The sequence below is a fragment of the Oncorhynchus tshawytscha genome, linkage group LG05 (assembly GCF_018296145.1).
Source record: "Oncorhynchus tshawytscha isolate Ot180627B linkage group LG05, Otsh_v2.0, whole genome shotgun sequence".
In the NCBI taxonomy this organism is placed as follows: domain Eukaryota; kingdom Metazoa; phylum Chordata; class Actinopteri; order Salmoniformes; family Salmonidae; genus Oncorhynchus; species Oncorhynchus tshawytscha.
Window position 1 is genome coordinate 45,549,488 of NC_056433.1, and position 259,349 is coordinate 45,808,836.

The 259,349-nt window shown below is 43.1% G+C and overlaps 7 protein-coding genes and 2 long non-coding RNA genes across 31 annotated transcripts; 5 read left to right on the forward strand and 4 right to left on the reverse strand.

Annotated features, from left to right (window-relative positions):
* The first annotated feature begins 6,539 nt into the window (after positions 1-6,539).
* On the forward strand, positions 6,540-10,923 carry LOC112250645 (elongation of very long chain fatty acids protein 4). The gene is made up of 8 exons (XM_024420966.2): positions 6,540-6,616; positions 7,033-7,096; positions 7,629-7,816; positions 7,934-8,014; positions 8,104-8,160; positions 8,379-8,493; positions 9,473-9,600; positions 9,941-10,923. The coding sequence occupies exons 1-8, from the start codon at positions 6,542-6,544 to the stop codon at positions 10,106-10,108; spliced, it is 876 nt and encodes a 291-aa protein (XP_024276734.1). The 5' UTR covers positions 6,540-6,541; the 3' UTR covers positions 10,109-10,923.
* Positions 10,924-10,997: 74 nt separating this feature from the next.
* Positions 10,998-116,206, reverse strand: LOC112250644 (zinc finger protein GLIS1). The gene is made up of 11 exons (XM_024420965.2): positions 116,000-116,206; positions 115,502-115,818; positions 63,978-64,203; positions 61,021-62,446; positions 42,926-43,087; positions 39,471-39,581; positions 35,805-35,982; positions 33,036-33,222; positions 13,706-13,845; positions 12,193-12,351; positions 10,998-11,882 (listed from the first exon to the last, which is right to left on the reverse strand). Exons 2-11 carry the CDS (start codon positions 115,770-115,772, stop codon positions 11,746-11,748), a joined length of 2,997 nt encoding a protein of 998 aa, XP_024276733.1. The 5' UTR covers positions 115,773-115,818; positions 116,000-116,206; the 3' UTR covers positions 10,998-11,745.
* Positions 116,207-120,061: 3,855 nt separating this feature from the next.
* Positions 120,062-122,646, forward strand: dio1 (iodothyronine deiodinase 1). Its single transcript, XM_024420967.2, has 4 exons — positions 120,062-120,546; positions 120,664-120,807; positions 121,086-121,285; positions 121,862-122,646. Exons 1-4 carry the CDS (start codon positions 120,207-120,209, stop codon positions 121,925-121,927), a joined length of 750 nt encoding a protein of 249 aa, XP_024276735.1. The 5' UTR covers positions 120,062-120,206; the 3' UTR covers positions 121,928-122,646.
* A 480-nt stretch (positions 122,647-123,126) lies between these two features.
* Positions 123,127-126,514, forward strand: LOC112250647. The gene is made up of 3 exons (XR_006083428.1): positions 123,127-124,556; positions 124,845-124,925; positions 125,145-126,514. It is a non-coding gene; the product is annotated as an uncharacterized LOC112250647 (long non-coding RNA).
* Positions 126,515-127,507: 993 nt separating this feature from the next.
* On the reverse strand, positions 127,508-159,388 carry LOC112250648 (single-stranded DNA-binding protein 3). Of its 6 annotated transcripts, none has more exons than XM_024420970.2 (17): positions 159,196-159,388; positions 158,407-158,479; positions 158,201-158,262; positions 158,028-158,112; positions 147,080-147,169; positions 132,755-132,829; positions 132,127-132,189; positions 131,840-131,977; positions 131,497-131,561; positions 131,367-131,415; positions 130,943-130,978; positions 130,665-130,719; positions 130,419-130,483; positions 130,002-130,080; positions 129,541-129,569; positions 129,183-129,284; positions 127,508-128,796 (listed from the first exon to the last, which is right to left on the reverse strand). In XM_024420970.2, the coding sequence occupies exons 1-17, from the start codon at positions 159,249-159,251 to the stop codon at positions 128,767-128,769; spliced, it is 1,152 nt and encodes a 383-aa protein (XP_024276738.1). In that variant the 5' UTR covers positions 159,252-159,388; the 3' UTR covers positions 127,508-128,766. The 6 variants fall into 6 exon arrangements, with proteins under 6 accessions (XP_024276738.1, XP_024276737.1, XP_024276740.1 ...); XM_024420969.2 differs by having other exon boundaries at positions 127,508-128,799; positions 159,196-159,387; XM_024420972.2 differs by lacking the exon at positions 132,755-132,829 and having other exon boundaries at positions 159,196-159,387.
* A 3,484-nt stretch (positions 159,389-162,872) lies between these two features.
* Positions 162,873-177,355, forward strand: LOC112250649 (acyl-coenzyme A thioesterase 11). 17 transcript variants are annotated; one of them, XR_006083430.1, is made up of 10 exons: positions 165,101-165,170; positions 165,336-165,396; positions 166,185-166,287; positions 166,420-166,552; positions 168,247-168,384; positions 171,433-171,826; positions 172,048-172,177; positions 175,539-175,602; positions 175,864-175,955; positions 176,215-177,355. XR_006083430.1 is itself a non-coding variant. In XM_042321970.1 (9 exons), exons 1-6 carry the CDS (start codon positions 162,993-162,995, stop codon positions 172,091-172,093), a joined length of 504 nt encoding a protein of 167 aa, XP_042177904.1. In that variant the 5' UTR covers positions 162,877-162,992; the 3' UTR covers positions 172,094-172,181; positions 175,539-175,606; positions 175,864-175,955; positions 176,215-177,355. The 17 variants fall into 17 exon arrangements, 10 of the variants coding, with proteins under 10 accessions (XP_024276749.1, XP_042177904.1, XP_042177903.1 ...); XR_002953560.2 differs by lacking the exon at positions 175,539-175,602 and having other exon boundaries at positions 171,433-171,499; positions 171,808-171,826; XM_042321970.1 differs by lacking the exons at positions 166,185-166,287; positions 168,247-168,384 and adding an exon at positions 162,877-163,119 and having other exon boundaries at positions 171,433-171,499; positions 172,048-172,181; positions 175,539-175,606.
* LOC112250651 lies at positions 173,570-180,242 on the reverse strand. Its single transcript, XR_002953561.2, has 3 exons — positions 180,175-180,242; positions 177,757-178,005; positions 173,570-174,691 (listed from the first exon to the last, which is right to left on the reverse strand). It is a non-coding gene; the product is annotated as an uncharacterized LOC112250651 (long non-coding RNA).
* A 3,770-nt stretch (positions 180,243-184,012) lies between these two features.
* fpgt (fucose-1-phosphate guanylyltransferase) lies at positions 184,013-186,786 on the forward strand. Its single transcript, XM_024420982.2, has 4 exons — positions 184,013-184,318; positions 184,487-184,654; positions 184,810-184,902; positions 185,093-186,786. Exons 1-4 carry the CDS (start codon positions 184,246-184,248, stop codon positions 186,487-186,489), a joined length of 1,731 nt encoding a protein of 576 aa, XP_024276750.1. The 5' UTR covers positions 184,013-184,245; the 3' UTR covers positions 186,490-186,786.
* Positions 186,787-209,133: 22,347 nt separating this feature from the next.
* erich3 (glutamate-rich 3) lies at positions 209,134-230,518 on the reverse strand. Of its 2 annotated transcripts, XM_024420985.2 has the most exons (15): positions 230,321-230,518; positions 228,388-228,481; positions 224,001-224,126; positions 223,581-223,652; positions 223,300-223,428; positions 221,435-221,593; positions 220,999-221,211; positions 219,476-219,653; positions 219,073-219,259; positions 218,582-218,814; positions 216,757-216,909; positions 215,799-216,254; positions 214,144-214,278; positions 210,419-214,039; positions 209,134-210,298 (listed from the first exon to the last, which is right to left on the reverse strand). In XM_024420985.2, the coding sequence occupies exons 1-14, from the start codon at positions 230,359-230,361 to the stop codon at positions 210,441-210,443; spliced, it is 5,775 nt and encodes a 1,924-aa protein (XP_024276753.1). In that variant the 5' UTR covers positions 230,362-230,518; the 3' UTR covers positions 209,134-210,298; positions 210,419-210,440. The 2 variants fall into 2 exon arrangements, with proteins under 2 accessions (XP_024276753.1, XP_024276752.1); XM_024420984.2 differs by having other exon boundaries at positions 209,134-214,039.
* Positions 230,519-259,349: the final 28,831 nt, after the last annotated feature.

Genomic DNA, 259,349 nt, shown 5'->3' on the forward strand with positions numbered 1-259,349 from the left:
TTGAGGTCAGGGCTTTGTGATGGCCACTCCAATACATTGCCTTTGTTGTCCTTAAACCATTTTGCCACAACTTGGAAGTATGCTTGGGGACATTGTCCACTTGGAAGACCCATTTGCGACCAAGCTTTAACTTCCTGACTGATGTCTTGAGATGCTGCTTCAATATATCCACATAATTTTCATACCTCATGATGCCATCTATTTTGTGGAGTGCACCAGTCCCTCATGCAGCAAAGCACCCCCACAACATGATGCTGCCACCCCCGTGCTTCCCGGTTGGGATGGTGTTCTTTGGCTTGCAAGTATCCCCCTTTTTCCTCCAACCATAACGATGGTATTATGGCCAAACAGTTCTGTTTTTGTTTTATCAGACCAGAGGAAATTTCCCCCAAAAGTACAATCTTTGTCCCCATGTGCAGTTGCAAACAGTAGTCTGGCTTTTTATGGCCACTGAGCGGCCTTTCAGGTTATGTCGATATAGGACTCATTTTACTGTGGATATAGATACTTTTGTATCCGTTTCCTCCAGCATCTTCACAAGGTCCTTTGCTGTTGTTCTGGGATTGATTTGCACTTTTCGCACCAAAGTACGTTCATCTCTAGGAGACAGAACTCGTCTCCTTCCTGAGCGGTATGATGGCTGCGTGTTCCCATGGTGTTTATACTTGCGTACTATTGTTTGTACAGATGAACGTGGTACCTTCAGGCATTTGGAAATTGCTCCCAAGGATGATCCAGACTTGTGGAGGTCTACAATTTTTCTTCTGAGGTCTTGGCTGATATCTTTTGATTTCCCCATGATGTCAAGCAAAGAGGCACTGAGTTTGAAGGTAGGCCTTGAAATACATCCACAGGTACACCTCCAGTTTACTCAAATTATGTCAATTAGCCTATCGGAAGCTTCTAATACCATTAGACATCGTTTTCTGGAATTTTCCAAGATGTTTTAAAGGCACAGTCAACTTAGTGTATGTAAACTTCTGACCCTCTGGAATTGTGATACAGTGAAATACTCTGTCTGTAAACAATTGTTGGAAAAATGACGTGTCATGCACAAAGTAGATGTCCTAACCGACTTGCCAAAACTAGTTTGTTAACAAGAAATGTGTGGAGTGGTTGAAAAATACGTTTTAATGACTCCACCCTAAGTGTATGTAAACTTCTGACTTCAACTGTATGTTGCATAAAATATGCTTTGTTCATTTAACCTCTATCATATGATATATTTAGGTGATAATGCACGAGAAGCTGATGTTTGGAGGTGGGGTCAATATCACAAAACCTTAGCATTTTTATTCCTTTTTATGGAAATATTAGACTTGTATTGAAACATGTTGGCTAAGCTCCAGCACTTAGATAATTATAAACCCATTTTCAGTGAATCACCCATATGATAAGTCCACCCTGTTATAGACATGCACTTAACTGTCTTTATTTACTTTCGTTGGACTATTTTAATGATGTTTACATTTTCATAAAGCTATTGTGTACCCTTGTCAACCCTGTCCATTTGTTCTGGTCAAATTTTAAAGAAATAAGAAGTTTTGTATAAGTTTTATACAAAACTTAATCTAATTTGCACCGTATCTTTCTAAATTGAGACGGGTATTAATTATATTTTATCCAAGTTTATAATTATGTGGTGTTGTCCGTGTCTTACTCTTTAAAAATGTTTTTATTTTTATTTAACCAGGAAGGGCTCATTGAGATTTAAAATCTCTTTTTCAAGAGCGTCCTGGCCAAGATAGGCAGCACCAAGTCATTACAAAAATTACAGACAAACAACAAGAAACTACAAGTAATCGAGTAAAAACCATAAAATTCACAAGAGTATAACAACAACAAAAAATCCACTTGGAAGAAAAATATATTACACAAATTCTTTATATTTGACAATGTAACTGAATTCATTTGAAAAAGATGCCAAGATAACAGGGTGCACAGCTATAACGGGACAGAACATAAATTAAACACTGAATACTGAATAGACATTACATAGTAATACATGTAGTAACAACATTGGAACTGCTATTTAGTTACATATTCATTGTGGAAAAACAACATCAAAAATACATTGCCCCTACAAAAATCATTGGAATTAGCATTAGAACACATTCCTGCCCCTCTCTTCCTCTCGCGCTCACCCTCATTCCATCTCTCCCCCCTTTCACCCCAAATGCTCTTCCAAGTGGATTTTTCCATCTGCACAGAGCGTTTATTAACAGCCTGTGGCTCTGGCATCAGACAAATGATCTGTCCATCAGAGTACCAACAAACATCTTCCTTTGGACTTGGCCAGAAGGATTTGTTGATGCCATTCCGGTGCATGCACTGGCATACACACATAAGGATCCTTTTAAAATTTCATCCAGTGTATATTGTTTTTATATACAATTTTGAATGATTTATCTTGAGAACAGAAAATAACACTTATAATGATATTGTTCGTCTTGGGCCGGCAAACACCGGCTTCGTGGGCATTATTCATTTCATACATAATGATATACATATTTGAATTCACTTTATTTTGATGAATACATTCATACTATTTCATCCTTCCATAATAAGTTGCAACAGTGGCCTCCTATATGGTGCATAAAATATGCTTTGGTGCATAAAACCTCTTGTCATGATATAATCAAAGATGCACATGCATTGAGGAGACTAAAGACATGTAGACGGACTAAAGCTGGAAGATACACTGTATCTTTATTGTTGTTGATATCTAGCATACCATCATCTCCATCTTGAGCACAATAAAATAATTTAAACAAAACAGGATGTGGTTTATTTTTATGTAGCCTACATAAATATTATGGCAGCCTTTGGGTTTCGTCTTGCTGAACGCAAGCTCAAATGGTCAATAAGAACCAGTGTTGCCAACTAATTTTCAGGGGAAGTTGCTCGAGGCAGGTCAATTTGTTGCTAAAAGTTGCTAAATGAAGTTGTGATGTCATTGCGCGATGACGTCATCACGTAATAACGTAAAACTGCATCGTTACGTAGAATGCACAATAACGTTACTCAAATTGACTGGCCATCTCGGCGAAAAATATGATTTGAAATTTGTTATTTTAGATTTGTTTATTTATTATCATATTTTTTATTTGTAAAAGTAAAATAAACACAACACATTTTATATGATCAGATATTTTAAATTTTTAAACACAACACATTGAATTATTAAACAATTACACTTGATTGAACAAATACATTTGATTTATTTTCAAATAGTAAACCTACACATTCTGAACAATTATAGTTTTAAGCAGTGTATTAGTAGTTAACATGCTACCTAACTGATCAACAATTATAGGTACAAGCTAATAACAAGGTATACATGCTATCTTATTGAACAAGCAACTTAACTCAAATAATGATGTGTGCGCTAGGCATCTCTCTCCAGCTCTCTCCGGGTTGTTGTGCTGCTTGGCTGGCTAGCTGCTCAATGGTTTCCTTCAGATATTGCCACTGTTCTCGCACACACTGCAGTACACACTGCCACCATCAGCTGTGTGTCTCCGCCAGTTCCAGAAAGTCCACTCCTTGCATACGTACTGTAAATATGATGAATCATAGATTGGCAAGGAAATCCTATTCATCTTCACTGTCCAACTGCATTGTCACAGAGCTGGAACCAGCAGTAGAGGATGGAGTGGCCACAGTATGCTGCTGTGGTGCCAAACTGCTGCAGAACTTCACCTGGTAGTTAATGCTGGTAACAGGTATCACCAGCCAGCTTCAGTCCGTACCGCACAAGGAGTATGGAGTTGAGAGTGTGCAGTGACACTCTATTTCTTAACTTTGACTTAACTTTGACTTGACCACACTCAACCTCCGCATTTGAGTGTGGCAAGGAGAGGGCAGCGAGTGCAGCTTTGCACAGTTCTTCAAATGGATTTGACCCGGAAGAGTCCGTGTAGGTATTGACTTCACTCCAAAACTCGACTGTATTTTCAGTTGATTCCCACCTAAACAGATGGATGTTTCTCCATTGGGAAACTATTGTATCAATTGTTTGGGGCTGGTATTCCAGTAGCTCAGCTACTTTAATAATTTCAGTGGTGCCTTTATTGTGCTTTAGTGTTTCCTTAACACTGAACAAGGCCATGTTTCACAAGGCTTCAAGGTTGTCTTGGAGACTTGCTTAAAGCAACAATGCAGTTGATGCACTGTCTCCGAATGACCTTTTTGTCCACTAGCGCAAGACTGAGTTGGTACACCGTGCTCTCGAAAAGGTACCAAAGGTATGGTGATGGACTGAGATGTCCATCAATGGCATCCTTCAGGACATCAATTTTTTGCCATAGAGTTGACTACTCTGCTGCAAATTGATGTTAAGAGGTATGCCAGATTGTCAAAAAGCTTGACAGGATCTGTTTGCTCTCCCTCAAATGACTTCACTGCAACTTGTACGTCGGACAGGATTGATTTCAAGAATGTCAGGTAGACACAGTTGGTCTTGTCCACGTATATGGCGTGGAGCACATCCGCCATGTAGCAACGCTCACTGGCATTGGTCACCTCAAAGCAGAGTTTCAGTTCTTCCCACTGGCTCAATATACGAGTTACCTCAGGCTCAATTGATAGCCAATATGCAGCACACACTTTGGTGATCTGCAGGGGTTTCTGGCCACAATTAATGGTGGCATACACTGCTTTGTACCGCTCGCGCCGTTTTGGGGAAATCGAAAACCAGTTGTAGGTTTCCCTGATTAAGTACTCAACACTCCTAGGGATGGTTTCTTTGGATGCTGCACTGACAGCCAATTGTAAAGAATGGCACACAGCGGATGAGTACCAAATTGGGCAATGCACATGCTTCCTTTCAAATCTTGTGCACCCCATTGTGCACCCCAGCCATCACGGACGCATTATCAGTACCAATACCCCGAAGAATCTGTTTTTTTAAGCTTACAATTCTCCAGAAACTCAACTACCGCCTTTGCTATTGATCTGGCATCGCCCCCCTCCAATTTCAACCAGCCCAAGAAATGTGGACACAACGGTTCTTTTTTTTAGCACTGAAATACCGAATCACCACACCCAGGTATTTCGAGACACTGACATCAGTGGACTCATCCAAAAGGAGACTGCACTTCTGTCACGGGAATTTCTATCTCAATGTTCGAACTGAACTATTTTATAACGCCATCTGTATCCTAGAGGTTGTAAGGCTCTACGTTTTAATAAACAGAGTCCCAGCATACAATTGGTCAGTTCTTTATTCAGAGAGCTCTGCCCTCTCAAGTTCAGAGCCCATCTTTTACACACACACACACCAGTTGAGAACCCCATCCCGCTTTAGGCGGGCTGTATTATTCCACTGTACAATTACATTGTTTATCATATTCTGCAACATGTTTCATGATTTTCTGCAAGCCTAACAGTTTCTCCACTTCACGGGTGGTGACAGAATGTCCTGTAAGGAACACAATGTTCTAATTCCATCCTGCCTACACTGCACACATTATCAACTTATAGTATTACGTGTCTAATGCATTTCACACACAAGGTTACAGTTTCAGGGTGAAATATCTTAGTCGTTATTTTAAACATACAACTTATTCTATCAACTTCTCATCCCCCACATCTGATGTTACCCTTTTGAGAAAATAAGGAGCCAGTACTCCCCTAATCATTTCTGTGCACTTGGTACGGTGCATTTGGAAGTTTGATGCTGCCACAGAATCTGAAAAGGCAGCTCTGCAAGCCATACCTAAATGGTCGCATGCTAGCAGCGAACAATGCTCCGCAATGGCCATTGCCATAGTAGCTTCTGCGCTTTTGCAGTTATCCACTTTCTTAACCAACTGTGATCATGTCGACTGCGTTGTGGAGTTGTTCGGTTTTGATTTATTTATATGCTTTGTTGTAGCACAATGTTTTTTGATATCATACATTTTTTCAAGCATATCTGATTTGCAGTACGCACAGTATGCCCGACAATCATCCCCAATTACTGGCTTCAGCCACCCTTTTAAATTCAGGTACAGACTCCCACTCTTTTCTGTACTTCTGGTTGTACAATTGTGATTGAGACATGTTGATTGATGTTGTAAGTTCTGTTCAAGATCAAACATTTGTGACCAACTATATTCATTGGGTTTGTCTCGTCGAACCCATGCTACTGCTACTGAAGTCAGCCAACAATTATTTGCAATTTGCTGAAATTGCTGCTGTCCTGCTGCTGACGTCACTCACAATGCACTTTTGCAGCCACAATGCACTTTTGCAGCCACACACTCAGTTACAACGTGTGTTGTAACTGAAACTGAGTGTGTGACAGAAAAAAAATCGTTTTTGTGTCATTTAGAGAGCAAATGCGTTCATTTTAGCGTTTGAGTCACTTTTCAAAAGTTGCTAAAAGTTACAAATATATTTTTAAAAGTAGCTACATTTGTTTCTAGGTGCTGTTTGAAAAAAAGTTGCCAGGGTACTCTGAAAAGTTGCTGAATCTAGCAACAAAATTGCTAAATTGGCATCACTGATAAGAACTGCGAATTCCATATTCTTGAAGAACTTTGCGTTACCTGCCTATATGAGCTGTTGTCGCATTGTCCAATCAAAATGCTGTGTGGAGCGCGCGCTGTCAGTAGTCCAACGCTTTAGTCGGGTAAGTGCAGTTCATTCACGCAGCACAGCTCTGTATTTTATTTATTCCTGCGAAAAGCTTAACCTAAATATCTTCACAAATATGGATGTTTATAACTATATGAATTTATGGCGCGCGTGAAACGCCAAGAAAGCCTAATGAAATGTACGCTAACAATGTTATTACTTGCGTACTAAAACAATGTTTAAAGTCCAGATGCATCGAGGTTATACTGCACCTCTCATGTGCCAGCAATTGACAAATTGTTTGGTGATTTCAGTGAATTGTATCAGACTGACCAAGGTATATAGAATGCGAAATGGGAAAGTGTAAATCCTAGACTTTGGTCGTTGTGTGGTCTGTCTCACAACTTGATTATGCAAAGAGTGACTGACCTCCGTCGTTAATTATCAATGACCAACGCTCTGTTCCAACAGTGTCAAATGGCTTCAACATGGCAAAGCGTTCAGTCCATGCACCAGTGGATTTTAGAGAATGGAGGTATTTTCAGAATTTGTGTACATTCTTTATGATAGGCTACTGTTAATTAAAAGTGCACTCATTTCCTTCAGCCTGTCCTATCAGGAGAAAATAAAGCCTACGGCGTTGTCACATTGTGCTGTTCTAGTGTGAAGGTGTAGTGAATGAAATGGTAGATGTGTATCACAGCTGGCAATGCAGCCAATTCTTACATAATGGCTGCTTTGTGGCCAAGAACACAGTACATCACAGGACTAACATGAAAATTGGATTATCTAGTTGCAATTGATACACACACTGTAGAACATGCATCACTAGCCTCCCTCACACAGTCAACAGATATCGGAGTATAGGCTACTACAAATACAATCAATCCATGTATTCATTTCCGTTTCAAACCGTAGCCAAATGTCTTGCAACAGAAAGTGAACATGAGTGGCTCTTATTGGACAAGTTCAGGTTGCCCCTTCCTGTTTCAGTCTGCTTTCTTCTGTTTGGTGCCTAGTGAATATGACTCAGTCGTATGTATTAGTACTACAGTGATGTGTTTCAGATAAAAGGACAGACCCATGGCTACTGGTCTACTCCCCCATGCCAGTGGCCATTATATTCCTCCTCTATCTTGGTGTGGTCTGGGCTGGGCCCAAGCTGATGAAACGCAGGGAACCAGTTGATCTCAAGGCTGTACTCATTGTCTACAACTTCGCCATGGTCTGCCTGTCTGTCTACATGTTCCATGAGGTGTGCTTTTCCTACTCCCATCAAAAATGTGTGTGTCTGTGGCAGCCACAGAACTGGGGCTCATTATGCTTTCTAATGACATGTTTCACCTGACTTATAAGTGCTTTGATGTTGCAGTTCTTGGTCACGTCCTTGCTGTCTAACTACAGTTACCTGTGTCAACCTGTGGATTACAGCACTAGTCCACTGGCGATGAGGGTGAGAGTGCATCTGAAAACTCACTATTGTACAACTGTTGTACCTCTGATATAGTTGACCTAAGTGGCCTAACTCTGTTTCTTCACCAGATGGCCAAAGTATGCTGGTGGTTTTTCTTCTCCAAGGTCATAGAATTGGCTGACACGGTAAAGCACATTGAAAATCAGGGTCGTATTCACTAGGCACCAAACGGAGGAAAAAGTACTGAAATGGGGAGCGACTACTTAACAAACATTTGTTTTCCATTCCAAAACTTCTTCTTACAGTATGCACTAATGAATATAGCCCAGGCCAGGATTAGCATCAGAGTCAAGAGAAACACTGGAAGCCCATTCTAAACCCATTTCAAACTCTTAATTGGCAGGTGTTCTTCATCCTGAGGAAGAAGAACAGTCAGCTGACTTTCCTGCATGTCTATCACCATGGCACCATGATCTTCAACTGGTGGGCAGGGGTCAAGTATCTGGCTGGAGGCCAATGTAAGTCTTGCATGACAAAAACTAGGGCTGCGGTCCAAACATTTAAAAGATACACCCTCGTCCACTTACCCTCACCTTATGCCCTTGGGGGAATCCCAGTCGCCATTTGGAGGGCGGTCCAAATGATTAGCCAAGCAAGGGAAGTTTGCAACATAAGCCCCTCAGCCCTCGTTTTTAGTCGTCTTAGCCTGAAACTTCCCATAATTCAATTCCCTACGATTGTACATCCGCTAAGAAAAGTCAGCGAAAACTTAAAAACAACATCAATGGAGAAGTCAACATACAAATGTCAGTAAAAACTAATGCAAATAAGTTAGAAATTGTGCTATTAATGCACATGACGGCACAAACACGTCTTGTAAAAAGTAAATGTGTTTTTGTTTGGTTAACTTTTTGAAATTGTTGAAATAGAACATTTTCCTTCTTCAGAAGTTCCAGCTAGGCAGGCTAACGTCAGTTAATTAATTTGCTAGCTATCATACAGTAGGCGTATATTAATAATGATATATTTCATATAAGTAGACTTGCACTCCTAATTGACTGTAGCGCATATAAAGCACCCCCAAACTACCGGTGGCTGAAAACACAATCATCGCAGGATGAACAAGTGACAAATTTCCGGCCAAGGGTGGTCCATTTAAAAATCATTTCTTCCTCCCTTGCCCCGCAAGTGTACACTCATCAGACGTGTCCACTTCATTTGAGGGCGGAGGGGATAGGGTGTGTCTTTAAGTGTTTGGACCGCAGCCCAGGAGTTTTTCCTAATCACATGTCCTGACCAGGAAAAACTCTGGGCCATACTTGTTAATGCCATAGATTTGTTCAATACCTGCTTCATTAACATCTTATAACATTTTGTTATCAACTCCCGGTTAGGCACTTCTCATTACCTGGGAGAATATTCATAATAGTATCACAATGACGTAGAGGTTGTGCAGCAGATGGCCGAGACGTTTCGTGTTCCTCTGTCTCCTCATAGCGTTCTTCATCGGCCTGCTCAATACCTTTGTGCACATCGTGATGTACTCTTACTACGGACTGGCTGCCCTGGGGCCTCACACGCAGAAGTACTTATGGTGGAAGCGCTATCTGACCTCACTGCAGCTGGTTAGTGGCTTTAGCTTCAGCTCGAGATACATCTAGTAGGGCTCAAACATAAAGTGGGTAGGCTTGCACTTGGGCCTCATATCCTGAACCTAGATTAAGCCTAATCGTGGATGAAAAAACTACTTCAATGGAGAAACGTCTTTGAGCATGCTTTTTAATCCAGAACTAGGCTTAATCTGTGTCCAGGAAACTGGCCCTTTGAGTCTGTGGATGAGATTCTTTGAGAGCTTAGGGTATTGGTACAAAACAGATCATGTTACGTCTATGAATGGATATAGTGTAATAACGCATCTGGAAACTTTCTGAACCCGAACCAATGTTCTGCCGCCTGGTGTTTCAGCTCCAGTTTGTCCTGTTGACCACTCACACTGGCTACAACCTCTTCACTGAGTGTGACTTCCCAGACTCCATGAACGCTGTGGTGTTTGCCTACTGTGTCAGTCTCATTGCTCTCTTCAGCAACTTCTACTATCAGAGCTACCTCAACAGGAAGAGCAAGAAGACATAAAGGCTATGGACAATCACACACTCACTGTGTCGTGCTGTACCTGAATTAAATTCACTGTCAAATGTAAAACATTTTTAATACAGTATCTGGAGATGCGTTTGTTTTTGTGAAGCGTTCTACAATGTTCCCTAGGGTCTCTACTTCCCACTGGGCGGACGTCAAATTCAACGTCCACTCCACATTGGTTTGACGTGATTTCATTTCAATTGCGTGGAAACCACGTTGATTCAACCAGTGTGTGCCCAGTGTGTTATTGATGGCCTTGACTGGCTGTGTACCAATGAATACATCTTTGTCATTCATTGAAAGGAACGAGACTGACATGGGTATTTTTGTTTGTCACGTAATGCGCTATACAACTTAAGTGTAGAGTTAGAGGAGACATTTTGCAGGTTGTCTCAATTCAGCGGCATTACTTTTCAGAGTGCTAGCGTGAAACACTTGGTTTGTATGCAGCATTTGAGAATGCCCACAAGAGGGCAGAGTCTGTCTATGGTTGGTGCTTCACTTACCAGCGTGTCAACTGCAGTGGAACTGTTCGCCACTTATCTAATTTGCCTGCCACTTGAAAATTCACATATGTGTACACTACTTCATGTGGTACTGCTGGTTATATCTTGGGCACATACATTTCACATTATAGCAAGATAAATTGTGCTTTAGTTATTTGAAACTTGTAATTAGGCAAGGATGGTGCACTTTGTGCTATAACCATGTAATAACACTAAGTGAGGATCATCGGAAAATGAGAAGAATTCCTGAACACTGTTTTATTTGAATGCTCCCATAATTAAAATGGTCTTCTTTTACTGTGACATGGCATTAACCTGCACCTGCGCTAATTCAATGGATGTGCATACCACCGTAAGAAGAAGAGTCACCATCTGTATTATTGTAATAGCATTTATTTCTTAAACTTGGGAATAACAAACATTCAGAAGATCGCTTTAAACAAACTGTACATTTATACACATGATAAAGTAGATTTGACTGTGTTCCAGAATATTTCACGAATGACCATCCACCACCCCTCCATTTACCATCCAGAAATATCTTAAGACAATTCAAACAAATAAACAAACACAAAAAAAAAAACAAAGGAATGCAAACAATACATTTATTTTCCACTGTTAAAAACAACACGGCAAAATGATATATATTTGTCTACATTTCAGTTCTTAGTAGATTGAATGATGTAGAGGCGGAAGGAGAGAGAAAGAGGAGGGAGTTCTGGAGTAGGTCATGTCTCCGTTTGAAATGTGTCCACTTGGTATCTGTTCGGGCAGGGCTGTAGGGAGCTCTGTCGTACTACAGAGGTACGACAGTTCTTTCAGAGCAGTAGAAAAAGCTACAAAGGATGGCCATTGACCAGCGGAACCATGGAATAACGTATTATACTAGGGTCTATCTCAATACTCTAAAATTGCCTTTCCTTGTCCCCCTTCATCCACCCTGATCTAACAAAAAAAAGCAACACAGGTCTGGAAGCTACCGATTGGCTTGCTTTCACTCAGCTTGTTTCCTCTAGATCAGTACAAACTGGAACGGAGACCAAGGAAAGGCTATCACCTCAGACTATTGAAATGCATACTCCATGAGAGACCCGTATAACGGTACATAGGGCAGCATCCGGTCCTCTATGTCTCTGTGTAGACAGAGGACATCTGGCTCAGGCTGCGGTCGAAGCTGTTCACCTGGAAGAAGATGCTCTCCTCTGGGCTGGAGGAGAACTGGCACCCCCCTGGCCCCTGGAGGTCCTGGGCCAAGCTGAAGCCTGAGGGAGAAGAAGTCATGACTCCTTAGATACAAGCTTTGATGCTACGCTTAGGTGTGTGTGTGCGTGTGGTTGATCTAACCGACATCAAGATATCTTAAAATTCTGTCTTTAAAAAGTCACGAATTGCCTTATCACACAGGCACATACGAGATACTTCTTGTTTAGGAAGTGAAGTAGGCGTGAAGACAGAATAAACACTAAATTGCAGAAAAAGGGGTGCGATGGAGAACAATGACAGGGAAGCACATGAAATGTCAGGAGGAGGATGAAAAGGAGGAAGTAGAGGTGATATATCCTAGAGTCTCACCTGCCGCAGAGCCACCGCTGGTGCTGGACATGTGGAAGCCATTGTGTTGGTGGGAAGTGTAGCCATGTGAGTCCGCTGGTAAGTGAACACCACTCACAGACTGCTCCATTCTGTAGGAGTCTCCAAAATGGAAGCAGCTCTGAAAGCTGCCTTGGTAATCTAAGGAGAGAGAGGAGAATTTAAATAGAATTACTAGAATGGGAAAAGCCCTTCTCCCCATGGCAATTTAACTGGAACACTCATGGATACACTAAATATGGCTGCTAGACGCAAAGACTTGAATGGGAATACCTGTTTTAGTCAATCTATTTCTATTTATTCATTTGATTTATTTATTTAACCTTTATTTAACTAGGCAAGTCAGTTTAGAACAAATTCTTATTTACAATGATGGCCTACCAAAAGGAAAAAGGCCTCCTGTGGGGCCAGGGGATTCAAAATAAAAATAAATGAAATAAAAATATAGGACAAAACACACATCAGCACAAGAGAGACAACACAACTACATAAAGAGAGACCTAAGACAACACAGCATGGCAGGAACATATGAAAGCACAGCAACGGTAGCAACACAACATGGTAGCAGCACAAAACAGGGTACAAACATTATTGGGCCCAGACAACAGCACAAAGGGCAAGAAGGTAGAGACAATAATATATCGCGCAAAGCAGCCACAACTGTCAGTAAGAGTGAGGTAAAGAGGGGGGTAGAAAAGGAAATAAAAGTGTATGAAAGGGGCATTCCTTGTGACCATACAATACGGTATGTTAAGGAGTGATTATTATGTTTGCAAAGTGATTCCATATACTGTGTGGCTTCGAGTTATTATAACGCTACATTTGTGTTAGCGCGCTAACTCTTCCAGTTCGTCAGTGGTAGCGTTTGTCAATTGTCCCCCTTCTCTTTTTCTACTCAAGTAATGATAATGCGAAAGCAGCCCATTTCTGGAGCGCTTTACGCAACTCCCCGACCACAGCGTGGTTTGAGAGACGTCCATGCGTAGATCTTTAACAGGGAAAGCTGTGTTTAAGGCATTAGGGAGCGGGTCTGGAGTGACAGCTAACTAGAGCAGCCTTGGTGGAGCTCTGAGAGAGAGAGAGACAGCTGACTACAGAAGGCAGCGTTTTGTTGGCTAATTCAGAGCAGAGGAGGCTTCCGCTTGTGGTTTCGCCTGCTCTGTCTCTCTGACAGCAATCTTCTCTCTCTGCGCAATGCTAAACGCTCTGACAGACCTACGGGCCGCGTCCCAATTCTACAACACCGCTTCCTCTACTTGTGTCCTTTCATGTTCATATGATGGTAAAGTGTGAGGCCTATTCCATGGAATGGAATGTTTTAAAAGGTGCCGTTAGACATGTATTGCATAGAACTGCTTGCATGATCTATTCTACATGACAGAAAGTTGAGTCGGTAGCGTAAAACACATTTGAATCTTCAACCAATGCTCTGAGGCTTCCAGCCCACTAAATAGTCCAGTTGGGTTGTATTGAGTCTGGTCAGGGCTGATCTTACCGTCACTGGCGGCCTGGTGGTGGTAATGAGAGTAGGGCTTGTGGTGGGGGTGGATGTGCTGTTGCTGCTGCTGCTGCTTCTCCAAGGGAGGAGGAGTGCCTGTACCCTTCATCCCTGGGGAGAGCAGAGGACCCGACACCCTGCAGGAGAGCGAGAGTGAGAGTGAGAGACATAATTCATTGTCTAATTTCCAAATAGTTATGCATAATCAGATGCTCAAAAGTGCATCAAGACAATGGTTCCCTGTGTACACTCTAACAACTGTGGGTACATATGATTAGTTGAATCAAATGTCTCACTTTATCAAAGTGCTATGCACTCGGCAACACGTGATCTAACCGACATACTGGGGCAGTTAAAGAGTCCTGAACACCCCTCAGAAGAACACATGTTGGACTGTATGTACTGTAGTCAGTAAATGGAAACGTCCTCCACCTATCACATGTTACGATCTAAAGTCAACAAACACGAGAGGGTGCATTCGACTGAAACCGAGCTCCCCGTTTCCTTTAACTCCTTGCCTTGTGGCCTGGGAGGAGAAAGCCTATTCGTGTTTACTTTCTCCAATATTTTAGAGATGGCATATGAGCATGACATGTTTGTCACAGAACGGCTCGGGGCGGGCAAGCAACGACCAATGCTTCCTCATAGGCTTTCTGGATTGTGATGAAGTAAATCAAGCTTTGTCCGTGGTGGTATTAGACACAGATGTGTGCAAGCAAATAGTTAGAAACGTTAAGCCGAATAGCTCCAACTAGACGGGACTGTGCCAAATACCCGAAAGATCTGTGGAGTGTATTTCCCATGTTCTTCAGTTCACACTTCAAAGGGTCACACTTTGCGTTGAGTGCACCGCATTTCACAGAGGAAGGAAAACAACAACAAGGGGTTGAATTGCTTTTTAAAATAGAGTTATAACTAACAGATGGGAACTTGTTCCAACCGCTTGAATTCGAAACATGGTTACGCTATTAGGACGTTGGAAAAACCTGCAATCAACGTGAAAGAAGTCATGGAACGCAGTGGGTTTTTGGTGAACTTCTATTGCATTCAAGCGTTGTGACAGCAGATTGTCAAAAGGATACCACATGCTCTTACATAAATACTGTCCCAGGAACTTTACATAAATACTGTCACAGAAAGCATCAATTGGTGCCTATTCTACCTATTCAGAAAGCTGCACTCTCTAAACATTTTAATCTAACCTCTTCCTGCTGTGTCCAGTCATTTACATTTCAAACAAACAGGAAATGTCAGATTATTTTTAATGTAGCATTCTACAATATACAGTTGAAGTCAGAAGTTTACATACACCTTAGTCAAATACATTTCAATGCAGATTTTCACAATTCAATTTAATCCTAGTAAACATTCCCTGTCTTAGGTCAGTTAGGATCACCACTTTATTTTAAGAATGTGCAATGTCAGAATAATAGTAGAGAGAATGATTTATTTCAGCTTTTATTTCTTTCATCACATTCCCAGTGGATCAGAAGTTTACATACACTCAATTAGTATTTGGTTAACTAGGGTCAAACGTTTCGGGTAGCCTTCCACAACCATATCACAATAAGTTAGGAGGAATGGGCCAAAATTCACCCAACAGAGCTGGTGTAACTGAGTCAGGTTTGTAGGCCTCCTTGCTTGCACACACTTTTTCAGTTCTGCCCACACATTTTCTATTGGATTGAGGTCAGAGCTTTGTGATGGCCACTCCAATAGCTTGACTTTGTTGTCCTTAAGCCATTTTGCCACAACTTTGGAAGTATGCTTGGGGTCATTGTCCTTTTGGAAGACCCATTTGCGACCAAGCTTTAACTTCTCCTGACTCCTGACTGATGTCTTGAGATGTTGCTTCAATATATCCACATAATTTTCTTACCTCATGATGCCATCTATTTTGTGGAGTTGCACCACTCCCTCCTGCAGCAAAGCACCCTCACCACATGATGCTGCCACCCCCGTGCTTCACGGTTGGGATGGTGTTCTTCGGCTTGCAAGGCTCCCCCTTTTTCCTCCAACCATAACGATGGTCATTATGGCCAAACAGTTCTGTTTTTGTTTCATCAGACCAGAGGACATTTCTCCAAAAAGTACGATCTTTGTCCCCATGTGCGGTTGCAAACCGTAGTCTGGCTTTTTTTATGGCGGTTTTGGCGCAGTGGCTTCTTCCATGCTGAGCGGCCTTTCAGGTTATGTTGATATAGGACTCGTAGAGGTTTTACTTTGGATATAGATACTTTTGTACCTATTTCCTCCAGCATCTTCACAAGGTCCTTTGCTGTTGTTCTGGGATTCATTTGCACTTTCTTTTTTTTTGCACAAAGTACGTTCATCTCTAGGAGACAGAATGCGTCTCCTTCCTGAGCGGTATGATGGCTGCGTGGTCCCATGGTGTTTATACTTGTGTACTATTGTTTGTACAGATGAACGTGGTACCTTCAGGTGTTTGGAAATTGCTCCTAAGGATGAACCAGACTTGTGGAGATCTACTATTTTTTGTCTTAGGTCTTGGCTGATTTCTTTTGATTTTCCCATGATGTCAAGCAAAGAGGCACTGAGTTTGAAGGTAGACCTTGAAATACATCCACAGGTACACCTCCAATTTACTCAAATGATGTCAATTAGCCTATCAGAAGCTTCTAAAGCCATGACATCATTTTCTGGAATTTTCCAAGATGTTTAAAGGCACAGTCAACTTAGTGTATGTAAACTTCTGACCCACTGGAATTGTGATACAGTGAATTATAAGTGAAATAATCTGTCTGTAAACAATTGTTGGAAAAATGACTTGTGTCATGCACAAAGTAGATGTCCTAACCGACTTGCCAAAACTATAGTCTGTTAACAAGAAATTTGTGGAGTGGTTGAAAAACTAGTTTTAATGACTCCAACCTAAGTGTATGTAAACCTCTGATATCAACTGCACATATGGAAACCCAGTAGGCCCTTGTCAGTATTAAAGGAGATTTGGGTGATACATTTAAGATGTCTTCTGAGTGCATTTCAACCCCCCCCCCCAAAAAAATCATGCCTATTTTTTGAAGAGAAAAATAATTGTACTTAGTCCATTTGCAGAAACAAATATCACATTTCTGCTCTGCTCCCAACACCTAACTTTGAACAAAACAGATATCCAGACCAGTAAGACACAAATCTCCATAAGGAGGCAAAATCTCCTCACAAATATTCAACAGCCACTTAGTACCCTTTTTCCAGTTGCGTTTCAAGAATGCCAACACATAAACTGTTGCTGTGTTACTATGTGCCGTGGATGGATGCATATGGTTTGCAGTACGGGCTCTGTGAATGTGATGACAGAGAGTTACCGGAGGCAGCGAAGCCCTCAGATGACTGCTCACCTCTAAGGCCAGGATGACATAGCTCTAACTGTGTGAGAAAGCTAGGTCAGTACCACCCAGTGCTACCACCTGGCACAGCCTTTCTATACCCCACAGGAACAGATTATGTTTCAGGCACAGCCAGGGCTCCCTTGAAAACTAGATTCTCATCTCAATGGGCATCACCTGGTTAAATAAAGGATGCATACGTGAATAAATAAGGCTATGTCTAATAAAAGAAAGACGTGCTAGAGATAGGTACTTCGACTGTGTCCATATATAGACCTTTCTATTTGAAACCTCACCGTGCACTAACAACGGACTCATGCACCTCCTCTAATGCTACCACATATCCTAAAGCAAACCCTCTCTGTCGCTCTCCTGCCTCTTGAGCTTAGAGAGCCACACGCCTCTCCACTGAACACACACGGAACCATTTGAACCAGCGCAGTGTCGAACCAACGTCTTCTCCCTGCCTAGCATTAGCATTAGAGCATTAGAACGCTTGCTAGCAGCGAGCGTGGCTAATCCGTCCATTGGCACGGACCCAGTGCCGCGGCCATGTGTTTCTGCGGAGAGCGGCGCTCCCCCGGGAGCTGCTGTCAGCACAAACTCAGGAAACAGTTATACTGTTCATATTTTTACAAGCAGCCTCTATGTGCAGCTAAAGTGAATCATAAGCTAATCACTGCCAGCTGCCGCACGCTCAGGCTCAAGGAATGAGGGGAATCTTTCATACGCTGCACCGAGTATAAATCTCTCCCCTGGTATTCACCTTCCCTGATAATCCTCCATCCTCCTTCTCCTCCTCCTCCTGTCATTACTGCCTTTTTCCAACCGGCCGTCCCTGACCCCTTCTTCTGCTGTGAAGGAGTGGTTTAACCCCTGACCCCTGAAAGATTGACATAGAGGCTATTAACAGATAGGCTACTGGCTATTGGTCGAGATCAGGGGCGGGATGACGAGGGCCGGGGAGAGATGTTGGGGTGAGCGTTTCAGATTGACGGGGTGAGTGTAAAAGAACTGAGGGCCAAGTGTTTGAGGGACCTCACTGCTTGGAGCATTCAGCCAGATAAGCTTTGACTCCGATTACTGGCAATAGTACAGTGGATAGACTATGGTTCAGTGACTGTGACTCAATTGACCTGATTTAGTGATTCACCCCAACATCTCTCACCCAGTTAACCTAATGTATAATACTGAGTGAATATGGTAATAAGGTAATACGTCAAAGTGAACATGATGATGCAATCTCTATTGCACTCCACGCTGCCCTTTCCCACCTGGACAAAGGGAGCACCTACGTGAGAATGCTATTCATTGACTACAGCTCAGCGTTCAACCCCATAGTGCCCACAAAGCTCACTAAGCTAAGCTAAGGATCCTGGGACTAAACACCTCCCTTTGCAACTGGATCCTGGACTTCCTGACGGGCCGCCCCTAGGTGGTGAGGGTAGGTAGCAACACATCTGCCACGCTGATCCTCAACACTGGAGGCCCTCAGGTGTGCGTGCTCAGTCCCTTCCTGTACTCCATGTTCACCCACGACTGCATGGCCAGGCACGACTCCAACACTATCATTAAGTTTGCAGACGACACAACAGTGTTAGGCCTGATCACTGATAACGATGAGACAGCCTATAGGGAGGAGGTCACAGACCTGGCCGGGTGATGCCAGAATAACAACCTATCCCTCAACGTAATCAAGACAAAGGAGATGATTATGGACTACAGTAAAAGGAGGACTGAGCACACCCCCATTCCCATCGACAGGGCTGCAGTGGAGCAGGTTGAGAGCTTCAAGTTCCTTGGTGTCCACATCACCAACAAACTAGAATGGTCCAAGCACACCAAGACAGTCGTGAAGAGGGCACAACAAAACCTATTCCCCCTCAGGAGACTGAAAGGATTTGGTATGGGTCCTCAGATCCTCAAAAGATTCTACAGCTGCATCATCGAGAGCATCCTGACTGGTTGCATCACTGCCTGGTACGGCAACTGCTCGACCTCCGATCGCAAGGCACTACAGAGGGTAGTGCGTACGGCCCAGTACATCACTGGGGCTAAGCCTGCCATCCAGGACCTCTACACCAGGCAGTGTCAGAGGAAGGCCCAAAAATTGTCAAAGACCCCAGCCACCCCAGTCATAGACCGTTCTCTCTGCTACCGCATGGCAAGCGGTACCGGAGTCCCAAGTCTAGGACAAAAAGCTTCTCAACAGCTTTTACCCCCAAGCCATAAGACTCCTGATCAAATGGCTACCCGGGCTATTTGCATTGTGTGTGTGTGTGTCCGTCAACCCCTCTTTTACGCTGTTGCTACTCTCTGTTTATCATCTATGCATAGTCACTTTAACTATACCTACATGTGCATATTACCTCAATTAGCCCGACTAACCGCACATTGACTGTACCAGTACCCCCTTTACTTATCTATTGTTTACCTAATACCTATTTTTTACTTACAAATGGAACTTTTGGATAGGGCTTGTATGTAAGCAATTCACTGTAAAGTCTACACCTGTTGTATTCGGCGCACATGACAAATAAACTTTGATTTGATTCCGGGAATACGATTTGATTCAGTAGACATAGACTGAGCCCTGCAATAAACTTGGCTTCATGAACCTCTACGACAGAGCAAACGGATCAGGACTATGCATTCCAACCTGGACACTGTAACATCACCCTGGGGCTAAAACAATCTAGTCAAAATTATTCACATTCCTACAACCCAAGCAGGTATGTAAGGAGGACATGGACGTTATCAGCACTGGACTATCTGTCAGGTTATATACAATCTATAATAAGCAAAAAATACAATTGGCAGTGACGCAATCCTTCGCCGTTCTAGGATCTGTCCTCTAAGGCTTGGTTCTGTCTACAAGGTTGAGGGGGATGGAAAGATGGGAAGAAAGACGGAAAAGAGATGGATGCTCAGGATGAAGATTCATGAAGAAACTTGCTCTGCTCCTCGTTCGTCTTCCTTCACCTGCCCTTCCTGTCCCACTGGGGACCATGGATCAGATCCCCTTCCGCCCCCCCTCGGCGGCCCACCATTAAGCCCCTCTGATGGATGGGCATGGGCGGCTTGGCGCGGGACGGTGGGAACGCGCATGGTTCTGGTTAGCGCGCTAAAGCCACGCGTGAGAGACGGGCCGTGCTGAGCTAAGCTAACCCTACGGCCCAAGACGAAGCAGTCAAGGAGCTTTTCCTGGGCCGATAAAAGCTCTCTGTTAGTTTTAGTGAGATAACCTCTGAAAACACTGGAGGAAACACTGAAACACTACATAAATGCCATCCCTGGTGAAGGAATATTGACTTTGAATTGTCTGAATTGTTCTTTGAATCAGCCATTTCAGCAAAGGCAGTTCAAACCACGATTAGTCCTACTACTACCACGTCCAGAAACGTCTATATGACTCCGGCCTGTCTGTTGAATTAATGACTATGATGGAATGTTTTTGTTTGACTTGGGAGTTTTGATACTCCGTGCAGATGATTTAGGGGTGATAATGAATGGAGGGAGGGATGGATGGACGGATGGATCGATGGCATGGAGTTACTCGCTGACTATGAATGACTGTCTCCCTTCAGAACCGTATATCTCTTAATGCCGTCTCTGCAGCCACTCTAATTCAATTAGATCGTGTCAATCACAGTTCCTTGTACTCCACAAGGTACCAAACCATGTCAAACTAATATTTGCCGAGGGGCTCTAATATCAATACACAGGAAAAATTCTGTCTGCCCTGCCCCTGTAATTATAGAATGGCATATGGTAAAGAGGCACTGAATGACAACCTTTACCACCCATCGTCGCTCACAAGCCCCTCACCAACTGTAGAATGGCCGTGTCTGTGAGAGAAGCCCTGAGTGTCTCTAGCTCCTGCTCCGAGCTCCATATGCATGCCACGGGTCACAGAAATCATATTTTAACTGGCATATTTTAATATCAGCTTCAGAAAAATGACACTGATATTTACAAAGTCAAATTTGTCTAAATGGCCCATTTGAGCCTGAGTAAACACATTTAACTATGAGGTCAGAGGCTGCCGCAGCACTAGAGTCAGGTTAGTTAGATAATTTTGTCAAAATGTTGAATGTCCTGCTAAACCGTTTGGGAAAAACAAGTGCTGCACGGCTATTGACTTTGGCAGCGGCCTGTATACTCAAGGCTTTAAACATGTAAATCAAATGCTCAATCTTCAGGCAAATGTGAGTAGACGTTTCATACGCAGCTTGTTGTAGGTCCTGGCACAACTCTCTCTCTCTCTCTCAGATGGGCAGATAAATCTGTGCAGTTACTGTATGTATGTGTATAGTACATGCATTTTTGGTCAGGTATCGCAATTTGATGAAATCCACAAATTGCCGCAATTCTCGCAATGAAACGCTGTCATCACATCACAGACGTACAAGTAGGAGCTTTGGGTGGGCAAAGACACAGGCGTGGACAAGAACGATCACTTAGGCACTTGATCTTCATTTGTATGGAAATTTAGGAAGATTTCTCCACTTACATCATCCACTCACAGCGGTATATTTCAGATGGTCCTCATCAACCTTACTGAAAAAGAGACCCCTGTCTCACTTCCAATATCTCAAATCAAATCAAATCAAATCAAATTTTATTTGTCACATACACATGGTTAGCAGATGTTAATGCGAGTGTAGCGAAATGCTTGTGCTTTTAGTTCCGACAATGCAGTAATAACGAGCAAGTAATCTAACTAACAATTCCAAAAAAAACTACTGTCATACACAGTGTAAGGGGATAAAGAATATGTACATAAGGATATATGAATGAGTGATGGTACAGAGCAGCATAGGCAAGATACAGTAGATGATATCGAGTACAGTATATACATATGAGATAAGTATGTAAACCAAGTGGCATAGTTAAAGTGGCTAGTGATACATGTATTACATAAGGATGCAGTCGATGATATAGAGTACAGTATCAACGTATGCATATGAGATGAACAATGTAGGGTAAGTAACATTATATAAGGTAGCATTGTTTAAAGTGGCGAGTGATATATTTACATCATTTCCCATGATTAAAGTGGCTGGAGTAGAGTCAGTGTCATTGACAGTGTGTTGGCAGTAGCCACTCAATGTTAGTGGTGGCTGTTTAACAGTCTGATGGCCTTGAGATAGAAGCTGTTTTTCAGTCTCTCGGTCCCAGCTTTGATGCACCTGTACTGACCTCGCCTTCTGGATGGCAGCGGGGTGAACAGGCAGTGGCTCGGGTGGTTGATGTCCTTGATGATCTTTATGGCCTTCCTGTAGCATCGGGTGGTGTAGGTGTCCTGGAGGGCAGGTAGTTTGCCCCGGTGATGCGTTGTGCAGACCTCACTACCCTCTGGAGAGCCTTACGGTTGAGGGCGGTGCAGTTGCCATACCAGGCGGTGATACAGCCCGCCAGGATGCTCTCGATTGTGCATCTGTAGAAGTTTGTGAGTGCTTTTGGTGACAAGCCGAATTTCTTCAGCCTCCTGAGGTTGAAGAGGCGCTGCTGCGCCTTCCTCACGATGCTGTCTGTGTGAGTGGACCAATTCAGTTTGTCTGTGATGTGTATGCCGAGGAACTTAAAACTTGCTACCCTCTCCACTACTGTTCCATCGATGTGGATGGGGGTGTTCCCTCTGCTGTTTCCTGAAGTCCACAATCATCTCCTTAGTTTTGTTGACGTTGAGTGTGAGGTTATTTTCCTGACACCACACTCCGAGGGCCCTCACCTCCTCCCTGTAGGCCGTCTCGTCGTTGTTGGTAATCAAGCCTACCACTGTTGTGTCGTCCGCAAACTTGATGATTGAGTTGGAGGCGTGCATGGCCACGCAGTCGTGGGTGAACAGGGATTACAGGAGAGGGCTCAGAACGCACCCTTGTGGGGCCCCAGTGTTGAGGATCAGCGGGGAGGAGATGTTGTTGCCTACCCTCACCACCTGGGGGCGGCCCGTCAGGAAGTCCAGTACCCAGTTGCACAGGGCGGGGTCGAGACCCAGGGTCTCGAGCTTGATGACGAGCTTGGAGGGTACTATGGTGTTGAATGCCGAGCTGTAGTCGATGAACAGCATTCTCACATAGGTATTCCTCTTGTCCAGATGGGTTAGGGCAGTGTGCAGTGTGGTTGAGATTGCATCGTCTGTGGACCTATTTGGGCGGTAAGCAAATTGGAGTGGGTCAAGGGTGTCAGGTAGGGTGGAGGTGATATGGTCCTTGACTAGTCTCTCAAAGCACTTCATGATGACGGATGTGAGTGCTACGGGCGGTAGTCGTTTAGCTCAGTTACCTTAGCTTTCTTGGGAACAGGAACAATGGTGGCCCTCTTGAAGCATGTGGGAACAGCAGACTGGTATAGGGATTGATTGAATATGTCCGTAAACACACCGGCCAGCTGGTCTGCGCATGCTCTGAGGGCGCGGCTGGGGATGCCGTCTGGGCCTGCAGCCTTGCGAGGGTTAACACGTTTAAATGTCTTACTCACTTCGGCTGCAGTGAAGGAGAGACCGCATGTTTCCGTTGCAGGCCGTGTCAGTGGCACTGTATTGTCCTCAAAGCGGGCAAAAAAGTTATTTAGTCTGCCTGGGAGCAAGACATCCTGGTCCGTGACTGGGCTGGGTTTCTTCCTGTAGTCCGTGATTGACTGTAGACCCTGCCACATACCTCTTGTGTCTGAGCCGTTGAATTGAGATTCTACTTTGTCTCTGTACTGGCGCTTAGCTTGTTTGATAGCCTTGCGGAGGGAATAGCTGCACTGTTTGTATTCAGCCATGTTACCAGACACCTTGCCCTGATTAAAAGCAGTGGTTCGTGCCTTCAGTTTCACACGAATGCTGCCATCAATCCACGGTTTCTGGTTAGGGAATGTTTTAATCGTTGCTATGGGAACGACATCTTCAACGCACGTTCTAATGAACTCGCACACCGTATCAGCGTATTCGTCAATGTTGTTGTCTGACGCAATACGAAACATCTCCCAGTCCACGTGATGGAAGCAGTCTTGGAGTGTGGAGTCAGCTTGGTCGGACCAGCGTTGGACAGACCTCAGCGTGGGAGCTTCTTGTTTTAGTTTCTGTCTGTAGGCAGGGATCAACAAAATGGAGTCGTGGTCAGCTTTTCCGAAAGGGGGCGGGGCAGGGCCTTATATGCGTCGCGGAAGTTAGAGTAACAATGATCCAGGGTCTTTCCACCCCTGGTTGCGCAATCGATATGCTGATAAAATTTAGGGAGTCTTGTTTTCAGATTAGCCTTGTTAAAATCCCCAGCTACAATGAATGCAGCCTCCGGATAAATCGTTTCCAGTTTGCAGAGAGTTAAATAAAGTTCGTTCAGAGCCATCGATGTGTCTGCTTGGGGGATATATACGGCTGTGATTATAATCGAAGAGAATTCTCTTGGTAGATAATGCGGTCTACATTTGATTGTGAGGAATTCTAAATCAGGTGAACAGAAGGATTTGAGTTCCTGTATGTTTCTTTCATCACACCATGTCACGTTGGCCATAAGACATACGCCCCCGCCCCTCTTCTTACCAGAAAGATGTTTGTTTCTGTCGGCGCGATGCGTGGAGAAACCCGCTGGCTGCACCGCTTCGGATTGCGTCTCTCCAGTTAGCCATGTTTCCGTGAAGCAGAGAACGTTACAGTCTCTGATGTCCCTCTGGAATGCTACCCTTGCTCGGATTTCATCAACCTTGTTGTCAAGAGACTGGACATTGGCAAGAAGAATGCTAGGGAGTGGTGCACGATGTGCCCGTCTCCGGAGTCTGACCAGAAGACCGCTTCGTTTCCCTCTTTTTCTGAGTCGTTTTTTTTTTTTGGTCGCTGCATGTGATCCACTCGGTTACACTGGTTGTAAGGCAGAACACAGGATCCGCGTCGCGAAAAACATATTCTTGGTCGTACTGATGGTGAGTTGACGCTGATCTTATATTCAGTAGTTCTTGTCGGCTGTATGTAAAGAAACCTAAGATGACCTGGGGTACTAGTGTAAGAAATAACACGTAAAAAAACAAAAAAACTGCATAGTTTCCTAGGAACGCGAAGCGAGGCGGCCATCTCTGTCGGCGCCGGAAGTAACAACATCATGTTGGTGTGTGTGTGTGTGTGTGTGTATGTACAGTTGAAGTCGGAAGTTTACATACACCTTAGCTAATTACATTTAAACTCAGTTTTTCACAATTCCTGACATTTAATCCCAGTAAAAATTCCCTGTTTTAGGCCAGTTAGGATCACCACTTTATTTTAAGAATGTGAAATGTCAGAATCATAGTAGAGAGAATGATTTATTTCAGCTTTTATTTCTTTCATCACATTCCCAGTTTGTCAGAAGTTTACATACACTCAATTAGTATTTGGTAGCGTTGCCTTTAAATTGTTTAACTTGGGTCAAACATTTCGGGTAGCCTTCCCACAATAAGATGGGTGAATTTTGGCCCATTCCTCCTGACAGAGCTGGTGTAACTGAGTCAGGTTTTTAGGCCTCTTGCACGCACACGCCTTTTCAGTTCTGCCCACAAATGTGCTACAGGATTGAGGTCAGGGCTTTGTTATGGCCACTCCAATACCTTGACTTTGTTGTCCTTAAGCCATTTTGCCACAACTTTGGAAGTATGCTTGGGGTCATTGTCCATTTGGAAGACCCATTTGCGACCAAGCTTTAACTTCCTGACTGATGATGTCTTGAGATGTTGCTTCAATATATCCACATAATTTTCATACCTCATGATGCCATCTATTTTGTGGAGTGCACTAGTCCCTCCTGCAGCAAATCACCCCACAACATGATGCTGCCACCCCCGTGCTTCACAGTTTGGATGGTGTTCTTCGGCTTGCAAGCACCCCCTTTTTCCTCCAAACATAATGATGGTCATTATGGCCAAACAGTTATATTTTGTTTCATCAGACCAGATCATACTTCAAAAACTATGATCTTTGTGTAACGGTTGTCTTCGTCGTCTGACGACGAGTATGAAATATCGGACCAATGCGCAGCGTGGTATGTGTTCATGATGTTTATTTACTGAACACTGAAATTGAAAATAACAACGTGAAAAACACGAAACGGTGGCGGCTCTGGCGCAGGACGTGGACCCCACTCCATCATAGTCTTGCCCAATTAAGTGGCGCCTTAGGAGCGGCGACCCTCGCTGCCCACCTCGGACTGGGGACCCTTGCAGCGGGTCCTGAATAGATGAGAGATTCCGGCAGCCCCGGACAGGCGGCTCTGGCAGCTCCGGGCTGACGGGCGGCTCTGGCAGCTCAGGACAGACGGGCGGCTCTGGCAGCTCAGGACAGACGGGCGGCTCTGGCAGCTCAGGACAGACGGGCGGACCTGGAGGGAGGAGGTGGAGAGACAGCCTGGTGCGTGGGGCTGCCACAGGACCCACCAGGCTCGGGAGACCTACAGGAGGCCTGGTGCTTGGAGGAGGCACCGGATAGACCGGGCTGTGGGGGAGCACTGGAGCCATGGCGCGCAGCCTTGGCACCACTCCTCCCGGCTGGATCACCATTTTAGGCCGGACCATCCAGAGTGCTGGCACAGGTTGAACCGGGCTGTGGGTGAGCACTGGAGATCTGGTGCATACCACTCGCACCTCTCCCTTAGGCTCAATACCCACATTCGCCCGGCACGGCATAGGACGCACTGCACCCTCCCAACGCCCCGGAGACACAGCACGCAGCGCCGGCGCAGGATACCCTGGCCCAAGACGGCATACTGGAGACCAAACACGCTGGGCCGGCACAACACGCCCTGGCTGGATGCCCACTCTCACTTGGCACTTGCGGGTGGCTTGCCTATAGCCAACCGGGCTATGTGCGCGTACTGGTGACACCGTGCGCTTGACCGCATAACACGGTGCCTGACCAGTACTGCGCTTCTTCCGGTAAGCACGAGGAGTGGGCTCAGGTCTCCAACCTGACTCTGCCACACTCCCTGTGTGCCTCCCCCCCAAAAAATTGGGGGCTGCCTCTCGTGCCTGTCACTCTGCCGTGCTGCCTCCTCATATCGCCGCTGCTCAGCTTTCGCTGCCTCCAGCTCTGCCTTGGAGCGGCGATATTCCCCAGCCTGTGTCCAGGTTCCTTTTCTGTCCAAAATCTCCTCTCATGTCCATGAGTCCAGAGATCGCTGCTGCCCGATACCACGCTGCTTGGTCCTTGGTTGGTGGGTGATTCTGTAACGGTTGTCTTCGTCGTCTGACGACGAGTATGAAATATCGGACCAATGCGCAGCGTGGTATGTGTTCATGATGTTTATTTTCTGAACACTGAAATACAAAATAACAACGTGAAAAAAAACTAAACAGTCCTGTAAGGTGCAGAAAACACTACACAGAAAATAATCACCCACAAAACACAGGTGGGAAAAGGCTACCTAAGTATGATTCTCAATCAGAGACAACAAACGACACCTGCCTCTGTTTGAGAACCATACTATGCCAAACACGTAGAAAATATAACATAGAAAAAAGAGACAACCCACCCCAACTCGCGCCCTGACCAACCTAACACAAAGACATAAAAAAGAAACTACGGTCAGAACGTGACACTTTGTCCCCATGTGCAGTTGCAAACCGTAGGCTGGGTTTTTTATGGTGGTTTTGGAGCAATGACTTCTTCCTTGCTGAGCGGCCTTTCAGGTTATGTCACTATAGGACTCGTTTTACTTTGGATATACAGTGCCTTGCGAAAGTATTCGGCCCCCTTGAACTTTGCGACCTTTTGCCACATTTCAGGCTTCAAACATAAAGATATAAAACTGTATTTTTTTGTGAAGAATCAACAACAAGTGGGGCACAATCATGAAGTGGAACGACATTTATTGGATATTTCAAACTTTTTTAACAGTTCAAAAACTGAAAAATTGGGCGTGCAAAATTATTCAGCCCCCTTAAGTTAATACTTTGTAGCGCCACCTTTTGCTGCGATTACAGCTGTAAGTCGCTTGGGGTATGTCACTATCAGTTTTGCACATCGAGAGACTGAAATTTTTTCCCATTCCTCCTTGCAAAACAGCTCGGGCTCAGTGAGGTTGGATGGACAGCATTTGTGAACAGCAGTTTTCAGTTCTTTCCACAGATTCTCGATTGGATTCAGGTCTGGACTTTGACTTGGCCATTCTAACACCTGGATATGTTTATTTTTGAACCATTCCATTGTAGATTTTGCTTTATGTTTTGGATCATTGTCTTGTTGGAAGACAAATCTCCGTCCCAGTCTCAGGTCTTTTGCAGACTCCATCAGGTTTTCTTCCAGAATGGTCCTGTATTTGGCTCCATCCATCTTCCCATCAATTTTAACCATCTTCCCTGTCCCTGCTGAAGAAAAGCAGGCCCAAACCATGATGCTGCCACCACCATGTTTGACAGTGGGGATGGTGTGTTCAGGGTGATGAGCTGTGTTGCTTTTACGCCAAACATAACGTTTTGCATTGTTGGCAAAAAGTTAAATTTTGGTTTCATCTGACCAGAGCACCTTCTTCCACATGTTTGGTGTGTCTCCAAGGTGGCTTGTGGCAAACTTTAAACAACACTTTTTATGGATATCTTTAAGAAATGGCTTTCTTCTTGCCACTCTTGCATAAAGGCCAGATTTGTGCAATATACGACTGATTGTTGTCCTATGGACAGAGTCTCCCACCTCAGCTGTAGATCTCTGCAGTTCATCCAGAGTGATCATGATCATTTATATGGAGACTTGATTACACACAGGTGGATTGTATTTATCATCATTAGTCATTTAGGTCAACATTGGATCATTCAGAGATCCTCACTGAACTTCTGGAGAGAGTTTGCTGCACTGAAAGTAAAGGGGCTGAATAATTTTGCACGCCCAATTTTTCAGTTTTTGAACTGTTAAAAAAGTTTGAAATATCCAATAAATGTCGTTCCACTTCATGATTGTGTCCCACTTGTTGTTGATTCTTCACAAAAAAATACAGTTTTATATCTTTATGTTTGAAGCCTGAAATGTGGCAAAAGGTCGCAAAGTTCAAGGGGGCCGAATACTTTCGCAAGGCACTGTAGATACTTTGTTACCTATTTCCTCCTGCATCTTCACAAGGTCCTTTGCTGTTGTTCTGGGATTGACTTGCACTTTTCGCACCAAAGTATGTTCATCTCTATTGTTTGTACAGATGAATGTGGTACCTTCAGGTGTTTGGAAATTGCTCCCAAGGATGAACCAGACTTGTGGAGGTCTATAATTTTTTTCTGAGGTCTTGGCTGATTTCTTTAGATTGTCCCATGATGTCAAGCAAAGATGGACTGAGTTTGAAGGTAGGCCTTGAAATACATCCACAGGTACACCTCCAATTGACTCAAATGAAGTCAATTAGCCTATCAGAAGCTTCTAAAGCCATGACATCATTTTCTGGAATTTTCCAAGCTGTTTAAAGGCACAGTCAACTTAGTGTATGTAAACTTCTGACCCACTGGAATTGTGATACAGTGAATTATAAGGAAATATAAGGAAATAATCTGTTTGTAAACAATTGTTGGAAAAATTACTTGTGTCATGCACATGTCCTACTGTCCTAACCGACTTACCAAAACTATAGTTTGTTAACAAGAAATGTGTGGAGTGGTTGAAAAACTAGTTTTAATGACTCCAACCTAAGTGTATGTAAACTTCCGACTTCAACTGTATGTGTGTGTTGTCTAACTGGTGTTACAATATCCTAACAACACACTTTGCATCTCTCTCCCAGTGGCAGTAACTGTGTGCGTATGTAGTGCTACTTACCAAAGAATCCTGAAACCACATTGTAATTCTACACAGTTCTATTCCTGCTGTTTCAATGTTTGACAAAACACAGCACCTTCCAGAAAGGGCCTGGCCTACCATGACATCTCACTGCACGCACGCACACACACCATGCTTATGTAAAACTATTCTTTTGTTACACTTTTTGCAATGCTTGATTGTATCCCCATTGCCTCCAAATGTTTTTTTAATGGTGAATTTTTTTTTCTCCACTTTCTCTCCCTCTGGTTGTTTTGTACGGTACACACAGTGCCTCCTGACAACACGTTGGCTTTGTTACTGTGCTCTGCTGGATCTCTGGGGAAATCATAGACATTAATAGGAAACATGCATGCTGAGAGAGAGAGAGAGAGAGAGAGAGAGGTTGGACCTGATCTCTCTCCGAGGAACTGAAGTAAACCTAGAGAGAGAGAGAGAGAGAGCAATGGTGGGAAATGTGTTTGATAATCTGCAGCAGGACTTAGTGCCTCTTCAATGGAACAGACGGTAGCTAGCGCTCTGTTAGCATCACTCTATGCTAAACACAGAGGAGCCTAGTTGGTACTGCACTTATCATACTCCAATGCTACGAAATATAATAGGATAGGTATTGTATTAGCATTACGCCGCTATACTGTAATTCTAGCCAAAATGTATTTTCGAAAAGGGGAATCTTATTAGGACTGTGCCTCTACTAAATACAATCGACACTTGTTCAGAATGAACTGGCTGACACACATCGGCGTAGTCAGTACATGTCAAATAAAAGTGACGACAGGTTACACGGACAGAGCTAAAGTATGTTTAAAGAGCTATGGAGTATGTTTAAAGAGCTGAAGGTCAAGTGCTGTTAATGAGCTACACAAACCCACAAGAGGAGTCATCACTGCTTTGACAGTTTCATCTTTAAAACCTTTGTTAAATCCTGGGGTAAAACCGTTAGGTCATTGGGAGTACTCTGTAAACCTCCAGCTGGGACTCGAATGGACCTGTGGATCATTGGACACAATGCCAGAAACAGAGCGGATCTTATTGGCCCGCATCATTCTGACCTCACCGTGGCCTTTCCTGTGAGCGCTGTATCTGAACGGTCACGGTTAAGCTACGTCCCAAATGGAACCCCCCAGTACACTACTTTTGACTAGAGCCCTACAGGGCTCCTTATGGGCCCTGGTCAAAAGTAGTGCACTACATAGGGAATAGGGTGGCATTTGGGACTCAGGGAGGTTTTGAATTGGATTACGACAGCTAAAGTGATAGGATGTATCTGACGGTGGGCCCTAATATAGTTTTTGCACTAAAATGGGAATTGATTTTGGATGACACATAACAGAGTTTCTATTTTGCAAGTGTCCTCACACTGCGCTGGGATCAGCGTGATAATATTGATGAAGTGTACAGTATGCTACAATGATGTGTACATACATGTGTGTGTGTGTGTGTGTGTGTGTGTGAGAGCGAGAGAGAAAGAAAGTGTGCGCGTGCGTGTCTGTCTGTGTTTATGTGTGCATGTGTGCGTGTGCATGTGTGCGTGTCTGTCTGTGTTTATGTGTGTGTGTATATGTGTGCGTGTCTGTCTATGTTTATGTGTGCGTGTGTATTTGTGCGTGTCTGTCTGTGTTTATGTGTGCGTGTGTATGTGTGTCTGTCTGTGTTTATGTGTGCGTGTCTGTCTGTGTTTATGTGTTTGTGTGCGTGTCTGTCTGTGTTTATGTGTGCGTGTGTATGTGTGTCTGTCTGTGTTTATGTGTGCGTGTCTGTCTGTGTTTATGTGTTTGTGTGCGTGTCTGTCTGTGTTTATGTGTGCGTGTGTATGTGTGCGTGTCTGTCTGTGTTTATGTGTGCGTGTGTTTATGTGTGCGTGTGTATGTGTGCGCGTCTGTCTGTGTTTATGTGTGCGTGTCTGTCTGTGTTTATGTCTGTCTGTGTTTATGTGTGCGTGTCTGTCTGTGTTTATGTGTGCGTGTCTGTCTGTGTTTATGTGTGCGTGTCTGTCTGTGTTTATGTGTGCGTGTCTGTCTGTGTTTATGTGTGCGTGTCTGTCTGTGTTTATGTGTGCGTGTCTGTCTGTGTTTATGTGTGCGCGTCTGTCTGTGTTTATGTGTGCGCGCCTGTCTGTGTTTATGTGTGCGCGTCTGTCTGTGTTTATGTGTGCGTGTCTGTATGTGTGCGTGTCTGTCTGTGTTTATGTGTGCGTGTCTGTCTGTGTTTATGTGTGCGTGTCTGTCTGTGTTTATGTGTGCGTGTCTGTCTGTGTTTATGTGTGCGTGTCTGTCTGTGTTTATGTGTGCGTGTCTGTCTGTGTTTACGTGTGCGTGTCTGTCTGTGTTTACGTGTGCGTGTCTGTCTGTGTTTACGTGTGCGTGTCTGTCTGTGTTTACGTGTGCGTGTCTGTCTGTGTTTACGTGTGCGTGTCTGTCTGTGTTCACGTGTGCGTGTCTGTCTGAGTTTACGTGTGCGTGTCTGTCTGTGTTTACGTGTGCGTGTCTGTCTGTGTTTACGTGTGCGTGTCTGTCTGTGTTTACGTGTGCGTGTCTGTCTGTGTTTACGTGTGCGTGTCTGTCTGTGTTTACGTGTGCGTGTCTGTCTGTGTTTACGTGTGTCGTGTCTGTCTGTCTGTGTTACGTGTGCGTGTCTGTCTGTGTTTACGTGTGCGTGTCTGTCTGTGTTTACGTGTGCGTGTCTGTCTGAGTTTACGTGTGCGTGTCTGTCTGAGTTTACGTGTGCGTGTCTGTCTGTGTTTACGTGTGCGTGTCTGTCTGTGTTTACGTGTGCGTGTCTGTCTGTGTTTACGTGTGCGTGTCTGTCTGTGTTTACGTGTGCGTGTCTGTCTGTGTTTACGTGTGCGTGTCTGTCTGTGTTTACGTGTGCGTGTCTGTCTGTGTTTACGTGTGCGTGTCTGTCTGTGTTTACGTGTGCGTGTCTGTCTGTGTTTATGTGTGTGTTAAACAAATCAGTATGTATGTGACAGTAGGTATGTGACAGGAGGCTGCTGAGGGGAGAACGGCTTATAATAATGGCAGGAATGAAGCAAATGGAATGGCTTCAAACACCTGGAAACAATGTGTTTAATGTACTTGAGAACATTCCACATATTCCGCTCCAGTCATTACCACAAGCCCGTTCTCCCCAATGGAGGTGCCACCAACCTCCTGCGGTATGTGACCTGTGGCCACAATTCCATGTGTGATATGATGTACATATATGATTTCACAGTAGTATGTTATAGGGGACTCACCCGTCACGTGTGCTCTCCATGGTGGACAGAGGGGACAGATGATGCGGGCTGCTCAGGTCCCGGTCCAGACGGGGCTGCCTGGGGGGCAGGTCAGGGGCGGAGGCTGAGCCAGGGGTGGGGGCTGGTCCTGGGGAGAGGAGCTCCACTGAGACACCGTGGTGGGGAGTGCTGGAGCCAGTGTACAGGCCTGAAAGACCAACAAAGTTCATTCACTAAATGTGCCAATTTGAGTCCCTCATTCGACCACCTTCCCCTTTGAGTAAATTAAAAAGCTTTTCAAGGCAACAAGCTTTTGTTTTCACAACTGATCGTCCAATCAGTGAGAGCTTTGGAAAAAGAAAATGTTCTGTTGTTTTGTGTTTTGTGATTTACAGTACATTGTTTGTGCTGCCACAGGGGTTGTCCTCGGTTGTCCTTAAACTGTTTTGTTCTGGTTACAATACTATTTAGTACAATAGTGTTACGATTTCTGTTGAGAAGACTTTATAGGAATTTTGAACATGAGTGGAGAACTGGCACTGTGGCTCGGGATCTCTCTGTATGTGTGCGTCTGTCTGTGTGTGTGTGTGTGTGTGTGTGTGTGTGTGTGCCCCTGTGCCAGTCCCTAAGTATTTGTAGCAGTTTAAATGCCTCTGACCTTCCTGTCTGAGCATCAGAAAAGAGAGTCTACAGATCTATGATCTTAATTTGAGCCAGTCTCCTATAGCAGGAAAATAATCCTGCAGCAACAGGAAATGTGAATTACTGTGTGGATTATAATTCATGCACATTTTTATGCAGCGGTTTATACAGTATATTTTCACAAGGGAAAAGCAAGTCTGAAATTTCACAGTGGAAATTACAAACCTTAGAAGGCTTTTTAAATGTCAAAACACTACAAGTTTTACATTTCCTGCATGGCAGGAAAGTCACCCTGCAACAGGGTGATCACATTCAGATTCCACATCTGTACTTCAGTTGGATGGCGATTCAGGCTCATGACAAATCACAATGACAGCTGAATGCTCTACTGAGAGCTCCAGTTGAAAGAGCTCAGCTCTGTCCAAGGGGCTCTCAGATTGCCTAAGAGGGTCAAGGCAGTGAAGTCAGCAGCCTCCTCTGCCTCTCACTCCTCCTCCTGTACTGTAAATCTGTTCTCTCGTCTCTCTTCTCCTCACTCTGCCCTGCCTGCGATGTCTTTGCCAGTGTCCTGGGGGACAGCGTAACGTTGTCGACTGTCCAGGGCAACGAGGCGGTGCGGAGACGAGAGGAGCGCTCCTGGTTTCTGCAGTACTGTTCCCCCAGCTGTGCTCAAGTGGAAGCAGGGCCTATCTGACAGCTCTCTGAAATGGTTACAAGCTTGATTCATTACCCCCAAAATCATCAATCACAGACCTTAAATGGTTTCCCCTTTAGCCCCCACATCTGCTACCAGACCAGCAAACATTCTACAAATAATCGCTGCGATTGCTTCAATTTCATCGCAAGCCTCAGCGGTGCAGGGTTTCCCCCGCGCGTTTTGGGGATGATCGTAGGAGTGCTCTGTGACGATTCTAAGTGTTTTCTTTTCATGTGGGTTCTGAGAGGGCTATGTGACGGGCCTGAGAACATTTGGTTGTGGCGGTTCTGACACGTATCTATGACGGTTCAGAGAGTTTTCTCTGTGTGTTTTGTGAAGGTTCTTTGTGAGTTAGGAGGGGGTTCTGTAGGGTTATGAGGGGTTAGGGCGGTGTTTGTGGTGGCATTAGTAGGCAGCATAGCCTGACTTGAAGCCTGTCACACTGAGATGGACCTATGGTCATCTGCAGTAATGTGCTCTAGCAGATGAATTACATTCAGAAACACACTAACTGAGGTCCTAAAAGGAACAAAGATATTTTCCTGAGTAAGATTGAGCCTACTGAACATCTCTTTAGCCTCAGAAACTAAAACCTACAGATACCAAATACCAAGCCATTTTAAAAACCAACCATCAGGAAACATAAGATTCACCGCAACTAGAAGTGCGACTCATTGTCAGCTATAGAAGTGTTAACGTTGAAGAGCCTCCCTACTCTGCCCATCCTGCTGACTCTCCTCCCTCTGTTGGCTGGAGAACAAAGCTCAACACATGCAATGATGAATCCCATTTCATTTCGCCTGGCGTAAACCCTAACAAACCCGTCGTCCTCGAACGCCTCCTAATCAACCAATACGGCCACAGCAACACAACAGCTCCTGCGGGCTAGAAACCATTTGCACATTTTGTCACAATTGGAGCTAGCAACACATCCACTCAAAACAGAGGGAGAGGAGAAGAAAAGATGCCAGTATTTCAAGCATCGATTCAATAATCAAAGACAACTGGAGCTTTCATAGTCCCATAACAATAACAGAGAGAGATGGGGAGTCTGGATTGGCCAAACTGAGCAAACAATGACAGATGTGTCCATAAACTGTGGACACTGCAGGGCATCTCTCCTCTCCTCCATAGTAACCCTATATTTGATCCTGCTCATCAACCTCTCTTTCGCAAGCCATTTGACTGTAGTATAGTCTATGGGATCTCCATAGAGAGACTTCCAAGTTAAACCAAAAAGAGGGGTTGGAGTAGGATGAAGTTGTCCTGGCCTAGAAGCTGAGCTAAGGTCAGTTTTGTGTTAGAATTTTAAAGAAAGATGATCCTAGATCTGAAAGCTGAGCTGATCCTAGATCCTACAGGCACCTTTTACCTGGAGCGTTAGGGTCTGGGGTTATGGGTACACAGGTTAAGGGTGAGGGGTTAGGGGGGGTAGAGTGACCTCCGTGCACCTGTGAATATGTCCTGGCACAGTCCCGGGGAGCGGCCATCCTTCCCGTTGAACAAATGCTGCTGCGAGGGGGCGGGGCAGTGCAGGTGCTGGTGCTGAGCGGGGGCGGAGCCCTGCGGGTGGTGCACAGACAGACACTCACTCAGGACGTCCTGCTCCAGGTGGGGGCAGGGCCTCAGCTGTCAATCAAGCAGAGAAGGGGAGGGGTTGTTGGACAATACAATACAATACATTTCAGAGTTTGGTTGGACATCTTCATACCAACACCAAGCCATGACATGTGGCATGACTGTCTTTCTGCAAATTGTATCTGGGTGAGCAAACACACATGAAACTGCAGTCTATCACCCATTCCATGCCAGGGTGGAATTGGGGCAGCGTATTCGGGAACACTGCTCCCAAAGTGAAAACATTACTATGACATGAAAAACGTGTTTTTGAGCTGATTTCCTGCATTCCCAGTGGTTTTAGTTACCAATCTAAATCCACATTTTTAAATTCCAACCCTGGGTATATTAAGCTAGCAGTGGTTTCAAGGTAATCTACATCAGTTGGAATGATAGCTAGGGTAGTCTGTCTTACAGATCAGTGAAATGGTTTACTCTCGTCTATACATCAGTGCAGTGGCTTGCGCTGTAGTAAAATGTTATCGTAGGCTATGGTACATGCCAAGGCAGTGCATTGCAGGAATCCTAACAACCATGTCTTTCTTCCCCTTCATCTGCAGAAGTACCTTCAGAGCTGTCCCACTGGGCACAGACGTCAATTCAACGTCTATTCCGTGTTGGCTCAACATCAGCTCATTGAAATGACGTGGAAACAATGTTGATCCAACCCGTCTGTGCCCAGCGGGGTGGTGACGTCAGGACATGGTTGATCACACCAAATGCCTGGTTTTAATCTGAAGGTAAAGGCAGGTATTTAAAAAAAATCCAACATGATTCTACGGTGTGGCTGGACAGTGGCTGGACTGAAGAGATAGGTGTGATCCTTCTATGGCTCAAATGAAAATCTCGTCGTTCTTTAGTCTAGTGGGCTGGTTAGCTCAGTTGACTAGAGCACAGCACTAACCATATAAGGCTGTGGGGTTTGATCCCAAACGAGGCTATATTTAGCTATAGATTGCTACAATATATAAGCTACACTAAACTACACTAAACTACACTGAATCTGTTAAATAGGCTGTAGTGTAATGTCAACCCTCTCTACGAGGACAGCGACGCCGAGGCTCTGCCAGTAAGAGCTGACATAAGTAACACCAGGGCTACGGTAAGAATAAAAGAACATTTGTGTAAACTGGCCCACAAGCACAAAAGTCTTTCATAAAAGCAGTGAATCAGTTCGTTAGCGTTGGCATCTCAACCACAGAGACTGACAGGAAATGACAGGCCTAGAGGCCCGTTTTCCCGACCACAGGCAGCCCACTTATTAGGACTGGGAGAAAGAGAAGGGATCAGGACCACTAGTCCATCTAGCTGTCGTTCTGTTCGTCCATTCTCTCGTTTACAGGTTTGACAAGCCAACGGAGCAAGCCAAGAGGATAGGTTCGAAGCATGCACTACCTCGCTCACAGATACCCCAACAGATTAGTATGCCAGGGCGGCCATCAGAACTAATTCAATGGAATTAATTCAGGATGGATTTAATAGCCCGTCTGGATTGATATTCAAGTTGGCATGAGGCTTTTCCTGTTATATCTGAGCCCTTGAATCAAGATTCCAGGTGGATCGCTGTCTCTACGTATCACAGACCGATTCGACAATCATCACATTGTAAGTTGACACCTGGACAACGTCAGTAAGTGACCGAACACATGTGGTGATTGGCAACCGTTCCTTACGAGCGCCTTGCAACAATTCATCAAGTCTAATTGGGCCTCTGCCTTTCACAACATGACGCTATAACAGATTTGGATTGTCTTTTTTTTTCTGTTCCGAGATAGAGTGAGGGGGTTTGTTTGACATGTGTCCACAACATCTGGCCACTGGGGTATTCGGCTCGAGCTCCAGCTTATTAACAATGGTGCAAGCCTCAACATGTTTCTGTTTAACAGCAATGGTAAGCAAAGGAACACATTATCCAGGCCCGGCCACCACCACTCAAGCCTTTTAGACACAATGAGACCATTCTGTCTCTCCATTCTCCCCATATTTACCGAGCCCGATCAGCAGAAGAGTGGGCTGTTGACCATGAATATGACGAAATGTGGTCCAACCTGATCTATTGTCAGGGAAATGGTTTTCAAAGGCTCTGCTAAATTAAACCAACTGTGCGGAGCCGCGAGGAAGAATAAGTACTAAAGCGGAGATGATTACACCTACTGGGGACATTTGCGACGCATGTGGTCTGACAAGATCGACAAGAGTCCTAACATGCTCTCAGTCGTCATTGAATTTCTTCACTTTAACTTGAAGAGCAACGGCGAAACGGGGCTTGTCTCTTTTGAACGTCAGCCATTTAACATTCGGTTGATCCACATGGCGGAGTGGACCCTTTTCTGGCTTACAAGTCATCGATGTGCTACGCACTACTTACCTGGAAACGAGAACCAAGAACTAGCGCTAATAACTAGGGTCCTCCCGCTGGGGTGGAGATGATTGTGGACTACAGGAAATGGAGGACCGAGCACGCCCCCATTCTCATCGACAGGGCTGTAATGGAGCAGGTTGAGAGCTTAAAGTTCCTTGGTGTCCACATCACCAACAAACTAACATGGTCCAAGCACACCAAGACAGTCATGAAGAGGGCACGACAAAACCTATTCCCCCTCAGGAGATCAAATATTTGGCATGTGGCATATTTGGCATATTTGGCCTCAAAAGGTTCTACAGCTGCACCATCGAGAGTATGTTGGTTACATCACTGCCTGGTATGGCAACTGCTCTGCCTCTGACCGCAAGGCACTACAGAGGGTAGTGCGTACGGCCCAGTACAACACCGGGCCAAGCTTCCTGTCATCCAAGGACCTCTATACCAGACGGTGTCAGAGGAAAGCCCCCAAAAATTTTCAAAGATTCCAGCCACCCTAGTCATAGACTGTTCTCTCTGCTACTGCACGGCAAGCGGTAACAGAGCGCCAAGTCTAGGACCAAGAGGCTTCTAAACAGCTTCTACCCCCAAGCCATAAGACTCCTGAACATCTAATCAAATGGCTACCCAGACTATTTGCATTTCCCACCACCCCTCTTTTACGCCGCTGCTACTCCCTGTTATTATCTATGCATAGTCACTTAAATAACTCTACCTACATGTACATATTACCTAAATTACCTCGACTAACCGGTGCCCCCGTACATTGGCTCTGTACCGGTACCCCCTGAATATAGCCTCTCTATTGTTATTTTACTGCTTCTCTTTAATTACTTGTTCCTTTTATTTATTATTCTTATTCTTATGTTTTAAACTGCATTGTTGGTTAGGGGCTTGTAAGTAAGCATTTCACTGTAAGGCGAACACAATACCTGTTGTTTTCGGCAGATGTGACTAATACAATTTGATTTGATTTGAGTTAACTGGTCGAAAGATGTACAGTGTGAGAAAGTGAAGGCTGGAGAAGGGAGGATGGCTCCTTCAATGCATTCTGGCCATTACAATGAGTCCATCCTCTGATTTAAAGTGACAGTTTTTTTTTTCAGTAAAAACTGTCAGTAAATTCTCTCACTCTTACCTTTCTACGCACCTGTTGCTCTTTGGCCGAGTGGATCTTGACGTGTTTGCGTAGGGAGCTGGGGTCGGTGTAGCGCTTGGTGCATCCCGGGATCTGACACGCGTATGGTTTCTATAGAACATGATGAACATATGAATAGTGTAGGGTAAGTGTCTGATTCAAAGCAACTAGTTGTTGCGTAACGACAGTGAAGCAGTAAAGCAACCACAAGTCAAAGCAACCAAACTTTTCGAAATGGATTAATACAAAACCACATGTGAACTCAAGAACATGTTTGCGTTGGCCATAGGCACTATGTTACATTTACCAAAGAAGAGCAGAAATCAAGAACAAAAATGCACACAAAAAAAAACAGGCAGAAGAGTAATGAAATGCGATGAAATAAGAAGGCAAAGAGAGCCTCCTACCTTTCAGCTGAGAATACAGAGAGCAATTGAAGAAATTGAGGGCAAGAGAGGAGGAATGAGAAAGAGAGTGAAGAGAAAATATAAAACATAAATTGAATAAAATATTCAATTTGACAACATTTTTAAGCACTACAAGAAATCACATTTAAAGTAGCACATTGGTGCTCCATAGAAGACTGACGACATGAAGGCTACCCAGGGGCGGCAGGGTAGCCTAGGGGTTAGAGTGTTGGACTAGTAACCGGAAGGTTGCAAGTTCAAACCCCCGAGCTGACAAGGTACAAATCTGTCGTTCTGCCCCTGAACAGGCAGTTAACCCACTGTTCCTAGGCCATCATTGAAAATAAGAATTTGTTCTTAACTGACTTGCCTAGTTAAATAAAGGTCAAATAAATTTGAAAAAGATCACATTTGTTATAAGGTTTATATTCTTGTGAAGTTATCGTGCAAATTACGCCAAAAGATCTGAGGGGGGGCACTAAACATGATCACCAAAATCAACAACACTTCGCTACACCCGCAATAACATCTGCTAAATATGTGTATGCGACCAATAACATTTCATTGGATCACTACACCAGTGGTGTAAAAACGACTGCACTCCCTGTCATTAACTTTCCTCATTGTCACACAATATTACTGAATAAAACACAGCATGCAGCCTGGTGATGGAGATATTTTCCCCTTGTGTTTACCTGACCAAAAGCATGTGGACACGTGCTCATCAAACATCGCATTAATACGGAGTTGGTCCCCCCCTTTGCTGCTATAACAGCCTCCACTCTTCTGGGAAGGCTTTTCACTACATGTTGGAACATTACTGCGGAGACTTGCTTCCATTCAGCCACAAGAGCATTAGTGAGTTCGGGCACTGATGTTGGGTGATTAGGCCTGGCTATCAGTCGTTGTTCCAATTCATCACAAAGGTGTTCAATGGGGTTGAGGTCATGGCTCTGTGCAGGCCAGTCAAGTTCTTCCACACCAATCTCAACCAACCGTTTCTGTATGGACCTCGATTTGTGCACGGGAGCATTGTCATGCTGAAACAGGAAAGGGCCTTCCCCAAACTCTTGTCACAAAGTTGGATGCACAGAATCGTCTAGAATGTCATTGTATGCTGTAGCGTTAAGATTTCCCTCCACTGGAACTAAGGGGCCTAGCCCGAACCATGATAAACAGCCCCAGACAATTCCTCATCCACCAAACTTTACTGTTGGCACTATGCCTTTGGGCAGGTAGCTTTCTCCGGGCATACGTCAAACCCAAGATTCATCCGTCAGACTGCCAGATGGTGAAGCGTGATTCATCACTTCAGAGAACGCATTTCCACTGCTCCAGAGTCCAATAGCGGCAAGCTTTACACCACTCCAGCCAGCGCATGGCATTGTGCATGGTGATCTTAGGCTTGTGTGCGGCTGCTCGGACATGGAAACCCATTCCATGAAGCTCCTGACGAACAGTTATTGTGCTGAAATTGCTTCCAGAGGCAGTTTGGAACTCGGTAGTGAGTGTTGCAACCGAGGACAGACGATTTTTACCCGCTCTGTGCTTCAGCACTCAGCGGCCCCGTTCTGTGAGCTTGCGTGGCCTACCACTTCACGGCTGAGCCGTTGATACTCCTAGATGTTTCCACTAGACAATAACAGCACTTACAATGAAACCCGGGGCAGCTCTAGCAGGGCAGAAATTTGACGAACTGACTTGTCGAAAGTCACTGAGCTCTTCAGTACAGCCCATTCCCCTGCCAATGTCTGTCTATTGAGATGACATGGCTGAGTGCTCGATTTTGAGAGATACCTGTCAACAACGGGCGTGGCTGAAATAGCCGAATCCACTCATTTGAAACAGGGTGTCCACATACTTTGGTATGGTGTATGTATTTTCTCTCTCTACACAGTGGAAAATAAGGTGGCCATTAAAGTGAAAGGTGATACGCCTCTTTATTGGTTCTCCGCTTGTACCTCGCTCATTTCTGTAAATAACACATTGTTATTCCAAGCCGCTCTCGACACCAGTCATCTCTGCCCTGTTTGTTATTCCTACGCAACGCCAATCCGACACAGACCCGACGAGTGGAGAAAATATCCAGCGAGGGAGAAGGAAAAAAAACACACACACACACAACTTCTTTTTAGTATAAATATCATAGTTGAAAATTATTTTTCCCCCAAAGTGTGTTTGTCAGGGTGGCGGGCGGCGGAATTAGGCTCTCGGCGGGGCGCTAATGTGCGGCCATCAGCGTCTTGGGCTGGTGGTGGAATTGGCTGTGTCAGTGCGGGAGTGAGGCTGGGGGGGCTGAGGCTGGTTGAGGCCTGTGGACTGTGATAAAGTAGGACGTTGGAGGAGTAACGGAGACAGGAGGAATGAGTCGTGGCTGACTCAGGCTTTCCTTTCCTCTATATACAGTCATTGGTTTCCCCCTTGTAGCAGACAGAGACAAGGCAAAGCCCTGTCTGAGCCGAACGCTCCACGCTAACCTAACTGCTGCTTATTTCACATACTGTGACTCGAAACGGACTAATGGAAGTGATATTTTAATGATCTGTAGCATGTCGTGGCACCGGCACAGCCTCTGGCTGATGGAGGGAGTGTGAGAACGGACTGTTACCCCCTGACTGATGGTTCGCTTATTGAACTGTGACACTGTCAAGGGATGGAAATGGGCATTGAGGTTTGGAAATGGGCACCGACCCTTTCATGTGTACAATTCCATTTTCCTTTAGGTTTAGTTTGGTTTTTGGTTTGGTTTAGTGAATGGCAGCCTTGGAAAGGGAGGGGAAAAGAAGGGAAATCTAAACAAACACTTGTTAAATAAAAATCCCCCGTACACATACACTGTAATCAGGTCACCCCTATCAGAGTTCAAATGTTAACAATGGCCCCTCCCACTACTTTTAGGGCACTCACACCCACAACGAGTGTCTAAAATTAACCCTGATTCAAACCCCTTATAACAGCCTTGATCCATGATCTACAGCAGAAAGGAACCAGGAGGTATGAATTGTGGGTAGTAGAACCAGAGTGGAGGCTGTCTCCATGTGTTCTGACCGTGTCCAGGTGAGTGCGCTGGTGCTTGGCCCGGTCGCTGGAGTTGCTGAAAGCTTTCTGGCAGCCGGGGTGCTGGCACAGGTAGGGCTTCTCCCCTGTGTGGCTCCGTAGGTGGATCTTTAGGTTCTCCAGGCGGGAAAAGGCCTTGCTGCAGCCCTCAAACTGCAGGAGAGGATAGACAAGAGAAACACACACACAGAGGGAGAGAGAGGGAGAGAGAGAGAGATCAATAAGAGAGGAAGGCTGTACAATGAATCCACTGTGTCCATGTACCTCTGTGACTCAGAGCAGCGCATGCTCCCACTCATTCCCCCACTCCTTCTATCAGTCACACAGTTGGATGAGTCCCTTCCTTACAATGACACCAGGCCATGGAAACTAACAGATATTGTACCAGCCATGGTCAAAATCTTCCATTTTCACATGGTCTGGGCACTTGTGTTTCCACAGACCACTGTAAAAAGCTATTAGTAACCAAATTACATTGATTTAATCCCAAATGGCACCTTTTCCCCTGTTCAGTACACAACTTTTGACCAGGGCCCATAGGGTTCTGGTCAAAAAGAGTGCATTATTTAGGGAATAGGGTGCCATTTGTTACTCAAACATTGTCATATGAGCCAGGAACACCTCACATCTGTATTTTACAGATGTAGGATCTTAATTTGAGCCAGTTTGCTACAGCAGGAAAATAATCCTACAGAATGAGGAAATATGAATTATTCTGTGGATTACAATTAATATACATTTTTCTAGCAGATAGTACATCTTTATTATGGGAAAATCAAGCCTGAAATTTCAAAATTGAAATTACAAACTTCAGAAGCCTTTTCAAACCTGAAATACACCACCATTTTTACATTTCCTGCCTTGCAGGAATGTTCTTCTACAACACGGTGATCAAATTTAGATCCCACATCTGTATATACATGCCTTCAGTATTAGTGTTACTACAACTTGCTATGTAGCTACCGGTGAGGCTACAGTGTAGGGAGACAATAGTAAGCCCGTACTACCAAGAGACAGGTAGTGGGGTTGCAGGAGAAACGACAGTAAACCTATACTGTACAGTGACAGTTAATGGGTGACATGCGGAGCATAGTATATGAGGGTAGATGAACTAGATAAGTGGCAGTGAGTGTAAACAAGCCCATTACATCTGATCCTGACTGGCCACTCAGCCCATTTGATCCCATCCACTCAGCCAATGGACACCACAGATTTGCTAGCACACCCATTATTCATGAGTCTGCTCGCATATCCTCCCCCGCTCATCAACACAAACAGGGCTGATTGGCTGAGACAGTGGCCATCCTCCTCCTCCTCCTCCTATGCATACAGCCATTAAGTGTATGGAGCACCACTGTACATGTAGAGTACAGTACACCTCAATGTAACTTATATCCCGCTTCATTAATCTGCCTTAACTATTCACGGGGACTCGCGGCAGTGGCTACGGTCAGCCTGACATCAATACCAGTCATGGTTGCTATCATGGTCCACAACAATGGGAGCCTTTGGGGCCACTGAGGAGCATGGCATCAAGGCCCTTTCCGTTACAATTACTTTCCTGTTACCCTATCTGAGGGCTCTGCCGGCTCCACCTCCCTGGCCATTATGCCTCGATCAGGGGCGTGGACACACACACATGCGTGCGAGCAAACGCACACACGCGTAGGGACGGGATTAGTAGGGTCGTCTCACTCTGTGGCCTGGGCAGCAGTGGTACCTGACATGGGAGGAACTGCTCTCTATTGTCCCCTGACCTTTAGTGAAGCCTCTGCGTGTGTGTTGTGTGTGTGTGTGTGTGTGTGTGTGTGTGTGCGCGCGCACTGGGCTGAGGAGTGTCGGGTTACGCCCAAGGAGAGAGACACACCATTCTTCTAATGGCCCTTCAGTCCTGATCTGAGCTCAATGCTCATACATGGCCTCCTTCATTCACTCACAGCACAGGCAGGAAGCGCCCTCTATTCACAGCCCCCGCCATTTAATATGGACGAAACCTAACCCTGTCATGGGAGAGCTGGGTCAGGTGACCGAGGTTTTGTATGTGTGTGTGTGTGTGTGTGTGTGTGTGTGTGTGTGTGTCCGTGCCTGTCTAAATGTGCTATTCAAACAATAAAAAAAGAGACCAGAAGATTCCTTTGTCTCATCACACTCACATAGCTTCCTCATCAGCTCCATACTTAGCAACCCCACATGAGACTCATGTTTTGTTGCGATAAGTGGACACCTTAAAGCTGTTAACACACACATAGTGGCAGTCGTTTGGATTGTAGAAAGGGCAAGGATAAATATCACAACAGAAGACATGATACGGCATGTAATGTACAGTAGATTTCAGCCCACTAATGTCATGAGATCAAACCGACCATGCTGCATCAACACAGGGCAGAGAAATGGGCCTACTCAGGCCTCCTCAACCGGAGGGCTTGGGAAACATCTAAAAGTGTCAGATCACACAATGCACACTGGAGTCGTATTATTCTAGAGGCAGGGTCATCAACTGTATAGGACTGAGGGGGGTGGGTTTCAATAAAATCTCAGAGAAGAAGCCCTCTATACTAGCATGCCAGGCCTGACAGACACATACCGTGCCGAACATTTGAGTTTGGAAAATAAATATAAACCTTATTGACGGGCCAAATGTGTGTATTTATGTAGAAGGGAAATAATCAGTCTTTCATTCTTTCTTTGACGCAATACAAATTTGAAGCTAAATGAGAGTTATAGGTCCGTGGAGAAAAGCGTGCTAATCGTGTTGCTCTGGATATTAAAGTGCCCGAGGTCGGCTGGCAGTGAGACGGTGCTCTGTGTCCCAAATGGCACCCTTTAGCCCACACAGAGCCCTAGAATAGGGAGCCATTTGGGATGCAGGCAGGGAGGGTGAAGTTTCCCCGCCTGTTGAGAGCCTACTCCCACCGCTGGGCAAGGGCACATGATTCACAGGACATTGGTTTACTGACCGGCTCATAGAGCATTTACTGTGCATGGTCAGGTGTTGCTAACCTGCCAGTCAAAATGGCATCTGTTAGTGTAGTGGGTTACTGGGAAGGTGTCGGCAAAGTCGAAAGCAGGACTGGGACACAGGTTGAAATTCTACAGCATGCGTATAACTTTGCTGCTGTGTGAGAGCTATTGAAGCTATTTTGTACGGGGGGGGGGAATGTCACAAAGAATTTGGTTGTTTATTTTTCCGTAAAATGGATGAGCAAAGAAGTAAAACAGGAAGACAAGGAAGAAGGTATGGGTGGGAAGGCCTGTGGAGCCAGCCGAGGTGTCGAAACCACACAGGACAACTTCAGCTTCTTCTAAACACGTCTTTGATATGATTTGTGAAAGCAGTTTAGACGCTAATCACATGAATTGCTTTAAACATGTTTGGCTTTCCCCTCTGTATGATTGGTTCTAAGGTAAACGGGCTCGATAACCACACGAAGGGAGCAAGGCGAGCAGGGCCTGAGCCACGTTTGACACCGGCGGCTCGGGCAGCTCGGTAAACATTGGGGTGACGGTGGGTTCTGACATGGCCGAGGGGCCGGCAGCCGATCACAACAGACAGCTTATGGGCCCAGAGAGCTGGGCTGTGAAGGTACAGCGAGCTTGAGGCCTTCATGGGAAATGAATGCTGACTGGCAAAGAGAAGCCCAAACAGTTGGCCGCCTAAATGGCCGCAGTGTACCGCTAACCTACTAAAAAGAGCTCATTAGAAAGAGCCTGACTGAGATGCCGGAGAAGATCGAAACAAACCGCCCGTTTATTGCATGGCGTTGGGGGGGGAAAGCTGCCGCTGACATCTCAGACATCATTTTGATAGAAAGCCTTGAGAAAGAGAGGTAAATATAGAGCGAGAGAGAGAGAGAGAGAGAGAGAGAGAGAGACAAAACGAGACAAGAGTTTTCTCAAGAGGTTCAATTCTTTAGAAATGCACTCTATTCGACTGTATCGAGGTCATGTAAGCGAAAGCCTCACCTCCTCGATGTGCTTTTTTGTTGTTGTGAGGAATGACTTTCGAAAGTTCTTTGTCTCGACAGCTACAGTCTCCAGTGTTGCTGCTGAGAGGAGGGAATCCTTTGATATCAGTGAAACCCCATGTTTCTGGCCTGCTCTCACCACCATCCGTTTGACCGGCAGCTTCTGACTAATGATGAGAGAAATGGGATTAAAATGTTTGGCTGCTAACTAGCATGAAATCCCTATTACTCATTTTGAGAGGACCTTCAGTCCACGCAATAAGGTACTCTGGGGCTTAACAAGGCCCACCGGTTATCCGCTTTGATTAATTTCAGCTAACGCATCGAGCCTCTGTAATTGCCTAAGCTTCTAACGGGGTGAGGTGTTCTCTTAAGGCCTAATCTGGGAATCCAACATACCACCACAGAATATAACCCTAGATAAAATACTGGTTGCTTTTCAGTATTATTCTAATCTGAAAAAGAAAATAGGTACTGGAAGTGTGTTCATTTATCACAAGGTGCCTTTTTATACGCTGACCCCACGAGGAAAACCACCAACACTTCAGGATCTGTTCAGCTGAAAAATGCTGGAGCGGAGTGTTCATGCTGCGGCTCGGGGAAACATGTGCGTTTAATCTGCCTGCTTCCAAATGCCCCGTGGCAACCACAGCAAAGAGCAGAAAAACGTAAATGGATGAAATTATATCCATATGATTCAACGAGACAGCTAAGGAGAGGCAGGTTTCTCATGTGCTTCGTCAGGGTACCAAATTAAAGCCAGCTTCGCTAAAACATTTGCATTACATAGTTTACACATATCATTTCCACAGCCAAGCAGGACCCCTTTTAGCAGCCAGACTCATCTGTTGCGAATAGAGGCCCTAATTTGAATCAAAGATGGGGGATGACTTTTTTTTCTTCTCCTTTCCATTTCTCAATGCTGGATTGAGATGAATTCACACACACTTGACTTTGTTTTTCTTTTGCGTCATTCCCCCTTATCCTCAGCCCAAACTCTCACAGCACTTGATTTATGAATGGTGAGATATGAGTACACACATACACAGCAGTGACTAAGGCAGGACTGTTGTCCAGATGGAACAGAGTGAGCGAGCGCTGCCGAGGCGATAGCTCGCTCAGCCGATAAATTGGTGGAAGGAAGTAGTCATGTAAATGACTAAAGAAATTGTTCCGAGCAGCCATTTTGCACTAACACGGTCCCGCATAGTTTGGGGCAGATGAAAAAGTTTGTGAATGGCATCGTCTACAACAGGAAGCATTCCTATGATGACTAAATGAGGCATCCAGCATAATGGCCCACCAGCTGCTCTCTGCCACAACAAGGGCCGCGTCCCAAATGGCACCCTATTCCCGATATAGAGCACTACTTTTGACCAGAGCCCTATGGACCTTGGGCAAAAGTAGTGCACTATAAAGGGAATAGGGTACCATTTGGAATTAATCCTAGCACTTTTGATGGAGATTGAGGGGGAACTATATGATGGATTTGAACCTTTGTTGCTATGGGGGACTGGTATAGAACGACTTATAGAACTACTTTGGGTACGTCTGGCTCCAGAATACATGGTGAGTCGAGTCGTCATGGAAGCACTTAACCTGTTGAGACTCAGGGGCCTGCGTTCACATATGTGCCAGCTTCCAGGCCCTGTATTACATTAGAGAGCTAAGATGTAATTTCCTCATGATCGGGGCATCGCTGGGTTTATGGCCCAGTTTGAGAGGGAGAGGGAAGTGGGGTCACACGCGTACCATAGTACAGCCCTTCTCTCTTTGATAAAAGTAAAAAGGATATATCTTATTTGCTGATCTGATGACCTTCACTGTTAGCCTTCAACAGCAACTGTTCATTCCCAAGCCGAACTCCCTGTTGTCCACATAAAAGCGAAAATGGCACACCTTGTCTGTGTGTTATCTTGAAACTGGCCCGTGTTCATTCGTACCCCCCTGTATGAAAACAGACAAACTGTGCAGGAGTTCCCATTGAAATGCACTCAACTTCCAACACAAATGGGGGTCACGTTTCAGCCAAGTGACCAACCACATCCATATCAATGCGTTCAAATGAGAGCGGACAATGTTTAGACTGCACCAGTACTAAAGCCTTAACAGTAGTCAGGTTTTTTTTGGCAGACTTTAGATGTTACGGGGCAGAAGTTGACTTTTAAATCATGGTTGCGCCAACAAACAAAAAATATTTCTGAAGGGGTTTCTGAAACGTCAGTCCATTTGAGATTGAGGGAAGTTCAGTTGGAGGGCTTTGTGTATTGGTTACAGCCAGAGTCTTATATTTAGGAGCCCTTATATTTTTTCTCAATGTAAGGCTCTGGTTACAGCAATGGAGGAAGGCAAAAGAAAGAGGTTGGTTTTTGGTGGACGAAAATCATTCAGGATCTTTACTCTTGTGAATAACCATTCATTGAGAGGTGATTGAAACTCATTACTCAGAGTTGGTACATCATGACTGTGTTTCATGGCGCTGAATCTCTCTCTCTGATTGCTGGCCCTGTGTTTACCCTAGCTGCCCTAACCATTTCTAATAGCTAATTAGAGTGTATTACACAGCCCTGGTGCCATGACCATTAGTAGACCATCAAGGCATTAATTATAAACCTTTTCACCGTAACTCAAACCCTCGGAGTGAGGGGAACGTTAGTGAAAATCCTTAACACGATATGTGCTTTGAGCCGGCTGCTGGACTCTGACTGGACTGATGTTACTCCCAGTCAATACCGTATCATCTGTGACGGGTCTGAGAGCAGCATCCTCTCTCCTCTCTCTGCCAACCCGGGCTCAATCTGTCCAGGACCTCTCCCTCACACCTGCTTCCATTCCCCCCTGCACCTCTTCTCTCCTCTCCACACCCCTTTCCGGGCAAAGCTCCTCTTCCTCCGAGGCTTCAGTGGGTTCCAGAGTGGGGACTGTTCTACACGTGGATGGATTCAGACGCCTACTAGATGGCATTTATTAGTTGATCGCTTTGCTACTTTTCTCTTCCATGTTGTTCTATGTCAAAGCAACTTGACTCATACCGGCTCTCTCTCTCTCTCTCTCTCAACTCAATCAACCATTTCTTCATCTCTCGAATCCCTCTCTCTGTCCACCACTGTCCCTCTCTCCCTCCTCCCGTGTACCTCTGACGTCAGTCTCTCCTGTGTCACCCGGCTCTCCCTAACTCTGAAAAAGTAGGAAAATGTATGCGCTCACTACTGTAAGTTGCTCTGAATAAGAGCGTCCGCTAAATGACTCAAACGTAAATGTACAAAGTAGCCCTCTCTCCCTCTCTGTACCCTTCTCCCTTTTGGCAAACTGCTCCTTGTCCACACAACAAAATAAACATTTCAGAGGCGCCGCGTGCTGCCAAGCTAAACGCCTTGACGCCACAGGCCCCATAATATTCAGAGAGAAAACAGTCACTGCGAAATTAAACAATAGGTCAAGATGGCATTGTGATCACCACCCAGCACAGGCCCAGCAAGGCGAAGAGCCGAAGAGAGAGAAAGGGCATTTTGCGCAACTAACAGTCCCTCGGAAAGAGATCGAACAGCGAACAGCGGGCGGGCATCATTCACTCTGCTGGAGAATGTCCAGACCACTAGAGCCTTCTGGGTAATGGAGAATGGAGCGGCGGCTGCCCAAGACGTGGTGAAACTGAACTGCTAACGGTGCCCTCTCGGTTTGTTCAGTTCTTAGTGTGCCAAAGTCATGCTCTCTTGTCTTCTCTCTCTGGGCGTCGGGGAGTCCAGTTTCACGCCAACGCGGGGGGAATACGGCTGGCTGTGATATATCAGCATGCAACCGGGGCTTCAATGTGTCAGTCCTTACCAAGGCTCAAGTATATCACCCCTCACTGCAGATGTCCAAGTATTCACTTCTGAATAAATCAATTCATATCAACGTTTCAGTAAGTGGTTCCATGTTCACGTGTAATTAAGTCAATCCCCATTCACCACCAATCTGCATTACTGTTTTGGCCCATGTTCCTAATGCCTGGCTGCAAACACATTCGTTTAAGTGCAAAAACAGTCTCTGTTCCTGAGCAATTACTTTGGACAAAAGCAACCTGCCAACTGCAGGAGTTGTGAGGTTCCAGCGTTCCGATTGGTATTCCACAGTAAACGTTTTTATATTTATGGAATATTTTCCATGACATTTCTCATCCGACACGTGTTTACGTTAGCCAGTAATATGAGTCTGGGCCTGGCACTTGCCGTGGCCGCACACCGCGGCCCGCACAATGTTTAGTTTTTTTCTTTCACGTGCAATTTCCATTCGCAGTACCGTCTGGGTTGATCAAATTGTGCACAACCTAATGTAAAGCGTGGCTTTGTCCCTTTAAAATGTGAAACTTGGCACATCGGCAACACTGATTTTGGTTTCATTTTGCTCGGTGAAACGGACAACCTGAAAGGATCGGTCCTACGTGCCACAAACGTAATCGCTGTTATTACAGAAACCAAAGCTAGCATAAGACGGGAAACAATAAAAAAAGTTCCCAGACTTATCGTTCATTCTGTAAGGAAACAAAACCAATGGTTATAAATCCAGCATAAACCCTTTTACGTCTATGTTAAACTAATTCCGAGGCTGAAACTGATCAAATATGAAACACATGTTTGAAGTTGTACTGGGATCCTTTTCTGGAGACTCTTCAGCGTCACTGGAGGGGTGTAAAACTCTACGGGTGGAATGTAAATCAGATGTCTACCAATCGACCTCTCTGGTTCTGAATAAACCAAGCCAGTAGCACCAAACAATGGGGTCTGTACAACGCCAGAACACAGCAGGTTAAACATTCTAGGCGCCGGTGTCATGACAGAATTCTCCACTGTGACAAAGCGTACCCCATCTTCAGATGGGGAAGTTACTGTGATGTCGTTGCCCCCCCTCCCGCTCTCTCTTTCTCTCTCTGGTCTAGGGTTGCAAAATTCAGAGAACGTTCAATAAATTCTCTGGGTTTCCAGAAATCCTGGTTGGAGGTTCGGGATTTCCTGTTTATTCCCTCCTGATTCTGGGAACCCTCCAACCGGGATTTTGGGAAAACCAGTTCCTGGAATTTTGCAACCCTACTTTGGTCTCTTTCTCTCTCTGGTCTCTCACTCTCTCTGGTCTCTCTCCCTCTCTCTCTCTTTCTGGAGAGAGCTCTGATACAGCTCTGTGGTGCATCTCCATTATAACAGGCAGAGTGAAGGCTTGACAGTGTAAACAGACAGAGCCTGTAGGGAGTGTGGACAGCCTCATTGGCCTGGAGGACTGAACACTTTGCTGGGGAACGCTCCCAGCTCTAATTGCCCTGCTGGATTCCAGCTGTGAGTCAGCGTTACAGAGCGCAATGTTCTGCCAACGCTATGAATGCTATGAAAAAGCTCCCAGATATGGATCACATTCACATCATTTTCAGGTATATCATACAGCGTGTTGAGTTGATTCTGGGCTGAATACTTTGGGGATGACATTATTTTTATACAATGATTCAACTAATCTCTCTTCTACTTTCCTTCGGGCCTCCTCCTCCTTTCAAAACCTTCAAATGTCACCTGCTAGCTAGCCAACCTAGCCACTGAACACTACAGTGCGTATGTCAACATAACCCTACCACATAACACATTTTATTTTAATCCATAAAAAAAAAAAATGCTAACATCCATCCTTCTCTCGACAGTACCAGTGTCTGTACTGTAGCTACTTTATATTAGTTGCTGGCCCAGAGTGACACTGGATCCTGGTCTGACTCTGGAGTCTGGACTGGTCTGAGTGGAGGCGTAGTCCAGGGGCTGTGGTCTGGCGGCCCCTGGCTCTGAGGCAGACATGGTCTGGGTCTGGAGAAGGGAATATAAAGGTGTCTCTTGTTGCTCTGTTTATTGGGAGATGTGACGGCGGTCAGGCTAGGCGAGGTAGATGATGTTTCTCTGGGCTCAGTGGTTTGTGTGATGCGTGTCCCACTGACACCCAGCCCCCCCCCCTGCTACATCAATACCTCAACAACACCCACTCCACCTCTGGGTACTGAGAGATTTACCTCTGTCCACACACTGTCCCACACACTCCCAACAGGCCCGGCTCACACACTGCGGCTCACAGAGAAGGTTTGCGGAATGGCTGCTGCTCGGTCACAAATGGTGTCTCATCGGTCAGTACAAAACGAGGCTAGTGTTACGTAGGGAGTACGACGCTCGAGAAAGTATATTTTTCTTTATTCCTGGTAAACTGCCTCCAAATGTTTCCATAAGAAGCCTGTCTGTCCTGAGGATTTAAATGGTTTACAAGCAAGACCCCATGTTTTATATGACCCTTGACACTGCAGCATTAGAGAACCCAAAGTGCTTTGTTTGGAATCGTTTAGGAACTGTGGCAGCATCCCAAACGGCAACCCATTCCCTATATAGTGCACTACTTTTGACGAGAGTCCTATGGGACCTAGTCAAAAGTAGGCTGCCATTTGGAACTAGGGTGTCATTTGGTGGATCTGGTCTAATGAGCCCTATTACCTTAGAAGGAGATCCCAGAACACATGTTAGACCAGTGTTCTACAACAGACCTGTTCAGGTCCCCATCCATCCCCTCAGAGATCCCAGGAACGTGCCTGGACAATAGACCCTGAACACGGCTCTGTTCGTCTCTCCCACGTATTAGTAAACTGATCTGGCCCACTGGTGAGGTTAAACTGATTAAGGACTTGGATGGGACACAATTATGACACAACCACTGCGCTATGTTAGAGTCAAGCCTGTCAACTTCAGCCCGGTCGATCAGGTTTCTGATACAAAACCGTGATTAAATGTTAAGGAAATTACAAACTCAAAACATTGCATTCCAGACAAATGGAATTAGGGTATCGCATATAGTGGATTGTCCCTGCTTTGATACCTGGTTACGCAGTCTGAGACAGGGGAGCTGGTTCACTGCATCTCTAACTTTGTTTCACTGTGGCTTCATAATACTTTTATCTGTGTCAGCTGTAGCGAAATGAAATATAAAAATTGAGGCTCTTTATATATATATATATATATATATATATATATATATATATAAGTATTTAGATACAGACCCAAATGATGAGAGAGAGAGAGAGAGAGAGAGAGAGAGAAGACAAAAGACTGGATTGCATTACTGTAAAGAGATTGACTGGAAAACTTTTATGGCTTGACAAGAACTTGGCCTGGCTTATTCGACAAGGAAAACAAGCAAGATCCATCTATATCCAGGCCTTTCATTACCATGCCAAAACATCAGTCTCAGACCATTTCTGCCAGCAGTTTCATCATACTAATATATGTATCGCATATGGTCAGTGCTTCTCCACTATTAGCATGACGCCCGAGACAGCCAAGTGGCACATAGGATCTGACAGACAGCAGAAGATAACGATGGCATGACAATATGGCTTCATTGCACCAATAGAATACATGAAATAACAATTGGACATGGTTGCCCACAGGCTTGATTGATAAGAGACCGGGAGGGTGGGTACACAAATGATTGACAGCAGGCAGGGACGCTCTGGACCCACAGTCATACAGCGGCAGTAAACATGGGTTGACACTGTCCTTCCCAGATACACCGCAGACGGTTACTGTGGGCTCCCATTGCTTTTGTGCTCCGAATTCAATTACTCTGCGCTTTCAAATTCTAGGCAAGCTATCAGAACTCAAGTTCCCCATACAATTATCCATTTAGTCCTGACATGTAAAAAAAAAAAGAAGCCTCCTCTCTCCCTTTCTCCCCTATTGCTTCTGAGTATTCATGTTTAACTGCATCATACAGAGTTCTCCCTCCCCTTCTCCTCCAGTACAGAGGTGTGTGGGTCTCTGTGAGCGCTGAGCTGGCTCATGCCTACAGACCTGGCCGTCTAGGTTAAAATTCTGAATCATATGTCTTCATTGCAGGTAGCTGCTACCGGGCCAGAGTCCCAGCCTCTGAAAGATTGCGCTGGCTAAGCAGTCCAGACAGGCCGGAGTGTCAGCGGCTCGTACTGGTACAAACACATTAATATCAACGTCAGTCGCCGCCTGCGCCCTACGCACAGACGGCTCCGGTTTCAGGACAGCGTTCAGGGGAAAAGCCGGGTCATGTGTAGAACCTCAGTTTTAATTAGCTAATGGCACTCGCCGTTTCATCTCCTGTGTCGGAGCTGATTGCTCACAAAAGACTCCATTTACCCGGAGAAAACACCACGCCATCTTGGCAACGGACGCCGCTGTATGTCTCAACGTCTGCTTGTGGGGGATTTGGGCCACTCTCTTCCAAAAATCAGTCTAATAAATCTAAATATATATGTTTGCTGGTTTCACACCTGTGAAAAAAAAAGGAAATTCCATGATCTATGCTTTTTTTCCCAGCAGGTCCCTGGCTGACTGCAGTCAATTTTCCTTCAGCATATGGTGGTGTGTGTGTCGAGAGAGTGGTTTCATTAGGCAGGTGAGGTGGTGGCTGGGGTGTGTTTTATCATTATGACGTGGGTGGCATCGGTGCAACTCTGAGTTATCAATCATTCTCAAAACTAAAACCGAAACTTTATTCAATTTGGAGGGTAAAATACCAAATGTGTTCTTAAAGTAAAATGGGTAACACTATTTTAATTGTTGACAGAGATTACCAGGTATATACTTGGAAAGTACATGGTAAAACGGTAATTACATCTGTCCTAATTCTGTTGATGGCTATATCTAATATCTTTGAATGAATTATATGTAAAACAAACCATATCTTCTATTTAATTATACAAATTGATAATTGAGGGGGGCACACGTCCCCTCAGTTTCAGTGGGCATTATGCCTCTGGCCCTAAAAAGTCTCCACACACCTGAAAAATATTGATGGACGACACAGAGTTATACAGTGCCTTCAGAAAGTATTCACACCCCTTGACCTTTTCCACATTTTGTTGTATTACAAAGTGCAATAAACATGTATTTGATTGTCTTTTTTTTTGTCAGCGATCTACACAAAACAGTCTGTAATGTCAAAGTGGAAGAAAAAATTCTAACATTTGTAGAAATAATTATGGAAAAAACAAGATAAGTAGATAAGTATTCAACCTCCTGAGTCAATACATGCCAGAATCCCCTTTGGCACTGATTTACAGCTGTGAGTCTTTCTGGGTAAGTCTCTAAGAGCTTTCCGCACCTGGATTGTGCAACATTTGCCTATTATTTTTTCAAGCTCTGTCACATTGGTTGTTGATCATTGCTAGACAAAAATGTTCATGTCTTGCCATAGATTTTCAAGCAGATTTAAGTCAAAACTGTAACTCGGCCACTCAGGAACAATCACTGTCTTCTTGGTAAACAACTTCAGTGTAGACTTTGCCTGTGCTTAGCTCCATTCCGTTTATTTTTTATCCTGAAAAACTCAACAGTCCTTAACGATTACAAGCATACTCATAACATGATGTAGCCAACACTATGCTTGAAAATATGGAGAGTGGTACTAAATAATGTGTTGTATTGGATTTGCCCCAAACATAACACTTTCTATTTAGGATAAAAAGTTCATTTCTTTGCCATTTTTTTTGCAGTATTACTTTAGTGCCTTATTGCAAACAGTTGGAATATTTGTATTCTATACAGGCTACCTTCTTTTCACTCTGTCAATTAGGTAAGTATTGCTGAGTATCTACAATGTTGTTGATCCATCCTCAGTTTTCTCCTATCGCAGAAATTAAACTCTGTAACTGTTTAAACGTCACCATTGAAATCCCTGAAAAGTTTTCTTTCTCTCCGGCAACTGAGTTAGGAAGGATGCCTGTATTTTTGTTGTTTCTGGATGTATTGATACACCATCCAAAGTGTAATTAATAACTTAATAACATGCTCAAAGGGAGATTTAATGTCTTCTTTTTTATATTTTTAACCATTAGGTTCCAGCTATTTGCACAGAGGAAACAGATGAGACATTTTGATTCAGGACCAAATGCTCCAGAAACCAATAGGTGCCCTTCTTTGTGAGGCATTGGAAAACCTCCCTGGTCTTTGTGGTTGAATCTGTGTTTGAAATTCACTGCTCAAACAAGGGACCTTACAGATAATTGTATGTGTGGGGTACAGAGATGATGTAGTCCTTCAAAAAATCATGTTAAACACTATTAATGCACACAGAATGAGTCCATGAAATATATTATTTGACTTGTTAAGCAAAGTTTTACTCATTCATTTATTTAGGCTTGCCATAACAAAGGGTTTGAATACTTATTGCTTTTCATTTTTAATTAATTTGAAAAGAAAAACTGTAAAAACATAATTGCACTTCGACATTATGGGGTATTGTGTGAAGGCCAGTGAGCAAAAAAATCTCAATGTAATCCATTTTAAATTCAGGCTGTGACACGGCAAAATGTGGAAAAAGTCAATGGGTATGAATACTTTCTGAAGGCACTTGTAGGTTAAAGAGTCAACTGAACCACAATGAGTATGTATCTAAAAGGCAACTTGACCCAGTCAACTTCTCAGGTAAGTTACTGACAAAAAATTGAGGGAAGCACAAGCGAATCCTTCAACAGGCCTTCTCCACATCCATATAGTCCAACATTGTGCAATACTTTCAATGGACAGGATTTCAAAACAATGTCATACAATTTTGCCATTCAGTTCATCTGTGGAGACTCGGAGAGAACCAAGTCAAGAACCAAACGCAAGATATGGTCCAGCATGACGTGTCTCATCAAGTTCTACATTATATAGGGTTTAGATGAATATTTATCTGAACTTCAGGGTGCAGAGTGGAGCTATCTGACTCAGAGACATTAAGCCCACAGGACCGTCTCGATATAACCCACTAAGTTATCAAAGCCTGTGACTATGTCAGGTCTCCGGTTGCTGGATATATTTTTAATATTTATGCAGACAAGATTTAAAAAAAAAATGTAATAAACTAAAACAACACTCCGAATTAGGCATGAAACATAACAGGATATTGCAGAGAGATTATGCCATTTCCTTTTCGCCCGTGTGTTCCTGCCTGCCAGACTACTATACAACAGCCCTGGGGCCTGCATTAATTGTAGTAGTGGGGGGGGCTTTACAAGTTCTCCGAACTCAATGGTTACAGATGGAGTCGCAATTTTTATGGGGGACCGCGTTAAACATAGGTCCGCGTTAAACATAGCCAGGTATGGACAGTGACAAGCGAGAGGTCGGAGAACGACTTTTGTGTTGTGATAATGACTTTTTCCTGCCAAGACACCGCATGAAACAAATGCTGTGCAGCTGGAGGAGGCTGGAGGGGAGTGTTATGCTTGGATGTGAGCGCAGCTCCAACTCATGAGCGCCCACTGGAATCTGCCGCTGGAAAGATAATAAAGGAATTAGCTGGGGGGTGGAGGGGGGTTCTGGAGCATTTGGTCCTGAATCAAAATGTCTCATCTGTTTCCTCTGTGCAAATAGCTGGAATTCCTAAATGCCTTTGTCTATTGCATGAGTACAGCAAACACAACAGGCATCAGTCAAACACTTCTGACTGCAGTGGTCACAGACGCATAAGGACTAAATAAGGATACGAAATAAGATACGACGACATATACACACACATGCTGTGCGTATAAATGCATACCCACTACAAATCATAGCCCACATTTGTGACAAATTATAGCAGGGATCTATCGCCATAGTATTGCACGTGAATGACCACACACTCTCAACCATTATTCAAACACAAACTCATTGCCTCAGACACATGCAAAACACGTGCAGACTTTCTTCCACTTTCTCTAAGGCTTTCTGTCGAGCTGAATCTAAATACATACTCATTAGAAGTGTTTATGCAAGTCTGAATACATTTCTGTTTTTGTTCAGTTTGAGAACTGAGTGTTAGAATCCAACATGGATAGAATCAATACCTCCTATTGTAGGGGTTAACAGAAATTCAAGTAAGTGTGTGTGTGTGTGTGTGTGTGTGTGTGTGTGTGTGTGTGTGTGTGTGTGTGTGTGTGTGTGTATGTGTGTTTGAGGCCTTGCTGAGGTCTGAGTGATTGGGAGGCTGTGATGTGTAGCTTGGACCCGCACACACACACACACACACACACACTGCCTCCCGTCCCGAGATAGAGCCCAGCGGTTCCATTACACTGAGGCGAATTGTTCTAGTGTTAGCATCTGGTAAGCATCTCCCCACACAAACACACAAACACACATTTATACATACATGTAGTACAGTACGTACGCATACAGACACACACGAACACACACTCCGTCTATTTCCCTTCCTGTCCTACGTGGCACCAAACTGACCTCCGTGACAGAGTTTGAGACACACTCAGCTTATACTGGCATGAACAGTCACAAGAGAAGAAAAAAATGTGAGTGTTTAACATATATGCAACACTCTCTGAAAAAATCTAAACCAACAGCTGGACCAAAACACAGGGAATTGTGTTCCCAGAATTCCCTAGAATTCCCAGAATTTGCGTGAAAAACAGCACAACAGAGTTGAGAGAAGATTCACAGCCTGAGCACATTTTGAGCGACAACATGCACACGCACTAATGAACGATGGCTCTGAGGAACTTCCAGTAACTTCCAGTGCTCATTATGCATTCAAATACTACACGACGCCTTCGTGTAAAAAAAAAATCCTATAAAATGTAGCTAACAATGTAAAGCAGTGTTAAGTGTCACTTTAACACTTAAACACTTTAACTGCATTTCACTTAACAACTTATGACGCTCGGCACTTTTCACACGTTCACAATAATGAGCAGCCAGTAAAGTATACAAAATATGATTATCTTTTTCTATATATCGCCTGGGATTTCATAAAACATAAATAGAAATAAAACAGGTATTTTTGTGGTGTTAGGCTACGATCCTATTGCACAATAATAATTCTATTTTGGATGGTTTTCCTAGAACGAGGAAGAACATTTCGGACAGGGGTTGGGTGAAACTCTGAATTGAGCAAGACAAGATATTTTACCATCCGTCCTTCTGCTTCGTAAGCCTCTTCTTCTACTAGACTACTACATATTTCCCTGTGTTTGGTTTGGATAAAAAAAGCCAGTTCACTTAATACTTGTGGGACAGCTAGACATTTAAACCTTCCATTTAAAGGGATCAAGTGTATGCATTGTTTGGTTATGTTAACCAGATGTGTTAGTTTTTCATGATCTGAATCCCTTCTTAAAAAACGGCAAAGTGAGAGAAAATAAACATGACATCGCCCAACACAAATTGTGGACTATTGTGTATTTGGACTAAATCCTTCTCTAGGTTGGAGGGCTTTTTCCATTTGCTAAGGGATGCTGGGGAGTGACAGTTTGACGTTGATTGGTGTGTTGACTTGTGGAATAGGAGAGCTTCACCTGTAAAGAATACAACCACAAAGCAATTTATACAAACGAGCTACACTGCTCCAATTATAATGCTTTTCTTCAATGGAAAATGTGTGCTTGAAACATTCTGCAAAAAAATACTGTGACTACAAATGTATCCATTTTCAATTTTTTTAAAACTAGTCTGATTTTATCATTGGAAAAAAACCTTTGCAATGAAAAAATGATCCGTATTGCTTTTGGAAACAGTGTATCTTGTTGATGTAGATGTTTCCTTGAATCACAATCGACCATCAGTCTCTGAGGATATAATTTTTTTACTTTTTTTTATTACTTCTATCACCCAAACACGGCACGTTTTTTGGTTGGACACCAACCAATTTCAATGAAATACCAAATAAGGGATATTAGGAACCAGTCTACCATCAACTTCACCTGTTCATGTATTACACATGTACTGTACACAGCAGCTCCAAAATGTATGTTTAAATAAAAGAGAGCAGGCTCTGTGGAAACTGGAAAAAGTCATATGCAGGGATACATATGCAGGGATACAATCAAACTGTTTGCACAAGCTGGGAAGTGTCAATTTCACACAGTAAAAATATACTGCGGAAACAAGAAATGTAACCTACAGTACAATGGACCATAAAAAATGGCTTCCATTCAGAAAAGTGGGCTGTGAACAACATTGACTGCCGACACCAACCGTAGTGGCTTGGTTCTCTACTCAGGGTGGGGAATTACTAGAATGGCATGGGTACATTCAATATGGCCGCCAGCACACCCATCACGTTTACTTGAATGGGGATTTCCATTCAATGAATTATATTTCTATGGTGGGGAGAGGGACTCACCATACACTTGTTGGGCTTCTCTCCCGAGTGGACCCTCATGTGGATGAGGAGTTTGTAGCGGGCGTTGAAGGGCTTGTAGCGGCGGATGCAGCCGGCCCAAAAGCAGGTGAAGTCCTCCCCTTTGCGCTGGTCGATGTGCACCTTCTCGATGTGCCTCACTAGCTCCTCCTGCTGCTCGTACGCCACACTGCAGTCAATCCAGCGGCAGACCTGCTTGTCGCTGAGCGGCCCACCGTCCTCTCCCCCGACGGGGCTCGAGGTCTTGAGGCCCGAGAGGAGAGAAGATGAAGATGATGTGGGCTGGTTCTGGAGGTGCAGCAAGCCCCCCGGGCTTGGGCCCCCGTACTGGTGCAGGTGGTAGGGTGGGGGCATGGAGGGCCGCGGGGGGGCAGGGTGGTGGGGGTGAGGACGGAGGTGGCTGGCAGCAGTGCGGCCAGTCAGGTGATTATAATGGTGGTGATGGTGGTAGTGGTGCTGAAAGAGCTCCTCCTCGCTGGGAGAGAAGTCATCTAGAGGCTCCTGTTTCAGTGCTCCTCCACCGGCCCTCTGACAGCCCTCCAGCATAGACACGTTCCCAAGCAGGCCTCCCGTCATCAGGGCCCCACTCATCAGCAGACCCAGCCCATCGGCGCCTGCTCCTCCTCCTCCTCCACCCCCCGGCTGCATGGAGCCAGGCTCCTCACACAGTCCCTGGTTCTGCTGCTCCGGGTCCAGAGACGACACGGAGGAGGAGGAGGAGCCCGAGGAGGAGCCCGAGGAGAGGGACAGCAGGCAGGCGGCAGGCGAGGGCAGCTGACAACTCTCCTGTGAGAGGGGCTGCTGGGGGCTGCTGCACTGCTGGGGGGGTGGGGGCTTGTGGGGGCCAGCCCGGGAGGAGAAGCCGTCGCTGGGCTGGGGTGAGGGGTTTGTCCGGAGCCCGTTGACACAGGCCACCACGGACATCTGGGAGGAGCAGATAATGGCGGTGATATCGATCCCCTCGGTGGCGGTGACGACGGCGTTCGCGACGGCGCTAGCGTTACTGCTGGCAGCGGCGGACTGGGAAGCCAGGGACAGGCAGCGTCTCTTCAGGCTGCTAGTAGTGAGCAGCCGCGCTGAATGACGGGAGCCGCTTGGGGACAAAGACAGCGGGGAGGAGCCATCTTCATTATTAAACGGGTACGCCGAGTCTGCCGATAGAGCACTGCCTAAGCCACCACCGCTTCCACCGAGAGGACCCTCCATCTCCCCCCGCCGGACCCCAATGTTTCCCCTGCTGTTCTGGAAGGCACCCTGGATTGTGGTGGGGACCCCTGGTCCCTGTGAGATGTTGTAGCCCATGGATGCCTCCTGTTTGATGGGATAGGAGAGAGGAAGTGCCCTGGTCCCGTTGGAGGTTCCGCAGCCTGGGTCGGGAGAGGCCAGGGATCTCTGGAAGGCAGAGGACCTGTAGAGGGGAAAAACACACGGCAGGGAATCTGAGCAGAGCGAGGCTATTAGGACAACACAGGGGCGAATATGAGCACTATTAGCCGCCCGCTGTTGATAGATAAAGGCCACGGCTGTCTGGGTCCTGCCAAGCCATCCTTCCCACACGCCGCAGCTTTCAGCCCTCGCACAACAGCAAGGCTGTGAGCTGCAGACCTGGCCTAGAGTGGGCTCTCTTTCTCCCCCTCTCTCTTTCTCTGCTCTCCCGTGCTCTCGTTCTTTGGCTACAAGAATAACATCTCACCCCAGAGAGCCCCCACAGAACTAAAAGTCTTTTAGTCAGGGGGTCTAACATCCACTTCACACAGCCAGAGGACTTTCAGAGAGAAACGGAAGGTTAGTTAGTGACTTGTGGTGTCCCTTTCAAAACAAGGCAGCATCCACCAGAAACAGATGATCCGGGAGTGATTTCATGAATAAATGAAAGGGGACCTTGAGCCCTGTGAGCAGTTATGAATGGGCATTTATGGCTAAGAATAGGAGAGCGGCAGATAGAGAGGACAGAAGAAGAGGCGATGGATGAGCCTTCTTGTGTGTCACTAGTCTGACAGGCTTTGATGACACAAAGGGGTTAAACCTAAGCCTACATGTTGGGATAAATAGGAGTCACCTGGTTTGTTGGCATAATGGCGGCCTGTGAAGGGTCAGCGTTTACAATACTGTGTATTATGGTGGGAATCTTGCCCCCGGTGAATGGGGAGCCAGGTCGTATTTCTCCATGCGTCGCTGTGATGTCCTACATAATAATTCCTGTCAGTTCGCTCATTATGGATTTTGTGCAAGGCTCTTGAGTGATGTGAAAAGGCCCCTCTTTCTCTCTCCCCTGTCTCCATGAAGGAATTGCCTTTGTCCTCTCTCTCTCTCTCTTCGCTCCCTCCCTCTCGCTCTCTCTTTCTCTCTCTCTATCTCTCTCTCCCTCTCTCTCGACGCACACTGGGGAAAAGTACTAGATAGAGCCAGAGATGGACTTTTTCTTGGTCAATAAAGAGTGTGTGAGAGAGAGAGAGCCCCCCCTTTCTTTCATGAGCGCTATTTCCTGTTTGGCTGCAGCGATGGCATTCGGGGAGACAATATGGGAGAATTGAATGTCTCTCCAGAAGCACTTTGGAGTGTATAGAGGCCAGAGAGGGTGATAGGAATCTTTTTCTGACCAGTGAATAGATGTTACGTAGTGTACCTGCCTCCTCTATGAGAAATGTCATTACATGCTATAGGTAATTACATTTGACAGACGAAGTACGCATTTATATGGGGATTATTATCAATACCATTACCTGCGTAGAATGATTACTGTTCATTTTATCAATATGATCATGTTATTAGTGTTAATACGATAGTAGAGCGTATACTGCTAACATAATTCCAGGTGTTTCAAAAATACAAACAATCTGATCAACAGAAACACATCGACAGACAGCTATACTGTTTCAGGCCTGCACTGACCCCTATGTTGCCGGTGTTCTTGTCAGAACCTGTCTGGTCGTTCTTACCTGGCTTCAGCGTGCTGCTGCTGGCTGTCCTGCAGATGAAGGTTGTGTGTGGGTGTGGGCCGCTCACAGTGGACACTGTGGTAATGACCCACTGGACCTGGCTGGCTCCCTGGTGGCACCGGCACCGCCAGACTCTGCCCACAGCGCATCAGTGTGCCCTCACTGCCCCCCAGCTCTGGCCCACTCTCCTTCTCTGGGCAGTAGGCACCACTGCAACTGCCGTTCACTGGAAAAGGGGAAGAGAAGGGATGAAAATGACAACACTGTCTGTTACCCTCAAAGTCCCTAAAATAAGATAGGATTTTATTCATCCCCAAAGGGGAAGTTTGTTTGCACAAGCAAATACACACAACACCAATAAATACAACACTTATGATGACAATGACAGCACTGTAAACCCCTGAGTCCCCCTCTAGCTGGAAGTTGGCTCTGCTAGCCTGTTTCGCTACTCTAACGACAGAACAGAGAGATTAATAACTGCCATAGAGTGCAACCGATCTCCTCTGAGACGCTTCCATCAGTGACATGTTGAAAGTGTATCAAATTACGATCGATCTCTCGAGAACAATCGCTGGCTTCGAAGTTTGTGAACCCGTTGAGATATGGAGTGGTTTTGTGCTCTTTGGTGAACTTTAAAAAAGCTGATGACGTCAAAAGATTAGACTTGTGTAAGTCCTTGTTGAACTGTGTACAGATAAGCAAAGAAAAGTGTGATTATTATTATTATTTTTTACTGCATCCACGTTTTGGCTTCACAGCCTTCTTCAGTGTGTAGACAATAACACTTTATAGCGTGGATCTCATTGATATTATTAGTACTGTGGGAAAACTAAACAAGAGCGAGAAATTAGCTAATTATTTGCATTGATGAATGTTCCATATGTTCCAAGTGTTTGTCACTTTGCTATTGAAGAGACACTCAGTCAATCCACAACCGGGTAATTCTATTTCGATTACAGGAAATGTGTTTTGTGTTGAAATTGTGAGAGAGTTTGCTGAACCACTAGCATAAACAATCTATATATTTAGCACCACATGACATGAATAGTATAACCAAGAAAAGCTTTTTTAATTTTTTTGGGGGGTGTGTCTAACAAAATGTTTCCATAAAACACATCAGAATATGACTAGAGATCTGAAATTTGACACATGAAAGTGAGTGAAGGGGGGCTGTGTATGTCGAAATACTTCCAGAAGGAAAGACAATACCCCCGATGCTCGTTCGTGTGTAGGAGGCCACATGTCCCTACTCCAACCTCCCTAACTCAATTTCTCAAATTGAATTTAGCTCATAATGATGTTATTGACAATGTTTTCACATCTCTTGAGCTATTATCAATGCAGGCACCCAAACACTCCTTAAGTGATATAAAGGAATGAAAGGAAAAAGAGATGGAGAAGGAAGGCATGAGGATAGAGAAAACAGAAAGACGAGGATAAAGTAACAGGCAGAGAAAGATTTTTCTTCTTCTTTTAAACACGATGTAGTCAGCGAGAGAGAAGTAGGGAGGGAGAGGCAGACGGACAGAGAGAGAGAGAGAGGGGTTGTGAAGAAGTCACAGAAAAACAAGTTAAGGTGGAGATGCGTGGTTGGCATTGGAAAGAGAAAAAGAGACTAGGGGAGAGGTGGCGAGAGGGAGAGGTGATGCACAGGGAGCGAGAGGGGAGAGGTGATGCACAGGGAGCGAGAGGGGAGAGGTGATGCACAGGGAGCGAGAGGGGAGAGGTGATGCACAGGGAGCGAGAGGGGAGAGGTGATGCACAGGGAGCGAGAGGGGAGAGGTGATGCACAGGGAGGGGAGAGGTGAGAGGGCGAGAGAGGTGATGCACAGGGAGCGAGAGGGGAGAGGTGATGCACAGGGAGCGAGAGGGGAGAGGTGATGCACAGGGAGCGAGAGGGGAGAGGTGATGCACAGGGAGCGAGAGGGGAGAGGTGATGCACAGGGAGCGAGAGGGGAGGTGATGCACAGGGAGCGGAGGGGAGAGGTGATGCACAGGGAGCGAGAGGGAGAGGTGATGCACAGGGAGCGAGAGGGGAGAGGTGATGCACAGGGAGCGAGAGGGGAGAGGTGATGCACAGGGAGCGAGAGGGGAGAGGTGATGCACAGGGAGCGGGAGAGGGGAGAGGTGATGCACAGGGAGCGAGAGGGGAGAGGTGATGCACAGGGAGCGAGAGGGGAGAGGTGATGCACAGGGAGCGAGAGGGGGTGATGCACAGGGAGCGAGAGGGGAGAGGTGATGCACAGGGAGCGAGAGGGGGAGAGGTGATGCACAGGGAGCGAGAGGGGAGAGGTGATGCACAGGGAGCGAGAGGGGAGAGGTGATGCACAGGGAGCGAGAGGGGAGAGGTGATGCACAGGGAGCGAGAGGGGAGGGTGATGCACAGGGAGCGAGAGGGGAGAGGTGATGCACAGGGAGCGAGAGGGGAGAGGTGATGCACAGGGAGCGAGAGGGGAGAGGTGATGCACAGGGAGCGAGAGGGGAGAGGTGATGCACAGGGAGCGAGAGAGGAGAGGTGATGCACAGGGAGCGAGAGGGGAGAGGTGATGCACAGGGAGCGAGAGGGGAGAGGTGATGCACAGGGAGCGAGGGGAGAGGTGATGCACAGGGAGCGAGAGGGGAGAGGTGATGCACAGGGAGCGAGAGGGGAGAGGTGATGCACAGGGAGCGAGAGGGGAGAGGTGATGCACAGGGAGCGAGAGGGAGAGGTGATGCACAGGGAGCGAGAGGGAGAGGTGATGCACAGGGAGCGAGAGGGGAGAGGTGATGCACAGGGAGCGAGGGGAGAGGTGATGCACAGGGAGCGAGAGGGGAGAGGTGATGCACAGGGATGCACAGGGAGCGGTGATGCACAGGGAGGAGAGGGAGAGATGCACAGGGAGCGAGAGGGGAGAGGTGATGCACAGGGAGCGGGGAGAGAGGAGAGGTGATGCACAGGGAGCGAGAGGGAGAGGTGATGCACAGGGAGCGAGAGGGGAGAGGTGATGCACAGGGAGCGAGAGGGGAGAGGTGATGCACAGGGAGCGAGAGGGAGAGGTGATGCACAGGGAGCGAGAGAGGAGAGGTGATGCACAGGGAGCGAGAGAGGAGAGGTGATGCACAGGGAGCGAGAGAGGAGAGGTGATGCACAGGGAGCGAGAGAGGAGAGGTGATGCACAGGGAGCGAGAGGGGAGAGGTGATGCACAGGGAGCGAGAGAGGAGAGGTATAGAAAGTCAGTGCAACCGCTGCAGTGTCGCTCGCTGAGGGACTTTGAGAGGCATGCTGGTTTCACTCAGAGCCATAAACAGAAGGCAAGAACTCTTTCAGCTCTGTTCTGTTTTCAAGGAATACAAATGGTTCTGTTTATAAAGTTCTGGAGTGTCCTGCCTCTTCTTTTTTTCCTTCTTCTTCTTCTTGGCTGTGCGTTTCCACAGTTAGCATATCCAACTGTGTTTGTGTATTGAAAACTTCAAGGCCTGTTGATTGACGGCCAAGTATTTCTTGCCTCATCTGGAATAAGAGTGATTCAATCAGGACGGCCAATGGTGACATGAGTCAGGATAGAGAATTCAAAATGTGTGTACACCATGGCTTTGACCGTATGTAACCTTTCACTATGCACAGTCACACACAGGTGCACACGCACACGCACACGCAAACACGCACCACATGTTCTAAAGAGTGAATACAGATGTAGGATCTTAATTTGAGCCACTCTGCTTACAGCGGGAAAATAATCCTGCAGTAACCAGAAATGTGAATTATTATGTCGATTATAATTAATGGACATTTTTGTCGGGGCTGATACATTTTTTTCATTTTGGGGAAATCAAGTCGGATATGTCTTTTTGTCTTTTAAAATGGTTCTCCCCAATTTCATGGTATCCAAATTGTAGTTAGTCTTGTCCCATCGCTGCAACTCCCGTACGGACTTGGGAGAGGCGAAGGTTGAGAGCCGTTCATCCTCCGAAACACAACCCAGCCAAGCCGCACTGCTTCTTGACACAATGCCCGCTTAACCCGGAAGCCAGCCTCACCAATGTGTCGGCGAAAACATGGTGCACCTGGCGACCATGTCAGCGTGCATTGCGCCAGGCCCGCCACATGAGTCGCTAGTGCGTGATGGGACAAGAACATCCCTGCAGGCCAAACCCTCACCTAACCCGGACGACGCTGGGCCAAGTGAGCACCGCCCCATGGGTCTCCCGGTCACGGCCGGCTGTGACAGAGCCTGGACTCGAAGCAGGATCTCTAGTGGCACAGCTTGCACTGCGATGCAGTGCCTTAGACCAATGCGCCACTCGGGAGGCCAAGCCTGACTTTTCTAAGTGGAAATGACCAACTTTAGAAGCCTTTTAAAAACTGAAATACACTTCAAGTTTGCATTTCATGCTGTACAGGAAAATTCTCAGCAAAAAAAGAGTAATCAAATTAAGATCCTACAACTGTATTAGTATGTGCACTTCCAAGCACCCTATAAAATACACAGCCAAAGTGAGAACAGCATAAAGCCTATGGTCTAACCATACCATATAATATTTTCTGTACGGTATGTATTTAAGATGTAGCTTATGTTCGGATCAGGTACAATGAACAATGAAATACAACATATACCCAGGCAAAACAGATTGAGCCACACATTCGAGCCAAATAAAATACAATGCACTTCAGAAGAGGCATTCTCTGCTTCCCTGTTTGGAAACAGTTGCTGTTTGCCAGTAGAAAGTACTTTATGTAAATCAAGGCAAAGCTGCGCGAACACCGCAAATATGCCAGCGGAGTGATTACCTATGATTTGTTCTGTTTACAGAGATTGGTGTGGCAGGTATTCTAGTGGTTAGAACATTGGACTAGTAACCGGAAGGTTGCAAGATTCGAATCCCCGAGCCGACAAGGTAAAAATCTGTCGTTCTGCCCCTGAACAAGGCAGTCATTGAAAATAAGAATTTGTTCTTAACTGACTTGCCTAGTAAAATTAAAATCAATAAAATACAAACAATTGTTTCAAGCTTTGCTACGGTGTGTTTGGCAATCTTTGGAGTTGCCTCTCTGAGCATGGACCTTTGACCTGGCACTCCAAGAGATACCTATATCTATGAAGGAGAGGATGAGAGGAGGAACATGGCTCCGGATAGTAGTGAGGTATAGAGGAGATGTTGGAGCAGGAGGAGAGGACATTGGGAAAAGGAGAAGACACACTCAAGGTGCTAGTTTGTGGCTATAAGCTCAGCCTGGTCTCATAGACTAGACGTAACATAGTAAAAGTACATCTGGGACACTAAAATTTGTATGATACTGTATGTTATGTTTGGTATGGTTACATAAGACAGATGGTTACTTAAGGCAAAAATGAAAGTCGGGGTGGATCGGTGGGTGTATAACGCGAACCTTTAGTAACCCAAAGATTGTACATTTGAATCTCATCACGGACAACTTAGGCAAATTAGCAACTTTTTTTTCTACTTTTTAGTTGCTTTGCAACTACCTAGCATGTTAGCTAACCATTCCCCTAACCTTAACCATAACTCCTAAACTTAACCCTAACCCCCAATCCTAACCCTTAGCCTAGGTAACGTTAGCCAGCTAGCCACCTAGACAGAATTTGTAACATATCGTACATTTAGCAAATTCATAACATCTTCTATGTTTAGAAAATTCGTAACATATTGTAAATGACATATAAAACAAATTGTTATTCATAATATATACAAGATGGGTGATGGAATCCATAAATTAATAAATAACAGATGAAACGTAACATATCCTACTATAAAATGCCATGTTCTGGATTTACGTACAGAATAATACGAAATGCTTTGAGACCAGGTTGCGAGAGGAGCCTAAACTGTATGGAGATGATTAGGACTAGGGTATAGGGTATATCATCAGGAAAAACTGTCCCTAGTTGTAGGCAATTGGTAGGACAAGGAGTTTTTCCTGATCAGTTCACACCATATAACTAGTCTGTCTTTAGATCTAGATTAGAACAGTCACTCTTCTAAAATAAACCAGGGTGCCTCCACTCCAGTCACTGTGTCTGTACTAAAGTCCTATAGTTGTTCTATATTCCATAAAGCATACAGACTGAACGCCCGGCTGAAAGCTTTGCTACATTAACAGAATCAGTCATGCTCAGGCTAGGAAGAGAAACAGGCTTCTCAACATATGGTGGCTTGGAAGGAAACCAACCGTAAATTCAGTTTATATTGAATATGCCATGGTAATTCAACATTGCGAGTATTTCGTTGGGTGTTAGGGCTGGCTTGATCAGGAGGTGGAAGCCAGTGGAAGCACCTGGGACCGAGGTGAAATGGAAGACACACAGAGCCGGTGACAGAGATAGAGCGAGAGATGGAGGGAGGGTGAGAGAGAGGTCCATTGTTGCGCTGACACAGTGATGGGAACACGCAGGGGTCAGATCAGTGCTGACTGGTCATGTTGCGGTTAGGTCCTGTAACAGTGGTCACGGGTGGTCTCTAAGGAACGATTTAGGGCTTTTTTCCCCCCCAATTCTCTCCAAAATGTGAGCTGAAATGAACTCCATGATTTCAGTCATGTATTTTGTAAGTGAAATCGTTTTGAAGAAGGGGGGTCATTGGTTGCTCTGATAATGATATGCACACTTGCAAGCGTTCAGAGCCAATTAGAGGTGACAATCTCAGGGCATGAGATCAGGGAAAGACTCGTTACATGCCGATGCCAGAATCACCGCGGGCAACTGTGCTGCTCTATCAAGACCATGTACAGATGTGCTTTTGGCCCATCCTTACAAACACCCACTGATGTCAGCATTCACAACCAGAGAGAGCTGAGACGAAGCCCGAAGAAGGCCTCTATTGTTATCCCCCCTTCTTGTTCTTACACACCTCCCAGAAAAACAAACTTGTGGAACAGGACCACAGGAAGATATCCTGTTTGATACCATGGTTATAGATCTATTACTATCATTGCGGGATGATTAGAAACGGTTGAGCTCACGGATCCCCCCCACGGGGGGAGATAGTGAGATTAGATGAGAAGAATATCTCTCTATTACACAGGAACGAACACATAAACTATAGATGCAGACATGGGGTAATTATAAAGGGATATATGTGGTTACTGGAGAACGTCTATTGAGGGACATATGTGATTCTTATTTTGGCTTGTGTCAAGGGGAGAAATGAGGTTCCAATCACACCCTTATTGATTCGGTGTTCTTAGGTCATCCATTTGTCACGCTTCCTCTGTTTCAAACCCCCTCGAGAACACAAAGCAAAGCCATAAAAAAAAAAAATCAGACGCATCGACAAACCACAAATGGAAAGCCCTTACAAACTATTTCCATGGATGAATTCATCCGGTTCTGCATTTGGAGATAAAGAGACAAGACAGGCAAACAAATACAATTAACCAGAACAAATGTCATGCTCTCTCTTTTGACTCGTTGACGTTGATCCGGCTTAGAAAAACACGTATTTCCATGAGTGCCACATCTGTATCCCAAATGGCACCATATTCCCATATAATGCACTACTTTGGACCAGAGCACTATGGGCCCTGGCAAGAAGCAGTGCACTAAAGGGAATAAGGTGCCATTTGGCATACACATGTGTACAGTAAGGCTGTACTCTTGTTGCCAAAGGGGCAAATCATCAGAGAGTCATGTTGAGATAAATCAGTTTGTGCTTTGGCTAACTCCCTCTCTATCTGAATGACTAATAAATGACTAATAAAACAGAACATCCCACATGTCTCCAACAAAGAAAGGGCATGGCTAACCCCACAAAAACAGTGACTATTATCTCCAGATTTGCATGTCCTGTATTGTATTCCTCAATGCATTCTACACTCAGAATGACCTGACATTCAGTCACGTCACCATATCACATGCTATCATTCTGAACCCAGCATTCCTTGAATAATGGATCTCTCTCATTTCACGCAAGTTACGACAGGATCCAGATTCTGATCATTGGTCTCTCTCTCTCTCTCTCTCTCTCTCTCTCTCTCTCTCTCTCTCTCTCTCTCTCTCTTCTCTCTCTCTCTCTCTCTCTCTCTCTCTCTCTCTCTCTCTCTCTCTCTCTCTCTCTCTCTCTCTCTCTCTCTCTCTCTCTCTCTCTCTCTCTCTCTCTCTAGTCTCTCTCTAGTCTCTCTCTAGTCTCTCTATAGTCTCTATAGTCTCTATGGACAATAGTACTGCTGCATCTGATCAGCAGATGTCCTGGTGCGGTACATGATTAAGTGTAATTGGTGGTAATCTCAGGCGATTTTTTTCCCCGGTGACACTTCATTTTCTATAATTCTCGCCTCTGCCTTTTAAGTCACCTAAGCGCTGTTTCAAGTGCTGGGGTGAGACTGCGCTTGTGCCAGTGTTTAATGTGTTTAAGTCTTCTGAGATCCCGGGGAATAAAAAACAGATGTGCAAATGTTTCGGGGGGGGAGCGGAGGAGGTGAGGAGGGAAGAGGAGGAGAGTGGGGGAGGAGAAGACGGGGAGCATTCAAGAGGTGTACTGTACTGAGAGAGGCTAGCTTTGTTCGGAAGGAACTGGCGGCATGGGCTTTGGTAAAAAAAAAATGTGTGCGCTATATAGGGAATTGGGCACAATTTGGGACACAGCCCATGTCAGGGCGCAGACGCTAAAATATCTGAACTCAAGAAACAACAAGCTGCCAAAACCACAAGACGGATGCACCTGGAAATCCAGCGTGACAATTCAACCCGTTGCCACATAAATCATAAGATGAGCACACGAACGGTTAATAATAATCAGTTCATTCTTCCTCTCCTCTCTTCTCGATTTATATAACACTTATAACACACAGCATGACTGGGGTGGGAGATGACAGACTGGAGAAGTTTGCGGGATGCTCTGTGTTGTGTGACTGCTGTCCACCGCAGATGTTGTGTATTACAGTCCAAAGCTGCCTTCTCCTGCTTTAAATCTCATAACTCATCTATATTTGTGTCTGCTGCATGGGCCCAGAACTTATTTGTTTGCTTAGTAATGGATGTATGATTGAAAAACCTGGGGGCACAAGTAAATGAAAAATAACAAAGTCGAAAGGACAGCTACTTTAAACAGGTGCTCGACGGAGTGAGGGAAAAGAGGGGGAAGAAGAAAAACAATTAAATTAGGAGGACAGAAATGTCTCTGTTTACTTAGAAGGATTACCAGTACCAGCAAACATGGGAATTTTCATGAGGATGAAATAAGTTTGTTATGGATTTTAGCTGTGCTCGGAAAGGTATCCCATGTTTCTCCTTGATTTGTCATGAACAACTTCACCTTGAATTCAAACTATGTGTGACTAAGAAAAACTATTTCTGAAACATTATGACAATTTAAAGAACCAGAGCAAGTAATAGCAAATCCCCACAAAAATCTCCAAACTCTGTGTAAAGTCTGTTGTCCAATCACTGCATTCACCGCAAGGTGTAATGAATCATCAAATATTTCCAAACTCTGTGTAAAGTCAGTTGTATAATCACAGCATTCCCTGCATGGTGTAATGACGAGACAAAAATCTCCAAACTCTGTGTAAACTTTGATATTCAATCACTGCATTCCCCTGCATGGTGTAATGAATAGTAAAAAATCTCCAAACTCTGTGTAAAGTCTGTTGTCCAATCACAGCATTCACCGCAAGGTGTAATGAATCATCAAATATTTCCAAACTCTGTGTAAAGTCAGTTGTATAATCACAGCATTCCCTGCATGGTGTAATGACGAGACAAAAATCTCCAAACTCCGTGTAAAGTCTGTTGTCCAATCAGCGCATTCACCGCATGGTGTAATGACTCGTCAAACATGTTCAAACTCTGTGTAAAGTCTATTGTCCAATAACTGCAATCCCCTGCATGGTGTAATGAATAGTGAAAAAATCTCCAAACTCTGTGTAACTTTTGCTGTTCAATCACTGCATTCCAATGCATGGTGTAATGACTATTCAAAAATCTCAAAACTCCGTGTAAAGTCTGTTGTCCAATCAGCGCATTCACTGCATGGTGTAATGACTCGTCAAACATGTTCAAACTCTGTGTAAAGTCTATTGTCCAATTACTGCATTCCCCTGCATGGTGTAATGACTATTCAAAAATAGACTAAATCTGTGTAAAGTCTGTTGTCCAATTACTGCATTCCCCTGATTTGTGTAATTACTCGTCAAAAATAGACCAACTCTGTGTAGAGCCTGATGTCCAATCACTGCATTCCCCTGCTTGGTGTAATTATTAGTCAAAAATCTCCAAACTCTGTGTAAAGTGTGTTGTCCAATCAATGTATTGCCCGGCATGGTGCAATGAATATTCAAACATTTCCAAACTCTGTGTAAAGTCTGTTGGCCAATCACTGCATTCCCCTGCAAGGTGTAATCACTAGTCAAACATCACCAAACTCTGGACAACAAACTTTACACAATCACTGCATTACCCTGCATGGTGTAATGACTATTCAAAAATAGACAAACTCTGTGTAAAGTGTGTTTCCCAATCAATGCATTCCCCTGCACGGTGTAATGAATATTCAAACATTTCCCAACTCTGTGTAAAGTCTATTGTCCAATCACTGCATTCCCCTGTTTGGTGTAATTACTAGTCAAACATAGACAAACTCTGTGGAAAGTCTGTTGCCTATTCACTGCATTCCCTTGAATTTTGTAAGGAATAGTCAAACATCACCAAACTCTGTGTAACGTCTGTTGGCCAAACACTGCATTCTCCTGCATGGTTTAATGACTAGACAATAATCTCCCAAATCTGTGTAAAGTTTGTTGTCCAATCACTGCGTTCCCCTGCATGGTGTAATAAATCGTAAACAATCTCCAATCTCTGTATACAGTCTGTTGTCCAATCAATGCATTCCACTGCATGATGTAATGACAAGTCAAACATCTCCAAACTCTGTGTAAACTTTGCTGTTCAATCACTGCATACCCATGAATGATGTTATAAATAGTCAAAGATCTCCAAACACGATGTAAAGTCTGTTGTCCAATCACAGCATTCACCGCAAGGTGTAATGAATCATCAAACATTTCCAAACTCTGTGTAAAGTCTGTTGTATAATCACAGCATTCCCTGCATGGTGTAATGAATAGTCAAAATCTCCAACTCTGTGTAAAGTCTGTTGTCCAATCATTGCATTCCCCTGCATGGCGTAATAAATAGTCAAAATCTCCAACTCTGTGTAAAGTCTGTTGTCCAATCACTGCATTCCCCTGCATGGTGTAATGAATAGTCAAAATCTCCAATCTCTGTGTAAAGTCTGTTGTCCAATCAGCGCATTCACCGCATGGTGTAATGACTCGTCAAACATGTTCAAACTCTGTGTAAAGTCTGTTGTCCAATTACTGCATTCCCCTACATGGTGTAATGGCTATTCAAAAATAGACTAAATCTGTGTAAAGTCTGTTGTCCAATTACTGCATTCCCCTGATTTGTGTAATTACTCGTCAAAAATAGACCAACTCTGTGTAGAGCCTGATGTCCAATTACTGCATTCCCCTGCTTGGTGTAATTATTAGTCAAAAATCTCCAAACTCTGTGTAAAGTGTGTTGTCCAATCAATGTATTGCCCGGCATGGTGCAATGAATATTCAAACATTTCCAAACTCTGTGTAAAGTCTGTTGACCAATCACTGCATTCCCTGCAAGGTGTAATCACTAGTCAAACATCACCAAACTCTGGACAACAAACTTTACACAATCACTGCATTACCCTGCATGGTGTAATGACTATTCAAAAATAGACAAACTCTGTGTAAAGTGTGTTTCCCAATCAATGCATTCCCTGCACGGTGTAATGAATATTCAAACATTTCCCAACTCTGTGTAAAGTCTGTTGTCCAATCACTGCATTCCCCTGTTTGGTGTAATTACTAGTCAAAAATAGACAAACTCTGTGGAAAGTCTGTTGCCTATTCACTGCATTCCCTTGAATGTTGTAAGGAATAGTCAAACATCACCAAACTCTGTGTAACGTCTGTTGGCCAATCACTGCATTCTCCTGCATGGTTTAATGACTAGACAATAATCTCCCAAATCTGTGTAAAGTTTGTTGTCCAATCACTGCGTTCCCCTGCATGGTGTAATAAATCGTAAACAATCTCCAATCTCTGTATACAGTCTGTTGTCCAATCAATGCATTCCACTGCATGATGTAATGACAAGTCAAACATCTCCAAACTCTGTGTAAACTTTGCTGTTCAATCACTGCATACCCATGAATGATGTTATAAATAGTCAAAGATCTCCAAACACGATGTAAAGTCTGTTGTCCAATCACAGCATTCACCGCAAGGTGTAATGAATCATCAAACATTTCCAAACTCTGTGTAAAGTCTGTTGTATAATCACAGCATTCCCTGCATGGTGTAATGAATAGTCAAAATCTCCAACTCTGTGTAAAGTCTGTTGTCCAATCATTGCATTCCCCTGCATGGCGTAATAAATAGTCAAAATCTCCAACTCTGTGTAAAGTCTGTTGTCCAATCACTGCATTCCCCTGCATGGTGTAATGAATAGTCAAAATCTCCAATCTCTGTGTAAAGTCTGTTGTCCAATCAGCGCATTCACCGCATGGTGTAATGACTCGTCAAACATGTTCAAACTCTGTGTAAAGTCTGTTGTCCAATTACTGCATTCCCTACATGGTGTAATGGCTATTCAAAAATAGACTAAATCTGTGTAAAGTCTGTTGTCCAATTACTGCATTCCCCTGATTTGTGTAATTACTCGTCAAAAATAGACCAACTCTGTGTAGAGCCTGATGTCCAATTACTGCATTCCCCTGCTTGGTGTAATTATTAGTCAAAAATCTCCAAACTCTGTGTAAAGTGTGTTGTCCAATCAATGTATTGCCCGGCATGGTGCAATGAATATTCAAACATTTCCAAACTCTGTGTAAAGTCTGTTGACCAATCACTGCATTCCCCTGCAAGGTGTAATCACTAGTCAAACATCACCAAACTCTGGACAACAAACTTTACACAATCACTGCATTACCCTGCATGGTGTAATGACTATTCAAAAATAGACAAACTCTGTGTAAAGTGTGTTTCCCAATCAATGCATTCCCCTGCACGGTGTAATGAATATTCAAACATTTCCCAACTCTGTGTAAAGTCTGTTGTCCAATCACTGCATTCCCCTGTTTGGTGTAATTACTAGTCAAAAATAGACAAACTCTGTGGAAAGTCTGTTGCCTATTCACTGCATTCCCTTGAATGTTGTAAGGAATAGTCAAACATCACCAAACTCTGTGTAAAGTCTGTTGTCCCATCACTGCATTCCCGTGCATGGCGTAATGAATAGACAAACATTTTCAAATTCTGTGCAAAGTCTGTTGTCCAATCACTGCGTTCCCTGCATGGTGTAATAAATCGTAAACAATCTCCAATCTCTGTGTACAGTCTGTTGTCCAATCAATGCATTCCACTGCATGATGTAATGACAAGTCAAACATCTCCAAACTCTGTGTAAACTTTGCTGTTCAATCACTGCATACCCATGAATGATGTTATAAATAGTCAAAGATCTCCAAACACGGTGTAAAGTCTGTTGTCCAATCACTGCATTCCCCTGCATGGTGCAATGACTATTCAAAAATAGACAAACTCTGTGTAAAGTCTGTTGTCTAATCACTGCATTCCCCTGCACTGTGTAAAGACTAGTCAATAATCTCAAAACGCTGTGTAAAGTCTGTTGTCCAATCACTGCATTCTCCTGCATGGTGTAATGATTAGTCAAACATCTCCAAACTATGTGTAAAGTCTGTTGTCCAATCACTGCATTACCCTGCATGGTGTAATGACTATTCAAAAATATACAAATTCTGTGTAAAGTCATTTGTCCAATCACTGCATTCACCTGTATGGTGTAATTACTAGCCAAAAATAGACAAACTCTGTGTAAAGTCATTTGTCCAATCACTGCATTCCCCTGTGTGGTGTAATGAATAGTTAATAATCTCAAAACTCTGTGTAAAGTCTGTTGTCCAATCACTGCATTCCCCTGCACTGTGTAAAGACTAGTCAAACATCTGCCAAATCTGTGTAAAGTTTGTTGGCCAATCACTGCATTCCCCTGCATGGTGTAATGACTAGACACACATCTTCAAACTATGTGTAAAGTCTGTTGTCCAATCACTGCATTCCTCTGCATGGTGTAATGACGAGACAAAAATCACCAAACTCTGTGTAAAGTTTGTTTCCCAATCACTAAATTCCCCTGCATGGTGGGATGAATCGTAAAAATCTCCAAACTCTGTGTAAAATCTGTTGTTCAATCAATGTAGTCACCTGCATGGTGTAAAGACTAGTCAAACATCTCCCAAATCTGTGTAAAGTTTGTTGTCCAATCATTGCATTCCCCTGCATGGCGTAATAAATAGTCAAAATCTCCAACTCTGTGTAAAGTCTGTTGTCCAATCACTGCATTCCCCTGCATGGTGTAATGAATAATCAAAATCTCCAATCTCTGTGTAAAGTTTGTTGTCCAATCCCTGCATTCCCCAGCATGGTAAAATGTCTACTCAAACATTTCCAAACTCTGTGTAAAGTCTATTGGCCAATCACTGCATTCCCCTGCATGGTGTAATTACTAGTCTAAAATAGACAAACTCTGTGTAAAGCCGGTTGTCCAATCACTGCATTCCCCTGCATGGTGTAATTACTAGTCTAAAATAGACAAACTCTGTGTAAAGCCGGTTGTCCAATCACTGCATTCCCCTGCACTGTGTAAAGAATAGTTAATCATCTCAAAACGCTGTGTTAAATCTGTTGTTGTTACGGCTTTCTTCCGTCGAAGGAGAGTCGGACCAAAATGCAGCGTGGTTAAATCGAGACATCTTTAATGACGAATAAATACGAAACATACAAAAACAACAAACGGAAATGTGAAAACCTAATACAGCCTGTCTGGTGACAACTAACACAGAGACAGGAACAATCACCCACAAACACACAGTGAAACCCAGGCTACCTAAATATGGTTCCCAATCAGAGACAACGAGAATAACCTGACTCTGATTGAGAACCTCAGGCAGCCATAGACTATGCTAGACACCCCTACTCAGCCACAATCCCAATACCTACTAAAACCCCCAATACCACAACACAACACAAAATAACCCCATGTCACACCCTGGCCTGACCAAATAATTATATAAACACAAAATACTAAGACCAGGGCGTGACAGTTGTCCAATCACCTAATTCACAGCATGGTGTAATGAATAGTCAAACATTTTCAAACTCTGTGTAAAGTCTGTTGTCCAATCACTGCATTCCCCTGCATGGTGTAATGAATAGTCAAAATCTCCAATCTCTGTGTAAAGTCTGTTGTCCATTCACTGCATTCCCCTGCATGGTGTAATGACTATTCAAAAGTAGACAAACTCTGTGTAAAGTCATTTGTCCAATCACTGCATTCCTCTGCATGGTGTAATGACGAGACAAAAATCACCAAACTCTGTGTAAAGTTTGTTTCCATATCACTGAATTCCCCTGCATGGTGGGATGAATCGTAAAGAGCTCCCATCTCTGTGTAAAGTATGTTGTCCAATCACTGCATTCCTCTGCTTTGTGTAATTACTTGTCCAAAAATATACAAACTCTGTGTAAAGTTTGTTGTCCAATCCCTGCATACCCCACCATGGTGAAATGACTACTCAAACATTTCCAAACTCTGTGTAAAGTCTGTTGGCCAATCACTGCATTCCCCTGCATGGTGTAATTACTAGTCTAAAATAGACAAACTCTATGTAAGGTCTGTTGTCCAATCACTGCATTCCCCTGCATGGCATAATAAATAGTCAAAATCTCCAAACTCTGTGTAACATCTGTTTGGTCTCCAAACTCTGTGTAAAGTCTGTTGTCCAATCAATGCATTCCCCTGCATGGTGTAATGAATACTCACACATTTCCAAACTCCGTGTAAAGTCTGTTGGCCAATCACTGCATTCACCTGCATGGTGTAATGACTAGGCAAAAATAGACCAACTCTGTGTAAAGTCTGTTGTCCAATCACTGCATTCCCCTGCATGGCGTAATAAATAGTCAAAATCTCCAAACTCTGTGTAAAGTCTGTTGCCTAATCACTGCATTCCCTTGAATGTTGTAAGGAGTAGTCAAAAATCTCCAAACTCTGAGTAAACATTCCTGTTCAGTCACTGCATTCCCCTGTAAGGTGTAATGACTAGTCAAAAATCAACAAACTCTGTGTAAAGTCTGTTGGCCAATCACTGAAAGCCCGTGCATGGTGTAATGACTAGACAAACATCTCCAAACTCTATCTTCCGTTTGTTGTCCAATCACTGCATTCCCCTGCAAGGAGTAATAACTAGTCAAAAATCTCCCAACTCTGTGAAAAGTTTGTTGTCCAATCACTGCATTCCCTTGCACTGTGTAACGACTAGTCAAAAATCTCCCAACTGTGTGTAAAGTCTGTTGACTAATCAATGCATTCCCTTGAATGTTGTAAGGAATAGTCAAAAATCTCCAAACTCTATGTAAACTTTCCTGTTCAATCACTTAATTCCCCTGCATGGCATAATAAATAGTCAAAATTTCCCATCTCTGTGTAAAGTCTGTTGTCCAATCAATGCATTCCCCTGCATGGTGTCATGAATATTCAAACATTTCCCAACTCTGTGTAAAGTCTGTTGTTCAATCATTGCATTCCCCTGCATGGTGCAATAAATATTCAAACATTTCCAAACTCTGTGTAAAGTCTGTTGTCCAATCACTGCATTCCCCTGCATGGTGTAATGAATAGTTAATAACCTCAAAAACGCTGTGTTAAATCTGTTGTCCAATCACCTAATTCACAGCATGGTGTAATGAATAGTCAAACATTTTCAAACTCTGTGTAAAGTCTGTTGTCCAATCACTGCATCTCCCTGCATGGTGTAATGACTAGACAAAAATCACCAAAGTCTGTTGTCCAATCACTGCATTCCCCTGCAAGGTGTAATCACTAGTCAAACATCACCAAACTCTGTGTAAAGTCTGTTGTCCAATCAATGCAATCCCCTGCATGATGTAATGAATATTCAAACATTTTCAAACTCTATGCAAAGTCTGTTGTCAAATCACTGCATTCCCCTGCATGGTGTAATGACTATTCAAAAATAGACACACTATATGTAAAGTTTGTTGTCCAATCACTGCATTCCCTTGCATGGTGTAATGAATAGTCAAAAATCTCAAAACTCTGTGAAAAGTCTGTTGTCCAATCACCGCATGGTATAATGAATTGACAAACATTTTCAAATTCTGTGTAAAGTCTGTTGTCCAATCACTGCATACCTCTGCATGGTGTAATGACGAGACAAAAATCACCAAACTCTGTGTAAAGTCTGTTGTCCAATCAATGCATTCCCCTGCATGGTGTAATGAATATTCAAACATTTCCCAACTCTGTGTAAAGTCTGTTGTCCAATCACTGCATTCACCACATGGTGTAATGACTCATCAAACATGTCCAAACTCTGTGTAAAGTCTGTTGTCCAATCACTGCATTCCCCTGCACTGTGTAAAGACTAGTCAAAAATCTCCAAACTCTGTGTAAACTTTCCTGTTCAATCACTGCATTCCCCTGTGTCGTGTCTTTACTATCATTAAATTGAAGACTGAAAGTTTTTATCAAAGATTCTCTGTAATTAGTATTACACGATCAACTGATTAATCATGTAACTGTAATTAACTAGGAAGTCGGGGCACCATGGAAAAATATTCAGATTACAAAGTTATCATTTCTTAAAATAACTTTTCAGATATTTTATCTGATCAATTAGTCTTCGAATTAATGAATTATTTACTTTACCCAGTGGCGTGCCGTGGGGCTGGGGCCTGGGCCTTCAGTGAGGTCCTACACATCCCACCCGAATTAATCCACCTCTTATTACCATCATTATGATGCCATGGCCCAAGACACTATACATTTAGACAGAAACGCAGTATAACCAGGCGTTGCGTCACCTTGAAATTTACATTTTTTTATTCAAAGAATTGCAGGGGAAGAGTACAATACAGTACAGTTCAACTAATAGGCAAGAACATAGTCGAGTGCAACAGAGTTATATTAATATTCTTCTTCTATCCATTTCTGGTCCACAAACTTTGAGCTTTAAGTCCCCAAAAAATAAAATACAGTGTGTTCACTAAACAGCGCATTGTCGCACCCAAAGCAGTTTCACCGTGATGATAAAGACACATAACTATTCATTGAAAATAAAAGAAAGAAAACAAATCATTTGCAACACAGGCTATTTGCCATTTTATTATGTTAATATATAGGCTATTTGCCATTTTATTATGTTAATATATAGGCTATTTGCCATTTTATTATGTTAATATATAGGCTATTTAATATTAACGAAATAAAATGCGAAACATAACATGCACAGCCTGTGAGCCATTGATAGCGCTCGTAGTTGGAACTTTGAAAGTGGCGAACGAACACCTTTCCCGCCTGTGACAGGCTTTGTAGTGTCGGCGTCGGGCGACCTCTCCTTACAATGTCTAATTTTCTTGAAAAGTTAATCTTGAGAATGCCGTTATAATTATATCCTCGACCAAATCGATATCTTCTCCTCCTTCCGCCATTGTGGGTTGAAAAAACAGCTTAGTAGTACCCAAATTAATTTGTTTATCAAATTCAGTTTCCTAGTTCTGAGGTTCTGCATAGACCTGCACATAGGACCTGCCTCTCAATATTGGTAATCCAATCAAAAGAAGTGCACGCACTACGCCTGCTAGCTGGCTCCTGTGTAACACTGGAGCCAGCCAGCAGGCGTACAATAGCCAACTCTAAAGCTGATTGGTTGACACAAAATGTTAATTTTGTCCTCTGTATTTTCCTCCATTAAACAGTCCAAAAACATATTACACAATTTTACAAACAGTATCATACTCACTGATTCATTTTATACAAAATTAGATGTAAACCTCATATCTGAGGCTATTATATAAACAGCGTTATGGTAATGTGGCCACACCGTCTCCCATGAGCTTCCCCAAGTTGTAACAAACGGACCAGTTCGTAGCTGGATTCTTCACCGATCTTTTAGACTCTGTGTAAAAGTCTGTTGTCCAATCATTGCATTCCACTGCATGGTGTAATGAATAGTCAAACATCTCCAAACTATATTTAACGTTTGTTGTCCAATCAATGCATTCCCCTGCATGGTGTAATGAATAGTCAAACATCTCAAAACGCTGTAAGTCTGTTGTCCAATCACCTCATTCACGGCATGGTGTAATGAATAGTCAAACATTTTCAAACTGTGTAAAGGCTTTTGTCCAATCCCTGCATTCCCCTGCATGGTGTAATGACAAGACAAAAATCAACAAACTCTGTGTAAACTTTACTGTCCAATCACTGCATTCCCCTGCATGGTTTAATGACGAGACACAAATCTCCAAACGATATGTAAAGTATGTTGTCCAATCACTGCATTCCCCTGCACTGTGTAAGGACTAGTAAAAAATCTCCTAACTCTATGTAAAGTTTGTTGTCCAATCACTCCAATACCCTGCATGGCGTAATAAATAGTTAAAATCTCCAAACTCTGTGTAAAGTTTGCTGTTCAATTACTGCATTCATTCCCCTGCAAGGTGTAATGACTAGTCAAAAATCTCACAAACACTGTTTAAAATCTGTTATACAATCACCGCCTTCACCGTATTGTGTAATGAATAGGCAAACATTTTCAAACTCTGTGTGAAGTCTGTTGTCAAATCACTGCATTCCCCTGCAAGGTGTAATGACTAGTCAAACATCTCCCAAATCTGTGTAAAGTCTGTTGTCCAATCACTGCCTTCCCCTGCATGGTGTAATGAATATTCAAAAATCTCCCAACTCTGTGTAAAGTTTGTTGTCCAATCACTACATTCCCATGCAAGGTGTAAAGACTAGTCAAAAATCAAGAACTCTGTGTAAAGTTTGCTGTCCAATCACTCCAATCCCCTGCAAGGTATAAAGACTAGTTTAAAATATCCCAACTCTGTGTAAAGTATGTTGTCCAATCACTGCATTCCCCAGTACTGTGTAAAGACTAGTCAAAAATCTCCCAACTCTGTGTAAAGTTTGTTGTCCAATCACAGCATTCCCCTGCATAGTGCAATGAATAGTCAATCATCTCCAAACTCTGTGTAAATGTTGTAGACAGACTATTCAAAAATAGACATACTCTGTGTAAAGTCTGTTGTCCAATCACTGCATTCCCCTGCAAGGTGTAATGACTATTCAAAAATCTCCCAAATCTGTGTAAAGCCTGTTGTCCAATCACTGCATTCCCCTGCATGGTGTAATGACGAGATACAAATCTCCAAACACTGTGTAAAGTCTGTTGTCCAATCACCGCCTTCACCGCATGTGTCACGCCCTGGTCTTAGTATTTTGTGTTTTCTTTATTATTTTGGTCAGGCCAGGGTGTGACATGGGTTATTTATGTGGTGTGTTTTGTCTAGGGGTTTGTTGTAGGTTATGGGATTGTGGTTAGTGGGGTTGTCTAGTAAAGTCTATGGTTGCCTGAAGTGGTTCTCAATCAGAGGCAGGTGTTTATCGTTGTCTCTGATTGGGAACCATATTTAGGCAGCCATATTCTTTGAGTGTTTCGTGGGCGAATGTTCCTGTCTCTGTTTGCACCAGATAAGGCTGTTTAGGTTTTCACGTTACATTTATTGTTCGTGTTTATCTTTTATAAAAGATGGATTGAAATAACCACGCTGCATTCTGGTCCGATCGCTGCTACACCTCCTCTTCGGAGGAAGAAGAGAACCTTAACAGCATGGTGTAATGAATAGACAAACATTATCAAACTCTGTGTGAAGTCTTTTGTCCAATCACTGCATTCCCCTGCATGGTGTAATGAATAGTCAAAAATCTAAAATCTCTGTGAAAAGTCTGTTGTCCAATAACTGCATTCCCATGCAAGGTGTAAAGATGAGTAAAAAATCGACAACTCAAAGTTTGTTGTCCAATCACTGCAATCCCCTGCATGGAAAAATAAATAGTCAAAATCTCCAAACTCTGTGTAAAGTCTGTTGTCCAATCACCGCATGGTGTAAGGAATAGACAAAATATCAAAATTCTGTGTAAAGTCTGTTGTCCAATCACGGCATTCCCCTGCATGGTGTAATGAAGAGACACAAATCAACAAACTATGTGGTAAGTTTGTTGTCCAATAACTGCATTCCCCTGCATGGTGTAATGAATATTCAAACATTTCCAAACTCTGTGTAAAGTCTGTTGTCCAATCACTGCATTCCCCTGCACTGTGTAAAGACTAGTAAAAAAATCCCAAACACTGTGTAAAGTCTGTTGTCCAATCACTGCATTCCCCTGCATGATGTAATGACTGGTCAAAAATCTCCCAACTCTGTGGAAAGTCTATTGTCCAATCACTGCATTCCCCTGCATGGTGCAAAGAGTAGTCAAAAATCAAGAACTCTGTGTAAAGTATGTCGTCCAATCACTGCATTCCCCTAAATGATGTAATGACTCGTCAAGCATCTCCAAACTCCGAGGAAAGTGTGTTGTCCATTCACTGCATTCCCCTGCAAGGTGTAATGACTAGTCAAAAATCTCCCAACTCTGTGTCAAGTCTATTGTCCAATCACTGCATTCCCATGCATGATGTAATGATGAGACACAAATCAACAAACTCTGTGTAAACTATGTCGTCCAATCACCGGAAAACCCCTGCATGGTGTAAGGAATAGACAAAAATCACCAAATTCTGTGTAAAGTCTGTTGTCCAACCACGGCAATCCCCTGCATGATGTAATGACGAGACACAAATCAACAAACTATGTGGTAAGTTTGTTGTCCAATCACTGCAAACCCCTGCATGGTGTAATGAATATTCAAACATTTCCAAACTTGGTGTAAAGTCTGTTGTCCAATCACTGCATTCCCATGCATGGTGTAATGAATAGACAAATATTTACAAATTCTGTGTTAAGTCTGTTGTCCAATCACTGCATAAACCACATGGTGTAATGAATAGACAAAAATCAACAAACTCTGTGTAAAGCTTGTTGTCCAATTACTGCATTCCACTGCATGGTGTCATGAATATTCAAACATTTCCAAATTCTGTGTAAAGTCTGTTGTCCAATCACTGCATTCCCCAGCAAGGTGTAACGACTCGTCAAAAATCTCCAAACACTGTGTAAAGTCTGTTGTCCAACTACGGCATTCCCCAGCAAGGTGTAAAGACTAGTTAAACATCTCCAAACTCTGTGTAAAGTCTGTTGTCCAATCACTGCATTCCCCAGCAAGGTGTAAAGACTAGTTAAACATCTCCAAACTCTGTGTAAAGTCTGTTGTCCAATCACTGCATTCCCCAGCAAGGTGTAAAGACTAGTTAAACATCTCCAAATTCTGTGTAAAGTCTGTTGTCCAATCACTGCATTCCCCAGCAAGGTGTAAAGACTAGTTAAACATCTCCAAACTCTGTGTAAAGTCTGTTGTCCAATCACTGCATTCCCCAGCAAGGTGTAAAGACTAGTTAAACATCTCCAAATTCTGTGTAAAGTCTGTTGTCCAATCACTGCATTCCCCAGCAAGGTGTAAAGACTAGTTAAACATCTCCAAACTCTGTGTAAAGTCTGTTGTCCAATCACTGCATTCCCCAGCAAGGTGTAAAGACTAGTTAAACATCTCCAAATTCTGTGTAAAGTCTTGTTGTCCAATCACTGCATTCCCCAGCAAGGTGTAAAGACTAGTTAAACATCTCCAAATTCTGTGTAAAGTCTGTTGTCCAATCACTGCATTCCCCAGCAAGGTGTAAAGACTAGTTAAACATCTCCAAACTCTGTGTAAAGTCTGTTGTCCAATCACTGCATTCCCCAGCAAGGTGTAAAGACTAGTTAAACATCTCCAAATTCTGTGTAAAGTCTGTTGTCCAATCACTGCATTCCCCAGCAAGGTGTAAAGACTAGTTAAACATCTCCAAACACTGTGTAAAGTCTGTTGTCCAACTACGGCATTCCCCTGCATGGTGTAATGACGAGACACAAATCTCTAAACGTTATGTAAAGTCTGTTGTCCAATCAATGCATTCCCCTGCATGGTGTAATAAATAGTCAAACATCTCCCAACTCTGTGTAAAGTCTGTTGTCCAATCACTCCATTCCTCTGCATGGTGTAATGAATAGTCAGAAATCTCCAAACTCTGTGTAAAGTCTGTTGTCCAATAACTGCAATCCCCAGCAAGGTGTAAACACTAGTCAAACATCTCCAAACTCTGTGTAAAGTTTATTGTCCAATAAAAGCAGTCCCCTGCATGGCGTAATAAATAGTAAAAAATCTCCAAACACTTTGTAAAGTCTGTTGTCCAAACACTGCCTTCCCCTGCATGGTGTAATGAATAGTCAAAGATCTCATAACTCTGTGTAAAGTCTGTTGTTCAGTAACTGCATTCCCTAGCAAGGTGTAACGACTAGTCAAAAATCACCAAAATCTGTGTAGAGTCTGTTGTCCAATTACTGCATTCCCATGCATGGTGTAATGAATAGTCAAAAATAGACAAACTGTGTGTAAAGTCTGTTGTTAAGTCTATTGTCCAATCACTGCATTTTCCTACATGGTGTAATGAATATTCAAACATTTCCAAACTCTGTAAAGTTTGTTGTCCAATTCCTGCATTCCCCTGCATGGTGTCATGAATATTCAAACATTTCCAAATTCTGTGTAAAGTCTGTAGTCCAATCACCGCATTCACTGCATGGTGGAATGACTAGTCAAACATCTCCAAACTCTGAGTAAAGTTTATTGTCCAATCACTGCATTCCCCTGCATGGTCTAATGAATATTAAAAAACCTCCAAACTCTGTATAATGTCCGCTGACCAATCACTGCATTCCCCTGCATGATGTAATGAATAGTCAGAAATCTCCAAACTCTGTGTAAAGTCTGTTGTCCAATAACTGCATTCCCCAGCAAGGTGTAATGAATAGTCATTAATCTCAAAGCTCTGTGTTAAGTCTGTTGTCCAATCACTGCATTCCCATTATGGTGTAATGACTAGTCAAACATCTCCAAACTCTGTTTAAAGTTTGATGTCCAATCGCTGCATTCCTCTCTATTGTCTCATGAATATTCAAACATTTCCAAATTCTGTACAAAGTCTGTTGTACAATCACTGCATTCTCCTGCATGGTGTAATGACTAGTCAAACATCTCCAAACTCTGTTTAAAGTCTGTTGTCCAATCACTGCATTCCCCTGCATGGTGTAATGACTAGTCAAATTGATAGGTTCTCTTTCCGTTACATGTCATCCAGAAAATGCTGGATCCTTTTTTACCCTAAAATACATGACAAGGCTTCCCTAACAGTGTTCTCCTTAGCAGTCTGTGGCCATTAGAATAGACTGCTAGTAGAGTCCAGAGTCAGATTGATATAACAGTGGTCAGATGAATGAATGGGTCCCCAGCATTACAGAGGAAACAGACACCAGCCTTTCTAAACAGAGCAGGGCTGACCGCAGTCTGAACACAAACAAAAAGCCGGCAGTAAACGCACCACCAGGCTCCAGTCCCCAGTCCCCAGCCCCCAGATTCCAGTCCCCAGTCCCCAGGCTCCAGCCCGCAGCCTTCAGCCCAACGATTGCATCCTCATCCCTACCACAACCCAATGAGTTCACCGCATGGCCGGACAACACAAGGGGTCACTGTAAATCAAAGCCCACATACTGGAGAAAACATTACAAAAGGCTGCAGTTTCATACACACACACACAGGCACGCACAAACACACGCACAGGGACACACAATAATGTGCAAATACTGACACACACAAACCAGCAAGCAAACGCGGGCACACACACGCATGTGCAAGCGCTCAAAGACAAACACACACACACTGACCCCCCCCATCCCCAAGCCACACCCAAATTACATATCCATCAGTGCTCTTATAAACTGAGTGGCCAGTCCTGATTAAACTCCATCACCAATGACAGAGCTCTCCTCTACCAGCCCACAGCCAATCACTGTTCTCTGTTGTTCTCCTTTGTTGTAATTACAACTTTACACTTGTGCATGTCACCACCTGGTGGTCACACAATGTCACTGGTGGTGCCCAGTCATCTCCCCACACAGGGGACATGTGGGTGGGTGTCATGTGACAAGGGTGAGATGTGTGTATGTGTGTTCAGTGTGCAACCTGTCCATAGGCAGCTATACCAGATATACCGGACTGCTCCACATCTTCATCAACACAGCAGGCTCTACGTCCCAAATCGCACCCTATCCCTTATACAGTGTGCACCACTTTCGACCAGAGCACTATGGGCCTTGGTCAAAAGGAGTGCACTACGTAGGGAATAGGGTGCCATTTTGGGATGTGCCCATATCAGTACAAGTTTTCAGGTGATTAACTGAGGCTCATACACTGTTAGCTATTAATTGAAACTTGTGAAAGGCATGCAAGACACCTTAACAGTTCCTCTATCTGTCTGTCTGTCAAGTCCACTGTCCCCAAAACCAGCTTCTCGTAGTAAGGATCTCCCTGAGTCTCTGTACTCAGATGGTCCACTCTAGGAAGCCATGTGTCCTCTTGCCAACACAAGGGAATGTAACCATTATCCCAAATCCAAGTTCAACCATCCAGCTATCCTTAAACTGAATTACTTCAGTCAATGTGAATCTATCCAGCCACACAGTATCTAAACTCAAAAAGCCGTAGCTTAGCTACTAAGACTCAGACTAAGTCAACCGAGGTCATGTCACTCACTGCTCACAACCAGGTCTCCATCTGTCTGCAGCCACAGCAGGATGTGTCTGACTGGTGTCCTGACTGACTCCTGAGAGGATGTGCTGTCTGTCTGTCTGACTGGTATCCTGACTGACTCCTGAGAGGATGTGCTGTCTGTCTGTCTGACTGGTGTCCTGACTGACTCCTGAGAGGATGTGCTGTCTGTCTGTCTGTCTGACTGGTGTCCTGACTGACTCCTGAGAGGATGTGCTGTCTGTCTGTCTGACTGGTGTCCCGACTGACTCCTGAGAGGATGTGCTGTCTGTCTTTCTGACTGGTGTCCCGACTGACTCCTGAGAGGATGTGCTGTCTGTCTGTCTGACTGGTGTCCTGACTGACTCCTGAGATCCTGAGAGGATGTGCTGTCTGTCTGTCTGTGTGTGTGTGTGTGTGTGTGTGTGTGTGTGTGTGTGTGTGTGTGTGTGTGTGTGTGTGTGTGTGTGTGTGTGTGTGTGTGTGTGTGTGTGTGTGTGTGTGTGTGTGTGTGTGTGTGATGGCACTGAGAACCAGACATGACAGGAGCCGCTGGCCGGGTGACAGGCGCCTTTACGAGGTGAGCGACACAGAGCCAGGACTAAGCCAAGCTAGGGTCAAACCTGGATTCAAATACTACTTGACAGCTTGCAAATGCTTTTAGTGTTTGCGCTAGCCTGCTTAGATCTGGCAAACAGTAGGAGCTTGCCCTTTTAAGGCTATTCCATTTTTTCGATTGGGCCCGGCAAGCTGAATTTAGCCCAGAAATGATTTCAAAGAGTTTTTGAACCCAGGTTTGGTCAGGACGCAGTTCAAAGCCAAACAAGAGGTCCGTCTGTTAGGGAAGGCAGCAGCAGTAAATAGTGACAGAGTGATGTAGTGATGGAGGAGTGTGTCGGGTCTGACCAGTGTCAAAAGCATCACCACACCCTGCTGCTTCACAAAAAAACAACACTTAACAGTTCACTCTAAATTTGAATTTAATTTGAATAATAATATTTCCACTTGCTTCCACGTGGACAAACCATTTTGGATTTTACTGTTGGAGATGATTTGAAATGTGTTTAGAATTTTAATGTTGTTGGTGTGTGTGTGTGTGTGTGTGTGTGTGTGTGTGTGTCCTTCTACAATCACTCATGAGAATAACCACTGTATATAAATCTGCTGTGAAAAAATAAACAAGACAACGTTTGCGCAGAAACAGAACTTTCCTCTAGAACAATAGGCCTCAGTCTCTCTCTGCGCCTGCTAAAACCACATAAAAACACTGTTGTATTCCCTGTGAAACTTATGTTAGATCTTATCCACTTGTCAAACATCAGCATGTAGCTCTATTTGTCACAATTACTGTACTGACCTGCTGAAAACTGATCATTTTCTTTACATTTATTTTGTCAAACAAGGGTTGACTCATATTGTGTTTTTATGATGGTTTCCTTCACTTGTACCACAGATCCCAAGTGCCATTTGTGAAGCACATGAGTAGTAGAGCTGCTTCTAAGCATTCCTATAGTATGACGACAGCAAGCAAAGGTACCCTGTGACAGATCATGTTTCCTCTTTGTCACACAGACCTGGGACTCTGAGCAGCACATCCTGCTCTAGTCTCTCAATTCAGATTAACAGAGCTTTGTTAGCCGATCCCAAACCTCAGCCAACATCATGTTCACAGTTTGACTCAACTCAACTGGCTGATAGTGGTAGTGTTCCAACGCAACACAACGGCACGCTACAGTCCACCCAGCCTCAGCCAATTTCTAATATTTACAAGCAAGCACAAATCTGTGAGAATTCGATTGAACACAGATGGCAGGAAATTCCCCCGAAATGACATTGGCCAAACTAGACTGCAAAACGTGAGAGTATCCCAGAGAGTCGTAGACGCGCTTGAGCACGTTGTATGGATCTTCTTTACGCTAGCCGCTCACTGCGTGTCTGCCATTGATTACCGTTTGACATGAGGGAAGATTTATAGGACTTCTGTAAAACGAGTAATCAATTTGCAGCAATTATTGTATATTTTTTTAATGGTTTGAAGGGGCGTAGGGAGAAATGAATGAATGTTTAGCTGACTGCGTGGAGGAACGTGGAGTCAGGGGGAAATTCCCTCGCTGGTCTGACTGACCACGGTCCAAATGAGGGGTTGGATTTAAGTGGTGGTAATTATATTGCATTTAAATGGAATACATTTGAAAAGTATTAGTTTGTTACCTACACAGTACATAAACCTTCTGTAATTCTCAGAGGGGATACTCGTTATTAAAAAACAGATGTTTGCACGGCAAACGAGAGACAGAATCCTATTTTACTTCCTATTGTTTTATGATTGTTTTAGTGCGTGAGGAACAATGGAATGTGTCTTCTGATTAGGATACGTTCAAAGCATGCGTTGTAATGGCTTTGGCTTTGATGTTTCCGGCTAGGGTTGAGACAGAATGCCGAATGAGTAGGCTATATTGGGTCATCAAGATGATTAGGGAAGGACTTTGCCCCATAATGTTTCTCTTTGGGGAGGAATGACTTTTTTTTGTAAAATGCACAATTTGCTTTGACAGCAGAGGCAGAGAGGGGAAGCTTGTATTTTGATTTGATTATTGGTATTGTTTCATGTCGCCATTTTCCATGCCCTCGGGTTTCAGAGAGTACAGTAAACTGATCTGCAAACATAGGAACTAAATCCCCCAGCCTATCCTCAAAACAAATGTCATCGCACAACTCAAGACAGATGTCACAGCCCTAATCCCATTCACTTTCATGTTCTGTGAGGGTAGTGTTGGCCCACAGTCCAGTACAGCATACCCTCGGTTACACTGTCACAGTACAGTACCTGGACAATGCTTCTTCTCTATCAGCTCAGTCAATTCAGGAAATGGCCCACAGGCAAACACTTGGGTGATGTGGTTAAACATCAATCGGCTGTTATGAATCCAACCAATCAATATTATTCTCTTTTGGGAAGGCGGCCAAGAGGCCTGCTGGGAAAAATGACAAAATTGGGACCTCCCTAGTGGGACCGAAGGCGCAAGAGTATCATAAGTCTTAATAACGCCACAGAATAAATAAGAGTAACCCTGCGCTTTTCCACTGTGTAAACCTGTGTTGAGTTTCAAACCACATATACCTAAGGAAGTGAGAAATACCATTCTCTTTTATTGGGGGTTATTTCTCACCAAAGGTTTTTGCTCTGAATCTAAGCTCCTTATACACACACGAACATGCACACGCACACACATGAACACACACACACACACAAAAACACACTCGGGCCTTCTCAGGCCCCTGCAGGTAACCTGAGAGAGACAGTCCAGCAGACATTATATATCATCTCACATCAAACAGCGTCTCACAATACAGGCAGGAGTAGGACGGGGGGGGGCACCACCAATCTGAGTCCAAGTACTCATCTGACGGCAAACTCAGGAAGGACCCATGATGGGCCCACCACATGAGAAATGATGGCATGACTTAACCATGGAACCATGGTGTTTCTGGGGGTTGGCCGACGTGGCCCCCGACGTGGGGCCAATGAAATATTTTTATTGCGGTACCGAATGACACCTATGGAAACACGTTCAATCTTGCATGGTGAGGGGTTAATATACAAGCTATTTATTCAGACAGCAGTCCAGTGCGCAAGGAAAGACAGGGCCACCATCAAAGAATTTACAAGCAAATATATTGTCACTGTGTAAACATTTGGATGTCCAGGCATTCAAGCCCTCTGTGTTTTCCCTTCTCTTGTTTAATGGCTGTAATAAGAAGCCTTTTATTATTACTTCTTGCTCTCACAGCGCTCTTCCCACCGGATGCGGTGTGAATCAGGTCCCGGTATGCTGAGATTAAGCCTGGGCTGCGTCTCAATGCTGGGACGTAAGCACTCTTTTCAACATCCAATCGCCGTACCTATTTGTTAATCTGACAGGACATAGAGAGAATTTCCATTGGTTTTGCCTGCCTCAATTGGTTCTCTCCTCCGTCCTCTTCTTGCCTGCTTTTGAAAAAAAGTCAAAGGTAATTGAGGAGAGGCGGCGAAGGGAGAGAGAACATGGAAACAAATGTGCTTGTATGAAATGAGCCTCTCCTCTATTTGTGCATCATTAGGCAAATTACATTTACAGGGGTGGAAGTGGAATCCCAAACTAAATGTGCAAAGTCATAAAAAAACGAATTTAGCTAGTTGTGCAAGACATTTTATAGATAAAAGGAGACATTTAGCATATCATTTTTAAATGTGTGCATGCTTTTCTCCTTTGAGAAAACAACAGCTGATTCAAAGGGGCTGTGGTGGATTTTCAAACACTTCCGCGCCAGGCACCAAAAGGATACTCATGAGTATCCTCAGCGAGAGGAGGCTATCGAGGAGCCTACAGTACTAACGAATTGAGACTCTCCAACCACTCGACCACTTATAGGTTTCCAGGTCAAGGAGGAGAGGACTGATTATTAATTACCAATTGAGACTCTCCCATAGCAACAAGTCTCCCATTTGGCAAAGAAGAATGTCGGCCATTTTGTCAGCCAACTAGGGATGAACCCCAAACCACCCCCTTCCCCTATTCCCTCGGCCCTCCATTTGCACATTCATGTGTGCCTCTGCCCTTTGCACAAGTGTCCCAAAGCTGAGGGAGTGAAAATGATCAAGGGTGTATGAGCTAATTAGATTCTCAGATGGCCACTTTGACCGAGCCAGCAAGGCTGCAGGTTTCAGAGCGACGTGCTATCACGACATGCACTGCGATGTGTTTTGAGTTAGCGTAATTTCGTACTAAAGAATGGAGAAGTGTGCCTAATTATATGTCACGGGCATTTGTTTATGTCTGATTTCAACACCTGACACGCGCAACAGATGAAATACCTCCTAAATTAAATGTTTAACTGTTACTTAGGTTTATATCTTGTAAAACGACAGGAGGGATTTGTTCATTAGAATTTCATGCTTGTTCAATTATTTAAAAGTGGAACATGAATTGGATAATTTAAGTCAGGAGTGTGTCCCAGGTTTATTGATCCCATCGCCACTCTCTCAAAGTTACCCTCACCCTCTGAGTCTCCGTCAACAACACGTGACAATGGAGGGACCTCCGAGCGAGTTGGTAGGGCGCGGGGGTGGTTTGGGACTCACCATCGCTTTCACCTACCCAGGTGCAGGTGGGAGCAAACGCAAAGGAAATGCTGGCCTTTAACAGCTATTGGATCGGTTTGCGATTTGTTTTGTGGCGAAAGGCAGCATAAGTAGACGACAATGATGAGAAATAAAGAAATCATTCTTCTTTATTTAATGAATCACTCCGTTCTAGCCATCTGTGTTGTTGGCGTTGCATGGGCCGTGAGTTTAAAGGCTGAATTAGGAGGGATTCTCTGAGGGCTTCAGGCTCTACCATGTGTCAAGTCTTTCACATAACCTGGCATTCATTGTGAAGGACTTTATACGAACTATAAAAAAAATATTCATTTCGTCCCTGAACTGTTTTCCAATATAGACTCCAAGCCCATAAAAGGGTTTGATTTTCATTTATTTTTATTTGAAGAACTTTGAAATGCAAATGTTTGTTTCCTTACGCATAAAAAAATGAGAGAGAAAATTATCTTAAAAGCGAAATTTGATGTAAAATATGAATTCTCGCCATGTTACATCATCCCTAACACAAACATGGAGAGAAAATGCTGGGTTTACGGTGCAACTCGTTTTGTGCTCTTAAATCAGTGTACCTTGGCAGCGAGGAGTGTACATATCCTTACGCTCTGCCTCTCTCGCTCTCTCTCTCTCTCTCTCTCTCTTACTGGACTCGTTTCATGCCCCCACAGCTCATGAGGCCTGTGGAAGACTTTACAGTGGCCAGATTAGAAAGGGCTTCACGTCCAATGATAGGACTGTAACAGGACTGTACATGTAAAATGAGGTCTGCGTCGCTAAATGGGCATTTAGATCAACTGCTAATGCTATCTACAACATGGCTAACAAGAGTCGACTTTTCACTCAAATTGCGGTTTTCAGGGTAAACACCAAACGTTTCTTTGATTACACCCTTCTCCAGACCACTTTGCTTTACAGGGATATGGCTCTGGCTAGGCTAACCTGCTTTCAAAATATGCACTTATTAAATACATAGTTCATTGTCCCGTTTAGTTTATAGTCCCCGCTTGTTGCTAGTTGGAGCCCAAAGCAAAATGCAGAAAACAATAATGATTGTTATTTTAAAAATCACAAAAGATTTATTGTTCCCAGAATAAAGTATACCCAAACCTCTGAAACATTTACACATAAAGAGACACATGCTTGTAGTTTAGTTGGAAACCAATACACCATATGAATGATTTGTAATCAGATATCACTATGTGCATCAAAATAACAAAGAACAAAAAAACATGACAGATGAATTTGATAAATAAAACAAACTCTAAAGACTTTAATAATTCCACTCTTCGCCTCATCAGATTTCTTCCAAAACCAATTGAAGGAACCTTTTTTTTTAAATGCACAAAACAGCCTGTTTCACTTGTAATGCTTATGCCCACTTTAATAGAGCTATACTCCAAATGTAATTTGAATATTCTCTCAATTCTATAGAGGCAATCAACTTCAAGTGTAAATAGTTATGCTTTATTCAAAGTGTTGTGCATTGGCGTCACAAATCTCCTAAAACAGCTCTCTACTCTGTTTGTGCCTGGAGAGGCAACCTGGTGTCAGAGCATTTTCATATTATTCTGTACGTAAATCCAAACACTCCATTTACACTCCATCCAGTTCATGATATGTTACGTTTGGTATGATTACATAAGACAGTTAGTTACTTAAGGCAAAAATGAAAGTAGAGTGATTGGTCACGAGTTCGAATCTCATCACAGACAACTTTAGCATTTTAGCTAATAGCAACTTTTCAACTACTTACTTATTTTTAGCTACTCTGTGACTACTTAACTAACACTTCGTCTAACCCTAACCCCTTTAGCTAACCCTTCACCTAACCCTAACCTTACCCGGTTTAGCTAACCCTTCTCCTGACCCTAACCTTAATCCTTTAACCAAACTCCTAAACATAACCCTAAGCTTAGCCCTAACATTAGCCACCTAGAGAATTCGTAACATATCCTACATTTTGCAAATTTGCAACATATTGTACCTTTTGGAAATTCGTAACACATAATACAAATTGTAATTTGTAACATATCATACGAAATGGGTGATGGACTTCCCAAAATGATTACATACCATACAAAACGTAACATATAATACTAAATAGTGTCTTGGATTTACGTACAGAATAATACGTAATGCTTTAAGACCAGGTTGCTGGAGGAGCCTAAACTGTATGGAGATGATTAGGACACTGAGTATTCTGAAGATGTGGCTAACCCCATGTAAACAAAGACATAGAATACGAGTCCTCTTAAAGACGAAAGATGAGTAGAACACTGCCAACCACACATGTGGAATGTGAAACATGTCCATCTAGGAAACCATAAGGGGCTTTTCTTCAAGAGACCGAGAGAGGCAACAATGAAACCTTAGACGAGACTTTTATCTATTTATGTCTTTTATCATCTAATTCTAAACCCACATCTTCCGATAAAAAGTTTGCCTTAATTATATTGTAGATTGTCGTAGGAAGTCGCTGTCATGTAATCTCTCGAGAAAATTAGGCGATCCATTGACTTTGGGATTACAGCGCATGTGGAGTTTCGTTCAATGTCGAGTGTCAGGCAAGCTGCCATGTAATCCACTGATTCTATCTATATCAGTTAAGGGAAATGTTAGCCACACGGTTGAGGGCTGGCATTAGAGTTGTCATGAGTTGTAGCAGTCATCTCAAGACATAGTCAACGCTTAGATCCACATTTAGTATTTCCGAATCATCATAGTTGTTTCAAAATGCAAAACATTCAAATCCTCTTGAGCCAGGGCTATATATATCGAACTACGCACCTTCAATGTCTCAATCCTAGGCATCAACTCTCCAACCATCTCTGAACCCACTGCGACACAGTAGGCCTATGTGTTACCCCCACGGAACAACAAACACACTGTCAAACTCGATGGATCGTTCCCAATGAGCCTGGCTGTGTGACGCTGTGGAGCAAAGCAGCAGGTATTTGTTAGTTAGCCACTGTTTGAATTAGGCCCGGTCTCAAGCAGCTATGCATACACTCGTTCAGGAGCGCCAAGCGCTCACAACTGTTTTGACTAAGCCATCTCAGAGAGGGCCCGGGCGTGGAGACTCCTAGCATTTGTAAAATATTAGCGGCCTAGGCCCGGTGTAGTGAGTCCCAGGTCAGGGAGAGTGCAGAAGGCAGGCATGCAGACAAGGGAAGGCGGCGGGGGTGAGTAACTTCCAGACCCTATCTTTTCTTCCCATCTGTGGCAGGCCAGTTAGGCAGTTACACAGGCCGTCTGCCCTGTGTATACATGAGGCACAGGTCTGTAATGTAATTAAGGGCATTTAGTCACAGTGGGGGATGACCTTTACAGGAGGCTAAGGTCTTCAGGTCTGGTCGCCTAGTTTGACAGTCAAATGTCAATGTCATGCCATAGAGGGCATGGTGGATTGTGGGTGTTGTACTGTAGTTGTGATTGATAAATGCTGTCATGATTGACTTTTGTTTACAGGAGTAGTCTTCTGTTTGGTCTTCAGAATGCAAGCCATTTACGTCGGTAACATTGCATGTTTTGGTCAGACTGAATGTTTCTGTCAGATTTGACTAGCCCCAGTTAGGGTATATATGAGCTGTTCAACCAGGGGAATGGCCCACATGCTCTTAACCTAATCATTAGCCAATAGCCAAAAGACTAAATGAAAACCAACTGTGCGGGAATAATACAATAATTTGTCAAGGGAAAAGGGTGCAGATAAATTCTGCAAAGCATTTTCCAATTGGCCGCCGCTGCCGTGCTCGGAGCCAACTGCTCAGCACCTGGCTCGTCAGAGGCTCAGCGCTGCCTAACTTCATTTCAATTTAAAACACGACCCTATTAGATCACTGTCGATGCAAGCTCAAAGAGGCTGATATGGCTTTTGATCAGTATTAGTCAACATTTGCTGCATGCTGAGTTTTTAAGGGCAGAAGTTAAATAAACAGATTGAAAAAAAAGAACAACAAAAAAAAAACTACCCAGCTCCCCTTCCTCAATCCTATGACTCAGCCTCGAGCCCATACTGGGGCCAGGGCCAGACGTTTCTCCCAAATAGTCTTGTCAAAAACTCCAAGTGATATACAAGGATTGTTTCCTGTTGCGTGTACCTTAAAATGGGAGCCGTGTTGAGCCTACGTGTCCATTCTATGTCGATCCTGAGAATGCCAGCAAATCAGTTATATGGCATAGTTTCTCTCGATGGGCCGTGGCTCTGTCGTAAATGCTGAGTACAGCGCAGAGCTGGGGGAAAGGCCATAAACGTCAGGCCAGCTAGGACACTCTAATGACCTGGTTCTTACTAGAGTGAGATTGTTTTGCTTCTCCATGTTGGCTGCAGCCCCAATGAGCCCCCGCGTGGGATTAAGCTCTGTTTCAAAGCTCGGCTCAGTCAGATATGTTTTTCTTCTTCTTCCCAATCAGAAGCACATATAGTGTTGTGTACACACTGGTGCACATACACGTATACACACACAGTATCGCACGCACATACCACTCCAGTCACATTCGGTGTTCATGTATCTGTCTGTCTCCGGTTCCCCCCACTGTGCACCCGACTTCAGCTCTGCTCCGTACTTGTTAAACCCAGCTCGCTCCTGTAACTGCCAACAGTATAACCCCCTAAGAGATCCTAAGTGTCTAACATGATGTTTGCATTAAGTAGCTTTTTATATAAACGGACTGCTGAGCCTTGGGGGGGAAAAGGTTTAACATGTAAGCGAAGAGGTGGTGGTGCAAACTCTGGGTGACGCAACTTCCCCCAATGCACATTTACAAGGAGACTGACTAGGAGAGTAATCATGGATTTCAATGGGGTTTATCATAGGAGGTTAATCTTTGATATTAAGAAGTTGATTCAATTATATAGCAGCTTTAATCTTACTAAACACTTTCCATTGGCCGGGGCAGGCCGGCTTGTGTCAGACAGAAATTGACGACATAGAAAAAAAACATCGGGCAAGCCCTAGAGCTCTTACTAAAGACAGAGTAAATAGAATGAGTCAAACAGATGAGTGATGCGATGATGCCTCTCCTATTCCAGTGGAAACTTCTGGAACGAGACAGCAGCTCATCTGTGAGATGTGGTATCCAGCTCCAGAGGGCGAGATCAGGCAAACATCTCTGGGAGAGCAGTCAGCAACATCAGTGTAAAAGCTAAAAAAAAAAAAGACCTAAGTCATGATCTCAAATGAGTTTGGTCAGAAGTCCACAGAACACTAAGATTGAAATAACATCTGACAAACTTCAGAAACATAATCTTCTTATTTAAAGTGGATAGAATTATTTGAGTTTTTTAGTTTTATTGTCACATTCCCTGGATAGGTGCAGTGACATGTTTTGTTTTACAGGGTCAGCCATAGTAGTGCGGCGCCCCTGGAGAAAATTAGGGTTACATGCCTTGCTCAAGGACACATCGACAGAGTTTAACTCGTCAGCACAAACCAGCGACCTTTTGGTTCCTGGCCCAACGCGCTAACCGCTAGGCTACCTGCCGCTCTATATCACTAGGTTAGTTATTCTGGGAGCTGGATGTTGGCAAAATGCAGACAAAAAATAAGACAGAAAATAAGTTAGAAGTATACCTAGGGATATGAAGAGAGTCTCTAAGAGTCCGTCCCAAATGGCAACCTATTCCCTATTTAGTGCACTACCCACAGGGCTCTGGTCAAACGTAGAGTACAATAGAGGGTGCCATTTGGGACGAAGCCAGTCTCTTCCTCTAGGTCCCAGACAGGTAGGAGAGCGAAGACAATCTACAGCATTAAGGCGGGAGAAAAGGCAGAAGAAGCCCATCGTGGGAAATTGCATGTCCTTATCAAATTGTGGCATCTCTCCCCTACAATATTAACCATCCCAACAGCGGCCTCTCATTTCAAATCTAATTGAAGTCTGTGTAAATAACCCAAAGCGTACCGGGTAATCACAGCACTGGCACAGAGCCTACGAACTTTATTAACATCCCAGGCCATGTCTCAAATGGCCCCCCATTCCCTACGTAGTGCACCATATAGGGAACGGGGTACAATTTGGGACGCAACCCATGTGTTGGGCTGGGCTCTCAGTCGGTTCCTAGTCCCAGTTCAACCATGCTGGTGGATTAACCTGGACAGGGAACCACTGTCACCCCACGTCCCAGTACTACTGATTAGTGTATTACAGTGAGGACTAAATGAGAGGCACTGACACCTGTATACCTCAAAGTTACTGGCTGTTATTACCTGTATGTTATGTGTTGTGTGTGTGTGTGTGTGTGTGTGTGTGTGTGTGTGTGTGTGTGTGTGTGTGTGTGTGTGTGTGTGTGTGTGTGTGTGTAAGAGAGATAAGATATTTGTGCATCTGCCTGAATTAATATCATTTTCAATATTCCATCTTTAAAGTATGTTATGTGTCTGAGGTCTTGCCATTGGACTCTCATCGAGTAAAACTGGTCGAAGTCAAAAACAGTATCCACATTGCGAGACTGCAAGCAATGCGAGATTGTTTTATTTATTTCACGAATTCAAATGCAATCTTCACTGTAAGAAGCGAAAAGAAACTGGGCAGCACGTTAATTCAAACATGCTCTCTTGGAGCAGAATGTTGTTTTAGTTTTCCTCGGAGACCTGTAACCCGTTTTGATTGAATAGGGCCTGTTGTCTTTACACAGCCTCATCGGTTGGATTGGCGCTTTGGCACGGACAACGTTGTAGCCTTGGTGTGGTGTCAAACAAGTTGTCAAAGTGAGCCCTGTTCTTAAATTGGAGAGAACAACAAAGTGATCCAAAACCTTTGCCCCAAACACATGTTGACAGGCGGACAAAACAGAGACGAATGCCTCATAACTGCACAATACCGTAAAGCAGGCAAGCAATGTACAGAATTCAAACGTAGGCTATTTTGTCTTACTCTATGACGCTTCAAATGTTCCTAAATATTACGAGATGATATAGACACATCTGTATCTTGAAAAACGCTTAACGCACAACACTCTTCTGAACGTACAAGTCAAATGTAGCGAGGGACAGTAATACAATTTGTCTTTCTTCGGTTTATGATGGACGACAGCCCACATCGTTCACGAGCATTGCGAAAGAAGCAAAGTGTTTTTTCTCTAAACAAACTTAATTCAGTGCTTGCTCATGTGCGGTTATTAGTCCAGGCAGGGGAAAGCTTGGGAGTGTCATTTAATATTGCAGCAAGGCTGGATTGGATTACCCAGGACTAGAGAATAACTAATTCTTCCAGAACGCTGGGCTTTTATTAACGAGCAGTAATAAAATATATAAACTGCACTATTAGACTTTATAATGTCTTTCATAGTCCTCTGGGGCCGAGCCAGCCAATCGCGTCGTCCGCTCAGTGGGCACTGCCCCATGGCAGCTTCCTGGCACAGACGCACAGTGAACAACAGAGAGGATAAAACTGAGCCTTTTGGCTGATTTCTCCCCTTCGCTAATGAAGGCATAAAACAGCTCTGCAAGCATCATGTTTGCCCGTTCTGTTTTTGACCACTCAGATGAAGCCAATGGCTGATTGGCTTGGTGATTAGTCGGTGACATGCCCAGCCTTGTAAAAGCTAGGGCCGTTGGTTTCAGACACTATCCACAAGAGACTGTGCACTGTTATTGTACTGTACATTGGAAGAGAGAGCGAGTTGCTGCTGCAATAAGGTTTGGCCTCAAAAGTTACATTTGCTTGTTGTAAAACTTGCTCATACCAGTAACTACAGGTAAATACCAGCTTAGATATAAGGCATATTCTGGAGCACAAGAGGAGCACTTAGCCACATCTTCAATAGGAGAGAACTAAGCTGACCCACCAACTCAGCGCGGTACTTTTTTTATTTTTATCAGCCTGGCCCCGGGGAGGAGGTCAAGGGTCAAGTGAAACAAGGCCCTGATGACCGCATCTCCGTCGGCCTTTGGACCCATCCATCTTCCTTGGGCCTCTGCTAGCACAGCCTATCGAACTGCCGTCCAGAGCCGAGCTGATTTTTTTTCTTCTCTCTCCCCTCTTTGATGAAGCAAGGCAGAGGTGAGCCAAGAACAGCAAGTGCCACAGCCGAGATGTAAATCAAAAAACCACCCGTGCGCTAAAGTCATACACGGAAAGGTCTGGGAGACGCAGTCGCTGTCGTCTGAAAATGCATGAGTAATACAGGCTCTACGGACGTGTGGTTAGCTAAAGGCATATAATGCCTCCCCTGGCACAGAGGGAGAAAGAGAGAGGAGATGGAGAGAGAGAGAGAGAATCATCTCAGCTAAGAGTCAGTGAAAGAGTTCAGTCAAAACAATCAGATCCATTTCACACGGAGGAATTTAATCCGCCATATCAAGACCAAAAAAAAAAAAAAGGAGGAACGTGTGGGTGAAACTTTATGAGTGATTCTCAAGGCAAAGTTCATGCTAAAAATACATGTTATGATGACATATCTGAGCCAGTGCTGTTTTTTCCTTCGATTAAACCAAGGTCCAACGCGCAATTCCTCTGGTATTCTGAAGAGATTTTGACACTCATTCAAAGCAGATCAGATTTTTGCAGAATGACTGCTGGGGCTACATTGGCAGAGTGCTCTGGCTCTGGAAAGTCAGGATGCCTTTGGTTAGTGTGACATGCCAGTCATACCACACTAATGTAATCACTTTGAGGAGAGGATTCACCAAGAGACAATACATACTGTACTAGTTTACTCACAGAACAGCGAAACAAGTGGAAAAACCTCCTTGGTGAGAGAACTGCTGCCATTTGAGAAGGAAACGGTGCAGTAAAAAGTGTTTCACACTACATCTTCAGCACAAAACCGTATTACTCCCCCCAGTCGAATCTGATGGTGTGAGTTGGTGCATGTGTGTTTGTCCGTGTGTGTGCGCACGGTGTGTGCGTGTGTGTGCTCGCTCACATACGTGTGTTTGTGCGCGCACATTCTTGCGTAGGTGTGTTTCCCCGATGGTTGTGTCACAGTTGCTTTTTCAGAGGACACTCAAGAGGAAATGCTCTGTCACTACATAACCTCACACCAATAAACATCGCAAGGTCTTTAAAACAACCTCAGCAAAGCTGATGCAACACTAGTTCCATCTCCGATCAGCTCTTATTTCCACAAAACGCAATGAGTATTCCTGGGACACCTTTGTGTGACTGAAGAGATTCAACCCACTCTACTGACAAAATCAAGGTGTTCTTCCTCTCTCTCTCTCTCACTCTCTGTCTGTCTGTGTCTCTCTCTATTTTCTCTTCCCTCTCTCTCTCTATGTCTCTTCCCTCTCTCTCTGTGTGTGTCTCTCTCTATTATCTCTTCCCTCTCTCTCTCCATTATCTCTTCCCTCTCTCTATTATCTCTTCCCTCTCTCTCTCTGTGCCTCTCTCTATTATCTCTTCCCCTCTCTCTATTATCGCTTCCCTCTCTCTCTATTATCTCTTCCCCCTCTCTCTCTATTATCTCTTCCCCCTCTCTCTCTGTGTCTCTCTTATCTCTTCCCTCTCTCTCTCTCTGTGTGTGTCTCTCTCTCTAGTATATCTTCCCCCTCTCTCTCTCTCTGTCTCTCTCTCTCTCTCTCTCTCTCTGTGTCTCTCTCTGATGACTAAGGAAGTGCTTTCATCCCATCAGTGAACATTCCCTCCTCTCCTTTTCTCAGGTCTGACTTCAGGTTTTTACTGGAATACCGCAACAGAGCCATCATCAACCCTGGCTTTATGAATCAATGGAACATACTGCAAACATTACACACCTCCGTCCCAACGTCCGAGGAAGCACCATCCCATTTACCCATGCCTCATGGCTGAGGTCATGTGACTCACACACTGTGAGAGACGTGGGCTGACGTTGGGACTCCTGGCAAAAGGAGTCAGTGGTGTTTGTGTGTGGGTGGGGGGATAAGTGTGTGTGTGCACAACAACACTTGAGGTGCGTTCCAACTGGCACCTATTCCCTTTACAGTGCACTTCTTTTGACCAAAGCACCTATTGCAAACATTTTGAAAAAGTGCACTATATAGGGAATAGGGTACCATTTGAGAAGCAACCTTGGTGTTTGTATGCAAGCATCTTACATTGGAGTCCAGCACAGAGAACAGAAGATGGAAACAAGATGGTAAAGAACAGCAGCACTGTTCTATGACACAGTAGCAACTAAAAGCATGGGGAATAATGTTTGACTGTTTCCCATAAACACTCAGATTATCACTCCTCAATCAGAGGGCCACAAACGTCTGCTAAGGAAAACACAGGTAACTAAGTCAGTTATGGGGAATTCAACATGGGTGCCAATGCCACTTCATGAAGAGTTGTGGTGTGTGTGTGTGTGTGTGTGTAATGTTATAGCTGCCTCACACTCCAAAGTCGATTACTCATCTTTTCACGAGCTGAATCAACAGACAGACCGGTGCATTTATCTGAGAAAGCGTAGGATTCCAGCACTTCTGCTCTAATTAAAACATTTTCCTCAAATAAGCTCATTATCTGCATCCCAAACGGCACCCTATTCCCTATATAGTGCACTACTTTTGACCAGGGCCCATGAGGCTCTAGTCCGAATTAGGAACTAGTGTTAGGCGAGTGGGAAAAAATCTAGAGTTTTTTAGATGAGTTCCATGTCTTACAAAACCGATCTGTTGCGGGACGAGCATTGCGTATGAGTGACGCCATCTGACTTGAGACAATGCCGTAGGTCATGTAAAAAATCTTCCCAGCGTAAAATAGTTCCGGATCGTTCTGATTGTGTTGTGATTGTGACTTCATGTTGTAAAATTTCTCACTGCGGATGTTTCTTTCACATCCTTCCTCGACCTCGACAACGTATACCTTTGGCATGGAAATTTCCTATTCACTTCCATACATTTTTTTTGCCCGGTACCTGGTTACCTTCAGACCAGTCCGTGACACTTTTGGAGGACAGAGGAAAACGAAAAACGCCGTGCTTGTGAGAGTCTCAGCTATTATATTGTAGCCAAAACCACTCAGATGCTACAGACATCAATTGTTGGGGTCGCAGAGCAAAAAGGAAACCTTTCAGATGTTAAAGACGTTTTTGTGAGAAGACCGATTTTCGGGATGTCTCCTGGTCTGACAAACACCGCTCTAGTTCTGCCACCTTCCACCGCAGAAGGCTGATATCAGTGGATGTGGTGGCTTGAGACGCAGCCCCATGCAGAAAACAAGACATCTCTAGCTTTTTAAAAAAAACAGATTTTGATGGGGATTTTTTGCAATTATTATGCCAATTAGATTACCGCTCGGACACCGCTCTGACCCGAACTGTCACATAATGGGGATTTAGTCAGAGACACTAAGATATGATTGGTGTGTTGAATTCCTGATGTGTTCCATATGGAATTATCCATATGGGCTCTCGAGGGGAGACCCAGAGTGAGAGTCAGTGAGATAGAGCCAGAGCTGAACGGGTTTGAATCAATAGTGACTCCTTCCTCCGCACTAGCAGAATGGACCGGCCCAGCAGCCAGAGATAATAAAAAATATGGCTTAGACTAAAGGCCTTATTTCATCAGAACCGCTAAGTGGGATTGGGGATATTCAAAGAAAAGTGTGTTGTTATGCCATAAGAAATGTTTGAAGTGAAATGAGATGAATATATTATCTTCTTTTTGTGCAGCACAATCTTCATTCTAATCCCCAAACTCCAGTTACCGGTTTTGTTTCAATAACTAGTTCCCTTAAAGTCCAACCCTAGTTGTTGTAAACTTTTGGAAAATGAATTGTAATCAAATAGTGATGATGATGTTAAATGTTCAAATTGAAACAGATATTATAGTCGCAGGGAGAAGAACGATTTGCATGAGATCTGTATACTTTGTTGGTCTATGGAATCCTGATGTACTGTCTACAGAACCTTCTATAGGAATTTCAGGGAAGCAGGCCAGGCATTGCTTCAGTTACGGTAGTGGACTCAGTCAGTGGCAATACCCTTAACAAAGGAAACAGCAGTTAATCTGCAGTGTAGCCTACCTTGAGGCTACTGCACTATACATATCAGTGCCCACCAGCAAATACAATATTATCTAGCATAGACAAATGGCCTCCTCGCGATCATGTTTTTTAAGCTTCTATTTTTTTATTTAATTTGATACCTTATTAAAGTTTCTCCCGGCTTGGCCAATGTTGCCGGAGATTCTATGGCTTTGTCCCAAATCTCAGCCTACTCCCTAAATAGTGCACTACTATTGAAAATCACTCCGCTCTCAGTAGCTATTACGCACTGGCTACTATGGCAAATTATGCTCGATTAACTGAGCAAATGTATTCCAACTAGCAGCCTTGTGGTAACTGGTTTGAATGGCCATACGTTAGCTAGTTTGCCAGCTTATTGATGAAGTTGTACGGCACCAAAGTTATGGGACTGTTCTCAGAATTCCGCATGTATCTGACTCTGACAGCTGGCACTGTCCCTCACTACTTTGTAACATTTGGCCAACACGATAACGTCGCAAAGAAGGGTCAGCTGTGCTGTAGAACTCAGCGCACTAATCACGGCAGAACAGATATCACGAAAACTAATTTGTGCATTAGCTAGAACTTCACTACAAGTTAGCTAGCTAGCTAGAGGGAGTATTCAGGATTAAGTGTATGAACTGACGTTGTTAGCATCCCTGCCTTTCAATTCATATTGATTGATTTGAGATTGGTTCAGTCAGCAAGCAGAAATATTGATTTTACCACTACAAATAATCTTACCTAGATGTATAATTATGTAATGAAGACTTGTCAATATTAGCTACAGGTTTATTGTTTTTGGTAAGATGAACCGACTTTTTGAGGACGAAAGGGGGTTCAGTGGACAATGTCACCTCGGTAACATCTTTCAATGTTAGGACAGCATATTGTAGCCAAACTTCTTTTTAGCTATCCCATGAGTTTGCAAGTTCAGACATTTCAGTGCAGATCAAATCAAATCAAAATGTACTAGTTACATCTGCCGAATACACCACGTGTACTGTAGACCTTACAGTGAAATGCTTACTTACAAGCCCTTAACCAACAATGCAGTTAAGAAAAATAAGTGTTAAGAAAGTATTTACTAAAATAAACTGAAGTAAAAAATAAAAAAAATTTAAAAGAAGAAAATAGCAAAATCACAAATAATTAAAGAGCAACAATAAAATAACAGTAAAGAGGCAATATACAGAGGGTACCGGTACAGAGTCAATGTGCGGGGGCACAGGTTAGTTTAGGTAATTGTGGCAATACGTACATGCAGGTAGAGGTAAAGTGACTATGTATATATAATAAACAGAGAGTAGCAGCAGTGTAAAAATCAGGGTAGCCATTTGATTAGCTTTTCAGGAGTCTTATGGCTTTGGGGTAGAAGCTGTTAAGAAGCCTTTTGGGCCTAGACTTGGCGTTCCGGTACCGGTTGCCATGCAGTAGCAGAGAGAACATTCTATGACTAGGGTGGCTGGAGTCTTTGGCAATTTTTAGGGTCTTATCTGACACCGCCGGGTATAGAGATCCTGGTTGGCAGGTGGCTTGGCCCCAGTAATGTACTGGGCGGTACGCACTACCCTCTGTAGTGCCTTGCGGTCGGAGGCCGAGCAATTGCCATACCAGACAGTGATGCAAACAGTCAGGATGCTCTCAATGGTGCAGTTGTATAACTTTTTGAGGATCTGAGGACCCATGCCAAAAAAAGGGCTCTGACCTCCTCCCTATAGGATATCTCATCGTTGTCGGTGATCAGGCCTACCACTGTTGTGTCGTCGGCAAACTTAATGATGGTGTTGAGTCGTGCTTGGCCATGCAGTCATGGATGAACAGGGAGTACAGGAGGGTACGGAGTACACACCCCTGTGGGGCCCCTGTGTTGAGGATGGCAGATGTGTTGTTACCTACCCTTACCACCTGGGGGCAGCCCGTCAGGAAGTCCAGAATCCAGTTGCAGAGGGAGGTGTTTAGTCCCAGGGTCCTTAACTTAGTGATGAGCTTTGAGGGCTCTATGGTGTTAAACGCTGAGCTGTAGTCAATGAATAGCATTCTCACGTAGGTGTTCCTTTTGTCCAGGTGGGGAGTGCAATGGAGATTGCGTCATGTGTGGATCTGTTGGGGCAGTATGCAAAATTGGAGTGGGTCTAGGGTTTCTGGGATAATGGTGTTGATGTGAGCCATGACCAGCCTTTCAAAGCACTTCATGGCTACAGACATGAGTGCTACAGGCCGGTAGTCATTTAGGTAGTTTACCTTGGTGTTCTTGGGCACAGGGACTATGGTGGTCTGACTGAAATTACATTGGTATTACAGACTCGGGCAGGGACAGGTTTAAAATGTCAGTGAAGACACTTGGCCAGTTGGTCAGCGCAAGCTCGGAGTACACGTCCTGGTAATCCATCTGGCTCTGAGGCCTTGTGAATGTTGACCTGTTTATAGGTCTTACTCACATTGCTACAGAGAGCGTGATCACGCAGTCATCCGGAAATGCTGGTCCTCTCATGCATGCTTCAGTGTTGCTTGCCTCGAAGCTCGGATAGAAGTAATTTAGCTTATCTGGTAGGCCCGTGTCACTGGGCAGCTCGTGGCTGTGCTTCACTTTGTAGTTCGTAATAGTTTACAAGCCCTACCACATCTGACGGGCGTCAGAGCCGGTGTAGTCTGAATCAATGTTAGACCTGTATTGACGCTTTGCCTGTTTGATGGTTCATCGGAGGGCATTACGGGATGTCTTATAAGCGTCCGGGTTAGAGTCCCGCTCCTTGAAAGCGGCAGCTCTACCCTTTAGCTCAGTGCAGATGTAGCCTGTAATCCATGGTTTCTGGTTGGGGTATGTACGTACGGTCATTGTCGACATTGTCGACATTTGACGACATCATCGATGCACTTATTGAAGAAGTCAGTGACTGATGTGGTGTACTCCTCAATGCCATCGGAAGAATCCAGGAACATATTCCAGTCTGTGCTAGCAAAACAGTCCTGTAGCTTAGCATCTGCGTCATCTGACCACTTCTGTATTGGGCGAGTCACTGGTACTTCCTGCTTTAGTTTTTTCTTGTAAGCAGGAATCAGGATAGTATTATGGTCAGATTTGCGAAATGAACGGCGAGGGAGAGCTTTGTACACGTCTCGGTGTGTGGAGTAAAGGTGGTCTAGAGTTTGTTTTCCTCTGGTTGCACATGTAACATGCTGGTAGAAATGAGGTAAAATGGATGTAAGTTTCCCTGCATTAAAGTCCCCGGCCACTAGGAGTGCCACCTCTGGATGAGCATTTTCTAATTTGTTTATGGCCTTATACAGCTTGTTGAGTGCGGTCTTAATGCCAGCATCGGCTTGTGGAGGTAAATAGACAGCTACGAAAAACTATAGATGAAAACTCTCTTGGTAAATAGTGTGGTTTACAGCTTATACTCTACCTCAGGCGAGCAAAACCTCAAGACTTCCTAAATATTACATTTTGTGCACCAGCTGTTATTGTCAAATAGACCCAGACCACCACCCCTTGTCTTACCGGAGGAAGCTGTTCTATCTTGCTGATGGACTGAAAACCCAGCCAGCTGTATGCTATACATGTCATCATTCAGCCACGACTCAGTGAAACATAAGATATTACAGTTTTTAATGTCCGGTTGGTAGGAGAGTCTTGATCGGAACTCATCCACTTTATTATCCAATGATTGCACGTTGGCTAATAGGACGGATGGTAGAGGCAGATTTCCCCCTCGCCGTCAGGATCCTTACAAGGCACCCCAACCTACTTCCCCTGTACCTCTCTCTCTTCTTCATGCGAATGACAGGGATTTAGGCCTTGTCCGGTGTCTGAAGTAAATCCTTTTCATTCGACTCTTTCTTATATCTCTCAAACATAGGACAGACACTTCAAAACATACTTACATTTGATTATCTGTTTTTACATGTATGAATCTGTTATTCAACATGTTTCTATGGGCTAACAACATTAAATCCAAATTCAATGTTTCATCAAATCATTTGTATATATTTTTGGGGGGGATACCTACAGGGGTCCTAAAATTCTAAATCAAATAGCTAAATGATCCATGGTATGATCATCATAAAACAATTAAGGCTTCGACACGAGATTAAGGCATGGACATTTCTGATGGTTTCACGTGGTTCGCATTGTTGTCTCTACAACTCTTCTGATGAAGCCCTTTGTCTGGAAAGAAATTGGCCATATTCTTCTGTCATGACATGTAACGTTTCATTTCTTGTATAAAAGACATACAATAAAGGCAGGGCAGAAAAGTTCACTTTCTCTGAATAAATGTTTGATAAATGTATGCTCTTTACTCTAAAACCATTGTCTCCCCTCCGCACAGAGAGAGGTTCATCATCTGTTGAGTCCAGGCTATCTATGGCATAAATCTAAAATAATGGTCCAACATTCCTATAGTCTCATCCAGAGACAGGCGAATGAAATAAGATTAGGCTGAAATGAAGCACAATACCAAAGCCTGATGAGCCCTATAGATCATTTACATGTACTGTCTATAGATTCAGTACTGTAAAACACACCACAACGTGAGCATAGGGATTAGGGCTGAGGCACTACCCTAAGAAAGAGGCTGAACTCTGCTAAGACTAAAACAAATATGTGAAACTATTCCACAAAACTTCACCCCAAACAAAGAACTCAATCGCTGTTATTGCTTAGGAACATATTTTTGTCTGCTATAAAAATACCTTTGGACAGCTGAAGCAAGCAAAAGAAATGTATATGTGGGCATGTTTACCTTTCATAAATATTTCTAACTGCACAACACTGAATAATCATCTAAATGTCTTTCAAGAAAATGAAAAAAGGACTATAAATGTTTCTCTTGAATATTCATCCACACAGACCATAACTTCATCCACAACATATCTTGCATTCCCACATTCCCACATTCAACAACAAATCCAGTACAAAAGCATCATAAAGACAATGTCATGATTCATGTTGGTCTGGAACGATGGTGAGGGCACAACGGTGCTCAGCTCAGAGGAGTCAGTCCACATAAATGCTGAGAGACATTCAGAGAGACATATGGTTTGTGTTTGGCCAGGAAAAACAATAATCAAATCCTTTGAGCCTCTTTTTGTTAAAGGATGACCTGCTAATATAAAAGTGGGTTTTGTATCATCATAATTTAGGATGAGGGAGTAATTAAATCTGCCCTCTGCACAACAACAACATAATTTCATATCTTCTCAACAGGATGTAAAGTAGCCTAGGATTTCACACATGAAGTAGACCAGGCTTTCCCCCCACATAATTCGGGTAGGTATACAATGGTGTCTGTCTATATACAATTATGGGCACCCTTGATAAAGATGAGCAAAAAGTCATACAAATACTAAGCCATATTGTATGAAATGTTTTGTGACAATTATAATAGATTATATGAATACAATTGCTCAGATAAAGATTTTGTTAGACCATTCCTCCATACAGAATCTTTCCAGATCCTTGATATCCTTCGTCTGCGTTTATGGATGGCCTTCTTCAAATCAAACCACAGTTTTTCAATGGGGTTCAAGTCCAGAGACTGAGATTACCATTGCAAACTGTTGATTTTGTGGTCAATTAACCTTTTTTTTTGTGGATTTTGATGTGTGCTTGGGGTTATTGTCTTACTGGAAGATCCACTTGCGGCCAATGTTTGGCCTCTTGGCAGAGGCTATCAGGTCTTTGGCTAGGACGTCCTGGTACTGGGTAAAGTTCATGATGCCATTGACCTTGACAAGGGCCCCATGACCAGTGGAAGCAAAATAGCCCCATAACATCCAAGATCCACCACCATATTAAAATAGTATACTGTATGCATTGGTTGAAGCTCAATGTTAAATTCCAATCTCCCTACTGTCATATCTAAGCCAATATGACACCAATGTCGATGAAAATTAGCAAATCAACTTGATTGGAGGTACACAACACACTCCCAGCCTCTCGCCATGAGCCATCTGGCCGTTACCAAGAACCACATACCGAATTGGGTCATTGGCATTAGGAAAAAATAATAATTTTCTTGCACTGACCTAGCTGAATATCTAGGCATCAGTAAGGACGAGACTACAGCATCCATAAAGTGACCATTAGACTTGCCACCTTTCGGACTGAATATGTTTGTAGGGGCAACTGTTTTGATTTCTGCCCATTAAGAACCAATGATGTGCTACCTTTTTGTAGAACTTCTGACAATACTAACATCTTTTCAGTTCTAAAATCAGGCCAAAGCCCTTGGGTTGCACAGAAACAGCGCTAGTAGCTCGCTAACACCAGTTGGATGAGTGGCAAGCTACAAGCAAAGGAAGCTAGCTATACTTTACTATGGAAGGTGTTTCACATGGTTGAAGTTATCTGTGTAAACTGTTGGCCTTGAAACTTGCGTGTAATCAGAACACAACCACATAAGCACAAACAAGATAGCGAATGTCCTTAGCCGCTATTGCCAGTTAGCTAACCAACTAACATTAGCCAGTAACATTAGCTAGTTAGCTAAAAGCCAACAAGACTGTAACATTAGCTGTATGGACAGATTGCGATGCACCGGGACAACTCAATGTTGAAAATATCTCCCACATTCTTCCAAAAAAGCACAGCTAGCTAGCTAGCTAGCTAAGTAAAGTTCATAGTCAACACCAAACTTTGGGAAACTGCCACACTGCTAATGTATAATACACGTAATGGGCATTGCTCATCTAACGTTAACATTAGCTAACGTTACTCCAAACACTAGGCAACCTGGCTTGAATCCTAAGCAACCTGCATACACATTGTTTGAAGTACAATAGATCAACATTGCTACTGTAGTGCTGGAAAACCTTGGTAGAGCATGGGTGGGGTAGGCATTGCAGTGCTCGTGTTTTTCCTTTCTTTTTTGGCCTCTGACTAATGCCTACTTCTCACTTAAAACATTGTTATTCATGTTTTATTTTACAGTAGGTATGGGATTCTTTTCTGCTTATGCATCCTTATTTCAACAGCAAAGAGTTCTATTTTCATGTCATCCAACAAATGTAAAAAACTGGAGTTTGCTAAACGGCACTGGCACTTGGATTGAAACTGGTGCTATAGTCTGATGATATGAAAATAGAGCTCTTTAGCCACGTACACCAGTGGTGAGTTTGGTGTTGAAATAAGGATGCATAAGTAGAAAATATATATTTTTTAAATTCAGCATTCAATATTAGATATAGCTCAGTATTTGTATTACTTATTTTATACAGTCTTTTTCCCCTCATCTTTATCAAAGGCGCCAATCATTTTGGACCTGACTGTATGTATCTGACCGTTGTTTCAAGACAAGGGTATGAAAGGGTCTGAAGACTAGTCACTGCACTCAAGGCCTGTGCATGATTCACAGTCAAAAATAATTTATGATTGAAAAAAATGAGAATATCAAACAAAACAACTGAACTTTTCAGTTCAAGAAATTCTATATTTCTGAATGATGAAAAGGATAAAAAAATATAATTTTATCTTCAAAGCATGCCAGAAAGAAAATACAAAATAATACTGTATGTTTGACAGATTTGAAGCAGACGGTATGCGTGTGTAACTAACGGCAGGGTATCAAACCCAGACCGTCTGCACAACTCACCATCAACATGTTAGCCCACTGAGCTAACGTTTTAGGGGTTAGACATAGGCGCTAACACAAGTATTTAAGTCCCAGACAAGATACTTGCCACATAATACCACTACATCATGAAGCACTACCTGCATTCATCCCAGTACAAAATATCCAATAATTATTTAAACAATTTAATGTTTGTTAATAAACCTGAGTGAGGAGGTTACAAATTAGATTATAGAAAAGCCTTGAGGAATGTTTATTAATCTCAATGATGCTTAAAATTCTAACTATTTTAGGTAATTCACCAAACAAATGACATTTAATCTTAAAATATCTACTATTACATTTACGCTTAAAATGTATTTCTTAAAATAAACATGTGCTAATGGGCTACATAAATAATGTTCTATTAAATGTGTCTATTGAAGTTAGTTCGTACCTATCCAATGACAGTATGTTATCTATAACAGCTCAGTGAAATGGTATCCGCTCATATACTCCAGAGATGTCCGCATCTGTCCACCTCAATCTGTCCTCATACAGAACTTGTTAAATTAAGCACTGTTCCCTAAAGTGAGTGCAGTCACATCTGTTGATGATCCATAGAGGAGAAGTCAAAGTGCTCCATTCTCAGGCTGTCCCTTCACATGTATCACTTCAATCCCTTCACAGGGCTGCGCTGTGTGGCTGAGATGACTTTGATTGTGGTGCTCTTCATGAAATTGGCAAGACTATACATCAGTGACCTCTGCACTTAATTAATGAGGTTGTTATCAACAGTAGAATCCACAACTGCAAACACAGATCTGTCAACCTAAATATACAGTGGATCAAAGAGGAAGAGCATTGCACTTATAAAGACTCCATATGTGGCCAACCAGAAACTCTGGCACAATTTCAGAGTAACCAGATGGATGGGCTGGAAGGAATGACAATAAGGGCTGGAAGGAATGACAATAATAAGATATTATTTGATACACTTATAACAAATAGAATCCCTGTTAGCATAAAAAGTGCAAATTAGAAGCTACAAATGTTAGTCATTGTGTTAATATTGCCCCAATATTAGCATGATACAATTTAGATTTAGACCGCACGTTTCACCACCCCAAAAAAACTGTTGCTTTAAACAACTAGATTTTACTGATAAAATACATTATGCGATACAGATGAGCGCGTTGAATCAAAGGTTAGGCCTTTACCTTGTTCGGGGGAGAGAGAGAAGCAGGCGCGGGGAGATTTGGCTGTCAAAAGGCCTTTCTCTTGAGATCCATAGCGCTCTTCTGGCGCGGCATGCCGCTTTGGACTCGGACATTGCATATGACTCTGGGCTCCAAAACCGTCGTTCCCGATGCGTCTGGCGCAGATGTCCGATTTACTGCTGTACATGGAGAGAGTCAGTCCCGTGAAGTCTGAAAACGATGGGGTTTGGCAGTGACTGACCATCCCGAAGAGTGCTGAGGATTTCTGCATCGGAATTTCGTTGTTCCCAGTGTGTATTTTCTGTGTTCACATTTACCTGTGTTCGGGACAGAAAATCACATTTCCTCTTTAAAAGATTTGAAGACACATCAAACCATCTCCTAAACGTTTGGCATTGTTTTCCGAATTGTAAAATAACATGAAATCTTTGGGGATGATAAATGCAAGAATATACACTGACAAGAAGTGAATGATCTTCATCTCTTGACGACACCTACCTTATCCGACTAATGAACCGTCAAAAGGGGGAGAATATGTATAGCCTATGGTCGGACTCGGTGTACATCAACATCGTCGGCCAAATGCGAAGAAAAGCACGTCTTAACCAACAGCATCCTTTCTGCTTCCATAAACTTTTAACACTTTTCTGAAGTATCAATTCTCAGCATCCAAAACATGCGTCTTCCCTTTGACTGACATCTGATGCATCCACTGAGTCGGCAGTATTCGAGTCATTGCGTCTCTGCGCCAATGAAGGCACTGTCAGTTGGCCAATGGGGGGATATGAAGATATTGATCGAGGAGAGTCGTTTTACAGGGAGAGAAAACTGATGTGCTATTGACGAAACAGCAGATCATGGACAGGTGCCAAGTAAATTATGAGCAAATATCACTACAACCCATATGGCTTTAGGTTATTTAGGACTACAGGCACTTGTAGGGTACTGCAAACTTCAGTTAGAAATCGATTAGGATTAAGGGAACATTTATTTTATATGACAAAGACAAATAAGGGAACATGTTGGAGGGGGATTTCATTGAAATGTATGGTAGCTCTGGTTCACATTGTGATTTGTTTAATATTTTTTTATTAATAAACTATAAAAAGGAAATAGAACAAGTGTCGATGATTTCATAATTATTCATTAAAAGACAGTGCACACGCACGCACACACGGGCAATATAATAAGTAATCTAATTTATGTGACAACATCAATGTTGTTAGCTCAATGTGTGACTTTTAGTTGTTCGTTTTATTTTCAAAGGAAGCACATCATTGAATTATTCAATGTATTTTATTTGAGCTTGTAAGCCTAACCTGACAGTTGTTATAATTGTATTTTGTATTTCCGTCAAATTGTTTGTGTAGGTCAGGGAATTGGAAAGCCTATATGCTTATTTTTCAGAAATTACAGCGTATATCGTATGTTGTTAAGGCATGCACCTATGCATCTGTCTCGTATTAGGTCAGTTTAAAAGTAAGAATTATCATGTGTTGCAAAAATAGACTACAATTATAAGGCCTATGTGAACTAAGCCTGTTCGAGAAAGTTATAGGCCTAAAGACGTCCATCCATATTAACATGAATCACCTAAAACAAATGATGCATTTGATTAGTAAAAATAAATACATTTAACAATATAGGCCTATGCCTATGAATTGGATAAGCATGATAGCACATGCTGTGAGGTTGAGGGTCTAGGATTGACATTTTAAAGATAATAATAATAATAATGTGAAATATATTATTATATTTTTATTATATTATTATATATTTCTCTTAAATAAAATATAGGATGTGAATACCCATAGCCATTCGAGCATATTCGTAATTCAGATAATTATTTAGAAATAGTCTTAGGCCTTGTGGTTTACAACACGTCAACGATATTAGATATAGGGTCATTCCATTTGATTTCAATCACATTTTGACCGTACCCCTTTTGATTTCAATAAAACTTTCTATATATATTTGCCCATGGTAGAAGTGGTCAGAAAGTAGGTGCTCAAAGTTGACTCATTTTGCATACTCCACCCTACCATGAGATATATTATTAATCAAATACATTTTTCAATCAATCAAATGTATTTATAAAGCCCTTTTTACATCAGCAGATGTCACAAAGTGCTATACAAAGAAAAAACAGCCTAAAACCCCAAACAGCAAGCAATGCAGATGTAGAAGCACGGGTGCAGATGTAATATGTGTGTGTCTTCATCTCTGGATAAGATAAACATTTGAGTTTGATATCATTTAAAAGCTTACAAACAGGGTTGTCAAACTAATTTATAAAAATGTTTCTAAAAATGTCTGAACTCTGTTTTTATTATTCATTTTAGCATATGTTGTAGCTTAGACCCTATGTTACATCATCTGAGATGTTTGTGTTGTGCCCGCCATTGGTTGAGACACAGCATGCTCTTGAATACGGGGTGGGTGAACCATGCGTGCCATGTTTTGGCTGATAAATGTACTAAAATGGAATAAAATAACATTTTATTATTATATATACTTTCAACTGGTAGCACAAAGATGGTTGGAGGTCCACACATCAGCGAATGTGGACTTGAATGGGAATATATCAGTTGTTTTAAATTATGCTATCGATCTTCAATGGGAAACCTATTGAAATCATAGAAATATAGATAATAGAATAGAACGTCCTATTCATGTGGACATTCAGGTGGGTTGACCGGTGGCCATCTTTGTGGTAGTAATTTAAAGGTTCATTTCTCGCATTCCTGATGGCAATTTCCCTTGTCACAACAGTGTTCACTGTAATGCCATGATCAGAGGTTGGAGGTAAAAATAACTTGTAACACAAATATGTTGTACATCTCCTTAAGTGTTGCTGTAACTTTTATTATGTGGGTAAGACCAAACGTGAACTTAAGACAAGGATTTGTTTGCATGATTGCCTCCATTCGTAACCACAATGAAAAATCACCTGTTGCCAGCATTTCAATTGCCATAATCACAAACTATGTGCCCTACGTTAATTTGGGCGTTGATTAGTGAAGGGTATAGAAGATAGGGATAAAGTACTTCTTTAAAGAGAGACGCATTGGATAGATCGCTTGGGCACCCTTTGCCCCAGCAGGTCTCAAAAAATAATGTTTCCTTTTCTTGTTTTTTTGTTGTAGAAGGCTATAAATATGTAGGCTGAGTATACATATGCTCCTAACATTTAGGCTGATATCATAATGTATCTTTATTGTTTGTTTGTGAAAACACTGAGTATACAAAACATTAAGAACACCTGCTCTTTCCATGACATAGAGTGACCAGGTGAATCCAGGTTAAAGCTATGATCCCTTATTGATGTCACTTGTTGATCTGCTTCAATCAGTGTAGATGAAGGGGAGGAGACAGGTTAAAATAAGGATTTTTAAGCCTTGAGACATTGATTGTTTATGTGTGCCATTCAGAGGGTGAATGTGCAAGACAAAATATTTAAGTGTCTTTGAACAGGGTATGGTAGTAGGTGCCAGGCGCACCGGTTTGTGTCAAGAACTGCAATGCTGCTGGGTTTTTCACGCTCAACAGTTTTCCGTGTGTATCAAGAATGGTCGACCACCAAAAGGTCATCCAGTCAACTTGACACAACTGCGGGAAGCATTGGCGTCAACGTGAGCCACCATCCCTGTGGAACGCTGCTGACTGACTCCTTGTAGAGTCAATATTAGAAAGGTGTTCCTAATGTTTGGTGTAGTCAGTGTATTTTCATGTTTTTTTTTCCCCAAAGCTCCCTCTGCTGGGATCTTTTTGATTGGGCCAATATTGACTTTGTGAATCTATAATTACACCCCCTTGTGTGTGGCCTGTATATGTTGTTGTAACATTGCCTCCTATGCATTCTGAAGAAGGGGTCATACCCAAAACATTTGTAAGGCAATACAAAATATGTTCATTTAAGTTTACTTAGTGGACAGCTGTCTTATTTTTGTTCAACTTGAATTTCAACTATGTACCAGCTAAATTGCTGGTAGTGATCTAGCTATGCTATGTCTCGACCGATTGTGAGCACAACACAAACACCTCAGATTATGTTAAAAAAAGGGGTTAAACTACAACATATAGATGGGGGAAAAAACAGGAGTTTACATGTTTATAGACAATTTGACAGCCTTGTTTGTAAGAGATAAAGTGATAAAGACATGGAGGCCTAGTGGTAGGGTGGGGTATCGGCATCACTTGAAGACAACTTCTACCATGGGCAAATATGTATGGAAAGTTATTGAAATCAAATGGAACGACCATATAGTATACTGGTTGACGACAATAGCGGACATGAATATCAGTGAAGTACGGCTGAGGAGTGACATCTAGTGGATGATTCAGTGTCTGGTCAACACACACACGCACTTCTTATTCCTAGTCCTAGAGATACATTTGTTAAGTGCGCTCACAAGGGGTAGTTTACGGTAAATTCAATCGTCCAAATTATCCAAAATGGATCTCAAATACATGGATGGGCTCAAGCAGTATGGTGTAAAAAAAAAAAAATAGGCCAAAATCTATTAACAACATTCTACTTTACTCTGTCAAATCGCATACATGTCAGGGGTAAAAGTAACGTTTAGTCAAAAGCCCACAAAGGCGGTCGATGAGGGAGTGTTTGTTTGCACAACGTTCCACTCGGCCATAAAATAGACTATAAATCACGCATAGGCTATTGTTTCGCTGAGCACCAAAGAAAAATATGATATTAATATGGAAATGGTTCATTTATCTGTCAATGCCATGTTTATTTTGCTTTGCGTTCATGCAATTTGTCTTTCTCACGCTTCTGAATTTGATTTCACGAAGCTTGACCAAGAAACTTATCTTAAAAATGGGCGAAAAGGTAACTATGACCCAGAATCCGAAGTTCAAGTATGAAGATTGGGGACCGACTTTTATGTCATGGAATTTTGTCAAGACCATCCTAGGGCACATGTGGACTAATGTCGGTCAAGAAGCTTTTGTGGGCAACAATGCTCCCGACTCACCAGTGATTACATTGGACGGCAAGATTACCAGTATCTACAACTATTTGAAAGGTGAGTAGACGACTGCTCGTGTGCAGTATAGTCAGTAGTATCATGCCAGTTATTTGATCAATTTCCTTTCTAAATACTAGGCTACAATAATGTTCTCTCTTTTTTTTTGTCTGTCAGACAACAGACCACTGGTGTTGAGTTTTGGAAGTTGTACCTGACCCCCGTTCATGTATAAACTTTGCGAGTTCAAGCAACTCGTCAAGGACTTCGGCGATGTGGCAGACTTCCTGGTGGTCTACATTGCCGAGGCGCATTCAACAGGTGAATGATGTGGAGGTGGTCATTGGTCAAATATCCGGACATCCGGTCAAATATCCACCTTTGCTCAATTAGCCTGGGGACTATGTTATTGGTCAAATGAATAGTACAAGATCATATAGACCTATGTGATGATGGCAATTATTATAACGCTAATTTAAGAATTATAACTGATTGTGGCTTTTGTTTAATAATCGGTTATATTAAAATAAGGTATATAGCCTAGGCTTCACAAATATCAAGCCACTACAATCCTCACTGTGATTTTCTCTCTGCTTCAGATGGTTGGGTCTTTGCCAACAACGTTGACATTACTAAACACCGAAACCAGGAGGAGCGGCTGGCTGCAGCACAGTTCCTGGTCAAAGAGGACCCCCTGTGCCCCATCGTAGTGGATGAAATGAAAGACACCACAGCTAGTAAATATGGTGCTATTCCAGAGCGGCTGTATGTGCTGCAGGCAGGAAAGGTTGTTTATAAGGTAAGGACAGTTAAGAACATTTAAGTGTTAAGTAAAAAAGACAAAACATAGATCAAATGATTTAAAAAAAATCTGCGTAACAAAACTGATGGTGCGCAAATGTAAAGAGAAATCAAGGTGCACTTCTTGTCTGGAGTTTTTGGAATCCTGCCAAAGCATTCTTTGCTTTCTGGCTCACATGGACACATCCTGACTCAGTAGTTTTTCAGACTTATGGGAAAGGATATTTGGAACACAGTGAAGGCTGTTGAACTTCTGTTACACAGGTATTTTATTGTATTTTTATTTAACCTTTTTTTAACTAGGCAAGTCAGTCAACAAATTGTTATTTACAATGACGGCCTACCAAAAGACCTTCTGCGGGGACGGGGCCTGGGATTAAAAAATGTATACAAATAAATAACATAAATATAGGTACAACCATATCATACAAAGGTATAGGCCTATAAGACCTGTTAGGCACCTGAATCTCTCACTTTCTTTTGTGAGTCTCATAGAGAGGAGTCTGTCTCACAGTTCACCAATAAATCTACTTGTTGCTCCTGTCTAAATCACCAGTCTTCTGTCTGTTACCAGGGAAAGATTGGGCCAAGAGGCTACAGCCCTGAGGAGGTGCGTTCCTTCCTGGAGAAAATGAAGTAGGAAGAGGTGAATCACATCTGTCATTTTAACTCTTTTTCTGTTATTTTTTGTTATCTTATCTCATGCCCATATTATTATGTGCAATTCTGCTCTCTGGCATCCCAATTATCCACCTTTTTAGTTTGGAGACTATGTTTTTTAGTGACAGACACAGATCAAGCCTATGGTCTCTGTAACCCGATGAGGAGAAACCTGGAGAGAGACCATTCAATCAGAATGGATGGGTTGATAAAACAAGGAACTTATCATAGGAAATAAAGGTGGTTGTTAATTCTGACCTTTAGTAAAAATCCAGGTTGCGGTTCAGGTCAGAGTTGTTATATTGTATTGACATAACTGCACTATCATACCTTTTCTAAGGGCCGAGTGTGAAACAAGCCTTTTGGCTGCTAGATTATCAATATATATTAGGTACGGGATCTTGTACTTTACATAACATTAAGAATTTCTCAAATGTAGGTCGGTCTAGTTGATGTGTAATAGCCATATATTAATTGCACTGGCATATCTGTAAACATTGTCTTGATACATTGTCTATGAATGTTCATAAGTTACTTTGGGATACAACTTCTTTTTCCATGATGATTACAGTGCAAACCTCTGGTCATTGTAATTTGATGAACTGAAAGCAGTTTTGTTGCTAAATAATTTAGGAGCATTTAGAGCATGTTGTTGTGATGAGGATATACCTGCTTATTAAAAACTGATGTTGCCCTTGGGATCATTGTTTATTTAAAAAATTATATATATATTTGCATGTTTTCATTATATGATTAATTGTTCAAAATTCTCACAAGATTATTGACTTCATACACTGAGTATACCAAACGATAGGAACACCTTCCTAAAATGAGTTGCCCTCAGAACAGCCTCTATTTGTCGGGGCATGGACTCTACAAGGTGTCAGTTGACAGTGTTCCACAGGGCTGCTGACCAATGTTGACTCCGACGCTTCCCACAGTTTTGTCACGTTGGCTGGATGACCTGGTGAACCATTCTTGATGCACACGGAAAACTGTTGAGTGTGAAACTCAGCAGCATTGCAGTTCTTGACACAAACCGGTGTGCCTGGCACCTACTACCATATCCCGTTCAAAGGCACTTAAATCTTTTGTCTTGCCCATTCACCCTCTGAATGATAATTCATGTCTCAAGGCTTAAAAATCCTCCTCTAACCTGTCTCGCCATCTACACTGATTTGAAGTGGATTTTAACAGCAACATCGGTAAGGGATCACAGCTTTCACCTGGTCAGTATGTCATTTGTCAAATCAGTGTATCGTAACAGAAGATGAGACATAAAGAAGTTGTTCTCATCAGTCCATCTGCACGTCACATGACTGTGCCTCGCCCTGGGCCTGTCCCAAATGGCACCCTATTCCCAATATGGTGCACTATATGGGAATTGACTACCATTTGGGACATAGGCCGTGCCTCCCCTTGTTGTTATTGAACAGGTCACCTCCCAAGCAGTAAAAATAAACATTGCAGACGCCTGCCAGATCTAAAAACGCCTGGATAGGTGCTACACATTCAGCTAACCACATCATATGATATAGGAATCTGATACCCGACTGCACAGTCAATTACGTGGCGTGCCACCATTGGTTGATGCAATATAATGTCGGCCTGGAACGGGACCAAGACCACAAACGGAACAAACATCCACCCATTTTTACAAGATAAATCAATAATCTGGCTCCATGCAGTGTATAGTATTCCCATGACAGCCTCGGCTCGTAAGACATAAGCACACAAATAAAAAAGCACAATGCAAAAATCAAAGAGAAACCTGGAGGCATAACTCAAGGTTATATGTGAATTACTAGGATACGGTGAACAAACTGTTTAGTTTTGCTACAACTTTCCAAACAATCTTGTGAGGAGGACCTAAGCCAGCGAGGGAGAGGTTGGTTGGCTCGTCCCCAGCCAGGCCACATCCTGTTTCAGTGGATGTGTCCCAAATCACATCCTATTTCCTTTACAGTACACTGCTTTTGACCAGATCCCTATGGGCCCTGGTCAAAAGTAGTGCATTGCAACAGGACTAGCGTGCCATTTGGGACACGTGAAGTGAGGAAAAACGACTGGATTCACTGGAACAGTTTAGGCCTAGTTCCTATTGTGAGGCAGGAGTCAACATGCTAGATGTCTGTCAGACCTCTCCCCTACAAGACTGGCTGCATTTTAATCCAAAAATGTTGTATCCTTCCACACTGTTTCCCCCTTAGCAAATCTGAAATAACTAAATAGGTGAGAGCTATATGAAACTCTATATGAACTATATGAATCTATTGCCCAATCACTACAGCTATCCAGTGGTTGCAGAATCAGAGAGGAGAGAAGTGGGCAATAGCTGGGACAAGTGGATGAGCTTTTCGATTGGAACACAGCCCTGAGCATAGTAGAGGGATGGGCTTGCCCAGTGTGCAGAATAAATGCAGATCCTTATATTGGTTTGCTGTAAATATTTTTGTACAGTGACAGGAACTTGGCAGTGCTACAATGCAAGGTGAGGGGGGCTGAGTAGCAAAGGCAATCCACAGAAAGCACATAAGGGGGAGGGAACAGGTACGAGTGTAACGATTGCTCCTGTCCATTCCCCATTGCAGCAGAGCCAACCTGGGCAGGTAAGAGCAAAACCTCGGCAGAACCATCTATTCATCTGTAGTGGGTCGCCGAGCTCTATTGGATGGTGCACTATTAGCATAGATGGATCAAATCTATGTTGCATTGTAAAACAAGACATTTTGTATAGTAGATATTGATTATTTGCTTAGCGTCAATATCAGTGACATATTTAACGGTTTACAGTTGTTTAAAATTGAAATTATTTTCAAATGTGTGGTTTATGGGCTAAATGGGCAAAAAAATATGTGGTGTGGACATCATCACTTGAACTTACCGCCACTGTTTAGAAATGGCAGCCAAGCACGCCAGAGGCAGCGAGGTTCCAGCCACTGCCTCAGTGAGAGAGAGCCAGGAGAAGAGCAGTAGAGGTACAACAAGGCACCATATAAACCTATAACTATTGTAATGGGGGACAAAATAAAAAATAAAACAGTACATGAGTGTTGCCTGATCAATTTGGAATGTTTTTGTGTCCAGCCTTGAAACAGAAAGTACACAATGATGAATGTCTTCTTAGTGTATCTACTAGATGTTTATTATTCAAATGGTGTGTCCACTGATCTTTTGTGTCTATATGTTAATCACAGGTGTCAGGGGGAGCCCCTTCATTGCTCCGTAGGCAGTCGTCTAGGCCAGCTCCCAGCCAGGCTCATGCCCACACTAAACCCCAGGTCCTCTTCAGCCTGAAAGGGCTCGTCGCCACCCAGAAGTTCTCCAAGGCACTCAAGGTGGGGGCACAGTATTCCCTACATAGTGCACTACTTTTGACAAGGGCTCTGGTCACAAGTAGCGCACTACATAGGGAATAGGTTGTAATTTGGGACGTAGTCAAGGTAAAGCCCCTCAAGGAGCCAGAGGACCCATTCAAACCAATGGGACATGTTCAGTAGGAAGAAAACATTTAAGAACAGAGTGAAACTGGGAAGTTCACTGTGAATATAAATGCATGTTGATGCAAACTGTTTTGCAATGGTGGGCCCTACTGAACATGACCAAGTGTTTCTCATTGAATACCTAATTGAATCACTACAGTCTGCCAGTGAAGTATCTCTTTTTAACCTTCACGTTGTATTCATTCGGATGAATAAATGATGGATATAGAACATAAGTAGACATTGGTCGTATTCACTAGGAACAAAATGGAAGCAACGGTATGGGACGACCTGAACCTGTCCTTGTTTTCGTTTTCCGTATTTAGTGTTCACTAATAAATATGACCCTGTTGTCATACTGGATCGCTCTGTTAAGTTTTTAATTGTGTGTACTCAGGAACGCATTGCACTGAAGATTGCAATGAGGAACATCCCGGCAAGGAAACCTATTGTTATAGTCAATGAGCAGGTCAGATCAACACATACATATAGCTACACGCTAAAGTTGAACAGAACAGCCCTGATCTTTCACCAGTAGTCTAGCCACTTAGCCAACATTTACCCCTCCCCCTGGCCTGGGCATATCTCAGTCTAAAGTGGCTTTGTTTCATCTCATTTCCTTCATCTGCACTGATATAGAAGAAACCGGACAGACAAAGGCAAATTCCTGGTGGCCAACCGTCATGTTGCATTCGCATTTCCTGTGTTTTCAGAGCAGTGCCCATAAATGAGATAAGACAGAGGCATTTTAGACTGTTAAGACACATCCCTGGCTGTCTCTTCGGATTCAATCTCAATTTTAGGTCCTTGATTCTTCATGTCTTCTCTCCTCACCTTCCCAAAGTGCATTGGAGGAGAACAGCAGAGGGGAGGAATCCCAGATCTTGTCCTCCAATGCACTTTGGAGCAGAAAGTGAGGACTCAGCCGGCTGTACCGACTCCGATAGCGTGTCTCGAGTGAGCCATGTTTCCATGGCTCACATGGTGTGCCCCTTGGTGGGGGCTTGAGAAATCAAGGAAATATGTTTGGGATTCACCTCTACTCTTCAGGTGCCAGCAGGTTCGGCCCAGCCTGCCGAGAAGTTCCCCTGCGGCCTGGTCCATCGGATGCGGCAGGACTTCCTGTCATCTCGGCTGGAGGCCATGGATTATAGCGCCCCCTCCTGTGGTGGTCTGGTCAAGGCGCTGAGTGAGGAGGTGAAGGCTCTGATGAGGACTGTGTGTCCTGACCGCTACCGGCTGGTGTGTACTGTGGCGCTAGGCCAGCTGGGTCCAGAGGGGCAGCAAGGATATGGAGGGCTCGTACTGGCTAGTCGTAGTCTCTGGGATCCCCATACAGACACCTGTGTTGCCCACACCTACCAGAGCCAAGAGATGTTCTGTACTTCGAGTAAGGTAGAAGTTGACAAAGGCCCTAATCCGATATATGAAAGTGGTCCGAAAAAAATAACACAGGGTATGCATCCCAAATGGCACCCTATTCCCTATATAGACCTCTGGTCAAAAGTAGTGCACTATGGTCCCTAGTTGAAAGTAGTGCATTAAATAGGTTAAAGGGTGCCACTTGGGAAGCATACCTTGAACTAGAGGTCACCAGCACTACAGTCACTTACTGTCTGTCCAATTTGTATGAACGACTCATCTGCTGTTCTTTGTAAAACAGTAATAATCATATTTGGAGTGTACTTGAATAAAACAAATGTATTTATGTATACAAGTTGTGAGGTTTAAATATTTGTTACTAAGTCTTCCCTTGGACACTTCCCTGATATCTATTGTCAGACATTTGGAGTGAGTTATGGTGTTTTGTGAACGTGTGTGTGTGTGTGTGTGTGTGGCTGCTTGTATTACTATCTTCGTGGGTACCAGAAATCTCCACACAGATAATAAAACAGTTATTTTAGGTTAGGGGTTAAGGTTAGTGTAAGGGAAAATAGGATTTAGAATGGAAATGAATGTGTTCCAGACAAGGATTGTAAAACATGAGTGAGAGAGTGTCAAGGTAATTAAATAGTGTCCAAATCACCCTACTTGCTTTGAAAAGTGGCAAACAGGGAAAAAAGGAAATGGACAAGAAGTTAAGTTATTGTAAAATTATATTAACAGCACTCTTTCCCCCAATTTGAAAAAAAATATATATACCAGCAACAGGTGTATAATGCTTAATATTCACAGAAAATGAAATAAACATTCACATTTACAAGACTGCCGCTAAGTTTATGATACTAGAATTGGTTTACAAAGCTTTAACTAATCTTGAAATAACTGGGCCAATACACGTAGTCAAATTTGTATCAAAATATTTAAAAAAATAACCAAACAAATACATTGAGAAAAAAAAAAAAAAAAACTACCAATCTGTATCTCAGGTAACAATGGGTTTAACTTTCATCATCACCGTGATGGAACAGTAGGAAAACAGACTGCTACAACGATGGTGAGAAAAAAGGGCACAGAGTGTTAAGCACAGGCAGGGAAGAGGTTAAACACACCACATGTGGACTGGAGCAGCACTAGGTAGTATGTTGTACAAAGATCTTAGTCATGCACCCTCCCCACCCCACCCCCATTGAATCCACACCCATGGTTTAGCCCAAGTTAGCTTTCCCCTTGACAGAACAAGAACAGCAGTCCGACTGTTTAAATAAAAAGCAACATAAAACCAGTGCAGAATAAGATCGCTCTCCTCGACAAAAACAGAACCCACAAAACACATTCCCTATCGACGCATCGCATCCGATCCGACATTTTAAAAACCCTCGCTGAGCACTTCGAAACTGTTACAGGCCCTATTCTTACTAAGGCCCAATTCGATCGCACCACTTCCCTTTGAAAATGTGGCTAAATAGTTGGGGGCTAGTACATCGGGACAAAGTCATTCAATGGAGTGGTCACAGAGTTACAGGCAGATTCAGACGCCATGTTTTCAGACTAGTCTTGTGACATACTACATGTGGCTGAGCGCGGGATCAGAAAAATGAAAACAAAAAGATACATTTCTCCTAGTTCACAATGCACACTTCAGTGTTTTAGGTGGCAAAAGCTGAAACGGGTTCTGCACTACTTGCACTACAAAGCAATAATTAAAGCACGTGTCATGTATGCAGTAGTTTCCGTCGCTGGTTTCGTCACACTTGGGGTGGTGATTATAGAAGAACTGTCCTTCATTTGGAACGAGGAGGAGCAGAAGTCACCAGCCATTTTGAAAATGTGTATATCAGCATTCTGGAATTGTGTGGAACCAAAATGGCACTCTGTCCCTGGTTCTGTGCTGATGTGTTTTGGCCATGTCCTGTTATGAGCTCAGATCCTCAGTGATGGCAGATGGAGGGGGATGTCACACACTCATCGTCATGGTAGGGGAGTACTGCTGAGGGGTACAGACGGGAAAAGGGTTAAAAATCAGGAAAGCCTATTAGAATGGGCTGACACAAACAAAGCCAAAACTGTTACTTGGCAACCGCCCAGTGCCCCCACACTACACCGCCACTCTAGAGTCAATGATGGGATCACTGTGGCTTTGCCTGACTGTCAAGGTACCACCACTGGAGTCAATACTGCCCTTTAAGCCCTACAGTACACATAGGCTTTGTTACTGGCAACAGTGGCCTCAGCTTGGTCGTGTTCATTAGGCATCAAACGGAACAAAACTGCACAGGAAAAAGTAGGGGACAACTCATTTTAAAAACATTTTCTATTGCATGCCCTAATGAAAACAGTCCATAGAGCTGCATGGTGGGGTAGGGAGCTTACATTCTCACTCTGAAAGGAGTGCAGGAAGTTTCCGCCCAACTCGTCGCCATCCCTCGGGGTTCCAGGAGGGTTGCTAATGCCACTTAGATTGTTTGGGGAGTTCTACGATAGGGCAGGAAAGAGAGTAAGTAAATTGGGCCACTAGCAGTCGCCTCAGTGCCCGTCTGTCGTGCCATCATGTCCACTCTTGACATTGACAGCAATGAAGTTGGCAAAGAGCATAAACAGATCTGGGACCAGGCTAAACAATAAGTAGTAGATGCAAACAAATGTATTGCTTACGTTTTATGAAGGAAGTCAAAATGATTTGTCATGTTTTGATAGGAATCTAGATATATGGCCATGTTATAATATTCACCTTGTTGAGTCCGTCCATGTCACCAGAGCCTAAGAAAGAGAGAGAACAATTCACAGTCCAAAATTAAAACCTTGAAGTGATAATGCAAAAGGTGCCCCAGTGGAAGTGTTCCTTGCGTCTTTGGCCAGATTATGCGAAAGTCTGGCACCTCTGCTGAGAATCCGTCTCCTTGCTTCACATCACGGGTTTGTCTATTACACAGTGTACGTCCCATATGACACACTATTCACTATGTAGTGCACCCCTTTTCACCAGAACCCTTTGGGCCATGGTCAGCAGTGCACTACATAAGGAATGGGGTGCCATTTGGTACTGTACCATACGTTCAGATTGACTGAGTCTGCAAGTATTCCCAGCCAGTCATACACTAGTCAATACTGTTATTCCCTAAACCAAATCCCAAATTGAGACTTGAAGCTCTGGCGTTGTTGTGTTGTAACAGTGGCGGAGTAGAGTGTTACCTAGCGATCCATTCATGTGGTGTGGCTCCATGCCCGCCATGGCGCCTAGGGGCCCGTCAGAGCCGGGGCCCATAGGGAACTGCAGCATAGGAGACACAAGCGCTGCCTTAGTACACATGTCAACAGGACAAGCACCACTATCAAACGAGACTGGGCCAGGGAGAAACAGTGTGCATCCCAAATGGCACCCTATTCCCTACATAATGCACTACCTCTTACCAGCCCCCCAAGGCTCTGGTCGAAAGTAGGTCACCATGTAGAGAATAGGGTGCCATTTGGGATGCAGCACAGTTTCATTATGGAGGACGAGAAAACTCGGAAAGATATGACTGGAAGAAACATCTGGCGATGAAGAAACAGGAAACAACGTGACTGCAACAGATGTGAGGAGAGGGCTGGGGCGAGAAGGAGACTCACATTTGATCGGTTGCCAGGTCCAGTGTTGATCATAGTGTAGAGATTGTCCCCAGAGTTGTTAGAGTCTGAAAAGTGGTTCATACACAAATCACTCCAGATTATGATGATGATGATGATCAATAGACGAGTGTACGTGAGGTAAATGAGAACAGCCAAAGATGGCATACAGTCATTGAAGACTGAGGTTATTTGCCAAGACATTTTGACATGCATTCCTGTTCCTCTGTGAAGATTTGGTGTACCTACCAGCAGGGCTGGGCATAACAGGGGTTCCAGGGGGTCCCCCTCCACCAGAACCTCCCTTTAGAGTGGCAGGAGAACACAAAACTATTACAATTCAACAGGAAACCACAACATCGGCAATGCAGCTGTATCAGGTCAGATTCTACCTGCACCAATACAATCAATTAAGACTGTTGAAAGACAATACTACAATAGTGGCTTCAAATGGGTGAAATATAAACACTGCCGTAATGGCCAGTGTGTGCGTTTGTGTGTGAGGGCTCATCGGAGAGTGTGCTTACCCCGTACGCTCCAGGAGAAGGTGATGAGTAAGGCATCTGAATCAATCACAACAGAAACATTACTGCCCAGGAACAGGGATTTATGTACTCGCCTCTCAAAACATCACCATTCATCGTTTTAGCATCATCCTATCATCGTCAGTATCAACGGGGTGTGTCCCAAGTGTCCTTATTCTCCACGTAGTGCACTACTTTTGAACAGAGTCAAAAGGGCCCCTGGGCGAAAGTAGTACGCCAGAAAGGGAATATGGCGTAATTTAGGACGTAGCCTGGGATACATAATACTACAATTACATCCAGAACTTGGTAATGCATTGGGCCTCCAGAGCTCTTACTGAGAGAGGACGGACACAGACCGGTGCAATCTGAGCCGATAACATCATGGTGTGTGTGTGTGTGTGTCTAAAGTGGAAATTGGACTCACAGAGTTGCCATTGTTTGGATTGGGCCACGGCCGTCCAGCACCTGGGCCCCTGCAATACAGCGAGAGAAACCAGTTAGATATCAACACACACTGGTGATGTATAATGTATTAAGATGGAGAGGAGGCTCACATGTTCACTCCTGGCATCCCGGGGCCCATAGAGTTGTGTGGAGGCCTCATCCCACCACCAAAGTTCTGCAATGACAACCAAGAGTCAGACTACCATAACATAACCAAAGGGGAGGGGGGGTTGGAAAGACATGGTTCATGGGGAGGGTGTCTGTAATCAACAACTTGGAATCCAAGGAGACCGACTGGAAGGGTGATGTTGCACAGGCAGTTTGAAAAACGAATGGGCTAGTCTGAAAGACTACAAGCAAACTGTTGAGAAATACTAGCTGCTCATAGATGGGTGTAACAGTGCAAGCCTGACAAAAATAATAGAATTGGGGCATATCAGTAGTGTGGTCTACCTGGGGTCCTGGCCCCATAGGGCCCATGCCTCGAGGGCCACTCATTCTCTGCATCGGTCCCAAGTTAGGATGGCCTTGTGGTCGTGTGTGGTCCATGTTTTGGAGCATGGGATGGGGGCCAGGGCCACCGCCAGGAGGCTACAAGGAAGAAGAGGGATGGGTGAACACTTGTCAAATAAAACAAGACAAGACATGCTATCAAACCTTACTGAAGTAAGGCTCTTTTGTTAAACTGATGGCAGTACTGTAGTGGTGGTGGAGAATTATGGGTACAGTAGTTTGTTTACCTGATTGCCCATCCTGATAGGGGGACCTCGTGGGCCTCCAGCGACACGTAGGTTCATGAAAGACTAAACCGCAATAAATTTATCAGCGTTTCCTTCACAACAACAATTACATTGAACAGCCATGCATTTTTCCCCCTCACTGATTTTCCAGACGGAGGAATACGTTTCACTTTTAATAGAACATAATAGCCTAGTTTTTTACCCTATGCAAATATGCAACACAAGAACTAGCTACACAAAATGGCGATCCTGCGTAGCTGTATCGTGTTACAAATAGGCTATGAGAGTACGCAGAACGGGCCTTTTTACGTAGCTAATTGCATAGGTTATAAATGAGGCTTAATGGTATAGTTTCCGATAACATATTTTAAAACAAGTGTGATTATGCACTGCCGCCAAAAGCATCAAGCCAAAGGACATAGAGGGTACAGACATACATCAAGTGGGCATGGGTGGGGCGAAATGTCTTCCCAATATGAAAGCATATAAAGAAACAGGAGTGCCAACAGAGAGCCGTAGTGTCCCAAATTACACCCCATTCCCTAGATAGTGCACTACATTTGACCTGGGCCCTGGTCAAATGTAGTGTACTATAATCATTTGGGACACCCTGAGAGAGCAGCGGTACCTGGCTGTGGGGTCCCATCATAGTGTTAGGGGGAGGAGGCTGGGGGTGAGGAGAGCCTTGGGGACCAGGTGGACCCTGTGGCGTCACAGAGAAAAAGTGACAGAGGGAGGGAGAAAGAAGCAGAGAAAGGAGGGTTACTGAGCGGAGGAGAGTGCAAGAGGGTGGTGGGCAAATGCTAAAAGCTGTGCTTAGGAAAGAGGGTTGGGTGTATCCGTTGATCATTCTCTCCTTCCAGGCACAGTAAGAGAGTGTGAAAAAAGAGACGGTGCAAGTGAGAGAGGTAGAGAGGATGTGTGCTAGCCAGAACAGCAGCCAGCTTGTGATCACTGCCAATTACCACCGAATCAATTAAGCCCTGCTTTACAGCAGCTGCCCCAAACACTGTCACTATGGAGCTAATGACAGGGTTGTCTAATTAACACCACTTGCATATTCGAATGACTGACAAAGAGAGAGCTGTCCGTGTGTGTGCCTGCAGCGTTTCCTCTAGGGTGTTTTTCAGCAGCGGGGGTTTACAGAATGACTGAGGTCACTCCTGGTGACTTTAAAAAGACATTCTACTCCTAAATGCAAGGACCTGTTGACACCATCTGAATAGAACTGATGCGCGCCACTGCGCTGCAGGGAGCTGAGGAGCAAGCGGTGGCTGTGCGCTCGTGGCTCTCATTCGTGCCACTGCTCGCTCGGTTTGCTACAAACATAAGCACCATTTCTACTTGCCCAGAGTCAGATGAACTCATGGATACCATTTTTATGTCTCTGCATACCGTTTGAAGGATGTTTCTAATTGGTGCTAGCGCAATAGCTAATTAGCATTAGCGCAATGACTGGAAGTATACAGGAACAGCTAGCATGCTAGCAAAAGTATTCATTTGAAAGTATCCACACCTCTTGTCTTTTTCCACATTGTGTTGTGTTAGACTGAATTGAAAATGGATACAATTTAGATTTTTTTGGTCACTGGGGTACACACAACACAATGTCAAAGTGGAATTGTGCCCAAATTTTTACCAAATATTAATGAAAAAGCTGAAATGTCAATAATTATTCAACCCCTTTGTTATGGCAAGCCTAAATAAGTTCAGGAGTAAAAAAAAATGTGCTTAACAAGTCACTTAAGTTTGTGACGACCCTCCCACTGTCTTCCGAATTCTCTCTCTTTGCTCTTGTTTTCCTCAATAGGACGTCGGTGGGCGGAGCCGGGAGGGTCGTTAGCGACATGGAACACACCTGGGCCTGGGAGTGTCCTGGGATAAACAGACCTCTTCCCCATTCATTCATTCATTGTGGAGACTCTCCATGCAGACACACTTATAGAGTTTGGTTGTGGTCATTTTGTTTGTTTGCGTTGGAACCTTTCAGCATCTCTCATTATCACATTTCTACGTGCAACCACTTACTTACACACACCATTGTTAATTGTATTTAGTTTACTTCAGTTGATAAATATTTTGTTACGAACTTCAAGCCAATTCGTGACAAGTGGGGGCTCATCCGGGATCTTGAAGTTAGTGTTTGGGAGAAAACGTGGAGTTAATGTTTTACTCAGGTGCTTTAACTTTTGTTACAGCTTTTGAGTTGTAGTGTTTGCCTTTGTTTGGTAAACTTGCCACTGCAGTGGATAGTTGGTTGTGTGCTGCGTTGGATAAAGTATATTGGTTAGTTTTCAGGACCCTGCCGAGGCTGGAGACTCTTGCTCTACTCGCTGTTGGGATATCGGTCTGAGGTGAGTATAATCGGCTGTGTACCTCAGTGGGAGATTTGGGTCGGGTAGTGAAACTTGCTACCCGGAACTAAGGCCTTTTTCCCCTGTTAGGCTTAGCGATGTGTTTCACTTTGGAATACGTTGGGCATGGTTATTTTGTTTATTTTTGTGTTGCGTCTGGACGGCACAGTTGTCTCGGGGGGCACATCCGTGGCTTGGGAATCTGCCAGCGTACTGAGGGTGGTTTATTTCCTTGCCAGCGGACTACAGTGCGTAATAACCCACCGCAAATCTGCACGAAGACTATGGTTGAGATATTGTAGATTTTGGGGAAACTCCATATCATCTCTATTCTGTGGTGCCCAGTGTGATTGTTACTTCTCTGGTTGTGGTCCGGTGTGCTCAGCAGAGGGGAAAAGAGGGGATTTTCTTGTGACTATGGTGTCTTACGTAGACAAGTTAATTCGCTTTCCGTCAGAGGAACTGTTTGACTTATGTACTAAAGAACAGCTGTTGAAGATTGCTGAACACGACAAGGTTGAAATTATTGAGAAGTGTCATTCTATTAGGTTAATATTGAAGGCCAATCTGATGGAGTGTTATTCTTGAAGTTACCACTGGGGCAGCCTCTGCTGAGGACTCGCCATCTCCCGGTAACATTACAATAGCCACGCCATCAGTTAGTCCTAGTCTTCTTTTTGAACAGCAGAAATAACTGCTTCTGTTACAGCTAGAGCATGATTGTGTAAAGTATGAAAAAGAATTGGCATTTAAACAGGATTTGGAGCATGCTAAAATCAAGCTGCGACTGGAGCTGGTTAGGGGATATAAAGCTCTCAAGGGAGAGTTTGCTCTGGGAAGGTGACCCAGATTTACCTAGGAACTTAGTTGTTGCCTAAATTTAATGAGAAGGACCCTGAGACATTCTTTGTTGGAGTGTGTTGCTGACGCTAAGAGTTGGCCTGATTCTGACCGCACTTTGTTGCAGTGTGTGTTGACTGGTAAAGCGCAGGACGCATATTCAGCTCTTAGTGTAGCTGACAGTGTCAGTTATGTTAAAGTTAAAATGGCTGTGTTACAGATTTACGAATTGGTTCCTGAGGTTTACCGCCAATGAATTAGAACTTTAAAAAGGGATAAATAGGCTCCTGTTGAGTTTGAGCGACTACTGTCTTCAGTTTAATCGCCGATGTTCCGCCTCTGCAGTTATGACTTTCCAAGGGCTGTGTGATCCTATTATGCTAGAGCAATTTAAGGACACAATCCCTGATCGTATAGCCATGTACATTAACGAAATGTAAAGACTGTCGCTGCGGTTTTGGCGGACTAGTATGGTTTGACTCCCAAGTGTCTTTGCAGAGCCCCGTATTGAGTGAGTGGGGGCTTTCGGAGAGTTTTGGGCCTTGCTCAACGAGATACTCTGCTTCATGGGCAGTTTCATTCAACTAGGGTTGAGCCTGACTCCTGTGGTAAAGCTGACTTTGGTCAAGAGTTACTACTGTCAAGATTCAGGTCATTGGAAAAACGAATGTCTGGTTCTCTGGGCTAAGCCTATGGCATTAGCAGCGCCTGTCCCACATCAGTTCACTCCTGACACATTGTCTCATGCCCAGGGGACTGGTGAAAGGTGAGGTTGTTGTGGGGGTGCATTCTTTGTGGCCTATTGAGGGTATCAACATTATCCTTGGGAATAACTTGGCTGGTGAGCGTGTATGGCCTGTCGTGTTTCCATATCTAGTGGCTTCTGCTAAGCAGTCATTTGTAGGGATTCCCGATGAGTGCTCAGAGTTTCCCCAGAGGTGTTCTGTGTGTGCAGTGATGCGTTCTGAGCTGTGGCGACTGGTCACTGTACCGGCTAACGAGAATGGCACAAAGAAATCTGTCACTGCTTTCCTTGTTATCTGTACCCCTCTATGATCTAATCAAGGAGCAACAGGCTGACCCCACATTAGAAAGAGTTGTGACCAAATTGTGCCTGTGGAACAGTTGGGAGATGTCGCCCACGGCTATTTTTTCCAAGAGGATGTCCTGATGAGAAAGTGGGTGTCTCATGGTAGTTTTTCTGGGGGAGGCGATTAGTCAGGTTGTTGTACCAGTTAAGCTTTGTTAGTTGGTGTTGAAACTTCCCACAACGACATTGCTGGACATATGGGTGAGGAAAACCTACAATTGCATATTAAGACATTTATTTTGGCCTAGGTTAAAGAAGGATGTTTCTGAGTTTATCAAATCGTCACAACTGTCAATTAACTGGTAAACCTAATCAAACTAAGCCGTTACCACGGTTTCCTATACCTGTACTCAGCCAACCTTTTGAGTATCTGATTGACTGTTGGGCCTCTGCCTTGTTCTAAAAAATGTATGAAGTAATTTCACCCCCTCCACACTGACAAAGCAAAAACCTTTTTAATTGCCACATTTAATTTATATACACACCCACACAGAGATAAATGACATTTTACAGTTGAGGTCAAGTTTATACACCTTAGCCAAATACATTTAAACTCAGTTTTTCACAATTCCTGATATTTGATCCAAGTAAAACTTCCTCGTCTTAGGTCAGTTAGGATCACCACTTTATTTTAATGTGAAATGTCAAAATAATATTAGAGGGATTTATTTCAGCTTTTATTTCATCACATTCCCAGTGGGTCAGATGTTTACATGCACTCAATTAGTATTTGGTAGCAATGCCTTTAAATGGTTTAACTTGGGTGGATTTTGGCCCATTCCTCCTGACAGAGCTGGTGTAACTCAGGTTTGTAGGCCTCCTTGCTCGCACATGCTTTTTCAGTTCTGCCCACAGAGTTTCTATAGGATTGAGGTCAGGACTTTGTGATTGCCACTCCAAAACCTTGACTTGTCATCCTTAAGCCATCTTGCCACAACTTTGGAAGTATGCTTGGTCATTGTCCATTTGAAAGACCCATTTGCAACCAAGCTTGAACTTCCTGACTTATGTCTTGAGATGTTTCTACAATATATCCACAAATTTTCCTTTCATCTCTTTTGTGAAGTGCACTAATCACATGGAGATGTTCTTTGTCCCCATGTGCAGTTACAAACCATAGTCTGGCATTATGGCAGTTTTGGAGCAGTGGCTTCTTCCTTGCTGAATGGCCTTAAAAAGGTTGTCGATATAGGACTAGTTTTACTGTGGATATAGATACTTTTGTACCTGTGTCCTCCAGCATCTTCACAAGGTCCTTTCCTGCTGTTCTGGGATTGATTTGGATGTACTTTGGTGCGGCTGCGTGGTCCCATGGTGTTTATACTTGCGTACTATTGTTTGTACAGATGAACATGGTACCTTCAAGCATTTGGAAGTTGTTCCCAAGGATGAACCAGACTTGGTCTACAATATTGAGGTCTTGGCTGATTTATTTGATTTTCCCATTATGTCAAGCAAAGAGGCACTGAGCTGGAAGGTAGGCATTGAAATACATCCACAGGTACACCTCCAATTGACTCAATGTCAATTAGCATATCAGAAGCTTCTAAACCATGACATTTTCTGGAATTTTCCAAGCTGTTAAAGGCACAGTCAACAGTATATGTAAACTTCTGACCCACTGGAATTGTGATATTGAAATAGTCTGTCTGTAAACAACTTGGAAAAAATTACTTGTCATGCACGTAGTTGATGTCCTACCGGACTTGCCAAAACTATAGTTTGTTTATCAAATTTCTAGAGTGTTTGAAAAACAAGTTAATGACTCCAACCTAAGTATGTAAACTAACTGTACATAAGTATTCAGACTCTTTACTCAGTACTTTGTTGAAGCTCCTTTGGCAGTGATTACAGCCTTGTCTTCTTGGGTATGATGCTACAACCTTGGCACACCTGTATTTGGAGTTTCTCCCATTGTTCTCTGCAGATCCTCAAGCTGTCAGGTTGGATGAGGAGCATTGCTGCACAGCTATTTTCAGTTGTCTCGGGTTCAGATCCAGGCTACAGCTGGGCCACTCAAGGACATTGAGACTTGAGTCCCGAAACCACTTCTGCATTGCCTTGGCTGTGTGCTTAGGGTTGTTGTCCAGTTGGAAGGAACCTTGGACCCAGTCGGAGGTCCTGAGCAGGTTTTCGTCAAGGATGCCTCTGTACTTTAAGCCATTCATCTTCACCTTGATCCTGACAAGTCTCACAGTCCCTGAAAAACATCCCCACAGCATGATGCTACCACCACCATGCTTCACTGTAAGGATGGTGCCAGGTGTTTTCCAGATGTGACGCTTGGCATTCAGGCCAAAGAGTTCTTGAATCTTGTTTCTCATGGTCAGAGTCCTTTAGGTGCCTTTTGGCAAACTACAAGCGGGCTGTCCTGTGCCTTTTATTGAAGAGTGGCTTCCGTCTGGCCAGTCTACCATAGAGGCCTGATTGGTGGAGCGCTGCAGAGATGGTTGGCCTTCTGGAAGGAGCTTTGGCAATTTGTTAGTGACCATCAGGTTGGTCACCTTCCTGACCAAAGCCCTTCTCCCCGATTGCGCATTTGACCAGGCAGCCAGCTCTAGAAAGAGTCTTGGTGGTTCCAAACTCCTTCCATTTAAGAATGGAGGAGGCCACTGTTCTTGGGGACCTTCAATGCTGCAGAAATGTGTTGGTACCCTTCCCCAGATCTGTGCCTCGACAGTCTCTGAGCTCTACAGACAATTCCTTTGACCTCATGGCTTGGTTTTGTTCTGACATCCCGACAACTGTGGGACCTTATATAGACAGGTGTGTGCCTTTCCAAATCATGTCCAATCAATTTAATGTACCACAGGTAGATTCCAATCAACTTGTAGAAACAAAGATGATCAATGGAAACAGGATGGACTGGAGCTCAATTTCGAGTCTCATATCAAAGGGTCTGAGAATACCTTTATTTTTTTTAAATACACAAACCTTTTTGTTTTGTCATTACGGAGTACTGTGTGTAGATTGATGACATTTTTATTTAATTCATTTTAGAATAAGGCTGTAATGTAAATGTAGGAAAAGGGAAGGGGTCTGAATACATTCCGAATGCACAGTATATATTCTGGGAGTGGCGGCAATGTTTTAGCAGTGGAGCAAAAATGGGGGAAATGCTTGTGTGCGTTGGCTCTCAACCACACCATGCTACATAGAATTGCTTCTCAATAAACATCTGACTAAATTCCTATACTCAACATACCTGCCAGTATGTACTGAAAGGTCCAATGCAGCCCTTTCTTATTATCATCATCATAATGTTCACAATATTACTTCAACCTCACTGTGGAAATAATATATAGAAGACAAAGGAAAATCACATTTTACCACACTGGGCCTTTAGAAACAGAAGTGGATGCTTTGACTTATACTACAGCGCTACAGAATAATACTGCATGGAATGTTGAAGTCAAATCCCCCACAGCTGCCAAGAGTTCATTCTCATGAGATATTGATCAAAGGCAAGTGGTGCAGCACCTTTAAAATTTCTAGATTAAGGGCCAGGCCCAACCACGCCTCCACGTTTCACTACAGTACACTGGAGTGGGTAGTCAGACAACAGCACTACACGGGACACGTCCCAAATGGCACCCTATAGAGTAAGTGCACTACTTTTCACCAGGGCCCATAGGGCTTGGTCAAAAGTAGAGCACTTTGTAGGGTGCCACTTGGGATGAAGACAGGCGCAGAGACGAGACGCAGCCTACGGACCACAGCAGAGCAGAAGTACCGCGTCATTGACACACGCAGAGCTTTAACACATCCTGATAAGCCCAGCCAAGTTCACAGGTACGAATGTGGAATGCACATCAGCAGGGCGGTAGAACAGGTGAGAGACAGAGCAGATGCCAGCGTGAGGAGCAGTTGCGCAATAGTGTGTTCCATGCATGCACATACAGGCTAAATTCTTCACTTGAGAATCACACATACAGTAAATCAAACCTATATTGACGACAAAGGAGTTCAGCAGAAATTGAAGTCAGTTTTTCATGCTGGCGGATCCCAAGTTAAGATTCAGCCCATAGAGCAGTGGTCTACAACCTGTGAGACAGCTTGTGGTCCACACATTCCCCCCATAACATGATAAAGATATGTTGGTCCTCAAAGGAAAGGGTTGGGCTCATATATATAGCTCAAAAAAATAAAGAGAACACTTAAACAACACAATGTAACTCCAAGTCGCACTTCTGTGAAATCAAACTGTCCAATTAGGAAGCAACATTGATTGACAATAAATGTCACATGCTGTTGTGCAAATGGAATAGACAACAGGTGGAAATTATAGGCAATTAGCAAGACACCTCCAATAAAGGAGTGGTTCCGCAGGTGGTGACCACCTCAGTTCCTATGCTTCCTGGCTGATGTTGTGGTCACTTTTGAATGCTGGCGGTGCTTTCACTCTAGTGGTAGCATGAGACAGAGTCTACAACCCACACAAGTGGCTCAGGTAGTGCAGCTCATCCAGGATGGCACATCAATGCGAGCTGTGGCAAGAAGGTTTGCTGTGTCTGTCAGCGTAGTGTCCAGAGCATGGAGGCGCTACCAGGAGACAGGCCAGTACATCAGGAGATGTGGAGGAGGCCGTAGGAGGGCAACAACCCAGCAGCAGGACCGCTACCTCCACCTTTGTGCAAGGAGGAGCAGGAGGAGCACTGCCAGAGCCCTGCAAAATGACCTCCAGCAGGCCACAAATGTGTATGTGTCTGCTCAAACGGTCAGAAACAGACTCCATGAGGGCCCGACGTCCACAGGTGAGGGTTGTGCTTACAGCCCAACACCTTGCAGGACGTTTGGCATTTGCCAGAGAACACCAAGATTGGCAAATTCGCCACTGGCGCCCTGTGCTAGTCACAGATGAAAGCAGGTTCACACTGAGCACATGTGACAGAGTCTGGAGACACCGTGGAGAACATTCTGCTGCCTGCAACATCCTCCGGTTTGGCGGTGGGTCAGTCATGGTGTGGAGTGGCCATTAGGTACCGAGATGAGATCCTCAGACCCCTTGTGATGCTGGTGCGGTTGGCCCTGGGTTCCTCCTAATGCAAGACCTCATGTGGCTGGAGTGTGTCAGCAGTTCCTGCAAGAGGAAGGCATTGATGCTATGGACTGGCCCACCTGTTCCCCAGACCTGAATCCAATTGAGCACATCTGACTGTCCAGGAGTTGGCGGATGCTTTAGTCCAGGTCTGGGAGGAGATCCCTCAGGAGACAATCCGCCACCTCATCAGGAGCATGCCCAGGCATTGTAGGGAGGTCATACAGGCACGTGGAGGCCACACACACACACGACTGAGCCTCATTTTGACTTGTTTTAAGGACAGTACATCAAAGTTGGATCAGCCTGTATTGTGGTTTACCACTTTAATTTTGAGTGTGACTCCAAATCCAGACCTCAAATCAGTTGATAAATTTGATTTCCATTGATCATTTGTGTGATTTTGTTGTCAGCACATTCAACTATGTAAAGAAAAAGTATTTAATAGGAATATTTCATTCATTCAGATCTAGGATGTGTTATTTTAGTGTTACCTTTATTTTTTTGAGCAGTGACACACACACACACAGTGTGGAGAACAAGTATTTGATAACATGCAAAATCAGCAGTGTTTCCTACTTACAAAGCATGTAGATGTCTGTCATTTTTATCATAGGTAAACTTCAACTGTGAGAGACGGAATCTAATACAAAAATCACATTGATTTAAGTAATTAATTTGCATTTTATTGCATGACAAGTATTTGATCACCTACCGACCAGTAAGAATTCCAGCTTTCACAGACCCTCATGTTCTCCACTCATTACCTGTATTAACTGCACCTGTTTGAACTCGTTACCTGTATAAAAGACACCTTTCCACACACTCAAACAGACTCCAACCTCTCCACAATGGCCAAGACCAGAGAGCTGTGTAAGGACCTCAGGGATAGAATTGTAGACCTGCACAAGGTTGGGCTGGGCTACAGGACAATAGGCAAGCAGCTTGGTGAGAAGGCAACAACTGTTGGCGCAATTATTAGAAAATGGAAGAAGTTCAAGATGACGGTCAATCCCCCTCGGTCTGGGGCTCCATGCAAGATCTCACCGCGTGGGGCAACAATGATCATGAGGAAGGTGAAGGATCAGCCCAGAACTACACGGCAGGACCTGGTCAATGACCTGGGACCAGTCTCAAAGAAAACCATTAGTAACACACTACACCGTCATTGATTAAAATCCTGCAGCGCACGCAAGGTCCACCTGCTCAAGCCAGCGCATGTCCAGGCCCAACTGAAGTTTGCCAATGACCATCTGGATGATCCAGAGGAGGAATGGGAGAAGGTCATGTGGTCTGAGACAAAAATAGAGCTTTTTGGTCTAAACTCCACTCACCGGTTTTGGAGGAAGAAGGATGAGTACAACCAAGAACACCATCCCAACCGTGAAGCATGGTGGTGGAAACATTCTTTGGGGATGTTTTTCTGCAAAGGAGACAGGACGACTGCACCATATTGAGGAGAGGGATGGATGGGGCCATGTATCGCGAGATCTTGGCCAACAACCTCCATCCCTCAGTAAGAGCATTGAAGATGGGTCGTGGCTGGGTCTTCCAGCATGACAACGACCCGAAACACACAGCCAGGGCAACTAAGGAGTGGCTCCGTAAGAAGAATCTCAAGGTCCTGGAGTGGCCTAGCCAGCCTCCAGACCTGAACCCAACAGAAAATCTTTGGAGGGAGCTGAAAGTCCGTATTGCCCAGCGACAGCCCCGAAACCTGAAGGATCTGGAGAAGGTCTGTATGGAGGAGTGGGCCAAAATCCCTGCTGCAGTGTGTGCAAACCTGGTCAAGAACTACAGGAAAGGTATGATCGCTGTACCAAATATTAAGTTCTGCTTTTCTGATGTATCAAATACTTGTCATGCAATAAAATGCAAATGAATTACTTAATCATATAAATGTGATTTTCTGAATTTGTGTTTCAGATTCCATCTCACAGTTGAAGTGTACCTATGATAAAAATTAGACCTCTACATGCTTTGTAAGTAGGATACACTGATTTTGTAGGTTATCAAATACTTGTTCTCCCCACTGTATATACACACACACACAGCAAAAAAAGAAACAGCCCCATTTCAGAACCCTGTCTTTCAAAGATAATTCGTAAAAATCCAAATAACGTCACAGATCTTCATTGTAAAGGGTTTAAAACGATTTCCTTGAACCATAAACAATTAATGAACATGCACCTGTGGAATGGTCATTAAGACACTAACAGACGGTAGGCAATTGAGGTCAGTTATGAAAACTTAGGACACACAAAAAAAAGAGGCCTTTCTACTGACTGAAAAACACCAAAAGAAAGATGCCCAGGGTCCCTGATCATCTGTGTGAACGTGCCTTAGGCATGCTGCAAGGAAGCACGAGGACTGCAGAAATAAATTACAACGTCCGTACTGTGAGATGCCTAAGAGAGCGCTACAGGGAGACAGAGCGGACAGCTGATCGTCCTCGCAGTGGCAGACCACGTAACAGCTGCACAGGATCGGTACATCAGATCATCACACCTGCGGGACAGGTACAGAATGGCAACAACAACTGCCCGAGTTACACCAGGAACAAACAATCCCTCCATCAATGCTCAGACTGTCCGCAATAGGCTAAGAGAGGCTGGACTGAGAGCTTGTAGGCCTGTTGTAAGGCAGGTCCTCACCAGACATCACCGGCATCAACGTTGCCTATGGGCACAAGCCCACCGTCGTTGGACCAGACAGGACTGGCAAAAAGTGCTCTTCACTGACGAGTCGCGGTTTTGTCTCACCAGGGGTGATGGTCGGATTCGCGTTTGAGCGTTACACCGAGGCCTGTATTCTGGAGCAGGATCGATTTGGCGGTGGAGAAGGTCATGGTCTGGGAAGGTGTGTCACAGCATCATCGGACTGCGCTTGTCGTCATTGCAGGCAATCTCAACACTGTGCATTACAGGGAAGACATCTTCCTCCCTCATGTGGTACCCTTCCTGCAGGCTCATCCCGAAATGACCCTCCAGCATGACAATGCCACCAGCCATACTGCTCGTTCTGTGTGTGATTTCCTGCAAGACAATAATGTCAGTGCTCTGCCATGGCCAGCGAGGAGCCCTGATCTCAATCCCATTGAGCACGTTTGGGACTTGTTGGATAGTAAGGTGAGGGCCAGGGCCATTCCCCCCAGAAATGTCCAGGAACTTGCAGGTACCTTGGTGGAAGAGTGGGGTAACATCTCACAGCAAGAACTGGCAAGTCTGGTGCAGTCAATGAGGAGGAGATGCACTGCAGTACTTAATGCAGCTGGTGGCCACACCAGATACTGTTACTTTAGACTTTGACCCCACCTTTGTTCAGGGACACATTCCATTTTTGTTAGTCACATATGTGGAACTTGTTCAGTTTATGTATCAGGTTGTTGAATCTTATGTTCAGACATATTTACACATGTTATGTTTGCTGAAAATAAACAGTTGACAGTGAGAGGACATTTCTTTTTGCTGGGCACATACTGCATGTGGAAACCCCTTAAAATGAGTGGATTTGGCTATTTCAGCCACACCCGTTGCCGTCAGGTGTATAAAATTGTGCTCACAGCTATGTTATCACCCATAGACCAACATTGGCGGTAGAATGGCCTTACTGAACAACTCAGTGACTTGCAACATGGCAGTACCAAAGGATGACACCTTTCCAACAAGTCAGTTATTCACATTTCTGCCCCGCAAGTGCTGTTGTGAAGTGGAGACGTATAGGAGCAACAACGGCTCAGCCACAAGCTCAGAGAACATTAAGTATTCAGAGCCCTTGACTGTTTCCACATTTTGTTAGGATAAAAGTATTCCATATTCTAAAAATGCATAACATTTTTCCCCCCCTTATCCACACACACCCCCATAATGACAAAGCATAAACAGGTTGTTAGAAATGTTAATTTTAGTAACAATAGAAAACAAATATCACATTCACATAAGTATTCAGACCTTTTACTCAGTATTTTGTTGAAATCACCTTTGGCAGCAATTACAGCCTCGAGTCTTCTTGGGTATGACGCTATATGCTTGGCACATCTGTATTTGGAGAGTTTCTTCCATTCTTCTCCGCAGATCCTCTCAAGCTGTCAGGTTGGATGGGGAGCGTCGCTGCACAGCTATTTTCAGGTCTCTCCAGCGATGTTCGATCAGGTTCAAGTCCGGGCTCTGGCTGGGCCACTCAAGAATATCGAGATTTGTCCCGAAGCCACTGCTGCATTGTCTTGGATGTGTGCTTAGGATCATTGTCCTGTTGGAAGGTGAACCTTGGCCTTAGTATGAAGTTCTGAACGCTCTAGAGCAGGTTTTTAAATCAAGGATCTCTGTACTTTGCGAAGTTCATCTTTACCTCGATCCTGACTAGCCTACCAGTCCCTGCCGTTGAAATACATCCCCACAGCATGATGCTGCCATACCCATGCTTCACCATAGGGATAGTGCCAGGTTCTCTGGAGCTTTGTCAGTGACCATCCGGTTCTTGGTCACCTCCTTGACCAAGCCTCTTCTCCCACGATTGCTCAGTTTGGCCAGCTCTAGGAAGAGTCTTGGTGGTTCCAAACTTATTCCATTTAAGAATGATGGAGGCTACTGTGTTCTTGGGGAACCTTCAGTGCTGCAGACATTTGTTGGTACCCTTCCCCACATCTGTGCCTCGATACAGTCCTGTCTCGGAGCTCTACAGATAATTCCTTCGATCTCATGGCTTGGTTTTTGCTCTGACATGCACTGTAGGACCTTATATAGACCGGTGTGTGCCTTTCCAAATCAATTGAATTTACCACAGGTGGACTCCAATCAAGTTGTAGAAACATCAAGGATGATCAATGGAAAGATGCACCAGAGCTCAATTTTGAGTCTCGTAGCAAAGGGTCTGAATACTTATGTAAACAAGGTATTTCTGCTTTTAATAAATTTGCATTCTAAAAAATAAAATAACTTTTCACTGTCATTGTGGGTTGTGTGTATATTGATGATTTTTTATTTCATCCATTTTAGAAGGCTGCAACATAACAAAATGTGGAAAAAGGGAAGGGGTCCAAATACGTTCCGAAATCACGGTAATTGTGTTCCATGTGTAATGGCACATTTATAAGAGACTAGACAGCTAGTATAAGTCTGTTTAAAATGCTGCTAGCAGTACATGGTACGATATTCTGGAAAATGAATGCTCAGTTTCAATGTTCATCGAAAGTCAGTTTTAGTAGTCAGCTCACATGATACCCTTTTTGTATCATTAGAAAGATTAACCTGGATTACAGTAAAATAATGTCTCACTGTGTTTCAGTGTCCATATGATCTATTCTGTTGGACCAAACCGAAAATAGCAAGTTGAAACCATGTCAGAGAGTACAAAGTGATCTCTCATCTTCGCTGTGAATTGCAGGGGTAGGAGCTTGGTGTGTGTGTGTGTAAATGAGAAGGTGCACACAGCCTACAGTCACTGCACACAGCACAGAAGGAGCCGAGACTAAAAAGACAACGAGAACAATTGGACAAAAACGCTCAAATGGGGAATTTTTTTTCTTCCAAAAAGACACTTGATGCACAAACTTAATTAGATATATCACCCAACCCTAGAACCACTGCCATAGAGTGTAGATGGAGGTGTGTGTGAGAGTAGGAGGCGACTGACCTGGAAGAATCCCGGGGGCATGGGTCCACCGGGCATCCCCTCTCCAGGGGGCATCCCCCCCATCACTGGACTGGGGGCTGCAGCCGCACTCTGTAAACATAAGACAAAGAGTTAGAGGTTAGAACTGAGATAAGGATATTTTGTCTGTGTAGGGTTGCAAAGGTAGGGTGTTTGTGTAAACTTGAGGTTTACCAGTAAGATACCAGAATTTTGGTAACTTTCATGTTTTGGGAGGAATTTATCTGAGGAAATCTAGTGTCATTTTGGGTACTTCAGATTATCACAGGTGCCTAATTATCTCTGGCCCTTATCACAGAAAATATGCAAAATAGAATGACATCTGTAAAACATTATCCTAAATATAAACCATCAACTTGGAAGTTACTGTTGGTGTTTAAAACCTGTTAAGGATGATGTGAATTTTCGTAGCTTTTCGCAACTTTTTGTTAAAAATCGCGCAACTTTTCAACGTCCTGCTACTCATGCCAGGAATATAGTATATGCATATGATAAGTATGTGTGTATAGAAAACACTCAAGTCTCTAAAACTGGTTAAATCATGTATGTGGCTATAACAGAACATGTTCAGGAGTAAGAATCTCTGGGAAAACTGTTCACCAAAAACACACAAAAAAATCATCCGCCAGTCAATGTATTGTCTAAGGCGATAGAAAATAGATGAGGTTCCGTTTACAATGCCTACAGCTTCCACACGATGTCGCCAGTACTGGCATTTCATTGCTGGTTTATCCTTGGTTAGATGACGTATAGGCACTTCCATAACTTCCTCCGGTGCACCCCAAGACAGGAAGTGAAAAAATGGACGATGATTTCAAGACTTGCTGCTATCGAATACAGATCGCCCCGTGATCAATTTGATCGATTATTAACGTTTATTAATACCTAAAGTTGGTTTACAAAAGTAGTTTGAAGTGATTTGTAAAAGTTTATAGGCAACTTTTTTAATTTTAAAAAGTGACGCTGCGTCTTGTAAAGGTGAATTTTCCTGGATCAGACCGGCCTTCATAAATTGACATTTTAGGTATACAATGACGGATTTAAATCGGGAAAAAGACCCAATTGTGATGTTTATGGGACATATAGGAGTGCCAACAAAGAAGCTCGTCAAAGGTAATGCATGTTTTATATTTTATTTCTGCGTTTTGTGTAGCGTCGGCTACCGCTAAATCTTTTGTTTAGGTCTCGTTCAGGTATTTCGGGGGGTGCATGCTATCAGATAATAGCTTCTCATGCTTTCGCCAAAAAGCATTTTACAAATCTAACATGTTGGTTAGATTCACACGGGTGTAGCTTTAATTGAGTACCTTGCATGTGTGTTTTAATGAAAGTTTGAGTTTTATCGAGTACTACAGGTGGCGCTCTGAAATTTCCCCTGATTTTGGTTCCTGTACAGGAACCACAATACGTAAGAGGTTGAAATAAAATGTTTTATGTGTCCAGTGGATAAATCATACGGGTCAAGGGAACTCTGCAACACTTCCAGCTATTGACTTTTTCCAAAACTGCCACCAGTTTGGAGCAAAAACATTAACAAAGACCTTGAGTTTATTTTCCTGTCTGAAAAAATAAAGGATATTTCATGCTGAAACTCTTGTATTAAAAGCTATTCAAGTATAAATCACCTAATTTACTATAGATTGATGGTTACTTTGGTAAATTACCACTAGGTTTGCATATTGATCGTTCAAGTTTATCATTGACTGGTTGGCTCTATGAGCACTTTAAAGTTTAGAAAACCGGTCAACGTGTGCTATTACGCAAAATGTCAGGAGTCAAACCTTTAAATCAATTTGCATAGACGGACTAAGAAATCATGTTTAACATTCTAAGACTAGGCTTAATCTGTGTCCATGAAACTGGCCGTTATAAGTATCACACACACCAGACAGAACAAGCCTCAAGTTTGACAGGGGTGGAATCTAACTGCACAGCCAAACGTGCTGATCCAGCAAGTATCCAGTAGATTTGATAGGAATCTGTGGGATTCATTTCAAAGTGCTTATACACAGCAAGGTCTCACTGCTAGGCCATTTCCTGTCCCAACCACAGCCATAATTCACTAATGTGCCATTTGCTTTGGTCGCATGCTTGTAATTGACCGTCTTTCTTTTTTTTTTGTAGAAGCATTTCAGCAGAGGCTAATGCCTACATTGCACACTGGTATTAGCATCTGGAATCAAAGGCTAGTTATGACAGGTGGCTTGTGAGAGCATGGAGTAATCACAAGGAGGGTAACAGTATATAAAGTACCACCATCAAAAACACACATCTAGAGAAAATGAAGTCACACACACACACACACACACACATTACCATCTCACCTCCCTGCACTCTCTTAAGTGCTCAACCTCCACAGACAACACTACTGGATATAACCGAACACACTCGCAGTCCCTGGTATATCGACTGACTGCACCCCTTCCTAATTATATCTGAGCCGGGTCCTGCAGGTCCACTGTGAAATACCACAGTAGGGGGAGAAGTGAGGCCAGAAGGACCCATCCAGCCCAGTTGTACCTGGAACACACTGACAAAGTTAGCTACAATCAGGAGGCATCCTTCAACCCTAGGGTCACAAAGTAGGATCAATGACAACCAGCCAACTTGCTTGAATGTTCAGAAATAACTTCACATTTCTAAGAAGATATTGCTAAAAATGGGACTGTATTGATTCGACCCATATTCAAATGTAGATTTGTTAAATGACTCAGAAACAATGTATTCGTTTATCTAAGTTAGCTGGCTAACATGATCCTGCTTTGTAGGATGGGTCGTAAGCTATTCACTGGGAACCAAACGGAAGAAAATGGACTAAAAACAGAATGGAGAGACTAACCTAAAACAAAAAAAGGTCATGGTAATGCTGGGTTTGGTTGCTAAATGTTTTGCAACAGCGCACCCTAATGAGAACAACCCTGCCTTGAGCCTACAGGAGGCAGACCTACCAACCCTGTCCAACTTTTTAGAGTACCAGACACGCGCGGCAAAGTGGAGATTCACCAAATGAAGTCTATAGCTTGGAATACTTTCTTGACAGCATTCCATTTACACACACGGTCAGTCACCAACAAGATCTAATTTGAACACACAAAAGGGCCTTTATTATTGGAGTTTTTTTTTTAAATTTAAACAAATAAGTTGAGCTACAAAACGTACAAACGTCTTAGCCACGATAAATAAATATTACTCTGATATTATGGAAACAAATGTTTGAAGCAGATCAGTATCAATTAAATAAGATATCCATAATAAAAATGAAAAAAGCTATGATAGTAAACAGTGGGTGAGATCCAATCTTCTGGAGACCTTCAAAATGTTCAGGAAATCATTTCCTAGACCGATTTACCTGTTAGCTAGCATATTTAGCACTTTAGAGCCCACTGAATGTCCAGCGTATGTTCGCTAACGTTAGCTTGAAACAATTAGTGTTAACCTTTCCACAACACACGGAGTCAAAAAGGGATTGGTCCTCGTTTACGTACAGCTGAAAGGTCGGCAAACTCAGCATCACAACAAACAGGAGGGGCAGACACGGTGTAGCGTCGAATAATGATGTATTAATCTCCATGTCTGTTGATAAACTCCGTACAAGTCTGTGTGTTGCAGCTCGAGAATCAGGATGTTAGATTTACTCAGTTGATACATTTTTAAAATTCAAATGTTAAAAAAATAATAATAATTCAAAACAGTCCCTATTCATTTAGCATACTTTTAACTCAGATCTCGTACTTTCGAATGTGGACAGAGATTGCGTAGTTGCGTGCAGGTCTGCAGAGGCTTATAGATAAATGTCTCTCTGGGAGACTAGTATGGTTGTCATAGAAGTGTGATCATTATATAGCCCTTCTTAAATCAGCTGATATCTCGAAGTGCTGTGCAGAAACTCAGACTAAAACCCCAAACAGCAAGCAATGCAGGTGTAGAAGCACGGTGGCTAGGAAAAACTCCCTAGAAAGGCCAAGACCTAGGAAGAAACCTAGAGGAACCAGGCTATGAGGGGTGGCCAGTCCTCTTCTGGCTGTGACAGGTGGAGATTATAAACAGAACATGGCCAAGATGTTCAAATGTTCATAAATGACCAGCATGGTCAAATAATAAGCACTGCTATGCTTGATGTGGGCGTCAGGTACCTGTGGAGGGATATTAGCACGTTGACACGTCATGGACTATGGGGATGTTAGTGTTGCACCTAAGAATCATCTGTTACTTCAAAATGGTAACGATCATATTTGTGTTCTAAAACAAGTCTACATTGCTCTTGTACCTTAACACATGAACTGTAAGCTCTCAAATGCACTAGTGTGCATGGAAAGTCTCCAGGAATGTTCCTTCTGATACCACCAAATGGCACCATATACCCTATGGGCCCTTGTGAAAAGTAGTGCACTCTAAAGGGAATAGGGTGCCATTTGTTATGAAGCCACTGTTCTGCTGCGGGAGAGGAGGGCCAAGACTCCCAGATGCTTTGGTACAGGATGGGGCAGATGTCACAGACTCTGCTGCCTGGGGGGCAGCTGAGTGGGGTGGTGTGGGGGCTTCTTTTTGACAGACTAGACCCACCCCCCTGGTTGTGGTTGTGTGTGTGTGTGTGTGTGTGGGGGGTAGGTCACAGCAGCTGTTGTCTCTGTACAAAGACAGACAGAGAGAAAGTGGGGGAGAGAGGAGAAATAAAACAGGAAAGTGTTTGATTAAGGTAGCTCTGAGAAGGTAGACACAGAAAGGGACAAGGGGGATTCAGCACAGCTCGGAGAAAAGGGGACAGGCCAGAGACCACACTAAACTAACTGGCCATGTCCTGACCTGGGCCATATGCATCAAGCGTCTGAGTGCCGATTTAGGACCAGTTGTCTTTTACGTCACAACGAATAAGACTTCATGGACAGTGATATCTCGAAGACGCTTGATACATACGGCCCCTGGACTGCTTTACCATTTCACATCATCCACTTGAACCAAGCTAGAAACAAAAGGAAGCCTGGGCCTAAGCTAGTCGATCTTCAACCATCCACCAACTCCATAAAAATTGCTGTTGTTGTTTTCATAGCAGTCTCCTTGTCCCTGATGGTGAAAGGTCTGGCAGTAAGACCCAGAGAAGAGAACTCAAGCTCTCTACCACTCCCCATCCCCCCTTTCACATATTCTCTCTGCTCCTCCCTTGGTTGCCAGGCATATGCCACAGTGGCCACTCCCCTTTTCTAGTCTGTCCCTCAGCTCCCTGACAGCCATCAATCAGCTGCTGACACCATGGCGACGGAGCCCCTGGGGAGCATCCATCCAACCAGGCATGAATACGCCAGGGAGGAAGGGCCCTGCGCTTTACGAGCCGTGATGCATCGCTGCTTCCCTGCTAGCAGCCCAGCCAGCCACCTCCCCCCACCCAAAGCCCACAGAGACAAAGACAGCGCTGGGACTACTGGCCATGGAGGGAGAAAGATAGAGAGAACGAAAGATAAACCCTAGGCCTACTGTACGCAAACACAGAGCAGAGAAAGGAGAAAGCCTGGGCCGACGCGAACAAAGAGAACACTGAGCTCACATACATGTATTAGCCTAAGATGAACACAGACAGAACCAACATCGATTCACAGGGATCCCATCTCCAACTGGGATCCCATGTTTGATGAACAGGACCTTTATTTGAATCTAGGTTTCTCTGTAGACAATTACAAATGATCTAAAACAGAGGGTGGATAGGGCCCTGTATCAGTTTGACCAGATAACCATTTAAAAGGTGATCTAACGAGGTTTGACCGTGTAAAAAAAAATCTAAAATGACCTTCAGAGATATGCAGTTGCAGTCAAAACAGCTCAAAAGTCAGTCAGTGGTATGAATACTTAGTAAAACTAATAAAGATACCAGTTACCCTCAAATGTACACGGTACTGTATTGGTGTTTTATTTGACTGAAAATGTGATATACAGTGAGCTGCAGAAGTATTAGGACAGTGACACATTTGGTTTGGCTCTGTACTCCAGCACTTTGGAATTGAAATGACTAGGAGGTTGTCATCTTTAATTTGAGGGTATTTTCATCCATATCGGGTGAACTGTTTAGAAATTACAGCACTTCTTGTACTAATATATTAGGTTAGCATGTCTTGGGGGTATGATATTTGTGCGTCCAACTTTCTCACTCATTATCCATAATCATGCTAGCATCCACATTAATGTAAAGGTTTAGAATTCCATTTACCATTCATTTCTATTGGGCACGAAAATAATCTGAAACCAAAACGTAGTCATTGCGTGCTATTGAATATGGGACCAAATACTTATGTTTATTAAAAAGTTAACTGAATGTCCTAATACTTTTGGTCCCCTAAAATGAGATTACAGCACTTTTAAAATACATGGTCCCCCCCATTTTAGGGGACCAAAAGTAAAGACAAATCCACTTATGTTTATTTTTTTAAAGTTAAGTATATGGTCCCATATTCATAGCATGCAATGACTACGTTTGGTGTTTTCAGTTGTTGCCTTGTCCCCTTCTCTGCCATTTTAATTCTAATGGAATCCGGAAATAACAAGGCCTTGTCCTCAAACATTTACATCAGAAGGTGCAATGTTATGGGCAAAGCAACAAAACATCCACAAATTAAATATTTTTCTTGATCAAATAACATGGGAACAACCACTTTTTGTGCCGTATTAAATTTACCATCCATACAAAACAGTTAAATGTAAATTACTGTATCGTACATAGGCTAGTCATCTAGGTTTGGTACCTTTAGACTTTGCATCACCATGAAGAAAAAAAGTGATTGAGACATTAAATCATCACAAACCATTTGATATGTGGCTCAGTTGGTACAGTAGAGCTTAGCGCTCACAACGCTAGGGTTGAGTGTTCAATTCCCACGGGGGGACCAGTATACACTCACTAGTGTAAGTTGTCCTGGATCAAAGCATATGCTAAAATGCAAACGCAATGAATATACCATTTCAGGTTACACAAAAATAAGTTGCATTTGCAAAGTATTTCAGGAAATTGGAAAACAAGTATTTTTATGCTCCACAAGTATTAGATTCACTGTTTTGTACAGATAATTAGACTCAAGTTACAAATGCTGGTTAAACACTCAAATACAAATATACGGAACAAAAATATAAAACGCAACATGTAAAGTGCTGGCTCCATGTTTCATGAGCTGAAGTAAAAAGATCCCAGAAATGTTCCATATGCACAAAAAGCTTATTTCTCTCAAATTTTGTGCACAAATTTCTTTACATCCCTGTTCGTGAGCATGTCTCCTTTTCCATGATTATCCATCCAACTGACAGGTGTGGCATATCAAGAAACTGATTAAATAGCATGATAATTACACAGGTGCACCTTATACTGGGGACAATAAAAGGCCACTCAAATGTGCAGTTGTCACACTACAATATCAGATGTCTCAAACTGAGGGAGCATGGAATTGGCATGCTGACTGCTGGAATGTCCACCAGAGATGTTGACAGATAATTGAATACGAATCTCTACCATAAGCCACCTTCAATGTCATTTTAGAGAATTCGGCAGCATGTCCAACCGGCTTCACAACCGCAGACCATGTGTAACGATGCCAGCCCAGGACCTCCACATCCAGCTAACGAGGTGCTGAGGAGTATTTCTGTCTACAATAAAGCCCTTTGTGGGCCTGGCTCCCTAGTGGGTGGGTCTATGCCCTCCCAGGCTGACCCATGGCTATGCTCTTGCCCAGTAATGTTAAATCCATAGACTAGGGCCTAATTAATGTCAATTGACTTATTCCTTACATGAACTGTAACTCAGTAAAATATTTTGAAATTGTTGCATGTTGTGTTTATATATTTCTTCAGTATACATTTAGTTTAAACATTCACACAAAAGTAGCACACTGGGCCTTCACTAGTCCTATATTAGCACACTGATGTAGATGTCTCCAGCACGGGCTTGGGAGAGACACGGACTAGTAATACACTGCTCAAAAAATAAAGGGAACACTAAAATAACACATCCTAGATCTGAATGAAATATTCTTATTAAACACTTTTTTCTTTACATAGTTGAATGTTCTGACAACAAAAATCACACAAATTATCAATGGAAATCAAATTTATCAACCCATGGAGGTCTGGATTTGGAGTCACACTCAAAATTAAAGTGGAAAACCACACTACAGGCTGATTCAAATTTGATGTAATGTTCTTAAAACCAGTCAAAATGAGGCTCAGTAGTGTGTGTGGCCTCCACGTGCCTGTATGACCTCCCTACAATGCCTGGGCATGCTCCTGATGAGGTGGCGGATGGTCTCCTGGGGGATCTCCTCCCAGATCTGGACTAAAGCATCCGCCAACTCCTGGACAGTCTGTGGTGCAACGTGGCGTTGGTGGATGGAGTGAGACATGATGTCCCAGATGTGCTCAATTGGATTCAGGTCTGGGGAACGGGCGGGCCAGTCCATAGCAGCAATGCCTTCCTCTTGCATGAACTGCTGACACACTCCAGCCACATGAGGTCTAGCATTGTCTTGCATTAGGAGGAACCCAGGGCCAACTACACCAGCATATGGTCTCACAAGTGGTCTGAGGATCTCATCTCGGTACCTAATGGCAGTCAGGCTACCTCTGGCGAGCACATGGAGGGCTGTGCGGCCCCCCAAAGAAATGCCACACCACACCATGACTGACCCACCGCTAAACCGGTCATGCTGGAGGATGTTGCAGGCAGCAGAACGTTCTCCACTGCATCTCCAGACTGTCACATGTGCTCAGTGTGAACCTGCTTTCATCTGTGAAGAGCACAGGGCGCCAGTGGCGAATTTGCCAATCTTGGTGTTCTCTGGCAAATGCCAAACGTCCTGCACGGTGTTGGGCTGTAAGCACAACCCCCACCTGTGGACGTCGGGCCCTCATGGAGTCTGTTTCTGACCGTTTGAGCAGACACATGCACATTTGTGGCCTGCTGGAGGTCATTTTGCAGGGCTCTGGCAGTGCTCCTCCTGCTCCTCCTTGCACAAAGGCGGAGGTAGCGGTCCTGCTGCTGGGTTGTTGCCCTCCTACGGCCTCCTCCACATCTCCTGATGTACTGGCCTGTCTTCTGGTAGCGCCGCCATGCTCTGGACACAACGCTGACAGACACAGCAAACCTTCTTGCCACATCTCGCATTGATGTGCCATCCTGGATGAGCTGCACTACCTGAGCCACTTGTGTGGGTTGTAGACTAGTCTCATGCTACCACTAGAGTGAAAGCACCACCAGCATTCAAAAGTGACCACAACATCAGCCAGGAAGCATAGGAACTGGTCTGTGGTCCCCACCTGCAGAACCACTCCTTTATTGGGGGTGTCTTGCTAAATGCCTATAATTTCCACCTGTTGTCTATTCCATTTGCACAACAGCATGTGAAATTTATTGTCAATCAGTGTTGCTTCCTAAGTGGACAGTTTGATTTCACAGAAGTGTGATTGACTTGGAGTTACATTGTGTTTAATTAAGTGTTCCCTTTATTTTTTTGAGCTGTGTAGTTCACTTCCTACCAAATTTCTTATACCAGTCATTTCTTTTCAAATCAGTAAAGGGAAGTGAACAAGTACACCCTTTGAGAGGAAGAGGAGATCATTGGGATGTAGCCATGATTATGTGGATGCTTCCAATGAGGTTTCTGACTGCCTATCCTGGGGCAGACTGACCAGACCAGCAGTTTTACGAGAGTCTTCCTTCATGCCTAAAGCCATTTCCCCAAATGCTGTGTTCTGAACATGTAAAGACCATATGCAAAAGCAGAGTTTAGTGATAGGCCACAAGCACTGTGCATCCGTTTTGGGAAAAATAATCTATTTGAACAGAAGAATCTTTAATAAGTAACAGGCTCCATAAATGTCAGTTCCAATAGAGTACTACTATCCTGTTAGCTCAGGAAAAAAGCCCAATGTAGCTCAAGATGGAGACAGGTTCATCTGGAGTTTAAAATAACAACTCTTGGCCCCTGCCATCCTCAAGATAGTTGAGAATCTGAACCCATCTCTGCTCTTGAACATTGTGCAACAGTGACTAGCCACAACAAATGGAGAGCTGGATCGTGTTCATTAGGACACTTCACAACTGTTAAACAAAAATAAGCATTTATTATTGGAAACATCTATAAGCAGAAGTGTAAGGTAACATGGGGTAACTAGCCCCCCTAAAAACAATGTCCAGTTGCTGACACAAAAAAGCAAAGGGAAATAAGTGGCTACAGTTTACACTTTAGATATTCAATTAAATGTTTTTACAAAAGGGGCATTTTTTCCCCCAATCACCAGAATAACTGCCCCCCCCACCCACAAAAATTTGTTAAGTTTTATTTTGACATTTTTTGTAATAAACTCTTAAAAGCTCAAGGTACTTAATTTTTAATTAAATAAAATATTGAAACAAAATGCTTTTGCACATGTCACAATTAATATCCACACTGAGGTTGATGCAAGGTCCCTACTTACATTTTTCACACCAAAACATGTCCAAATCCACTTTTTTAACTACATGGGGGGGGTCCATTTAAATTAAGAGTAGAAACAAGTCAGAACATCTCTCCATTGCCACTACACATGGCATCAAAACTGTATGATGGTGGAATAAGGAAGACAGGCCTACATAAACAACAAAAAAGGGACCGATGGAAAATTAAAATGTTTTATGTAAACTGGGCTGAGGCCCATCTGGGTGCAATCTCTTTCTACATTTGAAAATGTAGTAGGTGCAAATGAAACCAGGGTCCGTATTTATAAAGGGTCTCGGAGTAAGAGTGCTGACCTAAGATCAGTTTCCAGTTTTAGATCATCTTCAAAACAATTATGTTCAGGAGGGGACCTGATCCCAGGTCAACACTCCTACTCTGAGACCCTTGATAAATACTGCCCCAGGCTCATGAGCAGAACACCAGCAACATGTGCAGCAGCAAGTCTCATGAGGAGCAGAACTCACATAATCATGGAAGGCTTTAGCTTCACTGGAGTGGTCACATGTCTCTCTTCTCTCTGGTGCGGCACAATACAGGTCCCAAAATACACTGTGGACAAGACACACAAGTCATAAAGCAATAGAATACTGTACACGGTAGAACTTGGTGTATTGTTAGTGACATAGGTAACACTTACCACCACCAAGAGTGTAGGAACCCAGGTGGTTCCCCGAGTGTGATGTTCTTTTCCCATCGTATCTGGAAAGTGGAGAATTAAATCAAAAAGATTTAAAAAGTACATGAACAATAGGGCCTACTTAATTATTATTATTTTATTAATAGTGGCTTCATATGGAAATGTGTTTGTTAATATGCTACCGTGTTTGGTAGTACGACACTCACCTCTGATAAAAAGGTCTGTGCTGATTTCTGTGCTCCTATGTGTAACAAATATTCATAGACGTATAAAGCTAACCTGTGAACAAATTTTTTTAAATTTAAAAAACAGTTTGAACAATACAACAACAAAAAAGTGTTAGAACTACACAGTTTAGCCAATTCTAAACGAACCTACTTTGACTCTATTAGGACTAATGAGTGTCTCTAATCAACTAATATTTCTTGCACTTAGGGGTACATGATCGACAGACATTCATTTTTCGGTAGTTTGCATGGACCGCCGACTCCAAAAGGCCTTTCGCACAATGGCTTTTTCCAAACACTTGAAATCGGAAACACTGTAACCAAGAAAACGCGTTATTATAAATAAAAGAGATTGAGTGTTGGAGACTGCCCTCATAGCCGCGAACTGAAACAAAGTAGCAACCGAAGCACTGGTGGAAGCAAAAGTGTATCAATTAATGCAACAGAAACGACGTAAAGCCAAATTGGACAGTACATTTTTTTTACGCTACTCATTTCACGTTTTCCGTAAAACTATATTTTTTTTAAAATTCAAAGACACTTAGATGCTGAATTGCAAATACAAACACCAATGTACGTTCAGTAATGAGGCCCAGGAAGAATATAAAGCCGAAGGCAGGGTAAGGAAGGAATGGCGAGCAGACAAGGCGGTTCATTCAATTCCATCCTCGAATGAGGAAATTCGCTCCTTTAATTCAGCTGTCCAGCAAACCACACACCCGAGGAGGGAAACAATTTGCATTAGGTAAGACATAGGTTAAAACTTACTTTTCCCGTGCTTGGCCATCCGACGGTACAGCGGACACTTTGCCTTTAGGGAACATTGTTTTCTGAGGGAGGAGGACGCCCGTCTTCTCTTTCTGTATTTTCGCTATTTCATCTGTCAGACCATCAGTCAGCCTCGGCCGCGACCCTCTCACACTCCAACCGCACTTCTCAACCGAGCCTGGTCAATGGGAAGGGATGGGGCTAAATTGACTGGCGATTATTTTTCACCAATGAGCGTACAGTACTTCCATCTAGTCCTGCCCTAAAGTTATGTCATGCCTTTTGTTGCCAATTGGAGGTGGTTGTTACAGTAGGCAATCTACTTTACATATCTCAATGTTTATTGTCATGCAATGTTAGAATAAAAGGCAAGCTATCTTCAACATTGAGAGGTATCATCTCTAGACGATTATTTCAGCATTTCAACAATCATTAGATACCAGCACACTCCAGTTTCAGCCCTCTCTATGATGACTTATTAAATTGTCAGTTATTATTATAGCCTTATCCACAGTATACCTTATCCATAGGACATAAGCAAATAAAACACATTATGTATTTTTACCCATATCCTGTTCCATTTCCATGGTTAAAATAGCATAACCATAGACTATTGTGAAATACAAAGGTTTTATTCCCTTAATTTAATAAATAGGTTATTAAATTGTGTTTTTTTATCGTAGGCCTAGGCTACCACCTGTTTCCATCTAGTCTAATATGTATAATTGACCATTCAAGAGACTCGGCTTTATCTGAACTGAAGTAACAGCATCTTCCCCTTTAAGGACACTCAAAGTAAAAAGAGACCTTATTGGTTGTTGATATGGAATCAGTTCACGGGTTCCTTAAAACCGCTGACTGTTCTACACGCTCTTTCACAAATGTTGCAATTAGAATGTCCTGTTATCACATTTCTACCGTTTGTGTTGTCATTAGCCTTCTGCTATTGGGAATTTTGCAAATTATAGCCTACTGTAGGCTAATATGCAGTTGATAATTTTCCCAACATGATTTAAGAATGTATTAATGTCTTCTCATTTTGTTTAAATCCGATTTGACTCAAACTAGGTCGCTGAAAAACATTTTTCAGTTGTACATACATGTATCATCCTACCTGGCGTTATGTAAATCAAATAGATATGATAATGAATTTCAACTAAGCAGTCGATGTTCCACTATGAGAACCCACAGGATTCTGTCTATCTGGTCACAGTTGGTTTATAGGGGGAACTTGAAACCGACAGTAGACTATTACTCATAGGGGTAAAATGTGACAGGACAAACCTGCCATAGTGCGGCGCTCGTTTCACTCTGCAATGAAGAACATGGCTTTAGGCCTACAGTAAATATTACCTATAAAACAATGTAACCTGTAACTTATAACCTTCTAACAACTATAGACTATTTAAGCAATGAGGCACGAGGGGGTGTGGTATATGGCCAATATAGCACAGCTAAGGGCTGTTCTGATGCACGACGCAACTAAGGGCTGTTCTGATGCACGACGCAACTAAGGGCTGTTCTGATGTATGACGCAACTAAGGGCTGTTCTGATGTATGACGCAACTAAGGGCTGTTCTGATGTATGACGCAACGCGGAGTGCCTGGATACAGCCAACAGTAAAAAGTAATGTTTTGTCATACACGTGGCATGTGGTCTGATGGTCTGATTTACCACTGCTTTTAGACAATCAGCATTCAGGGCTGGAACCACCCAGTTTATAAAATGAGTTATATTGCATATCTATTGACACAAATAACTCAAATAACTAAAATTAATTTACTTTCTGTGTAATTAAAGTGATATATCCACGTTTCATTTTTTTTATTTTTATGTATAGGGCCTAATTTCCTCCCAAACAGACTAAACCAATAAAAAAGCATGATTCATGTGTGCCTATGCTACCACAGCCTAGCTCAAGAGGTCTGAACCCCTATGGCACAGTTGATCGTTCGCTCGTTCAGTGCAGGGTCATTGGATCTGGATTAACCGGTGTGCCTGACTAACCGGTGTCGGTGTCTGTATATAGCCTGTCTTTTCACAGTTTTTTAAATTTCTTTACTTATCTATTGTTCACCTAACACCTTTTTTGCACTATTGGTTAGAGCCTGTAAGTAAGCATTTCACTGTAAGGTCTACTACACCTGTCGTATTCGGCGCACGTGACAAATACACTTTGATTTGATTTGAAGCCCCCATTTTGGTTGTTTTCTCTCTTTTCGCTACATTGTCGTTAGTAGGCCAGCAACCTTTCGGTTGCTGGTTTGAATCACCGAGACGACTTTGTGAAAAAACAGTCTATGTTCCCTTGAGCAAGGCACTTAACCCTAATTGCCCCTGTAAATCGCTCTGGATGAGAGCATCTGCTAAATGGCTGAAACGTACATTTAAATAGGGCCTAGGCCTAAGGCTTTTGATGGAAGTGTCCCCTGTTCACATTGGGGTTTGTATATGGAACACTTCAGGAGAGTGGAGGAATATTGTTACCTACCTTGGACACTGCCAATAGGTCTGGACCTATGGCACAGGTGGCAATGTACCTTCTCTATTTCCGCAGGGGCGCTGGGTCATGCCTTTCATGGACTTTTTCCAATAAATGCGAGAGCATTATATAGTATGTGTATGTATGTATGCATGTATGTATGTATGTATGTATGTATGTATGTATGTATGTATGTATGTATGTATGTATGTATGTATGTATGTATGTATGTATGTATGTATGTATGTATGTATGTATGTATGTATGTATGTATGTATGTATGTATGTATGTGTGTCTTTCGGAGGGGTTGAGTTAAAAGCGGAAGTCAAATTTCGGTTGGACCTTGTGTGCAATCAGTGGCGGATTTAGGTATAGGCAACATGGGCAGCCGCCCAGGGCAGCATCTTGCCAAGGGGAAGCACTTCAAAAATGTGGATTGTTGACATTTGGCGATCGGTTTTCTATCGCTCACTTGCACGTCACGTCAATGATATCATGTCACCGTGTGGGACTGTGGGTCAATTAACCTTGTCGGAGTCGGCGCCCTTATTCTAGTTTGTGTGCTAGGCAGGTTACTGCCTGGGAAGGTCTCCCACTCTGAAGTGCGAGATGGGGAAGGGGCGGGGGTAGGTTGACCTCAGGTCTCCCCACTGGAAGCACGAGGTAGGGGGAGCGGGGGAATCTATCAAATAGCACATCTCTAACTTTGTACAGTACTAATGCAACTAGTAAAATCAGTCACACTATGAAATGCTACCAAATATAGCACAATTCATTCATAATACTGTGAATATATAGTTTCACAGACCTATTGTTGCATTTTTTCTGGTTTGTGCGAAATTGTTAAGAATAATATAAAACCAGTATGCACACCACCAAGGTGAATTGGTTTAGTCTTGACTCTTGGTTGACAGTGTTGGGGGATTGATGCTCAAGTGCCAAATCAACACAAATTTGTTTATATTTGTCTTTATTACTTATCTTTGATATTTATTAGTCTAATTTTTGTAAATATATATTTTTATATATGTATATGTGTTTTAAATGTTATAATTATTTGTGTTGTTCCAAATGTCTGAATAAAAATTACAGTTAGTGCAGAATGGTGCTTTTTTTTTTTGTTGGCAGGGGGCGTTGAAGAGAGGAGGGGAGCCATACAAGCTAGAACCGCCGCTATGTGCAATAGACCAATAAAGTGGTATTGATCTTAAAGGTTCCACCTTAAAAAGTTTTAATAAAATTGGTCACGCAACTCTACCAACAGGAGGCGTGTGATCTGTTTAGCCGCGACACCACACTGTTGCGTCCGAGGAATGGGCAGAGAGGGGGTGGTGTCTGGTGTGCGGACTTTTCTCGATGAGACTGCCTCTACTTACGTTTTGTTGTGCACAGTCATTCAAGCAGATGTGACCGGATCGTCTGCATATCATTTCAGCTTGGGTAAGTCATTTTTTGTGTCTTGGGAAATTATGAAAAACGTTTCATAAGCGATTGCCTAATCTTTGTTTTTAGTCTGCTCTGTCAAATTACTCTGCAGACAGACTTGAGACTTTTTGTTGTGTGGATATATACCTACAGTTTTCTACTCCCTCGGTAGTTTCACCACGCTAATAGCCTATAGCCTATCTCATGAGTGTGGGACGATAACCGGATAATCGAATAACGAGATTGATAACGGGACCAATCCAGTTATTGGAGGTCATGTCTATGTCGCCATGTCCGGTGAGCGCGAGACAGGTAACCATTCCATGACAGCTGGAACAGACAGTTGATAACTTTATGCCAAATGGCCCTATGACAATTCTATCCTTCTTAGCCTTGATGGATACATAGTCTTTAAATTGACTGTTTTATCCAGAACATAAATACCGTTTTTCTTTGGAACTAATGTGTGGAACAGATTCCAATCCAAAACGATATTATACAGTATTTCTCACTGTTCTTCGAGGAAGAAATAATGGTGTTAAACATATGTCAGAGGACAAACTGAGCTGCAGATTACTCCCCAGTAAAGCATCTTGTTTTGTGAAGCACAATAACTTTTGTTGGCGCAGTGGCTCTGGTCCAAAATTACTGCGCTGCTTGAGCGAATTGAACTGTAAAAAACAGCAATAAATTATTTAGTTATTTGTTTCATTGAGAAATGTGACTCCTTCAGAAGTTATTTTTGAAATTTGGATGAGACCCATTGTGTAAACACAGTAGTTTAGGGTGGGAATTGCCTCTTGTTCACATCGAGCATTGTTTTAGACAGATCAAAGCCAAATCCTGCTGAGAGCCAAATTGTTTTCAGACAGGAAAAAAACTGTTTTGTTCTGTTTTCCTCATACCTAGTCATGATATATTAGGATTTCCACGAACGTGATGAATGTGGTGCTATTAAGACCTTTGCATAATTAAATAATATATTCAAAGAGCTTGATACAACTACAATATTCCTTGTTTGTGTTTTAAAACTATTCTAGGAGCACCTGTATGATGAGGAAACGTTATAATATATAATCTCGTCCACCAAACAACTAAATCTCGGGTAACAATTGAGCCTGGGGTCAATGCCATGTTGTATTATGATCCGTGACCAAATCGCAGTGGGATCGCGAAAGTACATATAACTGTATGGGACGATATACAAACATTTTTGAGAAAAATAATTAGAAAAATGGTTTGATTAACTATATTTATTGGTTTCTTTTCATTTTGATAAGATAAATTCAAATGTAATGAATTTAAGATTTTGTTGATGTAAAAATATACATTTTATAAATTGTGTCATTGGGGTGGGTGGGGTTGCAAGAAATTCTGGTATAAAAATGGGGTTTCTGCTGAAAAAGTGTGAATACCACTGCACTAGATCAAGACTGGTCAGTGTAGGCCAGCTGCTCAAGTGGATGGACTCCACAGCCTGTCTGTCTGGTGAGCTATGACCTCTGACCTCATAGTATGACCTCTAAAGAGAAAGTGGTGCCTCTAGACCTGGGTTGTGTTCATTAGGCACCAAATGGAAGAAAACCACTATATATAGACTAAGTTGCCATTTGGGATGCAGACACTGACTGGAGCCCTCCAAGACGTGGATTTAGATCAACAGCCATAGAGTCGTGTTAGCCCCACAGGGGATTTATACTGTCCAGCAGGGGCAAAACTTTGGTTTTAGAAGTGGGGGGGGGGGGCATAATAATAATTATTTAAAAAATGATCCAGTCGGATAAACACTCCAAACAGCCTACCTGATGCTCGGAGGCATCCGCATGGCCCTAAAGCACACCGTTGCCTCGATTTGTATCACATTCCAATGATAAAACTGGGGGGGACAAAAATACAATTTCAGAATGTGGAGGGGACATGTCTCCTCCGTCCCCAGTGACAGTTTGCGCCCCTGCTGTCCAGTATGTAATAGTTATGTTCTTCTATGTTGTCACAGCTGAAAGACACGCAGGGTCTCCCTGTATTACTAACTCTGTTGATGACGTCCACTTTGACCACACTATAGGGTAAGTCTTTCACTCCCTAAAACAAACCTTTTCAGTATGTTTATACTGCCTTTTAGGCTTTTGCTCAGCCACAGAATGGAGGGCCTGCTATTCTTCCGTTTACACTGTAACCACTGTCCAATGTTGATTATATAAATATAAATGCTTCCGTCTGTTTGCACGCAGAGTCGGACAGGTTGTCAACATCAAAGCAAAAGTCAACAGAGCCTTCACATCCAGTATGGAGGTTTGTGGGGACATCTTTTTTTTATTTTTAGAATCTTTGTGTAGTACAAGGAGAGAGAGTATAGAGCATTACTTTATTAATCCCAACTTGGGAAATTGTTTTATCACAGCATGCATCATCAATGACTTACAATGACAGAACACGTAACAATGACCAACACATGCTTTTTTTAAATTATATAAAGAACAGATTAAGACAAAGGCACATGCACCAACCGTAGTGTGCCTAAAATAACAGTCTGATTCAAGTGCTGTTTACTATCCTACTCTGGGGAAAACAGACAACATTTTCCAATAGAAAGACCTGGTAAAAATGTTAACCCATTACAGTCATGAAAAAGCCTCATGGCTGTGGGTAAAAACGATCGTTTAAACCTCTCTGTGGAACATCTGGACAGGATGAACCTGCTACTGAAGCTGCTTCAATGTGAATCCATGGAATAGTTGGTTTGATATAATGAATAATGCATGCAAAATAATATTTGCATACATAATGCTGCTTCACAATAGATGATACTGGCCTAGATCATGTGTTCTATACAGTAGCATCTTCTCCTGTTTATTTCACTAATGACTTAATCTGCATCCCAAATGGCATCTTTCCCTATATAGTGCACTGCTTTTAACCAAGGCTCATAGGGCAGAGTGAAGAGGTCTGGAAACCACTGCCATAGGGCATATAGGGTGCCATTTGGGATGCAGCCTTAGTAATAGATGTGTTGTAAAAAAAATAATATCTGACACACTGCCTGGTGTCTGGATGTGATGCCATGTGGGCACTACCCTCAGGTGGGCATCGCGGTGAGCTGTGAGGACCCGTTCAGTAATTGCCAGTGGAACGTGTGCAATGCCTTTGCCATCTTTTGTGGTGCGACATACTGAGGCGGGGAAGGTGAGGGCTGAAGAGCGAGAAAGAGGGAGAGAAAGCACCCATCTTAGTTTGACAGTGTTGGACATATCAACATGTCATGCTCCAATAGGAGGACACACACCGCCCACCAACACTCTGTGTGTGCGTGTGCAGATGCAGGTGATTCCGCGGACGCAGACAGAGCAGATGGAGTACAGCATCGCGGCAGAGAGGAGGAGGAGGAGGATGAGACTGATCCCCGCTGAGATCATCACAGACCTACTGAGCAGCAGCACCGCTCAACTAGGTACAGTACAAACAGGAAGCGTTGGAACTAAGGCATGGAGTTTTTCCTTACATGACCTGACTAGGAAGGTCACAAAATGCTTTAAACGTCCAATTTCCCTCTTATCTCAAATGTAAAATAGCTGCCCTTATCAGTGGTAGTCACACCCATGCCACAGCCTGTTGTCCAGAGCAGTTGCATTGCGCTCTCGTGCGTGTGTGTATGTACTTGTATGCCAGGAGTACAAGGACCCAGTGCCAGCCGAGCGGACGCAGGTAGAGAGCGTGGCGCTGGTGCTGCCGCCCCACGCCAACCACCAGGTCAGCACCGTCGGTCGGACAGATCATGGCCTGGATGGAGAACGTGGCCACCATCGCAGCCCATTGAGTCGTATTATATCTGTGACCTGCCCGTCTTTCTGAACTCATGGAGATACTGAGGTTTCTTATTGTGTCAAAATGTGGATGTAGTTGTAGTAGATTGGCCACAACAGGGTTGAGCCCCTGTAGAAGAAGTGAGATGGATTAAGTCTCCCTCCCTCCCTTCCTCCCTCCCTGTTCCTCTCTCTCCCCTCTTTCTCTCTCGCTCTCTCTCTCCCTCTTTCTCCCCACTTTCGCACACACATCCATTCTCCAGTCGTCTGTGTAGCGCCCACCCCACTCTGAGGACCATAGACATGTTCCCCTTTCGGGCTCCGTCTCACATTGGTGACCAGCTGGTGCTGAAGGCCATTGTTAATAATGCCGTCAAGAACAAGTGAGAAGGAATTAGTCTGAAAAGTATACTGAACAAAAATGTAAACAAAACATGTAAGAAAACTGAACAAAAATATAAATACAGCATGTAATGTGTTGGTCCCCTGTTTCATGAGCTGAAATAAAAGATCCCAAAAATGTTCGATACACACAAAGCTTAATTCTCAGAAAATGTGTGCACAAATGTATTTATTTACATCCCTGTGCTCACTAGAGCATTCTACTTTGTCAAGAAACTTCATGTGGCATATCAAGTAGCTGATTAAAGAGCATGATCATTACATAGGTGCACCTTGTGCTGGGGACAATAATAGGCTTCTAAAATGCGCAGTTTTGTCACCTAACACAATGCCACAGATGTCTATAGTTTTGAGGGAGCGTACAATTGGCATGCTGACTGCAGGAATGTCCACCAGAGCTGTTGACAGAGAATTGAATGTTCATATGTCTACCATGAGCCACCTCCAACATCATTTTAGAGAATTTGGGAGTACATGCAACCGGCATCACAACCGCAGACCATGTGTATGGCGTTGTGTGGGCGAGCGGTTTTCTGATGTCAACATTGTGAATAGAGTGCCCCATGGTGGCGGTGGGGTTATGATATGGGCAGGCGATTATCGATTGGCAATTTGAATGCACAGAAATACCACAACGAGATCCTGAGGCCCATTGTGAGGCCCATTTTCTTTAAAAAAAAATCTGTAACCAACAAATGCATATCTGTATTCCCAGTCATGTGAAATCCATAGATTAGGGCCTAATGCTTTTATTTCAATTGACTGGTTTCCTGATATGAACTGTAATTCAGTAAAATCGTTAAATGCTGCATGTTACATTTATATTTTTGTTCAGTATAGCTACTGGACTAACAAGAAATGGGAAACTGGTCTCATTCTATTTAACCTGTCAATGTGTGTTTGCTTGTCGGTGTGTGTGCTTCTGTGTGTTATGTTTCAGTATGGAGGTAGGTAGGTGTGTGTGCAGAGGCCTACTAGGGTGCGTTGCGGCACATCAACGGCACCTTTATGACCTTTTGAGGTGCTGGACAAAGGCAGAAAGCCACGCACGTTGCCCCAGATACGACCCAAACTGGTGGTGAGTTCTACAGATGATCTCTGATGCACAGGCTACTGTACCTGTGGAGAGAGACAGTTTGTGTGTGTGGGGGGGGTGCGAGTATGCGTGTCTGTGTTTGAGAGAGAGGTAGTGAACGTGCAAGAAAGTGTGCATGTATGTGTGTATGGAGGTCAATTAAGCAATAAGGCACGAGAACCAGTGGATTATGAAGCAATAAGGTCTGAGGAGGATTGGTATATGGGCAATATACCACGGCCAACGCAACACGGAATGGCTGGACACAGCACATAGCCGTAGTATATTGGCCATATATCACAAACCCCCAAGGTGCCTTATTGCTATTATAAACCTGTTACCAATGTAATTAGAGCAGTAAAAATACATGTTTTGTCATACCCATGGTATATGGTCTGATATACCATGGCTGTTAGCCAATCAGCATTCAGGGCTCGAACCACACAGTTTAGAATAGCGAATAACACGCGGCTAAGGGCTATAATTATGGGAAATAACCCTTAGGAGTGTCTTATTCACCATAACTCATGGGTCGAGTACCTTATTGCTTTTATCAAATGGTTAGCAACATACAGTTGAAGTCGGAAGTTTACATACACTTAGGTTGGAGTCATTTAAACTTGTTTTTAAACCACTCCACAAATTTCTTGCTAACAAACTATAGTTTTGGCAAGTCGGTTAGGACATCTACTTTGTGCATGACACAAGTTATTTTTCCAACAATTGTTTACAGACAGATTATTTCACTTATAATTCACTGTGTCACAATTCCAGTGGATCAGAAGTTTACATACACTAAGTTGACTGTGGCTTTAAACAGCTTGGAAAATTCCACAAAATTATGTCATGCCTTTAGATAGCCTAATTGACATAATTTGAGTCAATTGGAGGTGTACCTGTGGATGTATTTCAAGGCCTACCTTCAAACTCAGTGCCTCTTTGCTTGACATCATGGGAAAATCTAAAGAAATCAGCCAAGACCTCAGGAAACAAATTGTCGACCTCCAAGTCTGGTTCATCCTTGGGAGCAATTTCGAAACGCCTGAAGGTACCACGTTCATCTGTACAAACAATATTACGCAAGTATAAACACCATGGGACCATGCAGCCGTCATACTGCTCAGGAAGGAGACGCGTTCTGTCTCCTAGAGATGAACATATTTTAGTGAAAAATGCAAGTCAATCCCAGAACAACAGCAAAGGACCCTGTGAAGATGCTGGAGGAAACGGGTACAAAAGTATCTACATCCACAGTAAAACGAGTCCTATATCGACATAACCTGAAAGGCCGCTCAGCAAGGAAGAAGCCACTGCACCAAAACCGCCATAAAAAAAGCCAGACTACGGTTTGCAACTGGGGACAAAGATCATACTTTTTGGAGAAATGTCCTCTGGTCTGATGAAACAAAAATAGAACTGTTTGGCCATAATGACCATCATTATGTTTGGAGGAAAAAGGGGGATGCTTGCAAGCCGAAGAACAACATCCCAACCGTGAAGCATAGGGGTGGCAGCATCATGTTGTGGGTTGCTTTGCTGCAGGAGGGACTGGTGCACTTCACAAAATATATGGCATCATGAGGCAGGAAAATCATGTGGATATATTGAAGCAACATCTCAAGACAGTCAGGAAGTTAAAACTTGGTCGCAAACAGGTATCCCAAATGGACAATGACTCCAAGCATACTTCCAAAGTTGTGGCAAAATGGCTTAAGGACAACAAAGTCAAGGTATTGGAGTGGCCATCACAAAGCCCTGACCTCAATCCTATAGAACATTTGTGGGCAGAACTGAAAAAGTGTGTGCGAACAAGGAGGCTAAGGTGTAAAACTTCCGACTTCAACTGTATTTAAAAAATTATTAACGTCAAATTGTTAACGACTTTCATTAAATCTTATTTTAATGAGTCAATTATTTTTATTTCATCCTTCCACCAGACGATATAGTCTGGACAAAACCCAGTTGTTTGTTCTATTTCTGAGGTTGCTAGCCAAGCAGACTGGTCGTCCGTTCTATTGGCATGATTGCTAGGTCAAGTGGACGGTCATTGTCCATTCTAAGCGAAAAAGGTTGCTATGCAGGCTGGCACTTCTCCTTTGCTAGCTAGACAACTAAAGCTAACACAATCACATTGAGCAGCTGAAATGACAGCAAGCTATGTGTATATTAATTTGTTTTACTTTTGTTTCTAATGCCATTTATTTGGATGTATCCATAATAAGGAATGCTGATGCATGAAATCGACTGGCTCAGAGAAGCGGTCTGTCTGATCCGGACATGTTCATTCTCTATGGCAAGGTGGAAATCACATTTGTAATTTGAAACATTTATTGCAGAGGTCGGAGAGGCAGGAAGCAAGTTTTAGACAAACCCCCACTGTTGCAAACCAGATGTTAGGCTAGAAGCATGGGGAGATAATGTTGAGATGCTTTTTTTCATGTGGAGATAAAGTTTATGAATTGACTGGCCCAGCTGTGGGACAGTAGATGCGCATTGATAATTCAAATGGAACTGTTTACAGGCATTACCTGTAGATTATTGTGAATAAATAAGGGCTATCAACCTGTCACCATCCAGGATCCAAATGTCCCATTTTAGAATGTAGATTGAGAAATGGCATTACAGTAATGTCAAGAGACAAATGCCTCTGCTCATCCAATTTCCTTGCATAACGGTGAAAGCCAGGTCCCAAATTCACTTCTTTATTAATTCTCAGGATGGGGAAAGACACTACAAGAAGGCTATAGCTAGGAAGAAAATCTGACTGGACAGGTGAGGAGGGGAGGGAAGAGGGGAGGCAAAATCATCACTGTGCTATTCCCGGTCACACTTCATTTGGACAGTCCCTTATAGATGATCTACAGATGCTCACACTAGCGACAAACTATCAACTGTTGCAACCACTTGCTATGGTTACGGTAGGGTTAGGTTTATGGTTAGAGTTAGGGTAAGGGTTAAACCATAGTTGTGCCGTGTGTCTTTCCATTTGACCAGTTTTATGAAAACTCAAGTTGCAATCCCGTCTGTTATGAGATCACTATATGTTTACAGGAAGTACATTATCTCCTGCAAACAAACGGAGGTGCCTCTGTCTGTACCCTGGGACATCAGCAACTAGGTAAGACAAAGCACACACACATATACACACACTTACACGGAAGAATCCAAACCGGTTTCTTTCTCAGCTGTATCTCAGCTACAAAAATGTGTCTGCACTGAAAATAATGGCTGCTCCGAGCAAATGGATGTTGAGCTCTGAGGAAAAACAAGGTACGTCTCGTTTGTGGAACAGTTAAACATAAAGGCATTAATCATTAGAAACGTTATTCAACTAAATTAGAATAAGCTCGTAGGATTGTTTGTTTCCTGCTAACTCTCCCCCTCTCCTCTCTACCGGCTAATCCAATTATGACTTTCGATGGCCAGCTGAAAATACACAGTCATAGTGAGTGTTTTCGAATTCAGATTAAGTTGGATGGAAGCAATGTGGAACAGGTCAACTGCTTTCTTAAAGGAGCTATGTATAACATTTCCACTTGCACTAAATGTCAATGATTTAATGATCTAGCAGTATATAAATAGAACCCTACAAGCCTCTGTTTAAACCCATATGGATTCTATAGTAATTTCCATGGTTTAACCCCCTCCTTCCTGATCTGTTCCCAGGTCAGTCTGCACACTCTGGAGAACCAAATGCTTTGTTTTAAGGTAGCGACTCATGTCAACGTCCCCGATGAACAGGCCTTCCATCTGCTCTCAGACCTGCGCAGGAGACATGAGTGGACAGGCATTACCCGTGGGTAACAGTCACATCTATTCACAACTACTGTAGCCACAACAGTCACCACTAGTCATAACACGGATACAAGTAGTCACAACAGTTAGAGCTAGTCATAGCTAGTCATAAGACGGACACAAGTACCTAGTTAGAGCTAGTCACAGCAAAATCCCAGCTAGTCATAATCAGTGTTTGGGAACGTTACTTTTAAAAGTAACTTGTTAGGTTACAATGTTACTGCCATGAAAAGTACGTCGTTACGTTACACCGTTACTTACTGTGGAAAGTAACTTCTTAGTCGTTACATTACTTTTGAGTTACCAAAAACAGAAAACCCTCTGAAAATGCCTTGCGCGTATTGGTCATTGTTACGCCCAGTAGAGAATGGCTTGTCTACTTAGCACTTGAGGGATTCAAAGTGGAACAATCCGCTCAAGCATCTAACATGCTGGCCGCATTGTGTGCGGGAGAGTTGCAAAATAAATGTACACTTACAGTGCATTCAAAAAGTATTCTGACCCCTTCACTTTTTCCACATTTTATTACGTTACAGTCTTATTCTAAAAATGATTAAATCGTTTTTTCCCCTCATCAATCTACACACAATATCCCATAAGGACAAAGCAAAAACTGTTTTTTAGACATTTTTGCAAATGTATAAAAAAAAAATCAAAAACTGTCACATTTACGTAAGTATTCATACCCTTTACTCAGTACTTTGTTGAAGCAGCGATTACAGCCTCGAGTCTTCTTGGGTATGACGCTATAAGCTTGGCACACCTGTCTTTAAATCTAAATCAAATCCAATTTTATTTGTCACATACACATGGTTAGCAGATGTTAATGCGAGTGTAGCGAAATGCTTGTCCTTCTAGTTCCATCATTGCAGTAATCTAACAATTCCCCAACAACTACCTAATACACACAAATCTAAAGGGGTGAATGGGAATATGTACATGTACAGTTGAAGTCGGAAGTTTACATAATCTTAGGTTCAATCACTCCACAAATTTCTTGTTAACAAACTATAGTTTTGGCAAGTCGGTTACGACATGTACTTTGTGCATGACAAGTCATTTTTCCAACAATTGTTTACAGACAGACTATTTCACGTATAATTCACTGTATCACAATTCCAGTGGGTCAGAAGTTTACAGACATTAAGTTGACTGTGCCTTTAAACAGCTTGTAAAATTCCAGAAAATGATGTCATGGCTTTAGAAGCTTCTGATAGGCTAATTGACATAATTTGAGTCAATTGGAGGTGTACCTGTGGATGTATTTCAAGGCCTACCTTCAAACTCAGTGCTTCTTTTGCTTGACATCATGGGAAAATTAAAAGAAATCAGCCAAAACCTCAGAAAACAAATTGTAGATCTCCACAAGTCTGGTTCATCCTTGGGAGCAATTTCCAAATTATCTAGCAACAACAAGCTAGCTAGCTAAATGTCCATTAATGTTTCATGTGTTTCGACCTGTCCCCAAATCAATATAGTTGGTTCAGAGTTCGTTTTGATATTTCATCCTGCGTGTCTAGATCGCTTCTGGTGTGGATGGACAAAATCAACATGCACGCGATGGTGGACACACGTGTGTGCCCGGTCTAGTCGGCATGTAAAGAGTAGCTCAAGACCGAGATCTCGGTCATATTTCCTAATAGCCTAGTTGTTACAGTTGTTTTAGTAAATTGAACCGTGTATTTTGCAATAAACAAAGTATTTTTTAAATTGCATTATTTTACCTTTATAGTTCAGTAGCCTATATTGAAATGGAACTGTTCCACATACAAATGTGTGATGGAGGAGAAATATATATACACACACACAATGTATAAATAATAAAAATGTATAAATAATAGCTTATGTCCAAGTGTTCTAACAAAATTCCATATTAAACTATCAAAATGTATGATGAATGCAAAGAAAAGTGCTGCATCACAACAAAATTCTATCTTGATGAATCCAACGAATCAAAGGAATATTGTCCATAAATCCAAACCAACATTTAGGCAGCTTTATGAAATGAAATATACACATTAAAGCCACTTAATACAGGCTATTAAGTCACAACAAGCCTGACTTTAAATTTTGACATGAAAATTAAAATAACCTACGCACTAAACTGCTGACCACGAATGCCTTCTGTCAGATAAAACCTAAACATAATGCATTGAAACAAATGGCATGCAATCAAAGGAATTACAATAATCAAACACATGCCATTTCAAGTTCCAGGTTTAGCCAAACAGAAATCTAGCTTTTGCTGTTTTGGAGCAGAAGCACCATCATCCTCAGCATCAATGGCAATCGGCAGGCGTGGGTCTTTCTCCACCAGTCTTGCTTGGCCTGAAGGTGCTTCTTGATATTTGAAGTTAAGTTCTTCGCAGTTGAAAGGCAGTTTGCATTTCATGTGTTTTTCTTATTTTCTTCTTCCAATTCAAAATACTGTGAATACTTCCACGCCTGTTGTGTCTGCCATATTGCTAGCTAGCTTCCCACCACAACGTTCTCGTAGAAACAGGAAGAGCATGACCTTAGGGGAAAGAAAAAAGGGAAATAATATCTCAAAGTAACGATTTGCTTATTTGAATTAACTCATTACTTAAATTGAAAAACTAAACGCGTTAAGTTACTCTTTACCACAAGGTCATTTGAGTACTCTAACGCGTTACTTTAATCTGTTACTCTAACGCGTTACTTTAATCTGTTACTCTAACGCGTTACTTTAATCTGTTACTCTAACGCGTTACTTTAATCTGTTACTCTAACGCGTTACTTTAATCTGTTACTCTAACGCGTTACTTTAATCTGTTACTCTAACGCGTTACTTTAATCTGTTACTCTAACGCGTTACTTTAATCTGTTACTCTAACGCGTTACTTTAAGTCATAACTAGACACAGCTAGTCACAACCACGGGAGAACGACTGCCCCTCTCATTGAAACCACGGAAGTTCAAGGCCCACCACAGTACTGCAGAAAACAGGATCCCCCTTTATAGGGAATGGAAAAATGGCAATATTCATGTAAAAAAACAATACACCAGATGTATGTCCTTGAACAGATCATTCTAAAATGGCACACAAGAGCTCTAAGGATAATTTGGCACCCTGCTAATAGCAGCCTTCAATTTGAGCTACTCAGTGAGTAATGAGTTTCTCCATGAAACATTATCTTAACCGACTTCATTTAGCTTCATTGCACTGTTGAGGCTTCACATAGGAATGAATGGTGTCACGTGATCGACGGCTTTGTCCATTCATATATACATTCATTGGTCACAACAGTTATTTACAACTAGTTATAACACGGTCACAAGTAGTCATAACCAGTCTTTATCCTTGGATTGAAACCTCCACTTGTCCCTTTTGTCCACTGTAGACAATGTGATGTGATCGTCCAGGCAGATGAGAATGACACCATCAACCGTGTGGCCACTCCGTGTGTCAGTAAGGGGGGAAAGGGACTTAATTCCCATAATCACCAGTATACTTTTTTGTTGGTGTTGCTTGGTCACTGTTCCCCAATGCTTCCATAATCCTTATGAATGTCCAATGGCACTGCATTTATTTTTTTGTTCTCTCACTGCACCCTAACTGACCCAGAAATGTTGCTTGACTGCATCCCACAGTGCACCTACACCTTCCAGATTTCATTTCCGTGTCACGTTTTTAATGGTACAATCTGCCTCTTCTGTCTCTCTTAGGGACCCATACCTGATTGCCCTGCCACTAAGGAATACACCCGGGGAGAAGTTCTCTGTGCAGGCTTCAGTATCTGCGAGGAGTCCGACTCAGGGTGGGCCAATGGGGTTCTTTGTTAACTCAGCGAAAAGCTAGCCTGGTCCAATATCTGTTTGTGCTGTAAAGCCTACTTTGGTCGTTCACATGCCAAACATGACAATGACCGTAGTTGACAAGACAGTACAAATAGATCTAGGACCAGGCTAACTGTGCTTCTTTTCTTCACACTGTGTATTCACCCTTATTCTATAAGCTGAGAATGTGGAAATCTTTATGGACCACTGATCTCATTGTCTCTGTGTATTTTGCCTCAGATCTCCTACTACAACCAGGCCACACCGGGAGTCCTCCATTATATCTCCAACGACATCGCAGGCCTTTCTTCCACCTTTCACTCCTGCAGCAAGTACCGAGAGGAGAACAGAGACAGCCTAGCCACCCTGCCCCCTTCTGACCTGTGACGAAATGGTATCATCCTGATCCCCTCTGTCCTGTCACACATGGTACAGTCCTGGAAGCGCTGCCCCTTTGACCTATGATAGAATGGTACCATTCTCCTGGCCGCCTTGCACCACTCTGGCCTGTGAAAGATGGTATCACCCAGCACCCTTCTGCCTTGTTACTGAATGACACCGTCCTGCTGCCCTGCACCCCTACCAATATGTGCACTTGGAAAGGACCAGGATAGCTAGTTCCCTTTACACCCATTCTGTACTGAGGAACAGCCTAACTCTTATCATTGGGAGACCTGAGAACGCCATTTCTGGGATATCCCCCGACCCCAACTGCCAAGGAAATCTGTACTTTTGCATTTCTAAAATGTGGGATTTTCAAATGTGGGACTAGTTTTGGGATTACTAATGTTTGTTACTCTCTTTGATGTTACATCATGATCTTCCAGACCAGTGTACATTTCCACACTACAGGTTACTCTTATCTCTCAAGACTGTCAGCTGGTGAACGTCCATTTGTATAATATTATATCGAACTCACCTCATCTTTTGATATTATGTGCAATACTTAACAATACTTGTGTTTAGTTAGGTCTTATCCGGACATTAAACAGTTAGTAGCCCTATGAACAGGAGAAGTATGCAAACTGGTTTGCTATGCAGTTGTGTCTGACATGTTTGTACATGTTTTTGTCTCGTCTCTTGCTACCGAACTGTGGATAAAAAAGCAGACTAGTTCAAGTAGGAGTATTTACATGCAATTTGTTTTATAATAGGCTATTTTCTACCTCCTTAAATCACATTCTTAATCCACCATTTGCCTTTCGAATCATGTAGTCGAGATATACATCTACTGTATTTGTGATTTTGATTTGGGAGACTAGTGCACTGTCTAATCTCAGAATGAGCCAAATAGACTTTGCTTCACAACAGGTATTTCAACACGAGACGAGGTGAATAAATAGCCATGATTTCACTCTAACAATAAACACAATAGACCAGAGACCCCTTTTGTTTGACCTCTCCCTTGTTCCTTACTCCTTGTGGTTTCATAAACAGCATAAAAGAGAAATAAATACCCCCCCAAAAAAAATAACTGTACATGGCACTTAACCCTTGACAAGCGCTGCAATGGCGGATAGATACCGGGGGGTACCAGAGGCGGTGACTATAAGATCTTCATAGATGCCTCTCAAATGATCAGTGAGCTTGCGATGCTATGTAGGTGGTGGGGGGAAAAGGGTCTGTTTTAACATATTTGATACATTATGATTATAAATGTCATGTGAAGTATCTATGTTGGCTTCATAAAGAGTTTCGAAATCATTCTGAATGACAATGATGAGATTAAGGTACATTTAGAGGTAGAGAACAGATACAATCCACCTGTTGACCGTAGAGTACCTGTCCTCAATGCATCCCTCTGAGTTTCCAGTTTTCTCCTCGTCAGCGATCACAGAGTTATCCAGGGTCTTCAGTAACCAGATGCTGTTGACGATGCAGTGTCTGTATTTACCCTTTAAGCACAGCGGGCTTTGTCGTAGAGGGTCAATGCTGTGAGGTTAGGACGGCCTGACCGATCCTCAATGTTCTTCCTAGTCCCCATGTTGTTATCATGGAGAAGCTGGAGTCATCTCAGGCTGTCCTAGAACACTACGCCAGGCATTGGAAAAGACAGATGGAAAACATCTAGCTCTGGTCCAGGGCGTTAGTGCTCGTTCCACCACTAGTGTACCTCATGAACACTAGTGGAGGAACGTGTACTAATGCCCTGGACCAGAGCTAGAATGCATCATGCTCACATTTCATGTTCTGCAAAATGTGGAACAAGTGTTCCACACGTCACACACATGTTGTTTCACACATTTAACACACATGTTGTTACACATAATGTAAAACTCCTTTAAAAAAAGGTGTAGAAGTCTGACACATCCAAAGCATCCGTAAAACTCAAAAGCTGTGTCTCATGACCAGAGCCCAATGGGGCCTGTATGGAACTATAGTGAATAAGGTGTCATTTGGGACAAAATGTTTAAGAGAACAAGATATTAGTCATGACTCATAAATGTTATAGTACGATACAGAATATAAATGGATCACTATGTTAAACAATCACGTACACAAAAGATAGAGACAGTAGCATCTAGGTATTGCGAAGGAATACGATATACCACATAAATATCACGTGAATTGAGTCGTATCCAGAGAGGTTGTCTGACCTCAATGGGACTTCCTGGTTAAATAAAGGTTAGGCTTAAAAAAATGTAAGTACACGATCTCCATTTAGGTCCTAATTAGGTCCTAATTCAATAGATGTACACATGCAATAAGAGAATCTATCTTGGTTACGAAATTGTCCACCAAGATGCATATTCTAAATGACCTGCAGCATGCCCGATTGTCCAGGTTTTTCAGCAGTAAGCTGCCATAACGACCTGTTGAGGGTCAGTTTCATTCTCTTCCTGTTCCAAACCTGCCCATGGCTCAGTATAAAGTCCTCTGGGCATTGAGTGAATCATTTTCTCCAGGGGTATTCATATTTTCCCTCTAATTTGTTGAGATATATTATAGGCTAGTCGTGAATATTACAATAGTAGTTTAGCCACATTTGTTTGAAATTACATCTCACAAAAAGTTAATAAAACCAAAAGTTGCCAATAAAGAAAAGATCCTACAATGATATTAAATAAAATCATGTTAAATATTTAGCTTTTTTTGTTGAGAATTAGATTTCTGATAACAATTAAGGTATTCACTGCGCAGTGTTGCCATCCCAGTGTCAGTGAACATCAATATGTTTCGTGTTGTCATGGCTACAATTAATATGCACACCTTCAAAGGTTTGGCTTTGCAGAGGCAGAGAGCAAGCAAGGTGTGTTTCTCGCTTTGTTGTCACCTTCTATCAAGTAAAAGACAAAGGTATTCTCATAACATTTTGTCCAGTTTCAATAAAAGACTACCAACAGCTGTAGGTAATGGGGCTAAGGCTATTAACCTGCCTGAAAGGAACGAACGGATGACTAAATGTTGAAAAGAAATGTTTCTCTGAATGTAGGCTATGAATTGGACTGCATTCATCATTGAACCTTTAGCATACACATTTCTACAAGCATCACAACTAGTCCTACACTAACTAGCCCAATTGCTTTGGCCTGTTACAGCCTACGTTGCACATTTTACACATGGCAGCCCTGACCTGAGTGAGCAAAAACTTGAATTGTAAATCCAGTGTTGGGGAGTATAGTTACATGTAGCTAAACTAGTAATTTAACTACATCTTGCAGTGCCTTGGTGGTAGTTTAACTAAATTCAAATCCTGGTAGTGTTTTTAGTAATAAATTCCTTTTTTTGTGATGTAGCGGTGTAACTACTGGACACTACACACTACTTATTTTGCAAAAAATAAAAAACATATGGGTGAGGTAGACAATCATTTGCTTTCTTTGTCGGCATCAGACCTGACATTTTTGTGTTCATAGGCTTAATTACACATTCTGTTAACATATGACTCCAAAGTGATCTGTTGTTGCAATTTTGTAGTCTATATATGACTCCAAAGTGATTTGTTTTTGCAATTTTGTAGTCTATGACATTGAAGATTTAGATATGATGATTCATCACAAAGTAGTTTGGATGTAGCCAACTACCTTTTTAAAGAAACTTCAGTTGAGTAAACTATATTTTCTTAAGGGTCGCTTTAGTGTAGCTTAACTTCGTCCAGTGTGAAATCATTGGTAGCTTGGTAAACTACATTTTAAGAGTAGCTTCCCAAACACTGGCAAAATCCCAAAAGCTTTCTTTACGTTCGTTTTTACAACTCACCCTTTTGCTTGTTTTGTGATGGATATGATGTTCACACCTTGTTGCCTGCTGACACTTTTTCCTTGTTCTTCTTCTTTAAATTTGTATAGGCAGATCGCAACCAACAGAAAGGTGCATACACGCCACCTACCGTGCTGGAGTTTGAGGCCGTTCCTTTTCATTTATTTCTCTTATCGAGCCCCGTGTTTCCACCTACTGTTCTGGAGTGTGAATTCGTTACACTGTGACACAAAAGGGAAGAGAAAAAAAGGGCATGAAAAAGGGAAGAAGAGTTGCCCTACCATCTAACCCTACACCCATTAAAACCTCACCACTATTCTACCACTTGACCCTATCTGATCCTACACCAGGCTGGCAGCCAACACAACTTGTAACTCCTCTGCAGTAACACATCTTACACCCAAGTACTTCTCTGACGCTGCCACCACAACATATATTTTCTGTCATTTATGTTCACTTTCTGCAGTACAGATGATAAACCATGGCCATAAACGCTAAGACGCCAACCTCACTGAAACACATGTTATTCGTATCACTCTCTATTGGCCTCGGGCCTACTCACAGGGAGCCTCTTAGGATCCCTCACCCTGGACCCACCTTCCTCTACTACTCTCTTCACTGTCTCAGCATACGACACCTTCCCCACTGGGCACAGACGTTAATTCAACATCTATTCCACATTGATCATTTAACTGACATGACGTGGGTCGATACTACTCTGATCCTGGCAACCTCGACCTGCCTTTCTCTCACCGGACACTTCTGATCTCCAGCACCATGGATAGCCTTACAGTTCACAGCTTTTTCCACCGATACTACACATTCCTTTATCTCATGCCCTCCCGTACACTTATCACTTCTATGAATCTCCCTCCTAACGCCCTGCTGCAACATAAGCATAAGCTTGGCAAACTGTAATGGGTTTGGGACAAAGGCTCTCACGGGATAACTGACACATGCTAACTTGACTTTGTCGGGTAAAGACGGCATCAGGACTCAGCAGGACAGACAGCACCTTCTCTGTTTCACCACGCTCTACACCAGGTCTGCGTCGCTCTAAAACGGCGGGCATCACAGACACTGGGAATCTTCCATTTCAGGTGGTCCTCCTCAACACTTAACATCATTCGAGTTATCACTCCTTTCAATGGTGGCCTGATCCGGAAAGCAAAGCAAGTCACAGGTCTTGTCCCGAGGCACGTGGTGCCTGCTCCGTCTGGACAAAAAACACACAACACACACACAATCATCACGATTTAACAGTCCCCAATCTCTTCTCCACCCACCCTGATACCCAGGGGCACAACTTTCACTGGGGACAGGGGGAGGACATGACATTCTGAAATTGCATTTCTAACCCCCCCCAGACACCTCTGAGCGGTCGGGTAGGCTGTTTATAGTAATTATGTCCTCCCCCACTTCTAAAGCCAAAGTTGCGCTCCTGCTGACACCACATATGGGTCAGCCAGAAGGCAAGGATTCCTTCTCTCCAAAAATCTCACTCCCACTGGGCTCCCACAGGCGTGAACTCGGCGGTGGTCACCGCACCTCAGGCCCTTCTCGGAGGTTTCTGAAGATGCTCTGGGTTCAGTGCCGGGGGCAGTGGACTCCAAATGTTGTGCACTCTTCTTTCTCTTCATCTTCTCCAGGATGGTCCCCACGAGCCCAAAGACGGTCTCATTGATGTTACCAGCAGGGCTGTTTTGGGGCCGGGCAGCCTTTTTATCAATGGCTTTCTCAAAAAAAAAGATTGATGACATCTTCTCATCAATCTCACCCCTCCATATTAAAACCTATGTGTTGTGACAATTGCTTTGTTTGCTCTATAACCTGTTAATGCATATGCCTTGCGACTATGATATAGAAGCCTAAAGGCAGAGACAATAAGACAGCTATGATTTATTGCAAAACCGGATAGCAACCTCTTCCGGTGAAGTCCACAATGCATATTACATGTAACAAACAGTTACATGACCTACAGCATGGTCAAGCAAGTTAATGTTTCCGACATTTTCGGACCACTAACCAACTATTGATTTAGAACCACAGAGATTTACCACACGTCGCAAAGAAAACAGGAGCTGCCTCCAATATTCCAGCAACATTTCAACTTCAACATCATCAAATCACCTCTGCTTAGTCTAATACAGTGTCAACTAAAAGATACCAAAAACGATTTAGTCTAATCTACATAAGCTAAATATGATGTGTCTGGCCGTGGTTCTGATTGCGCATGTGTGTGTGTGCGAGTGCGTTCATGCAAGTAGAAAAACATGTTGATTCACCCTACTTGTCGAGAAATGCCAATGTCATCCTCCTCTCTTTCTTGTTGATGAAACGTCTATCACTCTGTCATACAGTACACACTTGTATTTTTTGTTGTCCTAGTCTAACTTCCATTCATGGACAACGTGAGCTAGCTAACATTAGCCTTCTACATCTAGCTACATATTGCATTTCCACCCTCACAGGCCAGGGGTACAACAATGTATGAATTAATGGTTGGATCAGAATCGCCATTATAATCATTGGCCAGTACGGAGAACTAAGTAAAACCACAAGTCCAAATCACTATCTCCATCCATGGGTAATTTAGGAAAGGGACCATTTTAGCTAGCTAGCCACCAGAGGACAACAACACAATGAGACACAACAATTCAAGTTGTTTATGTTATCTAAGTGATTTGATTGGAGAGATGCCAAATCCAAGCTGGCTTCCTTTGACTATTTTTTTCAGGCAGGACCATTCACAGTTGAGCTAAAAGCTGATTGGCAAATGTTTTATAGTTTTTTCGTCAAGTGTTGCCAAATGCTCACTGAGTTCGCTTACATTCAATGCAACGGACGGCAACAATGTCATACTCGTTTGGACCAGACAGCATAAGATAGAGGGGTGCTGTTTCGCTCCCCTGGATGCTTTCTCCTGTGAGATACATTCAGCCTCTTGCGAATTGAAGGAAAATTATGAAACACAAAAAAATACGAGAGACAAAAGATAAATTATTATTAATTTTTATATATATTTTTTGGGGAAGCCTGGCTTCTCTTGGCTTCCATGGATACACACCACTGCTCATCGATGTCATTTTCGGCCTTCTGTAGCACTATATCAAACATGTTCTTGCAGGTGTCCACGTCTGATGGATTTATTTATAAAGACGAGTGTGCTCGCATACTCCCTTAAAATACATTCCCTTGAAAAACTCCCAAGTGGCGGTCTAAGGCACTGCATCTCAGTGCAAGAGGTGTCACTACTGTCCCTGGTTTGAATCCAGGCTGTATCACATCTGGCTGTGATTGGGAGTCCCATAGGGCGGTGCACAATTGGCTCAGCATAGACAGGGTAGGCCGTCATTGTAATTAACTAACTTGCCAGGTTAAATACATTTTAAAAAGTGGCAATAGTGCTGTTTGTCCATTTTGAGACGCCATAGGCAGTTTACACTTCCTCAAAATAGCCAGAATGAATCTAAAATCACATATTATTTATTTTTTTCGGACACCGCCAATCCACTCAAAACCTCTCGACACATCAGTTGAGAATTGCTGGGCTAAAACCTTCTGTGTCATTGAATCGATTAAATAATTCGTTACTTCGTAACTAGTCTCTCGCTGCCAGACAGAATGGCAACGTTTGGCAGCTTTGTACAACGTTGTGGTCAAATATGGTGGATAAATAAAGATGTCCTTTACCATTGAATTTTTTTTTCTAATTTCCGGGTCTACTTAAGGTCCCATAGACACCAATGCGATAGCAGCTGGGCCTGGTCTACTTAGTTTGTTGAACGTATATGAACGAGAAAAAAAAGGAGGGAGTGGGTTATCTCGCATCCTCCTCCCTCTCTGATTGTAGCTCTCGGGCATAATAATAATCATGTGACTAGACCCGGAAATTAGGCAGGTGACATCAATGCAGCAGTTTCGAGTCAGAACATTTCAATTTCAATCCATTTCATATCCACAAGAACTGAATATGCTACATTTAAAAATTGAATGACGCGAATGTGATGTTAGTTGTTCTGCGGATGCCCGTTTCGTATGCATTAGACCACTTGACTTTGAGCCAGGAGAATGAACGAACAAGGAAGTAAAAAGTTGCAAATTGCAACAATGGAGAAACTTGAGAGATTCGATACATTACGTGGTAAGTGTAGCCTGTTGTAACTATTCAAACTTGAAGGGTTTAATGTAAAAGCTTTAGGACAGTGACTTCTACAAAATTTGATTGACAGATTGATTGATAGGCAACAGTAGCCTAGTCACCAGTCATAGGCTATCAGTGTCATTTAAGTAATGTTTGCTTGTCATTTAGGTAAGCAGGTGCAACCTGGAGAGTTTTGGGATCTAGTTGTTTTAACCGCTGTAGATGACAACCAGAGAGAAGCATACGAACTTCAGATCTCAGAGAAACTTGGGAGGAAAGAGATCCCACTTGGCATTTCATATCACGTGTTCTCAGATCCACCTGGAGCCAAAATAGGTGAGGATAACCCATCCTGATTTATGTGCTGATTATGGACCAGTTTTGCCTTTTGAATCACATTGAATAAGATTACATGGACAAGGAGGACCCGATCCTAGATTCCTATTCGGAGAACCTTGATACACTTTGACTGAATTGAACTTCTCTCACAGGAAATGGAGGCGCAACACTGTACTCTCTGCAACGGCTGGAAGACATCTATGGGAAGGCTCTGGGTGGATACAGGATCCTTCTGATTCATGCAGGTATAATCGCTCATTACATTGTGAAACTGTATATTAATCGGAAATTATGTAAAAGTGATATAAGGTAGGCCTATATTATTGAACATAATTATACAAGCACTACTGTAAGTCAATTGTAGGTCACATTGGATAAAAGTTTCTGCTAAATGGCGTATATTTTTGATTGTTCAAATAACTTTGATTTTCCTAGGTGGATTCAGTCAGCGTTTGCCCAATGCCAGTGCCCTGGGGAAAATCTTCACCCCCATGCCCTTGGGTGACCCTCTTTACCAGATGCTGGAGCTCAAACTGGCCGTGTTTGTGGATTTACCCAAGCACATGAAACCGGGTGTGCTGGTAACCAGTGCGGATTGCATAGAGCTCTACAGTATAGCGGAGGATGAGAACATCAGGTTTGACAGGTCTGGGTTCACTGCTCTAGCCCATCCCTCCCCCATCTCCATTGGAACAACCCACGGAGTCTTTGTGCTGGACCAGAAGGAGAAGTCTGTATTGGCCGACATGGAATACAGGACCTGCCTCCATTTTCTGCACAAACCTAGCGTCAAGAAGATGCACGAAAACGGTGCTGTGTGTAAGAGCCAGGATAGCTGTATGTCACTTCTGAGTGATGCAGAGTTTGTGTACACAGACAGTACATATTATGTAGATTACAACACTGCAATGTTGTTGCTTAGTCTATTCCGAGAAGTGGGTCCTTTGGGCTGTGAGATAGATGCCTATGGGGACTTCCTTCAGGCCCTGGGTCCCCAAGCCACGGTGGCTTACACCAACAACACTGCCAACGTCACCAAGCAGGAGAGCAACCTGGTGGAGATGCGTCAGAAGATTTTCCACTGCCTTAAGGGAACCCCGCTCAACCTGGTGGCTCTCAACCACTCCAAGTTTTACCACATCGGCACCACCACAGAGTACCTCTTCTACCTCACAGAGGACCCGTGCCTGAGGGGTGAGCTGGGACTATACAAGGTGCTAGGCTACAGCCAAAACTTTAGCTTTAAGGTCTGCTGTGTGATGCTCAGTGACGTGAAGCCCGGCTGCTCTTTAACTCCAGGCTCGGTGGTAGAGTACTGCAGGCTGGAGGCCGGCGCTCATGTTGGCAGGCGGACCATACTCAGTGGCTGCTGGGTAGGTGCGGGCCTGAAAGTGCCTGATGGAACCTTCATGCACTCCCTCTGCGTGAACCGGGACGGCCAAACCGGTTTTGTTACCGTCACCTTCGGCATTGAGGATGACCTCAAGAAGAGCGTGGGGTCCCCTGCGAATATGGAGGGCTTGAACCTGTTCGGGGCCAGTTTGGTCGAGTGCCTGGTCAAGTGGGGCCTGAGTCCCGAGAGCCTGAGGTTCTCTGGTGACACATCGAGTTGTAGTCTTTGGAACGCCTGTCTCTTCCCTGTGTGCCCGGACATGCGCAACTCTTTCTCCCTGACTCTGGAGATGCTGCAGCCGGGCGGGTCCACTGTCACGTTGCCCCCAGGCACCAAGCTGATGTCTCTACAGGAGGCCCTGCAATGTAAAAACTTGGAGGAGATGCTCAAGTACAGGAAGAAACTAATGGAGGATGTAAAGATGAAGAAATTGAGCTGACTGTGAGCTATAGTGATTAGGCTACTATTGATTGTAATACCATTGTGCCTTTTGTAATCATGATAGGAAGGATTGTGTGTTAAATTGAACTGAAGTAGGGATGCAATGTGGTGGGCTTTTGGTAGCATTCGGGTACAATGGTTGGATCAGCTATTTGATACATAAACGGGACATTTGGATGTAGCTTTTTTTTGTTACAAAGATGTTATTTCTGTTGTATATAAATAAAAAAAATGTCTATGGGGAAACGATTGGGTAATGACAATCCATTTTGTAATAATGACAGAAAATATTTGAGATTTGTGTTTGTCTCTTCATTGTCCTATGCTGGTGTGGGACACTTTCCTCAGAATTAAAATAGATTCTGGTAATGTTAAGGGACAGCTTTTGACATCCTGTACAGCAGTGCCAGCTCTAGCCTTTTGGGTGGCCCTATGAAGCAAGATTTGGTTGGGGGGCCCCCCACCAAGTGAGCAATTCTTTTTGGTGGCCCCCCCTCTTGACATCCGAGAGAACATTTTAAGTTTTAAAGCAAGGTATCTGCAGTTCTACACATTTTGCAATGGGGCAGAGAGAATTTTCTGCAGTTTTAAAGCTAATTTCCTGCAATTCTACACATGACTTATTCCATGTTAATGATATCTGAGTGAGAGTGATGAACAAAATCAGTATGGGCCCCTGGGCACGTGCCCTGCTTGCCTGGTCGGTAATTCGGCTATGACTACTACAAGATTAGCAAACTGAGTAGATTAATTTATCATTAATTACCTAAAAATTGTCAGCTGACATGGGCTAATTGAGTGACTGTCAGTGACTGACAAAACAAGAGGAAAACTGCTGATGCACAACCACATTTCGAACTTGCATCTTGTGTATTCTACTATTCTAACTCAACAGTAAGTCGAGCCCTGACTGTCGCTTATGCCTGGAGCCGGCCCTGCAGCAGTGCTTCCCAACTCCAGTCCTTGAGTACCCCCAAAGGCACACAGTTTTGTTGTAGCCCTGGACAAACTCACTTGATTCAACTTGTCAACCAATCATCGAGCCCTGGATGAGTTGAATCAGGTGAGTTTGTCCAGGTGGGGCCTACAACAAAACTGTGTGCTGTTGGGGGTACTCGAGGACAGGAGTTGGGAAACACTGCTACACAGTAATATATAGGTAGTGGCCTATCGGCATTCAATCAGAGGCAAGTTTCCAGTCTATGATGTCATGCTGGTATGATTGTTTGGTTTCCCCAGAGAGAATATCAAATATCCACCAGTCTGAAGTCCTGAGGGCTCTGGAGCAGGTTTTCATCAAGGAATCCTCCGTACTTTGCTCCGTTCATCTTTGCGTCAATCCTGACTAGTCTCCCAGTCCCTGCTGCTGAAAAACGTCCCCACAGCATGATGCTACCACCACCATGCTTCACCGTAGGGATGGTGCTAGCTTTCCTCCAGACGTGATGCTTGGCATTCAGGCCAAATAATTCAATCTTGGTTTCATCAGACCAGATAATCTTGTTTTTCATGGTCTTTTGGTGCCTTTTGGCAAACTCCAAGAGGGCTGTCATGTGCCTTTTACTGAAGAGTGGCTTCCGTCTGGCCACTACCATAAAGGCCTGATTGGTGGAGTGCTGCAGAGATGGTTTTCCTTCTGGAAGATTCTCCCATCTCCACAGAGGAACTCTCGGGTTCTTGGTCACCAGAGGTGTAAAGTACTTAAATAACAATACTTTAAAGTACTACTTAAGTAGTTTTGGGGGGTATCTGCACTTTACTTAACTATTTATATTTTTGACAACTTTTACTTTTACTCCACTACATTCCTAAAGAAAATTATTTACTTTTTACTCCATACACTTTCCCTGACACCCAAAAGTACTCGTTACATTTTGAAAGGAAAATGGTCCAATTCACACACTTATCAAGAGAACATCCCTGTTCATCCGTACTGCCTCTGATCTGGCGGACTCACTAAACACAAATGCTTAGTTTGTAAATTATGTGTGAGTGTTGGAGTGTGCCCCAAGGCGATAGGTACATTTAAAAAACAAGAAGATCGTGCTGTCTGGTGTGTTTTAATATAAGGAATTTGAAATTATTTATACTTTTACTTTTGATACTTAATTATAACAAAATACTTTTAGACTTTTACTCAAGTACTATTTTACAGGGAGATTTTCACTTTTACTCAAGTATGACAATTGGGTACTTTTTCCACCACTGTTGGTCGCCTCCCTGACCAAGGCTCTTCTCCACCAATTGCTCAGTTTGGCCTGGCGGCCAGCTCTAGGAAGAGTCTTGGTGGTTCCAAACATCTTCCATTTAAGAATGATGGAGGCTACTGTGTTCTTGGGGACCTTCAATGCTGCAGAAATATTTTGGTACCCTTCCACAGATCTGTGCCTCGACTCAATCGTGTCTCGGAGGGCTACGAACAATTCCTTCAACCTCGTGGCTTAGTTTTTGCTCTGACATGCACAGTCAACTGTGGGACCTTATATAGACAGGTGTGTGCCTTTCCAAATCATGTCAAATCAATTGAATTTACCACAGGTGGACTCCAATCAAGTTGTAGATACATCTCAAGGATTATCAATGGAAACAGAATGTACCTGAGATCAATTTCAAGTCTCATAGCAAAGAATTTGAATACTTATGTAAATAAGGTATTTCTGTTTTTCATTTGTAATACATTTGCAAAAATTTCTAAACCTGGTTTCGCTTTGTCATTATGGGGTATTGTGTATAGATTGCAGAGGAAAATGTTTTTTTTTAAATCCATTTTAGAATAAGGCTATAATGTAACAAAATGTGGCAAAAGTCAAGGGGTCTGAATACTTCCCGAATGCACTGTAACTCAGTAAGTCAGGCAAACAATGTATAATGCCAACTCATATTAAGATGAATGGAAGAAGCTGAGTGAGTCGTACTGCGTGATCATCGAGAGGCTTGAGGATTACCTACGCATCAAAGACGAGAGCTGATAGACCTCAAACTGGTTTTCAGGAAACAGTAGCTCTCTGTGACTAAAGTGATGCATTCATCCCTCTTCCTAGTCTTTCACATGTCATGATACCGCGTCATCATAACATCACAGAAATAATATGAGACTCATGCCCTGTCTCCATGTACATTTCATATTTCTAGACAATGTCCAAAGTTTTTGCAACAGTTAAAAAAAAACGTATTCTGGGATGATTATTACTATTGGTATATGTTTTATTAAATATATTATATTTTAATGGCATCAATTATGTTTTACATTAGTGTAAAGTACAATGTAATAACTAATGGAATTATATGTTTTTACACTCGATTTACAGTATGTTGTATTTGTATGGCTCAGCTCTGATTAAGCTTCCCAAAAGGTGAACTTCAATTACCGGACAGGGAGTGGGCTGTCCCTGTTGCATCTCTGCTGCATGTTTGGAGGTATGAATGACCGATTACTATTAATATCCTATTACCAAAACATGACAGTGTTTTACAGTACTGTTACGCTCTTGGCTTGACACCCATTAGCTCATCAGCTTTGATTGGGCTGCGGTATTTTGTTAGCCTGGTCCCATATCAGTTTATGTTATCTAGCCAACTCCTAAGGTCATGACAATATAGCACAGACAGATTTGGGTCCTGGGTAGGAGTCCACTGTGTCCATCGAGACTGACCGGGAATGGGCTCAGTGCTCTATACCTTGATTGTGTATAAGATGATAGTGTGGTGACAGTGTGGTGACACTCCTCTCAAAATGAAATCTATGTCATTTCAGGAGGGGATATATACAGTATATATAATAGGGATATATATATATATATATATATATATATATATATACTGTATATATATGTCCCCTATATATTAATGCATTTATAATATGTTTACAAGTTCATTGGACATATGTGTTTAACAAGTTCATTAAATGTGTTCTCCTTAGTGAGTAATGAATTGCAATTTGCCTAATATTTTTGTAAAAATGATTCTATCCATTGACCTTTCATACAGTGATTGTGATGCATGGAGATATTTCATGGTGTTACCACATGGTGGAGCGCAAGTCACATCAAATACACATTATTGTTCTATTTTTCTTTCCTGATAAAATGCCTAGAGTGTGTCCAGTCCTGGGGTTTCAGGGGATCAGCAGTACAGATTTAGCCAGGTCACTGATCTGTTTGTGCTATCATGTCAACTCCTTGTCACTCATTGTCATGCCAAACACTCTGCTCAAACACTACAAGCGTCCCCTGGATGACTCCCCTTGCAATGAGTACTCCCAGCTCGGAGGAGATGAGTGGAGGAGAAAGGGGTCACTGGGATACTCTGTCATACTCACTGACTGGCTTATGTTCTCTATCTGATATTATACACTATATATACAAAAGGATGTGGACACCCCTTCAAAGTAGTAGATTTGGCTATTTTAGCCACATAAAATTGAGCACACAGTCATGTAATTTCAATAGGCAAAGTTGGCAGTAGAATGACCTTACTGAAGAGTTCAGTGACTTTCAACATGGCACCATCATAGGATGCCACCTTTTCATCAAGTCAGTTCGTCAAATTTCTCCCCTGCTAGAGCTGCTAGCAGGGGAGAAGTACTGTTATTGTGAAGTAGAAATGTCTCGGAGCAACAACGGCTCAACTGTAAAGTGGTAGGCCACACAAGCTTACAGAGCGGGACTGCCGAGAGCTGAAGTGTCACGTTCTGACCATAGTTCTGTTATTTTATTCTTTGTTTTAGTATGGTCAGGGCGTGAGTTGGGGTGGGCAGTCTGTTTGTTTTTCTATGTTGGTTTTTGTGTTCGGCCTAGTATGGTTCTCAATCAGAGGCAGGTGTCGTTAGTTGTCTCTGATTGAGAATCATACTTAGGTAGCCTGGGTTTCACTTTTGGTTTGTGGGTGTTTGTTTCCGTGTGAGTGTTTTGGCCACACGGTCCTGTTTCGGTTTTGTAAATTCACGTTGTTTTCTGTTTGGTGTTCTGAGTTTGAATTAAAAATCATCATGAACACTTACCACGCTGCGCTTTGGTCCGATCCTTACTCCTCCTCAGACGAAGACTTGGAAATCCGTTACATGAAGCACGTAAAAATTGACTGTCCTCTGTTGCAACACTCAATACCGAGTTTCAAACTGCCTCTGGAAGCAACGTAAGCACAAGAACTGTTCATCGGGAGCTTCATGAAATGGGTTTCCATGGCCGAGCAGCCGCACACAAGCCTAAGATCACCATGGGAAATGCCAAATGTTAGCTGGAGTGGTGTAAAGCTCACCGCCATTGGACTCTGGAGCAGTGGAAACGTGTTCTCTGGAGTTATGAATCACGCTTCACCATCTGGCAGTCTGATGGACGAATCTGGGTTTGGCGGATGCCAGGAAATTGCTCCCTGCCCGAATGCATGCCAAATGTAATGTTTAGTGGAGGAGGAATGATGGTCTGGAGCTGTTTTTCATGTTAAGGGCTAGGCACTTTCGTTCCAGTAAAGGGAAATCTTAACACTACAGCATACAATGACATTCTCAACTATTCTGTGCAGGCCCGTTCCTGTTTCAGCATGACAATGCCCTTGTGCACAAAGCGAGGTCCATACAGAAATGGTTTGTTGAGATTAGTGTGGAAGAACTTGACTGGACAGAGCCCTGACCTTAACCCCAATTAATACCCATGATTTGGGAATGAGGTGTTTGATGAGCATTTATTTTTTTAGCAGACACTCTTATCCAGAGCAACTTACAGTAAGTAGTGAGTGCCTACATTTTAAAACTTATTTTTCATTCTGGTCCCCTGTGGGAATTGAACCCACAAACCTAGCATTGCAAGCAGCATGCGCTACCAACTGAGCTACACTGGAACAGGTAACCACGTATTTTTGGTCATGGAGTGTATATACTGTATATCTAATGCTAAACTCAACAAAAAAAGAAACGTCCCTTTTTCAGTACCCTGTCTTCAAAGATAATTTGTTAAAATCCAAATAACTTCCCAGATCTTCATTATAAAGGGTTTTAACACTGTTTCCCATGCTTTTTCAATGAACCATAAACAATTAATGAACATGCACCTGTGGAACGGTCATTAAGACACTAACAGCTTACAGACGATAGGCAATTAAGCTCACAGTTATGAAAACTTAAGACACTAAAAGAGGCCTTTTAACTGACTCTGAAAAACACCAAAAGAAAGATGCACAGGGTCCCTGCTCATCTGTGTGAACGTGCCTTAGGCATGCTGCAAGGAGGCATGAGGACTGCAGATGTGGCCAGGGCAATAAATTGCAATGTCAGTACTGTGAGACGCCCATGACAGCACTACGGGGAGACAGAACGGACAGCTGATCATCCTCGCAATGGCAGACCACTTGTAACAACACCTGCACAGGATTGGTACATCCGAACATCACACCTGCGGGACAGGTACAGGATGTTAACATCAACTGCCCTAGTTACACCAGGAATGCACAATCCCTCCATCAGTGCTCAGACTGTCCGCAATAGGCTGAGCGATGCTGGACTGAGGTGAGGCCTGTTGTAAAGCAGGTCCTCACCAGACATCACTGGCAACAATGTCGCCTATGGGCACAAACCCACCGTCGCTGGACCAGACAGGACTGGCAAAAAGTACTCTTCACTGATGAGTCGCGGTTTTGTCTCACCAGGGGTGATGGTCCGATTCGCGTTTATCGTCAAAGGAATGAGCGTTACACCGAGGTCTGTAGTCTGGAGCGGGATGGATTTGGAAGTGGAGGGTCCGTCATGGTATGGGGTGGTGTGTCACAGCATCATTGGACTGAGCTTGTTGTCATTGGAGGCAATCTCAACGCTGTGCGTTACAGGGAAGACATCCTCCTCCCTCATGTGGTACCCTTCCTGCAGGCTCATCCTGACATGACCCTCCATTATGACAATGCCACCAACCATACTGCTCGTCCTGTGCGTGATTTCATGCAAGACAGGAATGTCAGTGTTCTGCCATAGCCAGTGAAGAGCCTGGGACCTGTTGGATAGTAAGGTGAGGGCCAGCGCCATTCCCCCCAGAAATGTCCAGGAATTTTCAGGTGTCTTGGTGGAAGAGTGGGGTAACATCTCACAGCAAGAACTGGCAAATCTGGTACAGTTCATGAGGATGAAATGCACTGCAGTACTTAATGCAGCTGGTGGCCACACCAGACTGTTACATTTGACCACCCCCCTTTGTTCAGGAACACATTATTAAATATACGTTAGTCACATGTCTGTGGAACTTGTTCAGTTTATTTCTCAGTTGTTGAATCTTGTTATACAAATATTTATCATACAAATATTTACACATGTTAAGTTTGCTGAAAATAAATGCAGTTGACAGTGAGATGATGTTTCTTTTTTTGCTGAGTTTACATATCTGTTGTAAAGGAGAGGATGTTGCCTATTAACATGATTAATGTTTAAGTCTAAGATAACACCTTACCAAGAGTACTGATACAATAGAAGTAAATATGTCATTTTCTAAAAAGGAATAGATGTTGAGCTAGCTTGGTCAGTCTGTTTCTGCTCTCTTGACAACTCCTTGTGATAGCACAGACAGATCTGGGATCAGGCTAATGTTCAGCATGGTTTGAGCAGAAAACGGGTGTTTCAGTGAACATCCTGTTTATCTTGTCACTACTCTTTCAGATTGGTCCTACGTGTCTGTGCTGTCCCCCCCTGGGCAAGATCAAAAGCATGACTAAAAGTACCCCAGCACTTCAACTGATACACACACACACATATACACATGCACATACACACACGCTGTGTAATCCATCATCCCAGCAGCACTTCACATCCCTGTCAGCTGACAATGACGCACTCACCGGTTCACTGGTTACTGTTGCTATGGGACTTATTAGAGTGTCTACTAAATAAAATAATATGGTACTTGATAGCAAACAACAAGCCAATGTGAAACTCCCTGGCTACTTTATTTAACTAGGCATGTCAGTTAAGAACAAATTCTTATTTACAATGACAGCCTACCCCTGCCAAACCCAGACAATGCTGGGTCAATTGCACACCAACCTATGGGACTCACAATCACAGCTAGATGTGATACAGCATGGATTCAATCCAGGGACTGTAGTGACGCCTCAAGCACTGAGATGCAGTGCCTTAGACCTCTGCACCACTCAGGAGTCCACTGTTGCTATGTCACTCATTAGAGTGTTTCTCCTAATTATTGTCTGGTAATCAATATAGTAAACACCAAGCTAAACACTCAGGGGCTCCCGAGTGGCGCAGTGGTCTAAGGCACTGCATCTCTGTGCTTGAGGTGTCACTACAGACACCCAGGTTTGAGTCAAGGTGGTCCTTAGTGGGTAAACTTTAACATCAAAGTCTGGCATTCTCTGGATTTATGGTGCTTTCGAGGTCAAATCATGATGATGTCAGTGAACTTCAGGTCAGAGCTTTAGAGAGAGGCCTGACTTGCAATTCCAAATTGGGTGACTGTTTAAAATGTATTTTCACAATCGGAGCTTGTTTTTTTCCGAGTTCCCAGTTGTCTTGAACTCACTGAAGTCTGAGATTTCCCAGTTCCAAGTATCCAGTTGTTTTGAGCACGGCAGAAGTCATGCTGGATTGGCCTATGTTGAATATTTATCCTTTTAAGCTTGGAGGAGACCCTCAAACCCAGACTTGGACCACACACCCACTCCACTGAATAGCAGGCTAGTGATTGCTTTGCAATGCTTGCAGTTAGCCAGTAATTCCTTCCAAACCAGTCATTGTTAAATTGGCGATTTCCAACGTGTCATTTTTTCGTCCAATGGCCGATGAACACTGATACGTTTTATCTATCATTTCTATTAATTCCAAGATTGAAAAGGATTTGCCAGTAGATTGTCAAGAGTGTGCAAAGCTGTCATCAAGGCAACGGGTGGCTACTTTGAAAAATTCAAATATAAAATACATTTTGATTTGTTTAACACTTTTGTAGTTACTACATGATTCCATATGTGTTATTTCATAGTTTTGATGCCTTCACTATTACTCTACAATGTAGAAAATAGTCAAAATAAAGAAAAACCCTTGAATGAGTAGGCATGTCCAAACTGTTGACTGGTACTGTACATATTGGGGTGGTACCCTAAAAAAGCACATTTGAACCATAGTAATCAGGGGCGCAACTTCAGTTTTAGAAGTGGGGGGCATTTAAATATACAATTGAAGTCGGAAGTTTACATACACTTAGGTTGGAGTCATTAAAAATAGTTTTTCAACTATTGTCTGCTTTTGGCAAGTCGGTTACTTTGTGCATGACACAAGTCATTTTTCCAACAATTGTTTACAGACAGATTATTTGATTTATTATTCACTGTATCACAATTCCATTGGGCCAGAAGTTTACATACACTAAGTTGACTGTGCCTTTAAACAGCTTGGAAAATTCCAGGAAATGATGTTATGGCTTTAGAAGCTTCTGATAGGCTAATTGACATAATTTGAGTCAATTGGAGGTGTACCTGTGGATGTATTTCAAGGCCTAATTTCAAAGTCAGTGCCTCTTTGCTTGACATCATGGGAAAATCTAAAGAAATCAGCCAAGACCTCAAAAAAATAATTGAGGACCTCCACAAGTTTGGTTCATCCATGGGAGCTTTTTCCAAATGCCTGAAGGTACCACGTTCATCTGTACAAACAATAGTATGCAAGTATAAACACCATGGGACCATGCAGCCATCATACCGCTCAGGAAGGAGACGCGTTCTGACTCCTAGAGATGAACGTATTTTGGTGCGAAAAGTGCAAATCAATCCCAGAACAACAGCAAAAACACCTTGTGAAGATGCTGAAGGAAACAGATACAAAAGTATCTATATCCACAGTAAAATGAGTCCTATATCGACATAACCTGAAAGGTCGCTCAGCAAGGAAGAAGCCACTGCTCCAAAACTGCCATAAAAAATTCAGACTACGGTTTGCAACTGCACATGGGGACAAAGATCATACTTTTTGGCGAAATGTCCTCTGGTCTGATGAAACAAAAACAGAACTGTTTGGCCATAATGACCATCGTTATGTAAGGTGGAAAAAAGGGGAGGCTTGCAAGCCGAAGAACACCACCCCAACCGTGAAGCATGGGGGTGCAGCATCATGTTGTGGGGGTGCTTTGCTGCAGGAGGGACTGGTGCACTTCACAAAATAGATGGCTACATGAGGGAAAAAAATTATGTGGATATATTGAAGCAACATCTCAAGACATCAGTCAGGAAGTTAAGGTTTGCTTGCAAATGGGTCTTCCAAATGGACAATGACCTCAAGCATACTTCCAAAGTTGTGGCAAAATGGCTTAAGGACAACAAAGACAAGGTATTGGAGTGGCCATCACAAAGCCCTGTCCTCAATCTTATAGAAAATTTGTAGGCAGAACTGAAAAAGCATGTGTGAGCAAGGAGGCCTACAAACCTGACTCAGTTACACCAGCTCTGTCAGGGGGAATGGGCCAAAACTCACCCAACTTATTGTGGGAAGCTTGTGGAAGGCTACCAGAAACGTTTTACCCAAGTTAAACAATTTAAAGGCAATGCTACCAATACTAATTGAGTGTATGTAAACTTCTGACCCACTGGGAATGTGATAAAATAAATAAAAGCTGAAATAAAAATCATTCTCTCTACTATTATTCTGACATTTCACATTCTTAAAATAAAGTGGTGATCCTAACTGACCTAAGACAGGGCATTTTTACTAGGATTAAATGTCAGGAATTGTAAAAAAAACTGAGTTTAAATGTATTTGGCTAAAGTATATGTAAACTTCCGACTTCAACTGTATATTTTTTTTTATACAGTCAGATAAACACTCCAAACCTGCAGGTAGATTTTTAAAAATTGTTTTTAATATCTGTGTTCTTGCATGTACATTGATTGATTAATCTTATGCTACAGAAAGACAAATAAAAATGTGTAAACTAATCCAATCAGGTAATTAAATTTTTTTTCACCTGTTCCTGAAATGGTTGTTCCATTTGAAATGGTTTAGGTAGGCTCCTCACAATGTCCCTAACCCTGGTGGTCATTATGAATGCAGTTTGAGGGTGAATCAAAATTCCAACTGTTGGATATCCTAACTCTAGCTGGATTCCAAAAGGAATTACACATCACTTTGCAAGCCAGAATAATGTTTCTGGAAAAAAGTTAAGGTTGGACGATTTGACCACACATTGTACCTGTGGACTACAGCATATGTAATAAAGGTACTCTCTGAGGTATGGACTGGGCAATGGTGACCCGTCAATTTAGGGCAGAGCCCCACCTTTTTTGAGCGCCACCTGTTTAGCAATTTATTTACATTTTTTATGAACAACAATTCAAAATCTTGCCTGTTTTGCATGTTATTTTGGCATTAATACGTGTCACATATCAGTTTGCGAACAATGTCAAAAAATAAATAAATAATTGAGTTCATAACGCCGCATACAAACTTGGTCTCTCTTTTGCTTTCTTGAGTAAGGCAGCTTCAAAATGCAGGTGTTTCAGCCTAGCTTAGTGCTTTCTGTGGTGGTGGGGCAGCCAGCGGAAAATACGGAGTGTATGGGTTGGTAATGTTATCTAGTTGACCCGTGATTGAATCAGTGTTCTGCCACTCAAGGGGACACGAAGGCAATGCACAATCTATGGGTGCTGCCCTAGAGTTACATCATTGCAGCGGCAACAGACTACCAAGCTACCTGTTTAGCTTTGTTTGTCAACCCACTATTTAGTCCACTGAATAATATGTGTTGCCTGTCTTCAATCTCCTCTACCATCGCCATGATCCCGTCTTCCAAAAAGTTTGCTTTTCTCTTTTGCTCCATGGCTATTCCTGATTAAAACCCTCATTTGTGCTAGCATTCTATAAGGGAAAATCGCTGATTGTAAGGCACGTACAGGTGCCGCCAATTTTAAGTTAATTTGAGATTTATAGATCACAGGTGTGTAAATTACAAACGGGCTTCTTAGAACCTGCGTAAACTAGGTTTTTTATGCTCAGTATCAATTATGAATCGAACGTAAGCACACTGTCGGAAATGATCTTACGACTAAGTTCAGGTATAAATCTAAGATTTCTTTAAATAAATGAGGCCACTGGACTTTAATTGAGATAGGCACCAAAACTGCTCTGACACCCACGGAACTGTTATCGAGCTTCCTCGATAGATTTCTATTGTCTTCAAGAAGTGATTTTTTTCTTTCAGTAATGCACGTTGTTTAGAAAAATTAGCATTTAGATGTTTTGAAAACATCTCATCGCTCAATTTGCCCAATGAGCTACAGATGCAGCTTTACAGTCCGGTATAAAACAGACTGGGTTTTTTCTCTTTCAATGAGAAAATAATTTCCTTTGAGCCTGTTCGTGAAACAGTGTTGACACTTTCAATCACACAACTTGATTTATGGAACCATGAAATTGGGAACTACACGATCCTCTGCACGGAAAAACTGTCAAGGGGTACAGGTACTCAGTTTGAATATTCCTGATGGTGTTAAGGCCAGTGTTAATCCGACCTTGATCCATCATTTAAAGAATCTCACCAACACGATTTCAATGATATCCCTTCGGAACCCGCGAGTGAAATTAGCTTGGTGACACTCAGACGATTCCTGTCACATGGTTGAAGATACGTTTCAAGACTATCCTTTAGCAAACATAACCTCAGATAACATCTGTTGCTTGATAAATCCGAAATGGCTGGATTTAAGACGCTATCAAATCACCACTACTGTGGACTTTACATTTACGAGACTTGGTGAATTGGGATTCCAAGACCTAGGGGATAACAAGATTTCCCAACAGTTTATTTGGCCTGCAAAGCTTAGAGACTCTATTACTGGTAAATAATCCACTCATGCAAACTTCAGAATTTGCATTCACCCATCGCTGACCAAAGTAGATTTAGGAAACATTCACCATCCACCCAGCCAATGTGGGAAACCTTCAAGTATGAGTATGAATCTGACGCACATATTCTGCTAAACATCAATGTCGGCAGTGACAGCACCCCGAAACCAGGCTTAACCCTACTGCTCTTCACTCAATTGAGTGTGATCCTCCAGGACTGCTGGAGACCGTTCTTTCAGTCTGTTGTCCACTTTAAGGCTGTCACATGTGGGTCTCACTTCATTGCAAAGTACTTCCTCTCCATGCAGGAATTAGAGTTTGAGTTGGTTCTCTCAGAGTTTGTGAGAGAACAAACTGTGGACATGAATAACCTGAACAGGCTTGTGCAGCTGAGGTATCTCTAGATAATAGAAGTGGATCTCAGTGTGCAGCTAGTGCTGGGCCAGGCTGGAGAGCCTCTGTCTGATTGAATGTAGGATCCTCACTTTGGAGGAGGAGCTGAGAAGAGCCCTGCACTCCCTCAGTGTGATTCAAGTTCAAGCCTGTGAGGAGTTTAGCATGTTTGAGGGCATCCCAGAGCCCCTGACCAGCCTGTGGTAGTGTGCATGGACTTATTTGGTCCTCGCCTACACCGCTACTGTCATAACGCCTGGCTGGACAACTGGGCCAGAGAACAGAAAAATGTCCAGGTCATCTTTTGGCTTAATGGGGGGTTGAAAATGATGTGCAAAACTGAAGATGGTGCCCAGAACTCCCCAGGTACTCTGTGGCCCAATGTTCCCTGGACTTGGGATTTATCCTGTTCCTCTGTATCTCCCTTGGACTGCTTCTCTTTCACTGGTGGTCCTACTCCAGCAACTGGCTTGGGGACTATGTTGGTCCTGTGCCACATTGGCTGTGGCTGACTGGAGGAGGCAGTACAGAGGCCCATCCCTACGATGCCTTTGTGTTTTATAAAGTGGGAGAGACAAACGCTGGGTGGTGGAACAGCTGCTGCCTGGCCTGGAGCAGAGCGGGCCTCCCTTCCTGCGTCTCTAACTGCACAGCAGGGACTTCCAGCTGGGGAAGGACATTGTGAACAACATCACAGACAGCCACTACAGCAGCCACCACACCCTGTGTGTGATGAGTCATCACTACCTGCACAGTAACTGATGCTCCCTGGAGCTGTGACTGGCCACCCTGCGTCTGCTGGTGGAGCACAGTGTAGCTATTGTCGTCGGGAGAAGGAGAAGAGGACCAAGATGCAGCGTGGTAAGTATTCATAATACTTTTAATAAATACGAATACTTGAATAAAAAAACAACAACACGACAAACGAACAGTTCTGCAAGGTGCAATACACACAAAACAGAAAACAAAAGCAGCGCCGGACAGGCGGGAGACTCTGGTAGCTCCGGAGTGAAGGGCGGCTCTGGCAGCTCCTGACTGAAGGGCGGCTCTTGCAGCTCCTGACTGACGGCCGGCTCTGGCAGCTCCTGACTGACGGGCGGTTCTGGCAGCTCCTGACTGACGGGCGGCTCTGGCAGCTCCTAACTGACGGGCGGCTCTGGCAGCTCCTGACTGACGGGTGTCTCTGGCAGCTCCGGACAGGAGGGCCCCTCTGGCAGCTTGGACAGGAGGGTGGCTCTGGCAGCTCCGGACAGGAAGGCGGCTCTGGCAGCTCCGGATAGGAGGGAGACTCCGGAAGCGCCGGACAGGTGGGAGAACCTGGAGGGAGGAGACGGAGAGACAGCCTGGTGCGTGGGGCTGCCACAGGACCCACCAGGCTGGGGAGACCTACAGGAGGCCTGGTGAGTGGAGGAGGCACCGGATGGACCGGGCTGTGGGGGAGCACTGGAGCTCTGGTGCGCAGCCTTGGCACCACTCCTCCAGGCTGGATGACCACTTTAGCCCGGACCCTCCAGAGTGCAGGCACAGGTTGAACCGAGCTGTGGGTGAGCACTGGAGATCTGGTGCATACCACTCATACCTCTCCCTTAGGCTCAATGCCCACATTCGCCTGGCATGGCCGGAGCGCAGGCATAGGGCGAACTGCACCCTCCCAGCGCCCCGGAGACACAGCATGCAGCGCCGGCGCAGGATACCCTGGGCCGAAACGGCGTACCGGAGACCAAACACGCTGAGCAGGCACAACACGCCCTGGCTGGATGCCCACTCTCGCACGGCACTTGCGGGGGGCTGGCCTATAGCGCTCCGGGGTATGAGCGCGCACTGGCAACACCATGCGCAACACCATGCGACACCAGGTGCCTGACCAGTACTACGCCTCTCCCGGTAAGCACAGGGAGTTGGCTCAGGTCTATCGTCTGACTCCGGCAATCTCCCCGTGTGCTCCCCCCCAAAAATGTTTTGATTGGTTAAAACGCATTAAGAAGGAAAGAATTCCACAGATTTACTTTTAACAAGGCACACCTGTTAATTGAAATGGATTCCAGGTGACTACCTCATGAAGCTGGTTGAGAGAATGCCAAGAGTGTGCAAAGCTGTCATTAAGGCAAAGGGTGGCTACCTTTTTAGTTACTACATGATTCCATATGTGTTATTTCATAGTTTTGATGTCTTCACTACTATTCTACAATGTAGAAATTTGTAAAAATAATGAAAAAACCCTTGAATGAGTAGGTGTCTAAACTTTTGACTGGTACTGTATATATACAGAACATATATTGCCTCTTAATATTGCACAATCTGTGTGTCGCTTCATTGGCCTGGGCTATTGTTTGTTTGAATTCAAGACCAGATTGATCTCGGTTTGTCAGTATCAGAGTAGCCACTCATTTTGGTCATTTGTTATGGTATTAAACAAGATTCAGCTACTGTCTTCTGCCATGGAAAAGGGCAAAGAATTGCATGAAATGCGTTTTTAAAAGGACGATTTTTTTCGGGCCCCTACAACAACAATGAAAGACTTGTGGAAATTCTAAAACGCCTCTGCTCATCTGTAGCCTATGCCACATGGCAATCATTATTATGGCTTTATTATAAAGAGGCTTTTTCTTCAGCTGGAAACCTGTGTATCATGATAAAGGTAGGCTATGCATTATAAATCCACAATGAATACTGTCTGCCTCCAAAGCAACTGTTTCAAGTATCATTTCTTGGTACTGTCTCTACGTCAGTCTTTCCCATCATTGATCTATACTAAGTGTTACTCTGCGTCTAGATGAAGTCTAACAGTCTATGAGCTAGCTCATTGATCTACTGCTGTGTAAAGTGGTATCAGTTGATTGGCAGGGCCAGGGAGCATCGATCTGTGTTGCTAAGTGTTGCTGTTGCTCCTCTAATAATGTGCAATGATGTGTCAATGGACAGGATCATCGACCAAGCTCATCATCGCCATTGACTTGGCCAAGGGCATGGAATACCTGCACAACCTCACCCAGCCTATCATCCACAGGGACCACAACAAGTCAATGCGGAAGGTGGGGGTCACTGTGTGTGTGTGGGGTGTGTGTGTCACATTTAGTAGCATTGGTAGTAAGGTTGAATTGTGACTGAAATGAAATGTTGTGAGTTATTCTACTTATGATGATACAGTATTTGCCATTTCTAGTCATATTCTACTCAATGAGGATGGACATGACGTGGTGGCCAACTTTGGAGGTAAGCAGTTACAACAAACCTTTACAGTATAATGAAGACAGATTACCATAAAATAGCTATTTCCTGTAGTTAATTAGTCATTGACATCACTAACGTCATTATCAAGATCATGAACCCTTTTGTTCTCTCATCAGAATCCAAGTTCCTGTCACCTGAGGTTGTGGACAATATGACCAAGCAGCCCGGGGTTAGTCCAACTTCCTTATTCACCATACTATAAATTACTTCATAATGTGAATTAGGACCTGGAGGAAACTGCACTCAGGCAGAATGGGTCTATCACCATTGGGGATAGTGCTAGTTCTGTGGTTTTCAGCTCAGATGCTGTGTGTGTGTGTGTGTGTGTGTGTGTGTGTGTGTGTGTGTGTGTGTGTGTGTGTTATGCTCCCTGGGGTGAAGCCTTCACTGAAGAACAATTTGTCCTCGGTAGCCAGAGTGTTTGTGCTGGTAATTGAACCTGCACTGGATGGCCCCAGAGACATTCACTCAGTGTACCCGCTACACTGTCAAAGCAGACATGTTCAGCTTTGCCCTGTGTCTGTGGGAGCTGGAGAGATTCCCTTTTCCCACCTGAAACCTGGTAATCCCTGCATGAATACAAAAACACCAATCTGAAACTGTATTGGGAGAACGTGAAGCAATATGAGTAAGTATTGAATTGTTCCAAACATGTTATGTAAACTCAGCAAAAAAAGAAACGTCCTCTCCCTGTCAACTGCATTTATTTTCAGCAAACTTAACATGTGTAAGTATTTGTATGAACATAACAAGATTCAACAACTGAGACAGAAACTGAACAAGTTCCACAGACATGTGACTAACAGAAATTGAATAATGTGTCCCTGAACAAAGGGGGGTCAATTTCAAAAGTAACCGTCAGTATCTGGTGTGGCCCCCAGCTGCATTAAGTACTGCAGTGCATCTCCTCCTCATGTACTACACCAGATTTGCCAGTTCTTGCTGTGAGATGTTACCCCACTCTTCCACCAAGGCACCTGCAAGTTCCCGGACATTTCTGGAGGGAATGGCCCTAGCCCTCACCCTCCGATCCAACAGGTCTCAGACGTGCTCAATGGGATTGAGATCCGGGCTCTTCGCTGGCCATGGCAGAACACTGACATTCCTGTCTTGCAGGAAATCACACACAGAACAAGCAGTATGGCTGGGGGCATTATCATGCTGGGGGGGTCATGTCAGGATGAGCCTGCAGGAAGGGTACCACGAGGGAGGAGGATGTCTTCCCTGTAGCGCACAGCGTTGAGATTACCTGCAATGACAACAAGCTCAGTCCGATGATGCTGTGACATACCACCCCAGACCATGACGGACCCTCCACCTCCAAATCGATCCCGCTCCAGAGTACAGGCCTCGGTGTAACGCTCATTCCTTCGACGATAAACGCGAATCTGACCATCACCCCTGGTGAGACATAACCAAGACTCGTCAGTGAAGAGCACTTCTTGCCAGTCCTGTCTGGTCCAGCGACGGTGGATTTGTGCCCATAGGCGATGTTGTTGCCGGTGATGCCTGGTGAGGACCTGCCTTACAACAAGCCTACAAGCCCTCAGCCCAGCCTCTCTCAGCCTATTGCGGACAGTCTGAGCACTGGTGGAGGGCTTGTGCGTTCCTGGTTTAACTCGGGCAGTTGTTGTTGCCATCCTGTACCTGCCCTGCAGGTGTGATGTTCGGATCTACCGATCCTGTGCAGGTGTTGGTACACATGGACTGCCACTGCGAGGACGATCAACTGTCCGTCCTGTCTCCTTGTAGTGCTATCTTAGGCGTCTCACAGTAGCGACATTGCAATTTATTGCCCTGGTCACATCTGCAGTCCTGATGCCTCCTTGCAGCATGCCTAAGGCACGTTCACGCAGATGAGCAGGGACCCTGGGCATCTTTCTTTTGGTGTTTTTCAGAGTCAGTAAGGCCTCTTTAGTGTCCTAAGTTTTCATAACTGTGAGCTTAATTGCCTACCGTCTGTAAGCTGTTAGTGTCTTAATGACCGTTCTACAGGTGCATGTTCATTAATTGTTTACGGTTCATTGAACAAGCATGGGAAACAGTGTTTAAACCCTTTACAATGAAGATCTGTGAAGTTATTTGGATTTTTAGGAATTCTCTTTGAATGACAGGGTCCTGAAAAAGAGACGTTTCTTTTTTTGCTGTTTTTTTTTATGTTGGAATGCATTTAGAATGTGATTTTTCCTATCCTCATCACACCTGCAGACATGGCCTACCACCACATCCGGCCTCCTATTGGCTACTCGATCCACAAACCCATCACTGCCATGCGAATGAGGGGCTGAAACGACTGTCCAGAGGTCAGTGTCCTCTTACAATATATAGCCCCTTGATTTCAGAGAGTGTGAAATGACACAAATTCATGTGAGCTTAGTTCATGTGCTAAGTATGCTATGTTCATATGAGTTTAGTGCGAATTATGTTAAATTCAGATTAACTGAAAAAATATTTGTATAGGTGCTGTGAACTGTGTTGTTTTACAGGGTCAGCCATAGCAGTACAGAACACCTGGAGCAAATTAGTCTCAAGAGCCTTGCTCAAGGGCAGATTTTTCCCCTTGTCGGCTTTGGTATTTGAACCATGAGATCCTTTCGGTTACTGGCCCAATGCTCTAACCACTAGGATACCTGCAACTATATGTGAGAACTGATTTTTTATTATTTTTATTTCACCTTTATTTAACCAGGTAGGCAAGTTGAGAACAAGTTCTCATTTACAATTGCGACCTGGCCAAGATAAAGCAAAGCAGTTCGACACATACAGCGACACAGAGTTACACATGGAGTAAAACAAACATACAGTCAATAATACAGTAGAAACAAGTCTATATACAATGTGAGCAAATGAGGTGAGATAAGGGAGTTAAAGGCAAAAAGTTAATGTTCTAGGTATGCTAAATTCATGCAAAGTAGAGTGTAAAGTTCATGTGAGCTAAGTTTACTGTACTTGTATAGACCTGTAGAGGTGTTTCCTCCAGAGTCAATGCTAAGGTCAATGCTAAGGTCATATGCTAGCAGAGGGGTTTAGAACGTATCATCAAACCTATAATTAATGGAACTGTATTCCCCAGGTGCTGTGTTGTTGCATGAATCCACACAGCCACACAATCTACAGGTACTCATGAACCGCATGGCCATCCCATAGAGTCAGGCTGTGACGAACCCACTAGATGTGGCATAGCTTATTATTCCCTCATTACCTGTTGCGGGCAGGTTGCGGCATTCATCTCTTATCTCCCATGATGCTCCAGGGTCCTAGTTCTTCTGTTTGCAGGGCTGGGTTGCCAGACAACTGTCTCTCTGGACTTAAATGTTGTGCTGTGGTGCTGTTATCAGCAGCTCTGCTCTCACGATCTCACCCGTAGTTACCTTCTCTTGTTCGGGCCTGAGTTTCCCAGCCTACCCATCCCGAAACTGTGCCAAAGGTCATGTGCTTTAATATAAGGTCCAGTTGGGGGCAGAATCAACATGCTTCTAATTCTTTTTTGGTCGCCATGTACACATGGTCCAACCATTTCTAGGTTTCCACGGTTGTTCATCTTTGACTTTCATGTTTAAAGTGTAGAAACATGTGAATGAGCGTTGATTAAGATGATTATTATCAATATACATCGATTAAAGCCTTTTAATTGTTGAGAAGGCTGATGAATATTGTGCATTTTAATAATAGACACTCCCGAGAAGCACAATTTGGATACCCTCTTGGGTTTGCTCATTGAAAACGGCATACAGACCATGGCCACTGTGAATGCAATGCATTATTGAGTGCCTCTCCTCTGGTCTGTGTTAGTTCTCTTACAGCGAAGTAGGAGATCTAAAGCCTGCTTTTGAAGCAGATTCATGCGTGGGTCGATCCAAATGACTGGCCTCCCGTAACAGCAGCAGGTCCCTGTCACCCTCGGGCTCCTCTGACTGCCTGGCGAGGGGCTGTCCTGGTCGGAGTCACGTGGCCGCCCTCTGCTCCTGCTTCGAGCTGGAGTATGCACTCAACGCCCACGCAGTCTGGACTCTGAGGTAGGGCATCACTATTTTGATCCTAGATCTGTCATTGCCTGGCATTGATAATGATCATAGGTGTTGACTACACAGCACAAAGTTATCTGGGACCAGACAAGGATATCATCATCTCCTAAACATGCAGTGGGGTAAGAGTAAGAGTGGGTTAAATTAAAGTTTCACTTAGGGAGTTAAAACATTTATCTCTTCTCTATCTGGGCATGTTGGCTTGCGTTTCCTTTCTCTAAGTGCACAAACTACATTGCTAGGAATAACCAAGTTGAGTGGAAAATCCAGTACCAGTAGGAATTCCACAAATGTCATGTCTGGGCCTGTAATGATAGAATTGAGCTTTGTGGCAGATACAGTACTCGCCTTGACCCATTGTTTTCAGCAGGGTACAACACTAGAGACACTTTACTGCAACGGTTAGAGGTGGAGTTGCCCGGATACAGGTCAGGGAAAACAAAGGCAAGCAAATGCAATAAAACATGAATGATATTCTGACTAAGGACTAAAGACTCCACTGGTGGCCAGCCCTGTGTGTGTGTGCGTATGTGTGTGTGTGTGTATGTGTGTGTGTGTGTGTGTGCAGAGAGAAGGGAATAGATAGCAGTGAGCCTGGCAACGGTCTCCAGGGACACAGTAACTGGAGTTGAATGTGTGTATGTGTGCTCTACTGCTGAAGTGTCTGTCTGTCCGTTAGAAATGTCCTGGCAGTAGATCAAAAGTGTCATAAATAAATTGTATTTTTACTCAACGTGAAAGTGAGAGAGCGTGGTTATTAGGTCCTGGGGTGTCAGGTTTGTCACGGAACCCCCCCCCCCTCTTGTCTGATGACATACACGCCTGGTTCTCATTTCCCCTGATTAGTATGTTATATATGTGCCCTCTGTTCCCTCGATGTGCCCTCTGTTACCCCAACCCTATGGTGCAGATTGTCGTTTTAAGTTCCTTTAAAGTTGGTATCCGTTGCGGTGACACTGCCACGTCCGTTTGCGATATTACAACAACAAAGACGTGACTTCAGACAACCACCTCTGTTTTCTTTGCCTCTGACACCCTTGCACACAGGATAGAACAGCAGAGGGCCACGGCACTGGATACACACTTCCTCCGTTTGATAAACAAAACAGAGACAATAACAAATGCGCCAAGGCAAACACCTTTAGCGCAACTCAGCTTTAAAGTAAGTGGTGTAAGTCGGGGTTATTTATTCTTTAAGCCATGGCATTGTTCAATACTCGTTTCTGACTGGCTCGAAGGGCATTCTAGAGTGGGAAGTACATTACAACCTTATAACGAGGATGACATGATTCCCAAGGTCCATCTCTGGATGAACTGAGGAGGAATATGCCGTTTCCACCCACTGACGGAAATGGTAAGAAGCATAGGAATGAACATACATAAAGCCATAACCTTTTTTTATACGTTTATCACATAGACATATCGGTTTATCTAGTCTTGAGCGTTCACTTTGGGTGAAAGAAGAATAATCTACATCGTTATCTGTATTCCTAAAGCTATCTACTCTGTTCTCTCTGTTCGTGGTGTTGAACTGTTTGATTCGATTTTAGTTGGTTTTTATGTCTTGTAAATAATTTGGCCATTTTGGGAGGTTTTGAAAATAGTATTGCATTCTGTAAAACCATATTTCAGCCTCAGAATGCTCAGTCAATTTGTGCTTTTATTTTTCAATAAAATAGAGAAATCACATTGAGTTTCATTCTAGATGATTTGACATTGATATGATATATACGTAAACAATTTATACGTAAACAGGAAGAATCCTAACCAAACTATGCCAAACTAGGCGACAGGTAGCCTAGTGGTTATAGCGTTGGGTCAGTAACTGCAAGGTCGCTGGTTTGAATACCCGAGCCGACAAGGTGAAAAATCAGTCGACGTGCCCTTGAGCAATGCCACTTAACCCTGATTTGCTCCAGGGGCGCCGGACTACTATGGCTGACCCTGTACAACACCACATTTCACTGCACACATTCGCTGTTTGTGACAAAAAACACCTCATTATTAAATACAGGATTCATAATGAATGGCAACTGAAGAAATGTTTACTTTTACCTTTATTTAACTAGGCAAGTCAGTTAAAGAACAAATTCTTATTTTCAATGACAGCCTAGGAACAGTGGGTTAACTGCCTGTTCAGGGGCAGAACGACAGATTTGTACCTTGTCAGCTCAGGGATTTGAACTTGCAACCATTCTGGTTACTAGTCCACCGCTCTAACCATTAGGCTACCCTGCCACCCCAACTGAAGAAATAAACGAACCAAGAATGATACAGGTATTAGATGTGTTAGCAGCAACACATTTTGACACAAACTGTTTCCTACATAAGACATTTCACAATTTCTCCAACTATTATTACTGTATGTTTGACCTTTGACCTTTTATTGAACCTTTATTTAACTAGGCAAGTCTTTATTATTACTGTTTGTGTAGTTGTGTACAGCAGGCGTTCATTGTATGTTTGACATACAATATTTTCAAATGAACTGGGTGAATTTGATTTCAATGCCTGTCCATTAAATTGGATTCAAAAATTCTTGAAAGGAACACATTGTAATCACTTAGAAAGTTGAATGGAAATGCAGGGATACAATTTGTGACAACATATCATGTATACGTTACAGATAAAGTGAAACAAATCTCTGGAGAGTTATCACCATGTAAAATATGGAAATCTATCTCATACATCTTCTTTCTGTGTATAAACGGCGAACATTATCTGTGTAATTAAGGTTATACATCCAGTATAAAGAGCCAACTGTATTTCCTCGCCCGTGCCAAACTATAATCCAATCAGGTCTTTGTCATCAACGCGAAAGTGTTGTAGTGCTTTAAGTCAGTGGTATTTTATTTTCTCTCCAAACCAATCATCACACAACCATGCCTTGCGAAGTGTGTTAAGGTGCTTTGGGGCAAGCTGGCCTCCACCAGGCTTATGACTATGAATGATTTATTTATTTGTGCAGCGTGAATTGAGGGGTATCTGTTTACAGGGGGCTGGTGACAGCACCTGTGCTTGATACCTCCAGCAGACAAGGCCTCACTGTTTGTCCCCAAAAAGGGATGGTTGTAAACATCTATGCTACTATCAAAACGTTTTATAAAGACACATTTTCATGACCCAGACTTTTTTTGTTGGTAAAAAAAAGGGGGGAAATCATTAAAGCTCTTAGTAAACTCACACATGTATTCACAATTGTGGAGTGACTGTTCCTGCAGTGTCCTCTCATGAGAACCATTACAGCAAGTCCCTCTCAAGAACAATGCAACTCCGGAAAGAATGTGATGTCGAAGAATATCCTTCCTGGTCATCCTGCAGTCATCTGATTGTCTCAAGTGCTTTGTAATATAGATAGAGCAAACGTCATTCCAAATCAAAGCCCTATGTGTTATTTTACTTTCTTGTTCAGATATCAACAAATCTCAGACATATAGAAATGGAATAATGGTGTAGCTTACCCTTGTGCCAGCCTGTTGCTTTCTAATAGTTACTGTCAGTCGGTGCAGTTGTCAACAGAGGGTATGAGGTGTGGCCAAACAGCGAAGAGTCTTCCACTGAGCAGGTGCTCAGCTGGTCAATCAGCTGTAGATCTTCTTTGTCTCCCCTCCTGCTTCCATCCAGTTGTTTAGAATGGAGCTGTACACTTTGGGAGTATTCCTGGCTCTCATTCTCAGATTTAGAAATGGCTCTTAGCTCTGTTATTTCTGTAACCTCTGCAGCCTCTTGCTCTTTCGGTTCCTTTGTATCTTTGGTGTCTTCTGGTTCTCTTGACGTTGTGCCAGATTCAGAGTGATTCTCTGGACTCTCAGACTGCTCCTGTGTTTCATCTCCATTTTTGGAAAGCGTTGTCAGCACGGTTATCTCTTGCAATGTTTGTTGCTCATCCAACCCGGAATTGTCCTTGGTTTCTTCAGTCTCTGCTGGATCCTCAATGATCTTTTCAGGCCTGCCACTGGCAGCTGAATGGTTAGAGCCCTGTATCCTTTCAACATCAGTTTTGGACATTTCTGTCAGATCAGTATCTCCCTGCATTGTCATATCTTTGTCCTTGTCATCCTCAGACATCCCTGTTGTTCCTTTGAGCTCCTCTGAATATCCCTGACCCTCCTCCCGTGGCCCAGCTGTGTCTTCTCTACTGCTGCCTTCAAGTTCAGCAGAGAGTGTGAAGAGAGTGACTTCTGTTCCCTCTTCCACCTCGGGAGAGTATTTTGTTAGCCCAGTTTCACTGGCGTCATCGTCTCTTGAGTGAGTACTACTGAGATCTGACTGGATCACTTCCACCTTGTTATTACTGTTTGACTCATTGTCATCCTTTGTGGATGGGGCTGCCTCTTTAAGTTCCGTAACTATACTCTCAACAATGGTGCCAGCTCCGCCTCCAACAGCTGCGCTCCTCTCCGAGGCATTGGTATCATGATTGTCAGGTTTCGGGTCTGGTGTCTTTGCCGTTTTAGTAGGTCTCTCTGGTCTGGAAATTTCGGTCACGTGTGTTGGCGCTATAGCCCTGGCATCCGAATTAGACTCACTGATGACATTGTCAGAAGTAAAGTCATCTAGGGGCTCTATGAATGTCTCAAAGAACTTTGAGGATTGATGTACATTCACCCAGTTAGTTACAAGATCCCTATTGTCTCCTTTCTCCAAGGTCTCTGGAGTTGCAGCATGGTCCTCAGCTTTAACACTTTCCTCAAGTACATTAGTGTCTTTACCTGAAGCACTGCTTTCTTTTTGTTGTGTTTCTGACTGAGGTTTGAGGACAACGCTGACTCCTTCTTCAGATGGCTTGCTTGCCCCTTCTGTGGATTCGTCTTCCGTTTTATGTTCTTTTTCCTTCAGATCTGATTCCGTCTCTGTAGTATCTTCTAGCTCCATAGGTCTGGGTTCTGAAGCTGGAGCTTGTGTCTCTTCAGAAACAACAATCACCTCTGTAGTAGCATCACTAACTTTCTCTTTGCCATCATCCAAGTTATCTGTGCTTGTATCTGGGTTCTTATCTGCACTCTCAAGTGTAGCATCTACAATTCTGTCCTTTGACTGAGTTTTTAGTTCTGACTGCTCTTGAGACTCTACAGATGCCTCTATCTCCTTGACATTCTTAGTCTCCGTATCAGCATTCTCTGACATAGCCTCTTCTTTGGATTCAGCCCCAGTGTTAACTGGCTCTGGGTCCCCTACATGTGAACCAGCATGGCTATCTCTGTTAGATTCCTCAGCCTTAGATTCTTTGTCTTCTGTGTCTGCATCCTGATCTACTTTGGTATTTTCACATTTGTCATTTGCCTCTTCCTGGTCTTTAGGATCTTCCTCTGTCTCCACCTTGTTTAGGTCATCTGTCTTTGTTTCTGCCTCCTTGTCCTTTTCATCTACCTTGTTTTTGCCTTGGGTATCTTGGTTTGTGGACTCTGTCTCCTCTCTTGCGGTGTCACTCTGAACTTCAGAGGCTGCAGCTGTCTCTCCATTTTCAGAATCTACCTCACTGTCCTTTTTCTCTGTTTCTTTCCTGCTGACTAGGGTCTCATCTCTGGCCGCAGTGCTATCTCCAACAATTGGAGCTGAGCCACTCTCTACATCAAATTCATCATTCTTGTCCGCATCACATACAGATTCTTGAACATTGTCTTTGATCTCAGTCTCTTCAACTTTGACCTCAGTTGTTGTCATGTTTTCTCCTTCCTCCGCTTTAAGTTCACTGGCTTCCTCTTCATCCACAACATTTTCCTCAACTACTTCCTCTCCCTCTTTCTCTCCTGTTTCATGCTCAGATACTATTGCTGCTTTATTTTCTTCAACCATTTCCCCACGCTCTAGCTTGCCCTCTTCTTTTACAATTTCCTCTCCATCATCGTCTTCCTTTTCTGCCTGTCCAACCTTCTCTTCATACTCCACCTTATCTTCTACTTCTGCTGCCTTTTTGCTGTCATCTGTTTCTCCCTCCTCTGCCTTATTCCCCTCAGCGTTTTCTCCACCCTGTGTCCCCTCTTCTGCGTTCTCCTCCCCATCTTTCTCACTTCTGTCTACCTTACCCTCACTAACTTTCTCTTCATCTCTCTTAGCTTCTCCAGTATTTACTTCCTCAGTCTCTTGCTTTTCTTCTTTCTTATCATTTCCAGTCTTTTCACCGTCCTTTACTTTCCCTTCTTCAATTTGGGCAAAGTCATTTTCTACCTTATCACTTGCCTTATCCTCTGTAGTAGTTTCTCCTCCAACTTCATCCGGACCAGCTTCTTTTTCTAGTCTGTCTTCCTTCATAGCCTCCCCTGTGTCACTCTCAAGTTTGGCTTCGGTTTCTCCAGGTGCATCCTCACTCTTCTCAGCTCCCTCTGCTGTCTTTTCAGCACAGACAGTAGTATCTCCACTTTTCTCTGACACGCTGCTTGAATTATCTGCCGTGACTTCAGTCTCTGTACCTCCAACCGTGTCCTCCTCCCCATCTCCCTGCCTGTCCTTGTCAGTTATAGGCATCTCTTTGTGGCTATGGGACTCTGAATCCGCAATGGGCTTTGCTTTCATCTCTACTGCTTCACTCTCTGCCACCTCAGTCCCTGCCTCACCCGTCACAGCTGTTTCTATCTCAGTCTTGCTCCCTGGTTCTTCTGGTGCAGATGACTCATCTTTGGTGCTTTTCATCTCCTCTGACTCACTAGGTGGTATGTCAGGATCTGCTGTGTTTTTCTCTTCCTGCTGCTCTTTACTAGTTACAGAATCACTTGCTTTAGCTGGCTCGCCCGCCTGAAGATCCACAGCCTCATCTTCTTCCTGGTTGCCCTTAGTTTCTTCACCCTTTTCTTTCCCCTTTGTTTCTACTTTGCTGTCCGCCTCCTCTTGATCATCCGTCTCCGGACTGGCTTTTGGATCCTCCTCTTTCGCCTCTGTCACACCACTGGTTTCTTCAGTTATCTGTTCAGACTCCGGTGCACCATCTTCCTCCTCTTCCTTCAGCTCAGTCCCGACTTCTTTTCCCTCGGCAGCACTCTGTGAGGTCATTTCCTGTGCACTGAGTGAACTTTCCTCACACTTCACTTCCTCTGTACTGATCTGATGCTCCAGAGTAAAAGCCCCGGCTTGCTCTGGTTCCGTACCTGCGGGAAAAAAATAGGCGGTAGGTGACTGACTATTGACATTTTCTCACACACTAAATATACTGCACACGTGTTAATTAAGGACAAATAACTGGCGCTCTTACCAATGGTGTCCGGTTGTTGGTTTTTCTCAGTGGGGTCTTCCTCCGTCTCAGTGCTGGTGTCACTCAGCTCTGGCTCTGAGTGACTCTGAGCCTCCTTCAAAATGGCCTCTGCTAGTTTCTCCTGCACAGACTTGGCTTGGGTTTGGCGTGGGAAGGAGACAGAGATGTGAAGCATGCAATGAATGACCTTTACATGTCAACAAACACAAGCAGTATAATCATATACAAAAAGAACATAATGAGGAGCCATTAAAACAAAATAAACTGAAAGCAATGATTGGACATTAGACAGAACAAAGTAAAATGAAACTTCATTTCAGAGAGAGACTCATTTTAATATTTACATTAGCCAATTGAAGGAGAATAGTATAATGTATATCACATTCAGATGTTCAGCATGCATGAAATAAATGCAGGTTGACATTTATTGTCATGAATCTGGCCCTGGAGGCAGAACTGACCAATTTCTGCTAGATAGGCCAGCTGCAAAGTGAAAACCAGCTATATTGTACAAATTCATTAAAAAAAACATTTGCTTTTTGGTCTTAATTTAAGGTTAGGGTTTTAGGCATTAGGGTTAGCAGTGTGGTTAATGTCATGGTTATGGTTATGTTTAAAATCTGATTTTATGAGTTTGTGGCCGTGCCAGCTAGTGACCACTCTACAGAGCTGCCCCCAGAACAAGATTCATGACAAAAAACGCTAACCTGCTAAATAAACAAGCAAAAAGCAATACAGAGATAAAGCTCATGGGCCCAAACAAATTTTTAAAAAGATATGTTGTGTTGGCCAAAATTACATCAACTTAACAAAGCACACAGGAGAGCAAACCCAAAACAGACATTCACAATCCTCAGCTCAGTATTTTCAGACATAATTTGTCAGGTATACAGTACAAAGTTGTTCATTAAGAATGTTCAATCTGTGCAACCAATTCTGAGGAAGAACTACGGTGAAGTAATACAAATTCCTCAGAGGCATTCTACAGATCTAGGATCTTAATTTGATCACGCTGTTGCAGGAGAACTTTCCTGCAATCCAGGAAATGTAAAACTTGTAGTGTATTTGAGGTTTAAAAAGCCTCCTGAAGTTCGTAATTTCCATTTTGAAATTTTAGACGACAAAAAGGTCCTTGAATTATAATCCACATAATAATTCACATTTCCTGTTGTTTAAGGATTATTTTCCTGCTGTAGCAAACTGGCTCAAATTAAAATCCTACATCTGTACATTACAATGTTTATCAAATTAAAGTCCAAAAACACCGGCACGCACTTGAATACAAACACAGATGAGACCAAAAAAAGCATGTTCCCACTTAGCTCCAACAGCCATCTTATTTATCATCACAATTACAATGGCGTGAAGGCGAATGAGAAAAGGACAGGCAGGTCCAAAATGAAGCAGGAAATGGTTTCTCCCAAGCAACACACAGAATCACCTTTTCCACCATCCGAACTGACCTGTTATCTCACAATACTCAGAATTAAAATCGATGGATTCTTATGTAAAGGCCTGTATACATGTAAATATATCAAACTCAACTAATGTATTATATAGAAAAACTAACAGCTCTGATTATGGAAAAGGCACCCGGGGATGGGAGGGGTACAGCTCTCACTCAGGCGAGTCTGGATGTGACGGTACATACTTACCCCTCTCAGGCTCCTCCTCCTGTGTCGACTCACCCTCCGCCTTAGCCCCACTCTCCTTGTCGTCTTCCTCCTTAGCCTCAGCACTCCCATCATCATCATCCCCTTTCCCCTCCTCCGACAGCCCACTGGTGTCTGACACCTCAAGCTCTGTGGGTCTCGCTGTGCTGTCCCCAGGGCTGTACCCCAAGGTCCCTGTGTCTTCCTCCCCAGTCGAGGTGGTCTGGGGTGGGGTAGGAGAGCTGCTCTCTGTGGCTGTGGTGGGATCCTCTGTGGGTGGTTGGTCTGGATCAGGTGCTATGGTGGTGGGGGTGTCTTTTGCCTGTTCAGCCTGGGGAGGAGCCTCCTCTAAGTCAGCTGCCTGGTTGACTGCTTGGTCCTCCTTGGCCTCAGCCTCACTGTCGTCCATGTCACTTCCTGAGGAGCTGGAGTCTGACCTCGACCTTGACCTTCTCTCTTCTACAAGGGAGACAGTGTTAACAGGAGACAAAGGAATAGAACATTTATCATTTAAAGAGCTAAGATCTACGATGAATGGATGAAGTGGACTATATTTGGATTCAGATCTACGATGAATGGATGAAGTGGACTATATTTGGATTCAGATCTACGATGAATGGATGAAGTGGACTATATTTGGATTCAGATCTACGATGAATGGATGAAGTGGACTATATTTGGATTCAGATCTACGATGAATGGATGAAGTGGACTATATTTGGATTCAGAACTACGATGAATGGATGAAGTGGACTATATTTGGATTGAGATCTACGATGAATGGATGAGTTGGACTATATTTGGATTGAGATCTACGATGAAGGGATGAAGTGTGATATATTTGGTTTGAAATCAACGATGAATGTATGAAGTGGACTATATTTGGATTGGGGTGTAAACTCTTCTATTTAATTCATTTTCCTTTGATTATAAATCAAGATTTTTAAGATTATTAACTAACCAACTTTGTCATCGTCCTCACTGTCAGACTGGTCGCCTTTCTCTCTATCCTCTCCGTCTCTTTCGCTGGAGGGAGGAACACTTTTCTTGTCTTTCTCTTCTCCTCTGTCCTCAGCCTGCCCCTCGTCATCCGCCTCAAAGTCCTCTTCATAGTCTGTTGGGAAAAACAAATAGCGCCTTATGACTCCATAGCATAAAAAAATATTCTTAACATGATTAACTATCTTATTAAGATGATTTTAATCTTGTACCATAGAGTGTTAGACAGAGCAACGACTACGCTTCTATTATGGGGTGGCAGGTAGCCTAGTGGTTAGAGTATTGGGCCAATAACCAGAAGGTTGCTGGATCAAATCCCTGAGCTGACAAGGTAAAAATGTGTCTTTCTGCCCTGAGCAAGGCAGTTAACCCACTGTTCCCTGAGTGCTGAAGATGTGGATGTTGATTAAGGCAGCCCCGCGCACCTCTCTAATTCAGAGGGGTTGGGCTAAATGCGGAAGACACATTTCAGTTGAGTACATTCATTTGGACAATTGACTAGGTATTATTAATCATTTTCACAAAAATATTGGTAACTTATGCCTTGTTTATGACAGCCTATGATGGATGTTATGTGTTCATGTACAGTTGAAGTTGGAAGTTTACATACACCTTAGCCAAATACATTTAAACTCCGTTTTTCACAATTCCTGACATTTAATCCTAGTAAAAATTCCCTGTCATAGGTCAGTTAGGATCACCAGTCCCTCCTGCAGCAAAGCACCCCCACAACATGATGCCACCCCCGTGCTTCATGGTTGGGATGGTGCTCTTCGGCTTGCAAGCCTCCCCCTTTTTTCTCCAAACATAACAATGGTCATTATGGCCAAACAGTTCTATTTTTGTTTCATCAGACCAGAGGACATTTCTAAAAAAAAAAAGTACGATCTTTGCCATGTGCAGTTGCAAACTGTCTGTTTTTTTTTATGGTGGTTTTGGAGCAGTGGCTTCTTCCTTGCTGAGCGGCCTTTCAGGTCACGTCGATATAGGACTCATTTTACTGTGGATATTGATACTTTTGTACCTGTTTCCTCCAGCATCTTCACAAGGTCCTTTGCTGTTGTTCTGGGATTGATTTACATTTTTCGCACCAAAGTACGTTCATCTCTAGGAGACAGAACACGTCTCCTTCCTGAGCGGTATGATGGCTGCATGGTCCCATGGTGTTTATACTTGCAGACTATTGTTTGTACAGATGAACGTCGTACCTTCAGGCGTTTGGAAATTGCTCCCAAGGATGAACCGGACTTGTGGAGGTCTACAATTATTTTCTGAGGTCTTGGCTGATTTCTTTTGATTTTCCCATGATGTCAAGCAAAGAGGCACTGAGTTTGAAGGTAGGCCTTGAAATACATCCACAGGTACACCTCCTCCGATTGACTCAAATTATGTCAATTAGCCCATCAGAAGCTTCTAAAGCCATGACATAATTTTCTGGAATTTCCCAAGCTGTTTAAAGGCACAGTCAATGTAGTGTATGTAAACTTCTGACCCACTGGAATTGTGATACAGTGAAATAATCTGTCTGTAAACAATTGTTGGAAAAATTCCTTGTGTCATGCACAATGTAGATGTCCTAACCGACTTGCCAAAACTATAGTTTGTGGAGTGATTGAAAAACAAGTTTTAATGACTCCAACCTAAGTGTATGTAAACTTCCGACTTCAACTGTAGCTGTTATAAAGGCTTTATAAATGCATGTAAGGGGGGCTACAGTAAAGTATTACCAAAATGTCAATATAATATTGATATAACTCTCAGGTCTCCATCTGTGTAGCTCAGTGTACCATCTTTTGGTTTGTCCTCCTCTTCTGGAATGTCTTCTTTGATCTCTGTCTCCATGTCCTGTGGCTGAGTTGTCTCAGGCTCTGGTTGAGAGTGACTGTCTTTACCAATCATCTCCTCCTCCACCCCTGCAGTGTCCTTCCCAGTGTTTAGAGGGCGGGTGACTATGATTTCCTCTTTGACTCTCTTTGGAGGAGGGGTGGGCTTCTTGTCTAACCCCATGGCTATGATACACCTGGAAAATGAAAATGGACCTCACATACTGTATCCTTGTGCACCTGATTAAACTGCAGACATTGAACGTGTATCACTGAGATTTCATCATAATTGGGGATTTATTGACAAATTCAGATAATAGAGGTGCTAAAATAAAAGAGTTTGGATTGAATATACATTTTCTAACACTCAGGATAACATCTTTGCTTTCGACATGACCACTCCATTCTCAGACAGTAACGCATACTTTTAAAATCCTGCTGTTACTGTATCTCACCTGTAGCAGGGCGAGGCTCCCTCCGTGCTGGAGAATCCAAAATGTCCGTGGCGGCCGCCTAGCCGGGAACCCTTCCTGTGTTTGAACTCACAGCATGAGCTGAGGCGCTCCACCTGCAGCCCGTTGAGAAAGAACGTCAGGCTGAAGGGGAAGCCACGGTGGCGCCGCGACACAAACTGGAACGTCTCTAAAAAATAAATAGAGGTAAAGTGGATACGTTGTATTGTAGTATTTCATATTTTATGGGATGTTTACGCAATCTGCATGCAAATGGTTTGAGATGAGAAAAAATGAAGTGCTATTAAAAAAGTGTCTTTAAATTTTGGGGGGGCAAGACCGAATAGACCCGACTCTGTCTGTCACACACTCACTGACCTCCCTTCCTGCGTGTTCCCATACTGACCTCCCTCCTGGAGTCTGCCCTTGTACACACACAGGTTCTCTCCCCCACAGTGCTGCTGGAACACCTTCACCTCATCCCTCATGTCCATCAGGTCATGTGACAGGTGCACTGTCTTCCCAAAGAACACCATGCTCACACATACTTTGCTCTGCACAGAGGTCCGCGGGAGAGTAGAGTCCTGGAAGCAAAAACAGATTTGTTTTCAATGTGTCCTGAGGCCTTTATAATACTGCAAAGGAATAATTAGGTCAGTAAGTACCCGCTGGGGCCATTCATTCAAAATGACTGTAAGTCACTTCAGATAAAAGCATTTGCTAAATTGCTTATATTATTATTATATTACACTAAGTAAGCACCATAAAACCTGAATGGTTTCTATTGGGTATGATAGAAGTGGGCAGCTAACTTACAGTCACTGTGCCTATCTGGAGAGCCCTTGTAATCAAACTGTACTATAAATTGCAGCTGTGCACTGGTACTGAAGCATAGTATATCTGAGAGAAGTGTGATTTGGTCTGACATAAAAATCCCTGTGTATTTATTGTAGAGAATAAAAATAAAAAACTCATGTGTAGAATGTCCAATCAAAAAACGCATATTTTGACAAATGGGTAGAATTATGTTAATTATGTAGATAATCCTCTAAGAAAAGCAATGGTCCAAACCTAATTTTTCTATCAGATAAAATAATGTTGTTTTTTTAATCAGGAAAATTGCATCGCGTCAGCTAGGCTGGATTCTGTGCAATAATTAAGGCTAAATTACTGGCTTCCTGACAGGCTCACTTTCCCGTTGAACTCATCATCATTCTTCTTTAATCCACAGGACATAAAAACAATATAGAGGTAAGATGGATATCGAGTTTGAGACATGACATGTAGTAGTTTCATATTGTTGTATACGCTTTTAATATTAAGCGTATCTCTGTGAAATATTAACAGAGCATACCAAGCTTATACCAAGCTTTTTATTTTCAAAGCTTTTTACATTTAATTCAGCTCGTGTCATGCTAATTTAGCTCTTTGCAACCCGCAGATAACGATTTTGAAGACGACGATCCCGAAATGTAAAATCCTCAACAGTTGTTACGAGAACCTTGCACCACTATGCCAACAGAGCTCAGTGATTATTATCGGATGTATTAGGTTACGAAATCGGACTTCTTTGATATAATGTTAATGATTACGTTAGAGAAAGACCCCACGGAACAATTCAGAACATGAATAATCATATTTGTCTTGGTAAAATGTATTTTATATCATAAGAAAGTGAAATTTCATAACCAAAGCACGTCTCCAACAACTCTGTTTGTTTATTAATAAAGGTACGTGGTGGAGTTCACGAGTGTGCGGATTTTATTTATTTTATACCGACTTTTTTCGACCCGCACTCCCATAAAGTAGTGTGCATTTGATCAGACTTGACTATAGAATGGTTGGACACTCTACCATGTGTCATCTGAAGGGTGGAGGGAACTATGGTTGAACAGACAGAGAGGGAGGAAGGGAGAAAAGAAGAGAGACCTCCGTCATTCCAGGACCACTTGGGGCCGTGGTGGGGCGCAGTCTCCGTCCCCTGAAAGTGCCATTGGGGGTACCCTTAAAACCGCCCCTCTCTTTCCTCTTAGTCGGTGGTGGCACTGGGGTAACAAAGTTGTTGATGACTGGAAGGCGGTAGGGGGATATACCACGGGAAAACTCTGTCCCGGTCAAATGTCTTCTGGAGTCTTTGTCCATCTGGAAAGAAAATATAAAATTCCTGTGATAACGCTTCAATTACAAGTTGCCCGGATATGGGTCTGGGAATACAAAGGCAAGCAAATGCAATAAAACATGCATGGAATTCTGACTAACGGATAAAGACTCCACTGGTGGCCAACCCCGTAAGTCTGTGTGTGTCTGCGTGCGTGTGTGTGTGCTATAGTGTTATAAATAATACAGTCGATGTTGGTGGTCTCACAATGCAGTTGAAAGGCTGGTCCGTTTCATTGGAGGAGTCATGGGGCCTGTAGGGGGAGGTGTGTCTGTGGGAGGCTGTGGTGCTGTTACTATGGATGGGCTTCAGACGCACCGGCCTCTGCATCTTCCCTGGAGCCGTGTTGGGTCGAGACGAGCCCGGCTGAGGCACACACACACACATCAACCATACATTCTAAGCAGGATATGTTTTTTATTTTTATTCTGATGGACATTTAAATGCTCATCATAGTAAATGTTTCAATATTTTAAACATGCTCTTATTTACAAATTTACTACACTGAACAAAAATATAAATGCAACATGCAACCATTTAAAAGATTTTACTGAGTTACAGTTCATATAAGAAAATGTATATAAATACATTAGGACCTAATCTATGGATTTCACATGACTGAGCAGGGGCGCAGCCTTAGGTAGGTCTGGGAGGGCATAGGCCCACCCACTGGGGAGCCAGGCCCAGCCAATCAGAAGGAGTTTTTCTCCACAAAAGGGCTTTACTACAGACATAAAAACTCCTCAGACTATCCTGCAGGTGAAGAAGCCGGATGTGGAGGTCCTGGGCTGGCGTGGTTACGCAGGGTCTGCGGGGTGAGGCCGGTTGGACTTACTACCAAATTCTCTGAAACGACGTTGGAGGCAGCTTATGGTTGAGAAATTAACATTCAATTCTCTGGCAACAGCTCTGGTGGGCATTCCAGTCAGCATGCCAATTGCACGTTCCCTCAAAACTTGAGACATCTGTGGCATTGTGTTGTGTGACAAAACTGCACATTTTAAAGTGGCCATTTATTGCCCCCAGCACAATGTCCACCTGTGTAATGATCAAGCTGTTTAATCAGCTTCTTGATATGCTACAACTGTCAGGTGGATAGATTATTTTGACAAAGAAGAAATGCTCATTTACAGGGATGTAATCACATTTGTGCAATTGTTTGTTGTTGAGAAATAAGCTTTTTGTGCATCTGGAAAACGTTTTTTAATTCAGCTCATGAAACATGGGCCCAACACTTTACATGTTGCATTTATATTTTGTTCAGTGTATGTTTAACCAAGTGCTTTTAATAATATTTGAAGTATTTTTGGCAACACTATATAGTAAGATTTGAACAAGCCCCAACATGATTGTGATACATCTGTTTGCAGATTTTGTCAAGAGACACCATCTAACTTCTAGTAAACACAACAATCAAAGCCAGAAAAACCCAGGCAGGCGTTCAACCCTCGACATATGTTGATTCAGCCATTAAGCTACCACATCTTACATTTCAAAAGCGTGAGATAAACTTGTGTAATCCCACCACTTCACATTGAATACACTCTTAAACGAGACATTGAGCAAACACAAGAGAGAAGTGTTCTTCAGACCTGCTGACTAGAATGTCAACACCAACCTGGCAACTATCTCAGCACGTACGGCTATGTTTGCATCCTAAATGGCACCCTATTCCCTATATAGTGCACTACTTCTGACCAGGACCCATCCCTATATATGGAATAGAGTGCCATTTGGGATGCGCAGGCCATGAATCAGCTCCACACACATCCATCAACATACAGCCTATAGCTACCAATGAAATACATTTTCCATGGCTGCTGTGTGGTTGAAACAAAGTTCAATTTGCTACATGTGTATAACTCTTGTAACAATAACTCTTAAAACGTCAAACATGATCAAGTTTAAAAACAAACATCATAATCGCCAACACTGATACTTATTTTCTGAACCTTTGTCACAACTATCTGGCATTACCTTGTCACAATAATGCGACTCTTGAGCAATCATTATCAAAATTGTTATTATTGTGCATTTGCCTTAATTGCTATAGTCTCAGAGGCATCACTCACAGATTCAGAGGATTCAGAGTGCTCCCCCTCTGGGCCAGAATGCTGTGTGTGGGAGACCCTGGGGCCCGTGGGCGGCCGTGGAGACAGGATATGGATTATCTCCTCCTCGTACCTCTTGGAACGTTCCACCTTCACCAAGACAAAGACTATGGTTATAATGCCTTTACTCACGACTCCCTCCAAAATACATGAGAGACATTGGGTTGCATACGATTATGTTTGATACAATACATTCAAAGGAGTCACAGGTTATACAGAATATTCATATCCAAATGAGGCACCTTGATTTTATGCACTCTCTCCCTCCGGGCAAAATCCTCCAACTTCCTCTTGATCTCGATCTGATGGAGACGCTGGATGAGAAGGACAATGTTTACGTTTCATGCAGAGGCAGGAAGAACCCACCGATCAGAACAATGGGATCATGGTATCTAGGACAGGGTCATATTCAGGAGCGTAAATGCAATTTTATTTAGGCTAAATCATGTTCTTATTGTTGTATGTTTTAATTATTTAATGTATTGATTGTTGCTGCCTTCTTGGCCAGGTCTCTCTTGAAAAAGAGACTCCGGGTCTCAATGGACATTCCTGGTTAAATAAAGGTAAAAACAATTACTAAAATAAAAAACACTAGTTGGGGGAATGCAAAACTGACCCAAGGTCAGCTTCTAGGGGCAACTTCACTCTTCTCCCTCTCTCACCTCCATGTCCAGCACCTTATGGAAGATGGCCTGGGCCAGGCATTCCCTCACATGCCTCTGGTGCGCTCTCTGCATCACATTGTGTCTGTACTCTTTGTCTGGGACAATCCGCCCACTCCTGGTGATCTGATAGAATATCACACATCACATTAGGAAGTGTTATTATTAGCCTGTACGGTCCTCAAAAGAAGATTTTTACTATCTTACTATTCTGTCTCCCATACACTTCAGTCATCATCACTACATCATGATCATCATCATTACAAAACTGGTTGTTTGGATCCTGGATGCTGATTGGACGAGCAGCGTTCCAAGCCGCGCTGTATTGGCCGTCACCGACACACCTATGCCTGCTATCTCAACTCAACTCGGTATTATTTCCCCTTACTTCAAAGCCTACAGTAGCATTTTGTTTGGTTCAGCATTGGTAAATATAAGACTCGCTGTCTGCCTGTCCAACCTCAGAAACAATGTTTCACTTTTGAATTTCGATCTGTGTAGTACCATACATAGAGTGAACCGTGCCCAAACGAGATGATACAACTTTTTATGAGCCAGTCGAAATCACGCATCAATATCATTATCATGGACATACAGGCTGGTTCCAGGCATAGCGAAATCAGCGATTGCTTAGCCCGACCAAAACATTAAGAACACCTTCCTAATATTAATCCCCCCCACCCCCGTTTTTGCCCTGCGAACAGCCTAAATTCATTTGGGCATGGACTCCACAAGGTGTCGAAAGTGTTCCCCAGGAATGCTGGCCCATGTTGACTCCAATGCTTGACTGGTGGACCATTCTTGACACACACGGAAACTGTTGAGCGTGAAAAACCCAGCAGTGTTGCCATTCTTGACACAAACCGGTGTGCCTGGCCCCTACTACCATACCCACTTCAAAGGCACTTAAATCTTTTGACTTGCCCATTCACCCTCTGAATGGCACACATACACAATCGATGTCTCAATTGTCTCAAAGCTTAAAAATCCTTCTTTAACTTGTCTCCTCCCCTTCATCTACACTGATTGAAGTGGATTTAACAAGTGACATCAATAAGGGATCATAGCTTTTACATAGCTTTCACAAAGAGCAGGTATCGTTAATGTTTTGTCCACTCAGTGTGTATATATATATATATATATATATATATATATACATACATACATACATACAGTGGGGCAAAAAAGTATTTAGTCAGCCACCAATTGTGCAAGTTCTCCCACTTAAAAAGATGAGAGGCCTATCATTTTCATCATAGGTACACTTCAACTATGACAGACAAAATGAGAAAAAAATATCCAGAAAATCACATTGTAGGATTTTTAATGAATTTATTTGCAAATGATGGTGGAAAATAAGTATTTGGTCACCTACAAACAAGCAAGATTTCTGGCTCTCACAGACCTGTAACTTCTTCTTTAAGAGGCTCCTCTGTCCTCCACTCGTTACCTGTATTAATAACACCTGTTTGAACTTGTTATCAGTATAAAAGACACCTGTCCACAACCTCAAACAGTCACACTCCAAACTCCACAATGGCCAAGACCAAAGAGCTGTCAAAGGACACCAGAAACCAAATTGTAGACCTGCACCAGGCTGGGAAGACTGAATCTGCAATAGGTAAGCAGCTTAGTTTGAAGAAATCAACTGTGGGAGCAATTATTAGGAAATGGAAGACATACAAGACCACTGATAATCTCCCTCGATCTGGGGCTCCACGCAAGATCTCACGCCGTGGGGTCAAAATGATCACAAGAACGGTGAGCAAAAATCCCAGAACCAAAGTAACAAAGCCTACCATCAGTAACACACTATGCCGCCAGGGACTCAAATCCTGCAGTGCCAGACGTGTCCCCCTGCTTAAGTCAGTACATGTCCAGGCCCGTCTGAAGTTTGCTAGAGAGCATTTGGATGATCCAGAAGAAGATTGGGAGAATGTCATATGGTCAGATGAAACCAAAATATAACTTTTTGGTAAAAACTCAACTCATTGTGTATGGAGGACAAAGAATGCTGAGTTGCATCCAAAGAACACCATACCTACTGTGAAGCATGGGGGTGGAAACATCATGCTTTGGGGCTGTTTTTCTGCAAAGGGACCAGGACAACTGATCCGTGTAAAGGAAAGAATGAATGGGGCCATGTATCATGAGATTTTGAGTGAAAACCTCCTTCCATCAGCAAGGGCATTGAAGATGAAACGTGGCTGGGTCTTTCAGCATGACAATGATCCCAAACACACCGCCCGGGCAACGAAGGAGTGGCTTAGTAAGAAGCATTTCAAGGTCCTGGAGTGGCCTAGCCAGTCTCCAGATCTCAACCCCATAGAAAATCTTTGGAGGGAGTTGAAAGTCTGTGTTGCCCAGCAACAGCCCCAAAACATCACTGCTCTAGAGGAGATCTGCATGGAGGAATGGGCCAAAATACCAGCAACAGTGTGTGAACACCTTGTGAAGACTTACAGAAAACGTTTGACCTCTGTCATTGCCAACAAAGGGTATATAACAAAGTATTGAGATAAACTTTTGTTATTGACCAAATACTTATTTTCCACCATAATTTGCAAATAAATTCATTAAAAATCCTACAATGTGATTTTCTGGATTTTTTTCTTCTCATTTTGTCTGTCATAGTTGAAGTGTACCTATGATGAAAATTACAGTTCTCTCTCATCTTTTTAAGTGGGAGAACTTGCACAATTGGTGGCTGACTAAATACTTTTTTGCCCCACTGTATATATATTACTGTACCAGTCAAAAGTTTGGACACACCTACTCATTCAAGAGTTGTATAATACATTGTAGAATAATAGTGAAGACATCAAAACTATGAAATAATACATATGGAATCATGTAGTAAGCAAAAAAGTGTTAAACAAATCCAAATATATTTTATATTTGAGATTCTTCAAAGTAGCCACCGTTTGCCTTGATGACAGCTTTGCACACTCTTGGCATTCTCTCAACCAGCTTCATGAGGTAGTCACCTGGAATACATTTAAATTAACAGGTGTGCCATGTTAAAAGTTAATTTGTGGAATTTATTTCATTCTTAATGCATTTGAGCCAATCAGTTGTGTTGTGACAAGGTAGGGGTGGTATACAGAAGATAGCCCTATTTGGTAAAAGACCAAGTCCATATTATGTCAAGAACAGTTCAAATAAGCAAAGAGAAATGACATGAAGGTCAGTCAATCCTGAAAATATCAAGAACATTGAAAGTTATTTTTTTAAATATTTATTTAACTAGGCAAGTCAGTTAAGAATAAATGCTTATTTACAATGACGGTCTAGGAACAAAATAATAAAGAAAAACCCTTGAATGAGTAGGCGTGTCCAAACTTTTGACTGGTACTATATATATCTTAGGAACTAAGTCTGGATCTCAACTTACTATTGAGAGTAAGAATAGTAGAATACACCAGGTGCAATTTCAAAATGTGTTTGTGCATCAGCAGTTTTTCTCTCGCTATGTCAGTCACTGACAGTCACTCAATTTGCCACGATCTCCACTCCATGGCAAAATGAGTAGAATTGCAGGAAATTAGCTGTAACTGCATTTTTCCCTCTCCACCCCATAGCAAAATGTGTAGAATTGCAGATTTAAAAAAATAAAAAATGTTTACCCCCTTTTCTCCCCAATTTTGTGGTATCCAATTGTTAGTAGTTACTATCTTGTCTCATCACCACAACTCCCATACGGGCTCGGGAGAGACGGTCAAAAGCCATGCGCCCTCCGAAACACAACCCAACCAAGCCGCACTGCTTCTTAGCACAGCGCGCATCCAACCCGGAAGCCAGCCGCACCAATGTGTCGGAGGAAACACCGTGCACCAGGCGACCTGGTTAGGGTGCACTGCGCTCGGCCCGCCACAGGGGCCGCTACTGCACGATGAGACAAGGATATCCCTACCGGCCAAACCCTCCCTAACCCGGACGACGCTAGGCCAATTGTGCGTTGCCCCATGGACCTCCCGGTCGCGAACCCAGAGTCTCTGGTGGCACAGCTAGTGCCCGAGACCACTGCTCCACCCAGGAGGCTGAATTGCAGAAAATTTGCTTTAATTAAAGGTCCAACTCAGCTGTTTTTATCTCGATATCAAATCATTTCTGGGTAACAATTTGGTACCTTACTGTGATTGTTTTTAATTGAATGGATCAAAAAGAAACAAAAATAGTTTCTTAGCAAGAGCAATTTCTCAAGAAAGAATTTAGCTAGGACTGTAGTCTTGTGCCTTATTGCCTCACCATCATCATCATTTGCTCTGGTCCAAGGTGTTACGTGTGGCTTGTAACACCCGGGACCAAAGCTACATCATCATCACCTAATACAAACTTTGAGGGGAATATTGCTGATGAGTGTTAACCACTGGTGTACTTGACGTACCAGGCCAACTCTCTGGAGATGTCTCCTGATCCGGGTGTTGTTGAAGTATCCAGTAAGGTGTTTGTCTGTCAGACTGTTGTAGGCTGAAAGTAGCCTAAAGAGAGAAGGCAAGTCCTATTACATTATGACAGAAAGGCTATTTATTTTTTATGTGAAAACATCATACATGTATCCATTTAATGTGCCTAATATGTCATGTATCAGTAATGTAATTCATTTTGGCTGTTCTCCTTTATAGTGGGTTGTATTATGGATTGAGAATACCTGTCTAATGAATTAAAGTGGTTCACCAGTCTGCATCACCTCTGAAAGTAACAATTATGCTTAATTTCATCATTACAACATCTAGACTAAATGTCAATGAATCATCTGTGCCATTAGTTACAAATAAATAAATAAAACTTCCATGTTGTTGTTTTTGTCATTAACTAGGCTATCATGGTGTCAGGTCTACCCTCGGATGTGTTCAACTTCAATTCTGCCTAGCTCTTTCCAACACAGACTTGATTTCCTAAAGCGTTACAGTTTCCCCACAACTATTGGCTCTATTACCCGTGTCTGATTACCTTAGGAATTAAGGGATGGATAGCACACTTAACCCAATCGCCCTTTTGTGCCCATGTCTTTCTCTCCTGCTCTAAATAACACCGGTACGGATTTCTCATCGGGGTAGGGTCACCAGAGCTTGTCCAAGAGCATGGGATACCTTGTCATCCCATACAAAGATATTCTGAGTGGCCAAATGATTTAGATACAATCTAAGATATGCTACTTAATAATAATATTGCAGCGAACTTAAAGGGATAATTCACTAAATTATAAAATGGCATATTGGTTTCCTTACCCCGTAAACACTATATGGACAAGGTACGACGGCAATCCTTGCTTTGGTTTGTTAATCTGACCACATCTTTTTTCTTTCTTTAAAAAAAAAACATGTTTCACATTTCCAGTACAAGTCAATGGAAACAATATAAGCATTTTCACGCTTCCCGTCCAAATCATCTCAAAGTAACAAAATAATTGAAATATTTTATTTGATACATTAGGACGACTTGGACATGAAGCGTGAAAATGCTTATATTGTTTCCATTGACTTGTATTACATGTGTGCCACAAGTGCTAAAAAGTTAGCATTTGAAACAGTGGCCAGGTAAACAAAACCAAAGTATGGATTTCTGTCATACGGAAATTAACATGTATTTTGTAATTTAAGTAAACTATCCCTTTAGCACAACACCTCGTGATTTTTGTTACGATCGGATCTCTTGGTGTAATGGCTAAAGTAAGGTGATGACATTCACTGGACCAGCGTTCAAATCCCGGTTGGGGTGACCCCCTGAAAATTCACAAAAAACTGTTTTTGCCATGAGGCGTATACACACAAGGAACTTCGTTTATAGAAGCGCTTTATCGAAGGAAGTGATAATGTAGCGACCTGAACGTAACACCCCGTCGATCTCGTCAAGAGGTTCGGGATCTCTTGGCGTAACCGTCAAGCTGTTGCAATGACAGTAGCTGGATCAAGGTTAAGTTGCTATTTGCTAAAATATGATTAGCTATAAAGTCCTTAACAACTTTTTATATTGTATTTGAACCACGTTACAATTCCCACCAATTCAGTTACGCCTATTGGCGAGCTGCGTAAGGTGTAGGCTTTGCCTTTCACGCCGGTGACCCGAGGTCGCGTCCCGTTCTCTCCATTCGCTACTAATATTTATTGTTCGCTCAATTCCATAAAGTCAAGCATTTCTTCAAACAGAGTCCAATAGCCAATGAAGTAAAAAAATATTTCAAACATGAATAATAAAGTCTTAGAATTGTCAACAAGTAGGCTACCCTATCATTCGGGTCTGTAGACAAGCCCTACTAAAACCTCTATCATCACTAGGGAACGTCAACCTGTAGAAAATGTCCAAAGAATGGCACCTACCCTGGGTATAGGTGACTCATGATTTCGGGATGCAGTTTCATATAATACACGGAGCAGTCCTAGTCGGAAGACTGTCCGCCTTGCTCAAATACATGCAAATATAGAACCAGACGATAGAATACTGTCCTATTCGAATGCCCGGCTTGGTAAAACCTGACTGTACTTGCTACACTTCTTTCCGAGCGGAACTGATGACAATTTCCCCGTTGCTATGGAAAGTCACGTGACGATGCTATCGAGGAGGCTGGTCTCCACTTACAACTACAGTAAGGATTATTTTCTTTTTCTGCAGGGTATTTTTCTATCGTATTTTATTCTAGAATTTAAATTAAAAAAACATGTCTGAATTATTGGACCTAAATTATATTATATTCTATCTATTATCAGATATGCATAGACCCAATCTGTAGTTTTTTTGTCTAATTTATTTGAATTTTATTTGTAATTATAATTATGTAGGTAGCAACCCTAGACTGTATTCAGAGTAGGACTGGCCATAGGGCAGTTCTGGCAAATGCCAGATGGGCTGGGCCATCTTTAGCCTACTGGGCCTGTTGAAATTGGGGGTTTTGCACAAAAATGTATTTATTGGGCTGATAATGGGGGCATAAAGGTATAAAAAAAAGGTCCGGTGTCAGAAATTCCTGAGACGATTTCTGGTCCCAGTCCGTTCCTGACTGTATTCAATTCACCTCTACACTATAGATGTTTATGGAACCACAATTGAACTCATGCATTGCACTACTGTAGGCCTACTACCAAGAACCCCTCACGGGATATCCGTCTGCTGGAGATGAGAGACCAGACACAGTGATCACTAGTTACCAACAGCCTATGATATAGGAAATAACCCCAAATCCTCCTTATTGCATTGCATACCGTTGATCAAGTGACAAGTTATACAAAATGCACTATTATATAATAATTAGGTGGGTGCTTACATTTGTCCTACTGTTTCACACATGTACAAGTGTGTGAACTGTACATTTTATTTTTTTCATATCAAAAATAGTAACCCTGGAGTAATTAGGCATAAGTGCCTTGCTCAAGGGCATATAGACTGACTATCACGTAGTTGGTTCTAGGGATTCAAACCAACAACCTTTCAATTACTGGCCCAGTGCTCTTAACCAATAAGCTACCTGCCACCCCACATAACAGGACACTGAGCTCCACATCTATGGTCCATTCCACACAATATGAAAAGATGTCATTTGGAATATGATGTAAATAATGTTATTGGGTCAACTGCATTCTTCACAGCATGCTACACATCTATCTCTGCCAGACAGAGTCTGTGTCTGTCTCTTTGATCAAGGTTGCCAATCTTTGTTCAGGAACCGTTCCTGAGAGCACCTGTTTGCTGAAGAGGCCTCTGCAGTGCAGCAGTTGACCAGTAGATAGAGCCATCGGTCTTATACGAATGTTTGTGGCTTACAATATGATGACAATGTTCCTCACTGACCCTAGAGGGCAGCCAATCAAGGTCTGGGTGATTGTTAGTTGTTTTTGTGCTAGGTTGAGACAGGACCCTGCACATACTGCAGCCCTCCAGGCAGGGATGGACTTGCCAAAGGGCAATTCTGGCAAAAGTGTAGGAAATGCTTGTGATCCCAGTTTGTCAATGGTTGAAGAGCATGAGCTACTGAGCTCAGCATCTTCTTCACCCTCACAACCCATACTCTTAAAGTGCATTCAGAAAGTATTCAGACCCCTTCCCTTTTTCCACATTTTGTTACGTTTCAGCCTATTTCTAAAATGTATTAAATTATATTTTCCTCAATACCCCATAATGACAAAGCAAAAACAGGTTTTTAGAAATGTTTACTAATTTATAAAAAATAAATAAATAGAAATACCTTATTTACATATGTATATAAGATACACAAAAATAAAATATTTAAAATATTCCTATAATTGTAATATCATATTTGATAATAATTGTGCTAATAAATCTATTAATTTTCATTTATGTCTCAATAACATTGAAATACAGTATCAGTCAAAAGTTTGGACACACCTACTTTATTTGTACTATTTTCTACATTGTAAAGTAATAGTGAAGACATCAAAACTATGAAATAACACATGGAATCATGTGGTAACCAACAAAGTTACCACCTGATTCCATATGTGTTATTTTATTGTTGTGAGGTCTTCACTATTACTCTACAATGTAGAAAATAGCCAAAATAAAGAAAAACCCTCGAATAAGTTGGTCCAAACATTTGACTGGTACTGTATAGAAATTCAATATCAAGCTATTTTGATTATTTTTCTTTTTCTAGTTAGATATTGAGAGCCAAGAGGAGCAGTAATGAAGTCTGTTCTTATCTCTAGATTCCTTGATTCAGCTAGTGCCTAATCTGGCAATTATAACATAGTTTAAATAGTTAGAGTATTTGCAAGTACTGTAAAATTCAAGCATTGTAAAAAGGATGTAGTACCAAAATGATTCACTTTATGGTGAGTCAGTATCTACATGGCCTGTTCCAGGTATAAGAGACATAGTGGGGCAAAAAATTATTTAGTCAGCCACCAATTGTGCAAGTGCTCCCACTTAAAAAGATGAGAGAGGCCTGTAATTTTCATCATAGGTACACTTCAACTATGACAGACAAAATAAGAAAAACAATCCAGAAAATCACATTGTAGGATTTTTAATGAATTTATTTGCAAATTATGGTGGAAAATAAGTATTTGAGTGCAAATCAATCCCAGAACAGCAAAGGACCTTGTGAAGATGCTGGAGGAAACAGGTACAAAAGTATCTATATCCACAGTAAAACGAGTGCTATATCGACATAACCTGAAAGGCTGCTCAGCAAGGAAGAAGCCACTGCTCCAAAACCACCATAAAAAAGCCAGACTATGGTTTGCAACTGCACATAGGGACAAAGATTGTACTTTTTGGAGAAATGTCCTCTGGTCTGATGAAACAAAAACAGAACTGTTTGGCCATAATGACCATCGTTATGTTTGGAGGAAAAAGGGGGAGGCTTGCAAGCTGAAACACACCATCCCAACCATGAAGCACAGGGGTGGAAGCATCATGTTGTGGGGGTGCTTTGCTGCAGGAGGGACTGGTGCACATCACAAAATAGATGGCATCATGAGGCAGGAGAATTATGTGGATTTATTGAAGAAACATCTCAAGACATCAGTCAGGAAGTTAAAGCTTGGTCGCAAATGGGTCTTCCAAATGGACAATGACCCCAAGCATACTTCCAAAGTCAAGGTATTGGAGTGGCCAACACAAAGCCCTGACCTCAATCATATAGAAAATATTTGGGGCAGAACTGAAAAGTGTGTCCGAGCAAGGAGGCCTACAAACCTGACTCAGTTACACCAGCTCTGTTGGGCAATGCCAGCAACAAGGAAAATAAAGTGGAATGCATGCCAGCAAAGCTACAAAACAACACTAAACAATATATTAATTGCACTATAATGGTGACAAATGGTGCCCACAAACTGTTAGGGCCTACATAAAGCGATCCCAACAGCAGTCCCAACATCTTACCACTGCTACACCTGGCTATCAGCAGAGCCTTGTCTAGCAGCAAAACAGTTAATTCAGTCTCATTTACTGCCTTTAAAAAACATAGCTGATATGACTGACTTGCCTAAACAAATGTGGTTTCTAATGACAATTGAGATGTACAAACTATGGCATAAGTGAACGACAAGCAGATTAGAGGCAATCCGTAATTTTGATTAAGACGTTAATGAGCGAGCTAGGATGGACGTAGTCAATATAACTATTTGTTTAGTACTTTTGAAATGTACAGCGACAGAATTTAGAACTTGGGCCATTTTTACTGGCCAAGTTGGGCCGTTCTGCCCCTGAACAAGGCAGTTAACCCACTGTTCCTAGGCCGTAATTGTAAATAAGAATGTTCTTAACCTACTTGCCTAGTTAAATAAAGGTTACATTTAAATTACATTTTTAAAATACAGTGTTCTCCCTGTACACCAAGTCAGAACCATAGGATAAATAAAGGAGGCATGCTTGCAGACAATGAAAGTTCTTACAATATTTGAAGATTTCATTTCTCTAAAACAGGTTATAGGCTACATGTGCACCAAGTCAGATCATGCTTCATTGACAGCATGGCCAATGTTGAATGTTTATCAATTTAAACTTGGAAAAGAGCCCCGTTATCCCAGATCTAGGACCACACAGACACTCCACTGAATAGCAAGCTAGTAATTGCTTTGCAATGCTTGCAGTTAACTGATTTCTTCCAAACCACTCAGTTGAATTTGCGATTTCCAACTTGTTGTGTAATGTTTATGTCCAATGGCCACTGAGCACCAATATGTTTTATCTATAATTTCTCTTCATTACTTCTCTTCATATGACAAGGATTAAAAAATATTTTCCAGTAGATTGTTGACTTGATTCATGATGATCACGGCTAGCTAAGATTTTGAAAGTATGATGCTGACATGTTCAGTCCAATCAAAGCTACTGTACATATAATGTGATTTGACATAATTTGATCTGTGGCCAATGACCTTGAGCCATCTTGGATTGGCACTTCTAATGTAACTCTATGGCAGCACCCAGGGGGATAGAATTTTCTAGCTCTACCCCGATCCCTGAGCCAATCTCGGTGCAACGCTTTGTATTTTCTGCTGACTTGCCCCACCACCACAGAAAGCACTGAGCTAGGCTGAAACACCTGCATTTTGGAGCTGCCTTACTCAAGAGAACAAAAAAAGAGACCATGTATGTATGCGGCTTTATTAACTCAGTGATATATTTTTTTTTTACATTGTTTGCAAACTGATATGTGACATGTATTAATGCCAAAATAACATGCAAAAACAGGCAAGCCTTTTTTTTTTTTTTTTGCAAAAAATGTGGGGCTCAAAACAGGTGGGGTTCTGGCCCACCTGCCCTTAATGACGGGCCGCCACTGATGCCAGGCCTAAATAAGTTCAGGAGTAAGAATGTACTTAGCAAATCAAATAATACGTTGCATGGATGCATTCTGTGTTCAATAAAAGTGGTTAACATGATTTTTGAATGACAACCCCATCTCTGTACTGCACACATTCAATTATCTGTAAGGTCCCTCAATCGAGTAATTCATTTCAAGGACAGATTCAACCACAAGGTGAGGTTTGTCAATGCCTTATAAAGAAGTGCACCCTTTGAGCTTGGTGAAGTTGTTAATTACACTTTGGATGATGTATCAATACACCGAATCACTACTAAGACACAGTTGCTGGAGAGGAAGGAACTCTTTAGAGATTTCACCACAATGACAATGGTGATTTTAAAACAGTTACAGAGTTTAATGGTTGTGATTCGAGAAAACTGAAGATGGAGCAACAATATTGTAGTTACTCCACAAAACTAACCTAAATGACAGAGTGAAAAGAAGGAAGCCTTTACACAATAGAAATATTCCAAAACATGCATCTGTTTGCAACAAGGCACTGAAGTAATACTGTAAAATAAATGAGGCAAAAAATATACTTTTTGTTCTGAATACAAAGCGTTACATTTCAACAAGACTGAGTACCACTGTTCATATTTTCAAGCATGGTGGTGGCTGCATCATGTTATGGGTATGCTTGTCATCGGCAAGGACTAGGGAGTTTTTTTTAGGATAGAAAGAAACGGGATACAGTTATAAGCACAGGCAAAATAATAGAGGACAACTTGGTTCAGTCTGCTTTCCAACAGACACATGAGAGGCGAATTCACCTTTCAGCAGGACAATAACCTAAAACACAAGGCCAAATCTACACTGGAGATGCTTAACAAGACAACATTGAATGTTCCTGAGTGGCCTAGTTACGAATTTGACTTGAAATGATCAACAACTAACTTGACAGACGGGCACAATGGCAGTAGGTGGCACTCGATATTCTGATGCTAGCAATTCCCTTGTTGCCACCTCATACTCCTAACAGATTTCCCATTTAACCATGGGATTCAAACCATCAACCCTGTAGTTACTGGACTGCTTCTCTAACGTAGAGGCTAGTGTAGAAGCAGGAATCATAGACAGACAGGACAGGACAGGAGGACAGGACAGACAGACAGGACAGGACAGGACAGGACAGGACAGGACAGACAGGACAGACAGACAGACAGACAGACAGACAGACAGACAGACAGACAGACAGACAGACAGACAGACAGACATGGGCAGATGGGCAGACAGACAAACATGGGCAGATTGACAGACAGACAAACAAACAGACAAATATACAGACATAGACAGATAGGCAAACATACAGACAGACGGGCAGAAAGACAGACAGATTTGCATTTAACATTCCCCTCTCGTCAAGTTGGTGGAATCGAGAGGTACAGTGTGTGTGTATGACTACCTCCAATGCCCATATTAAACATAGTAATCAAGGCCGACATTTCCCTGGAAATAAACGTCTAATATAATTCTTAAAATAACAATTAGCCTGCAAATAGATGTGGGGTGATTATAAATTCCTTTCAGGAGGGGCGGCTTGGCTTTAAGCTGGGGGGAGGGGTGGCAGGGAGATCTAGAGGAGTCATGCGGTTTGGGGATGAAGGGGGGGGGGACAACCAGTCTTTGCAATCAGCGTTAAATAGAGCAGTTTTGTGCCTGTGTGATTGTCAAGTGGGCCATTACTGGCTGATAAGGGCACTTTTTCCCCCACGTCGCCCTGATTGGGCCCGAGTACGTCGCACCACCTCGCATGCTGTCCTGATGCAATCAGAGCCCTTTTGCCACTGCCATTTTCACCGCCGTGATTTCTACTGAATCCCTCATCGGCCCCCAGTCAACACCAGGCCCCCTTGAGCCTCAACGAGGAGCCATTCACATCAAGGAGAAAAGGTCACGCCAAAGTCATTGTTTCAATTATAAACCACCACAATTTGGCCTCATTTCAATGAAACAAATAAGTAGTTGAAGCCCCAAAGTTTGAAAGAAAGCAAGGAAGTAGCAAATTATGGGATTTTAGAAGACTCCTTCTTGGCCAATGCTTGTAGTATCTATTATCAACAATGCCCCAAATCTTGCACCTTAATCTTGATTTGATCAAGCTGAATTATTATCTGTTCAAAACCCCTTGAAAAAAACTATTGACATAACGACAATGTTTTGTTTCAATCAAATTCTTAGAGAAATTTCAAATAATCTACTACCGATTCATTTTGGAAGTGGGCCTACACGGGGCATGTGATGTCACCGTGTAACTATATACACTACATGACCAAATGTATGTGGAGAGTTGCTTGTTGAACATCTCATTCCATAATCATGGGCATTAATACGGAGTTGGTCCCCCCTTTGCTGCTATAACAGCCTCCACTCTTCTGGGAAGGCTTTTCACTACATGTTGGAACATTACTGCGGAGACTTGCTTCCATTCAGCCACAAGAGCATTAGTGAGGTTGGGCACTGATGTTGCACAATTAGGCCTGGCTATCAGTCGGAGTTCCAATTCATCCCAAAGATGTTCAATGGGGATGAGGTCAGGGCTCTGTGGAGGTCAGTCAAGTTCTTCATCTCGACAAACCATTTCTGTATGGACCTCGCTTGGTGCACGAGGGCATTCTCATGCTGAAACAGGAAAGGGCCTTCCCCAAACTGTTGCCACAAAGTTGGAAGCACAGCATCGTCTACAATGTCATTGTATGCTGTCGTGTTAAGATATCCCTTCACTGGAACTAAGGAGCCTAGCCTGATCCATGAAAAACAGCCCAACGCCATTATTCATCCTCCACCAAACTTTACAGTTGACACTATGCATTGGGACAGGCAGGGTCTTCCTGACATCCACCAATCCCAGATTAGTTCGTTAGACTGCCAGATGGTGACGTGTGATTCATCACTCCAGAGAACGCGTTTCCACTGCTCCAGAGTCCAATGGAAGTGAGCTTTACACCACTCCAGCCGACGCTTGGCATTGTGCATGGTGATCTTAGGCTTGTGTGTGGCTGCTCGGCCATGGAAACACATTTCACGAAGTTCCCGACCAACAGTTATTGTGCTGACGTTGCTTTCAGAGGCAGTTTGGTACTCGGCAGTGAGTGTTGCAACCGAGGCCTGATGATTTTTACGCACTGTGCGCTTCAACTCTCGGCGGTCCTGTTAGGTGAGCTTGTGTGGCCTACCACTTCACGGCTGAGTCATTGTTGCTCCGAGACGTTTCTGCTTCACAATAACAGCACTTACAGTTGAAGTCTGAAGTTTACATACACTTAGGTTGGAGACCATAAAACTCATTATTCAACCACTCCACAAATTTCTTATTAGCAAACTATAGTTTTGGCAAGTCGGTTAGGACATCTACTTTGTGCATGACACAAGTAATTCTTCCAACAATTGTTTACAGACCGATTATTTCACTTATAATGAATTGTATCACAATTCCAGTGGGTCAGAAGTTTACATACACTAAGACTGTGCCTTTAAACAGCTTGGAAAATTCCAGAAAATGATGTCATGGCTTTAGAAGCTTCTGATAGGCTAATTGACATAATTTGAGTCAATTGGAGGTGTACCTGTGGATGTATTTCAAGGCCTACCTTCGACCTCAGTGCCTCTTTGCTTGACATCATGGGAAAATCAAAGGAAATCAGCCAAGACCTCAGAAAAAAAATTGTAGACCTCCACAAGTCTGGTTCATCCTTGGGAGCAATTTCCAAACACCTGAAGTTACCATGTTCATCTGTACAAACAATAGTAACCAAGTATAAACCGTTCAGGTAGGATGCGTTCTGTCTCCTAGAGATGAACGTACTTGGTTGCGAAAAGTGCAAGTCAATCCCAGAACAACAGCAAAGGAACTTGTGAAGATTCTAGAGGAAACAGGTACAAAAGTATACATTTCTTCAGTAAAACGAGTCCTATATCGACATAACCTGAAAGGCCGCTCAGCAAGGAAGAAGCCACTGCTGCAAAACCGCCATAAAAAAGCCAGACTATGGTTTGCAACCGCACATGGGGACAAAGATTGTACTTTTTGGAGAAATGTCCTCTGATCTGATGAAACAAAAACAGAACTGTTTGGCCATAATGACCATCGTTATGTTTGGAGGAAAAAGGGGGAGGCTTGCAAGCTGAAAAACACCATCCCAACCATGAAGCACAGGGGTGGAAGCATCATGTTGTGGGGGTGCTTTGCTGCAGGAGGGACTGGTGCACTTAACAAAATAGATGGCATCATGAGGCAGGAGAATTATGTGGATTTATTGAAGCAACATCTCAAGACATCAGTCAGGTTAAAAGCTTGTTAAAGCAAGTTAAAGCTTGGTCGCAAATGGGTCTTCCAAATGGACAATGACCCCAAGCATACTTCCAAAGTTGTGGCAAAATGGCTTAAGGACAACAAAGTCAAGGTATTGGAGTGGTCATCACAAATCCCTGACCTCAATCCTATAGAAAATGTATGGGCAGAACTGAAAATATGTGTGCGAGCAAGGAGGCCTACAAACCTGACTCAGTTACACCAGCTCTGTCAGGAGGAACGGGCCAAAATTGACCCAACTAACCAAATAAAAGCTGAAATAAATCATTCTCTCTCCTGTTATTCTGACATTTCACATTCTTAAATAAAGTGGTAATCCTAACTGACCTAAAACCGGGAATGTTTACTAGGATTAAATGTCAGGAAAAGTGAAAAACTGAGTTTAAATGTATTTGGCTAAGGTGTATGTAAACTTCCGACTTCAACTGTACAGTTTACCGGGGCAGCACTCGAAGGTCAGCAATTTGACAAACTGACTTGTTGGAAAAGTGGAACGTTGAAAGTCACTGAGCTCTTCAGTAAGGTAATTCTACTGCCATTTTTTGTCTATGGAGATGCATGGCTGTGTGCTCGATTTTATACAACTGTCAGCGACGGGTGTGGCTTGAATATCCGTATCCACTAATTTGAAGGGGTGTCCACATACTTTTGTATATATAGTGTAGCTCCACTACACATTTTATTGTAAATGTCTACTGCTTGCAAAATCTATTTTTTCAACTAGGTAATGAAATAATGTTTTTTTGCAGGACAAGAATTTAACTGACTTTCAAGAATGCCTAAATTGGTTTGTCTTACTATTCTGGTTGGCTGGCAAGTTTCACCATCGACTATTTCAGATCTACAGGTGTGGAGGTTTCACCATGGCACATACCGTGGTGACAAGTTGGCACATGATAATTATTAGAATATGGCAAATATTAGTCAATCATTACATTCTAGCCATGCTTGCTTTCACGAGCTAGACCTACCTGAGACATGAAACAGATAGGTGGGAGGGCATACAGGCTATCGTGGATTTGTTTGCCTAAAAGGGTAATGGAAAAAATACATGTTATTTATCTACACAAGATAGTTGGGCTAAATGGAAACACACCATAGCATGCAGGCAATTGTCGCATCTACTTTCTGTCCGAACTTAAAAGTCGAAAAAAATATCACTGGACAAGTTCATGGAAACATTGCTACTGATAACAATACAAAGTTACCAATTTCTTTGCATATCTAGTGAAAGATATAGATGCTTCAAATGAAAACTGAGATTACTGTATTAAAATGACTGTAATATTTGCCTTGATATATTTCATGATGTGTAACATGTGCGCAATGATGTGCCAAATCTTGATTTAGTGCATTATTATAGGGTAAGCATTTAGAATAAGCCTCAATATTTGTAACCATAGGTGATAATATTTCTCTAGAATAGTGGTATTCAAACATTTTCAGCAGTGACCTCTTTTTTTGGCGCCAGAATTTCCAGGGACCCCATTATATACAAGAATTTCTCCCCACCCCAACCCAAATCTAAAAATTGGCAAATTTTGGTATTTGTCGATTTTTTTTACATCAACAAATATCATTCAATTCTAATGCATTTTCATCTCAAAGAAACCAGTAAATACATTTACTCAATATAATGTTTTTCCTGAAATTATGTTTCTCAATAACATTGTCCCATAGAATAATCTGTACTCTTAATTTTTGTTCCAATTTTTTTTTTACAACTTTGAATATCACTGCTCTAGGAGCTGATCTATCATCAGTAGGCCATTGGGTTTGAAGGCTCTGTTGCGAGATCGACACGGCATACTTTTATTTTTTATTTAACCTTTATTTAACTAGGCAAGTCAGTTAAGAACTAATTCTTATTTACAATGACGGACTACTGGGGAAAAGTGGGTTAACTGCCTTGTTCAGGGGCAGAACGACATATTTTTACCTTGTAGACCTGCACCAGGTTGGGAAGACTGAATCTGCAATAGGTAAGCAGCTTGGTTTGAAGAAATCAACTGGACGGAATTACCTGGAAGGCTTCTTAATACCAGTGATTATTATTCCCAAGCTATACAGCAAATGCTCTGGCAAACAAACAGAAACCTTAATACACCATCCAACCTGGAACTGAGTGAGTAATGTTGAGTCTGAAGTAATTTTTTATTTTCAAAAGCCTAGAAGAAAAATACATTACAATGATATATTTTACTTTATAAGAACTGAATGCTAAGTTAAGGCTACCAAGCTTAGTAGGACAAAGAGATACAACTTCATTTAGCACTGACGTGGGAAGTGAGATGTGTCAAAGCCCTTGAGCCCAACAATGGCAGGAGAGTCGCACAGCCTGCCCCAACCAAATGCAGAGGCCTTTGAAGCCCCCTCCTGCTGTTCAGAGGTAATTAAAATACACTACCCTCTATGTAAAAAAAACAATAAGTCACAAAAAGAATACAAAATGAAACTCCTTATGGAAAATCAAGAGACACTTTTTGCTGACTGTTATAAAAATGGGAACATAAGCAACTTAATCTTCCACACAGACCATCCCCACAAACAATGTTATCAACACACAACCCCTCTGTTAAGAGGGGAGGTGTTACCGATGGGTGGAAACTCCGGATACTAGACAACGAGGACTCGATGAGTCAGCAAATGTGAACGTGTACACATCTGGAACAGTAAAGGTACAGGGAAACCCCAAACGGTTTCAGCTGGACGTTCACATTATCAAAGAGATAGCTCAGCAGGATAATCTCTCTCTTGAGAAAGTATTTCCCGTGACTGTGCCTCGAAACCGAATGTTTACCTGGCTCCACCCTGGTCCACCTATACAAGGCAGCAGTGCCCACCTTTGTCCGGACCCTAAAGGACATCGCCCTTAACCGCAGTCCCAACACGTCACACAGGAGCAACAGATCAACAGACACCCCGCCCAGAGAGACACTCTCCGAGACCTGCGGGACCCACTGGTTGCCCTCTAGGTTACAGAAAGCTGGTAGTCCCATCCACCAAACTACCAGGTGTGAAACAGGGAAGGGACTCATGGGGTATGCTAATTTGTTATAGAGCAGACCTAACTCACTATATTAAATTAATCAAAACAGGAACATTATACATTTGGCTAGAAATTGAAAAGCAAATTATTTCAACAGAGAAAAATGTCCTCCTGTGTGCTGCCTACAGTATACCCCCCCCACCCCCCCACTAGAATCCCCATACTTTAAAGAAGACATCTTCTCCATCCTGGAGGGGAAATCAATCATTTCCATGCCCATGGACATGTACTAGTCTGTGGTGACATACATTCCAGAACTGGACAAGAACCTGACACCCTCAGCACACAGGGGGTAAGAACACCTACCTGGAGGTGACAATATTCCCTCCCCCATATGCCCCTCTAGGTGCAACTGCGACAACATAACCAACAAAAACGGGTCACAATTCTGTCGCACGCTGGGTATGTACATAGTCAAAGTTAGGCTTTGAGGGGACTCCTATGATAGTTACACCTACAGCTCATATTTTGGCAGTAGTACTGAAGACTACTTTACCCCTGACCTCAACCCAGAGTCTCTCAGTGCGTTCACAGTCAGCCCACTGACGCCCCTATCAGAAAACAGCAAGATCACAGTCTACTTGAACAGAGCAATGCTCAATCATGAGGCATTAAAGCCAAAGGAACTGAAGAAAGTAGAAAGTAGTGTGGAAACCTACCAAAAAACAATTAGACAACAATAAATTCAATCCCCTTAGACAACTTCCTGGACAAAACGTTCCAATGTAATAGTGAAGGTGTAAACTTCGCAGTAGAAAACCTAAACTGTATATTTGACCTTAGCCTCCCTACCTTTTGCACATATACCATTCCAGTGTTTAATTGCCATATTGTAATTGCTTCACCATCATGGCCTATTTATTGCCTTAACTCCCTCATTTGACCTTAGTTGCACTCACTGTATATATACTTTCTTTTCTTTTCTACTGTATTATTGACTGTATGTTTTGTTCATTCCATGTGTAACTCTGTGTTGTTGTATGTGTCAAACTGCTATGCTTTATATTGGCCAGGTCGCAGTTGCAAATGAGAACTTGTTCTCAACTAGCTTACCTGGTTAAATAAAGATGAAATAAAAATAAAAAATAAAATCTGAAAATGTCAAACAGAAAACCTAAGAAAATGAACAACAATGACAAATGGTTTGATGAAGAATGCAAAAAAAGAAAGAAGAAATTAAGAAACCTATCCAACCAAAAACATAGAGACCCAGAAAACCTGAGCCTTCACTAACTAAAGCAATACAGAAATACATTACGGAAAAGAAGGAACAACACGTCAGAAATCAGCTCAATGTATTTGAAGAATCCATAGACACTAACCACTTCAGGAAAATTGAAAAACACTAAACAAACAACAACACAAAGAGTTATCTATCCAAAATGGAGATGTATGGATAAACCACTTCTCCAATCTTTTTGGGCCTATAACAAAGAACAAACAGCAAAAACATACATGATCAAATACACATCTTAGAATCAACTATAAAAGACTACCAGAACCCACTGGATTCTCCAATTACATTGTGTAGGACAAAATACAAACCCTCCAACCCAAAAAAGCCTGTGGTGTTGATGGTATCCTCAATGAAATGATCAAATATACAGACCACAAATTCCAATTGGTTATACTTAAGCTCTTTAACATCATCCCTAGCTCTAGCATCTTCCCCAATATTTGTAACCAAGGACTGATCACCCCAATACACAAAAGTGGAGACAAATTTCATCAAAATAATGTGTCAAAAGCAACCTTGGGAAAATCCTCTGCATTATCATTAACAGCAGACTAGATAATTTCCTCAGTGAAAACAATGTACTGAGCAAATGTCAAATTGGCTTTTTACCAAATTACCATACGACAGAACACGTATTCACCCTGCACACCCTAATTTACAAACAATCAAACCAAAACAAAGGCGAAGTCTTCTCATGCATTGTTAGTTTCAGAAAAGCTTCTGACTCAATTTGGCATGAGAGTCTGCTATACAAATTGATGGAAAGTGGTGTTGGGGGAAAACATACGACATTATAAAATCCATGTACACAAACAACATTTAAAAATTGTTAAAATTGGCAACAAAAAAAAAACCACATTTCTTTCCGCAGGGCCGTGGGGTGAGACAGGGATGCAACGCTCTTCAACATATAAATAAACAAATTGGCGAGGGCACTAGAACAGTCTGCAGCACACTGCCTCAACCACTAGCATCTGAAGTCAAATGTCTACTGTTTGCTGACGATCTGGTGCTTCTGTCACCAACCAAGGAGGGCCTACAGCAGCACCTAGATCTTCTGCACATATTCAGCCAGACCTGGGCCCTGACAGTAAATCTCAGTAAGACAAAAATAATGGTGTTCCAAAAAAGGTCAGTTTACCAGGACCACAAATACAATTCCATGTAGACACCATTGCCCTAGAGCACACAAAAAACGATTACATACCTCGGCCTAAACATCAGCGTCACAGGTAACTTCCACAAAGCTGTGAATGAGCTGAGAGACAAGGCAAGAAGGGTGCTATCAAAAGGAACATAAAATTTGACATACCAATTAGGATCTTGCTAAAAAAAAGTACTTGAATCAGTTATAGAACAAATGGCCCTTTATGGTTGTGAGGTCTGGGTCCACTCACCAACCAAGAATTCACTAAATGACTCTGCATGCAGAATTTTGCTAAAATATCCTCTGTGTATAACATAAAACACTGAATAATGCTTGCAGAGCAGAATTAGTCAGTCGACCGTTAATTATCAAAATTCTACAAGCATCTTAAAGGAAGCGATTCCCAAACTGTCCATAACAAAGCCATCCCCTACAGAGAAATGAACCTGGAGAAGAGTCCTAAGCAAGCTGGTCCTGGGGCGCTATTCCCGAACACAAACAAACCCCACAGAGCCCCAGGACAACAACACAATTAGACCCAACCAAATCATGAGAAAACAAAAAGAGAATTACAATATTAACACACTGGAAATAATTAACAAAAAAACTGAGCAAACCAGAATGCTATGTGGCCCTAAACAGAGAGTACGCAGTGGCAGAATACCTGACCACTGTGACTGACCCAAACTTAAGGAAAGCTTTGACTATGTATAGACTCAGTGAGCATAGCCTTGCTATTGAAAAAGGCTGCCGTAGGCAGACCTGCCTCTCAAGAGAAGACAGACTATGTGCACACTGCCCACAAAATGTGGTGGAATCTGAGCTGCACTTCCTAACCTCCTCCCAAATGTATGACCATATTAGAGACACATATTACACAGATCCACAAAGAATTTGAAAAATAAACCCAATTTTGAGAAACTCCCATATCTACCATGTGAAATACCACAGTGTGCCATCACAGCAGCAAGATTTGTGACCTGTTACTTCAAGAAAAGGGCAACCAGTGAAGCACAAACATCATTGTAAATACAACCAATATTTATGTTGATTTATTTTCCCTTTTGTACTTTAACAATTTGCACATTGTTACAACACCATATATCGACATAATATGACATTTGAAATATCTTCTGTGAGTGTTTATTATCTACTTCACTTGCTTTGGCAATGTTAGCATATGTTTCCCAGGCCAATAAAGCCCTTAAATTGAAAATAGAAATGAATTGATATGGCCTCTGCAGATGGCAGGAGATTAAAACGGTGCAGAGCTCTTGTAAAGAAGTGAAAAAAGTATGTAAATATTTGTATGAACTTAACAAGATTCAACAACTGAGACATAAACTGAACAAATTCCACAGACATGTGACTAACAGAAATGGAATAATGTGTCCCTGAACAAAGGGGAGGTCAAAATAAAAAACAACAGTCAGTATCTGTTGTGGCTACCAGCTGCATTAAGTACTGCAGTGCATCTCCTCCTCATGTACTGCACCAGATTTGCCACTTCTTGCTGTGAGATGTTACCCCACTCTTCCACCAAGGCACCTGCAAGTTCCCTAACATTTCTGGGGGGAATGGCCCTAGCCCTCACCCTTCCGATCCAACAGGTCTCAGACGTGCTCAATGGGATAGAGATCTGGGCTCTTCACTGGCCATGGCAGAACACTGACATTCCTGTCTTGCAGGAAATCACGCTCAGAACGAGCAGTATGGCTGGTGGCATTGTCATGCTGGAGGGTCATGTCAGGATGAGTCTGCAGGAAGGGTACCACATGAGGGAGGAGGATGTCTTCCCTGTAATGCACAACATTGAGATTGCCTGCAACGACAACAAGCACAGTCCAATGATGCTGTGACACACCGCCCCAGACCATGACGGACCCTCCACCTCCAAATCGATCCCGCTCCAGAGTACAGGCCTCTGTGTAACGCTCATTCCGTCAATGATAAACGCGAATCCGACCACCACCCCTGGTGAGACAAAACCTGAAGAACACTTTTTGCTAATCCTGTCTGGTCCAGCGACGGTGGGTTTGTGCCCATAGGCAACATTGTTGCCGGTGATGTCTGGTGAGGACCTGCCTTACAACAGGCCTACAAGCCCTCAGACCAGACTCTCTCAGCCTAATTCTGTGGTTCTGCGACTTGCAAAAATGACAGCTCACTGGCTAACACTGGGCGGCAGGGTAGCCTAGTGGTTAGAGCGTTGGACTAGTAACCAGGAGGTTGCAAGTTCAAACCCCTGAGCTGACAAGGTACAAATCTGTCATTCTGCCCCTGAACAGGCAGTTAACCCACAATTCCTTGGCCGTCATTGAAAATAAGAATTTGTTGTTAACTGACTTGCCTAGTTAAATGAAGGTAAAATAAAAAACAACCTCAGTATGAACACCCACAAGCTTACTATCATAGGCTTCATTCAGCTTACTTTGGCCTACTTACAGGAATGGAAGAGCTGTTACCATTCAAACAAATGTTTCTTTTGAACATGTATCCCAACTTCATTACCTACTTGGGCCTTACCGCCCACGTTGATTTGCCAATCTCTGAACTCAAACAGCTTACGCGTACAGCTTTTGAGGCATCAAAAGTGTGCAGCTCTGAGAGCCCTGACATCCCAGTTCTGAAGTTTGAACAGGAGCACACACTCCAGTTACAGGGTGCATTGTTAGGTATTGAAGCATCAAGAGATGACACACAGCAACAGTTTCTACCACGAAACCACAATACTAATACCCACTGTGGTGGATATAACTGTAAAGTGCGTCGCCAACGAAACGGCTACCGTTACAATCGACTGGATCACTATGTTCCTGCACCACATCCACCCGAAGTGTCAGAACACAAAGGTGACGAAGGGTTCAATAACGACTGAAACATACGTGAATACTCTCTAAAAGCTCTGCCAAGAGAAGTGAAGAAGCGGAACAAATTTGATAACCCAGACAAGTCACTATGACGAGACGTGGAATTGCCGGACAACAGGTCCACCAAAATGTTCACCCTTAGCAAGGATGTTAACAATCAAATTACCCCCGCTCTCACGCAAGACCCTATCCAGGGCCAGCTAGATCAAGACACAAGCACGCAGGCTTTGTCTATAGACTCGGATAAAACGTTTGCGAAGAAAAAGGTCAAAAACTTTGCAGGATCAAATTCCACTCGAAACCTGAGAAGTCAATCTGTTTTCACCATGAACAGAAACGACACACCACGTCATTGCAAACGATCACCCCACTTTGTGGGCTACATGACCACAAAACGCAACTCAAGGTGCCCATACCTGGAAACAGTCCTGGAGGACTGCTTAATAACCCGTCATGTGCTAATTGATTCGGGCTCGACTATGTCAAAAATGAACAGAACAATGCAATACTTTCCTTTGAGGTGTCACTCAGGCTACCTCGCCTCTCACAACGCCAATCATTCTGAAACTACTTTTCCAAGACGTATCGATTGTTCACCCTGTGTATGTTACCAGCCTCGAATCTGAACCACTGCTACTCGGAACAGACCTGATGGATCGTTTGATCCCTTTGATGGATTGGAAGACCAACCAAGTATGGTCCCAGGCAACTGTGCAGTCTCCACTGACCACACTGTCGTCTCCAACCGCTGACTGCAACACAGTCACCCACAAGAACCATCTATCACAAGGACCCCATTTGAAAAAGATGTCTCGACACTTCTCGTTGCTGTATCTGACCCAAGGCGATATTATGATATCTCGTAACCTTCAATCAGCAAACCTGATTGAAAAGCGCGATACTGTTGCTGAGATTAACTTCTCTTGTCCTCCAGACACTTCCGCAAGCACTGCAGGCGTCTCAGGATTAAAAGCATCAACGCGCAGAGTGTACTCTGCTTCCGATGATACATTTTCCGATTTGAGGGGGACTGAAACCCTGCACACGGACGCTGTGGTGACTGACAGGCCTCGACAGCCACTGAGCGTTTTGAAGCAAAAACACCAGGAGATTTGGTTGAATGGTTACAGCCAATCTACAACCTACGTGGCTGCTGACAATTTATACACAGGGTCCGACCTTTTCATTTGTGCCTCGGATACCCACAACAACTGCTGGTGGGGGGGTCCTGAGACACAACGGGGGGGAATACCAGCCCAGACCCATGAGCCTCCTCGAGGCCGCTAGGGGGGTCGAGACTACGTGCAGCACCGTACAAGGCCGCCAGAGCACGAAAAAAATCTTGTTGTAAACTTTCCCATAAGAACAGAGAGGAACGGATAGGCCCTTCGATGGGGATAACTCAGAACACATCTGAGATATCACTGAGGTGTAACACACTGGTCGTAAAAGAAGTCCAGTGGACCTTTCCACCTCCAAAACAAATGGCAACAATAATGATTATTTGCCATGTGTAGTAGCCACTACAATGCAACTAGTAAAGTGCTCTAATCATTTATTCCGGTAGGATAACATTTCAGAACAAATCGGTAGGATACCTGGTCCCCTTGAGTACCAGTACCAATGCCAGCAACAGTTAGTCCAGCTACAATCAGTAAAAAGGTTAGTGACCTAACAAATCATATTGAGCTTGACAACAGCGAGAGAGTAGTTAGGAGTCACTCAGATTGCAACACATGGAAGGGAATCTCCAGAGCACTCTCTCAATGGTTAACACACATGCCACTAATAAATAGAACCCTCCATTCAGGAGGAAAGTTATTAGAAGTCATGAACCATGATCACACTGCGTACGACTGGTTCAGTGCTTAGAGTACTTCCGTCTTGAGGTTAACTCCTCCATGGATAACAGAGCTATGAAATAGACTTCTTCATATCTATCGCCCCTACAATAGTGGAAGACACAGTGACTTGTAGTAAAACCACAACACCAATTCTGACTGACCTCCAGGCATTGACCTGAAAATTACCTGATGGCCTCAGACTCATTCTGAACAAGTTGTAGGAGACCAGGATACTTGGTTTTCTTCCCTTGGCATGCACGCTTGTGTAAGCATAAACGCACATGTACAACGGTACATTCAATGAGGATTGTGGCTAGGATCACTTAAGGGTCTGAGCAAAACGCCAGCCTGGGTAAAATTGAAAATTTACCCTGAGGCTGTTGACCCTACTGCCACCATACTCACCAGTTTCTCCCCAGAAGTCCATAAGTCTTGTAGACTGCCCAAAACTAGTGCCTTACAGCTGTAGACTTAGCATTTAGTTATCAACTTAGGATGGTGTCCTAAGCAACACACTGCAAATTAGGTATGCCCTAGACATGACATTAACGACAATGCCATGATAGTCATTTTGCCAAGAACTTGGACGTATATAGAATACAGTCCAATTAGATGATTAAGGTGTGATGACTACATTTTGTATTTATCTTTTGTTTATGCTTTTATTCATTTTCTTTCATTTTCTTTGACACTTAGGAAGTTATAGAGCCATAAACAACTTCCCCATACAACCATCAGTTAGTGCCACAACGCCACTCATTTGGGAGGAAACATAATTATATATTTTGTGAGTGTGTGTGTTGTTAACATCTGCCTAAGTTACTGCCCAGATCCTCCAGTCTGGATGACCAGACGACAGGTCCGGAACGGCGATCCCCAACCCGGACATCAATCAATCAATCAAATTTCTTTATAAATAAAGCCCTTCTTACATCATCTGATGTCACAAAGTGCTGGCCAGAAACCAAGCCTAACATCCCCTGGCCATTCCTGTGGTACGTTGCAGCATCCAGAAACCCTACCAAGGTAAACCACCAGAGGGGGACAGCAACGATGACCCACAACCAGGACAACCCACTGTCTTTTTTTATGTTTGTTTGCTTCTTGCAGGACATCAATCAGACGCTCAAGGTCCTAAACAATATCATAACCACCATCGCTAAGAAACAGTTCTGTGCAGCCGTCTTCATCAACCTGGCCAAGGCTTTCGACTCTGTCAGTCACCGTATTCTTATCGGCAGACTCAACAACCTTTGTTTCTCTAATGACTGGCTTGCCTGGATCACTAACTACTTCTTAGATAGAGTTCAGTGTGTCAAATCAGAGGGCCTGTTGTCCGGACCTTTGGCAGTCTCTATGGGGGTCGCACAGGGTTCAATTCTTGGGCCGACTCTTTTCTCTGTATATATCAATGATGTCACTCTTGCTGCGGGTGATTCTTTGATCCACATCTATGCAGACGACACCATTCTGTATACATCTGGCCCTTCTTTGGACACTGTGTTAACAAACCTCCAAACGAGCTTCAATGCCATACAACACTCCTTCCGTGGCCTCCAACTGCACTTAAATGCTAGTAAAACTAAATGCATGCTCTTCAACCGATTCGCTGCCCACACCGCCCGCCCGCCTAGCATCACTACTCTGGACGGTTCTGACTTAGAATATTTGGACAACTATAAATACCTAGGTGTCTGGCTAGACTGTAAACTCTCCTTCCAGACTCATATCAAGCATCTCCTATCTAAAATTGAATCTAGAATCGGCTTCCTATTTCGCAACAAAGCCTCCTTCACTCATGCTGCCAAACATACCCTCGTAAAATTTACTATCCTGCCGATCCTTGACTTCGGCGATGTAATTTACAAAAGCCTCAAACACTCTACTCAGCGAATTGGATGCAGTCTATCACAGTGCCATCCGTTTCGTCAACAAAGCCCCATATACTACCCACCATTGCGACCTGTATGCTCTCGTTGGCTGGTCATCGTTACATATTCATCGCCAAACCCACTGGCTTCAGGTCATCTATAAGTCTTTGCTAGGTAAAGCTCCGACCTTATCTCAGCTCACTGGTCACCATAGCAGCACCCACCCGTAGCACGCACTCCAGCAGGTATATTTCACTGGTTATCCCCAAAGCCAACACTGCCTTTGGCCGCCTTTCCTTCCAGTTCTCTGCTGCCAATGACTGGAACGAATTACTAAAATCACTGAAGTTGGAGACTTATATCTGCCTCACTAACTTCAAGCATTGGCTGTCAGAGCAGCTTACAGATTGCTACAGCCCATCTGTAAATAGCCCATCCAACCAACTACCTACCTCATCCCCATATTTGTTTTTAGTTTTTTTCTGCTCTTTTGCATACCAGTATTTCTACTTGCACATCCTCATCTACACATCTATCACTCAACTGTTAATTACTAAATTGTAATTACTTCACCACTATGGCCTATTTATTGCCTTACCTCCTTACTTCATTTGCACACACTCAATACAGCTTTTCTATTGTGTTATTGACTGAATGTTTGTTTATCCCATGTGTAACTCTGTGTTGTTGTTTTTGTCACACTGCTTTGCTTTATCTTGGCCAGGTCGCAGTTGTAAATGAGAACTTGTTCTCAACTGGCCTACCTGGTTAAATAAAAGTGAAAAATACAACAATTTAAAAATCACGTAATCAATTAAACGTTAGGTAATCGATTTGATAAAATAGCCTGTCGTCTCATTTAATCATAGTCAGAGACATAACACATCTTAGGGCTAAATTCATCTTTAGAACCTAGAGCATCGTTAAATCTCCAAGATGTTTACCAAAACCACCGCTATTAACATTGCACTTGAACACATCTTATTCCAACGCCTGCCTCAGACCACCTATAGAGAACGCTAAGTGTGTTGTTACTCTTACATATGCAATATCTCCACTAAACCTAGAATCACATGGTTTATCCATCTCTCTGTCACCGCCATCACTTCAGATCAAAGTTGACTACAAGTACAAAGTTGCCAATGTCTTTGCAATTGATACAAACAAGAAATGTACACAAATATGCTTTAAATGAAAACTGAGATGACTGCATTGAAATATAGATACAGTAGGCTATAGTTCTATTTCAATCCTATTGAAATACATTTCATGTTCAATAAATTGAGTTCTATTTTTCTACTTGGGATACTGTCTGTAATTTGTCTGAATACATGTCATGATTTGTAGCCTCACATGTGGGCAATGATGTGCCAAATCTGTAATTTTGGGAATTTTTATTGAGTACCCATTAGAATAAGCCGCCTCACTGTTTGCAGCCGAGGTGGTAATCTGTGGTGGAAAAAAGTACCCAAATGTCATACTTGAGTAAAAGTAAAGATACCTTAATACAAAATGACTCAAGTAAAATTGAAAGTCATCTAGTAAAATACTGCTAAAAAGTCACAAGGTATTTGGTTTTAAATATACTTAAGTATCAAAAGGAAATGTAATTGCTAAAATAGACTTAAGTATCAAATGTTAAGGTATAAATCATTTCAAATTCCTTATATTAAGCAAACCAGACAGCACAATTTTCATTTTTTTAAAGTAACAGATAGCTAGGGGCACACACATAATTTACAAACAAGGCGTTTGTGTTTAATGAGTCTGTCAAATCAGAGGCAGTAGGGATGACCAGGGATTTTCTCTTTAAGTGCGTGAATTTGACAATAAAAGGAAAATAAATCAATAGTAAAGTACAAAAAAATACTTAAGTTGTACTTTAGAGTATGTTTTACTTAAGTTCTTTACACCACTGGTGGTAATACAGTATCTCTCTAGGAGCTGAATTGAGAAAGAAAGGCAGTGCTGCTCTCAGATAATATTTCTCAATTCAAATCTTACTTTAACATTACAATTATTTCACAATACTGACTGCGGATCAGCTCTTAGAGAGATAGGCTATTACCACCTAGTCTGCAAATATTGAGGCAGCTTACTCTAATTCACATCCAATACAAATGCACTAAATCACCGGTTGAAGTGTTTCCAAGGGTAATGGAAACACTACAACCACTACATTTTTATTACACACTTGGTTTTAGCGGGATTTTCTTTTTATATAGGTGTGACGTCATTACGTCCAGCTGTTTTTATCGACACAAGATAGTTAAATGGAAACGCACCCTATTCTGCTAACGGTGGAACAGGCTAAATATGATAACACAACAACAACTTGATGGCAGTAGACAACTACTGTAGCTAACTAGCCAGTAAGCTAGCTAGCAAAGCTAAAGGGATTGCAAACAGGTTAACATAAACCTAGCCAAACAACAACAACAATAACATTTTCAAAATAAGCTAGCTGGCTAGCATTTATGAAACCAGAAAACACGTTCCTCACACGCTAGGAACGTATCTCCTCCAACATTTAATGAAAAAAAATTACCTCTTGCTCCCAAAACACACATTTTCTGGAGACTTGTGGGCGGAGTGCTGCTGACATCGCACACTGTAGGCACTTTTGGTAGCCTTATTGCATCCAGACCAAAGGCGACCCATCATTCATGGTTCACCTGTTTTGAGACACTCCCTTTTAGCCTAAAAAAGTTTTGCATGTTATTTTTGCATTAATGTGTCCCATATCAGTTAGCAAACCATTATTTTTTTTTTAAATCATTGAGTTAATAAAGCCGCATACAAACATGCAGGTGTTTCAGCCTAGCTCAGTACTTTCTGTGGTGGTGGGGCAGCCAGCGGAAAATATGGAGCGTAGGGGTTGGTAATGCTCTCTAGTTGAACCGGGATTGGCTCAGTGTTCTGTCACTCATGGGGACACTACATCACCGCCAAATCTAAGGGTAGAGCTCGAAAATGTGCGCCTCTTGGGTGCTGCCATAGAGTTACATTAGAAGTGCCAATCCAAGGAGGCTCAAGGTCAATGGCCACAGATAAAATGATGTCAAATCACGTTATATCTACAGCAGCTTTGATTGGACTGAACATGTCGACATCATACTTTCAAATTCTTAGCAGCAGTCATCATCATGAATCAAGTCAACAATCTAACGGACAATCCTTTTTAATCATTGTCATATGAAGAAAAAGAATGAAGAGAAATTATAGGTACATAAACATTACACAACAAGTTGGAAATCGCGAACTCAACAATCAGTGGTTTGGAAGGAATCACTGAAAGCATTGCAAAGCAATCACTAGCCTGCAATTCAGTGGATTGAGTGTGTGGTCCCAGGTATGAGTTTAAAGGTCTCTTTTCCAAGCTTAAAAGGATAAACATTCAACATTGACCATGCTGTCTGTCCAGCATGACTTCTGCCACGCTCAAAATAACTGGAAACTCAAAACTGGGAAATCTGACTTCAGTGAGTTCAAGACAACTGGGAACTCTGGAAAAAACAACCTCTGACTGGGAAAATACATATTGAAATTGTAAGCCGGGAAATCGGGCCTCTTTCTAGAGCTCCGACCTGAAGATCACTGATATCATCATGATTCGACCATGTTTTCCCCCCAGTTGTCTTGAAAGCACCATAAATCCAGAGAATGCCAGACTTTGATGTTTGATGACAAAGTTTGCCCATGAAGGATCGCCACCCCACCTTCCTGTTCAAGTGAGAACAGCACAACAAGGTGAGTCCAATTATGTCTTGTATGCTGCTGCATAAATGATGTAATATGCCAGGGAAATATGTACACTGTAGCTAACAAAGTCATATTTATTGTATGTTGTGTAGTAAGCTGTTTGTAGCCCATGTGCCTCACCCTAATAATTTGGTCCCTTTTCCCCTCTTAATTTCACCTACTGTTCTGACTTGGTGGTGCACATGTAGCTAATAGCCTGTTTTAGAGAAATGTAATCATCGAATATTTTAAGAGCTTCCATTGTCTGGTCATATTCTCTCTTTATTTATCCTACAGTTCTGACTTGGTGTACAGGGAGAATATTGTAAAACCGGCCCATCTTTAGAATTCTGTCGCTGTTCATCTCAAAAGTGCTGAACAAATAGATATATTGACTACGTCCATCCTAGCTCGCTCATTAATGCCTTAATCGACATTGCGGATTGTCTCTTATCCGCTTGTCGTCCCCTTAACCCATAGTTTCAATTGCCATTAGACACCACATTTGTTTAAGAAAGTCAGCCATATCAGCTGTTTTTTTAAAGGCAGTAAATGAGGATGAATTAACTGTTTCACTGCCGACAAGGCTTCGCTGATAGCCAGGTGTAAGGTTTTGGGACTGCTGTTGGGACAGCTTTATGTAAGCCCTAAAAGTCTGTGGGCACTATTTGTCACAGTTATAGTGTAATTAATGTATTGTTTAGTGTTATAGTGATTTTTTTTGTGTGATATTTTTGCCCCACCAAGATTTACAAGCTAAAATCTCCACTGATCCAGACTGAAGAGAAATCTGCACATAATGTGTCCCTGAGATCACCTGAAGTGGTCAGCCAGATCTGAACCCAATCCAACCACAATGCAACTTTTGTTTGTCTAGACCTGTAGTTTTTATGCTTTCTTCGTATTATGATATCAGGTCAATGTCCCATGTAAGTGTCAAGTGTAGACACAGCCGTAGAACAGCTAAGTGCCCTCCCGAGTCACTTTATACACAGAAGATCTCTGCTAAACATAGAATCACATGGTTTAGCTCAGGGGTAGTCAACCCTGTTCATTAGCTGCAGTCCAAACACATTCGTTTTATCCCCCCAGCCCTTGCACTAGCTACTTTCCCTCTGGAATCCCAGTCAAAGTCCAATTCATAAATGTTGTCCCCTTGGCCCTCGATTTAGTGCTAGGAAGCTAGTGAAGAACTTTGATCAATTGTGGGGTTGATATGATCCACAATTCAATGCAAACTGTAGTCACATGTCAAACTCCGGTGGCCATGAAGTGTAAAATTTAACCAACACTGCTGCATTTTCAGCATGTCTGACAAAATTATGATTCTAGCTTGCTAAAAAATATATATACTGTAGATACCATTGATTTTATCTTGAGTAAATTGACTTAGTCTTGTAGTGAAGAGCCTAAAACGTAGCTAGATTCATAAACATATTTTTGGAATTCTGAAATGTATCGGAATAAATGACCAAACTATTAAACTAGCTTGCCAGCTTGCCAGCTATGGGTAGCTAGCTACCTAACAGGAGTGCTAGCTAGCTATGTTAGCTTGCTAGGTGCATTAATAGATTTAGGTGGGTTGCTATTAAGCTCAACTTCAAGATTTCCACAAAGGACTTGCCTCTCTGTTCATCACTCTCCCTCGCTTGGTAAAGGGACATTTTAAGGTACACTCGAATGTAACGGTGTAAAACGTCATTCAAGGGCTGAGGGTTTAGGGCTGTCTACTTTAAGTTTGGACTGCAGCCCTGGAGTGAGGATTTTGTTCCAGCTAGGTACCTCAACTGACCAACTGAGCAAATTGATCAGTTCAGTGATTGCCTAAATTCAACACACCTGGTCTTCCAGTTCAGTTCAACCAAAAACATGAAGTGCCTGCGGCACTCCAAGACCTGGGTTGCCTACCCGTGGTTTAGCCTATCCATCTCTCTGTGACCACGATAACTACAGAACAAAGTTGACGACAAATAAAAAGTTGCCAGTGCCTTTGCAATTGATTCAAACAAGCAACATATACAAATACACAGTTGCCAATGTCTTTTAAATTGATACAAATAAGTGGCATATAAAAACCTTCAAATGAAAATCGAGAGGATTGCATTAAAATATAAACAGTAGGCCTAAGCTACAAGCCTATTCAGTGGCAATTTTTAGCATGTAAATCTTGGTGGGGCTAAAAAGAAAGAAAAGTGGGTTGCATGCCAGCAAAGCCACTACACAACACAACACTAAACAATACATTAATTGCACTAAAGCGGTGACAAAAAGTGCCCACAAACTGTTAGGGCCGACATAAAGCTGTCACAACAGCAGAGTTCCAACAGCAGTCCCAAAACCTTACCACTGCTACCCCTGGCTTTCAGTGGAGCCTTGTCTGGCAGCGAAACTGTTCATTCACCCTCATTTACTGCCTTTAAAAAAAACATAGCTGATGTGGCTGACTTGCTTAAACAAATGTGGTTGGTGCTGACAATTGAGATGTACAAACTATGGCATATGGGGACAACAAGTGGATAAGAGGAAATCCTTCATTTCGATTAAGACATTAATGAGCGAGTGGAAGTAGTTAATATAACTAATTGTTCAGCACTTTGAAATGTACAGTGACAGAATTTAGAACATGGGCCGTTCTTACAGTTTACTCCCTGTACAACAAGTCAGAACCGTAGGATAAATAAAGGGGGCATATAAAAAGAGACAATGAAAGCTCTTACAATATTCGATGATTACATTTCTCTAAAACAGGTTATAGGCTACATGTGCCCCACCAAGTTCGAACGTAATAGGTGAAAATAAACCAAATTATTAGGGTGAGGCACATTGAGCGCCGCTTGGGTCTTTGCGTGTCAAAAAAGATACACGTTATATACCACTATTTAATGCATTAAAATAATATTTTAATTTAACACGTCAAATAACACAATTCTATAATAGAATGTTGTGTATGCTGAATGTGCACGTGCAAGCGAAGCGTCACCACTACTATCAGTAGCACTGTCAAAGCTGTACAAAAATAAGTTTGCAATCAAACACACACCGGCCATGAAAGATGTGTTTACAATACCACGCTGGTGAAAATAGATCCAAATAGACCAGGCACATGGGCTGCTAACAGCTTACTACACAACATAAACTTAGTATTACTTTCTTAGCTGCAGTATACACATCTCCCTTGCATATGACATAATTTATGCAGCGGCATACAAGACATTTTTGGACTCCCCTTGTGAAGGTGGGGCAGCGGTTCTTTGTGGGCAAATTTTGTCCAAAGTCTGGTATTCCCTGGATTTAAAACACACAGCCACTCTATTAAATAGCAGGCTAGTGGTTGCTATGCAATGCTTACAGTTAGTCACTGAGTCCTCATTGTTGAATTTATTTCCAACTTGTTGTGTAATCTTTATGTGACCAATGGAACACTGAGGGCAATGCTCTTATTTTCTGCTGGCTCACACCACCAACACAGAAAGCACTTGGCTGAAAATGAGGAGCTGGAAAATAAAAAATAGACCATTCTTGTTGAAAAACTGAGGGTGACACTCAAAATAACATGAACCCCAAAAATATATTTATATTAAATATTTTTTTGGGGTGTTGAAAATGAGGGGCTGCCCTGAATGACGGGTCGCCACTGAGCCTATTTCAATCATATTGAAATACATTTCATGTTCAATCAATTGGGTTATATTTTGGTACTTGTAGGCTGTTTGTAATTTGTCTCAAAATATTTCATGATGTGTAGCCTAAGATGTGTGCAATGATTTGTAAAATTGGTGATTTTGTGAATTTATATTGGCTAAGCATTAGAATAAGTCGCTTCAAGAGCAGCGCTCTCTTTCTTTCCGTCCCATCACAATCGACACATGCTCCAACGACGGACTCAGCGACCGTTATCTCTGCGCGGCGTTTGGGGAAAAGCGTGATACATCTTCGGCCGTTGTAGGAAAGATGCATCGTTAAGATACTCGTAGGACTAAGTTCCATCGCTATCTGGAAACCGGTCCCAGAC

Bases quoted from the DNA above. Each gene is read 5' to 3' on its own strand.
- LOC112250645 (XM_024420966.2), top strand. From the start codon at position 6,542: ATGAGCTGTTGTCGCATTGTCCAATCAAAATGCTGTGTGGAGCGCGCG. The intron at 7,817-7,933 runs GTGTGCTTTTCC...TTGATGTTGCAG, and splicing joins CTGTCTACATGTTCCATGAG to TTCTTGGTCACGTCCTTGCT. The intron at 8,015-8,103 runs GTGAGAGTGCAT...TTTCTTCACCAG, and splicing joins CTAGTCCACTGGCGATGAGG to ATGGCCAAAGTATGCTGGTG.
- LOC112250644 (XM_024420965.2), bottom strand. From the start codon at position 115,772: ATGCAGAAATCCTCAGCACTCTTCGGGATGGTCAGTCACTGCCAAACC. The intron at 13,846-33,035 runs GTGAGTCCCCTA...GCTCTCCTGCAG, and splicing joins ATGGAGAGCACACGTGACGG to GGTGTCGGGTCCTCTGCTCT. The intron at 12,352-13,705 runs GTAAGATCAGCC...CTCTCTCCTTAG, and splicing joins CCACCAGGCCGCCAGTGACG to ATTACCAAGGCAGCTTTCAG.
- LOC112250648 (XM_024420969.2), bottom strand. From the start codon at position 159,251: ATGTTCCCTAAAGGCAAAGTGTCCGCTGTACCGTCGGATGGCCAAGCA. The intron at 130,979-131,366 runs GTGAGTCCAATT...TGATTGATTCAG, and splicing joins ATCCAAACAATGGCAACTCT to ATGCCTTACTCATCACCTTC. The intron at 129,570-130,001 runs GTAACACTCTAC...TCTCTTTCTTAG, and splicing joins CCACATGAATGGATCGCTAG to GCTCTGGTGACATGGACGGA.
- LOC112250649 (XM_024420975.2), top strand. From the start codon at position 162,993: ATGGGCAGAGAGGGGGTGGTGTCTGGTGTGCGGACTTTTCTCGATGAG. The intron at 163,120-165,100 runs GTAAGTCATTTT...ATGTTGTCACAG, and splicing joins TGCATATCATTTCAGCTTGG to CTGAAAGACACGCAGGGTCT. The intron at 165,171-165,335 runs GTAAGTCTTTCA...GTTTGCACGCAG, and splicing joins CACTTTGACCACACTATAGG to AGTCGGACAGGTTGTCAACA.
- fpgt (XM_024420982.2), top strand. From the start codon at position 184,246: ATGAACGAACAAGGAAGTAAAAAGTTGCAAATTGCAACAATGGAGAAA. The intron at 184,655-184,809 runs GTGAGGATAACC...CTTCTCTCACAG, and splicing joins TCCACCTGGAGCCAAAATAG to GAAATGGAGGCGCAACACTG. The intron at 184,903-185,092 runs GTATAATCGCTC...TGATTTTCCTAG, and splicing joins GATCCTTCTGATTCATGCAG to GTGGATTCAGTCAGCGTTTG.
- erich3 (XM_024420985.2), bottom strand. From the start codon at position 230,361: ATGAAACTGCATCCCGAAATCATGAGTCACCTATACCCAGG. The intron at 219,260-219,475 runs GTCAGTATGGGA...TTTATTTTTTAG, and splicing joins GGGCAGACTCCAGGAGGGAG to AGACGTTCCAGTTTGTGTCG. The intron at 214,040-214,143 runs GTAAGAGCGCCA...TTTTTCCCGCAG, and splicing joins CCAACAACCGGACACCATTG to GTACGGAACCAGAGCAAGCC.